The sequence below is a fragment of the Saccoglossus kowalevskii genome, chromosome 11, assembly GCF_978046115.1.
Source record: "Saccoglossus kowalevskii chromosome 11, keSacKowa6.1, whole genome shotgun sequence".
Classification (NCBI taxonomy): Eukaryota; Metazoa; Hemichordata; class Enteropneusta; family Harrimaniidae; genus Saccoglossus; species Saccoglossus kowalevskii.
Genome location: NC_140651.1, coordinates 11,057,778 through 11,346,135, shown reverse-complemented (window position 1 = coordinate 11,346,135; position 288,358 = coordinate 11,057,778). Strand labels below are relative to the sequence as shown.

General features: G+C 34.9%; 12 protein-coding genes and 3 long non-coding RNA genes across 21 annotated transcripts; 10 read left to right on the top strand and 5 right to left on the bottom strand.

Annotated features, from left to right (window-relative positions):
- The first annotated feature begins 12,878 nt into the window (after positions 1–12,878).
- LOC146736188 (carbohydrate sulfotransferase 11-like) lies at positions 12,879–13,670 on the top strand. The gene has a single exon (XM_085505192.1). It carries the CDS (start codon positions 12,879–12,881, stop codon positions 13,668–13,670), a length of 792 nt encoding a protein of 263 aa, XP_085361318.1.
- A 4,829-nt stretch (positions 13,671–18,499) lies between these two features.
- On the bottom strand, positions 18,500–19,863 carry LOC146736187 (uncharacterized). Its single transcript, XM_085505191.1, has 3 exons — positions 19,835–19,863; positions 18,866–19,726; positions 18,500–18,709 (listed from the first exon to the last, which is right to left on the bottom strand). Exons 2-3 carry the CDS (start codon positions 19,697–19,699, stop codon positions 18,500–18,502), a joined length of 1,044 nt encoding a protein of 347 aa, XP_085361317.1. The 5' UTR covers positions 19,700–19,726; positions 19,835–19,863.
- Positions 19,864–33,354: 13,491 nt separating this feature from the next.
- LOC144359564 (androglobin-like) lies at positions 33,355–68,510 on the bottom strand. Its single transcript, XM_085505190.1, has 23 exons — positions 68,487–68,510; positions 68,061–68,111; positions 66,229–66,262; positions 65,623–65,793; positions 62,771–62,921; positions 61,979–62,093; positions 61,478–61,642; positions 60,094–60,241; positions 58,565–58,588; positions 55,521–55,562; positions 54,297–54,326; positions 53,042–53,072; positions 52,177–52,271; positions 51,759–51,852; positions 51,270–51,404; positions 40,169–40,322; positions 39,688–39,875; positions 38,788–38,999; positions 37,910–38,091; positions 35,557–35,874; positions 35,050–35,369; positions 34,748–34,931; positions 33,355–33,596 (listed from the first exon to the last, which is right to left on the bottom strand). Exons 1-23 carry the CDS (start codon positions 68,508–68,510, stop codon positions 33,393–33,395), a joined length of 3,072 nt encoding a protein of 1,023 aa, XP_085361316.1. The 3' UTR covers positions 33,355–33,392.
- LOC146736185 (fibrinogen-like protein 1) lies at positions 40,734–50,201 on the top strand. The gene is made up of 3 exons (XM_085505544.1): positions 40,734–40,830; positions 40,983–41,148; positions 49,733–50,201. The coding sequence occupies exons 1-3, from the start codon at positions 40,734–40,736 to the stop codon at positions 50,199–50,201; spliced, it is 732 nt and encodes a 243-aa protein (XP_085361670.1).
- LOC146736186 (uncharacterized) lies at positions 45,888–46,674 on the bottom strand. Its single transcript, XR_014931014.1, has 2 exons — positions 46,412–46,674; positions 45,888–46,133 (listed from the first exon to the last, which is right to left on the bottom strand). It is a non-coding gene; the product is annotated as an uncharacterized LOC146736186 (long non-coding RNA).
- A 2,993-nt stretch (positions 68,511–71,503) lies between the features above and the next one.
- LOC146736184 (uncharacterized) lies at positions 71,504–72,479 on the top strand. The gene is made up of 2 exons (XR_014930903.1): positions 71,504–71,956; positions 72,235–72,479. It is a non-coding gene; the product is annotated as an uncharacterized LOC146736184 (long non-coding RNA).
- Positions 72,480–73,645: 1,166 nt separating this feature from the next.
- Positions 73,646–90,535, top strand: LOC146736183 (glutamyl-tRNA(Gln) amidotransferase subunit A, mitochondrial-like). Its single transcript, XM_085505189.1, is given in 8 exon segments — positions 73,646–73,650; positions 79,208–79,432; positions 83,328–83,503; positions 85,326–85,438; positions 86,500–86,692; positions 87,422–87,539; positions 88,773–88,978; positions 90,360–90,535. Coding segments are annotated over 8 exon segments (1,212 nt in total).
- Positions 90,536–96,235: 5,700 nt separating this feature from the next.
- LOC144349459 (somatostatin receptor type 5-like) lies at positions 96,236–100,589 on the top strand. Its single transcript, XM_085505188.1, has 2 exons — positions 96,236–96,389; positions 99,526–100,589. The coding sequence occupies exons 1-2, from the start codon at positions 96,236–96,238 to the stop codon at positions 100,587–100,589; spliced, it is 1,218 nt and encodes a 405-aa protein (XP_085361314.1).
- A 23,927-nt stretch (positions 100,590–124,516) lies between these two features.
- LOC146736182 (carbohydrate sulfotransferase 11-like) lies at positions 124,517–125,677 on the top strand. Its single transcript, XM_085505187.1, has one exon. The coding sequence runs from the start codon at positions 124,517–124,519 to the stop codon at positions 125,306–125,308; it is 792 nt and encodes a 263-aa protein (XP_085361313.1). The 3' UTR covers positions 125,309–125,677.
- Positions 125,678–128,705: 3,028 nt separating this feature from the next.
- On the top strand, positions 128,706–129,506 carry LOC102802523 (carbohydrate sulfotransferase 11-like). Its single transcript, XM_006811434.2, has one exon. The coding sequence runs from the start codon at positions 128,706–128,708 to the stop codon at positions 129,504–129,506; it is 801 nt and encodes a 266-aa protein (XP_006811497.2).
- A 2,286-nt stretch (positions 129,507–131,792) lies between these two features.
- Positions 131,793–134,706, top strand: LOC100369748 (fibrinogen-like protein 1). The gene is made up of 3 exons (XM_002730645.2): positions 131,793–131,889; positions 132,158–132,238; positions 134,045–134,706. The coding sequence occupies exons 1-3, from the start codon at positions 131,793–131,795 to the stop codon at positions 134,704–134,706; spliced, it is 840 nt and encodes a 279-aa protein (XP_002730691.2).
- A 6,551-nt stretch (positions 134,707–141,257) lies between these two features.
- On the bottom strand, positions 141,258–256,919 carry LOC100369598 (androglobin-like). 7 transcript variants are annotated; one of them, XM_085505757.1, is made up of 42 exons: positions 256,789–256,919; positions 190,033–190,192; positions 189,221–189,397; positions 188,267–188,479; positions 187,098–187,237; positions 186,770–186,859; positions 181,072–181,268; positions 180,515–180,613; positions 179,401–179,430; positions 177,610–177,719; positions 176,585–176,762; positions 176,024–176,114; positions 175,535–175,712; positions 175,162–175,287; positions 174,088–174,235; positions 173,447–173,627; positions 173,199–173,262; positions 172,157–172,201; positions 171,300–171,425; positions 169,020–169,070; positions 167,091–167,127; positions 166,485–166,655; positions 166,308–166,361; positions 163,613–163,763; positions 162,818–162,932; positions 162,317–162,481; positions 160,953–161,100; positions 159,423–159,446; positions 156,200–156,241; positions 154,979–155,008; positions 153,724–153,754; positions 152,863–152,957; positions 152,445–152,538; positions 151,959–152,093; positions 149,444–149,597; positions 148,963–149,150; positions 148,245–148,456; positions 147,368–147,549; positions 144,274–144,591; positions 143,767–144,086; positions 143,465–143,648; positions 141,258–142,313 (listed from the first exon to the last, which is right to left on the bottom strand). In XM_085505757.1, the coding sequence occupies exons 1-42, from the start codon at positions 256,863–256,865 to the stop codon at positions 142,110–142,112; spliced, it is 5,535 nt and encodes a 1,844-aa protein (XP_085361883.1). In that variant the 5' UTR covers positions 256,866–256,919; the 3' UTR covers positions 141,258–142,109. The 7 variants fall into 7 exon arrangements, with proteins under 7 accessions (XP_085361883.1, XP_085361885.1, XP_085361880.1 ...); XM_085505759.1 differs by lacking the exon at positions 256,789–256,919 and adding an exon at positions 256,383–256,476; XM_085505754.1 differs by lacking the exon at positions 256,789–256,919 and adding an exon at positions 248,423–248,605.
- Positions 150,008–150,891, top strand: LOC146736181 (fibrinogen-like protein 1). Its single transcript, XM_085505543.1, has 2 exons — positions 150,008–150,104; positions 150,257–150,891. Exons 1-2 carry the CDS (start codon positions 150,008–150,010, stop codon positions 150,889–150,891), a joined length of 732 nt encoding a protein of 243 aa, XP_085361669.1.
- On the bottom strand, positions 183,522–184,849 carry LOC146736180 (uncharacterized). The gene is made up of 2 exons (XR_014931013.1): positions 184,554–184,849; positions 183,522–183,682 (listed from the first exon to the last, which is right to left on the bottom strand). It is a non-coding gene; the product is annotated as an uncharacterized LOC146736180 (long non-coding RNA).
- On the top strand, positions 253,716–275,639 carry LOC100369448 (vacuolar protein sorting-associated protein VTA1 homolog). Its single transcript, XM_085505760.1, has 7 exons — positions 253,716–253,862; positions 260,122–260,216; positions 260,542–260,669; positions 261,263–261,338; positions 262,098–262,215; positions 265,061–265,252; positions 274,427–275,639. Exons 1-7 carry the CDS (start codon positions 253,751–253,753, stop codon positions 274,570–274,572), a joined length of 867 nt encoding a protein of 288 aa, XP_085361886.1. The 5' UTR covers positions 253,716–253,750; the 3' UTR covers positions 274,573–275,639.
- Positions 275,640–288,358: the final 12,719 nt, after the last annotated feature.

Here is a 288,358-nt window from a genome sequence, read left to right as displayed (position 1 = left end):
GTACAAACTGTCCTGATATCATGCCATCAAACTTTACAAATGTATTTGTATACCAGCAACCCCTGTAAACCTGTTCTTATGTCACATGCAAATTAGATGCCACACATATGCAGCACACATACCATGCATTGGTTGCACACATGTCATACATATGCCATGAATATGCCACATACACACCCTATCACTTACATGTTGCACATTATTGTAACTAACAATAAATTTGTCAATGGATAATGTATAACATTTACTTGGAATAAAAACTATAGCACGTCTGATTGGTCGATTAGGGTTATCACATACCAACCGCGATATTTTTGCCTCCGCTCAGTAACTGCATACTTGGATTATCAGAAATGGATTGGAATTTCCAAGACACCAGAATACAGACTTGTCAAGGCAGTTCGATCAGAGCATTTGACAAAAGAAAATTGTCACTTTATTTAGATTTGTTTACCAATCACAGTAATATACTTTATTGAAAAGGAATACTTTCTTATTATAATAACCAGTCTTTTCATATTTTGTCTTCTAATATACACAAAAACACCTCTAAAAAGTTCAACTATAAACGAGCATTTACAGATCTAGAACTATAATGTGCACATTTTTCAAAATCATTGTTATGTCACTACTTATTAATTATTCCACATTCTTCTTGTTCTTTGAAAGATGATAATATAAAGGCTGACATTTAATTCAATAATAGTCCAAATTTTTTTAAAAAAATAAAAAATTTAAAAATCACTATGGTCTCAATTCGAAAATATGCCAGTTAACTGTACCTGCATATATTTCGCAATGTAATGGTGTAACTGGTAAAACTGCACACTTTGTTGTAGTTGGTAAAAGCTATGTCGAAACCAACATATGACCAAAGTACGTATTTCAAAATCATGATGCAAAATCATGATGATATATATATATATAATCCTGTAATTAGTGAGTATGTATCCAGCTGAACTTTAGATTAAGGACACTACAGAATCTGAATTTGATTCCAGGGGCGTTCTGCCATACTCTATGACAAAGGAGATGTTTTTAATTTTACTATCATTAATTTTCTACACCTTCACTGCACTCTCACTCCCACCTATGGGGTATATATTTCCCAACTCATTCGCTATGCCCGGTACATATATACATATGCATCTATTTTTTTTAAGAAGACATTTTATTTTTTCATCCAAACTTTTAAACCAAGTTTTTTTTAGTATAGTCTTTATAGGTTGTGGGTAAATACATTTATTAAAATGTTATTAAAATGATATCAGATGGCATCAATCGCAATTGTTAAAAGACCTAAGATTTCATACAGAATGATAAATATGGCGGGTGTCACACGTGGAGAGGGTGTCGACAGAGGGTACGGCCAACATGCCTTCAGGGGGAACATGAAAATCGATGGATTATTTACGTTATTCCATGTAATATTGGGATTTAAGGTAGAGATGCAGGTTTGTGGTCACTTGGGAGTGAATTTTTTTTTTTTTGCTTTTTTTTATCCAAAAAGTCTTGGCTATAGACTGTTGAAATTTTGTAGAATTGTGAATAGTGGAACATACTCAAAAAACGATTTTAAAATATAGATAACAGGTGCAAACATTATCTCATTTGAATGCTTAGCAAGATTTAGCAAGGCTGTACATAAATAATAAAAAAGAAACATGGTGAAAAAAAGAAATGATGGGATCTCTATATTATGCACTGTATTTAACTTTTTACAGAACGATAATACATTTAAATTTGAAACTGTACCAGCCATTTTAATTATGAGCATTAGCAAACTTCTTACTGAGTGAATTGTTATGCAAATTAGCAATTATCTCAGCTTCTTTTTAGTGCACATTCCAGAACTTTAAAAAAAAAAGCTCCTAGACGCTTTGACCTTTTGTTTTGAAATTTTCACAAATGATTGACAATGTGTTTATCTTCAAAACGCCGTCGGGGCATTGTTTTAGTTGAATAGTGTTATAGCAATCGTACAGACAACTAGCCTGGATGTTAATTTATGCATAAACTTGAAATAGTGAAATTTAAGTTGCTGCCCTACAAAATTGACAACTGGTAGACAGTTTTCAAGACGGCACTTTCTTCATAGTAAACAGATGTACTCATAAACCAATTTTGACAGGAAACAGAAGCATGGTTTAGAAGCTAATTTTTTTTAAATCACTTTTGACCAAAAAAGCACATTTTTGTGCATATTTCAAACTACAGTGTCCATAAAAATAAAATACTAACAAAAGTTTAAAATTCATACAATAAGCTTTCCGAAAATATATAGTTTTGTGGACAAGGGAGGTCATCTTGGTTTCCTAATTAACTAATTAAAATACCTGTCAGGTAAACTGCATCTCTACCTTAAGGCCTATTCAAAAATACACTAAATGAACCAAAACACATTGGAGACATACGTGTTGATTTGCCAGTACTTAATCCATTTTAACAGCTTGGCTACTCTGTTGATTTTTACTTTTTGAGCTAACTCATAACAGACGTTCAAATCGAGATTAAAAAAGAGATGTAAGCCGACTTTTTTATATGGTAGATAGACCAAGTGAAATTATTGACCTCAGTTGAAGCACAAAACAGTAACTCAAACAGAGCAGTATGAGATATTTCCAATTTTTTGTCCCCAGATATTTAATTTGCAAAGTCACGGCCACAAAATCAGGTTTTTTGGGCGTTACCATGGCAGTGATAGGATAAAGTTTTTTTTCTTCAAATTTTTCTAAATTTGTGAACAAAATGGGTCTGTCGAAACTTCAACAAAAGTTAAAACGCGTTTCTAACGAAAGGATTAACCCATATCCGGGGTTCAATTTTTTGACAACAAAAAAAGAAGATATAAAAAAATTGAAACAATTGTAATTTTGAGACACACAAAAGTAGAGTAGAAAAAATATATCCAGTATTTTTCTCCAAGATGTGCGGGAGGAGAAACATTTGGCGCTAAAGTAGGGACACATTAGGATTGTGGATGTTGCAATGGTAATTATGGGGCAGGATTTCTGACTTATCGTAGGTATGACCTCAGTGCAGCCCCCAAAAATCACAGAAGAGTTAATGCGTACGTATCGACGGACGCAGACAGACAGACAGACAGACAGACAGACAGACAGACAGACAGACAGACGAACGTAGTGATTATAAGGGCAATTCTAGCTAAGTAAGTGGGTCGCCAATAACAGCAATGACATCTTTGTCATTGTCACACGCAACGTAATATTACCGTAATTGGTATAGTACAGGTGTGATGATTCAAATACCAAAATGGCAACAGTAACATAAAGACTTCCCTGGCGGCGATGATAACATACGAACACGGAGCCAACAGATGAGGTTTCAACTGGTACTGGTATTATTATACTCTGTAAACATCAAGTACAATAACGCGGTAAAACTCCACTACTCCAATAACTAGATACTTAAACTCCAATACAATTCAACGAGATCTCCGATCTGATTTCAGTGCTGAACAACTCCCCTATATATACCCACACTGTCTATAAATAGACCATTACATCAGCATACATAATGAGTCTGGAACTTACTGCAAATTTCTAGAATGTTCCATTACCAGTTTCTAAAAATTCCACCCAGACACAGTACGGTTCTAGAACATTCTCAGTCACACGGAAGTGGTAAACAAGTCGTATGCGACAGTAATATGATGTTATCCGACATTCACGTAACCATATGTGCATTGTTTTCTTACTGATAACCAGTTCTCGTATCTTTCAGATGTGGCGGCTACCTCATTGGTAATAACTACTCCTGCTTCTGGTACAGCTTACATCGTTAACAGAGAGATTCAAATATTTGTAATAATAGAACTACATCAAACAAATGGCGGAGCTGAAGTCACTGGTGTTCAAGGTTATTTTGCAGATATGACTTCTTCAAAACTGTCAACTATGGTAGATGCCACTGGCCCATATCCAGTGGCTGCAGGCGAAACTCAAATCAGTAGTACTAAGTTTACCCTAAGTTTGGATGCAATACAATGTGCAAGTTATTCAAGGGTATGTATTGCACTTCAGATTGATCCAAGCACAGATGATGATACAAGCAACAATGAAGCCTGCACAGATATTACAACAATATGTACAGGTAATATCACTCACTCACTCACTCACTCACTCACTTAGTATCCTGCATGGAACTGTGTATGGGTGTTTCTATCCCCGATTAATGGTTTCAAGCCCCCTGGTCTAATGAACTCCTTCTGGAAAATGTGTATTGCCTTCTGAGAATTATTTCCTCTCATTGTTGCCTGGAGACAATTTTGGTTCCATAGATGAATGTTATTTCACCGTGGCAGTGTTAAACATTAACAACAACGGGCACTGAAAATCGCTAGCTATAATTAAACTCATGTTCCATCTAGTCATAGCAGCCCGTGATAATTCCACCTTTAAGGTAGAACATATACCTGGACCCTCTCTATCATGTTTGCAGGTTTGTCATCTCTGAGAAACAGTCCTTTCGCACAAGAAGAGCCATGCCAAATGCCATGCAGAATAATGTTCAGTTAGTAACAGTATGTCATACAGTCCATTCCTATGCAATGGGATTACGTGCATGGCTTCGCTTTGCCACTTTTTTGAGTTACCTGGTTTTGAGTTACCAGGATATTTTGGAGGAAAACCATAATTTACTGCACAGCGTTTTCATGTCTACCAATTATCATCCCTCCTCGCACATGACTGTCCCGCAGGCCACAAGGCTCACTATCTTCCCTGTGTTGCGCAGTTCATGTCCCCTGCTCCGCGAGATTTCACAGTTTAGTTATCTTATTCTTGAGTAGATGATGAACATCTGTTCCCTCTGCACCACTCCCAATCCGGATTTCATGTCACCCCCTTTCAAGGTCAAGCGGTCTCATACAGGTTTTCCCCTTCATTATGGTGGACCCTGACATCCATTGATCAGATGGGCACCTTCTGTCTTGGGGGAGATCGAGAGATGTAATACCATGCTAGAAGCTTATTTTTTGAATGAGAAATTCTATAATTTCCATGTGTTTTTTTTCTACGAATTATTTTTGTTTAATTTTTTATTATGTCACATTTTTGGAAATCCCATTAACAGAGGGCGCCTTTTAAGTTTGTTCAATAACTTTAGTGACTATATTTTTTCAATGAATTTAATAACAAAATCTACTAGAACTGTTTTACCTTATTAATATGATAGTGCTTGTATTAATTAGGACTAAACCATTCAGCAAATAAAGGGATGAATGTGTAGTCATGATTTATAGCATTTAACAAATCTAATCAGGTTGATTGAGAAATTTTGTTAAAGTTTATGATAAAAGATTTAACAAAAATGTTGACGATTCATGGTTTAGCTGGATATTATCGCCTTCTATTTGTATATGACTATGCAGAATTCCACAACGAGACTACTAATAATCTGCACTACAAAGTGAAACATGGGACAATCGCACTACAAACTGGGAACATTCAATTATGGTCATTATGCAGCAAATCAGTGATCTGCTAATGATTCCAAAACAGCCGATTGAGTCGATTCATACATAAGATTAGACACAATGTTCTTGTTAAAATCAAACCGAAAAAAATGATGGCACATGTTTTCATTTGTTCTTAGATTGTGATGCATTTGGCAGAGAAAGTGGTGTTTATCAAATACAACCTACTGGGGTATCGCAACCATTGGAAGTTTGGTGTGATATTACAGACTCAGATGTATGGACTGTCATACAACATAGGCAAGATGGATCTTTTAACTTTGATGTAGAATGGGAAGAGTATAAACATGGATTTGGAAACATCGACGGTGAATACTGGATAGGTAATGACAACATATATCATTTGACTAACCAGTCGTCATACAAGTTGAGAATAGACTTAGAAAAGTTTGATGGTGAAACTGCATATGCCGAGTATGAAGTATTCTGGATTGACGATGAAAACAATAACTATGCATTACATTGCGAAGGATATGCAGGTACAGCTGGCGATGGAATGATGTATCACAATGGACAACAATTCTCAACCCCTGATATAGACAATGACAATGACGGCAGTCACTGTGCGAGTGAAATGCATGGTGGATGGTGGTTCGATACTTGCGAGGAACTTCATTATCTGAATGGGATATACTATCAACAACAGGAAGCCCATCTTGATGGCATCGTATGGTTTACATGGAATGACATGAAAACCTTAAAATCATCCACAATAAAAATACAGAATATTTCTTAAAGACAACAGCCTAGGCAATATCATTGGCAATAAATATAGTCTAAATTAGTGTTGAACTGTTCATTCAAATGTTATGAAACTTGACTTGTTTCGTCACGTTGAATATAGCGAAAGGGATGAAAAATACACTCGAAAATTTTGTTCAGGAGCACTGATCTCATTAATTCGAAATTTGTCTCTACACTAAACTACATCAGACAGCAGAAAAATTATTCGGACCAGTCACATAATATGGCTGCCATCTTGGAATTTCGTAAAAAATGGTAAACATTTGTTTTTCGTGAGTGCTTTTACCAATCGACTTGTAAGTGTAGTATTTAGTATGGCCATAAAATTAAATTAATTTTTATCAGTCACGTGGTTTTGCATCTATGGCCATAACTAAATACTTTTGATCAGTCACGTGGTTTCGTCACGAAATTCAGCGGCCACGTGGTTTCACCTCTCATATTAGATTTTTAAAATGTGCCCTCTTGAGCTCAAAACTTCCATCTATATTACAAATACCGAGAAATTTTATTTTTCACCTGGGTTTGTATTATATGCTCAAAGGTTTCATTTGGTCAGAAATTTGATAATTTTCATATCATCTTTGTATGCTAACACAGTTGTTTCATACGTACATAAAATTATATTAAATTTTTCAGCAATTGTCGTTTCTCACTTGTCTTACTAGTAAGAAAAGTCCCTGCCTCCATGATACAAATATTTGACAGGAATGGCGTTTCAATGATATTGATGACAGCAAGATTAAAGGTGGACATTATAATATCCGAGAAGTGTTAACAGAACAATTAACAGTCTGTTTTTGACTATTTTCAACATGACGGCCACGACATCAACGTTTTATTTACGATTTACAACCTGGTTAAAGACGATTTTAATAGAACTGTGGGAATTACACTTGACATACACATTTTTTCTTGTCGATATTGAATGAAGTGTAAATCAATCGTGAATAGTGAAGAATTTGAATTCTACTATACCGTGTACATATATACACATACTAATTTGTCTTAGCTAGAATTTGTAACGCATATGATTTTAATTACTAAATAACCGCTATTAATTAAATTTATGCTATAAACAAAACACAGAGAAGAAGCGTTTTGGCCCATGCCGCCATGGCCCATCGCCTACTTCATGCTGTAAGTAATTACGCTATGCTTACGCTCACGACGAACGCAATACAAAACAAATATAGGTATAGTAATCATTTTGTACCAAGGAAAGTATTAACGGAAGGAGCCACGACGCCTTTCATGTGGCCACTTAAGCCTCTTTATTGGCTTATTTCCTTTTGTTTCAACCCAAGTTAATCCTGATAAGGACATTGTCTACCTCATATTTGATGTCGATGATAGTTTGCGATTGTTTACACAAGTAACGAGTTAGCGGAATATGATATAACCTCGCCGATTTTTAACGTGACCATAACATATATGCGTTATATATACGTTTAATTTCCCATGTTTTCATTATTAGCAATTGTATCAAGAACAAGATTTCGAGCGTGTACAACAAAAATTCCTAAGAACTCCTAAAAAAAATATCACAGAGAAAGTGTCTAGGTATGCCCTTCTTTCGATACTATCTTTTCTGGCGGTGTTCGCAGATGCCCGGTGGTCGAAAATTTCATTTTTTTATTAAAATTCGCCAATATCTCCGGAAACAACGACAACATTCCAAGTAGACGTAATTTCCAATCTTGTGCATGCGCAGTTCGTCTATTGCTACCGAACATGCTCCGAATATTACCGAATGCTCGAGATTAGCGTAACCCATTGTAAGAAGGTGCCAAGAGCTAACAAGAACCAATATTTGTGAACAAACATTGACAAGCGATCATAGGATTAGGCTAAAACAATAGCGTTGTGGCTCCTTCCGTTAGTACCTTCCATATTTGTACCAAGTGTCAATACTTACAAATTCCCAATTTCCTATTCAAGTATTACGTCTTGATAAATTATCCTGCAATTATCTAAATCTAAGTTAACATGTGCATCGTGTTCTTGCTTCAAAGTAGTTATCGATTGTTTTCATATATTTACAGGGCCAAATGTGTCAGACTTGTTTTTTGTATAAATGCTATTTTTCTAATAGCGTCCTCTGCGTCAAAAACAAAGTGAAAATAAAGAATCCCAACTATAGAGGGTCTCAATCACAATTTAATTACTGTAATTAAACGATCATTCCAATTTACTTATTTCAATACTTAAACAGTGAAGGTAGCAGTAACCCATGACAACAAAAAATACCAAGAAAGTCAAGCAGTTCCCCCATTTTAAAATTTAAAACTGGGGTGGGGAAAAGGATTTTGTGAAAAAGAAAGTTGAAAATTATTAGTAAAATATTGATTCTTGCATGAAATGACAAGTATAAGAGCAATACACTGTAGTGGCAAGGGAAATAATGTTTGTTTTTTATCCAAGTTACATAAATTCTCTTTCTAATAGTTTTAGGATATTTTTGTGAGTGTACTTGTATGTACCAGTATTATAGTACATCCATCAAAATGTCGTATACAAACATAGTACACATTAACCCGAGTGGTTGTAAATTTGTTAAAAATTGACCTGAATTTATAAATTTTGTGACACTATATCATATTTGTAGTGACATTCGCAAATCCAGTTATAAGCACGTGTAAACAAATATGATATTTTGCTATTATCACTGATCACAAAAGTTGTCCATCACGAACAATCTCGATAACGAAATTAATCGGAAAAACAAAGAGATTTAAGACGATATTTCAATTTAGAAAATCACAGAAATATCTGTTTCAGGCATTTAGACGTTCCAAATATATGCCACGTATGCACACTCTGTGTCAGTCGTCAGTAACTAGATAGATGACGTAATTTTAGGTCAAAATTGAAAGGCAACAGCAAAATTGGTAAAACGTAAATCCAGTACTTCAACATCAGTTCACGGCTTTATTTGTTGATACAAAGAACTATAAGTAAATTCGGTGTAGGAGTTAAAATCCTAATTATGTTGACATGCGTTTTGCGATATCTCGAACTGCTACATTAAATTGATAAAATGACCAGTCATTTTATATATGTTTCACCAATCACCTCATATGCATAGTGAGATATTCATGGATGGACGTTATTCCTGTCATACATTTCTACTTTACGACTGTTTAGGACAATAACAATTATAATGGACAACAAGGACGTGGTACAAACATGAAATAAATAGTGGCCATAGAATTTTGTAATATCTTATTGTTTAGTGTGTATTTTCGTTTTATATGTATTTCATCATAGTGAATGGTTCTAAATTATCTAAATTGACTAGTTAATATACGGGATTTTTAATGCCCAACATTCTGTAATGACTAATGCCTTGTTACAAATACCAATACTTCATTGATTGGCAGTCTACATACTCGATTTAGTTTGAGTTGTGTCATATTGTTATTAACTAAAAACCCACATCGTAATAAAACATCACGACTGAACACGGTGCATTAATGTTGTCATATATCGTGTAATTATAAAGGGATTATTATGTAATTAGTTTACGGAAACATCACCTGATAATAATAGTTTATTTACAGTGTGTATGCTTGTGAAGTGAAACTCATATATTGGAACGAAAACCAACATTGTGTAAGTAGAAACATTATGCAAGTCGTTGAAATATAGGTATTATTATTAGTTTAAATTTAGTTTCTTGGATATATTATAAAGTTATTTTATACTTGAATGGAAATTTGATATATATTAATATATTGTCCATATCATGATATTTCTTGTTGTTGTCATAATCAGTTGTCTACAGCTTCAAGTTTTGAAACAAGATTCATAATCATTGGAACGTAAATTCTCTCACAGTTATCGCCCTTAACGTGTCAAATAAGAGTAAAACGTGTCGAACATATTTTTAGAATAACACTTAAATTATTGAAGAAATATGTAATATCACTGAACACTTAAAACCTAATATCACATCGCGGGCAGAATAAAGTGATTATTATTTAATTAGATTACTGAACCAGCAGCTGATAATAATAATTACAAAGGTTTAGGCGAATGGTGTGTGGTGTTCTGTGATTGTAGAATATTGTAACGAAAATTAACAGTGTTTTAGTAGAGACAATGTTGGAAGTCGGGCTTTTGAATCTGCTCTTATGAATCTCTCACTGCTCTGGCAAATGTTATATAATTGGCAATGTGGCATATTAGTATATTATTGTTTTTGTATCAAAAACATACTGAATCATTCTGGAAATATATAAAAACGAACATCTTGGAGTAAACAAACACACACAATCTCTTCAATATCGTAGTACGGAAAATCCGTCAACATAATAAATATACTTCCAACGTTGAAAGGATATAAGAAATTGACAGTATGTGAATGAATAAATCCAAATACGAACACTGTGTACGTGCTAGTAATCTCCCTTCTTCTATAAGCGAGCTCGTCTGGAGTCGGTGTACACCCAGTTTGTTGTACATCTGCAGACTGTGTTCAAAAGCATTTTGAATTAGCTTTCAAATTGCGATGCAATTCGAAATTATATTGTAATAAATTTAATTTTCGTAACGGTAAATACCACTTAGAGTTGCTAGCATAGAAAGTGAAGAAAGTAAATTACACCAAATCCATGGCAGGATAAATACTATGTTAACTGAAGTAAACATGTACTGCGTGCATGACTCGAACTAGCGATCGCGTACGGTACCTTATCGTCTAGCCACACGTCAATGTAGGTCATACTTCCGCCACCAGTTTGATTTAACATAGTATACATATCGCCGTCTAACCAGAAGTGGACTTTTCCACAATCACTCAAATAATTTTTGTAGCATTGTATTATTGAAAATGTTATTGTTTTGTTTTGTTTTGTTTTGTTTAGGTACCAATGGAATGCGGATATTTTCAACATTGCGTGACTACAACACACGTGAAGTCTGTCTTTGTTGTTGGTACACTGATACTAGTATATCTCAGTGTTGAATTTCTAGGTAACTATATGAATACACGTATCTAAAGAAGTAAAGCGTTGATTCGAAATAATTTAGGATACATTCGATTTGGAAAAAGTTGAAATATTTATTACGAAAATACATGAAACTTAATATTGAAAGGTCATTTAATTTTAATAAGAATTGAGATATATATATAATTGAATACAATGTAATTGAATATGTACTAATTTAAATATATTATTATTATTATGAATGATTTTGGGGAGTGTATCATTAAAATTAAATGAAAGTGTTATGTGTCTTTAAGATATGAATGACTTCCAGAAGATTGGCCGTGTTTCACAAGTACAAACAGTTACTGCGAAAAACAGATCAACAAGCATCAATCCGGGTTTAACGGTGTGTTATTGTTATTTAATTTATTCATTATATTTCAATATATTATATAAATACATTTATTTATATAAATAAATTGTATATGGATAAAATTAGTGCTCTGCCAATGATTCTAATTCTTTTGGAAGATACAATTAAGAGATAGACTTGGTTCACATTTCAGAGTTCAGGCACAAGTGGAAAATACATAAATACTAAAAAAACTAAACTTACCTTGAAAATTGCAAAATTGATTTGTGTGAGCGCTGTATCCGCTTTATTATACGTGTTCGTAGAATGTGCACTGGGTAATGTTGATGCTAATTGGTCATTCCCCAACTTGGTTTTGCCTATTTTCTTTGAAACTGTCACGCTATGTTAGAGTCCTATTCATCCGCAGGTTAACATCCTGGATTGTTGATAGCGTATTCTGTTCACTTGTAATAATGTGCCAAGCAGGGTGTTATTCAGACTACTCAAATAGTTTTGACTTCTGGCATCATTGTTTGAAAACTAAACACGAAGTTTGATAAACATGGACGTCCTTTTTCAGAAGATGCACACCCACACTGTGACCATTTAAAATACAATCAACGCAAATCTCGTGCGCAATTTAAATTTGAAACCCCCTCACTAACTGAATAACCAACACGTGGTATCATGTATATTATGTCATGAACCATCGTCTATACGTTATCCAGAATTCGTATTGATGTGTACAATAATTGGACAATGATCTCTCTAAAACTTTTTTTCTGGATTACCATTTTGAACCCTATTAAATTTGTATGTTCTGCAATGTGTGATAAGAATATCAAACTCACCTGAAACTCTGGCGAAAGACAATTTTTAGAGGTGCTAAAAATGTTTTTAATCCTTGGATAATAACATCACTAATTTAAGTTCCATCCATTCAATATAGCACGGTTATAAGTTTGATTTACGGTTAACAAAAATTCCTACTACTAGAAATGAAAAAATATTTTGAAAAATGAATGCTTTCGGGATTCATGAAGCGCATCCACGGGTGGCTGAGTACTAGTGAGCTTTACCAAAATTTTTACCGGCCAATATATGTTAGTACAAACCACGTACAATCGTGAATAATCACAGTCACTGTGTGTAGTAAGTAAGTTGGTTGAACTGACATAATGATATTGTCGACATCGAACTAGACTTGTGGAAGCCTCGTTGCACTCTTTTATCACAAGGTTATTTGTTTGGACCTATTAAGACAATTACATAGTAGTTCACAAGGTGTTACATCAGTCTACATTATTTACAATACGTCATTATTATCTTAATTACACAGAAGCAGAACATGGGCGAAATACAACGAAATCGCAAAGAGCTCATCCAGCGAGTATGTGCTGACATAAAGCCAGGTGCCACCGATTACCACACGCCACATACAAGTCCTCAATTGGTATACAACGACGAACATCGACTTGCATACTGCCGCATTCCTAAAGCTGGTACTACAAATTGGAGACGAATTTTGCTAGTTTTGAAAGGGGCTGTTGACAAATTTGACATTCACCGCGTCAAATTCGGTCTTAATAAATATCAAACCATTTCGCTAGCAGAAATTCATAAACGACGTTTGGTTTCGTTTTTATTTGTACGTCATCCGTTCCAGAGACTATTATCTGCATACAGGAGTAAATTAGAAAACCCTGATAGACATACAGAGGAGAGGAGCGTGGGGGTAAAGATAATATCCCAGTTTCGTCCAAATGCGTCTATGTATATTAAACATAGTGGGAAAAGTGTCACATTTTACGAATTTATTCAATTTTTGTTGAAAAAAAAGTCGGGTTTCAATGAGCATTGGGACTATCAGCATAAACTGTGTTCAGTATGTGAACATTCTTATGATTTTATTGGCCATGTTGAAAATATTGTCGAAGAATCAAACTATCTACTTCATTCCATTGGTGTTACTAATGTCAATTTCCCGGAATATAGTTATCACGCTACTAATAGTTCTGACGAAAATGTGTATTTTAAGTATTTTTCACAAATCCCAACAGAGGATATAATTAAACTTTATGAATTATATAATATGGACTTTAAACTGTTTGGATATCCTTTCCCTAAGGAACTTATTTGAGAGCTTAGTACATAGATAAGTATATACTGCTTAAACTGTGCTTGAGCTGAAATACATTTCTTAGTTGATGAAACAATTATAGTTTAAGTGTCCTTCAATTTCAACACACACACATAGCACACTTACCTTTATGATTGCTTTATATTGGGTAGTAATTTCCCAATCAATAACACCACACTTTACATATGATTTGATTAATGCTGGTCAATCTCATACACTTTATGGAATACACTAGTTAGCTATGTAAGTATACATTTTCATGCATAGTTATTCTGTAACAATGTGTATAAGACTTAAAAACCACCGTCCATAACTATCTGTACATGTATATATGTATTGCAAACTATATTGCAGATTGTCGTAATGGAAAAGGGGTGCATACCCATATTTCCAAATGGAATATGCTATTAAAGTTAAACATTTGTTACGCAAATCGTGAATTAATATAGATGCGTTAGTGTTGATCTTTTGGGATTTATGTCCTTGTTTTCATACTGAAATTAAGACAAGTTGACTGAGCTGTACGATCTCCATATTGATCAGGTTAAATATGTGATCTAACACAACAACATCATCGAATAAAATAGTCCGAGATCTAGGAAATAGCGTTTCGGAGGGTCTATATTAAAAATATTTTAAGGGGGAGCATGCTTTGGCTTCGGCACGAGATAGGTGAGCAGACGCAATGAAGAATTCTGATTGGTTGAAAAGCACAGCGTGTGTTATAAAGTATCTCTATGTTTCCCAGTGAATTTTTCTTCTATATGTTCTGATCTATCGAATTGACAAATTAATATACGAGATTAGAAACGCCTGAAAAGGTGTACTAATTTATGACGTCTTACACATAATAACGCTTCATTGGTTTGCAGTCTATATCTAGATTACATCTGAGTGCGTAATAATGTGATGAACTAGACAATTATATTTAATCAACTAAACATTCACAGTATAATTAAAAAAGTATTGCCACATATGGTGTAATTAAACATGGATTATTGTTTAATTAGATGATGATTCAGTAGCTGATAATAGTGGTTTAGGTACAGTGTACATGCTTTTCAGTGATACTCGAATATTGGAACAAAAAACAGCATTGCGTAAGTAAAGAGAATATTCAATTCTTCGTAGATATGGGTTTTATATGATTATGGTTTTATTTATTTTAATACAATATAGCTGTCCATGTATTTTATAGAATCATATCGATTTAGTTTTTATAGAGTTCTGTAAAATGATTTTCAGATTGAATTGTAGTTTGTGTATTTATATGTATATATAGTAAATGACATGCAATACTATGCCAGTATATCACATGATCAGTTATACCTAATATTTACTTATAGTGATTTTTATTGAACGTATTAATTCAACCCTGGACGTTTTGTGCATACTGGTAGGATAACACTTGAGTAATTTAGTGTGATATGTAATAACACTTACAACGTAATATTATATCAATATAACGAATAAAATAGGGTGAGACCACGTTGTCAAATATTGTGTCAAAACAAATGGATTATTATGTAATTAGATTACCTAATCAGCAGCTTGTAATAATTGGCAGCAGTTTAGGTAAAGTATATATATTCTGTACAGTGATTTCCGTATATTGAAAGTAGGGACAATGTTGAACGCTTGAGTCAGCTGGATCTGCTTCTAAAAACCTCTCTCTGTTTTGGGAAATATAAAATATTAATGTGGAAGTGTGGAAAATTATACCCAACGTATAGTAGTAGTAACGTATAGTAGTTACGGGATAGTCAATCGAGAACTCAGTTCCAATAATTTAATGATATAAGACATGAATAATAATGTGGATGAAGGAATACGTTTAAATACAAACTTTAAGTATGTAGTATTCTTCTTGTTTTTTATATAAACTAATATATGATTTCATGATATCAAATACCAATAATTTACTATTTTTCAATAAATTGCACTTTCGGGCAATATTCAGATATTGACTTTAAAAAGGCTGAGTTTCACCAGCTTAATTTTTGAGAAAATCATGGTTGTTTAGTGAATAGTTGCCATTCTGGCAGTATTATAGTGCGTTTACCATGGGTACCTATGGCAGAGATATTATGTTATTTCTTGAATTGTAGTCTGGTGACATATAAAAATATGTATTGTGAATGATGTGGTACTTTTTGTTGTTGTCAATTATTTCAAAAATCTGAATTTTTAAAAAGTGTCAAAAATGCAATTTTGTCTTTAACATTGTGCTCTATGGAATTGTTCTAAACATAGCGATTTTTGAAAAAAAAATAGGTGACGTTTTTTTTTAAAAAAAATACGTCACTGTAATACACAATAAAATGCTATTTCATGGTGTCATGAGACATTCAAACCTTAAGATTCAAAGTTTTTTGGCGATACAATGAGCTTGTGTAAAATACAATAACACTGTCACTCAGTTGATATCAGATTGCGTCAATGCTGCTTGTCTTATGTATTCCTCTGGTTTCAAACAGAAATCACTGATTAAGATATATGATAGGTACGGTGCCACATGTTTGTTCACTCTTTTAGAAACACCCGACATTACTTCATGTATATGTGATAGGTATTTTTGATGGTTAAAAACCTTTCACTTAGGTAACCGGGATTCGGTCGTTTCCACGCTAGGCTGACAAAAGACACACACAAGCTTCGTTCATGTTCCCAAAACGATTCTCTGCCAAGTCCCTGGTTTTCACCCGAGACAGCATTAAATCCATCTTTATTTCTTGTCACCCCTTAACCAATTACAATCAGTATAAGAGACTCCAAGGCCTTGCCTTCCAACAAACAACCAATCACATGAAAGTTTTACACATCATAATCAATTAATTACTCGTCAAGCTGTCTAGAGAAAACATTTCTATACATTGTCAACACTAACTAATATTGATGGGGTAATAATCTCGCACTAACATTCCACCAAGGTACTACCTTTTTTAAACTCGCAAACAACATTGGTTTAGAATTACAGCTACTGTCTTGTATCTTAAAAACTGCAGAGTCATAAGATGTTTTTGGTTGATTTCGACCAGCTCGCCATCTGGTCTTGTCATTAACCTTTATCAGTATATGTCATGACAACCACTGTCAAACTGACTGAAATATAAATCATGATACAACCCCCTGTTTTACATTCTGCATGTTCTCCGAACATACCGTTCCAATACCAAGGATGTCATCACCTTTATATTTCACACGTCAAATACATCAACAATTGTTAAGCAAGTAAAATACACTCTAATATAACAAAATACATAGTTTCAAATGAGTAAATACAATGATTACATATGGTAATTATAATTTCAAATAAAAAGCTATAAATTTAAACACTATACTGTTATGATTCTAAAATACAATAGTTATATATATTTAAATAAAAAGATTATGAGGTTAAATACATTGGTTATATTTTCGAATATCCTACTCTATCAAGGAGAGGTGCCAGCACTTCACTTGCTATCCCAATTATTCAGTATTGGGTTCCCTATCTACTGCATACTAGTAATATCCCTGGGAATCTCGGTATATATTTCAGATAGACCTACCAATAATCTATAATGATTCCCTACCCCTTCCACAGCCACACACTTACTATCTTTCCACTTTGGTATCTTAACGGCTTTGGGCAAAGGAATTACACGTTCTAAACCATGAAATTTGTATTTTAAATCACCCCATTCGATATTCAACACGGACGAAATTATACCACGTTCAACTGTTAAATTCTCGATCACGGGTCGCTTTGCAAAGGCCAAATGGCTCGGAGACACGTACAGGGTCATAACATTTACCAAGACATACAGCTTGTCATTGGATATCTCTAAAATTAACTTAGTACGGGGCAATTTAGGTGCACGATACATTATAGAGCGATTACGATAACACTTGCACAGTCGAATAACCGCCAATATTAATAAGAATCCTGAACACATTAAAATCAGAATTAACGTTTCATTTCGAAGTTGGATCATGGAACTCTTCAAATCTCGCAAGGGGTGGTCCGTAATTAACTCGTCTACTGGCAAATATAACGTTTTAGCCCGGGCCCTGGGAAGGGTTGCAATCAATATGCTCAAAGTTCTCACCTTACAAACTGTATATACTGACAAAATCAGTGACCCTGTGCTTATAATAGCCAGAATGGTTTCAATTATAGTAATAGTTTTGACTTCCAAAAACGGTAAGGCAGGGGTTTCATCCGTAATGTCGCTAAATAATTTGTCTACTTTTGAATAATAAATTGGTTTATTTTTCCTTAATAAATCTGCCGTTCTGTTTAAATCTACCACCAAACGTGCATCAGAACGTACAATTTCCTCGAAATTCCCTCTGTTAATGGTGATGTTAGGAAGTTGTACTCGCCACGGGTTTTCATACATCGATTCCCCCGTAATTTCTGTCAAATCATCTGGGTCATAAAAGGGTATTAAGAATGGCAAATTTACCGGATGCAGAAACGTGGGGGCCTCGTCTTCTGTGCAACTGGTTAACAATGGCGATATATAGAGATTGTCGGAATTTATAGCGCATCCACAGGGCAATTTAATTATACACATTGTACAACCTTCAATAGGCTCAGGGCTTTTATTCCCGCATGCTATTAACCATTTAGTATCATTGCTATTTACCAAAATATTCCCCTGTCCGATTTCGAGAATCTTAGGGTCGTATACTGGGTTGAGTATTAAATCTATTTTACATGTGTTATGAATTTCCTCCTTATTATCATAGAACAAGGCCTTCGTACACGACGACTTACGCATATTTATCATGGTAATCACAGAGGGACAATCTTTTACTGTCAGACCAGTACAAGACGAAATTTAGTCTGCACTCATTTCAATGTAGTAAGTTTCATCTTCATTAACCCCAAAATACTCTGCAACTGACGTTACCTTCGTGCGCCCGTTCTTTGCTGTATTATTGTCGAAATGCTGAGGTTTATCACCTAAATCATAAGGGAGGGGCATAGGCATGACTATCACTTTATACACTTCGAATATGTCGTTTTTTATAGTAATGGGGATTCCAACCTTTATGTACACATTATTGTCTGTACGCCGAAATGTCACTCTCGCATTATGGTAATAATAATTCAAATTCGTGTATGCTATATCAAAATTAGGATATTTCTTTCGTAGTTTCTTTTGCACTGCCCTTAAAGCATCCCCTAACACTCTCGGTCTTACCAACTGCAAAGGTAACCTTTCTTGTAATAACACGTCAATCGAACCCACCCTACGTTGTGTCTCCCTTTCAAGTAACTGTAACGCTTGTAGGCGTTGAATAGCATATCGAAACATTAAATGTGTGGATCGCCGTTCATAATTTAATTCTTTTTCTAACGCCTCTTGATTTAGTTCCATTCTGTTCAAGCGCTTTCTCCATTGCGATAAATCAGATACGATCGAATAAATGGCCTCATGATTTTCCTTAATCCCATTCAGAGCATTCCCTATTCTTTTATTCGTTGTGAAAACATATGAGTTTAAATCATCTTCGTACACAACAATTTGATCTGTCATAACCTCGGTGGAACTTTCCAATGCCGCTACATGCCGTCTCAAAATATTTACGTCGTTCGACGTGGCCGTTCCGAATAAAGATTTCGATACCTTCCCTACAAAGTCTAATAATCCCCTTTTCTGCCGTTCATTTCCCAAATTCTTTTTCTCTATCTTTGGAAATAACACACGAATCGCTCGTTCATCTCTCGAAATATGATACATATAGAACTTATTCTGTTGTTCGACTAACTTCAAAGTTTCCCCGTATTCCTCACAAAACTTCGGAATGAGGTGAACTGTTTCGTTCGAACATAATGACTCATTCACACTCATCATAGGAATATCTAAATAAGGTATTGCGAACGTATGATGCCAGTACGTTAGGCTGTTATCGATGTTTGCTACCCGTTCAAACAATACTCCATAATTGGGGCGCAGAACATAATCTCTCATCTGCACAGACGGTTTCCATCGTACGACCAGTAATACACTAATAAATATCAACGCTATTCTCATCTTGACATCAATTTCTCGGGAGACGCACTATAAATTAGTAATGAAATGAAAAGAAAGGGGTATGACACATGATAAATGAAAAATTCGTGGCCAATTCTCAATTTGCGTGGTCGAATGGTAGAATTAAGTACCCACCTAAAGCGTTTCCTATGTTCTCATCAAATTATCCATGGCGTCACCGCCCGGTGTCTTCATGAAAGTGTGACCCCCAACACCAAACCCGTACGTAGCTATAGTGCGGACATAACACCTACATGTAATTTAAACTTAGGCTTTATCATGGATTCTTTCCACGCTCCTTGAGAAATGATCTCGTATAAATGAATTCGTTAAGTATTGTCGTTAGTAATGAATGATGTGCGTCCCAGGGCCTAAATAACACTCGTCTTGTCACACACTAATCTCTTTTTAATATACTTCTAAACCATTAATCAACTTTTCCCGCCTTCTTTTGTTTGCTTTCGTCGATCCCATAAGGGGTATCGGATGGTCTTCTAAAAATAATCTCGCCTGTTCGTTTAAATTCTCATAACATTCCCAAGAATTTTGATCTTTTGGGTACCCCACCCATTTAATAAGATACTCTTTCTACCGTTCCTTAGCCTACCCTTAATAATCTTTTCGATACCAAAATATCCGCTATTCTTACTATTCATCTCTGTGTCTCTGGGCATACATACAATTCAATACCACAAAAAAAACGGTAAAAAAAAGATAGAAAAGTAAGCAATACATTACATTACTGAGCAATAGGGTTAGGGTTCTGGAAAAGAGTTCAACGTCCTTATTGAGTTACACAGTGTCAGTTACAGTGTCCAGCGAGCAGTTCTCTAAGCAATACACAGATAGCTAAAGTTCTAATTCAAAGTCTATATAGCGTCTTCTTCTCTTGTCGTCGCGTTAGTCCGGGTCGTTATTTGTCATCTTCTTGTCTTTAATGTCGCTCAATTCTTAATTATACAGTCCTATCCGGTACTGGTCCTTCCGAAGGGGTTCTGAAATCTTCATCTCTTCAGCGTTGTACATCGGTGCCATACTGGTAACGGTGTTAGTCGTCGAGCGCGGTTTCTGAGTCGTCTCTGCCATGGAGCTGTTAGTTCGGTTCACAAGAAAGACACCTCTTCGTCATTTCACTTTTCTTCACAGGATGATTTTTGTGTTGAACACAATGCCCGGGTTCTCCACCACGTGTGATAGGTATTTTTGATGGTTAAAAACCTTTCACTTAGGTAACCGGGATTCGGTCGTTTCCACGCTAGGCTGACAAAAGACACACACAAGCTTCGTTCATGTTCCCAAAACGATTCTCTGCCAAGTCCCTGGTTTTCACCCGAGACAGCATTAAATCCATCTTTATTTCTTGTCACCCCTTAACCAATTACAATCAGTATAAGAGACTCCAAGGCCTTGCCTTCCAACAAACAACCAATCACATGAAAGTTTTACACATCATAATCAATTAATTACTCGTCAAGCTGTCTAGAGAAAACATTTCTATACATTGTCAACACTAACTAATATTGATGGGGTAATAATCTCGCACTAACATTCCACCAAGGTACTACCTTTTTTAAACTCGCAAACAACATTGGTTTAGAATTACAGCTACTGTCTTGTATCTTAAAAACTGCAGAGTCATAAGATGTTTTTGGTTGATTTCGACCAGCTCGCCATCTGGTCTTGTCATTAACCTTTATCAGTATATGTCATGACAACCACTGTCAAACTGACTGAAATATAAATCATGATATATACCCCAACACGATGCACTGTTGATGCTTAGTTGCCGTGTAACATTTTCTTAATCACCGTGATTTGCTGGACAACAACACTGACCAATGGCTGGAAGATTCGTGGGGCCAAGCTGTACATACTCAATATAAAAGTAATCCACACATCCGAATTAAGAATATTATTTATTTTCTATTGCTTTGTTTAGATACCAATGGAATGGAGTTATTTTCAACATTGTGTGACTGCCACACACGTGAAGTCTGTCTTTGTTGTTGGTACACTTATACTAGTGTATCTCGGTTATGAATTTCTAGGTAACTATATGGATACACGTATCTAGCTCAATAATAAACTAGTATGAAAACGTTCATTTGAATTAATTCGGCATACATTTTTTCGCCTGTAAACAATCCTGAAATATTCATTTCATCACGAAATGAAACTTACTATTGAAATCTTTTCAATGATCATTTCTAACACAAATGAGAAAAAGTTGTGGAAAAAATCACAAATACCAATATAGTAGCATTTGATGTATGGCGTCATTAATATATCAGTATTATGAGACAATGAATTACTTTAACGATTGTATGTTTAACATTAAACGACAGTTCTCGGGGTCTTTCAGCTGTGAGCGACTTCGCGAAGATTGGCCGTGTTCCACAAGTACAAACAGATACTGCGAAAAACAGATCACCAAGCATAAATCTTCGTGTAACGGTGTGTTATTTGTATTCAGTGTACTTATTTTTTTTCGATATATACTATATTTCCAAAAAGATATAGTTAGTGTCTTGCATGTATTTATAATTATTGTTGGAAGATGAAATTAACTGTGTATAATGTGGAAGCTTAATTACTCAGTAATTATGCAAAGTACAAAATTTGTCTGTGGTCAACATGATTAACATTACATCATTATTATCTTAAATACACAGAACCAGAAAATGGACGAAATTCAGCGAAATCGCAAAGAGCTCATCCAGCGAGTATGCGCTGATATAAAGCCAGGTGCCACCGATTACCACATATCACATACAAGTCCTCAATTGGTATACAACGACGAATATCAATTTGCATACTGCCGCATTCCTAAAGCTGGTACTACAAATTGGAGACGAATTTTGCTAGTTTTGAAAGGGGCTGTTGACAATCTTAAAGATGTTCACCACGTCAATGTCGGCCGAAATGCATATCCACGTATTTCGCTAGCGGACATCGATAAAAGACGTTGCATTTCGTTTTTATTTGTACGTCATCCGTTTCAAAGATTGTTATCTGCATACAGGAGTAAATTGGAAAACCCTGACAGGCATGCAATGGAGAAAAGAATAGGAGTAGAAATACTCTCCAAATTTCGTAAAAATGCGTCAACGCCAATCATAAATAGTGGGAAAAGTGTCACATTTTACGAATTTGTTCAATTTGTGTTGAGTTCTAAAAAGACGTCTGGCTTCAATGAGCATTGGGACTATCAGCATAAACTGTGTTCAGTATGTGAACATTCTTATGATTTTATTGGCCATGTTGAAAATATTGTCGAAGAATCAAACTATCTACTTCATTCCATTGGTGTTACTAATGTCAATTTCCCGGAATATAGTTATCACGCTACTAATAGTTCTGACGAAAATGTGTATTTTAAGTATTTTTCACAAATCCCAACAGAGGATATAATTAAACTTTATGAATTATATAAAATGGACTTTAAACTCTTTGGGTATGCCTTTCCTAAAGAACTTATTTGAGAGATTGGTACATATTGAAAGTGTATACAGTTAGTTAAACAGGATTTGATCGTAAACGACATTTTTCAGTTGGTGAAACAATTATAATTGTATGTGAAGTGTACTTTATTTTTAAAACACATAGCAATATTTTGGCTAGTGATTTCACAATCAATGTTTAAAGCTGGTCAATACCTATACTGGGCATTTGTTGCTCCAATCAAGTACACCGACATTTTCTTGATTCTCCAGGTTTCCCTTATTCCTTGCACTTCACACTTTTTAAGTTGTTTTCTTTATTTAATAGTTATATATTCACACTATTGATAATACTTCGGTTTAAATGTTATTAATGTTCCGCAATTTTATTTGATTGCGTTCGTGCTGATGGGGTATTCAAGTTAGTATTGTTATAATTGGAAAGCACAAGTTTGCAATGATGTGGGAGGTTAATTTGGTTTGTATTGTACATTTTTATTTTGAAATTTATCATCCTGTAATCAGTTCAAATAGTAAAATTCGATTAGTAAAATTTGGAATAACAAGAAATAATTTTATTATGAGCCATCTGTCATAGGGTAATCATGTGTTGGTAGTTTCGGTTCCTATTGTAATATGGAATCAATTACTAGTATATTAAATTATTTAAACTATTGTAAATAACAATAATGCTTGTATATGACGTCACATTTGAGTGTTACACACACAACGTGACAGTATTTCAAACTCCACATGGTCAGATATTATAATACGTCTAGAGTTGTTTGAATATAGGAAGTTAACGGTGTCAGCCAAACTATTTGTGCCGTATGTATTATAATAGCTCATTTTTTCTTGTATTTTATTATATTGCATTGCGTGGTTCTGAATTATCGAATTGATAATAGATTAGTTAAACTACAACATGTAATGATTTGTCTAGTTACCCTTATATAAACTAGACGATTTTTATTTATAAAAATGGACTTAGATTAGTCTATATGGTAACATTGAATATTATACATTTTTCATAGCAGTTCAGAATTTACGCTTCATATGAATTTACTCACTTAATTTTCGCATGTAAATGTGCCGATACTGAAACACTGATCATGTTCCATTTACAACGGTAACGAATTTTAGAAATTACTAGTGTCATTTTACTAGATAAAATGATCAGTCACATTAATGTTCCTGTCGAAAGTGACGTCTAATTCTATTCCAAAATCCAAAATGATTATTCATGTGTGAATTCTTGCCTTCTGCTGAATATGATCAAATAATTCATCAAACCACGGTGTGGTCATTGGGGGTTTATAGAAAACAATCGTTCAACAGTTTCAAATAATGAAAAACTCGAAAACGAGTATATTGAAATCAACATGTGTGAAGACATATAATCATAATTGAATACAAAGTCGCATTGTAATTGTTTTTTTTTAGAGATGAAATCGTAAATAACATACAATACCGGATGTACTATCAAATAGTCCAGTGTGCACACAACGATTAGGGACCAGGTTATTCCCAGAAGAATTGGATACGGGCTGTGGATAGTTAATAAATTACTTCAATCAAATTTGGCGTATAGCACTGTCACCTTTGCGTGCTATAATGCACCAATCAAAACAATAAAATAAAATAAAATAAAATAAAATAAAATAAAATAAAATAAAATAAAATAAAATAAAATAAAATAAAATAAAATAAAATAAAATAAAATAAAATAAAATAAAATAAAATAAAATAAAAAATAAAATAAAATACACTGGATACAGATACCTTCTCAACAAATAACAGCTCTCTATTCGGCAAAATAGTTAGTGGCACACCAATGTTGGCACATTTTTATTTGACGTTAAATGCCCGGTTTTGATTGAAATTGTTACATGACTTTTTGCAAACAGTTAATCAGATGAATGCTGAGTATTCTTGCAATACAATCTGATAAATTTGATTCGAGTTAAAGCTTTGGTGAACTTTAATCTGCATGCATATGGTAACCAACGTGATACAAAAGTGCAAACCCACATCTGTTACATTTATATGTTCACATAAGATTTTTATGTGTGACTATAACACTGTTGAATATGAGCTTTTTACACAAGGAGCACGGAGTAAGGATACTGCACACGAGTATCCAATGCAGCATTGGTACTAGTAAATTTCTCTTAACAGCCATATTTTCATTGCGTTCTTAGATTGTGACTCAGTTCAACATTTAGTTGGTGGCAATAGTGGGGTATATCAAATACAACCTATCGGAGTGTTACAGCCCTTTGATATGTACTGTGAAATGACAGAGTCTGGAGCATGGGCCGTCATACAACGTAGACAAAGTGGTTATGCTGGCTTCTACAGAAACTGGGACGAATATAAAGTAGGATTTGGAAACATCGACGGTGAATACTGGATATGTAATGACAACATGTATCATTTGACTAACCAGTCGTCATACAAGTTGAGAATAGACTTAGAAAAGTTTGATGGAGACACTGCTTATGCTGAGTATGATGCGCTCAGTGTGGAAGATGAAAACAGTAACTACATATTGCATTTGGGAAATTGTTCAGGTACGGCTGGTGATGCAATGAGATGGAATGACAATACTGAGGCTGATGGTCAACCATTTACAACTTATGACAGAGACAATGACAATGTCGTTCATCCCATAGCTGGTGCTAGTAGTAATTGTGCTCAAGAATACCATGGTGCGTGGTGGTTCAATTCATGTTCATCGGCCCATTTGAATGGAATCTACTATCCAAATGAGGATTACGAAATCGATTCTATAATGTGGAAAACATGGAATAATTTTGTCGCTTTAAAATCATCTACTATGAAAATACAGGATACTGCTTAGAAAGTCAAGGGTACTCATAATTACTGTCAATAACTTATATTACCCAATATGTACGTCAATGTATATTAGTACATTCGGATATTCCTCACTAGTGAAACACAGTCTGTTCTGTTATAATACTATTTCAAGGCAATCTACCGAACTGTTCGTACAAGTTGATTGTTTGACAGATGCTGAATTGTTCGAGTTACGGACATCGAGTTACAAAAATGACCATGCCCATTTGTCACAAACCACGCACACTTTTGCGAAACCACGAACTCGAACTGTTAATAACAGTTAACCGAACTTTGAGTTACGGGCAACACGTATTTCTATTTTTGTTAAACGTCCATATTTAGTAACCGGAACTGTTAATAACAGTTAACCGAACTTCAAGTTACGGGTAACACATATTTTTTTTTGTTCAATATTCTTTTCTTTTTTTTAAATAAAGAGATAAATCTCGAGAAATACAGAGCAATATTTAAGATTATTCTCTTGAATATTCAGATTTCGTCAATGAATTAAATTATTTGAAAAGATTGTTATTTTTGATTTCTTGAAACCAGATTGCTATTATATTGACAAGGCGCTGGTAACTGGTCGGTTCACTCGGCTTTGTACATTTCACGATAGTATCTCCGTTTGTAGTAAATATTTATACTCATTTCATGTGAACTTTGTAATTCTTACTCACCTGTACATAACCTTTGAAATACATCTTATAGAACATGAAATGGATGCATGTATGTATGCGTGTGTGACATGCAAATGCGTTGTTCCTGTTAAAAGTTTGAATGCAATCGGTAAACACATTAGAGATATTGTTCTGTGACAAAAATATATACAAAAATTTCTATCGGTTGGCCAATAATATCACATCAGTTAAACCAAATGATTTGAATAGATGCCCTACGTATACATTGAGATGGTGGAAGACCCCCCCCCCCAGTTTAGAAAACAAATTCACAATCAATTGTATCGGTGTGTACTTTTCTGTTTTTCAAGATTATGAGATAATGCAAATTTGTCACTTCAACATCAATTTTAAACGGGGTACTGAACATGATATTGCAGTTTCTTGCCACGAATTGTAGGTGGATGTGAACACAAATAAAATCATTCCACAATATTTAGTATAAAAAGTAAACATCGTCAGGAATGAGTAATACTAGACATACCGAGTGTATGCAAATTTAAGTGCATTTTATAATGCTGTTTTTTTTTACATTGGATGAATATATAGTATACCGATTATCAACAAAATGAGTTAAAGGTCATATATGTTCAAAACAGTACCAAAACTTACCATAACGAGCACTTTCATTTTATTACTGTACAAACAGAGAACTCGTACGTTTTAAACGTGTCAAAATACATATGCCGAACATGCATATATTATGTTCTTCAACATAACTATATACAAGAAATTTACATATATTTAACATATCACTATCTTATTTCAATGTGACATACCCTAGCCAATTCTGCAAAAATCCTACCGTTTCCTCACGTACTATATAACAATATAGGTTAAAAACGAAGAAATAGGTAGAAATGCATATTTACATAGTTTAATTTTTATCTGATATTTATTTGACTTATTAAGTGCTAATGTCAATGTGTTCGTATATTAAATCATGCGCTATTAGTGAACTATTTTCATTGTCCTTTCCTGTACGTGTAGTATTATCATATATACCATGGTCACCAGTGCGACTGTGGCTTTCTTCCTCCTCTTCCTCTGTTGTGGATTATTCAAATTAACAGGAAACATAGTGGCAGGGGTACCAATGTCAAAGCTAGTGACAGGCCTGGTGACCGAGGCATTAATGACAAACATGCTAACAAGACATGAATGGTGAGAGTAACTACTAGGTGATTCGATAGTGTGATGGATAGTGACATTGACTTTATCTAAAAAGTGTTTCGCTTTAAGGTAGCGAGACTATTATTTGTGTTGAAAATTACGATTTTCACATTTATTACTAATTGATGAAATGCACTATGAACTTTCATCTGATAAAGTCAACGTAACCTAGAATGTCATGTAAGTTGGTTAAAATGTAGATTTTCTGAAGGGAAGCAAGGCAGCTTCAGTAGTGTTTTACAAAATCAACAACACAGGTTTAATCTGTGTGCCTATAAGTTTCAAAGATTAACTCAAGATAAAGCAATGTTAGGATGTGTCATCAGTAGCTATCTGACACACAATGAGTGTTTCCAAACATTTGAGTGGTTTGTCTCCGCCCCTGTTTATTTCACAGATTAGCATTTGCATATGAATGTGTCAGACACAAGGTCACAAAGCCACTGAAAAAAAATCATTGATTTTGGTGTTTTCATCTGCCGATTTTATCGAATTATAGCTACCCCATTCCTTTATTTTTTGGTTTCCAATAGCCTTATACATTTGAATGCCCCTACAACATGTTAAAACAGACCTTGATGTGAAAACAAATCGCTTGTGCCGATAAACAAGCTTGAAAATCTTTGCTGTGACTTCATCAACGATTTCGTCGGATTAACACCAAATTTTCACAGCTCTAAGGTGACAATGAGAGGAACTTGAATGTGTCTAGACAAACTATTTCATGGATTATTTACCAATGTGTTGTGGTTTGAGTTGGGGGCAATGCGACTAAAACAGAAATTAAAATTCAGGACACTACTTTTCAAAACGCGTTGCTTGAATAAAACTGACCAGACACATTCAATTTACCAGACTATTGAACAACTAGGAAAATTGAAAAAAAAACTTCTTATCACCAGCATAAATGCGTAATTATTTTTTTTACAAAAAAAGTAATTTTTCACTTTTGATTAAGTAACGCAGCATATAATGCAGATACGGGCATGACAAACACGCCTTTGTAAAGCTTGAAGTCTGGCGATTCTAAAAATATATACTTTCCTGGGTCTATTTGTAGTCATTTGGTCACAATTAGAAGATGAAAACAAGCATGCAAATAATAGTCCCGCTACCTTAATTTGTTTCTGAAATTTACGAAATCCTATTTAAATTAACAAAATTATTGCGAATCATTATATTAACTCCCAAAACTACATCATTTTAAATTAATATTAAAGCACATTTCAGTGGTCAAAATGATATGCATTTCATATTGAAATGCTTTTTTAATATAAAATGTAACGCATGTTTTATTATTGACTATTACAATAATCAAAAGTATACGAAGTACAATCTTGACATGTGAAGTTGTTATGCAAAAGTGCATAAATTTACAATTTACATTGATTGTGTTAAAAAGACTAAAACCAAAAGTCTTAAAAACAGTTTATGACGCACATATAGTTTAATAATGTTTACTGTTAATTGTAACCAGTCATAATGTAAAAATGTGTACGACCCTGAGAGTATACCACGTATTGTAAATTGTCATTTGTTTGAATGAAGAAAATAACATTTTTCATATAGTACTAGTTGTATCATTCATACAATAGGTTTCTCAAATAAACATTGTAAATGGTTGTCTATATCTGAACCAGCCAGAATTAATGCATAAATCAATGTTTTTTATTAGTACCTACATACAGGTCTTCACAATTAGCATAATTACACATCACCCGATAACTCAGACCCCTACATTTTATTATGTAGCATCCTCAAGTTGTTCACACACATATACAACTTTGTAACCTACATAATTGCGTCTGCGTACAATTGGAACATGTATAGTGAAGTGCCGCCAGGCTGTAACAAAGGCTGGGGCAAAAACTTCTCTACAACAGGGGGGAAAGAAGAAAAGAAAGGGGGAAGTATTGTGATTGCTGGTGGTGCGGGCAAGGTCTGCTTCTCGGTAGCAATACAGTATAATGCATTAGTTTCGCTTAACAGAGTACACCTTTACCTGAAAAAAAAAACTTGTTTTGTATTCACATTCAAATAAAATGAAATCACAATACATACGAGTTAGAACATGTTGTGTTACCAAGTTACCTTGGACCGCATATTGACTAACAGTAAATATGACTACCAAGTTAAAACTATTCATTATTGGAGTAATTTCTATTGCTGCAGTATGCATTTTTGTAGGTGTTGGTTATATAGTATATCGATTTGGGACAGAAGCAGGTGGGTAACGGGACGAGTATAATTCTTGGTAATACGATTTTATAACGCTAACAAGTAGACGAATTAATATGTGACGTTCTTAAATTGGGATCATAAAGCTACCAGGAAAGGTCTAAGCATGATCGATTATCCTAATTAACGTTCATGTTGGGGATTGCACCAGAAGCCCACTCGATAGCAATGTTTTGGTTGATTTCGCCATATGACATTCATATGAGATAGTATGAAATTGTTGTTATATCGATCGACCTACAGAAAAACAAATGTCAACACGGGAAAATGTTACATCAAGCACAGATGCTGCAATTACAACAGAAACATGGACAGAACCATCGTCAACCCATAACATGCACTTTTCCACAATGAAACCAACATCGGATAACCAAGGTAATTTGTCAATTAAATATTTAGGAATATAGTTTCACTATTATAATAATTATTAATGTTATTATTGATATAATACTCACTATAGTAATCAGTTTACCAACATCTTTTTGTTATCCTCACAAATTGTTAACAATGTCAGGTCGACTTATATAATATGGTGAATAGTAATTCGATTGACCAATTGGAACACTTGTTTTATGGGGTCATGTAATGTGTAGTTTGCTAAAACACAAGTATGTTTCAAACAGTGAGTAGATTTTGACTTTACGTATATCCCATAATATTAGCCACTGTGTCAGTATTCAGCCCAGTTACCTCAAATGAAGCTGATTAATTTGTTCATTCTAAAGATTCAATTCGTTCTATGAGAAAAGAACCACAGTGCTCGCTTTCCTTTATTTTATGGGTCACTTGTCTTTCCATGCCATTGTGAGCTACTAATTTATTGCCTACATATTTGTAATATTACCTCCGCCTAGAAAAGATTATGTTTTTGTCAGCATTGTTTTGTTTGTTATAAAAGTTAAAAAGTTATAAAAGCGTCTTCAAACAAAAACTCTATGAGGTGTTCACCAGAGAAAGACCAATCAATTACAGTTGGATCTGATTGCCATGGAAATAATATATGCGAGAAAGATATATCACTCAAAAAGTGGGTTGCATCTTGACAAAGACCAACCGACCAAGGCTGCCATGGAGACAGTTTTAGGTGTGTTGGCTAATTGTGTTTGCAAGATAACAACGGCAAGTGTTCCAGACTGTTCTTAAAATGAATGTGTTACTGTGATAACCGGAATGCTCTGTTTGGGTGGTACAAAAGGTCAGTGAGATTGTCGAGAACAGTTCATCAATCTGAGGGAAGTATACAAGAAAATCAGCAGTCGGCAGTGCAAGTCTGTTTTGAAATTTCTTTAATGATTGAAAGTTTACACAACATCGCCATTGTGTCTATTAGCAACTTATATTATCTTAGACTTATATTGGCGATGTTAACACCTCCCAAAACACTGTCAGTTTTTTTTACTGGGAATTTTAGCTTCTAAGTGGCTACTGACAGGCAATACGCTGCTGATTAGTGAAATGATTTTCAAATCGATTCCTAGAAGGAATAGTTTTTGAGATGGTATCAGCTTTTTTTGAAAATTTGGACTTTTGAGAACTTGACAGAGTCAGAAGAAATTGCCTGGGCCTGTTGGATTTCCGTTACCGAAATAGGACTAGTTTCATTTGTGTTTGGGACGAGCTGAAACATGCTGGTCACTGTGCCGGGGACATACTCCAGAAACTTTATCAACAAATTCAGACACTTTTCGGGGCATGAATGTAGGTTTAATAATTAACAGTAATGTTTCTCAATATCTTATACAAAATTGGTGGAAAATAATTCATGCCGCAACCCCAGACATCATATTACTGATAATATAGGGTAAAGAATTCATGTTAAGACTAATAAGAACTCAAACTCATCCCCCCCCCTCCTCCTTCGATATCGATCTGCCGGAAAATACTGTGGCCCAAAAATACTTATCTTGCCGGGATTATGACAGCACAATAATATAGCATGGAACTCTTAGATGAAGATAAATAGCCTGGGCATGGAGGTCTTTTTACCTCCATGGCCTGGGCAACTAGTCTATGACACTGAATCCATATAATTAATGACTTAATTACTGCTCTTTTCGAGCAATTCGCACAAGTTAATCACACACTTGAACATTCAAGTGGTAAGCTTCCAATACATGGCCAGCATTCGCAAAAACTACAAAAAAGTCATACAAGGCATGTACAAGGTATCAAAGCAATTGAGCTGGTAGTTTTAAAAAATGTTGGATGACAGACACTTTGCCATAACACTTCATTACGGGAAAGCCAAAAACAAAAATTATGCCTTATCTTTGTACCAAATTTGAACAAAACTGGTCAAGGCACAATGGATGGACATATACACACAAGCATGTATGGACAGATGAAAAGACGGAACCCAAAACATACAAATGTAAGTCCCTGTTTAGGAGCTTGTCAAACAAAGACTAACCAGTAAAAATATGACACTGCCAATAATGTTCTTAAAATCAACACTTTATTCAAATTGTTGAAAATAGAAATATTAAAAAACAATGTTGTAATACATTGCATATAATATTGTTTTTACAAAAACCATGACGAATGTACATATTAATGGAGCAATTTAAAAAAAAGGGCATCAGTTAAAATATCAAATTCACAATCCAACAATAAAACTGTACAATGGACGGCTGACCTGCAACACATTATTAATAAAACATGAAAACATTTCAGTTTTTTATTCATGCGGACATCATCGTGACATTCCACAAATGAAAGGGTGTACAAAACACAAAAGTGCAAAAACCAAAAAGAAAATACCAAGTTTGGAGCAAGAGGAAGAAAGCATGATCAGATATGACCTACATACTCATAGTGACACCATTATGAGCACAACAAGTCATGTATTCTTTACTCGGTTTTCCGTTTTTCTGGACTTGGTAAAGATATTATTGCAACTGAATGGGTTTAATAAGAAACTCATTCGAATACAATCATAGGTGGCCATAAAAAAAAATGTATTAGATGTATATACATTGACTTTTTATATCTAATTAAATTTTATATTTAATTAAATTTATTAACAGAAGTGAACCAATCATTTCAACGCACAAGAGAACATTTTAAGTATATATTATTTACATATTTTGTGACGTGATGTTGATTCCACCAAAACCCATTCAGGGCGAAGAGGTTTTGAATCTGATGATGAAAAAAGAAATCATATACATGTGAGGCAGTATTCTACATTAATCAAAAAATCAGAAAGTATAAGATCATGTTTTAAAGTATATACAAGCTTGGTAATAGACACTGGATGGAAGACCTCATTTCAAATTCATTGATATTCATTTGTATCCTTTATTTCTTCTTCTTTCCAGCACTCTTTTTGCCCTTTGCACTCTTTCGTCCTTTAGGTGACGGTGAACTCTTTTCCTGTTCTGCCTTCAGTGCTGCTTCTTGGGAGGCGATCTCTTCTAGTCGTTTCCGTTCAGCTTCCAGGAATTTCTGTCGGAATTCTTCCCTTGGTGTGTTGATTCCTTTTCTGGCTTTATCAAGTTTCTCCTGCAATCGAATCAAGTGTTAATGTTTAAGAGACTGAAAACCAAAAAGTTGGAGTTGCTTAACGACCCAAGATTGTTCTAAATTTTTAAATCAAATGAGGCATGTTTCACAGATGTACCATACATGTTACAACTAATGATGCAATATTTGTATTTGTTGACATAATCTTGATCATTTAACTAGCATTACATTGGTGTTCAAAACTAAGAACTACATGTACATCAGTACATATGTGGATAGGTAGGTAATTAAACTTGAGGGGAGGGATTGGAATGAGAGGGTGCCACGATCTGGATGGAACATTTTAAAGTCAGTAACGTGCAGGTCATCATTGAGGTAACAATTTTCTGTTTACGAATAGATGAATTATTTCTGTGATTTCTTTACAAAATATTACTAAAATACATTTATATACAGGTACTAAACTCGTGTTTATTGCAAAACAATATAGTTTATTTGCAGGAGAGAGTTCTATTGCATTCAAAATTGTTCCATTTCAAACTGTGCATACACACAAAGGGATTTCTTGAAATGCATACTAAATAGGTAACTTGTCACTGGTAACAGTTATTGAAAACATTATGTGCAATTTTGAGCAATAGTTCTAGCATGAGTGAAATATCTATGGGTCTCTGCAATCTCCATCAATTTTCGTAACTTGCTATCATCACACTAATGAAAAAACCTGAGATGTGTGATACAACTCAAAATGTCCACAACTGAGCATTCACATATGTACAATGCATTGTGAGAAGAATTTTATATTAAATAAGAAAGTATTATCATACTAAAAGCTTGCTAAATCAACAAAAACAGCATCCTGATTACATTTGGAAATACCGTTGGGTTTCTGAAAGTTTTAAATTTCACAACTTTTAATAATAGTAATCCGGACGCTGTTATAACTTTTCCATCCTATGCCAACATCTAAAGATATGAACAAATAATTTCACCATGGAAACAATTTTTGCCATTTTCCAATGATATAAATTTTTCGGACTCTTGTTTCTCGAAAAATTTTCCAATAACTTCAATTTTGTTCCCATTTTTTTTTATTACAATGATCACATGATGTTCAATCACAAGCAAACTGCTTAAACATTACATGACATTTCCGTTTTAAAATTGAAAAAATGATTTGCTATCAATACCTGTAATTCTTCACACTCTTGTATCTGCATCTCCTTTGTTAAATTACGTCTCTTCCTGTCCTCTTCTCTCCAGGTAAGTACTTCTTCTCTGAATGCTTTGTACTGCTGTATGAGTTGTTCTTGTTCAGCGCGCTGTCTGTTCATTTCTTCATCATCAAGCAATCTTGGTTCACTTTCGGTAGATCTGACAATCATAGGGAATGTATTAATGAATAAAAACTAAGTGATATAATGGCAGGTGTTAACATAACCAGTGTTTAACCACCCTTCAACACTAGGACATAAGTTCATGCAACTCTCACCTTATAAATGGTGTTTTGTCAATGACTTGTAAAATTTCTTTAGGTGCAGGAGGCGGAGGCGGTTCATTTAATAGTATCACATCAGCTGGATTTTCGTCAATTTCAGATGCAGGCGTTTTCGGTGGCCCTTCAATTGTTGGCTCAGTTGGCTCCGTTGGTTCGTCATCTTCAGGCTGAGTTTTTATCATACGTTCTGCTAGGAACTTTGCCCTAGATGCCTGTGCCTTCAGGGCTCGGCCAGGTTCAGCTGCTTCCCATGCTTGTTTCATTGCACGGATTTCATCTTGTCTTTCAGTGTCTTTTTTTATTTCAATTTCCTCCTGTAAAATATAATAAAAGTGTTCAGGAAAAAAAAGACAATAATAAACATTTTACCTAGGTAACAAATAATTTCACTTCATATTTTTTTTTATTTTCTGATCAATTAATTACCATATAACAATATAATTACTTCATCAAAAGTATGTTTGACTGTTGAAATGAAAATGATCTCTAGTTAACACTCACTGTAGGTGTCTGGTCTAATACAACCCTCAAAGTCCAGTTAGGTTTTGAGATGTCAAATTGTTGAGAAGGAGGTCTTGATGTTGATAATTTATCCCGTTCCTTTTCTTTACCCTTATCTTTTCCTTTCTTTCCACCGCCGCCACCTTTCGGCACTGTGGTAGCTGCTTTATCACTTTTTGGTGCTGAGGTTGGTCGATCTTTGATGGCTTTGAGCTCGCTCTTTTCAAGATCCTTCAGCACTTGTACAAAGGCCCAGCTACTTTCTGATAGAGGCCAACTCTTCCTCAAGACTTTGGCCTGGATGATGTATTTGTGTGGCTGATCAAAGAAGAACATACATGTTGATGAAAACAAACTAAAACACAAAGAACTAGATCAAATCATTTAACACAAATTAATAGTCCCCACCTCCACCACCACCACAGGGCTCAAAATTAAAACTGGTTGTCCATCTGATAATGAAAATGTCCATACAAAATAAATGCTACATTTTGTTTCACAATATTATTTATTGTTTTATTACTTGTTTTAACAATACCTGTCATAATAATACAACTCAATCTGTGTCAGATAAACATGCAAAACTATTTGGAAATGTTTTTCTTCAGCAAAAATATAGGTAATAATAATGAAACAGGAAAAATGTACTGTAAATTGTCATTGTTGTACCAATGGCCAACTACATGTAGTTTTCACTGATGGCTGTCCCATGCAAAGAGACAATTGTTAATTTCGAGCCCTGCACCACCCCTAAAGGCATAAGGATGACATTTCATTTTGAATACTCAAGTTGCACAATTTAAAACTTCAATGAATGGTTTTGATAAGTGATCATCCATCAATGAAAAGATGTTTCTGAAAGGATGTTCTATAACCATAATTATGAATATCCACACAATAGATTCAAATTTGAAAAATATCGCTTTTATGTATTCACATGATTTATGATCTCAGGAACACTCCCTTGCTTAAAAGTTCAACTTTTAATAAGTATGAGAATGTATGATTGTAAATTCTTAATATTCAATAAAGGGTAACTCTGGCCCTGATATCAACATGCCAAATATAGGTACACCCATGTCACAACAAGCCAAGCATGGCACAATCCCCGTTAGTCATCAAATTTAAGATATATAGTTTTGTTTATAGTAATATAGCTGGAATATAACCATGTCAGGAATATGATTTTTTAACATTAAAATGATTGACATTTGTATCTGATCGTCAAACAAGTACTTGTCCATATTACAGCAGTCAAAATCAGCCATTTTGAATACATGTATGTATATAACATGATGTATAACAAATATATAAAATTTGAATATAATCAGTCAAAACAAGTCAGACATATGGGTCTGGAAACCCATTCATTAAAACAAAATGGCCGCCAGACAGCCATTTTGAATCTGATCTGAAAAATAAAATGATGTGCATCAGGAACCCGCAATGTCTAATGTATGTTATAAGTTTGAACAAAACCCATCCACAAATGCCAGAAATGCTTGATATTTGATGATTTTTTAGCACAAAAATGGCCACCATTTGGCCATTTCGAATAGGATCATCAAACCAATATATCTGACTATCTATGACATGATGTATAATGAATTTTTAAAATTTGAACATAATCAGTGAAAGCAAGTCAGACGTATGGCACAAGAACCACATTCATTAAAACAAAATGGCTGCCAGTCGGCCATTTTGAATATAATCTGAAAAACAAAATTATTTGCATCAAGGTCTCATAATGTCTAATGTATATACCAAGTTTGAACAAAATCCATCTCTAAACAGCCGGCAAATGCTTGATTTTGATGATTTTTTAGCACAAAAATGGCCACCATTCGGCCATTTCTAATAGAATCGTCAAATCAATATATCTGTATATCTATGACATGATCTATAATGAGTATTTAAAATTTTAACATAATCAGTCAAAGCAGGTCAGAGTTATGGCACTAGAACCACATTCATTAAAACAAAATGGCCGCCAGTCGGTCATTTTGAATCTCATCTGAAAAACAAAATGATGTTCATCAAGGTCATATAATGTCTAATGTATATACCAATTTTGAACAAAATCCATCTGCAAACAGCCGAAAAATGCTTGATTTTGATGATTTTTAGCACAAAAATAGCCGCCATTCAGCCATCTTGAATCAGATCGTGAAACAAATTGACGTGCATATGTATAATATCATGTATGATGTATGTGTGAAGTTTGATTGTGATTGATCCAGGCATTTCTAAAATACAGGACGCACGCATGCACACACGGTCGCACAGAGGTCAAAATATAAGTCCCCGTTTTCGGACTGCATTCGAACGGGGACTAATAAATCAAAATATCTACCTTGTATTCTTGTTCTTTATCACTGCCTCCATCTACTTCTTCGTCAAGTCGCTGTAAGTCAGCTGAGCTTCGACGGCTACCTCTAGAGCCTCTGCCACTACCAGCTGATTCCTGCCTCTTTTTACCAGAACTCAAACTTGAACCACTTACAGACGTGTGTAATTTACTACCTCCTCGTTGTGCTGCAAAACAAACAAAAACACCATTCACTGCAAGGTGAAATCTTTAAAAAATATCGCTTTTGTTATCTACATAAACACTAGTATATAAGGAAGACACCGAACAAAAACCTGAACTGCTGACAGTGTTTCACACATGGTTTATAATGGACTTCAAACAATGGAGATCAGTACATATCAACTATTGTGAACATAGAGTTACAGTTAAATCTATTTTTGGTTGCTTTTATTTGTAGAAATTTGATATATGTGACCACGAACAATACAGCAATGATTTAAGCCACTAATAATAATAAATTGTGTTACATGTGAGGAGATTTAGTCCACGAAATGAAAGAAGATACACAAAAGTAGCATTCATAGATGTTGCTTATCTAGAAATAAAAGCCCATGTCATACAATTTAGTATTGGCCAATGGTTATGTCTATGGACTGTGTTATATGTAGAATACTTGTTCAAGATGGTAGTGATCGCAAAAGTTCTGCTGGATTTTTAAAAGATGCCAGCATGCATTTTGAAGATAAAAATTCATATTTAACACCTGAAAAGCATATTATAAAATAATTGCACAAATATGGACATATTCACAAGGAGAGCAAGGAGAACAATTGACCTTTTTGCGTCGGACGAATTGATCTTCTGAGTTCAGCTACAAACGCCCATATTAGGCTGGTAATAAATATGCTACATTTACTTACATGCCCTACTGCTGGACCTTCTAGGTGGTTGATCCTCTCCTGAATCTCTATCGCGTAAGAATGTAAATGATGGAATAACAACGTGACCTTTGCCTGTAGTCTTAGCAACTTCCACTTCGTTATCCAAGACTTGTAATAAGATATAGACATCAGATTTAGATGTAGAGAGTTGAACTGCAGCTATCTGGTCTTCAGTCACCTTCACTGAGTATCTGAAATAATGAGTAAAAGGTGAATGACGATTAAACGACGGCACACGTGATATATTCATTGATGGCGATCACAATTCAAACCGCTCAACTGAAACTATAATTGCATTTTGCTTGTTAGAATTTGAAATTTTAACTTAACATTGTGTTATAAAAAGATTATTCCAAGAATGGCGATCATATCGACCGGCGACATTTTTTCTTTACTGTAGTCATAATTTAGCTTGATATATCAGTGAAAAGCGTTTTTTGGTTTTATTGTTTGTGTTCAGTGATGGGTTTGCGTCCAATGTAAATAAATGAAGGGTTTCAAATGCGATGCAAATAAGATACACATTTTACAAATAAGGAAGATGTACCGAACAAATGCGAAGACACCCATAGCATTTTAGAACACATCTGTACAGGGTTTTTTTTGAGACAGATGTACAGTAGTGTGTATACGGTGCTGAGATCTTAAACTTAATCACTAGCTACTACTGTAAAATCTGTATTAGAAGCTGCGGCTTCTATTAAAATGATAGAATGCAACAGAGGGGATGCGGCTTCTATTAGAGCATCTACACATATGAGAAATGGTGAATTTTTGATTCTCAATTATTCAAAAATAATGGGTGCGACTTCTATTAGGGATGCGGCTTCTAATACAGATTTTACGGTAGAATACACATTGGATGATATTTTGACTTACCGTAGTATGTTATTATTATCATTTGGTAAATAATAATCACGAATTTCTTTGACATTGAACGTGCTGTTAAGATTTTCTCTTGATGGCTGTGGTAAAGGACTTAATGATCCAATTAATCTCATCCTCCATTTGCCAGTTGGTAGAGGAATATCGGTTGTCCTTGCCTCGGCTACAAACGTATAACCTCGCTGTCAAATGAAAACAAATACTAGAATACTCATTATCTGTTTTGAAATGTACATGAATACAACTTCCATGAGAGCTATACCAGCTGGGATTCCACCAAAGCCCACTGCAATGTTTTTCGGGTATCTCACATAAGAGGTATGGGTAGGGTCTGGTAGCCAATCAGGTACAAGTAGCTTCACACTGACTCAATTTTTGCAGAGAAAAAGTACATCTATGTGAATGGATTTTATTAAAATTTTTGATTTTCAAATTACAGTTTTCGTAAAATAGCTGATTAGTTTTTGTAACTCACCTTATTTCTTTTATATTCATAAGGTGCAATTCTTTGAAAGACTCGGGGTATCTCTTCACCACTGTCGTTGTCAACTACTCGTAGCATACATGTAGGGATTGATACATACAACTTAGGAACTAGTAACATTGGTTCTTGTACATAGAATATATCCCTGAATAAAAACAAACAAAAAAAACAGGAAAATTAAAACTTTTATTACACTGACTGACGAACTTTGCTGATGGCTTTGGTTTGTGGTATTCTAGGAAAATAAAAAGTGTGCAGTTATGACTGTATTTTACTTTTAAAGTGCAATTTACAAATTAGTAGTTTGCTGTGAATCTATTCCATTTTATCATTTATATTTATTTTTATTCTTATTAAAAATCACTACTTAAAATTTAAGCCATCCACTTTTCATTTTTTTGTAATTTGTACTTTCTTTTTTTTTTGTAAATGTATTTATTTAAAGTAATAAAAAAAATTAAAAAAAAAAATTTAAGAAAAAATTACTAGTTATATTTAAAGGTTTTTTGTTGAAATGAATTTACTTTTAAATTCAGGTTTACATTACTGTGCCATTATGCAAAGCTATGACGTCATAAAACCTGATTCTGATAGTGATGTTTTATTACCGGTAACGTGTTATAACAGGCCTGAGGCGAGAATGTTAGCAAACAGTGAACATGACTATGTCATTATTATTAAGTGCATTAAGTGCAGAGACCTACATGTATCCTACGTCCTATTATGGGCAATGTGATGGGAAATCTCTTTATTCCCCAAATCAAACAGAACAATATTTAACGCATATTTTTTATTTGGTTTTTAGATTGTGACGCTGTTTTAGATGCAGCTGGTGGGGACAGTGGGGTATATAAGATAAAACCCATTGGAGTATCACGACCCTTTGATGTGTACTGTGAGATGACAGATTCTGGCGCATGGACTGTCATACAACGTAGACAAGACGGTTCTGTCAACTTTGAGAGGAACTGGTCAAACAGTGTCCGGATAACTTTCGGAAATTCCATCGCGTTTCGGAAAGATTTAAATTTCACAACTTTTGAATATTTATTCATACTTTTAGGCTAGTGAGGAGGTTATAATAATTTTTCATTTCACTTTAACTCTGTTTTTTTCACCCCTCAGACCCCTTTGAAAAGTCACTTCTGGCCATTGTAATGGCCACTATCTTTTTAATGGCCAGAATACCAACCAGAAATTTTTTAATGGTCAAAATATTGGCCAGTATTTTCAAACTGGTAGTTATAATGACCACTATTTTTACACTGGTCAGAATAATAGTAATTTTTTATTTAATGATGGAGTGGGTGACAATCTATTTTTTTAATGGGTATTATAATGATCATTTTATTTTTCATTACATGAATAAAATGGTCATTTTTTTTTTCATGTCACAGATATACCCGGTAATGGCACATGGGGATTGACAGCTCTCCTCTTTTTCCTCACTCGCTTCAGTTTTCTTCAATTTTAAGCCAGTACAATTGTAGGTAAACGTAAAATACAAGATTTTGAAAAATTTGAAATATGGAATTATATATCTTGAAAAAATATAACGTTTTGGATTAATTTGTTTTTAAAATCACAACAAATCATGCACTTGATACTGTTGACTTAATAATATATAGTATAATGCAATAGGTTATTGAACATAGAAGATGACCCGTTTTCAAAATTCTGTCTAGACCCTTATCACGGGTGCTAATGAAGTGTGTGCAAACATTGAGCCCAGGCTAATCACCCAAAATACCATTATACTTGATGTCCATTTGAAAATTTAACTATTATATTCATAACTATTCTTATTCATAACGATACTAAACTTGACAATCAATACAAGCACATTCTGTGACATTATTCTTGAGATAAAAATGGACTGACAATGAGACTCTGTACTACATCCTGTTCTTATAAAGGCAATATCCAGCATTTTAATACCTTGAACAAACAAACAAGACATTCACTACTGAACCTTTGAAAAGTGTGCAACCCCAAAAATACTCAGCAACTGACTTTCCACCAAAAAAAGTCACATAAACAGCTGGTTACTCCAAAAAGTCACAGGGAGTTACTCCAAAAAGTCACATAAACAGCGAGTTATTAATCCGAAAAAAAGCCTGTCTTTATGAGTGGGGTTAAGCTCAAACATAAACAAAATTCCCATTTTAATAATGACAAAAAACTAAAGTTTAGTCTTCAAATACACCCAAACTATAACATTTTAAATTGAAATACTTAACCAGTAACTTTTCATAACATGTGTTATAAACTGTAGAAGTTTATGTTGAAGGGTTGATGGAAGGTGATTTTAAAGTGGCTAAGACACAGTCAACTAAAAAATACCCATGATGCTCTGCTTTATTTTTATATTTTGCTATTTTCTCTATTATGAATGGTTTAATGTGATATGAAAATTATCTGTGAAAATATTCCACGACTACTGCATGTGTACAAAACGGTACACAGCAGTGAATGGCATATTTGTTTGTTCACGGTATTATAATGCTGCACAATAATAGTGTTCATGCTACATGAAGTACTAGCTAAGATTTTAGCTGATGTTTGCATTTTGACTAGACCCAATTGCATCCATGCATTGGGAGGGCCAGTCCTTAGCACGGGCTAAGGGGCGCTGTTTACGAACGCAAAATTTCTGCTGGTGACATGCATTCAAACTAAGGAGCGCTTGTTGTTAGTTCCACTACCAATGGTCCCAAACCATCCTCTCTGCCCTGCGGCTGCCATATTATCGGCCTTCCTCATTACCCCTGGCCCCCCTGAGAACCCAGCTTTTTGCTACCCCCCCCACCCCACCCAGTCACTGCCCCACTTTTTACCAAGCGTCTTGTCTCCTTGCTGACACCTTTAGTGTCTGACATCTCGCAATTTTCCACCCACAGCTTTCGGCGGGGAGGGGCCTCATGGGCATTACGGTCTGGTATCCCATCTGAGCTCATAAAATTGTTAGGTGATTGGAAAAGTGATGCTTTCCGTAAATATCTCCACCCCTCTTTTCCACTCCGTCTTGAAACATCACAGCGCTTTGCATCCAACCTCCCTACTCACTAATGGTGTTTGGGTATTTTGGGGAATTTCATTCGTAGTGTTTTCGGTTTGTAGTACATACAACAGTTACCAGTGGTCTCCCCTGGATCAGCCTTACAAGTGATTTATATATCACCTTTGAACTGTCACCTTTGACATTTCCAACGCTAGTTGTTAAAGGGGCAGACCACTGATCTCATCAGTAGTAGTAATGTGAGTTTTTAGATTAGTAATAAATACCCCCTACTGTACCCAAACACCGTCTCTGTGTGTACTATTGTGCTGCCCCCCTCCTTAACAAACCCAGATTTAAATGCTACATGAAGTACTGGCTAAGATTTTAGCTGATGTTTGCATTTTGACTAGACCCAATTGCATCCATGCATTGGGAGGGCCAGTCCTTAGCACGGGCTAAGGGGCGCTGTTTACGAACGCAAAATTTCTGCTGCTGACATGTTTCATTCTAATTTATGAAGCGAAGTGCACTGGAACACGAGCGTAGACAGACAGATTTATTTGGATGCACAGGAACAGTATATAACGGCGTTACAGAATGCAGAGTTTTATTAGTGCATGTCGTAGACAGCGAACCAAATTGGCGTTGTTGTATGCTCTACTACAGCGACCCAATCAGTGTGGAAGCGTGTACGGAGTAATTAATGACTGGTGGGATACTAGTAGAGGACTTCCCCAGAAGTCGAAGATATGGTGTTTCGCATGCGCACACATGCCGTTTTGGAGTGTAACGTAAATTGCACATGTGATATTGCTTTTGAGTGTACCAATCAACATCACAAAAATTCCCTTCTAACAACTATCAGCAAACTAGTATCGGAAGCACCACAATGGTTTAAAAAAAAACAATTGAAAAAACTGGTGATGATATTAATGAAAAAAAATAAGCATTATAAATCAATAAAACATGGAAAAGGAATGAAAAAAAAATATTAAGGGAGAAAAATATATGGTGGTTGTTTCGATAATTTGTGGTTGGTTTATTTCGGTTAACAGTGTAGTTATAGAACTGTACCATTGCTGTTTAATTGTTTGTTCATAATTGCTGCCTCCCTTGGGAAACAAGTTTGGGTGTTCTTAGCCAGTGCACAGACCCTCAACACTGTGGCCTGTGCTATAACTGTTGGGCCCTCCTGTGAGTGAACACAATTGGGTATAGCTGATATGCAAACATTTGGGATTCACTTATATCTTAGCCTGTACTTGGTCAAAGTCCCTCTTATGACTATGACTTGGTGTAGCCTGAAACCAGACTACTGTGGATTAGTGATGTTTTGTAATGGATTACCTCCCTGATGAGTACATTTAAATAACAATGGAAACTAGCATATCACTGGCAACACATACAAGGATTTTGGCAAATTTTCACCATTTTGTATGAAACTATTTTCACAACAACATTAATGTTTTACAATAAATTATATCAAACATATGTATAATTTAGTAGTATTAAAACTTTTTAAGTTTTTTTGAATTAAGAATGCACCAATCTTACTAGGAATCTATTCAAATCTAACCTAATGTGTGCTATTAATAATGGCTCATCAAAGGTATTGAATTACTGAACACACATCTTTGCATAGTTTCCAAAACTAAAATATTATTTCATGCTCTGCCCCCTCTCATGTAACAGTTTGTTAAGAATACGTACATTATTTAAAATCATTTTAAAAATGCGACTGGAATGTCCAGGCCCAAACTTCTGCTGCTGCAACATCCGACCATTCCTGCATGTACATGCAATTGTTTCTCTGAGATTCTGCATGCAACCAGTTTATTTTGTGAACTGAATAACAGATTCCTAGAAGTTTATTTTGACATTTCCAAATAACACTATATATAATTTAACAATTTCAGGAATAGATTAGATTGCTTGCTATTCCATTAGAAACTCTTACTTCCAAGTATGATTTTCAACAAGCATTCATATGTTTAGCTAACCAAAGGGAAACAAAAGCATAGTGACAGGAAGTCAACACAGGAGAAAGTATGACAAAGGTTTACACTTCAAAAATGACTGGAAAGTAAATAATTTATAACCAAAGACCATCTATGCATAAACAACTAAAGATCTGGGAGGTACAGCTTTGCAAAGTAAAAATGTCATATGGGGGGAGGGGGGGTTAAAACATTGCTTCAAACACAGTCCCTCTATCACTGTGCTTCAAAACATCATCTTTATTATTCAGCTCAGTGTACAAACACATAAAGTACAGAAATTGGATAATTAATGAAAACATTAGACAAAACAAGAATATGTAAGCAATATTTTGTTTTGTTTTTGAAAAATCATGATGTAGTGCACAGCCATACAGACTGTTTTAGTGGATAATAATATTTTAGGTTTGCAATGTCATACTCCTCCAGATATTCATCAAGTTTTCTTGAGAGGCGATTAGCTTAAGGAGGGGGCTGTGCAAAATGTTTTTTCTCCTCTTTGTTTTTGTGCTATTCTTTTTCTAGTGTAAAATATTTTTTCTCAAAGATGTAGGCGTGTCAAATTTGTTCATATTTTTGATTTCTACAGGATTTTTTCAATAATATTTTCCTGTTAATTATTATTAAGAAGATGAAAGATTGTGGAGTGAGTGTGGGTGTGTACAAAAGGGTCAGCAAGAAGAACTATATAAGATAGCTGAAAATCATGAAATACCAGATGAAAGATGTCACTTTTATTTGAGGGAAAACATAAAAAAAGGAATGTACAGTAACTCTACACACTTGGAACTTTCAAAATCTGTGTGCAAATGTAAAACTGATAAACATGCAAATGCTAAACCATTGCATCCATCAATACTGGTTAAACTTTTTTTCCCCCTTAACGTCCATAAATTCTGGTTCTTCAACTTCTTACGTTCCATTTATATAGTATTTCCTTTTTTTAAATTGTCATTATCTGCAAAAAATAATTCATATTGCTATTAGCTTACAATGACCAGTTTTTAATTAAGACACTTTGTAATCAATTTTGGAAACAAAAATTGGTGGTGTCTGTGTATTCTGGCATATTTCTGTCCTCACTAATAACAATGTGGATAAAATGACATCTTGTGATATGTCAATTTTTCCCCTATGCAACTCAGATATACTTCCAAAAAGATGATACTCGGTACATTCTGATTGAAAAAATATAAATATCAAATAAAACAGAATAACATCAAATTGTTTCCTAACCGAATATATTAAGGGGTTGTGCCATATATACACACAGTTCATCTCTTGAGAGACTAGAACAGTACACAGTCCCTCTGTGGACAGTACATTGCTGTACTTGGAACCTAATTTCTGAGAACAATAGGGGGATTTAACTTCCTACAAGAGACAAAAGAATGTTATGTAACAATGCAGCTGCATGATTTTGTCTTTCAAAGTAGGAAGTTGTGTACATACAAAATTATAGAGTCCCTCCACAATGGGAATGCCACCATGCATGTACAACTTCATCGATCCCAGGTACTTTCACAAAATAAATAATTGTATTATAATTATGATCCAATACAATACCATATTTGCTCTAAAATTACATTTGTGGATACTAAATCATGAAAATATTACATATTTCGACCATTGAAGATCCCTGTAATTTACCTAAGCGCATGTGCTGCTAATAGAGTAATTATGTTAAGTGTAATATTGTTTCTATATTTTTTTTTTCAAAATCAAAATAATGATATTAAAAATATAAAGACAGTTTAGTTTGAAAAGTGAAATAATGGTATTCAGATGGTTATGATTTAAGCATGACCTTAGAAAACAGGGTCATGCAACTTCTGTCTGAGACAATGTGCAATGTGGGTTATAACCTCCTGTATAATCTCATTAATACATATACATGTACCTAGAAGATTTATACATCTGAAACAGTTTTTACTAGTATTCCTATTAGTCAGTGTATAACAAGTGCACTATGCTATATCTGTTCTAAATATGATGAAAAATCCACTTGTTATAATGACACAAATTTCCACAGGTCATTGTTTACTTTTAGGCAGTTTTGTTTCCTTGCAGAGAAAACTTACCATTTTTGTTTCCCTTTCCTGATTTCATAGTGGAATAAAAATTGTTAATTTTTAGTTTCACTCGCATCAATAGAATGGACTTGGCTATTCAAGTTTTGATCAAATTTAATTTTTCTGATTATATTCCAACCACAAAATTGTCTCATTTTGTGTAGCTACACCCTGGCAGCCATGTTTGGCTTATGAAACAGGAGAAGATGTAACAGTAGTGTTGACATAGATTTATTATCAGTTTCTCTAAGGTGTTAATTTGGGTAGGGGGATTATAACTAAGGTTACATGAAAGGGGTAGCCACAGTAACATGTCCCTGTTCTCTAAGGTCTATGACTAAATATTTTTTTGTCCAAGTTGAGCAAGAGTACCCATGATCAATTTGGCTGACCCAGAAATGCCTAGGACATTTACTGACTGCATATTACACCTTCATTATATTTTGTTTAAGTCTTGCCCATTTGCCCCCTGTATCTTCAATAGTAGTGTTCATGCTACACAAAGTACGGGCTAAGATTTAAGCTAATCTCATATGTTTGAGTTCATGCACAGAAGGAAACGATGGTTAGCACGGGGTAAGGAATGCCCAAACTTATTAAGAATAGGCAAAATCTTCAGAAATTTTAACTATGAGTGCTCAGTATGAGTAAGTAGGAAGGTTAGTTCTACAGTTATAAAACAATACCAAAGCAAATTCAGAAAGTGCAAACTGCAGAATAACAGGAAGTAGCACAGTATCTCATCATCGGTACATTTTTTCTTGAGTCAATCTCTCTATATGTGTTAGCGTTGATTGTCATGCAGGAAATGGCACACCAAAATAAAAAGTTATGAATATAGTAGTAAATCTCATAAATGAACATTAAATACAATGGTTTTTTTAGCCGAGCTAAGCGTTCATGCATGTTTTGTTTTGCCTGTGCTAAGGCTTTGGACTGACCAGATTTACTCTGTACCTAGTATTTCTTAGCCTGTATTCATGCACATTTTTTTAGCACAGGTTAAGGTATTGGATCTCTTAGCCTTTGCTAAAGAGCTCTACGTGAATGCTACAAATAAGTGTCTTCTGTTTATTCCTACCTTAGGCGCATACATTTAGGTTCACTTACCTTTTATATTGATCTCTACAACTCATTCAAATCAAATTGGGCTCAAAGATGAGCAAAGAATATTAGATTTAATGGAAATTTAGTTTAAATCCATGCTAAATTAAAAGTTATTTTGAGTATGAGTTTTACTTTTTTCTTTTGTGCGCAAAGTAAAATGAACTGTTGCACACTGTAGGCATATATCATCTATACTAGTTTACAGGAAAAAGGGATTCTGTATGGTATTTGATGTTATGGGCATAATATATACATGTATAGTTAATACATGATTACTAAATTAGATTTCCCAGTGTACAGTACACTATTGCTGGTATTGTCTGAAGAGAAAAAAAAAAAACAATATACATAGTCTTCAAAAATTTAAAAAAACAAACATTTTGCAGTCAGTTAAATTATTTTATTAAAATAATTTGAAAACATTGCCATGAATGGAAACAAATTTACGTTGATGTTTTTTTGCAGATTTCAGGAGTTGGAAATAACCTTTGTTTATACTTTTCTTGTATTAACAAACATAGGAGCTAATCCTCATTAACACCTACTTGAGCTTGTTGTTTGACAATTATGAATAATAATGAAGCATTACTTACACAGTGTGCCATGACTGAACAAAAACGAAAGCCCCAAAAGACTATCCTGCTACATAAACAACAACAAAAGTATCTAATATTGTATTGAAGTCATTGTAAAATGGTAAAATAATTACAAATTCATACCTTGATGTGCCAGTTGCAGTACTGCAATCGTCCTATGATTCAACACCATCTAAATACTCCGCAGGTTATGCAGTCCACCAGCAGTCACTGGCATCAGCGTTACTATGAAATTTCACTGGGGATCGAGGCAATATTCGCGAAATTTCATTTAAGTGTACTTGGAAGCGCCAGTGAAACTTGGGAAAAATAAATTCCCACACGTATATTGAGGCTGTTTTCTGGGCCATTATATTTAGAGACATGAACAAAAATACTGGTCATTTTATGTATGTAATGAAAAATAAAATGACCATTTTACTGCCCATAAAAAAAAAATGTTCATCAACTCCATCATTCAAAAAGCAATTGTAATTATTCTGACCAGTATAAAAAACATGGGTCATTAAAACCACCATATTAAAAAAACTAGTAAATATTTTGGCCACTTAAAAAATTCTGGTCAATACTCTGGCCATTAAGAAAATAGTGGCCATTATAATGGCCAGAAGTGACTTTTTAAAGGGGTCTGAGGGGTGTAAAAACAGTGTTAAAGTGAAATGAAGAATTATTATAACCTTCTCACTAACCTAAAAGCACAAATAAATATTCAAAAGTTTTGAAAATTAAAACTTTCCGAAACGCGACGGAATTTCCGAAAGTAATCCGGACGCTGTTTCCAGGAATGATTATAAAATCGGGTTTGGAAACATTGACGGTGAATACTGGATAGGCAATGACAACATTTATTGCTTGACTAACCAGTCGTCATACAAGTTGAGAATAGATATGGAAAAGTTTGATGGAGACACTGCATATTCCGAGTATGATTTTGTCTTGGTGGAAGTTGACAGCAATAACTACATATTACATTTCGGACTATATTCAGGCACAGCTGGTGATGCAATAAAAACCAACATTTTAGATGGCCAGCCATTCTCCACTTATGACAGCGACAATGACAATTGGGTTAGTGGTAACTGTGCCAGTCAATACCATAGTGGATGGTGGTTTAAAGACTGCAGTGGTGCACGTCTGAATGGACTATACTATTCACAAGAGGAATACCAAACTGATGGCATAGTATGGTTTACATGGAATAACTTCAACACCTTAAAATCATCCACAATGAAAATACGAAATACTGCTTAAAATTGCATTCCCACTTGGCATGATCTGTGATAACTTCCCACTGATATCTACCCAGTATAAGCATCACTAAGGGCTTTGATTGTTCTAAAGTTCCTGAGAAATCCTATCCAACAGATTCCTGAAATCTAATTTATAAACTTATTCTTCAAAAATACATGCAAATGGCATTGACTGATTACAACAATAAAATTATGTTTGATTTGATACCATGACTTTATTTCTGTAAAGTGCCAAAGTAACTTCAGTGTCCAATATTTGTTGCCAAACCATAAAATTATCCTTTCTCATGGTGATCATAGTAATCAGTGGAAATCAGTGGAAGGTGTTTTACATGCAATAAGTAAAGAGAATGCAACTTTTAAAGACTACTCATATTTCATGATAATGAGTAATTCAAATTAATGTATAGCTTTCCATTGGAATTTTAATCATAAATATTATTCTGTTGCACATTAAAATGTAACAACTGTATTTTTTAAGACATTATCCATGATAAAAAACAATCTTTCATGTTAATCTATTTTCAAAATACAGCACAATATTCTTAAATTGATAAAACAGTCACCAATACAGAATTTATTAATTTTTCTTTCAAAAACATGTGGTAATCTTCGTGGTTATCACATATTGCGTCATCATCATTATATTGGTTCAACATATTCTAGACATTTTCACTATTGAGTCACAATCAAAATGAGATATTGATATATTCTTTCCATGAGAGAAAACAAATTGGTAGTAATTATATAGTATTCATGACATATAATGTATAATCAAGCCGAAAACTGGGAATGTTCTTTCAATATAAGTGAATGAATATTGGTTAGTTTTTCTTGGACATTTTCGAGACATTTCTACATTGCTCAATATTGTTTTTGCTGAAAACAATATGTTAGTGTGTTTCTCGTCATAATTAAATTTTATTTGAGTTAAATAATTACATAAATTTAACAAAATAACATTATAGATTAGTTGTATTGCATTAAGTAATTTTACTGTTATGATGTTGATGACAACAATGACAATAAGAGAAACCAATTTGACAGAATTACTAAAACCTCCTCTCACCTGAAGACAACAAACCAAGTATTAGGTGGTTGATCTGGGTAGTTGCCTTGGTAGTCAGAATATGATATCTTATTCCACTCATCTTGATAAAAAGGAAATTTAGGCATCAATTCTGGATCAATTTTAAATATTGTTCTGAAAACAAATCAAGAAATAAAAAAACATATTATCATCATACAAGAGTATTATCAGATATTATCATTATAATATCATCATACAAGATATTGTGAAAATCTGTTGCTTTTCAACTGAAATACATGTAGATATTTAAAAATGTAAATCAGAATGCTAATCAATAGAAAAGGGAGAAAAATATTTCTCTTGATCAGCTTTTCTGAAATTTCTAAAAAGTTTTAAAGTTGAACTTATAATAAATAATAAATCAAAATGATAAAGATTTGAAAACGTTGACCAAAAAGAATAACGAAAAGATTTAGATGTATGAAAGTTGAATAATATATAATATCTAATTATAATTGCATGACAAACCTGAATAGAGTAAGTGCATGCTGTTCCCATGTGGATTCCATCAATGCCCAAGATTTCAATAAGTGTTCCTTGGCTTGGAGATTCTCCTCGCAACCTGAGGAAGAAAACAAGTGAATCTGTAAAATTATGATTATCAAAACACTATATAGATATGCTGGAACTGTTTATGATAGGCATTTCATCCAATGAGGCTCCTACCTGGGACTGAGTAGAGAAAGAAGACTATAAGATCAGAGTAATGCCAGGTGGAATATAGTTACTGATGTGATGTTGTTGGGACTACCGGTACTTTATTTCATGCATCAGAATACATACATTTGTAATTGTGTTATATGTCACTTGATCACTGGGGTGTATTGATATGCAAAAAGTAATGCAAGTAAAGAAATATCACAGTATAGATGATAACATTTCGTACCCGGTTCTCGTGCTTGTCTGATTTTTCTCACATAAAACCCTCTCCAATGTTTCTGCACTTCTATAGCAGCTGCTATCTCCTCCTCGGTAGGTTCTCTGCAAAAATCACAATTCAAAATGTTCACTTGATTTGCTCAATTAAATTGTCAAAGACATTGTGTTTCTACCTGCACAGTGCAACAACTGTGTCACAGTGAGTCACTGGGTGATGGTGAAACGTTTTTTCAACTGAATTGTTACCACATGGCTTGAGCCAGCTCATCTAAATACCATGCTTGTGCTATTAGTAGAGCATGTGCTTATGTAAATGACAAGGGTGTGTCTATGGTCAAAATAAGACATATAATAATAATTTGAAATGCAATTTTGGTTGTCATGAGTTAAATGTAATGGTGTCGGCCCTTTATACATACGCAAAAAAAATTAATGTAAAGTGTGATAAAAGTCATTTTTTTCATATATATGTAAAATACGTTATTTTCACTTAAAATTCATTTTCGCTATTTTCGCTGGAGGAATTTTTACCTATATTTTACATTCAACTCATCAAAAATTAGTGAAAATAAATTCCAGCTAAAATAAAGTATTTTACAGTAATACCCACTTCTTCAACTCATGTGTAATCAGGGTGAACTGTTTAAATGTATGACTGGTCATAATGTACTGCCTTATCAGTAGAGCTTATGTAAATAAAAAAGGTGTGTCTACTGTCAAAATAAGTCAGTTTTTTGTTATCTGGTACAAAACAGATGTAATTTTCGGTTTACATGAAAATTATTAGATATATGTATCCACTGGAAGGAATACAGGAAATGCATAGAGTGTCTGAGTATGTTCTAGTAAGTCCACTATATATTGATCCGTACCTGTTACCTGCCACAGCTTCTACAGATTCGCCTGTTATAAAAAATGAGATTTCATTAAAGTCACAAGTTCCATAAATAGATGACATTGTCATGAATTCCCATGCATTACCACTCAATTTAGAAAAGCAAACTAAACCAGAGAAAAAAGCAACACAAGCTGCGAGCACACCAAACTTGCAGGACTAATGTACATATATGGTTGTGTTGTAAACATTTCAAACTGTAGAAAACTGGTTCACTAGTCTATTTTATTTTTTTACACTCTCTAATTACGTAAGCCCGAGAACGGTACTAAAAAATACCTTCACTGATCTCATCGCTTATTTCTGAAGGTTCTATGAGCAAAAGAAACATAGCATGCAGAAAAAAAAACGAGTAATGTTGAAAGTTGATATAATTAACATAATATATGCTAATTATATTCATTATGCAAATTATATGTAGATAAAGAATTTAGAGTCAGTGATTGGGTAAAGAAAGAATCCTTGATCTATAAAAAAAATAAAGATCTGGTTAAAAAGAGATAATAGACAAGCCAGCTAGACAAGAAAAAAAGAAAAAAACAGTGACAACACAAATGTACAACATCATGCGTGTACAAGTGTCAAACAACTAAGTGATAGTGAGAAAATTGAGATTATTAAATCTCCTAATTCTGATAAACAGTCAAGTTCTCAATAAAAAATTTGGGTTGTTTGTAACATCATGTAAAATGCCAAGACAAAAATAAATTAATTTTCATGACAGTTAATTGATATAAATGTGTGATAGATATAAGCAGATCTTTATTAACTAAACTCCTTAGGTGAGTCATTAAAAACAAATAATGATCAGTACATTAACTACTAACCAAACAACCTAAATATGTGGTATGATACATGTAAGAATTTATTACGTGAGTTAGGTGGGACTCTTTAATGTACCACTAAACTAACTAAAGATGTACGATGCAACAGACATTTCTATTTGTAGTAGTGTGAGTGTGAGGTAAAACGCAGTATGACTTAAAGGTGCTTTTTAAACAAGAACCCTTAGTATATATATTTTTTTATTTAATTAATAAAATAGTTTTGTGATAAAATCTAATGAATAGAAGAATAATGTGCAGCCTGAGGATACAATTATTTACAGACCCCTCAGGACAGTAACTAAATGATTTACTCGTGATTGTGTGGATTCATGCACAACATAGCGTGCAAAATGCTGTAAAATGGTGGGGTACGTGAAATAGGGAAAAACGGAATGTTGGTAATACCTTGTGAGACGTTATTCAAATAAATACGTGCTACATTGTATACAAACAGACAAACACGTTAATATTGTTATTGCTGCTCATTATAAACAAGGATGTGAATCGTTAAATGTATTTTTTTTTGTTAGAAAAACAAATGTAAAAGTTAGTTGCATCATTAAAAAGTATACATCTGTGATTAATACACATTGCATCCTCACAGGAAAAAATAAACACTTTTGTACTCTTTTATTAAAAAAAAACTGAAGGGTATTGTTAATGCTTTGCTACAGAGTCATGGTTAGAACAGACAGCAAACACTAACTAGCTCTAGATACCCTTTAATACACACTTACATACACATCACAACAAACAATAAAACCCTGAACAAACGACTACAATAATACATCTTGTTGAAATACTGATAACATGAAATGGTGCATTAGGATGAAATGCCGATAAATGAGCAAATAGAAACATGTATAGTATGATGCGAGTTGCACCAAGCTAGAACATTTCCTAGTACCGAAAACAATCAATATACAAGGCGGATCAGAAGTCAATAATTTTCAGCTGTTATTACTATCCATCTTTTAATTATTATGTATATTTTTATAAAGAACAGCACTACATCATATATACCTAATAAAGAACGACATATTTTCAATATGGCACATGCAGTTCCAAACAAAGTGCAGTACTTGCACTTCAACTGCAGTGACATTGTACAGAACATTGCTGTACCCGTGTATCATTTCTTATTGATAGTTAATTTTTGGAAATAGCCCAGATATCAAAACTTTTGGCAGAAAAAAACTGTACACAGCAATTTATCAATTACTATAAGCAAACTAATTTATATGGAAATTTTGTGCATCTGTTATATATTATAAAAATAGCAATTTTCTTGGTAACGATCTGTTACCAAGCAACCGTGACTAAAATAGATAATCATTAACTTTAAATTAATAATTAGCTAGGAACTGAGCAATGTTGAAACATAGTTTAGCGTGAAATGAATGAAGTGTGAAAACACAAAGCAAACAACAGAATGTATATATATGGTTCAAACATAGAAACTCTAGACCACTTATAAATAACATCACGTAAGCACATTGCGGGATGATCATTATGAAATACAATATATGAATATATACATTGTGTAGGTCAGATTGCATATGTAGAGAATTTTTTTTTTTAGTGCTTGGTGCTTGCTAGAAACAACTAGACATATGCAATAAGACTTACGCTTTCGTCCTGCTTTAGCTGATTTCCTTGATGCCCCAGTGGCTAGAAGGTGAAAGATTGTGGAGAGAGAATATCATGTTAGAACAACACAAAAATCATATGATATGTTGACAATCATGATCACTGAACACTAAATATATGAAAGAAGCGATTGGTAAGGTACTGAGACTAGACGTTCTGAGTTATTTTCATCAAGGAGAGGGGCAATTTTTATTTCGTTTCAAAAAATATAAATAGTTTACGATTAGAAAATTTAAATGCTTCGACAACAAACTGATGTAGCTGTTCAGTTGCTATGCATAAGTAGATGCTAGGATATTCACGCATCCAAAATGTCTCGTAACAAATTTTGTAAATTTTCCAATAACAAACATATTTTTGTATCAAACATATAACTTCTTTTAATGGTGTTATTTTTTTTTCAAACCTAAAAACAAGCACAATTATTTACTAAATAGTTAATGAGGAAATACTATCCAGGGTCTATCAAAAGTTAATCACCTTAGTGCACAATACTCAGAATACCTTTTCTAGTACAAGTACCATGATATGTGCTAATCTAAACCTTCAGTGGGTATTGAACTAAAGTCCATAAGAATCCCAGGGTCTGGGATTCTAATTTTTTGTAATGGTTGTCCACGTGGAGATCATAAACACATATTTATGTAGCCAATAAAGAATTACCAGATATGATAGAAATATGAATTGCGATAGCATTTTTGCAGAGCAATATCAATTTGTGTTTAGAAGGTCAAGCAGGATCGAAAATTTATTCTGCAATTTAATTTTCTTGTTGTAAAATGAAAGTCTTCCCAATATTGAGGTTCTGGGAAGCAGAGATTTATAGTGGTTAATCACTCAATACATGTGGTCTCCAGCATGGTATGTTCATGATACCAGCCATGTGGTGCAAAAAGAGAACAAACCATCACACAAAATCTCAAACCCTAAATCGATCTGTATTGTCCCATTAACTGATATGTAATGTACAGACACCATGTCAAATATAGACAATGCATGATTGATATGACACACAATGATGCAATAAAATTATAAATATAACATATACATGTATAAGCAAAGTAAACTACAACTAGTTATTATTATAGGTTTCTACAACCAGCTACTAGACATTGTGAGTTAGGTGTCCAAAACATACTACTGGACACTGAGTTAGAAATGTTAGGTGACCAAAACATACTACTGGACATGTGAGTTAGAAATGTTAGGTGTCCAAAACATACTACTGGACACTGTGAATTAGAAATGTTAGGTGTCCAAAACATACTACTGGACACTGTGAATTAGAAATGTTAGGTGTCCAAAACATACTACTGGACATGTGAGTTAGAAATGTTAGGTGTCCAAAACATACTACTGGACACTGTGAGTTAGAAATGTTAGGTGTCCAAAACATACTACTGGACACTGTGAGTTAGAAATGTTAGGTGTCCAAAACATACTACTGGACACTGTGAGTTAGAAATGTTAGGTGTCCAAAACATACTACTGGACACTGTGAGTTAGAAATGTTAGGTGTCCAAAACATACTACTGGACACTGTAAGTTATAAATGTTAGGTGTCCAAAACATACTACTGGACACTGTGAGTTATAAATGTTATGTGTCCAAAACATACTACTGGACACTGAGTTAGAAATGTTAGGTGTCCAAAACATACTACTGGACACTGTGAGTTAGAAATGTTAGGTGTCCAAAACATACTACTGGACACTGTGAGTTAGAAATGTTCGGTGTCCAAAACACACTACTGGACACTGTAAGTTATAAATGTTAGGTGTCCAAAACATACTACTGGACACTGTGAGTTATAAATGTTAGGTGTCCAAAACATACTACTGGACATGTGAGTTAGAAATGTTAGGTGTCCAAAACATACTACTGGACACTGTGAGTTAGAAATGTTAGGTGTCCAAAACATACTACTGGACACTGTGAGTTAGAAATGTTAGGTGTTCAAAACATACTACTGGACATGTGAGTTAGAAATGTTAGGTGTCCAAAACATACTACTGGACACTGTGAGTTAGAAATGTTTGGTGTCCAAAACATACTACTGGACACTGCGAGTTAGAAATTTTCGGTGTCCAAAACATACTACTGGACACTGTGAGTTAGAAATGTTAGGTGTTCAAAACATACTACTGGACATGTGAGTTAGAAATGTTAGGTGTCCAAAACATACTACTGGACCTTGTCAGTTGCAAATGTTAAGTATCCAAAACATACTACTGGACACTGTGAGTTACAAATGTTAGGTGTCCAAAACACACTATGTACTGGACAGAAAATGTAACATATACAACACAACTCGACATTGTAGCTTAGCATAAAGATACATTGATATAGCTGATGTCAGTAGGTAACTAGGTAACTATGGAAACAGTATGGTGTTGTCATTTTTTCTCAAAAAACATTCCCTTAATTACTGATAATAAAGTACACAGAAGTGACCGTAAGTTTGGATCACCCTCATGTAATCTTACTAAGAATTTGAACTGAGCAAATAAAATGTATATTCCCCACTACATACGTAGTTTAACCTGAATTCACGCAACAGAAGCCTAGATTACCAGCCAAATAGGTTATTTTATGAACCAAAAAACAGAGAACATGTTTCAGTTAGCAGTCTGTGATATGAATTTTGTATAAATTGAGAAAACATAAACAACACTATACTGTATAGGTAACATGGGTTGATAATCAAAGGGGTTTCCAACAAGTCTATGATGCGGCGAATATCTTAAATGCCTTATGACCAAGAAGGACTACATAGAGGAGCTTTCTATATTTACTACCATCTTGCATCATTGTTGCATTACTACCCTATGTTTATCAACACTTACAATATTAAATAATTTACAGTTGACTTGGGAATAAACACAAACATATAAAAATAATCAACACAACATAGACATGATTATGACAGCTTCAATGTGCACTGTTAATTGGATTAAGTGCACATACTGGCATGTTTACAGGGGAGGGGGGATCTAGCGTAAATTTTATACACAGATATATACCTCCAGATTCACTGTGCGTATCCTCTGTGCAATCATATAGTACACAGAATGAAATGATGAGGAAAGAAAACACAACAGGTTAAATGACATCATGAGATAAGTAAACATTGTGGTCAATATGTATGAATGTTAGTTTCACCACCTCTCTTTCTTGGCAATCATTAAAAATAATAAATATTATTTACTTTATTTAGGATCCATAACTTGGCAGATGTTTAACTATATTAAGCCCTCATAACTTGTGGATGAGTTTTAGGCCCTCTAACTTGGTGGAAGTGTTATATATGGCCCTCTAACTTATTAGATAGGCAAATATAGCCCACTTCCCCTGATTTTTGGGGGGAAATGTGATGGATGTGCAAGTAATTAGGCCACCTAACTTGGTGGATAAATATCTTATGACTCTTATGACAGTTTTGTAGACACTGCATAGTAAGGACCACTTGATAGTGACTTTAAATTTAACGATGACAAAAAATGTCAGAAACAGACCAAATAAAAAAATGTTGTAATAGTTTAAACGTTTATAAGATAATGAATATTAGACTCAAGTACAACAAAAGTCAAAGGTTTGAGAGGCAGTAGTATCACAAATACACAGATTACAGTGAAGACTAAGCTACATTAATTATAAGTGCAATTATTGTACAGTTGTATGAAACATGTACAAGATATATCCCAAGACTGTGAAACAATCTAAAGACAATTATATAGTTTGTCACATAATTAGTTAGATTACGGTATCTATAACTACAATCTATCTTTATTCTGCATTCTACAAGTTGATTTCACATTCACGTTGTTCACAACGGATCATTGTTACCTTAACACCGCCAAACTCTAAAATTATATTATGGCATTCCATTAACAAGTACTTTAAATTATTGAAAAAAAAATTTACAGCAAAGAAATCTAATAAAGTTATAAATCTCAGACAAACTATTCAAAGCCCTTTACTGTATAAGCAGATACACAGTAATCAGTAAATAAATGGACATACACCTTTTGAATGCCAACTTTCTGGAAATGAATTTGCATACTATTTTAAAAAATGTTGATGAAGACCAGAAGGCAGTAGAAAATTATGCCCATTTGCTCGGAAATTTCCAATGAATTTATAGTCAAATAAATAGAAATGTGCAACATGTAGCACCAATATTTGGCTTTAATAGAGAAGGATTAGAAAATACAGGTTTCACAAAATTGTAAATTGTATTTTCATCACTAAAATCACCATAAGTCAAGTTTCACATGAGGCTTTGAATAATTTGAATGTGACAATTTCTTTACATACTAGAATATGTTTTAACGGAGTAAAACTCAACTAACAAGCATTTTATAAGTAACTTATTGCCAATAAAGTTTAAATTCAAGAGAGTGAATGATAGAGAAAAGATCCAACACCAACATAGAGACACCAACACATGATACATTAAGAACAGACAGACAGTTATAAATATATTGGTCAATATTATATACAACATTATGTTAAAGGTAGTTATTATCTTGATCAATGTTTACACATATACCTGGACGGCTTCCTGGACTAGAGACTCCACCGAGTACATTTCTGGTGATGACGTCATAGTTAAATGCTTTCCAAGCAAATACCATATCTGCTGTGAAATTCTCTCCTAGCGCGTTTCGTAAAGTGGAATATAAGGCTTCATTAAAAACCTGAAATTAACAATTAAAAGTAATGCATCAACTACTTCAGTCAAGGGAAAAAAATAAATAATGAACATATTTTTTTCACATTTTCTACAATGATTTCAGGCAAATTTAATTTTGTTTAAAATCAGTGTGAAAAATGTGAGAAAAAATGTTCAGTAACATTTTGATTAATCCCACAGATTTATACAATATTCTTTGTTTTTTTTAATATGATTCATAAACTATTGCTATAATGACAATTCTGTTGAAATGAATACAGTATTGCCAGAAATCACTAGAAAAAAAATCTTATATTCATAGAAAAAAAATTTAAATTCACAGAAAAAAGTTAAATTAATAAAGAAAAAGAAAACCTAAGAACTAGGCATACTAGAAATACTTAATTAAAGTATTGTTGAAAAATAACATCATTGATTATTAATCAATAAAAATACAGTCTATCTATTTTGTACCAGAAATAAACATTGACAAAAAAGCTGACATTATAAATAAGTTTGGCCATGTAACCTGAATAAATCAGTCATGGCCAGGTAATCTGATTATAGTGCAAAGAACTAACTATTAAAGGTAGCTTTAAGAACATGTTGACAAGCATAACACTGAGTGTGAGTTATTCATACTGTGCAACTAATTGAATCACCTTCAGTAAATACTGTTTTTCTTGTGCACTGAACAGTTGCTAGGAATTGGAATGAGATCGACACAATGCCTTGTTAATAACAGAACTACTGCCTATACATGGATTAAAATTCCCAGACAAATGCATGATATTAGTTATCGGTACATATAACCATACTTTCTATTCTATTCTATTCTATTCTATTCTATTCTATTCTATTCTATTCTATTCTATTCTATTCTATTCTATTCTATTCTATTCTATTCTATTCTATTCTATTCATGTGACTGCAATTAATTTTGAGAATGCATGTATAAAGAATGTTATTTCATATTCATTATGTGAGCTACATGTGGGATACACAAAAAAAGAAGTTTATTCCTGATGTGAAAGTAACTTCAAACATGTCTCAGTGCATGTTTTCAGTAGATGTCAGTAGGTCCCATAGTAGTCGGTCAGAGAAATTATGATTTTACAGGGAGAAACCCCAAGCAAATTTAGTAGGCTCATAAAATCATCCCCACCAACTTCCATATCACATCCTCACATTGGTGCTTGCTGAGTGCTTTTGCAACTAGAGAATTTGAAATTTGTTGATTCTGCTTGGGCATGCCACTCACCTCAAAGTTGTGCATGGCTGACTTGACACCCTCCTTGACTGGGTAATGTAATATTGCAAGTTTGGACATGGCTTCACTAAAATTGTCTTTGTCATCAAAGTATTGGATGGCATTTTTGATGGACATCATTACTTGATTGGCGTGATCTACAAACCGACAACTCTCCTGTAACAAGATTAACAGATACACATAAATAAGAAGAGTGACAATGAACAAAATATTCACTTGCTTTCAATAGGGAACTTTCACTCGTTTCATTAGAAATGAGGCACTATGACAGAACATGAAAGACTTTTATTGTACAGTACTTTTGTTAGGTTTGTTTGTTTTCAATTTAGCATAATCAGTACAACCTGAGAAATTAAATCATTTTCAATTCCATTTAAAGATGATATTGCCATTATGTAAGTGTGTTCAAGCAATCAGTTAAACTGTTTTGCCACATATCCAATATGTACAATATATACAAAAGGCTTTTGAAAATAATATAAAATTGCTTACTCGTGTTAAATATGCCATCACCGTCTCTTCATCTCCAAATACTAGATTAGTAGATGAGCACAGATGTATATGATATCCCAGTGGTGCATTCATCATGAACCGTAACACATGACGCCTATATCAAATATTAATATCAGTCAGTCAGAACATATGTAGTAAAACTATATCTGTCTATCACTATTGACAGGATATTTTAGCTTGGGACTCACTATTAATCGCCCTAATTTCAAAAACATATATTAAAATATGAATCCATTTCAATTGGGAAATACATGCAGGCTTGGCATGGTTGAAAAAAACAGAAATTCTCAAGTAATTTCAAGCAGTACATTTATGTAAAATGCCGAGAAGTCTGGCAAAATGAATACCGTACTAGATTTGTTGTTGTTGTTTATGATACATAGTTATGCTCAGTTTTGAAAAAAGTCATTAAATTATTATTTACTTGGAAAAATTAGGCGAAGCTGATGTGAAGATGACACGAAGATATCAGGAAGTGTAGGCGATACAACATAGTAGCGAAGCTGCTGTATGTTTTTACGTGAAGCTGAAGTGATGCTTCAGTGAAAGGAAGCCAAAGCTTACGCCACAGCTGTACTGTAATTCACTCAGAATAAATTATACAGTAAGAGATTAAATTTTGCTGATAGAAAGTCAATGATTTAAATGTATTCACAGGGACCAAATTCTTACTAAAGTCACCAGTGTCTCCATTGTCACAAGGAATTATAAATATCCACAGCTACAATATTGTGAGAAGTTTAGAGTATAATACATGTAGTTACTACTGACCCAGGTGGTAAACTGAGGGCAGCAGCTTTAGTTGATGTTGTCCTAACACGTAATATTGGTTGTCCCACTACAAGACTCTTCCAGGAATACGGTTCAGCAACTAATAATCCTGGTGTCACAGGGGAGTTCAATGATTCCTTGTTACTGGAACCTGAAAACAAAACAATAAACCAGTCAGTATATTTTATATACCAATAAGAGGTTTTAGAACTGGAACACAAACTTAAGGGGGAGAGAGGGGGGACTTACTAAAAAGCCAGGTAGAATTCCTAATTTTTGAGTTGTTAGTTTTCTACGGAATTCCGCTAGAGGGCGCATCCAAAATACCCGGATGATGAGCCTGAGTGGGGTTGTTTTTATTGAAGTTCTGTATTCTTACATGCGTAAATCAATAGATTGGAAATTTCTTCAGGATCGTAGTATAACTTGCAGCAATGTTCATAAAGCTAAACTTTTTGAACTTGTTGAGTTAGGAAACGAGTTAAATGTTCGCCAAGAGTCAAACAATCGTCGTACTGTAAAACATGGTGAGTCGACAATAACTCTGGTAAATCTGTGTAACGTAAAATCTTGGCAAAAAAACCTTCATACTTTGCCTTTGTTTGAAATAGCTGATATGTTCGCATATTTGTTGCATCGAAGTGACTGGACAACAGCCAGACTGAAAGAATATCGACTTGATAATGGTTAATTACTTCATCATTTTCGTAAAGCTTCATCATGTGCAGAATACAGAATTTATTTTCATTATGGCAGAGTGTATTCGGCAATGGTCCATGAAGGAAAATCCTTACAAGCCATGGTTTATTATTAAATCAAACTCTAAAATAGTTTCTGGTGCAAATGTGTAGAGTAAAGTTTGATTTAATATTTTATTCACCAGGCGATCAGCAGATGCAGTTATCATAAATGGACACACGTTTTTTCCTTCCGTAGTTATTTTAACTTCAACTTCGCAACAAATGCCATCATAAGGATTCTGAACAAGAAGATCGATGTGGGAATCGGCAACGAGCGAATTTTCCATCAAATCCGGCTCAATGTTTTCGTTTGCGCTCGTCTCGGGAAGCTGACAGAGTCTTCGTTTTTCAATCGATGTTTAACTGGGGGTGAAAGACGGCTGTCTCCAGTTATTGAACTAAAAAATACTGGCGCAGGATGGAAAATGCCGTGAACAAACCCGGGAATATAGCTTGGCGTCATCTCAGGTTCCCGACGACGCATTCAAATTCACTGGCATTGAAGTATTGATTTCTTGGACAAAAGAAATGTATGAAAATTTACGCCTTCATCTCAGGATATTTCGCTGTTTTTTTTTTTTAATTTTGATTTTAATTTTGTTTTTAATCCAACCCCGGGAATGGCCTGGGGCATTACAATACCAGTTAACCATTTTGACCAATTCTTGCAAAAAATAAGACTTCGGCAACAGTAACTACTAGTATATTGCTTACAGCAGACGCCGCTTAAATTTCAACCCCACCACGAACGTTGAATGGACTGTCATCCGGGTACTTTGAGAACGCCCTCTATCGAATTTCGTGCGAAAAATAGTAACTCGGAAATTAGGAATTAATTCAACATATCAAGATATTTTTAGATATTTTTTTTTTCAGATTGGTTGATAACTTATCGCACATGCCTTTGGATTTGAAATTGGGAAATAAATAATTCAAGGTTATGACACAAAACACCAATCTCCCAGGCAGAGTTCTATTCCACGAATATATCTCTGCCACCATGCGATCTTATGCTTGTTGTTGATTGGTCGATGCGTCACAGGGGTACTACTTTCAAAGACGCTCACCAAAACATTGCCATGCAAGTGTTCGATTTTTGAACCCGACGAATGTGTATCGTTGTTTTCAGATTTTGGCTGTTTTCAAAGTTAGAAGCTTCTTTTTTTCTTTCTGTAACACAAACGGTGTGACAGTGGGACGATTTAGTCGTTAATACTATGAAGTGCTTTCGTTTGTTCATATTTCTTCGCATGGCAATCGACAGGACGGTCAGTTTGATTAACCGAGTAACACCTTAGTAACCGTTATTCCGCGATGAAATTATTTTCTTTTGTAAATTATAACTATTTCACCGTTTTCAGTATGTTTACGAAAAAATCATTATCAGCTATCGATAAAAAATTTTAAAACTTGTTTACTAGGAAGAAGAAATCAACACCAGAGCACTCTAATAACCAAAATACGCGAATGATACGTGTAGTAAAAGTCTTGTGGTGTTTTACCACAAAATGGCGGTGTGTGGTGGCAGAGATACTTTCGGTGATCTAACCGCAAGGAACTCTGGGAAGGAGAATGACAAAACACATGTGATATTGAGCACACTGATGAGTGATCCTGATTAATTGAGATAAAAAACTAAGATTACATAAACATCAATGTAGTAACACAGCACAGGATTCCAGTGTACAATGTAGTAACCTCATTATCATATTCAGCGACACTGTGGTGCATCTGTGCCTGCACTGAAAGCATACTACAAACGACACACTAAAACACATGCGCTGTTGGTCAGGAACACTACAATTGATAAGATTTTGAAACAAGGATATCCAACTATTAACTTCTCATTTCATCAGGATTCACACTTCAGACCTTGAATAAAAAGCAAGAACACTATCAAGACATGCAAGTTATAGAGCACCAACGTTTGCTTACGTTTACTATCAACAATGAACTCTGTTGTCAGCTGTGAACCTGAAACTTGGTTTGCTAGAGTTGATAAAAGATGAGATAAATGTCCGAGAATTCAGGGTTATACAGAATTTGATGAACACATGTACAGAATTATATGCTAGATGCAAGTGTTATAAATATTGTATGATTAGCACTAACCTTCTATGAGACTGCCACCACTAGCAGCAACCGAGTCTTTGTCCGATTCCCGATCTTTTCTTTCACGTATCATGCTATGTGCTGTTTTTGGCGGCTCAGGCGGTGGATCAAACCAACGTGACAATGATGAAAAGCTAATAATGATTTCACTTGATTCTAAACTATCAACAACTGGAAGCAGCATTAAGGAAAACAGTTGCAATTATGCACAGATGCCAAAGCAGTAATTTAGAAATCAATAGCTTGGCTTTTCGTCCCTTGAAAATTTAAATATGCACATGAGTGTCAGGGAATCAGCATTTTAAGCAAGGAACAGAAAGAAGGTAAATGAAAAGATGTAGAATCTGAACATGGTACATGTATGTTATGTATGTGCACTGTACAGTTGCATACATGTACCTTTTTTGCTAGGAAACCTTTTTGACAGGTATAAGGTTAAATAGTGGCTTTATCTGCTTCAGTTTATTCTAGTTTCAGTAGTAGAATCTTATTCTTTAAAATGTTTTAACATTTTCAAACAAGAAATTTGAAAAAAAGAAATGAAATAAAATCACTTTTTGCCCACAAGAGGGCACTGTTCATAGCTACACATATATAAAAGGATACACATATACTGTGGCTGTCTATCGTCACCTTGGCCCTGCTAAACAGAATAGAGTACAAGTTAGCGACAAGGGATCTGGATTAATTCTATACACATCAGCAAATTCATGAAACACAAATTGATTTTTTTACTAAGTTGCACAAAAACATTCAGTTTCGGCTACTTGATGTGTTATTGTTAATTTATGAGTAAGTTGGTTAATCATAACATGTTTTCAAGACTTGCAGCCAAAACTGAAGTTATTTTATTCAGAATCAGAAGACAGTTGAAAAAGAATTTTAAACACTCATAATTTCAAAATATTTTTTTGTTTTATTCAACAAGTAAAAAATTTATCAGTTTTTTTAAAAACTATTACTACAGTTATGAACAATTATTTTGTTATAATCTGGTGAGTTATTAAGCGTGTAATTATACAAGAAGTGCAAAGATGCTGCCATCATTTATTGAGGCCAGAGATCTGAGAATTCAATTTTGTAATTTGGATATTGGCATGTTTCTTTCCAGTTGAACAAAATGCATTGATGTGAAATCACAATTGAAATCTTGGAGGGTTCATACCCTTAAGGGAGGACGTCAAAAGATCGATGTCGGATAAAAAACTTATTTTCTTTAGTTTGGGGGTGGGGGGTTTTGAGCTCAAAAAGTTTCCATCCTACAAAAACGATTTTATTTTTTAATGAAGTCAAAAAAATCTTGGAGTATTTGTAGTTCGTTTTTTTTCTATCCAATCATGGACAGAAATAACCGAAAAGGGAAAAAAAAACAGAAAAATGGTTTGGTTTGAGTGTAAATCTGTGCGTCAAATGAGGTGAATTTGTAAAATCTTTTTACACCCACCCACCCGACAACCAACTGCTATGCAATACTACTGTCCGATTATCAATTTGTATTTAATGGGGAATGTAGTCTGACGCCATGACCAATATTTATCAATTAAGTTTCAGTGGGGGGTAAGGGGGTTTGGAAAAAAACTAAAGGAATTAAGTTTTTTATCCGACATCAATCTTTTGATGTCGTCCCTTACTGTTATTATATACCTGCAAAATCTTACTTATTTTTTTAATTCTGTAAACCACCATATTTACGCTGGCAAAAATTTCTAATAATATCAGATCACTCCCAAAATATCACTTATTTCCTGTCTATATATGTATATATATATATACATATATATATATATATATACACAACAGCCTTGGATATATACACAATACTTGCATTTTAGAAACAAAATCTGTATGATTAATTCAAATGATATGTCAATTTAATAACATATGTAAATGTTATCGCTCTCCCTGCCCTCTCTTTAGATGTGCTCACTATATTAAAGGGCACATGCTGAGAGCACTGTATGTCCTAACTGAGCATGAATTTTGATATATGGCGTGTATATGGCATAATAATAGTATTGTAGGAATAAGCGCTTTGAGCTAAATATTAAAACCATCATTTTAAGCTTTGTAAGTTCGAAGGTCCCCAAACTGTGCTGTTTCATAAAAAAACAAAAAAAACACTGACTTTTCAGAAAGCATGATGCAAAATTGTTCATCTGGAAAGAAACTGACAATTCAAAGTTACTTCAAAGCAAATTGATCACAACAAATACATTTATAGAAATTTAGCATAATATTAAATAATCTTTCAAAATTTATGTTATAAATTCTACAGACAATTAGTGTATAGTATACAAGGGGAAGAACAGCTGAGAGCCTGTGATGAAGGAAGCAATCATGTTTTCACTGAACACAGAACCACTGGTTAGTGACAAATAGTGCTGAAGTGCAAAAAATACATCTTATTTTAGTATGGTTAAAGAGAAAACCACACGCACACTGACTAGGGTCTGTCTCGCCACCTTCTCTTTATCTTTCTCCTTCCCTTCCTGGGATGCAAAAGATAAATATGAATAGAGATAGAAAGACAATGGAAAGAAAATCATAAAAAAGGACAGAAGAGGAAGAAATAAAAACACAAAATACATCAATCACATGCATTAACATATGAAAAGAAACAACATGCAGAGCTTATTGCTCCTATTTTGAGTATGTATAAGTCTAGGTCTTTTGCGAATTGGGAATGTCCATTTATAAAGAGGTAAGGCAGGTATTGATGTGCTGAGGTTAATACAAAATGCAATGTTCAACACATATGAATATGCTTTTACATAAATTATGTTTTGAAGACAATATTCCATGTGAAAACATATCACAAAGAACCATGCATTATGCCTGTCAACACTATGAATACACAACATTACCACATGACACCACATAGAAGACATTACAAAATATATTATGGAAGAATACTGAACATAGCTATGTATTAATTGAACATAGTTACGTATTATGTTTAACATTAACATCAAGAACATATAACAGCGTCCGGATTACTTTCGGAAATTCCGTCGCGTTTCGGAAAGTTTTAATTTTCAAAACTTTTGAATATTTATTTGTGCTTTTAGGTTAGTGAGAAGGTTATAATAATTCTTCATTTCACTTTAACACTGTTTTTACACCCCTCAGATCCCTTTAAAAAGTCACTTCTGGCCATTATAATGGCCACTATTTTCTTAATGGCCAGAGTATTGACCAGAATTTTTTAAGTGGCCAAAATATTTACCAGTGTTTTTAAAATGGCGGTTTTAATGACCCATGTTTTTTATACTGGTCAGAATAATTACAATTGCTTTTTAAATGATGGAGTTGATGAACATTTTTTTTTGATGGGCAGTATAATGGTCATTTTATTTTTCATTACATACATAAAATGACCAGTATTTTTGTTCATGTCTCTAAATATAATGGCCCAGAAAACAGCCTGCTACCTCGTGTGAGCTCAATATACGTGTGGGAATTTATTTTTCCCAAGTTTTACTGAAGCTTGCAAGTACACTTAAATGAAATTTCGCGAATATTGCCTCGATCCCCAGTGAAATTTCATAGTAACGCTGATGCCAGTGACTGCTGGTGGACTGCATAACCTGCGGAGTATTTAGATGGTGTTGAATCATAGGACGATTGCAGTACTGCAACTGGCACATCAAGGTATGAATTTGTAATTATTTTACCATTTTACAATGACTTCAATACAATATTAGATACTTTTGTTGTTGTTTATGTAGCAGGATAGTCTTTTGAGGCTTTCGTTTTTGTTCAGTCATGGCACACTGTGTAAGTAATGCTTCATTATTATTCATAATTGTCAAACAACAAGCTCAAGTAGGTGTTAATGAGGATTAGCTCCTATGTTTGTTAATACAAGAAAAGTATAAACAAAGGTTATTTCCAACTCCTGAAATCTGCAAAAAAACATCAACGTAAATTTGTTTCCATTCATGGCAATGTTTTCAAATTATTTTAATAAAATAATTTAACTGACTGCAAAATGTTTGTTTTTTTAAATTTTTGAAGACTATGTATATTGTTTTTTTTTTCTCTTCAGACAATACCAGCAATAGTGTACTGTACACTGGGAAATCTAATTTAGTAATCATGTATTAACTATACATGTATATATTATGCCCATAACATCAAATACCATACAGAATCCCTTTTTTATGTAAACTAGTATAGATGATATATGCCTACAGTGTGCAACAGTTCATTTTTCTTTGCGCACAAAAGAAAAAAGTAAAACTCATACTCAAAATAACTTTTAATTTAGCATGGATTTAAACTAAATTTCCATTAAATCTAATATTCTTTGCTCATCTTTGAGCCCAATTTGATTTGAATGAGTTGTAGAGATCAATATAAAAGGGAAGTGAACCTGAATGTATGCACCTAAAGTAGGAATAAACAGAAGACACTTATTCGTAGCATTCACGTAGAGCTCTTTAGCAAAGGCTAAGAGGTCCAATACGTTACCCTGTGCTAACAAAATGTGCATGAATACAGGCTAAGAAATACTAGGTACAGAGTAAATCTGGTCAGTCCAAAGCCTTAGCACAGGCAAAACAAAACATGCATGAACGCTTAGCTCGGCTAAAAAAACCGTTGTATTTAATGTTCATTTAGGAGATTTACTACTATATTCATAACTTTTTATTTTGGTGTGCCATTTCCTGCATGACAATCAACGCTAACACATATAGAGAGATTGACTCAAGAAAAAATGTACCGATGATGAGACTGTGCTACTTCCTGTTATTCTGCAATTTGCACTTTCTGAATTTGCTTTGGTATTGTTTTATAACTGTAGAACTAACTTTCCTAGTTACTCTTACTGAGCACTCATAGTTAAAATTTCTGAAGATTTTGCCTATTCTTAATAAGTTTGGGCGTTCCTTACCCCGTGCTAACCATTGTTTCCTTCTGTGCATGAACTCAAACATATGAGATTAGCTTAAATTTTAGCCCGTACTTTGTGTAGCATGAACACTACTATTGAAGATACAGGGGGCAAATGGGCGAGACTTAAACAAAATATAATGAAGGTGTAATATGCAGTCAGTAAATGTCCTGGGCGTTTCTGGGTCAGCCAAATTGATCATGGGTACTCTGGCTCAACTGGGACAAAAAAATATTTAGTCTATACATGTATAACATTACTTAAATCATAGACCTTAGAGAACAGGGACATACTACTGTGGCTACCCCTTTCATGTAACCTTAGTTATAATCCTCTACCCAAATTAACACCTTAGAGAAACTGATAATAAAGCTATGTCAACACCACTGTTACATCTTTTTCTATTTCATAAGCCAAACATGGCTGCCAGGGTGTAGCTACACAAAATGAGACAATTTTGTGGTTGGAATATAATCAGAAAAATTAAATTTTATCAAAACTTGAATAGCCAAGTCCATTCTATTGATGCGAGTGAAAGTAAAAATTAACAATTTTTATTCCACTATGAAATCAGGAAAGGGAAACAAAAATGGTAAGTTTTCTCTGCAAGGAAACAAAACTGCCTAAAAGTAAACAATGACCAAGAAAATTTGTGTCATTATAACAAGTGGATTTTTCATCATATTTAGAACAGATATAGCATAGTGCACTTGTTATACACTGACTAATGGGAATACTAGTAAAAACTGTTTCAGATGTATAAATCTTCTAGGTACATGTATATGTATTAATGAGATTATACAGGAGGTTATAACCCACATTGCACATTGTCTCAGACAGAAGTTGCATGACCCTGTTTTCTAAGGTCATGCTTAAATCATAACCATCCGAATACCATTATTTCACTTTTCAAACTAAACTGTTTTTATATTTTTAATAGCATTTTTTTGATTTTGAAAAAAAAATATAGAAACAATATTACACTTAACATAATTACTCTATTAGCAGCACATGCGCTTAGGTAAATTACAGGGATCTTCAACGGTCGAAATATGTAATATTTTCATGATTTAGTATCCACAAATGTAATTTTAGAGCAAATATGGTATTGTATTGGATCATAATTATAATACAATTATTTATTTTGTGAAAGTACCTGGGGATCGATGAAGTTGTACATGCATGGTGGCATTCCCATTGTGGAGGGACTCTATAATTTTGTATGTACACAACTTCCTACTTTGAAAGACAAAATCATGCAGCTGCATTGTTACATAACATTCTTTTGTCTCTTGTAGGAAGTTAAATCCCCCTATTGTTCTCAGAAATTAGGTTCCCAAGTACAGCAATGTACTGTCCACAGAGGGACTGTGTACTGTCCTAGTCTCTCAAGAGATGAACTGTGTGTATATATGGCACAACCCCTTAATATATTCGGTTAGGAAACAATTTGATGTTATTCTGTTTTATTTGATATTTATATTTTTTCAATCAGAATGTACCGGGTATCATCTTTTTGGAAGTATATCTGAGTTGCATAGGGGAAAAATTGACATATCACAAGATGTCATTTTATCCACATTGTTATTTGTGAGGACAGAAATATGCCAGAATACACAGACACCACAAATTTTTGTTTCCAAAATTGATTACAAAGTGTCTTAATTAAAAACTGGTCATTGTAAGCTAATAGCAATCTGAATTATTTTTTGCAGATAATGACAATTTAAAAAAAGGAAATACTATATAAATGGAACGTAAGAAGTTGAAGAACCAGAATTTATGGACGTGACGTTAAGGGGAAAAAAAAGTTTAACCAGTATTGATGGATGCAATGGTTTAGCATTTGCATGTTTATCAGTTTTACATTTGCACACAGATTTTGAAAGTTCCAAGTGTGTAGAGTTACTGTACATTCCTTTTTTTATGTTTTCCCTCAAATAAAAGTGACATCTTTCAACTGGTATTTCATGATTTTCAGCTATCTTATATAGTTCTTCTTGCTGACCCTTTTGTACACACCCACACTCACTCCACAATCTTTCATCTTCTTAATAATAATTAACAGGAAAATATTATTGAAAAAATCCTGTAGAGATCAAAAACATGAACAAATTTGACACGCCTACATCTTTGAGAAAAAATATTTTACACTAGAAAAAGAATAGCACAAAAACAAAGAGGAGAAAAAACATTTTGCACAGCCCCCTCCTTAAGCTAATCGCCTCTCAAGAAAACTTGATGAATATCTGGAGGAGTATGACATTGCAAACCTAAAATATTATTATCCACTAAAACAGTCTGTATGGCTGTGCACTACATCATGATTTTTCAAAAACAAAACAAAACATGGCATACTTTTAATATTGCTTACATACTAGTATTCTTGTTTTGTCTAATGTTTTCATTAATTATCCAATTTCTGTACTTTATGTGTTTGTACACTGAGCTGAATAATTAAGATGATGTTTTGAAGCACAGCGATAGAGGAACTGTGTTTGAAGCAATGTTTTAACCCCCCCTCCCCCCATATGACTTTTTTACTTTGCAAAGCTGTACCTCCCAGATCTTTAGTTGTTTATGCATAGATGGTCTTTGGTTATAAATTATTTACTTTCCAGTCATTTTTGAAGTGTAAACCTTTGTCATACTTTCTGCTGTGTTGACTTCCTGTCACTATGCTTTTGTTTCCCTTTGGTTAGCTAAACATATGGGTAATTTTGGGTAATTTTATTAACACTTACACATTCCCCGGAGGGATTGGCAATGGTTACAAAAGTTTAAAAAGGAATAAAAGGTTACAAAACAGAAAATAGATAAGAAAAAAAAAAAAAAAAAAAAATCTAAGCTAATACATTACAGATAATAGCTAGTATAAAATAATGATACTACGATAGATAGAAAACAAAATGCAAAACTCAAATAGTGAGAGAAGGTTGTCACTGGGGTTGCTGTCTTATTTCAAAACACTTTTTTAGGTACCTTGCTACGGGGAGTGTTAGGCCACTGTTGTTTAGCAAGGCTATGAATTTAGTCTTTAGCGGCAAATTTTTAAAGTTTTGGATTATAGTTTTTGCTATTTCGAATAGGACATTTCTTTCGGGGGTATATCTTTTACATGACATCATGAGGTGATACTCATCTTCTACTTCATTTTTATCACAAAGGTTGCATAATCTATTAGCAAGGGGTATTCCTTTGTGTCTGCCAGTCTCAATTTTCAAGTTATGGTCACTGAGGCGGAATTTAGTTAAATTTTCGCGCATATCAATGTTTTTCAGGGTAACAAGGTATGTTTCGAAAGCAAAATTGTTTTTTAATTCTCTGTATGTTCTTAATTTATTTTTTTCATTTTGTTTTGATCGATTGTCATTATGTAATTCACTTTTCCAAGTTGATATGAATGATGTTTGTATATTTTTGTTGATTTGTCCTAATTCCCTTGCAGTTAGAGTTTCATCGCTGTCGATCAGGTAAGAATGGTTGATGTTATTTAAAAGGGAATCAATATTGGTGTACCATTTACTGTTAATTTCTTTATTTTCTTGGAAAGCTAGTTTTAGTAATGGATTTGACGAGTTCTTTATACGATTAAAATATTTTATCATTTGTTTTTCGATAAAAGTCTCCAATGGGTAACGTCCAAGTTCGCCGTATAAACCCATTGTTGTAGTGTTTTTGGATGTACCCAAAAGAAAACGAAGATAATTTATATGTACATCTTCAATTGGTGATTTTAGTGAAATTTCATCTCCCCATACATCACTACCATATGTGAGAATTGGTCTGATTAGTTTATCAAACAGAGAGAGTGACAGTGGTATACTTAGATTTTTGCCTGTTTTTCCCTTTAAGGAAAATAAGGCCTTTAAAGCTTTTCTTTTTATGCTTTTTAGGCCTTCCTTGAATTTTCCATTAGCGCTTACTATTAATCCTAGGTAATTGGTTGATTTTACAGTAATTAACTCACAACCTTCAAAGAAGAAAATATCATTCTCTAGAAGTCTGTTTGATCTGTTAAAGATCATAGTTTTTGTCTTTTCCGTGTTAACAGTTAGATGCCATTTTTTAGTGTATATCGATAAATTATCAAGGCAAGTTTGTAATCCTGTTTTTGATTCAGAAAGTATTACAAGATCGTCAGCATACATTATACAGTTAATAGGTGTGTTTTGTAGTTTGGGTGGGTCACATCTAGGTTTATTAAGGACATCTGGTAAATCGTTTATGAAAATGTTGAATAGGGTTGGGCTTAAGTTACAGCCCTGTTTTACTCCCACCCTTGAAGTGAAGTGTTCAGTTAATCCTTCTTTGCTCTTAACTTTATATTTTACCTTACTATACATATTTTTTATAATTTTATAGATTTTACCCGATATTCCAAGTTTTAACAATTTAATATACAACCCCTGATGCCAGACACTGTCGAAGGCCTTTTTTAGGTCAACAAAGCACGCATATATTTTATTTGTATTTTTACTATTATTTTTTTGTATTTTAATATTTTCTTTGTTATTGGCAGTGCTGCTATTATAAAGATATTTGTTAATTATTGTCTTAAGAATGAAGATATTGTCTGTTGTGCGTCGATCTTTTCGGAATCCGAATTGCTTGTTTGAAAGTATGTTCTTTTTTTCTAAGAATGTGGTTAGTCTAATGTTTAGAATGCTTGTAAATAATTTGCCAAGGCAACTAGAAATGGCGATGCCTCTATAGTTAGATGGGTTGGATTTGGAGCCGGATTTGTGGATTGGTATCAAAAAACTGAGGTTCCAAGAATCTGGAAAGTGGTTTGAATTAAAAATTATATTAAAAAGCTTATGTATGGCTTTCAGTAAGTTGGCTTGGCTGTGTTTTAGCATTTCATTGCAAATTTTATCTTGACTCGAAGCTTTATTATTTTTCAATAGGTTAATTCCTTTTAAAATTTCATCTTTTAGAATTGGACCGTTCAAGTCAGAATTAAGAGCCATGTGTTCTTCTTTGTTCTTTAATTCAGTAGTTAAATCGTCACTGTGGGATGTGGAATTTGCATTAAATAACTTTTTAAAATATGATAGCCATTCAACTGGTTTTATATTGTTATTACACTCGTTGTGCGATTCTTCATTATTCATTTCACGCAATGTTTTCCAGAATTCAGAAGGGTTGTTGAAAATCACACTTGGAAGTAAGAGTTTCTAATGGAATAGCAAGCAATCTAATCTATTCCTGAAATTGTTAAATTATATATAGTGTTATTTGGAAATGTCAAAATAAACTTCTAGGAATCTGTTATTCAGTTCAAAAAATAAACTGGTTGCATGCAGAATCTCAGAGAAACAATTGCATGTATATGCAAGAATGAACGGATGTTGCAGCAGCAGAAGTTTGGGCCTGGACATTCCAGTCGCATTTTTAAAATGATTTTAAATAATGTACGTATTCTTAAACTGTTACATGAGAGGGGCCAGAGCATGAAATAATATTTTAGTTTTGGAAACTATGCAAAGATGTGTGTTCAGTAATTCAATACCTTTGATGAGCCATTATTAAATTAGCATACTAAGGGTTAGATTTGAATACTGTGGAATACTAGTACTTTATTTTCGCTGGAATTTATTTTCGCTGAAAAGGCTTTTTGGGCATTTTGCTTGGAATTTATTTTCACTGATGTTTGATGAGATTAATGTGAAATATAGGAAAAAAAGTATATTCACCGGATTTTATTTTCACGGAATCATCCCTTCAGCGAAAATAGCGAAAATAAATTCCAAGCGAAAATAAAGTATTCTACAGTAGATTCCTAGTAAGATTGGTGCATTCTTAATTCAAAAAAACTTAAAAAGTTTTAATACTACTAAATTATACATATGTTTGATATAATTTATTGTAAAACATTAATGTTGTTGTGAAAATAGTTTCATACAAAACGGTGAAAATTTGCCAAAATCCTTATATGTGTTGCCAGTGATATGCTAGTTTCCATTGTTATTTAAATGTACTCATCAGGGAGGTAATCCATTACAAAACATCACTAATCCACAGTAGTCTGGTTTCAGGCTACACCAAGTCATAGTCATAAGAGGGACTTTGACCAAGTACAGGCTAAGATATAAGTGAATCCCAAATGTTTGCATATCAGCTATACCCAATTGTGTTCACTCACAGGAGGGCCCAACAGTTATAGCACAGGCCACAGTGTTGAGGGTCTCTGCACTGGCTAAGAACACCCAAACTTGTTTCCCAAGGGAGGCAGCAATTATGAACAAACAATTAAACAGCAATGGTACAGTGCCATAACTACACTGTTAACCGAAATAAACCAACCACAAATTATCGAAACAACCACCATATATTTCTCTCCCTTAATATTTTTTTTTTCATTCCTTTTCCATGTTTTATTGATTTATAATGCTTATTTTTTTTATTAATATCATCACCAGTTTTTTCAATTGTTTTTTTTTAAACCATTGTGGTGCTTCCGATACTAGTTTGCTGATAGTTGTTAGAAGGGAATTTTTGTGATGTTGATTGGTACACTCAAAAGCAATATCACATGTGCAATTTACGTTACACCCCAAAACAGCATGCGTGCGCATGCGAAACACCATATCTTCGACTTCTGGGGAAGTCGTCTACTAGTATCCCACCAGTCATTAATTACTCCGTACACGCTTCCACACTGATTGGGTCGCTGTAGTAGAGCATACAACAACGCCAATTTGGTTCGCTGTCTACGACATGCACTAATAAAACTCTGCATTCTGTAACGCTGTTATATACTGTTCCTGTGCATCCAAATAAGTCGGTCTGTCTACGCTCGTGTTCCAGTGCACTTCGCTTCATAAATTAGAATGAAACATGTCAGCAGCAGAAATTTTGCGTTCGTAAACAGCGCCCCTTAGCCCCCGTGCTAAGGACTGGCCCTCCCAATGCATGGATGCAATTGGGTCTAGTCAAAATGCAAACATCAGCTAAAATCTTAGCCAGTACTTCATGTAGCATGAACACTATTATTGTCCAGCATTATAATACCGTGAACAAAAAAACATGCCATTCACTGCTAAGTCAGCTAGCGCTACACACATGGAGCTCTATGCTAGACCCCCTCCCCCATATAACTTACTGAACCACCCAACCCAGTTTTGTACACATGCAGTAGTCGTGGAATATTTTCACAGATAATTTTCATATCACATTAAACCATTCATAATAGAGAAAATAGCAAAATATAAAAATAAAGCAGAGCATCATGGGTATTTTTTAGTTGACTGTGTCTTAGCCACTTTAAAATCACCTTCCATCAACCCTTCAACATAAACTTCTACAGTTTATAACACATGTTATGAAAAGTTTCAATTTAAAATGTTATAGTTTGGGTGTATTTGAAGACTAAACTTTAGTTTTTTGTCATTATTAAAATGGGAATTTTGTTTATGTTTGAGCTTAACCCCACTCATAAAGACAGGCTCTTTTTTCGGATTAATAACTCGCTGTTTATGTGACTTTTTGGAGTAACCAGCTGTTTATGTGACTTTTATTGGTGGAAAGTCAGTTGCTGAGTATTTTTGGGGTTGCACACTTTTCAAAGGTTCAGTAGTGAATGTCTTGTTTGTTTGTTTGTTCAAGGTATTAAAATGCTGGATATTGCCTTTATAAGAACAGGATGTAGTACAGAGTCTCATTGTCAGTCCATTTTTATCTCAAGAATAATGTCACAGAATGTGCTTGTATTGATTGTCAAGTTTAGTATAGTTATGAATAAGAATAGTTATGAATATAATAGTTAAATTTTCAAATGGACATCAAGTACAATGGTATTTTGGGTGATTAGCCTGGGCTCAATGTTTGCACACACTTCGTTAGCGCCCGTGATAAGGATCTAGGCCGAATTTTGAAAACGGGTCATCTTCTATGTTCAATAATAACCTATTGCATTATACTATATATTATTAAGTCAACAGTATCAAGTGCATGATTTGTTGTGATTTTAAAAACAAATTAACCCAAAACGTCATATTTTTTCAAGATATATAATTCCATATTTCAAATTTTTCAAAATCTTGTATTTTACGTTTACCTACAATTGTACTGGCTTAAAATTGAAGCAAACTGAAGCGAGTGAGGAAAAAGAGGAGAGCTGTCAATCCCCATGTGCCATTACCGGGTATATCTGTGACATGAAAAAAAAAATGACCATTTTATTCATGTAATGAAAAATAAAATGATCATTATAATACCCATTAAAAAAATAGATTGTCACCCACCCCATCATTAAATAAAAAATTACTATTATTCTGACCAGTGTAAAAATAGTGGTCATTATAACTATCAGTTTGAAAATACTGGCCAATATTTTGACCATTAACAAATTTCTGGTTGGTATTCTGGCCATTAAAAAAAAAGTGGCCATTACAATGGCCAGAAGTGACTTTTCAAAGGGGTCTGAGGGGTGAAAAAAACAGAGTTAAAGTGAAATGAAAAATTATTATAACCTCCTCACTAGCCTAAAAGTATGAATAAATATTCAAAAGTTGTGAAAATTAAATCTTTCCGAAACGCGACGGAATTTCCGAAAGTTATCCGGACGCTGTTTGTAATGAATAAATAATTTGGCACCAATCACCATCATTTTTAATACATAAAATTGATGACTTATCTATTATTAATAATAATAAATTATTAATTCCTGTTCCATCTATTTAGATCTGGCAGCATAGAGAGTATACATGGACCAGTTAGGAATCCCTGGAAATACCCATATAAGGAGAAACATGCTTCACAATCACCTTTGACGACAAATGAACCAATCAAAAGAAGAACCAGATCAACACATAGTCATGTGACTGGTACTGATGGGTCTGATTGGTTTGTCAGTGGTGGTAGTTCTGGGGGTAGTGCAGTTGCAGTAGCAACAGGCACAGCCTTTGTGTGAGTATTTCATGTGTATTAATGTGTGATTATGTTTCAAAACTGCATGGAATTATTTTATTTTATATTTTGTAAGTTTATTTGTGTAATATTGATTGTCAAAGTACCGGTATATTTAAAAAAGATTAGGTAGATAAAATTAAGATATTGTGACTGTTGTCTAAAGCAATATCTGCTGATTTTAAAATACCATCTGTATATTGTTGTTCTGATTTCTGATTCTCATTACAATTGAACTCAAATCAATATTTAGTCACTGTTCAAAAATGGATATTTCGAGTTCCTCTTTAGTGTATCCATGTATGGGCTGCTAGCACCTGTATCTCAGACATGGTGGCCTGATCACATTCAAACTATACGCATATGTTATCATTTCACACATATTGACATGCATTCATTTCAGTTTCTGTTTCAAATGTTAAAATTGGGTTTACATTTGCATGAAGAAGAATATGTCATGTCATAACTTGTTATTTTGGGAACAATGAAATTACCTGTAATGTTGTAAGTCTCTGAGACTTTGATTGTGATAATTCAACACAAAAAACTTACTACAGAAGTTTTTTTGACTCCCATGTGCGAAGCACAAAATGGGAGTCTTTGCAGTTAGTGTGTCTGTATGTGTGTGTGTATGTGTGTATGTGTGTATGTGTGTATGTGTGTATGTGTGTATGTGTGTATGTGTGTGTGTGTGTGTATGTGTGTCCGACTGTTCCACTGCTATCTCCAGAACCATACATCGGTTTTTGATGAAACTTGGTGCATAGATGCTCTGGGCCAATGCGCAGATTTGATTAGGTTTTGGTAAAAATCCATGCTCGTTAATTACCTAATTTGCATGATAATTAGCTAATCTTTAGCTGTTCTATGACTTTTCCACTGATATCTAAAGAACCACTCATTGGATTTTGATGAAACTTGGTACATAGATGCTCTGAACATATGCGCAGATTTGATTAATTTTTGGTAAAAATCCGTGCTTATTAATTACCTAATTTGCATGATAATTAGCTATTTTTTAGTGGTTCCATGACTGTTCCACTGATATCTAAACAACCACTCATTGGATTTTGATGAAACTTGGTACATAGATGCTCTGAACTAATGCTAGGTTTTGATTAGTTTTTGGTAATAATCCGTGGATACTAATTACCTAATTTGCATAATGATTAGTCAATTTTCGGTTTTTCCACTGATATCTCAAGTACTAATCATCACATTTCAATGAAACTTGGTACATAGATGTCATACGACACTGCACAGACCTGATAGTTTGTATGGTAATATCAGTACATATTAATTACCTAATTTGCATAATTAATTAATTTTCAGCATTTGATATAAGTAGTTAGCATTACATTTCAATGAAACTTGGTACTTACATACTCAAGGACTATGCAGAGATTGATTGTTTTCGATAAATATTTGTGCATATTAATCACCTAATTTGCATAATTAGTTAATTTTCAGCTTTTCCACGGGTATCTCAAGTACTAATCATCGCATTTCAATGAAACTTGGTACATAGATCCTTTAGGACTATGCAGAGACCTGATTAGTTTTAGGGTAAATAATTGTGCATATTAATTACCTAATTTGCATAATTAATTTTCAGCTTTTCTACTGATATCTAAAGTACTAATCATCACATTTCAATGAATCTAGAATTATGCAGACCCAATTAGTTCCTGGTAAATATTTGTGCATATTAATCACCTAATTTGCATAATTAACCAACTTTCACACTGATATCTCAGGTACCATACATCACATATCAATGAATGTACATGGATGCTGTAGGACAATAGACAGATCTGAATAATTGTGGGTTAAAATCTGTACATATTAATTACCTAATTTGCATAATTAACCAATTTTAAGCTTTCACACTGATATCTAAAGCACCGTAAAAACTCCAAAATTTCAACCGGTTTTAAATAATTGGTGTTAGAAATGTGACGTGTTTTTAGAGTCAAAATTAAGGTGCATTTTCGGACGGTCGAATTTTTCAGAATAGAAATCAGCAAAAAAAATGGGAATGATAGACAGTGTGCTTCATTAGTTTTTAAAAAATGCAATGTCCGTCAATTGACGTAAACTTCCTCATGTTTCACGGTAAAAGCAAAGGTCGTGGCCGAGTTGTAACTCAAAATCTAAACAAAGTCATCAATCAGTGAGTATTATGACAAGCAAAACAAAACATCAAGACGCGGAGAAGAGGTCAGCACAAAACTAATAGGTCAAAAGAGAAAGCTGTCTCGCACTACCTAGGAAAACTTGCGAATGTTCGAAGTACAGGTACCCATTGGACAAAAGATACATGGAAGTTTAGCAAACGATCTCCCCGACCCAGTGCAATGTATCCGGTTAGAATCAAAGCCCACGTGTCCCTTATTTGAGGGACCAAATTATGCCGTAAATTCGCCCTTGGATTAAAAAATAAAATGGGATTTAAGAAAATAAAATGGGACTTTTAAGGTGTATTTTGGCGTCATTTTTCGGACATTTCAATCAATCCTGCCGGCTAAAATAAGAGTCTAAGCTTCCTTTCGAGAATGAGCTGTTATCACTGTGAACAATGTTAAATTATTCTTCAGATGACCAGTTTATTTTTTAAAAACAACTAATTTTTTTTATTTAAAAAAAATCATGCCGTTTTCGCATCAAAATCCAAGCCAAAATATCCTACTACAACATCAATCTCTTCCGCATTGCGTTCAATAACATTAACATATTTAAATAAGCTATGGTAATTTGAACACGTTGGCATCATCCAGCTTTTTGATTGGTTAATTAGCGATTTGACCTATTTGACCTAAGAGAACATGGCGGATATCCTACAGCATCATGCATCAAACGTTTATACGAGACCGGAATCATTCGCTTACGATGAAACTAAGTTGACTTTTATTTGTATTTCATAACCATTCAACAAATTTATTTTGTGTACATTATTATAATCACTACTGAGTACAGTAATAATCAACAATTCAGAAACGCAGCATGCCGAGATTTTTTTGTTCGTTTTTATTTGAAACTTCGTTTATTTAGAATATATTTTCGTTACCAATAAAATAAAAATCTCTCGGTCAATCAGAAACCCGGATTCATGCCTTTGAGGAAGGTCCCGTTTGAACGCTCACATCGGTTTTTTTTCGTTTGGGGGAAAACTAAAACTGGTCGCAATTTTCAAATAAGAATGAGTCGGCAATTTTTAGTGGAGTCGAAAATTTGGAGGTAAATAAAACACCGAAACCCGGCAAATAAATAGGCGTTCGAATTTTTAGAGGGGTCGAAATTTTGGAGTTTTCACGGTACTAATTATTCCATTTCAATGAAACTTAGTACAAAGATGCTCTAGGACAATGTACAAACCTAATTAGTTTGGGGTAAAAATCTGTTCATATTAATTCCCTAATAAGCATAATAATTCATAATTTTTTGGTTCTAATCACATTTCAATTAAACTTGGAGACATAGATTTTCTGTTACATTGCGCAGACCTCGTTAGTTTTACACTCAAATCTGGTCATATTAATTTTCTGATTTGCATAATTAGTTTTCAGCTAAGTAATTTCGAATTATATTTAATGTGTCTCCAATACTCTCAGCACATGGGAGTTCTTTCTAAGCTTTCTTTGATTTATGGTTTGTATAAACAAAAGAAATAAACAAAACAAAAAATTTACAAACAAATATAAACAAGATTAGACTAGAAACTATGTATAAACAAAAATGTATTACTTAAAGAACAAATAAAAGCTACTATAAAGCACTAATACTACTTAGTTTAGTAGTATGTAAGTTCACATCAAATAATTTCACTTGCATGCTTTTCACCATTCATAGATGTATTTGAATATTATATATATATTCTTGCTTAATTGTTCCATAGTGCACTTGGATCAGATACTGGTGGATCTGTTAGGAACCCAGCATCATATTGTGGTGTTGTGGGTCTGAAACCAACATATGGATTATGTTCAAGGCATGGTCTTATACCACTGGTCAATTCATTGGATGTACCTGGTGTATTCGGTAGATATGTAGATGATGTAACAACAGTTTTAGGTAAGATTGAATACCATTGGTCAATTCATTAGATGTACCTGGTGTATTCGGTAGATATGTAAATGATGTAACAACAGTTTTAGATAAGATTGAATACCATTGGTCAATTCATTAGATGTACCTGGTGTATTCGGTAGATATGTAGATGATGTAACAACAGTTTTAGGTAAGATTGAATACCATTGGTCAATTCATTAGATGTACCTGGTGTATTCGGTAGATATGTAGATGATGTAACAACAGTTTTAGGTAAGATTGAATACCATTGGTCAATTCATTAGATGTACCTGGTGTATTCGGTAGATATGTAGATGATGTAACAACAGTTTTAGGTAAGATTGAATACCATTGGTCAATTCATTAGATGTACCTGGTGTATTCGGTAGATATGTAGATAATGTAACAACAGTTTTAGGTAAGATTGAATACCATTGGTCAATTCATTGGATGTACCTGGTGTATTCGGTAGATATGTAGATGATGTAACAACAGTTTTAGATAAGATTGAATACCATTGGTCAATTCATTGGATGTACCTGGTGTATTCGGTAGATATGTAGATGATGTAACAACAGTTTTAGGTAAGATTGAATACCATTGGTCAATTCATTAGATGTACCTGGTGTATTCGGTAGATATGTAGATGATGTAACAACAGTTTTAGGTAAGATTGAATACCATTGGTCAATTCATTGGATGTACCTGGTGTATTCGGTAGATATGTAAATGATGTAACAACAGTTTTAGGTAAGATTGAATACCATTGGTCAATTCATTAGATGTACCTGGTGTATTCGGTAGATATGTAGATGATGTAACAACAGTTTTAGGTAAGATTGAATACCATTGGTCAATTCATTAGATGTACCTGGTGTATTCGGTAGATATGTAGATGATGTAACAACAGTTTTAGGTAAGATTGAATACCATTGGTCAATTCATTGGATGTACCTGGTGTATTCGGTAGATATGTAAATGATGTAACAACAGTTTTAGGTAAGATTGAATACCATTGGTCAATTCATTAGATGTACCTGGTGTATTCGGTAGATATGTAGATGATGTAACAACAGTTTTAGGTAAGATTGAATACCATTGGTCAATTCATTGGATGTACCTGGTGTATTCGGTAGATATGTAGATGATGTAACAACAGTTTTAGGTAAGATTGAATACCATTGGTCAATTCATTAGATGTACCTGGTGTATTCTGTAGATATGTAGATGATGTAACAACAGTTTTAGGTAAGATTGAATACCATTGGTCAATTCATTGGATGTACCTGGTGTATTCGGTAGATATGTAGATGATGTAACAACAGTTTTAGGTAAGATTGAATACCACTGGTCAATTCATTGGATGTACCTGGTGTATTCGGTAGATATGTAAATGTTACAACAGTTTTAGGTAAGATTGAATTGATTGGTCAATTGATAGTATGTTCCAGGTGTATTTTGTAACTTCATTACTAATTTGAACTGTGTGAACATTTGCATTGCACTCAATAGCGTGTCTGTGGCCAATGTAAACATAGGAAAATATTCAAGAATAATATCAATAACCTGGAATGAGTCAATGTTGGTGACATTATGTTCACATTATGGGATCTTGGTATGTGCCCAAATCTTTTATGTTTGCACAAAAATTACAGCAGTTGCGTTCATGTTAGTCGCGACCCTCTAGGCTCATGCCAAAATCATGCCCTTGTTTGTCAATCTGTTATTTGACCCAAACGTGGACAAAATTACGGCACACTGTAACTTATAGCGTTACAGTGATAGATGTATAATAATATATAATATTATAAACTTATATTATCAGGTGCTATTGGTGGTCATGATGTTTTTGACTCTACAACTGTAATGGATTCATTTCATCCTGAAATACTTCCTGATGAAATCACAGTTAAAAATTTACATATAGGTATTCCAAAGGTAAGTTTACACACATCAGTCAAAATGCATTTTTAACTTGAATTTTCATCATTGAATTAATAAGAAAGAAATTCTTATAATAGTACTGTCACTATGTGTATTACACAAATAGTTTGGTTTGTTGACTCTGACTTTGACTTTGTGTATATACTGCATGCCATTCAAGTTTTAATTATTATATTGATGTCAATTTGTCCTTTGAAAAAAAGTCAGACAGAAAATTTCAAAAAATGTTACTTAATTTATTATATAGATTTAATTATATTTCCACCAATAGGAATGTTTCTAAATTATAAATGGTTATTGATCGTGAATTGTTATTGGTTCCCTGTCTAATGTTGCTGGTTGAACTGCTAGACTAAGTATTTTGAAATGCTCTGAGTCAGCAAAAACACTAAATGCAAAACTGCACTGCTGATAAAACAAAACAAAAAAGTTGAACATTGACAATTAGAATACCCATGTCAGATTTTAATGGATTTTGTAGATCAAAGACTTACTGAAATATTTGTACAGTAAGAGACGATGTCAAAAGATCGATGTCGGATAAAAAACTTAATTCCTTTAGTTTTTTTCCAAACCTACCCCCCACTGAAACTTAATTGATAAATATTGGTCATGGCGTCAGACTACATTCACCATTAAATACAAATTGATAATCGGACAGTAGTATTGCATAGCAGTTGGTTGTCGGGTGGGTGTAAAAAGATTTTACAAATGCACCTCATTTGACGCACAAATTTACACTCGAACCAAACCATTTTTTCCCCTTTTCGGTTATTTCTGTCCATGATTGGATAGAAAAAAACGAACTACAAATACTCCAAGATTTTTTTGACTTCATTAACAAATAAAATCGTTTTTGTAGGATGGAAACTTTTTGAGGTCAAACCACCCACCCCCCCTCCACCCCCAAACTAAAGGAAATAAGTTTTTTATCCAACATCGATCTTTTGACGTTGTCCCTAACTTTGGTTACGTTTTTGTGTATACACAAGTTGGCTGTACTTTTTTCAGTGATTTTTTTAAAAATTTTATTTATAAAGTAATTATCTTTCTAGGAGTATTATGCCCCATCTTTATCAGATGATGTTATCGAATCGTGGAAGAGAGCGGCCGATTTGTTTGACAATGCAGGGGCTAAAGTGAGTGAAGTGAGTCTACCAAATACACAATATTCAATTGTATGTTACTCAGTACTATGTGCTACAGAAGTGGCATCCAATATGGCACGCTATGACGGAATTGAATTTGGTAAGTTATTCTTATATCTACTGCAAAATTATCTTCAACTATATTTGACTCACTATGCATAATTGTATTGAGTGACACCTCAACTTTTGAAAATTAGTTCTGATAATTTCCAGAAGGCCACAAATATTTTTTTTAAATCTGTGCTAGATCATATTTTATTTGGTTGTGTTTATTCAAATAAAAATGGTTTGTTGTTGGTGATTTGTTCTGGAAAGAGATCAGTGTGCTGACTTGCTAAAAACCTCATGCAAATTGGGTTGATTTCATGTAGATAACTGAACATCATTTGGCTCAATATATGTTCAAAATTAGTCATATCAGATCAAATGTTGCCTCAATCAATTATACAACATAGTAAAAGTGTTGCAGAGCCTAATCATTCCTAATTAGTATGTAACATAACTGTTGTGTCTAGCCTGATAGGCACATATTGGTAAAATCACATCTAGTTGAGTGTTGTTAACCACAAAGCTGATGTTATACAATCATTCTAATTGAGTAATTCAAAATATCATGTTCACAATTTATTTGTTATATACCTCTATTATCTAACCACAGCTTTTTCTGCATCATGAACCATGTGTCGCCATGGTGATTGTGGAACTTGATTCTTTGAATTAACGGTTCTGCTAATGGGCTTCCAAATCTTTCAATTTGTCCATACTTTCCAGTGTGTATAATGATAAATGAAAAAAGCAATTAAGACACAAATATTTCTTATCTTCACAGGTCATCGTGCTGATGTGAACCGTTCAGTGGAGGAATTGTTTTCTGAGACGAGGCATGAAGGTTTTAATGATGTGGTTAGAGGCAGAATACTGGCTGGCAATTATTTTCTTCTTAAAGGGTATCATCATCTCACTTCAGTTTGACTTTATTCCTCTTTCACATTCCATGCACCATTGTTTTATAACAAAGTACACATGTAGTTCAAATGAGTTTGTTGGTTATCTGTTAATGGATCATGTCATTGCTTGGACATAGTATGACTGGTTTTGTAGGTGGACAAGACTTAATATTGTAACACATTTACTTTGAATTACAAATTACAAGGTAGATATAAAACACAATCTCAAAGAGATTTATTCGCAGCAGTATACTATACTTCGCGATCATGTTTACCTACAATTAATTTATCCCAAAATCAGTCAATTCAGAGGTATTTACAAATTCACAGGTGTTTTTGGAATTTAGTAACATATAGCATTTCAAATACATGTATTGTCTGGCATGCAACTAGTCGTCAAACAAAATAAACTATTACCCATGTTTTAAGTTTTAAGAAAAGTTCAATTAACAGTTGGTCATTTGTATCTGCAATTGTTGTACTCATACATGTATTTTGATCGTGCAAAGTCAAATCGATTCAAATCATTTTGTAATGCATTCAGTTTCATTATAGTCAATTTGTTTTTTTGTTTTGATGAAATTAATGTCAAACAACAATTCCGAGAACTACAATATACAAATTGAGAGACAATAACTTGTTGAATGGAGTGCTTATTCCCTTCTGAAATGTGCATTCATCATTTCAAAAATGTGGTCACCCAATGAAAATGTTGTGTTTCTGTTTTGTTTGTATCATTCTGGAATATATACTTACATGCACTGTGAAATTATTACAGATAGCATCCTTAAAAACTCAAACAAACCAACTTTAATTGTGTGTATTGTGAGCTACATGAAATACCTTTCTTTGTTAATCTCTGTTCTGAAATTCCTGATCAGTGAAACTGATAAAAAATAAAATAAAATAAAATAGGGTTAAGCATCTAAAAGTCAAGGGTATTACTTGCTCTTTGGCCTTGGTCTTGCTGAGAAAAATCAGTCGAGATCCAAACAGAAGCAGAAAAAGAAACAGGGGCCACCTTGGTTGAATTATTATTAGGGATATACCCCCGTAAGTCGATTTTAATGGAGCCTACACTGGACTTGTTTTGATCTAAAAATAATTACAGCTTTTAAAAATGCAAACTTTTTTTTTTTATTAAATAACGAACTTTGTGCTTGTCAATTTGATAAACCTCATACCAATATTAACCTTATGTATAACACTACACTATATGTACATTTTTTGCAGGATGTATGAGAAATATTACTTAAAAGCTCAGAAGATACGTAGATTAATAAGTGACGATTTTATAAATGTTTTTAACAGTGGTGTGGATATTTTATTAACCCCAACAACCATTAGTGATGCACCAACGTATAAAGACTTTACAACCGTTGATCATAGAAAACAGTCTGAACAACAAGATGTACTAACACAACCAATAAATATGGCTGGTAAGTTTAGAATCTTGTAACATTTAACTGTTCTATATAGATATATGTTCACAAAAAAGTTACATTTAAAAACGGGATCCATTTTCACATGAAAATTTTGAAATGACACTGAATGTGATTACTGTAAAACATTTCTTTTTCGCGAGCACGTCTTTTTCGCGAATTTAGCGAGAGAACTGATTCGCTAATTCAAGATGTCGCTAATGACTTTATTATCAATTCAAAATGGTCGCCAAACAAAGAAATCAACAATGACAAAAGAGATTCGCTAAATCAACATTTCACTATTACGTCATTTTACTACAATTCGCTAAAATTGCATGCCGCATTTTCAACATGTTTTACAGTATATAATTTTCCAGCCTTGTATTCTAAGTTTGTCGTTGTCACAGTATTCTACTTCATAGCTACTTTATGGCAATTCTGTGATATCTTCTCCAATTTTGCTAGGATTTATTTTAATTTTAATTTTTTAGAGGGACTGAATAATATATCTAAAAATACTTGAGCTTGCTAAAATCATAGACCTTAGAAAACAGGGACATGCAACTTCTGTCTGAGACAAAGGAAAATCCAGTTTCCTGTATGCAACGTGGGTTATCATCTCCTGTGTAGATAATCCCATTAATATACGTCAGAAACAGTTTTAGTTGTTACCTTTCTATGCTTTTTTATATGTTTGATAAGTTATGCTGTGCCAATATTCACATTTGTCAGTGTATAACGGGTGCACTATGCTATATCTCTTCTAAATATAATGAAAAATCCACTTCTATAATGACACAAATTTTGACAGGTCATTGTTTACGTTTAGGCAGTTTTGTTTTCTTGTAGAGAAAACTGACCATTTTTGTTTTCCTTTCCTGTTTTCATAATGGAATAAAAACTGTTAACTTTGCAATTTTTAGTTTCACTTGGACTTGGCTATTCAGTTTTAATCAAATGTAATTTTTCTGATAATATTCTAACCACAAAGTTGGCTCATTTTGTGTAGCTACTCCCTGGCAGCCATTTGTTTGGCTTATGGAAGAGGAGAGAATGTAACAGTGGTGTTGACATAGATTTATTATCAGAGGATTATAACTAAGGTTACATGAAAGGGATACCCACAGTATTATGGCCCTGTTCTCTAAGGTCTATGCTAAAATGAACCATTTTCACCACAATTTGTATTAACATACCCTATATCAACAATATGTGATGTGAACTTTTTCTTTATCTCATCACACTGTGGAGATGTACATTATGCATGTCATGAATATATTATAAAACTGCAATATTTTTTAAACAATCAATCTTTGCATTGAGATTGCTGATGCAAATCCAAAAATATGAACAATTATCGTGTCCCTGTGCAGTTACTGTCTCTTCTTTTTATCAGGTGTGCCTGCAGTCACTGTTCCTGCATATTTATCATCATCTGGACTTCCCATTGGTTTGCAATTCATAGGTCAATGGTATCAGGATTACAAAATGTTGCAAGTTGCCAAATAGTTTGAACAAGAAGTTAGTTTTCAAAGATTAGATTTATCAACAGTTCTTGAAGAGGATCTCTGACAAATAAACGTGAAAATACGAAGCGGAAGGTAATCTCCTAAAATGAGACGTGATTTGTACCTCAGTATTTATATTTAGCAAAACAAAACAAATCAAAATAAACCTAATAAATTTAAGACTTATAAGGTACTACTAAACTCAAAGATTTCTGTCTCTGATGGCTATATTTCATACTATTTATTTGCCCTTTAACACTGAAACATGTTTTAAAGAGATTCATCTTATAAAATATTTAAACTATAAATATAATCTAATGTACTGATCAACACCATAGTTCTGCTAGAATTTTTTACAATCTGTTGAGATATTGAAATGATCTGTTGATAAGTCGTGTGACATTGTGTGAATCTCTGCTTCTCAAGTGTTGACATGTTTACCTGAAGAGTCTAGATGAGTATTTCGATTTGCCAAATATACCTTTTTTTCATATCTTATAGATGGGTATATAGGTTTGACATTTGTCAGACTTGCTTCTGTTCTCTGTTTTTTGGGAACATTGTTCTTATTTTGACGCCAAAAAGCTTTTTTTTTTTTTATTAAAGGATAACTTTCTCAAAGGCTGAATTGTCACTGTCAGTGTGGGGATATGTGATCTTTTAATCTTTTACCTGAAGGAATTCATTTATTTGTGAATTATTCATGTTTTTATGGGTTTCCCAGCAGATAAGAAATGTTCAAATTATGATAAAAGCATGGAACTTGGTACACATGTAAAGTTTAATGTTCTCCCCAAAATAAGAAAAACACCCACTCTCATCTCATGTGGGTCATTTCGATAAGAGCATTCAAATTTCATGCTTTTATCATGATTTGAACAATGCTCATAACATAGAGGGTGATATCTCATACCAGAGGGCGTTGTTCAAATGACACCACATAAGAAAATTATCACATATCAGACTAATAAAATGGACAATGTTTATGAACTATGATTATTTACTGTTTATATCGTATATATTCACATTTTCACCAACAATGTGTTTTAATATGGTATATGTAATATTTCTTGAATCTATAATTAAAGCACTGTAATGCCAGGTAATGCTCTAGTAAATCATGGGAAATGAAATTTGTATGGCTCGCCTACTTTTACACATATGTTATAATTTCAACCACAGGTATTAATTCCGTGTGCTTACATCTTGCCGAAGACCATTATCTTTGTTGAAAGGACTTATTGACACTCATTTGCCATTTTAGTTGCTTCTTCTGATGCATTTTTTTTTCTAAAAATAATATTCTGCATGTACATATATATCACTGAATTTCGAACATTTAGTTACATTATTGCCGTTTTAAATCCCCGGTTCTAACTTATTACTTGGAATAAAACAAATCAAAATAACACGAGAATTTCGGTCATTTCTTTCGCAAAATGACCGGACACAACGTCTCTTGAAACTGAGCTACGTGTAGATTCAAATCTTATTTTTTATTCTGCCAATTCTGTTTTCAGGCACAGGTGGGTTCACACATGGCTTCGCAACTTCCGCCATTTTAGAATTACGCGATGGTGAGTTAACATAATTACAGATCAATGCTACTCTACCGGGACTGTTCGTTATTGGGTTTGACGTGAATATATCATTCCCTTATGTGCGTTTGCATGATACAATGATCTAAATTTAAAGCGTTGTCAGTACTAGTATATTATTGCTTCGTCAGTTCACATTGCACATTTATTTTTCTTTAATATTTTAGCTAAATTTTTACTCCTTTAACGGGGCCGTGATCGCGAAATAAAAAAGAAGTCCCCTTGCCAGTATAAGAGTTCATCATCACTGCCACAGAGTCAACCAGGCGCGTCGCACCAGCCAATGATTGAATCTAGATCAATGCCGTGGAGTGAACACTTGCTTGGTTCGTCTTTTCCTAGTGACATTGTGGTGAACACAATTTCATGTTCATTTATCGAAACTTCGTTCATGGATTCACTCTTCAGGACGGCGTTCTACTCCGTTCCCGCTGAGAAAAGACGGAGTTTACGAGCCCTGTAACCGCTAGTGTATCTGTGTGTGTTGATACTCCAAGGAAGTATGTGTTGTTGAATTTGTTTTGCATATATATTTTGCATAAGTGGTCGGACAAACATTTCAGAACGTATCACTAACATCATTAGTACCATGTTTACATAAACATACCCATAGAATAAACAAACAGCTCGGGTTTTGCATAAACCTATGAATGGCAGTCATTGAGTGGTTCCAACAACAAGGGAGATACTATTATCCCTGAGTGATCTCAATAACAATGGAGATAATATTTTATTTACTGTTATAACAAAAGAAGCGGCATCCATAACAGCTGAGAAGGCATCAGGTAATGCTGGTGAGTAAAAATAATAATAATCGGTTTCTCGTCCATTTTATAAGTGACACTGTCTAAAAAGATATTTAGACCCGATATTTTTTAAACATTTCCATTTTGGTGTTTGTAGTCATCAGATTTGCATATGCGAACTCAGGGACATGAGGATCCGTATACTATGAAAATGCAAGATCTGAAGGTACTAGACAACTCTATAGTGCTCCGCAATGGATTGACCATGTGTTGGCAGCTGGATTTTGGAAATCATATAATACATTAATATCTTATTAACTTTATAATTTCTTGTAGTTGATATGCATCTCTGTCAATCCATGATAAGAATACAGAACATTATATTCATGGCTATAGAATATACTCAATGTATTTTGTTACAAGGTTCTTGATAAAGCAAAAGGATCTCGGTTAAATCAGGAAAAAATTTGTCCATGTCCATTGTTTGGAGTTGCTGTAACATACATTATTAGCTGGATTTAATTTTCGCTGAAGAAAAAAACATTTTGGCTGTTTTTCACTGTAATTTGATGGGTTAAATGTAAAATATAGGGGGAAAAGTTATATTCACTGGATATTATTTTCACTGAACATATTACAAGTGAAAATAATGTCCTTCCATAGATTTTATAAAAATGTCGCTTTCCCTTCGCCATTAAGGACATTACTTTTTGTATGTCAATTTATAATTCTCAGACTCGGGTTATTTAATAGTTTATCAACCTGGTAATTTCATATAGTTGTTTAAACCATAACTCAATTGTATGACGAAGCGCCTACGAAAAGTGGGGCCCCACAATCGATTATACTAGTAAAATAACATTGATATCCAAATTTATAATTATTACATGGAATTTACAAGTTCAAGAACTCAGTGACATATACATGAACCTCAAGTAATGTATTCTTGTAGTCCAGAAGTTTACGTTAGAAACTCGTTTTCTAATTTAGATAAATGACATTGATGTCATATAAATAAAATATCAGTTTATATCAGAAACATCATTTTAATACAGTGATATTGATTGGAAGCACATAATGATTTAAAAGCTTGCAGCATCAACATGTTTTGATGAATTAAAACGCGACATGCCCTGGAGTGTTCGACGATTGAGGAAGATTAGATATAACGTACATTCATCCCATGTATATCGACTGCAGTAAATAAACTATATGGCTGGGAGGGGAAAATTATTATATTTCGCGTAAAGTATATGCATGCATAATATTCAACACAATCATCTGGAATACCATGCTGGAGATGAAACACGGTGTATTAAAAGTGTGTTAAAAGAATTTAACACAATTTGTGATAGAATTAGAATTTAATTTTTGAAACTGGAAAATATTATAATTCTCTAAGGCACTGTCTGTTCATAGAAAGAAACAGCTATTGCATTTCACTGTTTTCTGAAATGTGATACAGCTTTTAATATCGCAAATAGCTGGGGCAATGCTTTTTAGATTATGTTACCCATTGCGGCTGTTTTCTGCATCATACATCACCAAGTAATATGTGGAAAACTTTTAGTTCCCATGAAAGTGCTCGTTATTCTTGTTGCGTGTCAAGACGTCGTGTGTTCCTAACGATTTGTCAATATTCGTTTGAATTAATTAAGTCTAATAAGAGCACATATATCACATACACTCGTAATGGTTGTGAATATTAATACTGCCAGCAAAGAACGAAACTGAAAAGCATCAATTTGGAAAATTGTATTTTAAATTGATTATGAATTTAATATGTTCTCTATTGTAAGTTGACAGAGTGATTAGATGTGACATGCATTGTGCATTACTACGAGAAAGATACGTTATTAGTACAAAGGAAATCACAACGGGTAATACAATATGGTCGAAAATACTAAAAGCACATCAAAGTTATAATTGTCCTTATACTAGAATACATTTGTCTTATATTGGTTCTTTTGTCATATAACTATAAACTAAGAAACTCGTTGTCAGGCCTGTTTTAAGTGATAACGGTTTTCCATTATCAAATTGACTTATGAAACAAAATTCACTGGTTGTTGAGATATACCGTGTATGTGACCACGCATTGTGATTCGTTCGTGGGTATCTCAAATGTAGGCCACATTTGTTAAAGTTCACTGTAACTATACGCGGGTGCCACTGAAATATTTGTGGCCATGAAGCAGAGTTTACGAAATATTACTACGATCCATATAAACGATCGCGATTTTTTTTAAAGCAGCCTTCAAAAGTTTAAGCATAATTCCACGAATTATGGGGTTTTGTTTCTCATAAACTTAGTTTTGTATTGTATGTGTGAACACAGTGCTAATAATAAAGTTACTAAAACATGAAAATTAATCATTTTAATAACCAGGATAATAAAATTGAACAGAAATGGAATTATACAAAACCACGGCGTCATCTGTGGCCGAGCAATTCACGACAGGTGAAATATTGTATTATAGGTAAAATTTATTGGTAAGGAAATATTAAGCAATCACTACACGTACACATTAATGTTTTCTAATCGCCTGAATGACTGTATGTGAGAACAATAATATAATAATTTGTTATGAATCAATCATTATATTTTCAAAAAACCTTAAAGATGTGACCTACTATTAAATAAATATACCATGATGGTTTAATAAAATCCTATAAATGAATTATTTTCGAGGTTCAGTTTTACCATTAGTACAATGTCACTATTAGTATAAAGATGCATATTAACAATACTCACTTACTCACTCTTCGCACCTTAATATTAAGAACAGTTCTCGAAGAAGTCAAATAGTTAATATAGATAACTCATAGTTTAACGTGAACGTAAGTATGTAAGACGTGCCAAATATTTACATAGCTGAATGGCGTAAGCTAAATCTTATAAATGGCCACAAAAGCAACACAAATAATCAATGAAAAGCAGATTTGTGTGTTGTTGACAATATTTTGTTGGTAATATTTTGATTACACCTTGTTTCTAATCATGTATCTGTTTCGCTAATTGTATTTGAACATAAACATGGTTTCATTTAATAATGCCTATGGTCAATTAAGCCCGCCGACCCAAATACGTAAATCTCAATTTTTTACATTGTATTTGAAGTCCTGGGAAATCTTCCACATGTGATTATGTGCCATAAATAAGCCAGCAAATAGAGACACATTATATTAATATAGTTAAGCATTTTCTGTGTATACCCCCTCAGCTACACAACCGACATGACACCAATAGCTGCAGCACAGTTTAGTATGTAATACGGAGATTTGTACAAAATCAAGAATACAACCTCAAGCTTAATTGTAACAAAAAGAAATACGGCGAGATATACAAAGTGGCCCTGTATGTCTTATCGATGATTGCTGATCAGATGAAGCTAAAAATAAGCTGGCGTGCGTGTGTGAATGGATGTATGGATAGATGTATGGGTGGATGGATTGATATGTGGACGAATGGGTGGTAGTGTTTATGGTTGGATGGATGGAATGAACATGAATGAGTGGGTGGAAGGAAGGAAGGAAGAAAGGGAGGAGAAAGAAAGAATTAAAGAACGAAAGGGTCGATAGATAGAAAGAAAAAAAGGCTAGATAGATAGAAGAATAGATGGTTGGATATTTGATTGATTGATTGACACGGGCGAATCATGCTTGCAGAAGTCATTTGTAATAAACAGATCAACACAACTATCAGTCCGTGTGCATATCTTCAGTGTTGAAATGATATGTGTGCGTTTATAAAAATTATGACATTCATGAAGAAAGCCATTCAGTCTGGCAATGTGATGTGCAATGATGCATGATTAACTGTTGACGATGTACTATCTATAAATAATGTAGATTTTCTTGTCTTCATTGCACGTATACTAGTTGTAAATGACCACGTGATTGAGGGCTTATCACGACATTATCACAATCACGTCATCGTTATTAATAGACATCTATTAAATTAGTACGCATTGTTAGTTTGATAACATCATTGCAATCATCGTGACCATCTCTCATTGTCAGATATTGCAATCTGAATCATGTATCACGTAGCTATGTATGTAATATATATTAGCAACCTGTATCTTTTATTAAGGTTTATTTGTACCTTTCTCTCATCTGCATGAATTATATAGTAGGTATCTTAGTTATTATATGTACTATTATATATGTATTTTATACCACATGACTATGACAGCCAATCAGATTCGCGTATTGTAAGTAGACTTCCTGCTGACATATTCGTATGTCTACTTCCATCCGTGTACCTTCCTCCCGAATTTACTTGTCCAATAACTTATCAATGGACCACATTACGCGGAAATATTCATGAAATAATTGTGGTTGCGCGATTCCTCTCTCTAAAGAATCCGAGAGACGTAGACTTTGTCGCAGTACGGTACCACTGTGTTTGATTTTGTGTGTTTTGACATTATATCCACATATTAACATAGTATGCATAATATATTTTTTGAAAGAGAATGATGTTGACATAAGCCTATACTCAAGCAGTGTGCAGTTCTTTGTGCAGCTGTTTCAGTGTGGCGTATAGCGGCGACCCGGAGATCATAAGGTAGTGCCGGCTAATTCTTCGCCAGGCTGAAGTTGCTGAAATTAGATTTATACAACCATGATTAAACTCAATAAATGCAATCACTGCTCTTGAACTCATTCAACTTGTATATTTGCACTGCGATGATGCCTAGAAAGATTGCAATGTACGATTAAGTGCCACAATTTCTGTTTTAGATTTATACGTTATAATAATACAAATGTTCACGCCAATAGCGGTAGACAAACAGTTTTATTGACCTTCTGAGATCTAAAATTGTATGTCCACCCCCGTTGGGATGAACATTTGTACAGTGTAGTATATGTCTTCATATTCAGTTTCAATCAATTACTTTCTATTTAAAATGTGTGCACCCCCCCCCCTTGTGCTATATATATTAAATACATTATGCTAATTATATACGTGGTTGGACGACTGATTATGTGTACCACCATCGCGGGGTGTGCATTTATCGAACCTTGTCATCACCGTCCTTACACGATATGTCGAATATTCTGCTGTCTTTAAGGTTAGTCATCATATGTTGTGCCATTTAACACAATTGCCATGTATATGTTTGTTTTTACTGAGGATTTGTTCTTGTAATTTGTTTCTTATCGGTACGTTTGAGTAAGTATCCCTCACATAGTGATAACCATTAGCTGTGTATAAATAAATATGTCGTATATGTATGACATTGTCAGTGAAAGAACCAGATATTGCAATACCATGTCTAGGTACTAACTGTAGTCTGGAAAATCGTATGTTCGATAAAACTTGATTTCCGATGTCATCAAGAACTCAAATCCTAAACTGTATCTAGGACTTATGCACGTGCGTAGTTATATCCAACATGTGCATGTTAAGTTTCGGTTTTAAGCAATATTGTGTATATTTACATATAAATTGGGGACAACAATGTGGGACATTTTGCTCAGTATTTAGACAACGAACACACATTGAAACATGCTTAAATTCTTGTTTTACAACGCTTGTATAAGCTTGGTCGTTGTCTAATTGTTATGCAATGAGAATATTGTATCCAGTGACTCGGACTTTTTAAAATCTGTTGCCGCTGTTTCTCACTGAATTTACCACAAATTTGGGAATACATTTTCCTCTAGTGTGTGATCATATCTGGCCACTCGACCATATGCTGCAAGTGAGTGTAGTACTCGTGGCGAACGGTGAATATTTACCCGTTAACTTGTTGTACTCTTAAACATTTCAATCCAAGAGTACTTCCGCTGTCTCATACTCGAAATGGGTTTAAATTCAGTACCTATAGCCAAAGCAATAATTCAACAAGAATTCAACATTTCGACGTGGAAGCCGCTCGTACCATACACGATAAATCATTATGACAAACAAAATATCTAGTCTCTCAAAAAAAAAATTATCGAAAAATTATGTGAATGGAGAGTCTACGTATGTACTTTGTTTCGCAAGAGACGTAGTTTTGAAGGTGATGACAGTATCCTCCTATCATATTAGAGTAGTACATTCATTGTAGGGTGCTGTATTGTACATTCCTTATAATTAGGCCCAGTTCGCGCGTACGAGGTTAATCAGTTACCGGGCGAGATACATCAACATTACCAAAGTCATAGTTACCACGTGCAATCGAATACTTCATATTAGTCCTCACAAAGCCTTACTCAACATTTTTTTTTATTCATTTTGCTTTTCCGATTTTCAACTTTAAACTTACCTTAGAACCAGCGTACCATGTTCACTCACGTTACATATAAATAATTCTCCACATATTTATTTCAACCTTATTTTAAAATGTATCTTATATTTTATATAATTATTTTCGACGTATATCTTTCATCTCCATATTTATATCAAGTTTGACATATATCAATCATACTCAATGTTCTCTAGTGTGCAATAACTACAATCGATGACAAGACGGAGTTATTATCCCGGATGTACAAGTTAATAACCAATCAAAAAGCTTATTCCATACGGAGAATTTAGAAATATTGAAAATTATCAGATTGGAATGATATCACTGCAGCGTCTTTCTTTGATGAAAATAATTCACAGCGATCGTGTATTTCATGTTTTAAAATGATATTCTAGTCCGTGTTTTTAAACACAATTTGTTTCGATTAGTGCATAATATATACATAATTTTGTACTATTTTAATAGGAACAACTAGGCAGTTCGGACCTTTATCATTTTCGCTGAAGACTCAAGAAATTGAAATGGAAATTAACAATTCAGATAACACGACATCACTTATGTCACACAATGTGACGGAAGGTACCCCGATGGTTCGAGAGGTGGATTTTAATTGGGTTGATATCTGTAAATCCGCTATGGGAATCATAGGTGCCATTGGAAACGCAATCGTTATCATCATCGTTTTAAGAACCAAGAAATTACAGAGTATAACAAACACATGTATTGTCAGTCTCGCGGTTGCTGATCTTTTCACGTCCGTTCTTATTATTCCATATCCACTAGTGCACATTCCATCGGGATTTGTTGGGGAACTTGTCTGTCGATTTTATGTTTCGGGATTTCTACTATGGATGAATTTTGACGCCTCTGTATTCAACCTTATGGTCGTCACCGCCGAGAGATATTTTGCAGTCGTCCACCCGATAAAACATAAAATCCATTTCACGAAGAAGATGATGCAAGTACTGATTATTGGTGTATGGGCTTTATCGGTCGTTACGCATAGCTTTTGTCTATATATCTGGCAATATGATCGCGAAGAGGGTGGCTGCAAACTGGATTGGCCGGGATCATTGGCATTTCAAGCATTTGTGGGTATAGGACTGTTCTTTGCAACTTATTTTCTCCCTGTAATTATCATGTTTTCCGCTTATTGGCGCATCATGATAATATTAAAAAAACGTTCTAAAGAACTTGGCAACAATAAACAGAGAAGACCAGCACTTTCACTTCTTCGAGCGCGGGAGAAGATAGTGAAAATGCTCTTCATCGTGGTTTTAACATTCGGCATTTGCTGGGCTCCTAATCAGTTTCTGTTTCTTTGCTATAATTTTGGGATGCATTTAGATTTCAGTAGCGTATATTATCATTTAATTACTTTAACAGGGTTTTGTAATTCGTGCATGAACCCTTTCATATATGGATTCCAAAATAAGCAATTTCGTCAAGGGTTCGTGAATCTCTTAGGTTACCGACGTGCCAATACGGTCGGTGACTCCATGATATCAAACATTACAGGCAATGAATAATGACAGGAGTGATAATAAACTAAAACCGACTATCAGGGTAGATTATTATAAGTCATTTTATATATGTTCGAATTTGTTGGTGTTGTTAAGTTGAAAATATCATTTTCAATTTCTGTTCCTTGATTGTCATGTATAGTATTGTTTAGTATTTTTCAGCACGATATGCCCTTATTTTATCAGTGTCAGCAAAGTTTTTTAAGTGACTTTGAATATAATCATTAAAAAGATTCTTTCTTTAAAACAGTAGTTCGTATTAGTTTTAGATAATATGTCTATGAATGTCAGATTGCTTACTGATGCAATGAATAGTTTACTCATTTGGATATCAAAGCCAAAAGCCCTATGGCTCATAGTTTGTCGGGGCACAGGTCAACATGTGTATGTTAATTAGTTAAATGCATAAGAATATGTATCAATACATTTCTACATTTATTCATCTAGTGTTATCTTTATAAACAGTTTAGATTATTCTAGTTTATTCATATTTCCCTATTAACTGAGGAAATTACCCTATTATTTCACTGTTAAGATCGTTTTCATGTGTTCTTACATTAAGAGTTACCCCCTATGAGCAATGGAATCGACCTCAAACATGCTAATTATTATGCAGTGTTACCCATGATTCCTACTCTCGATGGATATGGCGGTCATCAATGCAGTCCACATTTGAATTTAGTTCATAGTTTTCAAGTTATTCACCTATTTGCCCCTCATCAAGGGCACTCACAGTTTAATACAGAAGTTTGTACTACTGATGTAATTACTGGTTGAAATGTTCAGCGTTCTACCCATGAATAAAGAAGTCATTACGACTTTCTTTTGAACTCGATCATTTGAGTCTGCTGTATGTTCTGTGGAGATTTATTAAACGTGGCGAGTTATTCGAACCGAATTCCCACAGCCACATAGTTCAAATGATCAGTCGGTAGCCATTCATAGCATGATTTAGCGAGATTGTTTTTTTTTATTTATCATGAATTTAGAATGCTCATCAGCCGTTTAATATATGCTGTGTGTGCCCTCTCTAACAGCGGAGTCGCATCGGCCTATAATCTACGTTTAAATTAGTAGCATTTCATTTCACAAGGACACAATACTATAATTCAAAATATTGGATGACCATATTTATGTAAATTGCATCTTTACTTTGCCAAGAATATAAGCTGTATTCATGATAAAATATCGCACGGTGACAAGATATATTTGATTTCCCTGACACATTTCACTTGCTTTAACAGATGTTGTGATAAGATGTATTTTCATTCTATTTAGTCAAAATGATTAGTATTTTTTGGTGTTGTTTCTTTAACCATTCTTGAAGTTATTTGATCCAAATTGTAAAGATGGTTATCCGTGTCAGGAAACTGGTTTACGTAATTTGTGGCTGGAACTTCACATCTATCGGTGACGCTAATGACCACGTACGCATTCCGCAACAATCTTGTATATACATGTTACAGTTCCCCCACTTGCTAATTTAAATATACATGTATGGATGGATGGCTGTATTAAGGCATTGACGTCGGTTTTGACTGCCCGTGTGTACGCGAACGTCGTTTGAACCTGGTATCCCACAAGTAGAAACTTATTAATGAGACACCCAAGGGGCATGTAAATTATGTTTCAGGAATCAAAGCTGTATTGGTACACTACTAGTGCGTGTAATGTATGATATGTGGAAATTATAGTTCCATTTTACCATGATTTCTGCTTCTGCACACAAAAATGTTCAAACCATTTAAGAGGTGGGGTTTCCTTGAAATGTGTTTCAAGGGGTGGGTTTTTATGTAAAATTGTTTTACTGGACGGTGTTTTGTGGAATTTTGCCGTTCGGGCCGTGATCATCACAAAAGTTGGTGCCTCGTATACACGTCCTCGACTTGTGTGATGCGGCTCAAATGACACGAGCGGCGATACGACTCTATTTGCAATTTCACTGGCACTTTTATGAATCCTTTCATCAGGGGACTTTTTCGTATGAGTTTGTAATATTCCGCAATTGCATGTTGTCTGTGTTATGTAACCATTTTTATTTCTTTCGAAGAGTTTTCTTAAAATAAATTGTAAACTGTATACTACCATTCAGTCATGACTCCATGGGGATACTTGGCGTCTCAGTTTGTCAGGCTTAGTGGCAGGATAATCCTCGCTATTTGTAAACAATTTGCTGGAATATTTAACGAATATGGCTGTATTCGGGCCATGGGAGCACAATAAAACTGAACGGACTATATATAGTGAGTTTCGAAGCTGTAATGAACCAATTCATTCATGAATCTTGTTGAACATATACTCGACGAGTGAACCAGACAGTACGGTATGAGAACAACTTTTTAAATGCTACTCGTTTTTTAGTCATGTTAGTGCTTTGTGAAAACTGAATACAACATCAAGATTATTGTAATACAAATTTCAAGTTTACGGAATGTTTTGATGTGTTTTTCTCCCATAATTACTACCCACCTACGTACGATAGTCAGACAACTTGACCGACCCCAACATGTTGAACAACAAATAAACAACGGCTGCCGTTATGTTATGAAATAGATTGACATTGACATTAGTCAATCTATTTCATAACATGACGGCGGAGAAACCTTGAGAGGTGGGGGAAGTATTTATCGGCAATGATTGTGGTATGCATGTATGAATATTTTTGCATGAGTATGGGGAACGCGAAAAATCGTGCACTGAGTTCAGCGTCTGCCAAATTCCCTGATTTGATTGCAAGTCATTATTGAACATAGTTCGGTCGACACGGATTACTGTGATGTTCACCTGGATTACTGTAACAGTATATCCAGCTGAAATTGTCTTCTAGTTGTAATGCGAAATAGTTACACGTTGCCAGGTTATAATTATCTTAGACTGGACATGATGAATGTTTTTCTCTATGTGACATAGAGAATTAGACAAATTGTAGAGATCGCAACGTGAAGACTCATTTGCGTGAATGCTCAACACCGAGCATATACCGGTAGTAATGTGTGTACGGAATATCGCAAATTACCCTTTACGATATTTTGTATTCGGATTTTAGAATTTCAATAAATTTCATTACTTTTAGACAATTTAGATCGCTGGTATATGGTCAGTTATTTTATTTGCAAATTTAATGCAATATAACAGCAAGTCATGCAAAATGTGGTCCCTTATCAGTATATAAAAAACATACAACGAAAAAAAAATACCTAAAAAACTACAATATGTGATTCCACTGTCAATTCACAAATGAAAGCTTTGGATTGTTTCCTGAAGACTTGCTTCTTGTATTATAATTGTTGGAAATGTTATTGTAAGTTCCATGAGTAGTTGCATTCCGTCAACAGAACCTAACATTTAAATCGTTATTTGTGTGAATGAGTCTACGGCTTTTTGCGCGTTCTACGCATTTGCACAAAGTACGCCATTTCATGAATATATTCTGAGGTCAGTTTATCACATGAGATTAAAACATAATTATTTTTTTTATTTACGGTAATGGCGACACATTGGCAACATTTTAACTGCATTTTGAGGTAGTTCTATCAGCGATCTTCACATCTCAGCAGTAAATCGCTTTGGAGTAGTAGGTGTACCTGCGAATGTACGGGGGGGGGAGAACGAGATCTGTGCCATGCTAAGATACATCATAAAACATTTAAAAAAACAACAACAATAAAACACTCCATAGATTAAATAATTATGGTGTATACACTAACATCATCATGCCACCCCCCTGTCCTTTTCTCATTGCTTTATATCTCATCCATTCCCACTCCTTAAAATGCATAATTTACGACACATAATTTTCAAACCAATATCATAAAACGAGTTATAAACTACAGATAAACGCAGAAACCTCATTACGCTTGCCACTCACATATGCCCAATTCTTTGAATAATTAGTTGATTAATGTGTTGTGTCGTCAGTTTTATTATGAACAGTATTGAGTTATGGTTGATCAGTGCAGTATTTATGAAAGAATTTCTGTTTTCTATTTTGTGAATAGAATTCCTATCACCATACAAAATTATATATGGAAACAATAGGGTCAAGGACTCAAATATGTTATTATGTGGATTGCGAGGGTAACATACAGGACTCTATTTGGGAAAATAAAACTTGATCCTTTCAATTGGAAAATTCCCTTGCGAATTTTTAAAACTCGAGATAATAAAACAATTTTAAACAATTAAAAAGACTTATTTACACGGGTGAGAGAGTTTAAGTATATTGCCCTCGCGTCCACTTTGTGAAAGATTATTGTATTACTTTTGAAATAACAGTAATCCGTTTTTAGACTTTGTTACAAACAACAATGTGCGTATTTGTGTTGTGGGGTTGGGTGTTAAGTATTACTGAACTGGAGGTCGCAATGTCCTGTGACTACATTTTATAAATACAAATTCAAGTTATCGAAATGTGTTTAATTAATTAATATCAATAAGTACAATTAGTGTCAACAAGTATTAGTTTCAACAAAAGCTATAACCATAATTTGCGGTCAATACAAGCCTGGCACCGCCATATGATTTACTATTTCAATAATTCGTCAATAAGTTTTGTCTACTATACGGTCACAGTTGAATGAATGTCCCATGTTACGATATGTGGGTCGGCGTGGACGAGGTATACCCTCTCTGTAGGTCATAAACGCGGTTATTGAGCATCCGTTTTGGAGAATTCCAGGGGCGTCGGTTCGAGTTACGCACACATATTCACTTTGATTTGACATATTATTTACTCTGCCGTGTATTCGGTGTTATTTACTTACTTTACTTTTTATGTCAGCAGCTACTATGAATTTACAATCATTTCTTAGTAATTATACTACATGTACTATTAAATACTTTAGATGTATTATTTACAGTACTAGTGTTTGTTTGCAGACGTGCTTTCCGTTATGCTATATCTAGTGTGGAGTAAAATGCGCATAAAGTGTCTCTGACGTCACAAACAATATGCAGAATATATTTCACCGCTAATATATAGCCATTATACAAATAACACTTTGAAAAAGCCCTCCCTGTATTACAGCTTTCGATACAAGCAAATGACGAGTCTTCGCCTGTAACCGAGAGTGATGTTGATATTGCGTAATCACTAAATAGTTGCTGATTATTATTACAACGTATTGTACCGCTCCAAACACTGTGTTATCCTAATAAATGTCATGTCCACTCATTTCAATGTGCAGTACATTGCCACAATAAGACATGATATCTGATTTATATATATATATTATAATGAACTCCTTATATATATATATTGTTTTTCTTGAGTTATCGCTGGAAATGCATGAAGGATTGCACAAAGCAGCTTTAGAGAAAAATTAAGTGTGCAATACCGTTAAATACATTGGAGCCTGAAATGTAGGTCATACTACTGGCTCAACATGTCACACCAGTCACGTACTATGTCATTAGAATAAACATATGATACTGAAGCATATGTCATCAGTCTATTCATGTCATACAAGATACTTAGGTCACCTTTCTAAGTATCTCTCATGTCGTTACATCAAGCATGTCATCCCAGCATCTCATGTCGTCCTACTGCGCCTAGCAACACATTTATATGAGAATGTGTTATGTTGTTGAGCACCAAAGGACCAAAAATAAGTCTTAGAATAGAATGATGTTTTAGAGAAATCAGGAACTAAATCAGCAAGCATTTTTCCCCCAGATAATACATGTATGTAATACAAGTAAAAGCATTATTGTAAACATTATATATGCTACATAAGGAATATCGATTGTATTCAAATGCAAATTTTAACCACCATACATAAATATGACTGAATATTAATTGTAGTTCCAAACCACTTGGATACTCAATCAAACGCCAGACGCAAAGAAATATGCAGACCAAAGTAAAAATCTTTCTCATTGGAGTGGCTTCAATTTCAGTCGTGAGCATTATTACAGGAATGATTTATGGCGCCTATCGATTCGCAACAGGGGCAGGTAGGTTTCAGACGGTAATATAACGTTAATATATTCGTATACTTGCTATATGTACTATGCAGTCAAATTATTCATTTAATCACTGTGATTAGATTGATTTGTTTAATGTGGTGACATTTTCAGTAGAAATTGGGATAAAAAAGGTAATTATATGGCAGAATGCCCTGACCTTGTCCTGACGTTTGTGTGCTATAAAAGTTATTTCCACGAGTGATGCTGAGTATCTTTCGCAAATGGATACACCGCATCAATAGTTAAAATACCTTCTTTGCACTGAAAACATCAGGGCGAGACCATAACGTGCTGTCACTAATACATGTTCCCAGAATCGTTCAAAATGTTGGTATTAGTGTGCGCAAGGGCAGAGACCCGTTTTAATTTTTTTCAATGATTTGTTATTTCAGTCATATGCAAATGTTAGCAGACGCGCTCTCGTAGCTTCGTTAGCGATGGAATCACCGACTGACAAATGCAGCAAACATAGCGATATGTTTATTTTGTTCTCAAACTAAAAGAGATACAAAATAATCCTTGGGGACATTGGGAATTTCATATGTATTACTATGCTTTTTTATCCCACGTGGATTGAATGTGAGGCATTTTTATATTAAGAGCGAAAATGAATGAGAGTGTGTTAATAGGAGAATAGCCATATATGACAGGTTGTACAGATCTCAAACACAATTTTGACTGCGCATCAAACGTTGAACACATTTTATTATATCCGTTTTATAGGATCAACCATTTGTGTTTTTATTTGTGCTTTTACAGTACATTTTGTCTGCAACTCCTAGCTTGCTATTTTTCCTCACTGGGTGTATAGCTTGTGATTATGACTTTAAATGGTTGAGGGCCCAATGCAATTTTATTACTATGTTGTCAATTTGACAGCATTAGAACCAATGCTCCAAAAATGCAGAAATACTTAATTGGACTGGCTGAAAAAAAAGGTTGTTCATTTTATATGTGGGTGGGTATGTCTGGTGACAGCGATAGTGAAAAACGCTTGCTCGTTTTAGTGACACCCAATATTAGGATTTGCTTTGTGCACATGTATGTGAATGTTGAAATGATCGTTATTCATTGAAAACGATAGTGCCGAGAATATCCAATGTAAATCTAACTCCTGAAGCAGCCTTGTACACAGGTTATATTACAGTTATACTGAGACGAACAACATACTCTCGGGCTGATTTCTGTATAACAAGCAGATGCCCCTTGTGCAATCACAGAATACAAACAAAATCTTTACTTCCTATGCTAGTTCGAACTCAGAACAATTCGATACTTATCTGAGAAATGTAATATTAAGTCTCATTTGAAAACACAATTTAAATTGTTATTTAATGAATATTTTATAATAATTATTAAATAATGCATACATACAATCACTGAATTAATACTATCAATTGGCTATGTTTCGGCTAATGAACAATATTTTGGTTGGAAAAGAACACAGCAATTCACAATTAAGATCAGGGAATACAAGTTTATTTTACAGTTGTATTGACTTATTGTTATTGTCGAGCTTTTAACATATAAACTGTGTCTAAAAAAAGAAAGAAATGTAGTGCATTTCTTATTAACCCGAGTTATACCTTATTAATATAGGTAAACCTAGGATGTAGTTTACATGACCCAGAAGTGTAATAATGTGTTTTTGCCCCAATATAATATGCCCCAACTTAACACGAATATTCTGCCATCCATCCTTTGAATTCGGGATTCGGGATTCGTATCATTCCAACCAAAAATTAATTTTGCACATATTTCCGCAGGTGAGAGTTATCCGGGATTGGATAATCTTAATATATAGTGTACAATTGTTCATTTAGTGACAATGATATCACTTTCACGTTGCTTAGATGAGTTTGTCAATTTATGTTAAATAGTCATTTCTTACATAGGTTCGCGTTCTTTCCCTTTTCAGATATACCATCTCGTCTTACAGTTGTATTGATTTTTGTATCATTAGAGGCACAAGTGTAAAGTTTAAATCTACCTAATACCATCAGTGCGTTTGAAGTTTCATAGCATTTCTTAGCTGAATTAAAATCAATTGTGTCACATATCACGTTGTCCATGTAGATAATTCTTGTAATGTAATATATTCGATTTGACAAATTGTTGTTGAATCTTTGAGAGGGGCATCAATGTTTGTAAAATTCCCAAACAACAGAGGAGTTCTGTCACAAATGATATATGTAGCCCATTTAGAGCATGTATGTTATTTTTTGTCATACAACGATTCAAATATTTCTTATTGCAGCAGGCGATCCGCGATTCACATGTGATGGTTCATTCTCATTTTTTACAATAAAGTTGTTGAAAATGTGCTTCATTCTATTGTACTGTATATATAATTTTCAGGAATTAAATGGAACACTTATAATAATTTTATAAATTTGTAATCCTCAAAACGGGAACTTGTAATTGTACGTATGAGCTTCTGTCAACATGTCATGTCCGACATGTTTTTACTGCTCATGTTCAAATTATCACACTCATACTACGTCTTGGGATATATGTACACGACGGGTCGTGTATTTGTTCTGTGATCCAATTCAAGATGATCGAATTGTAGCAGTGTTTGTGCCCAAAACTCATGTGTTTATTTCATTCTTCTCATTTTAAATCATGGACTCTTGATGCAGCAGGTCATGGATCTCAGAATGGCTGAACGAATCCAGTTCATTTGCATTTGTTTCAAGAGCTAATTCAAGGTGGTCAGTCGGTGACCACGTTACTGTCAAATATGCATACAAATCAAGCATTCTTGTCATTTTTTAAATAGGATCTTGGTTATGCACAAATATATTTAAATGTGTTCCGTTGTGTACACACATTGGTCATCCCATACATTGGTGTATGTAACTTTGATTGGAAACAAAATGTCCGACTGATGGTCATTTTCTTTTAACGAACACAGTTACTCGCTATATCTTCGACAATCACAAGTTTTCTAAATACATTCAAACCTATACATGATACATATATGCACATAAGTTATGCACTATCTAATAAATATGGACGAATAAGCAACGATGCTATAATTGTGGAACTGAAATTCAGGCATTTGTGGCAAGATTTTGTTCAGATCTGGCAGATGATTAAAATATTTACCAGTTGTGTTTGTAGTGTAGTTTTCTGTCTGTTATCTCATTTAGAACTACATTAATCAATATTTTCGTACTTTATTTTAACATAATAAATCGCAGTCGAATCCCATGACACAATGAAAAGCATGTCGTTGCCCCTCCTGTATTCTCTTGTACTTTTGAAGAAAAAAAAATATGCTGGAAATTCGTACAATTACTTTTACATAAAATATATATATTTCAGTTTGAATAATCCACTGTCTTGTATAAATACGGTACGTCCATTGTATTAATAAAGGATAATCTTTGGTGCGATAGGTTACTGAATTATCCAAAATATGTACTCCTTTAATCATAATGTTAATATGTTATACTACATAGGGGTAATTAAACTGCCTTGCTGTGATATTAACTAGCAACGAATCACACACAGATGACATCATCATTATTATTATTATTATTATTATTATTATTATTAACAACACCAGAAACGATCACATCCAATGCAGATGTTACTGTAACAGTGGAAGCAGAGGCGGCAACACAACTAACAGTACACATTAAAGGTAATTTGTGATGCCCATAATCATTAAGCCACTTTTGACAACATTAATTACTGCATATTTTGTGTAAAAAATATGACAATAAATATTACTCACAACAACAAGTTCTTATTCCATGTGACATTAATATTGGATCTACAGGAACACAGATAATGTCACAAAAACATTTCACATCTAGTACACGTATTGCAGGTACAGTCGAAGCAAAGGTGACAACACTGCCAACAACACACATCCAAGGTAATCTATCAGAGTGTGAAATCATTTGTAAAGTTCATAGCCATTAAGAAACCTGAAATCAATTACCCTAAAATGTAGCTAGCCCGTCCCGTCAAGTTGTTTCCAATAGGCTCGCACCTTTTGATGTTCATACAAAATTAACAGCAGATTTATACGTAAATACAACCCGATTGCGTAGATGAAGAGCGCATTTTTAAAAAGATTTAACAATGGCGATTCTAACAATATATACTTTGCCAGGTCTTTTGTTGGCCACAGCTAGTCACAATTGATGATGAAAACAAGTTTGCAAATAATAATCTCGCTACCTCAAGAAATACGAAAAAACCCATAGTACTAACGAGTAACAATAGGCAATTCTAATTCAACATGACACAATGAATCAATATTACACTGATATACAGGAACACAAATGTCGACACGAGTAGATATCACATCTTCAGATACTGCGAGTACATTGGAATCACAGGTGACAACAGAAGCAACAACACATATCCAAGGTAATCCGTCAGAGTGTGAAATCATTTGCGAAGTTCATAGTCAATAGAGAATGTTGATAACATAGTTTAGCACATAATTTGTCATTAGTAAATAAGATAAATCCGGTTCTAACAATAGCCAACTCTAATTCAATATGCCAAATTGAATTAATATTGTATTGACTTACAGGAGCACAAATGTCGACACGAGAAGCCATCATATCTACGGATGCAGCAAGCACAGTGAAAGCACAAATAACAACAGAGCAAACAACACACTTTCAAGGTAGTCCGTCATTGTTTGAAATCATATATGATACACATACCAATTTAGAAACTTAATTTATTAATATCAATTAGCACATGATTTATAAAAATTATGATAAAAAATAGTACTGATTAGCAACAATAGCCAATTCTGATTAAATATGATCCATTGATTTAATATTACATTGATTTACAGAAACCCAAGAAACTATTACATCTACAGACGCTGCAAGTACAGTTGATGTACGGGCGACAACAGAACCAACGACAACCATCCAAGGTAACCCATCAAAGTGTGAAACCATTTATGATTTTAGTACCAATTTGGAAACTTGATAACATCAAATAGCGCATAATTTGTCATTAAGAAATTTGAAAAAAGGCTACTATCACGTCAGAAAACAAATAATTGTGTTTCTATTCCCACTACAAAGGGTAATTTATGTTTCGCTTTTCCGCAGCTGTTATTTAGGACAGTCTACCCACGGTTGTAAAAAACTAAGTCAAATTTGACTGCCTTTAATGTCTGTACGTAAAGTATAGATTGCTTAGTGTTTTGTTTATGTTATATAAATATGTATAAATCTTTTGTTTTCATATAGCAGGGCAATTGTGAAAATCAGCTCCACGTGTTTCAAGGCTATCCTGTTTTGATAAATATTTGTTTGCAAACAAAAAAAAGTGAAACATTCAATTGATAGTGCATTGATCTAAAGGGGCACATGTTTATACGAGAAAATGTCGCATCTAGTACAGATGCTGCAAGTCTAGTGGTTGCACATTTGTTAACAGAAACAACAACACATATTCAAGGCAATCCATCCGAGTGAGAAATCATTAATAATAGATCATTAAGAATGTCAAATATTGTTAGCAATATTATAGGTACACATTTCTTATTTTAAAATTGATATGATTTATTTCCCCCTCAATCATATAACACAAAGTTAATCCTTTGTTAAATCATTTTCTATGATTGCGTATACACTCCGTGTTTATGTTTCTTTTTAATACGCCATTAAAAGTCATTAAACTTTGTATGCTTTGTCGTACTATCAACATGTGAAATCTCACTTCCACAACCCCGCGTACACCTTTACTCATTTGTTGGCATACACCGCTGCACAAAAGCAGTACAACTCAAGAGAGACTGTAATTTATATTATCAAGATAATGCTTGGGCGTTTGAAATGACGGCGTATTTAACTTAAACGAATTCTCCTGCAAAATAAAACAAATATCTTCCTTGCCTTCAGTGGGCAGAATGTTTTTTTTTTTATAATTTAGAAAAGATAGAAAAGGTAGAGAGGGACTACTTGGAATGACGTTTTAACATTACCTCGTTATACCTGTTTGTGCATGTTTATCGTGCAACTCAGTAAGCTAAGTTTCTTTTTATATGTACAATACAGCTATTGTTTATTAAACAGGTCGTGTCAAATTGGATTTGGTTGCCTTGTTACAACTAACAGGTGCCCTTGTGATATTGTTATAACATCTGGCATGAACATATTTGTATAAATTGTGTATGCATAGCATATATGTTATAGTGCCTGGGAAAACTAATTATAATCTGTAAAACAAATGTTTGGATTTGTTAACATTTTACAGTGTACTTTCCTTAACTAAATTACCTTCATTTCTTGTCTTGAAAATGGGGATATTCGAGGCCACCTGTTCTTCTAACATCAGCATTCCATAGAGTTTACAACTTCATCCAAGTGGTTATTGCTGCTGTTTACGTCGGCACCAACATGTATCCAAAAGTACAAACAAAATATATGAATTAATGAAACAGACAATAAATAAACGACACAATAACACTGTCATAGATAGCTGTCAACATGGCAATCCCATTAAATTTGGATTTATTTAATGGGTCTATATAACTGCCAATGCCCTCTTATCCATAATAAAATAACTGGTTGACTCGTATATAGTCTCTTCTAATTTCTTTCAGATGTAGCGGCGACGTCATTGACAATAACTACTCCCTCGCCAGGTACAGCCTACATCGTCAACACAGAGACTCAATTAACTGCAATAATAGGACTAAGTTCAACAAATGGCGGGGTTGAAGTCACTAGTGTCAAAGGCTACTTTGCAGATCCGACGTCTTCAACAATATCAAATATAGTCGATGCTACTGGTGCATCTTCAGCAGCTGCAGGTGCTACTGAAATCACTGATACAACGATTTCCCTAACATTGGATGCAGGACACTGTGCGAATTATTCAAGAGTATGTATTGTACTGCAGACTGATCCAAGTCCGGATGGTGATACAAGCAACAACGAAGCCTGCACAGATATTACAATAATATGTACAGGTAAAAATGATATGAGAGTAGGGTGAGTGTGCATTTAGGGTTTGTGAGGGGGTGCACAGTTGCGTTGTTTTGGGTGGGTAAGTGGACGAGTGTTTGGTTATGACTGCCTCATTGTATATACAGGCAAGATACAACACCATCTCTCATTAAAATCCCCCCATCCCATCGATTCTCATACATTATAGTAGTAAGAAATTAAAAATAGAAAATAACATTTTGAAGGGTTTCTATTAAATAGTTAGAGCACATTTTGACATTCATACACGAACAAGCATCCATACAGGATACTTTCAGATTTTCACGATCTACAACCAACTCAATTATTTTAATACTAATGTTTGCTATTCGATAGTTGCTTTTTGAAATCATACACGAAGCCTAATTATAGAAACACATTGTTTCTGTTTATTACTGGGAAGAATGTCAAAAGTTAATTGGAATGTTTCAGTTTGTTCTGTGATTTTTTTTGTTTTCAGTTGTTGGCATCATAAACTCTGTCAGTAATTTCACAAACCTTGTACAAACTGTCCTGATATCATGCCATCAAACTTTACAAATGTATTTGTATACCAGCAACCCCTGTAAACCTGTTCTTATGTCACATGCAAATTAGATGCCACACATATGCAGCACACATACCATGCATTGGTTGCACACATGTCATACATATGCCATGAATATGCCACATACACACCCTATCACTTACATGTTGCACATTATTGTAACTAACAATAAATTTGTCAATGGATAATGTATAACATTTACTTGGAATAAAGACTATAGCACGTCTGATTGGTCGATTAGGGTTATCACATACCAACCGCGATATTTTTGCCTCCGCTCAGTAACTGCGTACTTGGATTATCATAAATGGATTGGAATTTCCAAGACACCAGAATACAGACTTGTCAAGGCAGTTCGATCAGAGCATTTGACAAAAGAAAATCGTCACTTTATTTAGATTTGTTTACCAATCACAGTAATATACTTTATTGAAGAGGAATACCTTCTTATTATAATAACCAGTCTTTTCATATTTTGTCTTCTAATATACACAAAAAACACCTCTAAAAAGTTCAACTATAAACGAGCATTTACAGATCTAGAACTATAATGTGCACATTTTTCAAAATCATCGTTATGTCACTACTTATTAATTATTCCACATTCTTCTTGTTCTTTGAAAGATGATAATATAAAGGCTGACATTTAATTCAATAATAGTCCAATTTTTTTAAAAAAATAAAAAATTTAAAAATCACTATGGTCTCAATTCGAAAATATGCCAGTTAACTGTACCTGCATATATTTCGCAATGCAATGGGTTAACTGGTAAAACTGCACACTTTGTTATAGTTGGTAAAAGCTAAGTCGAAACCAACATATGACAGACAGACAGACAGACAGACGTAGTGATTATAAGGGCAATTCTAGCTAAGTAAGTGGGTCGCCAATAACAGCAATGATATCTTTGTAATATGATGTTATCTGACATTCACGTAACCATATGTGCATTGTTTTCTCACTGATAACCAGTTCTCGTATCTTTCAGATGTGGCGGCTACCTCATTGGTAATAACTACTCCTGCTCCTGGTACAGCTTACATCGTTAACAGAGAGATTCAAATATTTGTAATAATAGAACTACATCAAACAAATGGCGGAGCTGAAGTCACTGGTGTTCAAGGTTATTTTGCAGATATGACTTCTTCAAAAATGTCAACTATGGTAGATGCCACTGGCCCATATCCAGTGGCTTCAGGCGAAACTCAAATCAGTAGTACAAAGTTTACCCTAAGTTTGGATGCAATACAATGTGCAAGTTATTCAAGGGTATGTATTGCACTTCAGATTGATCCAAGCACAGATGATGATACAAGCAACAATGAAGCCTGCACAGATATTACAACAATATGTACAGGTAATATCACTCACTCACTCACTCACTCACTTAGTATTTATTTATTTATTTATTTATTTATTTATTTATTTATTTGTTTGTTTGTTTGTTTGTTTGTTTGTTTGTTTGTTTGTTTGTTTGTTTGTTTGTTTGTTTGTTTATTTATTTATTTATTTATTTATTTATTTATTTATTTAGTGGAATGGTATTTCAAGTTTTGTAGATGTCTCTACACCATCATAATCCTGCATGGAACTGTGTATGGGTGTTTCTATCCCCGATTAATGGTTTCAAGCCCCCTGGTCTAATGAACTCCTTCTGGAAAATGTGTATTGCCTTCTGAGAATTATTTCCTCTCATTGTTGCCTGGAGACAATTTTGGTTCCATAGATGAATGTTATTTCACCGTGGCAGTGTTAAACATTAACAACAACGGGCACTGAAAATCGCTAGCTATAATTAAACTCATGTTCCATCTAGTCATAGCAGCCCGTGATAATTCCACCTTTAAGGTAGAACATATACCTGGACCCTCTCTATCATGTTTGCAGGTTTGTCATCTCTGAGAAACAGTCCTTTCGCACAAGAAGAGCCATGCCAAATACCATGCAGAATAATGTTCAGTTAGTAACAGTATGTCATACAGTCCATTCCTATGCAATGGGATTACGTGCATGGCTTCGCTTTGCCACTTTTTTGAGTTACCTGGTTTTGAGTTACCAGGATATTTTGGAGGAAACCCATAATTTACTGCACAGCGTTTTCATGTCTACCAATTATCATCCCTCCTCGCACATGACTGTCCCGCAGGCCACAAGGCTCACTATCTTCCCTGTGTTGCGCAGTTCATGTCCCCTGCTCCGCGAGATTTCACAGTTTAGTTATCTTATTCTTGAGTAGACATCTGTTTCCTCTGCACCACTCCCAATCCGGATTTCATGTCACCCCCTTTCAAGGTCAAGCGGTCTCATACAGGTTTTCCCCTTCATTATGGTGGACCCTGACATCCATTGATCAGATGGGCACCTTCTGTCTTGGGGGGGGGGGTCGAGAGATGTAATACCATGCTAGAAGCTTATTTTTTAAATGAGAAATTCTATAATTTCCATGTGTTTTTTTTCTACGAATTATTTTTGTTTAATTTTTTATTATGTCACATTTTTGGAAATCCCATTAACAGAGGGCGCCCTTTAAGTTTGTTCAATAACTTTAGTGACTATATTTTTTCAATGAATTTAATAACAAAATCTACTAGAACTGTTTTACCTTATTAATATGATAGTGCTTGTATTAATTAGGACTAAACCATTCAGTAAAAAAAGGGATGAATGTGTAGTCATGATTTATAGCATTTAACAAATCTAATCAGGTTGATTGAGAAATTTTGTTAAAGTTTATGATAAAAGATTTAACAAAAATGTTGACGATTCATGGTTTAGCTGGATATTATCGCCTTCTATTTGTATATGACTATGCAGAATTCCACAACGAGACTACTAATAATCTGCACTACAAAGTGAAACATGGGACAATCGCACTACAAACTGGGAACATTCAATTATGGTCATTATGCAGCAAATCAGTGATCTGCCAATGATTCCAAAACAGCCGATTGAGTCGATTCATACATAAGATTAGACACAATGTTCTTGTTAAAATCAAACCGAAAAAAAATGATGGCACATGTTTTCATTTGTTCTTAGATTGTGATGCATTTGGCAGAGAAAGTGGTGTTTATCAAATACAACCTACTGGGGTATCGCAACCATTGGAAGTTTGGTGTGATATTACAGACTCAGATGTATGGACTGTCATACAACATAGGCAAGATGGATCTTTTAACTTTGATGTAGAATGGGAAGAGTATAAACATGGATTTGGAAACATCGACGGTGAATACTGGATAGGTAATGACAACATATATCATTTGACTAACCAGTCGTCATACAAGTTGAGAATAGACTTAGAAAAGTTTGATGGTGAAACTGCATATGCCGAGTATGAAGTATTCTGGATTGACGATGAAAACAATAACTATGCATTACATTGCGAAGGATATGCAGGTACAGCTGGCGATGGAATGATGTATCACAATGGACAACAATTCTCAACCCCTGATATAGACAATGACAATGACGGCAGTCACTGTGCGAGTGAAATGCATGGCGGATGGTGGTTCGATACTTGCGAGGAACTTCATTATCTGAATGGGATATACTATCAACAACAGGAAGCCCATCTTGATGGCATCGTATGGTTTACATGGAATGACATGAAAACCTTAAAATCATCCACAATGAAAATACAGAATATTTCTTAAAGACAACAGCCTAGGCAATATCATTGGCAATAAATATAGTCTAAATTAATGTTGAACTGATCATTCAAATGTTATGAAACTTGACTTGTTTCGTCACGTTGAATATAGCGAAAGGGATGAAAAATACACTCGAAAATTTTGTTCAGGAGCACATGATCTCATTAATTCGAAATTTGTCTCTACACTAAACTACATCAGACAGCAGAAAAATTATTCGGACCAGTCACATAATATGGCTGCCATCTTGGAATTTCGTAAAAAACGGTAAACATTTGTTTTTCGTGAGTGCTTTTACCAATCGACTTGTAAGTGTAGTATTTAGTATGGCCATAAAATTAAATTAATTTTTATCAGTCACGTGGTTTTACATCTATGGCCATAACTAAATACTTTTGATCAGTCACGTGGTTTCGTCACGTAATTCAGCGGCCACGTGGTTTCACCTCTCATATTAGATTTTTAAAATGTGCCCTCTTGAGCTCAAAACTTCCATCTATATTACAAATACCGAGAAATTTTATTTTTCACTTGGGTTTGTATTATATGCTCAAAGGTTTCATATGGTCAGAAATTTGATAATTTTCATACCATCTTTATATGCTAATACAGTTGTTTCATACGTACATAAAATTATATTAAACTTTTCAGCAATTGTCGTTCCTCACTTATTTTACTAGTAAGAAAAGTCCCTGCCTCCATGATACAAATATTTGACAGAAATGGCGTTTCAATGATATTGATGACAGCAAGATTAAAGGTGGACATTATAATATCCGAGAAGTGTTAACAGAACAATTAACAGTCTGTTTTTGACTATTTTCAACATGACGGCCATGACATCAACGTTTTATTTACGATTTACAACCTCAGTTGGTTAAAGACGATTTTAATAGAACTGTGGGAATTACACTTGACATACACATAGTGAAGAATTTGAATTCTACTATACCGTGTACATATATACACATACTAATTTGTCTTAGCTAGAATTTGTAACGCATATGATTTTAATTACTAAATAACCGCTATTAATTAAATTTATGCTATAAACAAAACACAGAGAAGAAGCGTTTTGTTCCATGCCGCCATGGCCCATCGCCTACTTCATGCTGTAAGTAATTACGCTATGCTTACGCTCATGACGAACGCAATACAAAACAAATATAGGTATAGTAATCATTTTGTACCAAGGAAAGTATTAACTGAAGGAGCCACGACGCCTTTCATGTGGCCACTTAAGCCTCTTTATTGGCTTATTTCCTTTTGTTTCAACCCAAGTTAATCCTGATAAGGACATTGTCTACCTCATATTTGATGTCGATGATAGTTTGCGATTGTTTACACAAGTAACGAGTTAGCGGAATGTGATATAACCTCGCCGATTTTTAACGTGACCATAACATATATGCGTTATATATACGTTTAATTTCCCATGTTTTCATTATTAGCAATTGTATCAAGAACAAGATTTCGAGCGTGTACAACAAAAATTCCTAAGAACTCCTAAAAAAAATATCACAGAGAAAGTGTCTAGGTATGCCCTTCTTTCGATACTATCTTTTCTGGCGGTGTTCGCAGATGCCGGTGGTCGAAAATTTCAAACAAATCCACGCACTGACAACGGTACCGTTGAATAATGCAATCTTTATTGTCACAGGCAATCATGGATTATGTCTCATCACCATTACAAATACAAACAAAATCACGATTGTTCATTAGTTCTTCTTCAATCGATGTTATATCTGCCATTTTTTTATTAAAATTCGCCAATATCTCCGGAAACAACGACAACATTCCAAGTAGACGTAATTTCCAATCTTGTGCATGCGCAAGTTCGTCTATTGCTACCGAACATGCTCCGAATATTACCGAATGCTCGAGATTAGCGTAACCCATTGTAAGAAGGTGCCAAGAGCTAACAAGAACCAATGTTTGTGAACAAACATTGACAAGCGATCATAGGATTAGGCTAAAACAATAGCGTTGTGGCTCCTTACGTTAGTACCTTCCATGTTTGTACCAAGTGTCAATACTTACAAATTCCCAATTACCTATTCAAGTACTACGTCTTGATAAATTATCCTGCAATTATCTGAACAAAACAGTCAAAAATGTGTTTTATCACTATCTAAATCTAAGTTAACATGTGCATCGTGTTCTTGCTTCAAAGTAGTTATCGATTGTTTTCATATATTTACAGGGCCAAATGTGTCAGACTTGTTTTTTGTATAAATGCTATTTTTCTAATAGCGTCCTCTGCGTCAAAAACAAAGTGAAAATAAAGAATCCCAACTATAGAGGGTCTCAATCACAACTTAATTACTGTAATTAAACGATCATTCCAATTTACTTATTTCAATACTTAAACAGTGAAGTTAGCAGTAACCCATGAGAACAAAAAATACCAAGAAAGTCAAGCAGTTCCCCCATTTTAAAATTTAAAACTGGGATGGGGAAAAGGATTTTGTGAAAAAGAAAGTTGAAAATTATTAGTAAAATATTGATTCTTGCATGAAATGACAAGTATAAGAGCAATACACTGTAGTGGCAAGGGAAATAATGTTTGTTTTTTATCCAAGTTACATAAATTCTCTTTCTAATAGTTTTAGGATATTTTTGTGAGTGTACTTGTATGTACCAGTATTATAGTACATCCATCAAAATGTCATATACAAACATAGTACACATTAACCCGAGTGGTTGTAAATTTGTTAAAAATTGACCTGAATTTATAAATTTTGTGACACTATATCATATTCGTAGTGACATTCGCAAATCCAGTTATAAGCACGTGTAAACAAATATGACATTTTGCTATTATCACTGATCACAAAAGTTGTCCATCACGAACAATCTCGATAACGAAATTAATCGGAAAAACAAAGAGATTTAAGGCGATATTTCAATTTAGAAAATCACAGAAATATCTGTTTCAGGCATTTAGACGTTCCAAATATATGCCACGTATGCACACTCTGTGTCAGTCGTCAGTAACCAGATAGATGACGTAATTTTAGGTCAAAATTGAAAGGCAACAGCAATATTGGTAAAACGTAGATCCAGTACTTCAACATCAGTTCACGGCTTTATTTGTTGATACAAAGAACTATAAGTAAATTCGGTGTATGAGTTAAAATCCTAATTATGTTGACATGCGTTTTGCGATATCTCGAACTGCTACATTAAATTGATAAAATGACCAGTCATTTTATATATGTTTCACCAATCACCTCATATGCATAGTGATATATTCATGGATGGACGTTATTCCTGTCATACATTTCTACTTTACGACTGTTTAGGACAATAACAATTATCATGGACAACAAGAACGTGGTACAAACATGAAATAAATAGTGGCCATAGAATTTTGTAATATCTTACTGTTCAGTGTGTATTTTCGTTTCATATGTATTTCATCACAGTGAATGGTTCTAAATTATCTAAATTGACTAGTTAATATACGGGATTTTTAATGCCCAACATTCTGTAATGACTAATGCCTTGTTACAAATACCAATGCTTCATTGATTGGCAGTCTACATACTCGATTTAGTTTGAATTGTGTCATATTTTTATTAACTAAACACCCACATCGTAATAAAACATCACGACTGAACACAGTGCATTAATGTTGTCATATATCGTGTAATTATAAAGGGATTATTATGTAATTAGTTTACGGAAACATCACCTGATAATAATAGTTTATTTACAGTGTGTATGCTTGTGAAGTGAAACTCATATATTGGAACGAAAACCAACATTGTGTAAGTAGAAACATTATGCAAGTCGTTGAAATATAGGTATTATTATTAGTTTAAATTTAGTTTCTTGGATATATTATAAAGTTATTTTATACTTGAATGGAAATTTGATATATATTAATATATTGTCCATATCATGATATATCTTGTTGTTGTCACGTCATAATCAGTTGTCTACAGCTTCAAGTTTTGTAACAAGATTCATAATCATTGGAACGTAAATTCTCTCACAGTAATCGCCCTTAACGTGTCAAATAAGACTAAAACGTGTCGAACATACTGTAGAATAACACTTAAATTATTGAAGAAATATGTAATATCACTGAACACTTAAAACCTAATATCACATCGCGGGCAGAATAAAGTGATTATTATTTAATTAGATTACTGAACCAGCAGCTGATAATAACAATTACAAAGGTTTAGGCGAATGGTGTGTGGTGTTCTGTGATTCTAGAATATTGTAACGAAAATTAACAGTGTTTTAGTAGAGACAATGTTGGAAGTCGGGCTTTTGAACCTGCTCTTATGAATCTCTCACTGCTCTGGCAAATGTTATATAATTGGCAGTGTGGCATATTAGTATAGTATTGTTTTTGTATCAAAAACATACTGAATCATTCTGGAACTATAAAAACGAACATCTTGGAGTAAACAAACACACACAATCTCTTCAATATCGTAGTACGGAAAATCCGTCAACATAATAAATATACTTCCAACGTTGAAAGGATATAAGAAATTGATAGTATGTGAATGAATAAATCCAAATACGAACACTATGTACTTACTAGTAATCTCCCTTCTTCTATAAGCGAGCTCGTCTGGAGTCGGTGTATACCCAGTCTGTTGTACATGTGCAGACTGTGTTCAAAAGCATTATGAATTACCTTTTAAATTGCGATGCAATTCGAAATTATATTGTAATAAATGTAATTTTCGTAAGGGTAAATACCACTTAGTAGTTGCCAGCATAGAAAGTGAAGCAAGTAAATTACACCAAATCCATGGCAAGATAAATACTATATTAACTGAAGTAAACATGTACTGCGTGCAGGACTCGAACTAACGATCGCGTACGGTACCTTATCGTCTAGCCACACGTCAATGTAGGTCATACTTCCGCCACCTAGCAGTCCCACGTAATACTTAATGGCTGATGAGTTTGATTTAACATAGTATACATATCGCCGTCTAACCAGAAGTGGACTTTTTCACGGTCACTCAATTCAATTTTCCAGAACGCACCAATAACCAATACCTGAAATTTGTGTAGCATTGTATTATTGAAAATGTTATTGTCTTATTTTGTTTTGTTTAGGTACCAATGGAATGCGGATATTTTCAACATTGTATGACTACAACACACGTGAAGTCTGTCTTTGTTGTTGGTACACTGATACTAGTATATCTCAGTGTTGAATTTCTAGGTAACTCTATGAATACACGTATCTATGAAAATAATAAATCACTGGGGGAAGTAAAGCGTTAATTCGAAATAATTTGGTATACATTTGATTTGGAAAAAGTTGAAATATTTATTACGAAAATACATGAAACTTAATATTGAAAGGTCATTTAATTTTAATAAAAATTGAGATATATATATAATTGGATACAATGTAATTGAATATGTACTAATTTAAATATATTATTATTATTATGAATGATTGTGGGGAGTGTATCATTAAAATTAAATGAAAGTGTTATGTGTCTTTAAGATATGAATGACTTCCAGAAGATTGGTCGTATTTCACAAGTACGAACAGTTACTGCGAAAAACAGATCAACAAGCATCAATCCGGGTTTAACGGTGTGTTATTTTTATTTAATTTATTCATTATATTTCAATATATTATATAAATACATTTATTTATATAAATAAATTGTATATGGATAAAATTAGTGCTCTGCCAATGATTCTAATTCTTTTGGAAGATACAATTAAGAGATAGACTTGGTTCACATTTCAGAGTTCAGGCACAAGTGGAAAATACATAAATACTAAAAAAAACTAAACTTACCTTGAAAATTGCAAAATTGATTTTTGTGAGCGCTGTATCCGCTTTATTACACGTGTTCGTAGAATGTGCACTGGGGAATGTTGATGCTAATTGGTCATTCCCCAACTTGGTTTTGCCTATTTTCTTTGAAACTGTCACGCTATGTTAGAGTCCTATTCATCCGCAGGTTAACATCCTGGATTGTTGATAGCGTATTCTGTTCACTTGTAATAATGTGCCAAGCAGGGTGTTATTCAGACTACTCAAATAGTTTTGACTTCTGGCATCATTGTTTGAAAAGTAAACACGAAGTTTAATAAACATGGGCGTCCTTTTTCAAAAGATGCACACCCACACTGTGACCATTTAAAATACAATCAACGCAAATCCCGTGCGCAATTTAAATTTGAAACCCCCTCACCAACTGAATAACCAACACGTGGTATCATGTATATTATAATGTCATGAACCATCGTCTATACGTTATCCAGAATTCGTATTGATGTGTACAATGATTGGACAATGATCTCTCTAAAGACAATTTTTAGAGGTGCTAAAAATGTTTTTAATCCTTGGATAATAACATCACTAACTTAAGTTCCATCCATTCAATATAGCACGGTTATAAGTTTGATTTACGGTTAACAAAAAATCCTACTACTAGAAATGAAAAAAATATTTTGAAAAATGAATGCTTTCGGGATTCATGAAGCGCATCCACGGGTGGCTGAGTACTAGTGAGCTTTACCAAAATTTTTACCGGCCAATATATGTTAGTACAAACCACGTACAATCGTGAATAATCACGGTCACTGTGTGTAGTAAGTAAGTTGGTTGAACTGACATAATGATATTGTCGACATCGAACTAGACTTGTGGAAGCCTCGTTGCACTCTTTTATCACAAGGTTATTTGTTTGGACCTATTAAGACAATTACAATAGTAGTTCACAAGGTGTTACATCAGTCTACATTATTTACAATACGTCATTATTATCTTAATTGCACAGGACATGGGCGAAATACAACGAAATCGCAAAGAGCTCATCCAGCGAGTATGCGCTGACATAAAGCCAGGTGCCACCGATTACCACACGCCACATACAAGTCCTCAATTGGTATACAACGACGAACATCGACTTGCATACTGCCGCATTCCTAAAGCTGGTACTACAAATTGGAGACGAATTTTGCTAGTTTTGAAAGGGGCTGTTGACAAATTTGACATGCACCGCGCCAAATTCGGTCTTAATAAATATCAAACCATTTCGCTAGCGGAAATTCATAAACGACGTTTGATTTCGTTTTTATTTGTACGTCATCCGTTTCAGAGACTATTATCTGCATACAGGAGTAAATTAGAAAACCCTGATAGACATACAGAGGAGAGGAGCGTGGGGGTAAAGATAATATCCCAGTTTCGTCCAAATGCGTCTATGTATATTAAACATAGTGGGAAAAGTGTCACATTTTACGAATTTATTCAATTTTTGTTGAAAAAGAAGTCGGATTTTAATGAGCATTGGGACTATCAGCATAAACTGTGCTCAGTATGTGAATATTCTTATGATTTTATTGGCCATGTTGAAAATATTGTCGAAGAATCAAACTACCTACTTCATTCCATTGGTGTTACTAATGTCAACTTCCCGGAATATAGTTATCACGCTACTAATAGTTCTGACGAAAATGTGTATTTCAAGTATTTTTCACAAATCCCAACAGAGGATATAATTAAACTTTATGAATTATATAAAATGGACTTTAAACTGTTTGGATATCCTTTCCCCAAGGAACTTATTTGAGAGCTTAGTACATAGATAAGTATATACTACTTAAACCGTGCTTGATCTGCAAATACATTTCTTAGTTGGTGAAACAATTTCAACACACACACCATGGCACACTTACGTTTACGATTGCTTTATATTGGGTAGTAATTTCCCAATCAATCACACCACACTTTACATATGATTTCATTAATGCTAGTCAATCTCATATACTTTATGGAATATCTGTGTTAGCTTTGTAAGTATACATTCTCATGCATAGTTATTCTGTAACAATGTTTATAAGACTTAAAAACCACCGTCCATAACTATCTGTACATGTATATATGTATTGCAATCTATATTGCAGATTGTCGTAATGGAAAAGGGGTGCATACCCATATTTACAAATGGAATATGCTATTAAAGTTAAACATTTGTTACGCAAATCGTGAATTAATATAGATGCATTAGTGTTGATTTTTTGGGATTTGTGGTCCTTGTTTTCATACTGAAATTAAGACAAGCTGACTGGGCTGTACGATCTCCATATTGATCAGGTTAAATATGTGATCTAACACAACAACATCATCGAATGAAATAGTCCGAGATGATAGGAAATAGTGTTTCGAAGGGTCTATATTAAAAATATTTTAAGGGGGAGCATGCTTCGGCTTCGGCACGAGGTAGGTGAGCAGACCCCCCCCCCATGCACAAATTCGTGCCGCTGCCTCTGATGCAATGAAGCATTCTGATTGGTTAAGATCCACAGCGTGTGTTTTAAAGTATTTCTATGTTTCCCAGTGAATTTTTCTTTTATATGTTCTGATCTATCGAATTGCCAAATTAATATACGAGATTAGAAACGCCTAAAAAAGTGTATTAATTTATGACGTCATACACATAATAACGCTTCATTGGTTTGCAGTCTATGTACTAGATTTCATCTGAATGCGCCATAATGTTATGAACTAGAAAATTTTATTTAATCAACTAAACATTCACAGTATAATTGAAAAAGTGTTGTCACATATGGTGTAATTAAACATGGATTATTGTTTAATTAGATTAATGATCCAGTAGCTGATAATAGTGGTTTAAGTACAGTGTATATGCTTTCCAGTGATACTCGAATATCGGAACAAAAAACAATATTGCGTAAGTAAAGAGAATATTCAATTCTTCGTAGATATGGGTTTTATATAATTATGGTTTAATTTATTTTAATACAATATAGCTATCCATGTATTTTATATATCACATGATCAGTTATAAATAATATTTACTTATAGTGATTATTAATTGAACGTATTAATTCAGCCCTGGACGTTTTGTGCATACTGGTAGGATAAAACTTGAGTAATTTAGTGTGATATGTAATAACACTTACAACGTAATATTATATCAATATAACGAATAAAATAGGGTGAGACCACGTTGTCAAATATTGTGTCAAAACAAATGGATTATTATGTAATTAGATTACCTAATCAGCAGCTTGTAATAATTGGCAGCAGTTTAGGTAAAGTATACATATTCTGTACAGTGATTTCCGTAAATTGGAAGTAGGGACAATGTTGAACGCTTGAGTCAGCTGGATCTGCTTCTAAAAACCTCTCTCTGTTTTGGTAAATATAAAATATCAATGTGGAAGTGTGGAAAATTATACCCAACGTATAGTAGTAGTAACGTATAGTAGTTACGGGGTAGTCAATCGAGAACTCAGTTCCAATAATTTAATGATATAAGACATGAATAATAATGTGGATGAAGGAATACGTTTAAATACAAACTTTAAGTATGTAGTATTCTTCTTGTTTTTTATATAAACTAATATATGATTTCATGATATTAAATACCAATAATTTACTATTTTTCAATAAATTGCACTTTCGGACAATATTCAGATATTGACTCTAAAAAGGTTGAGTTTCACCAGCTTAATTTTTGAGAAAATCATGGTTGTTTAGTGGATAGTTGCCATTCTGGCAGTATTATAGTGCGTTTTTCATGGGTACCTATGGCAGAGATATTATGTTATTTCTTGAATTGTAGTCTGGTGACATATAAAAATATGTATTGTGAATGATGTGGTACTTATTGTTGTTGTCAATTATTTTCAAAAATCTGGATTTTTAAAAAGTGTCAAAAATGCAATTTTGTCTTTAACATTGTGCTGTATGGAATTGTTTTAAACATAGCGACTTTTGAAAAAAAAATAGGTGACGCTTTTTTTTTAAATACGTCACTGTAATACACAATAAAATGCTATTTCATGATGTCATGGGACATTCAAACCTTAGGATTCAAAGTTTTTTGGCGATACAATGAGCTTGTGTAAAATACAATAACACTGTCACTCAATTGATATCAGATTGCGTCAATGCTGCTTGTCTTATGTATTCCTCTGGTTTCAAACAGAAATTATTGATTAAGATGTATGATAGGTACGGTGCCACATGTTTGTTCACTCTTTTAGAAACACCCGACATTACTTCATGTATACCCCAACACGATGCACTGTGGATGTTTAGTTGCCGTGTAACATTTTCTTAATCACCGTGATTTGCTGGACAACAACACTGACCAATGGCTGGAAGATTCGTGGGGCCAAGCTGTACATACTCAATATAAAAGTAATCCACACATCCGAATTAAGAATATTATTTATTTTCTATTGCTTTGTTTAGATACCAATGGAATGTAGTTATTTTCAACATTGTGTGACTGCCACACAAGTGAAGTCTGTCTTTGTTGTTGGTACACTTATACTAGTGTATCTCGGTTATGAATTTCTAGGTAACTATATGGATACACGTATCTAGCTCAATAATAAACTAGTATGGAAACGTTCATTTGAATTAATTCGGCATACATTTTTTCGCCTGTAAACAATCCTGAAATATTCATTTCATCACGAAATGAAACTTACTATTGAAATCTTTTCGATGATCATTTCTAACACAAATGAGAAAAAGTTGTGGAAAAAATCACAAATACCAATATAGTAACATTTGATGTATGGCGTCATTAATATATCAGTATTATGAGACAATGAATTACTTTAACGATTGTATGTTTAACATTAAACGACAGTTCTCGGGGTCTTTCAGCTGTGAGCGACTTCCCGAAGATTGGCCGTGTTCCACAAGTACAAACAGATACTGCGAAAAACAGATCATCAAGCATCAATCTTCGTGTAACGGTGTGTTATTTGTATTCAGTGTACTTATTTTTTTTTCGATATATACTATATTTCCAAAAAGATATAGTTAGTGTCTTGCATGTATTTATAATTATTGTTGGAAGATGAAATTAACTGTGTATAATGTGGAAGCTTAATTACTCAGTAATTATGCAAAGTACAAAATTTGTCTGTGGTCAACATGATTAACATTACATCATTATTATCTTAAATACACAGAACCAGAAAATGGACGAAATTCAGCGAAATCGCAAAGAGCTCATCCAGCGAGTATGCGCTGATTTAAAGCCAAGTGCCACAAATTACCACATATCACATACAAGTCCTCAATTGGTATACAACGACGAATATCAATTTGCATACTGCCGCATTCCTAAAGCTGGTACTACAAATTGGAGACGAATTTTGCTAGTTTTGAAAGGGGCTGTTGACAATCTTAAAGATGTTCACCACGTCAATGTCGGCCGAAATGCATATCCACGTATTTCGCTAGCGGACATCGATAAAAGACGTTGCATTTCGTTTTTATTTGTTCGTCATCCGTTTCAAAGATTGTTATCTGCATACAGGAGTAAATTGGAAAACCCTGACAGGCATGCAATGGAGAAAAGAATAGGAGTAGAAATACTCTCCAAATTTCGTGAAAATGCGTCAACGCCAATCATAAATAGTGGGAAAAGTGTCACATTTTACGAATTTGTTCAATTTGTGTTGAGTTCTAAAAAGACGCCTGGCTTCAATGAGCATTGGGACTTCCAGCATAAACTGTGCTCAGTATGTGAACATTCTTATGATTTTATTGGCCATGTTGAAAATATTGTCGAAGAATCAAACTATCTACTTCATTCCATTGGTGTTACTAATGTCAATTTCCCGGAATATAGTTATCACGCTACTAATAGTTCTGACGAAAATGTGTATTTTAAGTATTTTTCACAAATCCCAACAGAGGATATAATTAAACTTTATGAATTATATAAAATGGACTTTAAACTCTTTGGGTATGCCTTTCCTAAAGAACTTATTTGAGAGATTGGTACATATTGAAAGTGTATACAGTTAGTTAAACAGGATTTGATCGTAAACGACATTTTTCAGTTGGTGAAACAATTATAATTGTATGTGAAGTGTACTTTATTTTTAAAACACATAGCAATATTTTGGCTAGTGATTTCACAATCAATGTTTAAAGCTGGTCAATACCTATACTGGGCATTTGTTGCTCCAATCAAGTACACCGACATTTTCTTGATTCTCCAGGTTTTCCTTATTCCTCGCACTTCACACTTTTTAAGTTGTTTTCTTTATTTAATAGTTATATATTCACACTATTGATAATACTTCGGTTTAAATGTTATTAATGTTCCGCAATTTTATTTGATTGCGTTCGTGCTGATGGGGTATTCAAGTTAGTATTTTTATAATTGGAAAGCACAAGTTTGCAATGATGTGGGAGGTTAATTTGGTTTGTATTGTACATTTTTATTTTGAAATTTATCATCCTGTAATCAGTTCAAATAGTAAAATTCGATTAGTAAAATTTGGAATAACAAGAAATAATTTTATTATGAGCCATCTGTCATAGGGTAATTATGTGTTGATAGTTTCGGTTCCTATTGTAATATGGAATCAATTACTAGTATATTAAATTATTTAAACTATTGTAAATAACAATAATGCTTGTATATGACGTCACATTTGAGTATTACACACACAACGTGACAGTATTTCAAACTCCACATGGTCAGATATTATAATACGTCTAGAGTTGTTTGAATATAGGAACAAGTTAACGGTGTCAGCCAAACTATTTGTGTCGACATTCAATAAGTATAATTAGGTAATAAGTATTACATTCAGTAACGGCTTGTCGCCATATTACTTGTTCAATTCAAGCTTAGCATAAACATACGATCAATCCTATCAATCAATAACTCGTCAAGGTCGAATGACTTCCTTAAGGCCCCCCACTCCTAACCTAAACTCTCACTCTAACTCTCAGGCCCAAATGTAATTGTATGTGTTTTTCTAAATTACTATACGTGTCCAGGGGAAGCGCATATACAATTAAAATGGGGGAAGATAAAGGTTAGGATTAGAGTTAGATGTGAGTAAGTCTTACCATCAATGTGTTACGCTGGCAACTGAAGCCCTTTATGACGAACCATCAAATATCGAATAAAATTACCTTTATATTCATTTTTAATAACAAAATATTGTTAGTATCAGTATCTGTATGATGTCCACTTGATACACATATACAAAAACACATTTTTTTTTGTACTGTAAAACTAAGCATAAAATCAACGCAGTATACATGGCACCAGGTTGTCGAAGGAAAACGATTCATGGTTTATTTTAACGATTATTTAACAATGTTAGTGTCTTCATCTAGTAATTGTGTTTTCGTTATGGGTATGCTGAATATTTCACGAAGGGTGATCAAAGCATGTGATTATGCTGTTATTGTTTACTGAGATCTTACATAAACGGTCATGTTAATTCAAACTGAACATGTCTATACACAATTGGCATCACATTCACCTAGATTAGTATTTTTCATATTGTTACCAGCCATTTACTAGGTAAACACTAAAATTATCACAAACAAAAATGAGAGTAGCATGATGATAATACGACACTGTGAAGCGTATATCGAGCTTAGTAATCGTTATAATTTTCTTGCAAATTTCGTATTAATTTCAATATTTTAAGCAACAACAATGATTAAATTATGTTGTTTGATGTTTGCCCCTGATTTCTTGTGTTATACTCATTTCATCTCACTCGCATGATTAGTCTGACATTGCTCTCACTGTAAATCCTCATTTAGTTAGACATTCAACCTGCAACTTAAGTAATCATCAGACGATTAAGCCTGGTATACTAGAAACATTTCAATCTTGACTATATTCTGTTGTATTTTGGCCGCCATCTTGTTCTTATTTTATATATAACAAAAGGCAATATATTTTATTGGAAAATCAATATTTGCTTATATGCAATATTCTTATTCTGTATTTATATTGAGGCAAAGACAAATTGTAGTTACCACTTTTGAAACAGTAACTGACACGTCACAATTTTCCAGATCAAAGCATTCGCTTTATACAAAAACCCATGTTTAAAAAGCAACCTTAATACGTCATAAAATATGTCTAAAGACGTATTGCAAAAAACAGTGTCGTAACTGAATGACTGTATTCACATGCAAATGATTTTGTTATGATTATAAGTATAAGCCAGTACAAACTGTGCTGCCAGACACATCATTCTTTCTAGAAATAGGTAACTATACACCGGGACATACTAGATATGTTGCTCAAAGTAAAAATCTTCTTTATTGGAGTCGTATTTATTGTAGTTTTTATAGTTGCTGTGGTGGTCGGATATCGCTTAGCAACAGAAGTGGGTAAGTGCCGAAAGACTGAACTGCTTGAGATACGTGTAAATCATTGTATTCAAAGACCTTCTGCTATGTTGAAAATTGAACCGAACAACTAACAGGACAATTAGGATTGCGAAATTAAACCTTACAACTCTTCAAAGATGAAAATTATTTATTTGGCTAATTATTTTCAATAAATTATTTTTAATTATTGTAGCATGTCAGACAATGATAAAAACCGTTAACACTCATCCCATATAATACCCTATTGAATTATTATATTGATACACAGGTAACCAAACGTCAACACAGAGGAATGTCACAACTACAGGAGAAATACAGGCGACTACGGAACCAACATACCATATGCAAGGTAGTCTATCAATAATATGAAATCATTCGACATGCTCATACCCGATAAGAAAGTCAAATGTTGATAACGTTAATTAAAACACACCTTGTAGGTAAGATGTGATTAGGGACAATATTTATTCTGTTGGGGTTCTCGATACTAACGATCAACATGTACATCATTAAAAGTAGTCCCAGTACTTAAGCCCGTGATCAAAACTTCGCCCCTTTTTGATATAAACAGCCAAACGTAATTTCATGGTACTGATAAACAATTCATGTTCACATATAATAGGTTAATATAGGCGTTCTTTCAGGTGAAATACTTAAGTATTGTAATTAGAAAATACAATTATAACTATGAAATATGGTTACACATGTATTTCGAATCTACAGGCATAATGAAATATTTATTGCTAGATGTTATGTCTCATTATATATGCAGAGTAATTCCTCGTGTTATTATATCCATCATTTCCGATAAACTGTTCTTGAAAAGGATTTCTACAATAAAAATGTCCATAATGACACAGTAAGGTAAACATCATGTTGAAGCCGTATGTATTATACTAGCTCATTTTGTCTTGTATTTTATTATATTACATTGCGTGGTTCTGAATTATCAAATTGATAATAGATTAGTTAAACTACAACATGTAATGATTTGTCTATTTACCCTTATATAAACTAAACGATTTTTATTTATAAACTTGGACTTAAATTAGTATATATGGTAACAGTGGATATTATAAATTTTACATAGCAGTTCGGAATTTATACTTCATAAGAATTTACTCACTTAATTTTCGCATGTAAATTTGCCGATACTGAAACACTGATCATGTTTCATTTACAACGGTAACAAATTTTAGAAATTACTAGTGTCATTTTACTAGATAAAATAAACAGTAACATTATGTTCCTGTCGAAAAGTGACGTATAATTTTATTACAAAATCGAAAATGATTATTCATGTGTGAATTCTTGCCTTCTTCTTCAAATAATTCATCAAACTTCGGTGTGGTCATTGGGGGTTTATAGAAAACAATCGTTCAACAGTTTCAAATAATGAAAAACTCGAAAACGAGTATACTGAAATCAACATGTGTGAAGACCTATAATCATAATTGAATACAAAGTCGCATTGTAATTGTTTTTACAGATGAAATCGTAGATAACATACAATACCGGATGTACTAACAAATAGTCCAGTGTGCACACAACGATTAGAGACCAGGTTATTCCCAGAAGAATTGGATAGTTAATAAATTACTTCAATTAAATTTGGCGTATAGCACTGTCACCTTTGCGTACTATAATGCACCAATCAAAACAATAAAATAAAATAAAATAAAATAAAATAAAATAAAATAAAATAAAATACACTGGATACAGATACCTTTACAACAAATAACAGCTCTCTATTCGGCAAAATAGTTAGTGGCACACCAATGTTGGCACATTTTTATTTGACGTTAAATGCCCTGTATTGATTGTTTTGATTGAAATTGTTACATGACTTTTTGCAAACAGTTAATCAGATGAATGCTGAGTATTCTTGCAATACAGTCTGATAAATTTGATTCGAGTTAAAGCTTTGGTGAACTTTAATATGCATGCATATGGTAACCAACGTGATACAAAAATACAAACCCACATCTGTTACATTTATATGTTCACATAAGATTTTCATGTGTGACTACAACACTGTTGAATATTGAGCTTTTTACACAAGGAGCATAGAGTAAGGATACTGCACACGAGTATCCAATGCAGCATTGGTACTAGTGAATTTCTCTTAACAGCCATATTTTCATTGCGTTCTCAGATTGTGACTCAGTTCAACTTTTAGTTGGTGGCAATAGTGGGGTATATCAAATACAACCTATCGGAGTGTTACAGCCCTTTGATGTGTACTGTGAAATGACTGAGTCTGGAGCATGGACCGTCATACAACGTAGACAAAGTGGTTATGTTGGCTTCTACAGAATCTGGGACGAATATAAAGCCGGATTTGGAAACATCGACGGTGAATACTGGATAGGCAATGACATCATATATCGCTTGACTAACCAGTCGTCATACAAGTTGAGAATAGACTTAGAAAAGTTTGATGGAGACACTGCTTATGCTGAGTATGATGCGTTCAGTGTGGAAGATGAAAACAGTAACTACATATTGCATTTGGGAAATTGTTCAGGTACGGCTGGTGATGCAATGAGATGGAATGACAATACTGAGGCTGATGGTCAACCATTTACAACTTATGACAGAGACAATGACAATGCCGTTCATCCCATAGCTGGTGCTAGTAGTAATTGTGCTCAAGAATACCATGGTGCGTGGTGGTTCAATTCATGTTCATCGGCCCATTTGAATGGAATCTACTATCCAAATGAGGATTACGAAATCGATTCTATAATGTGGAAAACATGGAATAATTTTGTCGCTTTAAAATCATCTACTATGAAAATACAGGATACTGCTTAGAAAGTCAAGGGTACTCATAATTACTGTCAATAACTTATATTACCCAATATGTACGTCAATGTATATTAGTACATTCGGATATTCCTCACTAGTGAAACACAGTCTGTTCTGTTATAATACTATATTTCAAGGCAATCTACCGAACTGTTCGTACAAGTTGATTGTTTGACAGATGCTGAATTGTTCGAGTTACGGTCATCGAGTTACAAAAATGACCATGCCCATATGTCACAAACCACGCACACTTTTGCGAGACCACGAACTCGAACTGTTAATAACAGTTAACCGAACTTTGAGTTACGGGCAACACGTATTACTATTTTTGTTAAACGTCCATATTTAGTAACTGGAACTGTTAATAACAGTTAACCGAACTTCAAGTTACGGGTAACACATATTTTTTTTTGTTCAATATTCTTTTCTTTTTTTTAAATAAAGAGATAAATCTCGAGAAATACAGAGCAATATTTAAGATTATTCTCTTGAATATTCGGATTTCGTCAATGAATTAAATTATTTGAAAAGATTGTTATTTTTGATTTCTTGAAACCAGATTGCTATTATATTGACAAGGCGCTGGTAACTGGTCGGTTCACTCGGCTTTGTACATTTCACGATAGTATCTCCGGTTTTCCGTTTGTAGTAAATATTTATACTCATTTCATGTGAACTTTGTAATTCTTACTCACCTGTACATAACCTTTGAAATACATCTCATAGAACATGAAATGGATGCATGTATGTATGCGTGTGTGACATGCAAATGCGTTGTTCCTGTTAAAAGTTTGAATGCAATCGGTAAACACATTAGAGATATTGTTCTGTGACAAAAATATATACAAAAATTTCTATCGGTTGGCCAATAATATCACATCAGTTAAACCAAATGATTTGAATAGATGCCCTACGTATACATTGAGATGGTGGAAGACCCCCTCCCCAGTTTAGAAAACAAATTCACAATGAATTGTATCGGTGTGTACTATTCTGTTTTTCAAGATTATGAGATAATGCAAATTTGTCACTTCAACATCAATTTTAAACTTGGTACTGAACATGATATTGCAGTTTCTTGCCACGAATTGTAGGTGGATGTGAACACAAATAAAATCATTCCACAATATTTAGTATAAAAAGTAAACATCGTCAGGAATGAGTAATACTAGACATACCGAGTGTATGCAAATTTAAGTGCATTTTATAATGCTGTTTTTTTTTTTACATTGGATGGATATATAGTATACCGATTATCATCAAAATGAGTTAAAGGTCATATATGTTCAAAACAGTACCAAAACTTACCATAACGAGCACTTTCATTTTATTACTGTACAAACAGAGAACTCGTACGTTTTAAACGTGTCAAAATACATATGCCGAACGTGCATATATTATGTTCTTCAACATAACTATATACAAGAAATTTACATATATTTAACATATCACTATCCTATTTCAATGTGACATACCCTAGCCAATTCTGCAAAAATCCTACCGTTTCCTCACGTACTATATAACAATATAGGTTAAAAACGAAGAAATAGGTAGAAATGCATACTTACATAGTTTAATTTTTATCTGATATTTATTTGACTTATTAAGTGCTAATGTCAATGTGTTCGTATATTGCATCATGCGCTATTAGTGAACTATTTTCATTGTCCTTTCCTGTACGTGTAGTATTATCATATATACCATGGTCACCAGTGCGACTGTGGCTTTCTTCCTCCTCTTCCTCTGTTGTGGATTATTCAAATTAACAGGAAACATAGTGGCAGGGGTACCAATGTCAAAGCTAGTGACAGGCCTGGTGACCGAGGCATTAATGACAAACATGCTAACAAGACATGAATGATGAGAGTAACTACTAGGTGATTCGATAGTGTGAGGGATAGTGACATTGACTTTATCTAAAAAGTGTTTCGCTTTAAGGTAGCGAGACTATTATTTGTGTTGAAAATTACGATTTTCACATTTATTACTAATTGATGAAATGCACTATGAACTTTCATCTGATAAAGTCAACGTAACCTAGAATGTCATGTAAGTTGGTTAAAATGTAGATTTTCTGAAGGGAAGCAAGGCAGCTTCAGTAGTGTTTTACAAAATCAACAACACAGGTTTAATCTATGTGCCTATAAGTTTCAAAGATTAACTCAAGATAAAGCAATGTTAGGATGTGTCATCAGTAGCTATCTGACACACAATGAGTGTTTCCAAACATTTGAGTGGTTTGTCTCCGCCCCTGTTTATTTCACAGATTAGCATTTGCATATGAATGTGTCAGACACAAGGTCACACAGCCACTGAAAAAAAATCATTGATTTTGGTGTTTTCATCTGCCGATTTTATCGAATTATAGCTACCCCATTCCTTTATTTTTTGGTTTCCAATAGCCTTATACATTTGAATGCCCCTACAACATGTTAAAACAGACCTTGATGTGAAAACAAATCGCTTGTGCCGATAAACAAGCTTGAAAATCTTTGCTGTGACTTCATCAACGATTTCGTCGGATTAACACCAAATTTTCACAGCTCTAAGGTGACAATGAGAGGAACTTGAATGTGTCTAGACAAACTATTTCATGGATTATTTACCAATGTGTTGTGGTTTGAGTTGGGGGCAATGCGACTAAAACAGAAATTAAAATTCAGGACACTACTTTTCAAAACGCGTTGCTTGAATAAAACTGACCAGACACATTCAATTTACCAGACTATTGAACAACTAGGAAAATTGAAAAAAAAAAACTTCTTATCACCAGCATAAATGCGTAATTATTTTTTTTACAAAAAAAGTATTTTTTCACTTTTGATTAAGTAACGCAGCATAGAATGCAGATACGGGCATGTCAAACACGCCTTTGTAAAGCTTGAAGTCTGGCGATTCTAAAAATATGTACTTTCCTGGGTCTATTTGTAGTCATTTGGTCACAATTAGAAGATGAAAACAAGCATGCAAATAATAGTCCCGCTACCTTAATTTGTTTCTGAAATTTACGAAATCCTATTTAAATTAACAAAATTATTGCGAATCATTATATTAACTCCCAAAACTACATCATTTTAAATTAATATTAAAGCACATTTCAGTGGTCAAAATGATATGTATTTCATATTGAAATGCTTTTTTAATATAAAATGTAATGCATGTTTTATTATTGACTATTACAATAATCAAAAGTATACGAAGTACAATCTTGACATGTGAAGTTGTTATGCAAAAGTGCATAAATTTACCAATTTACATTGATTGTGTTAAAAAGACTAAAACCAAAAGTCTTAAAAACAGTTTATGACGCACATATAGTTTAATAATGTTTACTGTTAATTGTAACCAGTCATAATGTAAAAATGTGTACGACCCTGAGAGTATACCACGTATTGTAAATTGTCATTTGTTTGAATGAAGAAAATAACATTTTTCATATAATACTAGTTGTATCATTCATACAATAGGTTTCTCAAATAAACATTGTCAATGGTTGTCTATATCTGAACCAGCCAGAATTAATGCATACATCAATGTTTTTTTATTAGTACCTACATACAGGTCTTCACAATTAGCATAATTACACATCACCCGATAACTCAGACCCCTACATTTTATTATGTAGCCTCCTCAAATTGTTCACACACATATACAACTTTGTAACCTACATAATTGCGTCTGCGTACAATTGGAACATGTATAGTGAAGTACCGCCAGGCTGTAGCACAAAGGCTGGGGCAAAAACTTCTCTACAACAGGGGGGAAAGAAGAAAAGAAAGGGGGAAGTATTGTGATTGCTGGTGGTGCGGGCAAGGTCTGCTTCTCGGTAGTAATACAGTATAATGCATTAGTTTCGCTTAACAGAGTACACCTTTACCTGAAAATAAAAACTTGTTTTGTATTCACATTCAAATAAAATAAAATCACAATACATACGAGTTAGAACATGTTGTGTTACCAAGTTACCTTGGACCGCATATTGACTAACAGTAAATATGACTACCAAGTTAAAAATATTCATTATTGGAGTAATTTCTATTGCTGCAGTATGCCTTTTTGTAGGTGTTGGTTATATAGTATATCGATTTGGGACAGAAGCAGGTGGGTGACGGGACGAGTATAATTCTTGGTAATACGATTTTATAACGCTGACAAGTAGACGAATTAATATGTGACGTTCTTAAATTGGGATCATAAAGCTACCAGGAAAGGTCTAAGCATGATCGACTATCCTAATTAACTTTCATGTTGGGGATTGCACCAGAAGCCCACTCGATAGCAATGTTTTGGTTGATTTCGCCATTAATATGACATTCATATGAAATAGTATGAAATTGTTGTTATATCGATCGACCTACAGAAAAACAAATGTCAACACGGGAAAATGTTACATCAAGCACAGATGCTGCAATTACAACAGAAACATGGACAGAACCATCGTCAACCCATAACATGCACTTTTCCACAATGAAACCAACATCGGATAACCAAGGTAATTTGTCAATTAAATATTTAGGAATATAGTTTCACTATTATAATAATTATTAATGTTATTATTGATATAATACTCACTATGGTAATCAGTTCACTAACATCTTTTTGTTATCCTCACAAATTGTTAACAATGTCAGGTCGACTTGTATAATATGGTGAATAGTAATTCGATTGACCAATTGGAACACTTGTTTTATGGGGCCATGTAATGTGTAGTTTGCTAAAACACAAGTATGTTTCAAACAGTGAGTAGATTTTGACTTTACGTATATCCCATAATATTAGCCACTGTGTCAGTATTCAGCCCAGTTACCTCAAATGAAGCTGATTAATTTGTTCATTCTAAAGATTCAATTCGTTCTATGAAAAAAGAACCACAGTGCTCGCTTTCCTTTATTTTATGGGTCACTTGTCTTTCCATGCCATTGTGAGCTAGTAATTTATTGCCTACATATTTGTAATATTACCTTCACCTAGAAAAGGTTATGTTTTTGTCAGCATTGTTTTGTTTGTTATAAAAGTTAAAAAGTTATAAAAGCGTCTTCAAACAAAAACTCTATGAGGTGTTCACCAAAGAAAGACCAATCAATTACAGTTGGATCTGATTGCCATGGAAATAATATATGCGAGAAAGATATATAACTCAAAGAGTGGGTTGCATCTTGACAAAGACCAACCGACCAAGGCTGCCATGAAGACAGTTTTAGGTGTGTTGGCTAATTATGTTTGCAAGATAACAACGGCAAGTGTTCCAGACTGTTCTTGAAATGAATGTGTTACTGTGATAACCGGAATGCTCTGTTTGGGTGGTACAAAAGGTCAGTGAGATTGTCGAGAACAGTTCATCAATCTGAGGGAAGTATACAAGAAAATCAGCAGTCGGCAGTGCAAGTCTGTTTTGAAATTTCTTTAATGATTGAAAGTTTACACAACATCGCCATTGTGTCTATTAGCAACTTATATTATCTTAGACTTATATTGGCGATGTTAACACCTCCCAAAACACTGTCAGTTTTTTTTACTGGGAATTTTAGCTTCTAAGTGGCTACTGACAGGCAATACGCTGCTGATTAGTGAAATGATTTTCAAATCGATTCCTAGAAGGAATAGTTTTTGAGATGGTATCAGCTTTTTTTGAAAATTTGGACTTTTGAGAACTTGACAGAGTCAGAAGAAATTGCCTGGGCCTGTTGGATTTCCGTTACCGAAATAGGACTAGTTTCATTTGTGTTTGGGACGAGCTGAAACATGCTGGTCACTGTGCCGGGGACATACTCCAGAAACTTTATCAACAAATTCAGACACTTTTCGGGGCATGAATGTAGGTTTAATAATTAACAGTAATGTTTCTCAATATCTTATACAAAATTGGTGGAAAATAATTCATGCCGCAACCCCAGACATCATATTACTGATAATATAGGGTAAAGAATTCATGTTAAGACTAATAAGAACTCAAACTCACCCCCCCCCCCCTCCTCCTTCGATATCGATCTGCCGGAAAATACTGTGGCCCAAAAATACTCATCTTGCCGGGATTATGACAGCACAATAATATAGCATGGAACTCTTAGATGAAGATAAATAGCCTGGGCATGGAGGTCTTTTTACCTCCATGGCCTGGGCAACTAGTCTATGACACTGAATCCATATAATTAATGACTTAATTACTGCTCTTTTCGAGCAATTCGCACAAGTTAATCACACACTTGAACATTCAAGTGGTAAGCTTCCAATACATGGCCAGCATTCGCAAAAACTACAAAAAAGTCATACAAGGCATGTACAAGGTATCAAAGCAATTGAGCTGGTAGTTTTAAAAAATGTTGGATGACAGACACTTTGCCATAACACTTCATTACGGGAAAGCCAAAAACAAAAATTATGCCTTATCTTTGTACCAAATTTGAACAAAACTGGTCAAGGCACAATGGATGGACATATACACACAAGCATGTATGGACAGATGAAAAGACGGAACCCAAAACATACAAATGTAAGTCCCTGTTTAGGAGCTTGTCAAACAAAGACTAACCAGTAAAAATATGACACTGCCAATAATGTTCTTAAAATCAACACTTTATTCAAATTGTTGAAAATAGAAATATTAAAAAACAATGTTGTAATACATTGCATATAATATTGTTTTTACAAAAACCATGACGAATGTACATATTAATGGAGCAATTTAAAAAAAAGGGCATCAGTTAAAATATCAAATTCACATTCCAACAATAAAACTGTACAATGGACGGCTGACCTGCAACACATTATTAATAAAACATGAAAACATTTCAGTTTTTTATTCATGTGGACATCATCGTGACATTCCACAAATGAAAGGGTGTACAAAACACAAAAGTGCAAAAACCAAAAAGAAAATACCAAGTTTGGAGCAAGAGGAAGAAAGCATGATCAGATATGACCTACATACTCATAGTGACACCATTATGAGCACAACAAGTCATGTATTCTTTACTCGGTTTTCAGTTTTCCTGGACTTGGTAAAGATATTATTGCAGCTGAATGGGTTTAATAAGAAACTCATTCGAATACAATCATAGGTGGCCATAAAAAAAATGTATATACATTGACTTTTTATATCTAATTAAATTTTATATTTAATTAAATTTATTAACAGAAGTGAACCAATCATTTCAACGCACAAGAGAACATTTTAAGTATATATTATTTACATATTTTGTGACGTGATGTTGATTCCACCAAAACCCATTCAGGGCGAAGAGGTTTTGAATCTGATGATGAAAAAAGAAATCATATACATGTGAGGCAGTATTCTACATTAATCAAAAAATCAGAAAGTATAAGATCATGTTTTAAAGTATATACAAGCTTGGTAATAGACACTGGATGGAAGACCTCATTTCAAGTTCATTGATATTCATTTGTATCCTTTATTTCTTCTTCTTTCCAGCACTCTTTTTGCCCTTTGCACTCTTTCGTCCTTTAGGTGACGGTGAACTCTTTTCCTGTTCTGCCTTCAGTGCTGCTTCTTGGGAGGCGATCTCTTCTAGTCGTTTCCGTTCAGCTTCCAGGAATTTCTGTCGGAATTCTTCCCTTGGTGTGTTGATTCCTTTTCTGGCTTTATCAAGTTTCTCCTGCAATCGAATCAAGTGTTAATGTTTAAGAGACTGAAAACCAAAAAGTTGGAGTTGCTTAACGACCCAAGATTGTTCTAAATTTTTAAATCAAATGAGGCATGTTTCACAGATGTACCATACATGTTACAACTAATGATGCAATATTTGTATTTGTTGACATAATCTTGATCATTTAACTAGCATTACATTGGTGTTCAAAACTAAGAACTACATGTACATCAGTACATATGTGGATAGGTAGGTAATTAAACTTGAGGGGAGGGATTGGAATGAGAGGGTGCCATGATCTGGATGGAACATTTTAAAGTCAGTAACGTGCAGGTCATCATTGAGGTCACAATTTTCTGTTTACGAATAGATGAATTATTTCTGTGATTTCTTTACAAAATATTACTAAAATACATTTATATACAGGTACTAAACTCGTGTTTATTGCAAAACAATATAGTTTATTTGCAGGAGAGAGTTCTATTGCATTCAAAATTGTTCCATTTCAAACTGTGCATACACACAAAGGGATTTCTTGAAATGCATACTAAATAGGTAACTTGTCACTGGTACCAGTTATTGAAAACATTATGTGCAATTTTGAGCAATAGTTCTAGCATGAGTGAAATATCTATGGGTCTCTGCAATCTCCATCAATTTTCGTAACTTGCTATCATCACACTAATGAAAAAACCTGAGATGTGTGATACAACTCAAAATGTCCACAACTGAGCATTCACATATGTACAATGCATTGTGAGAAGAATTTTATATTAAATAAGAAAGTATTATCACACTAAAAGCTTGCTAAATCAACAAAAACAGCATCCTGATTACATTTGGAAATACCGTTGGGTTTCTGAAAGTTTTAAATTTCACAACTTTTAATAATAGTAATCCGGACGCTGTTATAACTTTTCCATCCTACGCCAACATCTAAAGATATGAACAAATAATTTCACCATGGAAACAATTTTTGCCATTTTCCAATGATATAAATTTTTCGGACTCTTGTTTCTCGAAAAATTTTCCAATAACTTCAATTTTGTTCCCATTTTTTTAGATTACAATGATCACATGATGTTCAATCACAAGCAAACTGCTTAAACATTACATGACATTTCCGTTTTAAAATTGAAAAAATGATTTGCTATCAATACCTGTAATTCTTCACACTCTTGTATCTGCATCTCCTTTGTTAAATTACGTCTCTTCCTGTCCTCTTCTCTCCAGGTAAGTACTTCTTCTCTGAATGCTTTGTACTGCTGTATGAGTTGTTCTTGTTCAGCGCGCTGTCTGTTCATTTCTTCATCATCAAGCAATCTTGGTTCACTTTCGGTAGATCTGACAATCATAGGGAATGTATTAATGAATAAAAACTAAGTGATATAATGGCAGGTGTTAACATAACCAGTGTTTAACCACCCTTCAACACCAGGACATAAGTTCATGCAACTCTCACCTTATAAATGGTGTTTTGTCAATGACTTGTAAAATTTCTTTAGGTGCAGGAGGCGGAGGCGGTTCATTTAATAGTATCACATCAGCTGGATTTTCGTCAATTTCAGATGCAGGCGTTTTTGGTGGCCCTTCAATTGTTGGCTCAGTTGGCTCCGTTGGTTCGTCATCTTCAGGCTGAGTTTTTATCATACGTTCTGCTAAGAACTTTGCCCTAGATGCCTGTGCCTTCAGGGCTCGGCCAGGTTCAGCTGCTTCCCATGCTTGTTTCATTGCACGGATTTCATCTTGTCTTTCAGTGTCTTTTTTTATTTCAATTTCCTCCTGTAAAATATAATAAAAGTGTTCAGGAAAAAAAAGACAATAATAAACATTTTACCTAGGTAACAAATAATTTCACTTCATATTTTTTTTTATTTTCTGATCAATTAATTACCATATAACAATATAATTACTTCATCAAAAGTATGTTTGACTGTTGAAATGAAAATGATCTCTAGTTAACACTCACTGTAGGTGTCTGGTCTAATACAACCCTCAAAGTCCAGTTAGGTTTTGAGATGTCAAATTGTTGAGAAGGAGGTCTTGATGTTGATAATTTATCCCGTTCCTTTTCTTTACCCTTATCTTTTCCTTTCTTTCCACCGCCGCCACCTTTCGGCACTGTGGTAGCTGCTTTATCACTTTTTGGTGCTGAGGTTGGTCGATCTTTGATGGCTTTGAGCTCGCTCTTTTCAAGATCCTTCAGCACTTGTACAAAAGCCCAGCTACTTTCTGATAGAGGCCAACTCTTCCTCAAGACTTTGGCCTGGATGATGTATTTGTGTGGCTGATCAAAGAAGAACATACATGTTGATGAAAACAAACTAAAACACAAAGAACTAGATCAAATCATTTAACACAAATTAATATTCCCCACCTCCACCACCACCACAGGGCTCAAAATTAAAACTGGTTGTCCATCTGATAATGAAAATGTCCATACAAAATAAATGCTACATTTTGTTTCACAATATTATTTATTGTTTTATTACTTGTTTTAACAATACCTGTCATAATAATACAACTCAATCTGTGTCAGATAAACATGCAAAACTATTTGGAAATGTTTTTCTTCAGCAAAAATATAGGTAATAATAATGAAACAGGAAAAATGTACTGTAAATTGTCATTGTTGTACCAATGGCCAACTACATGTAGTTTTCACTTATGGCTGTCCCATGCAAAGAGACAATTGTTAATTTCGAGCCCTGCACCACCCCTAAAGGCATAAGGATGACATTTCATTTTGAATACTCAAGTTGCACAATTTAAAACTTCAATGAATGGTTTTGATAAGTGATCATCCATCAATGAAAAGATGTTTCTGAAAGGATGTTCTATAACCATAATTATGAATATCCACACAATAGATTCAAATTTGAAAAATATCGCTTTTATGTATTCACATGATTTATGATCTCAGGAACACTCCCTTGCTTAAAAGTTCAACTTTTAATAAGTATGAGAATGTATGATTGTAAATTCTTAATATTCAATAAAGGGTAACTCTGGCCCTGATATCAACATGCCAAATATAGGTGCACCCATGTCACAACAAGCCAAGCATGGCACAATCCCCGTTAGTCATCAAATTTAAGATATATAGTTTTGTTTATAGTAATATAGCTGGAATATAACCATGTCAGGAATATGATTTTTTAACATTAAAATGATTGACATTTGTATCTGATCATCAAACAAGTACTTGTCCATATTACAGCAGTCAAAATCAGCCATTTTGAATACATGTATGTATATAACATGATGTATAACAAATATATAAAATTTGAATATAATCAGTCAAAACAAGTCAGACATATGGGTCTGGAAACCCATTCATTAAAACAAAATGGCCGCCAGACAGCCATTTTGAATCTGATCTGAAAAATAAAATGATGTGCATCAGGAACCCGCAATGTCTAATGTATGTTATAAGTTTGAACAAAACCCATCCACAAATGCCAGAAATGCTTGATATTTGATGATTTTTTAGCACAAAAATGGCCACCATTTGGCCATTTCGAATAGGATCGTCAAACCAATATATCTGACTATCTATGACATGATGTATAATGAATTTTTAAAATTTGAACATAATCAGTGAAAGCAAGTCAGACATATGGCACAAGAACCACATTCATTAAAACAAAATGGCCGCCAGTCGGCCATTTTGAATATAATCTGAAAAACAAAATTATTTGCATCAAGGTCTCATAATACCAAGTTTGAACAAAATCCATCTGTAAACAGCCAGGAAATGCTTGATTTTCATGATTTTTTTAGCACAAAAATGGCCACCATTCGTCCATTTTGAATAGGATCGTCAAACCAATATATCTGACTATCTATGACATGATGTATAATGGATTTTTAAAATTTGAACATAATCAGTGAAAGCAAGTCGGACATATGGCACAAGAACCACATTCATTAAAACAAAATGGCCGCCAGTTGGCCATTTTGAATATAATCTGAAAAACACAATTATTTGCATCAAGGTCGCATAATGTCTAATGTATATACCAAGTTTGAACAAAATCCATCTGTAAACAGCCGGCAAATGCTTGATTTTTATGATTTTTTAGCACAAAAATGGCCACCATTCGGCCATTTTGAATAAGATCGTCAAACCAATATATCTGACTATCTATGACATGAAGTATAATGAATTTCTAAAATTTGAACATAATCAGTGAAAGCAAGTCAGACATATGACACAAGAACCACATTCATTAAAACAAAATGGCCGCCAGTTGGCCATTTTGAATATAATCTGAAAAACACAATTATTTGCATCATGGTCTCATAATGTCTAATGTATATACCAAGTTTGAACAAAATCCATCTGGAAACAGCCGAGAAATGCCTTATTTTTATGATTTTTTAGCACAAAAATGGCCACCATTCGGCCAACTTGAATCAAATCATAAAACAAAATGATGTGCATCAGGATCCTATAATGTCTATCGTAATACAAGGTTTGTACAAAATCCATCTCTAAACAGCCGACAAATGCTTGATTTTGATGATTTTTTAGCACAAAATGGCCACCATTTGGCCATTTCTAATAGAATCGTCAAATCAATATATCTGTATATCTATGACATGATCTATAATGAATACTTAAAATTTTAACATAATCAGTCAAAGCAGGTCAGAGTTATGGCACTAGAACCACATTCATTAAAACAAAATGGCCGCCAGTCGGTCATTTTGAATCTCATCTGAAAAACAAAATGATGTTCATCAAGGTCATATAATGTCTAACGTATATACCAATTTTGAACAAAATCCATCTGCAAACAGCCGAAAAATGCTTGATTTTGATGATTTTTAGCACAAAAATGGCCGCCATTCAGCCATCTTGAATCAGATCGTGAAACAAATTGACGTGCATACGTATAATATCATGTATGATGTATGTGTGAAGTTTGATTGTGATTGACCCAGGCATTTCTAAAATACAGGACGCACGCATGCACACACGGTCGCACGGAGGTCAAAATATAAGTCCCCGTTTTCGGACTGCATTCGAACGGGGACTAATAAATCAAAATATCTACCTTGTATTCTTGTTCTTTATCACTACCTCCATCTACTTCTTCGTCAGGTCGCTGTAAGTCAGCTGAGCTTCGACGGCTACCTCTAGAGCCTCTGCCACTACCAGCTGATTCCTGCCTCTTTTTACCAGAACTCAAACTTGAACCACTTACAGACGTGTGTAATTTACTACCTCCTCGTTGTGCTGCAAAACAAACAAAAACACCATTCACTGCAAGGTGAAATCTTTAAAAAATATCGCTTTTGTTATCTACATAAACACTAGTATATAAGGAAGACACCGAACAAAAACCTGAACTGCTGACAGTGTTTCACACATGGTTTATAATGGACTTCAAACAATGGAGATCAGTACATATCAACTATTGTGAATATAGAGTTACAGTTAAATCTATTTTTGGTTGCTTTTATTTGTAGAAATTTGATATATGTGACCACGAACAATACAGCAATGATTTAAGCCACTAATAATAATAAATTGTGTTACATGTGAGGAGATTTAGTCCACGAAATGAAAGAAGATACACAAAAGTAGCATTCATAGATGTTGCTTATCTAGAAATAAAAGCCCATGTCATACAATTTAGTATTGGCCAATGGTTATGTCTATGGACTGTGTTATATGTAGAATACTTGTTCAAGATGGTAGTGATCGCAAAAGTTCTGCTGGATTTTTAAAAGATGCCAGCATGCATTTTGAAGATAAAATTCATATTTAACACCTGAAAAGCATATTATAAAATAATTGCACAAATATGGACATATTCACAAGGAGAACAAGGAGAACAATTGACCTTTTTGCGTCGGACGAATTGATCTTCTGAGTTCAGCTACAAACGCCCATATTAGGCTGGTAATAAATATGCTACATTTACTTACATGCCCTACTGCTGGACCTTCTAGGTGGTTGATCCTCTCCTGAATCTCTATCGCGTAAGAATGTAAATGATGGAATAACAACGTGACCTTTGCCTGTAGTCTTAGCAACTTCCACTTCGTTATCCAAGACTTGTAATAAGATATAGACATCAGATTTAGATGTAGAGAGTTGAACTGCAGCTATCTGGTCTTCAGTCACCTTCACTGAGTATCTGAAATAATGAGTAAAAGGTGAATGACGATTAAACGACGGCACACGTGATATATTCATTGATGGCGATCACAATTCAAACCGCTCAACTGAAACTATAATTGCATTTTGCTTGTTAGAATTTGAAATTTTAACTTAACATTGTGTTATAAAAAGATTATTCCAAGAATGGCGATCATATCGACCGGCGACATTTTTTCTTTACTGTAGTCATAATTTAGCTTGATATATCAGTGGAAAGCGTTTTTTGGTTTTATTGTTTGTGTTCAGTGATGGGTTTGCGTCCAATGTAAATAAATGAAGGGTTTCAAATGCGATGCAAATAAGATACACATTTTACAAATAAGGAAGATGTACCGAACAAATGCGAAGACACCCATAGCATTTTAGAACACATCTGTACAGGGTTTTTTTTGAGACAGATGTACAGTAGTGTGTATTCGGTGCTGAGATCTTAAACTTAATCACTAGCTACTAGAATACACATTGGATGATATTTTGACTTACCGTAGTATGTTATCATTATCATTTGGTAAATAATAATCACGAATTTCTTTGACATTGAACGTGCTGTTAAGATTTTCTCTTGATGGCTGTGGTAAAGGACTTAATGATCCAATTAATCTCATCCTCCATTTGCCAGTTGGTAGAGGAATATCGGTTGTCCTTGCCTCGGCTACAAACGTATAACCTCGCTGTCAAATGAAAACAAATACTAGAATACTCATTATCTGTTTTGAAATGTACATGAATACAACTTCCATAAGAGCTATACCAGCTGGGATTCCACCAAAGCCCACTGCAATGTTTTTCGGGTATCTCACATAAGAGGTATGGGTAGGGTCTGGTAGCCAATCAGGTACAAGTACCTTCACACTGACTCAATTTTTGCAGAGAAAAAGTACATCTATGTGAATGGATTTTATTAAAATTTTTGATTTTCAAATTACAGTTTTCGTAAAATAGCTGATTAGTTTTTGTAACTCACCTTATTTCTTTTATATTCATAAGGTGCAATTCGTTGAAAGACTCGGGGTATCTCTTCACCACTGTCGTTGTCAACTACTCGTAGCATACATGTAGGGATTGATACATACAACTTAGGAACTAGTAACATTGGTTCTTGTACATAGAATATATCCCTGAATAAAAACAAACAAAAAAAACAAGAAAATTAAAACTTTTATTACACTGACTGACGAACTTTGCTGATGGCTTTGGTTTGTGGTATTCTAGGAAAATAAAAAGTGTGCAGTTATGACTGTATTTTACTTTTAAAGTGCAATTTACAAATTAGTAGTTTGCTGTGAATCTATTCCATTTTATCATTTATATTTATTTTTATTCTTATTAAAAATCACTACTTAAAATTTAAGCCATCCACTTTTCATTTTTTTGTAATTTGTACTTTCTTTTTTTTTGTGAATGTATTTATTTAAAGTAATAAAAAAAATTAAAAAAAAAAATTTAAGAAAAAATTACTAGTTATATTTAAAGGTTTTTTGTTGAAATGAATTTACTTTTAAATTCAGGTTTACATTACTGTGCCATTATGCAAAGCTATGACGTCATAAAACCTGATTCTGATAGTGGTGTTTTATTACCGGTAACGTGTTATAACAGGCCTGAGGCGAGAATGTTAGCAAACAGTGAACATGACTATGTCATTATTATTAAGTGCATTAAGTGCAGAGACCTACATGTATCCTACGTCCTATTATGGGCAATGTGATGGGAAATCTCTTTATTCCCCAAATCAAACAGAACAATATTTAAAGCATATTTTTTATTTGGTTTTTAGATTGTGACGCTGTTTTAGATGCAGCTGGTGGGGACAGTGGGGTATATAAGATAAAACCCATTGGAGTATCACGACCCTTTGATGTGTACTGTGAGATGACAGATTCTGGCGCATGGACTGTCATACAACGTAGACAAGACGGTTCTGTCAACTTTGAGAGGAACTGGAATGATTATAAAATCGGGTTTGGAAACATCGACGGTGAATACTGGATAGGCAATGACAACATTTATTGCTTGACTAACCAGTCGTCATACAAGTTGAGAATAGATATGGAAAAGTTTGATGGAGACACTGCATATTCCGAGTATGATTTTGTCTTGGTGGAAGTTGACAGCAATAACTACATATTACATTTCGGACTATATTCAGGCACAGCTGGTGATGCAATGAAAACCAACATTTTAGATGGCCAGCCATTCTCCACTTATGACAGCGACAATGACAATTGGGTTAGTGGTAACTGTGCCAGTCAATACCATAGTGGATGGTGGTTTAAAGACTGCAGTGGTGCACGTCTGAATGGACTATACTATTCACAAGAGGAATACCAAACTGATGGCATAGTATGGTTTACATGGAATAACTTCAACACCTTAAAATCATCCACAATGAAAATACAAAATACTGCTTAAAATTGCATTCCCACTTGGCATGATCTGTGATAACTTCCCACTGATATCTACCCAGTATAAGCATCACTAAGGGCTTTGATTGTTCTAAAGTTCCTGAGAAATCCTATCCAACAGATTCCTGAAATCTAATTTATAAACTTCTTCTTCAAAAATACATGCAAATGGCATGACTGATTACAACAATAAAATTATGTTTGATTTGATACCATGACTTTATTTCTGTAAAGTGCCAAAGTAACTTCAGTGTCCAATATTTGTTGCCAAACCATAAAATTATCCTTTCTCATGGTGATCATAGTAATCAGTGGAAATCAGTGGAAGGTGTTTTACATGCAATAAGTAAAGAGAATGCAACTTTTAAAGACTACTCATATTTCATGATAATGAGTAATTCAAATTAATGTATAGCTTTCCATTGGAATTTTAATCATAAATAATATTCTGTTGCACATTAAAATGTAACAACTGTATTTTTTAAGACATTATCCATGATAAAAAACAATCTTTCATGTTAATCAATTTTCAAAATACAGCACAATATTCTTAAATTGATAAAACAGTCACCAATACAGAATTTATTAATTTTTCTTTCAAAAACATGTGGTAATCTTCATGGTTATCACATATTGCGTTATCATCATTATATTGGTTCAACATATTCTAGACATTTTCACTATTGAGTCACAATCAAAATGAGATATTGATATATTCTTTCCATGAGAGAAAACAAATTGGTAGTAATTATATAGTATTCATGACATATAATGTATAATCAAGCCGAAAACTGGGAATGTTCTTTCAATCCAAGTGAATGAATATTGGTTAGTTTTTCTTGGACATTTTCGAGACATTTCTACATTGCTCAATATTGTTTTTGCTGAAAACAATATGTTAGTGTGTTTCTCGTCATAATTAAATTTTATTTGAGTTAAATAATTACATAAATTTAACAAAATAACATTATAGATTAGTTGTATTGCATTAAGTAATTTTACTGTTATGATGTTGATGACAACAATGACAATAAGAGAAACCAATTTGACAGAATTACTAAAACCTCCTCTCACCTGAAGACAACAAACCAAGTATTAGGTGGTTGATCTGGGTAGTTGCCTTGGTAGTCAGAATATGATATCTTATTCCACTCATCTTGATAAAAAGGAAATTTAGGCATCAATTCTGGATCAATTTTAAATATTGTTCTGAAAACAAATCAAGAAATAAAAAAACATATCATCATACAAGAGTATTATCAGATATTATCATTATAATATCATCATACAAGATATTGTGAAAATCTGTTGCTTTTCAACTGAAATACATGTAGATATTTAAAAATGTAAATCAGAATGCTAATCAATAGTAAAGGGAGAAAAATATTTCTCTTGATCAGCTTTTCTGAAATTTCTAAAAAGTTTTAAAGTTGAACTTATAATAAATAATAAATCAAGATGATAAAGATTTGAAAACGTTGACCAAAAAGAATAACGAAAAGATTTAGATGTATGAAAGTTGAATAATATATAATATCTAATTATAATTGCATGACAAACCTGAATAGAGTAAGTGCATGCTGTTCCCATGTGGATTCCATCAATGCCCAAGATTTCAATAAGTGTTCCTTGGCTTGGAGATTCTCCTCGCAACCTGAGGAAGAAAACAAGTGAATCTGTAAAATTATGATTATCAAAACACTATATAGATATGCTGGAACTGTTTATGATAGGCATTTCATCCAATGAGGCTCCTACCTGGGACTGAGTAGAGAAAGAAGACTATAAGATCAGAGTAATGCCAGGTGGAATATAGTTACTGATGTGATGTTGTTGGGACTACCGGTACTTTATTTCATGCATCAGAATACATACATTTGTAATTGTGTTATATGTCACTTGATCACTGGGGTGTATTGACATGCAAAAAGTAGTGCAAGTAAAGAAATATCACAGTATAGATGATAACATTTCGTACCCGGTTCTCGTGCTTGCCTGATTTTTCTCACATAAAACCCTCTCCAATGTTTCTGCACTTCTATAGCAGCTGCTATCTCCTCCTCGGTAGGTTCTCTGCAAAAATCACAATTCAAAATGTTCACTTGATTTGCTCAATTAAATTGTCAAAGACATTGTGTTTCTACCTGCACAGTGCAACAACTGTGTCACAGTGAGTCACTGGGTGATGGTGAAACGTTTTTTCAACTGAATTGTTACCACATGGCTTGAGCCAGCTCACCTAAATACCATGCTTGTTCTATTAGTAGAGCATGTGCTTATGTAAATGACAAGGGTGTGTCTATGGTCAAAATAAGACATATAATAATAATTTGAAATGCAATTTTGGTTGTCATGAGTTAAATGTAATGGTGTCGGCCCTTTATACATACGCAAAAAAAATTCATGTAAAGTGTGATAAAAGTCATTTTTTTCATATATATGTAAAATACTTTATTTTCACTTAAAATTCATTTTCGCTATTTTCGCTGGAGGAATTTTTACCTATACTTTACATTCAACTCATCAAAAATTAGTGAAAATAAATTCCAGCTAAAATAAAGTATTTTACAGTAATACCCACTTCTTCAACTCATGTGTAATCAGGGTGAACTGTTTAAATGTATGACTGGTCATAATGTACTGCCTTATCAGTAGAGCTTATGTAAATAAAAAAGGTGTGTCTACTGTCAAAATAAGTTTTTTGTTATCTGGTACAAAACAGATGTAATTTTCGGTTTACATGAAAATTATTAGATATATGTATCCACTGGAAGGAATACAGGAAATGCATAGAGTGTCTGAGTATGTTCTAGTAAGTCCACTATATATTGATCCGTACCTGTTACCTGCCACAGCTTCTACAGATTCGCCTGTTATAAAAAATGAGATTTCATTAAAGTCACAAGTTCCATAAATAGATGACATTGTCATGAATTCCCATGCATTACCACTCAATTTAGAAAAGCAAACTAAACCAGAGAAAAAAGCAACACAAGCTGCGAGCACACCAAACTTGCAGGACTAATGTACATATATGGTTGTGTTGTAAACATTTCAAACTGTAGAAAACTGGTTCACTAGTCTATTTTATTTTTTTACACTCTCTAATTACGTAAGCCCGAGAACGGTACTAAAAAATACCTTCACTGATCTCATCGCTTATTTCTGAAGGTTCTATGAGCAAAAGAAACATAGCATGCAGAAAAAAAAACGAGTAATGTTGAAAGTTGATATAATTAACATAATATATGCTAATTATATTCATTATGCAAATTATATTTAGATAAAGAATTTAGAGTCAGTGATTGGGTAAAGAAAGAATCCTTGATCTATAAAAAAAATAAAGATCTGGTTAAAAAGAGATAATAGACAAGCCAGCTAGACAAGAAAAAAAGAAAAAAACAGTGACAACACAAATGTACAACATCATGCGTGTACAAGTGTCAAACAACTAAGTGATAGTGAGAAAATTGAGATTATTAAATCTCCTAATTCTGATAAACAGTCAAGTTCCCAATAAAAAATTTGGGTTGTTTGTAACATCATGTAAAATGCCAAGACAAAAATAAATTAATTTTCATGACAGTTAATTGATATAAATGTGTGATAGATATAAGCAGATCTTTATTAACTAAACTCCTTAGGTGAGTCATTAAAAACAAATAATGATCAGTACATTAACTACTAACCAAACAACCTAAATATGTGGTATGATACATGTAAGAATTTATTACGTGAGTTAGGTGGGACTCTTTAATGTACCACTAAACTAACTAAAGATGTACGATGCAACAGACATTTCTATTTGTAGTAGTGTGAGTGTGAGGTAAAACACAGTATGACTTAAAGGTGCTTTTTAAACAAGAACCCTTAGTATATATATTTTTTTATTTAATTAATAAAATAGTTTTGTGATAAAATCTAATGAATAGAAGAATAATGTGCAGCCTGAGGATACAATTATTTACAGACCCCTCAGGACAGTAACTAAATGATTTACTCGTGATTGTGTGGATTCATGCACAACATAGCGTGCAAAATGCTGTAAAATGGTGGGGTACGTGAAATAGGGAAAAACGGAATGTTGGTAATACCTTGTGAGACGTTATTCAAATAAATACGTGCTACATTGTATACAAACAGACAAACACGTTAATATTGTTATTGCTTCTCATTATAAACAAGGATGTGAATCGTTAAATGTATTTTTTTTTGTTAGAAAAACAAATGTAAAAGTTAGTTGCATCATTAAAAAGTATACATCTGTGATTAATACACATTGCATCCTCACAGGAAAAAATAAACACTTTTGTACTCTTTTATTAAAAAAAAACTGAAGGGTATTGTTAATGCTTTGCTACAGAGTCATGGTTAGAACAGACAGCAAACACTAACTAGCTCTAGATACCCTTTAATACACACTTACATACACATCACAAAAAACAATAAAACACTGAACAAACGACTACAATAATACATCTTGTTGAAATACTGATAACATGAAATGGTGCATTAGGATGAAGTGCCGATAAATGAGCAAATAGAAACATGTATAGTATGATGCGAGTTGCACCAAGCTAGAACATTTCCTAGTACCGAAAACAATCAATATACAAGGCGGATCAGAAGTCAATAATTTTCAGCTGTTATTACTATCCATCTTTTAATTATTATGTATATTTTTATAAAGAACAGCACTACATCATATATACCTAATAAAGAACGACATATTTTCAATATGGCACATGCAGTTCAAAACAAAGTGCAGTACTTGCACTTCAACTGCAGTGACATTGTACAGAACATTGCTGTACCAGTGCATCATTTCTTATTGATAGTTAATTTTTGGAAATAGCCCAGATATCAAAACTTTTGGCAGAAAAAAACTGTACACAGCAATTTATCAATTACTATAAGCAAACTAATTTATATGGAAATTTTGTGCATCTGTTATATATTATAAAAATAGCAATTTTCTTGGTAACGATCTGTTACCAAGCAACCGTGACTAAAGTAGATAATCATTAACTTTAAATTAATAATTAGCTAGGAACTGAGCAATGTTGAAACATAGTTTAGCGTGAAATGAATGAAGTGTGAAAACACAAAGCAAACAACAGAATGTATATATATGGTTCAAACAGAAACTCTAGACCACTTATAAATAACATCACGTAAGCACATTGCGGGATGATCATTATGAAAAACAATATATGAATATATACATTGTGTAGGTCAGATTGCATATGTAGAGAATTTTTTTTTTAGTGCTTGGTGCTTGCTAGAAACAACTAGACATATGCAATAAGACTTACGCTTTCGTCCTGCTTTAGCTGATTTCCTTGATGCCCCAGTGGCTAGAAGATGAAAGATTGTGGAGAGAGAATATCATGTTAGAACAACACAAAAATCATATGATATGTTGACAATCATGATCACTGAACACTAAATATATGAAAGAAGCGATTGGTAAGGTACTGAGACTAGACGTTCTGAGTTATTTTCATCGAGGAGAGGGTCAATTTTTATTTCGTTTCAAAAAATATAAATAGTTTACGATTGGAAAATTAAAATGCTTCGACAACAAACTGATGTAGCTGTTCAGTTGCTATGCATAAGTAGATGCTAGGATATTCACGCATCCAAAATGTCTTGTAACAAATTTTGGAAATTTTCCAATAACAAACATATTTTTGTATCAAACATAAACTTCTTTTAATGGTGTTATTTTTTTTCAAACCTAAAAACAAGCACAATTATTTACTAAATAGTTAATGAGGAAATACTATCCAGGGTCTATCAAAAGTTAATCACCTTAGTGCACAATACTCAGAATACCTTATCTAGTACAAGTACCATGATATGTGCTAATCTAAACCTTCAGTAGGTATTGAACTGAAGTCCATAAGAATCCCAGGGTCTGGGATTCTAATTTTTTGTAATGGTTGTCCACGTGGAGATCATAAACACAAGTTTATGTGGCCAATAAAGAATTACCAGATATGATAGAAATATGAATTGCGATAGCATTTTTGCAGAGCAATATCAATTTGTGTTTAGAAGGTCAAGCAGGATCAAAAATTTATTCTGCAATTTAATTTTCTTGTTGTAAAATGAAAGTCTTCCCAATATTGAGGTTCTGGGAAGCAGAGATTTATAGTGGTTAATCACTCAATACATGTGGTCTCCAGCATGGTATGTTCATGATACCAGCCATGTGGTGCAAAAAGAGAACAAACCATCACACAAAATCTCAAACCCTAAATCGATCTGTATTGTCTCATTAACTGATATGTAATGTACAGACACCATGTCAAATATAGACAATGCATGATTGATATGACACACAATGATGCAATAAAATTATAAATATAACATATACATGTATAAGCAAAGTAAACTACAACTAGTTATTATTATAGGTTTCTACAACCAGCTACTAGACATTGTGAGTTAGGTGTCCAAAACATACTACTGGACACTGAGTTAGAAATGTTAGGTGTCCAAAACATACTACTGGACACTGTGGCATATAGCATCCATTGTTAGGTGTCCAAAACATACTACTGGACACTGTGAGTTAGAAATGTTAGGTGTCCAAAACATACTACTGGACATGTGAGTTAGAAATGTTAGGTGTCCAAAACATACTACTGGACACTGTGAGTTATAAATGTTAGGTGTCCAAAACATACTACTGGACACTGTGAATTAGAAATGTTAGGTGTCCAAAACATACTACTGGACACTGTGAATTAGAAATGTTAGGTGTCCAAAACATACTACTGGACACTGTGAATTAGAAATGTTAGGTGTCCAAAACATACTACTGGACATGTGAGTTAGAAATGTTAGGTGTCCAAAACATACTACTGAACATGCGAGTTAGAAATGTTAGGTGTCCAAAACATACTATTGGACACTGTGAGTTAGAAATGTTAGGTGTCCAAAACATACTACTGGACACTGTGAGTTAGAAATGTTAGGTGTCCAAAACATACTACTGGACACTGTGAGTTAGAAATATTAGGTGTCCAAAACATACTACTGGACACTGTAAGTTATAAATGTTAGGTGTCCAAAACATACTACTGGACACTGTGAGTTATAAATGTTATGTGTCCAAAACATACTACTGGACACTGAGTTAGAAATGTTAGGTGTCCAAAACATACTACTGGACACTGTGAGTTAGAAATGTTAGGTGTCCAAAACATACTACTGGACACTGTGAGTTAGAAATGTTCGGTGTCCAAAACACACTACTGGACACTGTAAGTTATAAATGTTAGGTGTCCAAAACATACTACTGGACACTGTGAGTTATAAATGTTAGGTGTCCAAAACATACTACTGGACATGCGAGTTAGAAATGTTAGATGTCCAAAACATACTACTGGACACTGTGAGTTAGAAATGTTAGGTGTCCAAAACATACTACTGGACACTGTGAGTTAGAAATGTTAGGTGTTCAAAACATACTACTGGACATGTGAGTTAGAAATGTTAGGTGTCCAAAACATACTACTGGACACTGTGAGTTTGAAATGTTTGGTGTCCAAAACATACTAATGGACACTGTGAGTTAGAAATTTTCGGTGTCCAAAACATACTACTGGACACTGTGAGTTAGAAATGTTAGGTGTTCAAAACATACTACTGGACATGTGAGTTAGAAATGTTAGGTGTCCAAAACATACTACTGGACCTTGTCAGTTGCAAATGTTAAGTATCCAAAACATACTACTGGACACTGTGAGTTACAAATGTTAGGTGTCCAAAACACACTATGTACTGGACAGAAAATGTAACATATACAACACAACTCGACATTGTAGCTTAGCATAAAGATACATTGATATAGCTGATGTCAGTAGGTAACTAGGTAACTATGGAAACAGTATGGTGTTGTCATTTTTTCTCAAAAAACATTCCCTTAATTACTGATAATAAAGTACACAAAAGTGACCGTAAGTTTGGATCACCCTCATGTAATCTTACTAAGAATTTGAACTGAGCAAATAAAATGTATATTCCCCACTACATACGTAGTTTAACCTGAATTCACGCAACAAAAGCCTAGATTACCAGCCAAATAGGTTATTTTATGAACCAAAAAACAGAGAACATGTTTCAGTTAGCAGTCTGTGATATGAATTTTGTATAAATTGAGAAAACATAAACAACACTATACTGTATAGGTAACATGGGTTGATAATCAAAAGGGTTTCCAACAAGTCTATGATGCGGCGAATATCTTAAATGCCTTATGACCAAGAAGGACTACATAGAGGAGCTTTCTATATTTACTACCACCTTGCATCATTGTTGCATTACTACCCTATGTTTATCAACACTTACAATATTAAATAAATTACAGTTGACTTGGGAATAAACACAAACATATAAAAATAATCAACACAACATAGACATGATTATGACAGCTTCAATGTGCACTGTTAATTGGATTAAGTGCACATACTGGCATGTTTACAGGGGAGGGGGGATCTAGCGTAAATTTTATACATAGATATATACCTCCAGATTCACTGTGCGTATCCTCTGTGCAATCATATAGTACACAGAATGAAATGATGAGGAAAGAAAACACAACAGGTTAAATGACATCATGAGATAAGTAAACATTGTGGTCAATATGTATGAATGTTAGTTTCACCACCTCTCTTTCTTGGCAATCATTAAAAATAATAAATATTATTTACTTTATTTAGGATCCATAACTTGGCAGATGTTTAACTATATTAAGCCCTCATAACTTGTGGATGAGTTTTAGGCCCTCTAACTTGGTGGAAGTGTTATATATGGCCCTGTAACTTATTAGATAGGCAAATATAGCCCACTTCCCCTGATTTTTGGGGGGAAATGTGATGGATGTGCAAGTAATTAGGCCACCTAACTTGGTGGATAAATATCTTATGACTCTTATGACAGTTTTGTAGACACTGCATAGTAAGGACCACTTGATAGTGACTTTAAATTTAACGATGACAAAAAATGTCAGAAACAGACCAAATAAAAAAATGTTGTAATAGTTTAAACGTTTATAAGATAATGAATATTAGACTCAAGTACAACAAAAGTCAAAGGTTTGAGAGGCAGTAGTATCACAAATACACAGATTACAGTGAAGACTAAGCTACATTAATTATAAGTGCAATTATTGTACAGTTGTATGAAACATGTACAAGATATATCCCAAGACTGTGAAACAATCTAAAGACAATTATATAGTTTGTCACATAATTAGTTAGATTACGGTATCTATAACTACAATCTATCTTTATTCTGCATTCTACAAGTTGATTTCACATTCACGTTGTTCACAACGGATCATTGTTACCTTAATACCGCCAAACTCTAAAATTATATTATGGCATTCCATTAACAAGTACTTTAAATTATTGAAAAAAAAATTTACAGCAAAGAAATCTAATAAAGTTATAAATCTCAGACAAACTATTCAAAGCCCTTTACTGTATAAGCAGATACACAGTAATCAGTAAATAAATGGACATACACCTTTTGAATGCCAACTTTCTGGAAATGAATTTGCATACTATTTTTAAAAATGTTGATGAAGACCAGAAGGCAGTAGAAAATTATGCCCATTTGCTCGGAAATTTCCAATGAATTTATAGTTAAATAAATAGAAATGTGCAACATGTAGCACCAATATTTTGGCTTTAATAGAGAAGGATTAGAAAATAAAGGTTTCACAAAATTGTAAATTGTATTTTCATCACTAAAATCACCATAAGTCAAGTTTCACATGAGGCTTTGAATAATTTGAATGTGACAATTTCTTTACATACTAGAATATGTTTTAACGGAGTAAAACTCAACTAACAAGCATTTTATAAGTAACTTATTGCCAATAAAGTTTAAATTCAAGAGAGTGAATGATAGAGAAAAGATCCAACACCAACATAGAGACACCAACACATGATACATTAAGAACAGACAGACAGTTATAAATATATTGGTCAATATTATATACAACATTATGTTAAAGGTAGTTATTATCTTGATCAATGTTTACACATATACCTGGACGGCTTCCTGGACTAGAGACTCCACCGAGTACATTTCTGGTGATGACGTCATAGTTAAATGCTTTCCAAGCAAATACCATATCTGCTGTGAAATTCTCTCCTAGCGCGTTTCGTAAAGTGGAATATAAGGCTTCATTAAAAACCTGAAATTAACAATTAAAAGTAATGCATCAACTACTTCAGTCAAGGGAAAAAAATAAATAATGAACATATTTTTTTCACATTTTCTACAATGATTTCAGGCAAATTTAATTTTGTTTAAAATCAGTGTGAAAAATGTGAGAAAAAATGTTCAGTAACATTTTGATTAATCCCACAGATTTATACAATATTCTTTGTTTTTTTTAATATGATTCATAAACTATTGCTATAATGACAATTCTGTTGAAATGAATACAGTATTGCCAGAAATCACTAGAAAAAAAATCTTATATTCATAGAAAAAAAATTTAAATTCACAGAAAAAAGTTAAATTAATAAAGAAAAAGAAAACCTAAGAACTAGGCATACTAGAAATACTTAATTAAAGTATTGTTGAAAAATAACATCATTGATTATTAATCAATAAAAATACAGTCTATCTATTTTGTACCAGAAATAAACATTGACAAAAAAGCTGACATTATAAATAAGTTTGGCCATGTAACCTGAATAAATCAGTCATGGCCAGGTAATCTGATTATAGTGCAAAGAACTAACTATTAAAGGTAGCTTTAAGAACATGTTGACAAGCATAACACTGAGTGTGAGTTATTCATACTGTGCAACTAATTGAATCACCTTCAGTAAATACTGTTTTTCTTGTGCACTGAACAGTTGCTAGGAATTGGAATGAGATCGACACAATGCCTTGTTAATAACAGAACTACTGCCTATACATGGATTAAAATTCCCAGACAAATGCATGATATTAGTTATCGGTACATATAACCATACTTTCTATTCTATTCTATTCTATTCTATTCTATTCTATTCTATTCTATTCTATTCTATTCTATTCTATTCTATTCTATTCTATTCATGTGACTGCAATTAATTTTGAGAATGCATGTATAAAGAATGTTATTTCATATTCACTTTGTGAGCTACATGTGGGATACACAAGAAAAGAAGTTTATTCCTGATGTGAAAGTAACTTCAAACATGTCTCAGTGCATGTTTTCAGTAGATGTCAGTAGGTCCCATAGTAGTCGGTCAGAGAAATTATGATTTTACAGGGAGAAACCCCAAGCAAATTTAGTAGGCTCATAAAATCATCCCCACCAACTTCCATATCACATCCTCACATTGGTGCTTGCTGAGTGCTTTTGCAACTAGAGAATTTGAAATTTGTTGATTCTGCTTGGGCATGCCACTCACCTCAAAGTTGTGCATGGCTGACTTGACACCCTCCTTGACTGGGTAATGTAATATTGCAAGTTTGGACATGGCTTCACTAAAATTGTCTTTGTCATCAAAGTATTGGATGGCATTTTTGATGGACATCATTACTTGATTGGCGTGATCTACAAACCGACAACTCTCCTGTAACAAGATTAACAGATACACATAAATAAGAAGAGTGACAATGAACAAAATATTCACTTGCTTTCAATAGGGAACTTTCACCCGTTTCATTCGAAATGAGGCACTATGACAGAACATGAAAGACTTTTATTGTACAGTACTTTTGGTAGGTTTGTTTGTTTTCAATTTAGCATAATCAGTACAACCTGAGAAATTAAATCATTTTCAATTCCATTTATAGATGATATTGCCATTATGTAAGTGTGTTCAAGCAATCAGTTAAACTGTTTTGCCACATATCCAATATGTACAATATATACAAAAGGCTTTTGAAAATAATATAAAATTGCTTACTCGTGTTAAAAATGCCATCACCGTCTCTTCATCTCCAAATACTAGATTAGTAGATGAGCACAGATGTATATGATATCCCAGTGGTGCATTCATCATGAACCGTAACACATGACGCCTATATCAAATATTAATATCAGTCAGTCAGAACATATGTAGTAAAACTATATCTGTCTATCACTATTGACAGGACATTTTAGCTTGGGACTCACTATTAATCGCCCTAATTTCAAAAACATATATTAAAATATAAATCCATTTCAATTGGGAAATACATGCAGGCTTGCATGGTTGAAAAAAAACAGAAATTCTCAAGTAATTTCAAGCAGTACATTTAATATGTAAAATGCCGAGAAGTCTGGCGAAATGAATACCGTACTAGATTTGTTGTTGTTGTTTATGATACATAGTTATGCCCAGTTTTGAAAAAAGTCATTAAATTATTATTTACTTGGAAAAATTAGGCGAAGCTGATGTGAAGATGACACGAAGATATCAGGAAGTGTAGGCGATACAACATAGTAGCGAAGCTGCTGTATGTTTTTATGTGAAGCTGAAGTGATGCTTCAGTGAAAGGAAGCCAAAGCTTACGCCACAGCTGTACTGTAATTCACTCAGAATAAATTATACAGTAAGAGATTAAATTTTGCTGATAGAAAGTCAATGATTTAAATGTATTCACAGGGACCAAATTCTTACTAAAGTCACCAGTGTCTCCATTGTCACAAGGAATTATAAATATCCACAGCTACAATATTGTGAGAAGTTTAGAGTATAATACATGTAGTTACTACTGACCCAGGTGGTAAACTGAGGGCAGCAGCTTTAGTTGATGTTGTCCTAACACGTAATATTGGTTGTCCCACTACAAGACTCTTCCAGGAATACGGTTCAGCAACTAATAATCCTGGTGTCACAGGGGAGTTCAATGATTCCTTGTTACTGGAACCTGAAAACAAAACAATAAACCAGTCAGTATATTTTATATACCAATAAGAGGTTTTATAACTGGAACACAAACTTAAGGGGGAGAGAGAGGGGACTTACTAAAAAGCCAGGTAGAATTCCTAATTTTCGAGTTGTTAGTTTTCTACGGAATTCCGCTAGAGGGCGCATCCAAAATACCCGGATGATGAGCCTGAGTGGGGTTGTTTTTATTGAAGTTCTGTATTCTTACATGCGTAAATCAATAGATTGGATAAGCAAAAAAAATCCAGAACTCCGCAAATTTCTTCAGGATCGTAGTATAACTTGCATTAATGTTCATAAAGCTAAACTTTTTGAACTTGTTGAGTTAGGAAACGAGTTAAATGTTCGCCAAGAGTCAAACAATCGTCGTACTGTAAAACACGGTGAGTCGACGATAACTCTGGTAGATCTGTGTAACGTAAAATCTTGGCAAAAAAACCTTCATACTTTGCCTTTGTTTGAAATAGCTGATATGTTCGCATATTTGTTGCATCGAAGTGACTGGACAACAGCCAGACTGAAAGAATATCGACTTGATAATGGTTAATTACTTCATCATTTTCGTAAAGCTTCATCATGTGCAGAATACAGAATTTATTTTCATTATGAGTGTATTCGGCAATGGTCCATGAAGGAAAATCCTTACAAGCCATGGTTTATTATTAAATCAAACTCTAAAACAGTTTCTGGTGTAATTGTGTAGAGTAAAGTTTGATTTAATATTTTATTCACCAGGCGATCAGCAGATGCAGTTATCATAAATGGACACACAATTTTTCCTTCCGTAGTTATTTTAACTTCAACTTCGCAACAAATGCCATCATAAGGATTCTGAACAAGAAGATCGATGTGGGAATCGGCAACGAGCGAATTTTCCATCAAATCCGGCTCAATGTTTTCGTTTGCGCTCGTCTCGGGAAGCTGACAGAGTCTTCGTTTTTCAATCGATGTATAACTGGGGTTGAAAGACGGCTGTCTCCAGTTATTGAACTAAAAAATACTGGCGCAGGATGGAAAATGCCGTGAACAAACCCGGGAATATAGCTTGGCGTCATCTCAGGTTCCCGACGACGCATTCAAATTCACTGGCATTGAAGTATTGATTTCTTGGACGAAAGAAATGTATGAAAAGTTACGCCTTCATCTCAGGATATTTCGCTGTTTTTTTTTTAATTTTGATTTTAATTTTGTTTTTAATCGAACCCCGGGAATGGCCTGGGGCATTACAATACCAGTTAACCATTTTGACCAATTCTTGCAAAAAATAAGACTTCGGCAACAGTAACTACTAGTATATTGCTTACAGCAGACGCCGCTCAAATTCAACCCCACCACGAACGTTGAACGGACTGTCATCCGGGTACTTTGAGAACGCCCTCTATCGAATTTCGTGCAAAAAATAGTAACTCGGAAATTAGGAATTAATTCAACATATAAAGATATTTTTAGATATTTTTTTTTTCAGATTGGTTGATAACTTATCGCACATGCCTTTGGATTTGAAATTGGGAAATAAATAATTCAAGGTTATGACACAAAACACCAATCTCCCAGGCAGAGTTCTATTCCATGAATATATCTCTGCCACCATGCGATCTTATGCTTGTTGTTGATTGGTCGATGCGTCACAGCGGTACTACTTTCAAAGACGCTCACCAAAACATTGCCATGCAAGTGTTCGATTTTCGAACCCGACGAATGTGTATCGTTGTTTTCAGATTTTGGCTGTTTTCAAAGTTAGAAGCTTCTTTTTTTCTTTCTGTAACACAAACGGTGTGACAGTGGGACGATTTAGTCGTTAATACTATGAAGTGCTTTCGTTTGTTCATATTTCTTCGCATGGCAATTGACAGGACGGTCAGTTTGATTAACCGAGTAACACCTTAGTAACCGTTATTCCGCGATGAAATTATTTTCTTTTGTAAATTATAACTATTTCACCGTTTTCAGTATGTTTACGAAAAAATCATTATCAGCTATCGATAACAAATTTTAAAACTTGTTTACTAGGAAGAAGAAATCAACATCAGAACACTCTAATAACCAAAATACGCGAATGATACACGTAATAAAAGTCTTGTGGTGTTTCACCACAAAATGGCGGTGTGTGGTGGCAGAGATACTTTCGGTGATCTAACCGCAAGGAACTCTGGGAAGGAGAATGACAAAACACATGTGATATTGAGCACACTGATGAGTGATCCTGATTAATTGAGATAAAAAACTAAGATTACATAAACATCAATGTAGTAACACAGCACAGGATTCCAGTGTACAATGTAGTAACCTCATTATCATATTCAGCGACACTGTGGTGCATCTGTGCCTGCACTGAAAGCATACTACAAACGACACACTAAAACACATGCGCTGTTGGTCAGGAACACTACAATTGATAAGATTTTGAAACAAGGATATCCAACTATTAACTTCTCATTTCATCAGGATTCACACTTCAGACCTTGAATAAAAAGCAAGAACACTATCAAGACATGCAAGTTATAGAGCACCAACGTTTGCTTACGTTTACTATCAACAATGAACTCTGTTGTCAGCTGTGAACCTGAAACTTGGTTTGCTAGAGTTGATAAAAGATGAGATAAATGTCCGAGAATTCAGGGTTATACAGAATTTGATGAACACATGTACAGAATTATATGCTAGATGCAAGTGTTATAAATATTGTATGATTAGCACTAACCTTCTATGAGACTGCCACCACTAGCAGCAACCGAGTCTTTGTCCGATTCTCGATCTTTTCTTTCACGTATCATGCTATGTGCTGTTTTTGGCGGCTCAGGCGGTGGATCAAACCAACGTGACAATGATGAAAAGCTAATAATGATTTCACTTGATTCTAAACTATCAACAACTGGAAGCAGCATTAAGGAAAACAGTTGCAATTATGCACAGATGCCAAAGCAGTAATTTAGAAATCAATAGCTTGGCTTTTCGTCCCTTGAAAATTTAAATATGCACATGAGTGTCAGGGAATCAGCATTTTAAGCAAGGAACAGAAAGAAGGTAAATGAAAAGATGTAGAATCTGAACATGGTACATGTATGTTATGTGTGTGCACTGTACAGTTGCATACATGTACCTTTTTTGCTAGGAAACCTTTTTGACAGGTATAAGGTTAAATAGTGGCTTTATCTGCTTCAGTTTATTCTAGTTTCAGTAGTACAATCTTACTCTTTAAAATTTTTTAACATTTTCAAACAAGAAATTTGAAAAAAAGAAATGAAATAAAATCACTTTTTGCCCACAAGAGGGCACTGTTCATAGCTACACATATATAAAAGGATACACATATACTGTGGCTGTCTATCGTCACCTTGGCCCTGCTAAACAGAATAGAGTACAAGTTAGCAACAAGGGATCTGGATTAATTCTATACACATCAGCAAATTCATGAAACACAAATTGATTTTTTTACTAAGTTGCACAAAAACATTCAGTTTCGGCTACTTGATGTGTTATTGTTAATTTATGAGTAAGTTGGTTAATCATAACATGTTTTCAAGACTTGCAGCCAAAACTGAAGTTATTTTATTCAGAATCAGAAGACAGTTGAAAAGTATTTTAAACACTCATAATTTCAAAATATTTTTTTGTTTTATTCAACAAGTAAAAAATTTATCAGTTTTTTTAAAAACTATTACTACAGTTATGAACAATTATTTTGTTATAATCTGGTGAGTTATTAAGCGTGTAATTATACAAGAAGTGCAAAGATGCTGCCATCATTTATTGAGGCCAGAGATCTGAGAATTCAATTTTGTAATTTGGATATTGGCATGTTTCTTTCCAGTTGAACAAAATGCATTGATGTGAAATCACAAGTGAAATCTTGGAGGGTTCATACCCTTAAGGGAGGACGTCAAAAGATCGATGTCGGATAAAAAACTTATTTCCTTTAGTTTGGGGGTGGGGGGTTTTGAGCTCAAAAAGTTTCCATCCTACAAAAACGATTTTATTTTTTAATGAAGTCAAAAAAATCTTGGAGTATTTGTAGTTCGTTTTTTTTCTATCCAATCATGGACAGAAATAACCGAAAAGGGAAAAAAAAAACAGAAAAATGGTTTGGTTTGAGTGTAAATCTGTGCGTCAAATGAGGTGAATTTGTAAAATCTTTTTACACCCACCCACCCACCCGACAACCAACTGCTATGCAATACTACTGTCCGATTATCAATTTGTATTTAATGGGGAATGTAGGCTGACGCTATGACCAATATTTATCAATTAAGTTTCAGTGGGGGGTAAGGGGGTTTGGAAAAAAACTAAAGGAATTAAGTTTTTTATCCGACATCAATCTTTTGATGTCGTCCCTTATTGTTATTATATACCTGCAAAATCTTGCTTATTTTTTTAATTCTGTAAACCACCATATTTACGCTGGCAAAAATTTCTAATAATATCAGATCACTCCCAAAATATCACTTATTTCCTGTCTATATATGTATATATATATATATATATATGTATATATATATATATATATATATATATATATGTATATATATATATATATATGTATATATATATATATATGTATATATATATATATATATGTATATATATATATATATACACACACACAACAGCCTTGGATATATACACAATACTTGCATTTTAGAAACAAAATCTGTATGATTAATTCAAATGATATGTCAATTTAATAACATATGTAAATGTTATCGCTCTCCCTGCCCTCTCTTTAGATGTGCTCACTAAGGGCACATGCTGAGAGCACTGTATGTCCTAACTGAGCAGGAATTTTGATATATGGCGTGTATATGGCATAATAGTAGTATTGTAGGAATAAGCGCTTTGAGCTAAATATTAAAACCATCATTTTAAGCTTTGTAAGTTCGAAGGTCCCCAAACTGTGCTGTTTCATAAAAAAAAAAACACACTGACTTTTCAGAAAGCATGATGCAAAATTGTTCATCTGGAAAGAAACTGACAATTCAAAGTTACTTCAAAGCAAATTGATCACAACAAATACATTTATAGAAATTTAGCATAATATTAAATAATCTTTCAAAATTTATGTTATAAATTCTACAGACAATTAGTGTATAGTATACAAGGGGAAGAACAGCTGAGAGCCTGTGATGAAGGAAGCAATCATGTTTTCACTGAACACAGAACCACTGGTTAGTGACAAATAGTGCTGAAGTGCAAAAAATACATCTTATTTTAGTATGGTTAAAGAGAAAACCACACGCACACTGACTAGGGTCTGTCTCGCCACCTTCTCTTTATCTTTCTCCTTCCCTTCCTGGGATGCAAAAGATAAATATGAATAGAGATAGAAAGACAATGGAAAGAAAATCATAAAAAAGGACAGAAGAGGAAGAAATAAAAACACAAAATACATCAATCACATGCATTAACATATGAAAAGAAACAACATGCAGAGCTTATTGCTCCTATTTTGAGTATGTATAAGTCTAGGTCTTTTGCGAATTGGGAATGTCCATTTATAAAGAGGTAAGGCAGGTATTGATGTGCTGAGGTTAATACAAAATGCAATGTTCAACACATATGAATATGCTTTTACATAAATTATGTTTTGAAGACAATATTCCATGTGAAAACATATCACAAAGAACCATGCATTATGCCTGTCAACACTATGAATACACAACATTACCACATGACACCACATAGAAGACATTACAAAATATATTATGGAAGAATACTGAACATAGCTATGTATTAATTGAACATAGTTACGTATTATGTTTAACATTAACATCAAGAACATATGTAAATTATTGTGAACAACACACAAGTCAGATTTGTTTCACATGATAACACACATAAGACGAGAAGTAGTTATTGAAAACTAATAAATTTGATAAACTTGATAAAGAATACATAAAACTTTATATAAAATGATTTAGAAGAAGTTTTAAATCTGAGCAAGAACTGAAAACAAAATATGACATATGATACAATTACATACATGTATGTATATACAGTAAAATACTTTATTTTCACTTGGAATTAATTTTTGCTATTTTCGCTGAAGGAATGATTCAGTGAAAATAAAATCCAGTGAATACATGTATACCTTTTACCTATGCTAGTATTTTACATTCAACTTGTCAGAAATCAATGAAAACAAGTCATTGAAAATGACACAGTCCTCGTTAAATTAAGTTCTCTTTGTGCTCGTCATATTAAAGCGGAGGGGTTGTCGCGAGCGTGTCCTTGAAACTTGAGTTCCAAGTGACGTATACAACAGATTGTTTATTTACATCAAAACACGTGTTCCGTGTAGTAGTAATATGGCCAAAAATAAAAACAGCCGTTATTCGGCCATCTTTGATCTGATTATGAAATACACTGATATGTATGATGTATTTGCCAAATACGAATGAAAATGGTACATAAATTGTGGAAATATAGTAGTAAGGCAAAAAGTCAGATGGCTGTCAATCGGCCATCCTTGACCAGATTTTGAAACAAATTGTCATGGACATGCATCCTAACATGTATAAAGTACATGTATGTGCCAAATTTGAATGAAAACTGATAGAGCACGTCCAAGATACCGCATAAAAAAAAAAACAAGATGCCTGCCAGTCAACCAATTGCGAAATAAATCGTCATGGACATGTGTAATCTATGTACCAAGTTTGAATGACAACTGACAAAGCATGTCCAAAATACAACATTTTCAAAAAACAAGATGGCTGCCAGTTGGCCATTTTAAATCGAATCGCTAAACCACTGCATGTGCATATGTCCTACATAAGGTACTAGGCACATGCAAAGAATGAACGGAATCGGTCCACAGGATTCTGAAATATGACTCTGGACAGACTGACTCAAGAACTCACGGATGGTCGGGGACATATATTCTAACATGTATGATGTATGTACTAAATTTGAGTAAAAACTGACAAAGCATGTCCAAAATACAACATTTTCAAAAAACAAGATGGCTGCCAGTCGGCCATTTTGAATCGAATCGCTAAACCACTGCATGTGCATATGTCCCACATAAAGTACTAGGCACATGCAAAGAATGAACAGAATCGGTCCAAGGGATTCTGAGATACAACTCCGGACGGATGCATGCATGCACACACGCACTTCATCCGAACGGGGACCAATAAATTCTATACAAAACACCCAATATGTCTTTTCAGTGAAAATTAATTCAAGCTAAAATAAAGTATTTTACAGTAAGTATATATTATCAGACGGACTGGACAGGAGGGGAACGAATAGAAAATAATAATAGAACACACAATAATAGAGACAGTGAAATTAGGGAGAGGGGCTCCAGATAACAATTATAATGAGATTCATTGTGTTCCATTTTTCTTACTCTTCTCATCACATTTCTCAGTAGTTAAAATATGATAAAGTCAAGAAATCACATTTTTCGCTTGGCAGAGTTATTTCTATTATTGAGAACTGTGATTTAAATATTCGTAAGTAAACATCACAAAAGCAAATAACCAATCAGCGCTTGTTTAAAGAATGTGCTTACATGGTGATGATGCTGCGGAGACGGGCTAAACGGTTGTCTGGCAGGCGTTTGGGCAGTCATCGATGATGCAGGTGCAGGTCCTCCTGGTGCTGCCGATTTCTGCTTAACATTCACAGGCTGCACATTCTGAGAGTAGAAAACAAGATTGTTGATAATAATATTTATTTTCAATTAATAGCTCACCAAAAAAAAATAAGGTCCTAGGTCAAAGGTCAAGGTGCAGATTCAAATCAGGTGACTGATCATAACACATCAGAATATTATATTCTTATTTGAATATTTTATTTTGTATAATTTTTTTTAATGATTTATTTCACACCTGTATTGAACTCATTTATCTGGCAAGCACTATGAATATATCGTATACTCAATCACATAAGACCATCAAAAGAAGAAAAAGATGAAGAAGCAAGTGCACATTCATTATAAAGTTTTACAATTTACGACAGCACCTCCCTTTAACGTAGAGAACAAAAGCAACCCATGCCATTTTTCATATTATCCAGAGTGCATTATGTTGTATGTGAAGTGCAGATAGGTTTAAACAAAGAAACCAAAACACAATATACTACAAGGTATAGAAAGACGGCTTGCTCTGTAGCACCATTAAGAAAATTCTATTTTACATATAAAAAAAAAGTGTTTACTTTATTAATGAAAGAAAGAAGTTTTTGGTATGTAATAACCAAAACACATAACAATGACATGATCTATGGAGAACTACTGCAACTGTGCCATACATACATACTATAATCCAGTTAAAAGATATTGTGAAAATATCATAAAATAACACATGATATCTTTGTGAGAATTGGGATGAGTTAAACACAGCAGCACATATAACTAGTTAAAAGTACCTGGGCACCAGCTTGTTGTTTTTGCATTATCATGAGCTCCAGTTTCTGAGCGACAGCATTGTGAAAAAAGCATTTATCATATATAAGTTAATGTGTATTACAGTTTATGAGAATGATGATTCTTAACTTACCACTCACCCCTATTATGGGAATGGTGCAACCCCTTTATTACAGCAATGGGTTGTACTGTTAACATGGTGGGGGATGAGAAGGTTGGTGATTTGGAAGGTGGGAAAATGAAAGAGTGCGGTTGGTGTGCACTTAATATTTATGATATAAAGGTGGTGAAAAAACAGGAGTGAATTCAAAATCAACTTCAAAATCAGAACCAGAGTCTTTGAGTTGCCATCTCTTGACAAAACTGGTGCACTCACAGCGAGGAAAGTGTTAACACCTTTGTCAAGAAATGGAAATTCAAATTAAAAATTAATCAGATTAAACACAAAGACAACAATCTGTAAACACACAAAAAATGTCCAGGAACGTGCTGGTATCAATTTATAAACTGAAAATGAAATGTACATGTAACGGTAGTAGTGAAATTAAAACATACACAGTGGATATTCATTTAACATCAATATGCATTAATTTTACATCTGCACACATTCACACAAGTGCTGATGCCGGTCAACTGTTAATATAGCTAAATACTGTAAACCAATCAATTTTCAGATCGACAATGTAACTGTCTTGATCTGATGATTTAAATTGGTTGTCAAAATACACTCTCATCAATACTTTCTTGCAACATTGGCATATTTCTAGAAACATGGCCAAATAACATTAACTCACTGTCATATGTTTCCTGCTACAATATTTCCAAATTTTAATTGACTTGTGTGGTTCACCAAAATTAATTTCTATCAAAATTACAATGGTATACATGTACAGCTATTGTCGGTGACACAAACTGTATTCATTCACACACACTCATGGAAACACTATGTTTTGACACACATGTCTGGGTCTGCATTTGTTAACAAAAAACACAGTTGGTGTAAATCAAACATATAACATACACAATTCATCTGCGGTATCTTACCTTCAAATCTGACATTTTATGATTAGAGATATATGTGTTTGGTTTATGGAATATATACAGAGTCCTGTAAATAAAGAATAGTTTCATGCATGATAAACATAACAGAATTAGATCACTATTACAAACAGCAGGTGACATATGCAGGACTGAATGCAGGGTCAGCTTGTACACTGCGAGAAATTTGTAATTTTCGGTATTATTCGCTAATGATACATGTCTATGAACTAAATTCTCTACTTTCCACTCACTTGAAGCACTTTGCGAAATCCTCGAAATGCATCCAGATATCTTTCTGAACCGGTGCCACTTTCTCCTTCTCTTTGTCATCTTCTTCCTGCTCTTCATTGGATGAGCCGTCGGCTTTACTAGCAGTTTCTGTCAACAACGACATCGCATCAACATCGCCATCACCAGGTTTCAGTGAACTATCTGAAAATGTTGATGCCCACAAAGATGGAAAATAAGTTTATTGAATACTTACAATAGCTGTCTGTCACATTTCAGTTTATGACAGATATATAGACAGTATGGTATAATATTGAGTGACAAAATATGCTTGATACTGAGATTATTTCCCTTTTGAAGATGTGCTCAGCAGGTTACAGTTCTGTACTTGTATATTGCAGAGAAGACAAGAAAAATTCTTAGTACACAAGAGAATGTTGAATAGGTTAACCAAATAAAAGATATACTTCAGTAAGCCAACAGGCGTTACCAATATTTCAAGGTTGAGAAGTCAAAATTGAGAGCACAATTTTACCATCATGTGCACATGATGTGCTCACATCATTAACTTCATGAACCTCTTAGAAAATCAGACGGACAGACGCATGGAACGGAGAGGGTTATTAAAGTGTATACAAGAAACATAATAAATTTCAACACTAACCTTTTTCTTTCAGGTCTTTTGGATCTTTTCCAATTGGTGTTAACTTTTCTTTGTCTGATTTCTCCATTTTTTCACTTTTAAGCGATGGAGCTTTCTCAGATTCTTTCCTCTTTAGACCTGAGCTCAGTTTCCTCCCCTTTCCTGGTTCCTGTAGATCAACCAGATTAAAATAAACACCTTCTAGTTTAAGGTCAAAAAATCAATTCCATTTGGAAAGTATTAATTTTTTTTAACTGATCTGCGCTACTGCATCATTTTAGTTTTGTCATTTTTGTTTTATTAATGGGATCATTTTCAAAACCAAACATTGGTGAATATTTAGTTATTGGCAAACAAACAAATATTCTGTTAATAGTCGATAAATCAATATTTTGTTATGGGCCATTATACAAACATTGTTATGGGCCAATGTACAAACATTTTGTAATTCGCCAATATACCAATATTTAGTCATTGGCAAATGTACCAACATTTTGTGATTGGATAATACACCAATATTTAGTAATTGATCAATATACCAACATTTTGTAATTGGCCAACGTACCAATATTTAGTCATTGGCCAATATATCAACATTCAGTAATTGGCCAATATATCAACATTCAGTAATTGGCCAATATACCAACATTTTGTAATTGGCCAATATACCAATATTTAGTAATTGGCCAATATACAAATATTTAGTAATTGGCCAATATACCAATATTTAGTAATTGGCCAATATACCAACATTTTGTAATTGGCCAATATACCAATATTTAATAATTGGCCAATAAACCAACATTTTGTAATTGGCCAATATACCAATATTTAGTAATTGGCCAATATACAAATATTTAGTAATTGGCCAATATACCAATATTTAGTAATTGGCCAATATACCAACATTTTGTAATTGGCCAATATACCAACATTTAGTTTATTAATATCATCTTTTGAAAATAAAAGAATTTGAGATGACATAGTGGAGTTGTCGGTTCAAGCAAGATAATAATTTTATTCTACAGCAACAAAAACATTCAATGCGACTAGAATTGAGATTCTACTTTGCTAATGTTATGTAAATGAGTTTACCTCAATTTTTTCCAGTTTTGCTGCACTTTTTTCTCTTTTGTTATCTTTCTTTTCATCTTTAGCTCCTTTCTTGCCATCCTTACCATCTTTAATGGAAGGAGTGTCTGGTTTAGGGAAATCAAGCTTCTGTAGACAAGAAATTATGCAATTCAGATAATATCACACTTTCCCAAAATTTTGCTAAATTCATGATATACCGGTATTTTGATTTCCAAGATTTCAAAACACATTTGTTGACAGGACTACTTTATAGATAAAAGAAGATGAAGGTGATGAAATGATTGCCATTGCCATATATAAGAAGAAACTTTACAGTAACTTCATCTATCAGTCCAATAGTAACCTCACTATATAACAATAACAGTTATTTTACCTGGTTATCAGGAGGAGATTCTTCTTTAGGTTTCTCTTTTTCTTGTTCCTTCAGCTTCTGTAGCAATTCTTCCATTTTTTCAGGGTTATCTTCATCAATTTCTGTCATTATCTCACCCATCAATGCGGTACTTGGACGGGAACCCCCTCCTCTGGAGAGAGAAGACTTGGGCCTCTTACTGGAAAATAAATATTTTCAAATTAATACACGAAGTTTTTATATGCAAACTTTATTACTACAGTGCAATAATTACAGCAAGTCTAGTTTATTTCACATTAGAAGTCAACATTAAACTATTCTACTAAAAGTATGAAAACTCTCATCATTACACAATGATTTGTGACAATTTGAATGTTTTTGAATAAATATGTTTTTGTCCACTCCTACATATTATTAACAAAACATAGTAAGTTGATTTAACTATATGAAAAGCAGTTATAGTAGAAGTGTTTCCCTTGCCAAGCTTGGTATTGAAGTGTTGCTACTTACGTATCAGTCGGTATGGGAATTGGGCTGACTTTGTAATTAACATACGGGGAGGTGACTTCTATCCACTGTTCAGGTCTTTTTATCTCAGGCTCTGCAAAGTCAGAATATATCTTTCATTACTTCAACAGATTGCAAAAAATTGGCAAACACATGGAGGTATCAGTAAAAGAAGATATCAATACAAGGTAATGTAAAACACCTCAATTTTAAGACACCCCTGGTCAAGTTATGTTAAACACACTGCTCATTGATGCCATTTTCTCCATTCATTTTGGGAGGTTTTCAGTAGAAGATGTGTTGAGGCAAATTAAAGGTAAGTAAGCTACCAATCCAATAGTGAAACTTGCTTTAACTGAGTACAAAATAAACTGAGATTGTTCGGTTCATGATTAGTTTATAGAAAATATAGAGAAGGAATTAAAAAAAACATGTAGACAGGTTTTCTACGGGTTTCTGTTTACAGTGTACATCTTAGGTTGTTATCTATATCTGCATAATTCAATATATAAAGCTACAATGTATATAGAAATAATACAATCAGGATATGGAATGTAACATTACCTGGTGCCTGATCATGCGGCGTAGTTTTCTTCTTTTTCTGTCTGATTAATTTCCATGCTGGCACAACTGGAGGTGGTGGGGGAGCAACCAATGGACAGGAACGTGTACGCGTTAAAAGTAATGGATGGGGAAATACATGTGATAGCCCAGACTGACGTAGACGTTCAGACGCATCAGCCTGTAATGCAATATGTAGCGTATGTGTTAATGACATAAACTCAGATTGCAATTACATGGATATGTTCATATGTTCACCTTATTAATACCTATTATGTTACCTATTTTGTAATAGGTAATTTTCCGTTCACGGGATGATTATGCATAATATGTAAAAGGCTGGGACTAAAAGTCAGCCACAAAAATCAAATAATTTGATTTAAATTTTTTTTTTTGTAGTCTCAAAATGTAGATCGTTCAGGTGGGAACATGGTGTTGAGATACTCTTACTTCATCAAAACTGACCATCATCAAATGTGTATAGCGCAATATTAAGTGTGGAAATACACAAAAGTACTTTCGTGTTTGTAGAATCCCACGCTATTTTATGTTAACACAATGATTGTATGACTTTTGTTTGTCCTATTATAACGTTTGATTTGATGCATGACACAGGATCTTGCAGTGAACGAAAAATGATTGATTAGGATTGATTAGGATTGAATTGAAATATACTGTACATGTGAAAAAGTGTACCCTATTATTCTTTACCAGCTACAATGTAATATATACATTTGAACATATAAATTCAGCATTATTAGACTCAAATTAATGCATTTCCATCACTCTGTCAACATTCAGCTCCATTATGGAAAAAGTTGGTTAAGGATTGTTCATAAATTCTGATAATTATGTCTCAGTGCCGTCTCTCAACTCGAGTTACCTATATTCGCCTACAGTGCATATTTTATTCAAATGCAAAGTTCAATACACCCTGCATTATTAGAGCATCCATACCAAATTGGTTACTATATGTATGTGTACATATACAATTATGATGAAACGATTAAAACAAAATGTTTTCTTACCATTTCTCCCAGCAATGATACTCTGGCCGGAACTTTGGGTGGATTTTCATAGCTAATGAAGATAGCCACCTGTGGACCCATAGAAACATCACCTAAAATTGCATCTTTATCTATAGTGGCAAAGAAATATACAGCTCATGATGAGACAATGACACATATGGCAGGCAGCAGAGCTCCAAATATGGTAGTCATGACCTAATAGGGAAGCATGGAGCCAAATATGGAACACAGGTAAAGGATTTTTGTCTGCCAAATATGGAATCATGGTATTGAAAGCCATTCTGCCAAATATGGAAATGTTAAAGCCAAATATGGAATGATTTAGCATAATAGGCATGTAAAACCAAATAAGGAGGTATCATGAATGTTGAAAGCTGAATATAGAACAACCAAACCAATTCCAATAAAATATCTATTGAAAAAAATTAAAATTAACAAGAAATCTACTCTATAAATTTTGAAAATGAACAGTAATAAATAAACTTTGGTGAAAAACCATTATTTGTTTTTTTGCTTTTTGGGTTGTACCTGGTAGTTTAGACATAACACCAATGATATGGTGATGCTCAGACATTATTTCTGTAATCATTACCTCAATTATAGGGAATGTTTGGAAATTATTTGATTACTCCAATGATGTAGGGGTAAGACAAAAATCAATCAACATCAATAAAAGAGTTGGCTATCTAGAAACAGAAGTTTCAAGATTTCAATGTTATAAATTAATCAAAATGTACAATAAAATAAATTTACGGGTGACTGAAGTTAACAAACCATTCTTTGCATTAATAAAGGAGATAAGTACGTAATAATACTAATGGTTAGACGCACAACAAAACATGTATTTCTGGTGTTCACACACTGAAAAATTCATTTGGAAAATATGCAAGAAATGGCAGCAGTGACCACTGATGACCCCCCAGGTCACGATGAAATTTGTAAAATCAGTAAATAAACAAACAATTGAATTTCATGTCCTGCTAAACCGCTTTGAATTTAGCAAAATATTTTCAAGAATTTCACAAAGTCAGTGATTTCACACAATTCTGTTCTCACAAAAAATTGTCAAAAATCTGTAGCAGCAAAATTAAATAGGTTACAGTTTTCATTCTCAGCAAAAAAATAGAAAATATACCAGAAACAATTTTTTTTTTGCTGGGCTTTAATTCTACTACTAGTAGATCTAAAAAACAAAGTTACCAGATCACATCAACTGGGAAATCTACAACACAAGTTTGAGGTGACTTTAGTTCTTAAAAACAGTTACTATTAAAATCAATGATGATAAACCAATCACAACTTTGAATGTAAAAAAAACAACAGATTTTTAAAACAGAATGAATCCTATAATCTGTAAATAGCCATTCCCAAAACAGAATTATTATCATTAATATTGCAATTAGTGCAAAAACGTTACAAATATTAGACACAAACCATTATAATTAACCCAAACATCTTTTTTTAGTTTTAATAATAATAACACACAAGTAAGACAAGCGTTTGTTTGACATTGACAAATTTCCCCAGCACATGTACATTATCATACGCAATATGGTCACATGCATTTAATATTTTACACCTTACACTTGGCAGGGGTGGTGCAATTATCATCCAACCATGCAATTAAGAAAAAAAAAGAAAAAAAAAAGAGAAAAAATCTTGAAAATCGTTCCCAAACTTTGTACATGCATTATACTTCCATTAGAGTGCACTAGATGGATCTGAATATTGAAATGTACATAGTGCATGGGTAAATTTGCATACTGCCAAGCATAGGTCAAAGAGACACACCTATCCCAGGCTCCCCCTGTGTACCCGGTCCTTTATTCGTAGATAGCAGGATGGTAGGTAGGTCAATCAATAATAGCAGTTGGTTGGTCGGTAGTTACCAGTACACAGACGATACGTACCCAGAGTGAACGGAAGCAGTATTTAACAGTTAGTGAGTTGTCGTTGGATAATAAAAAAAAAAAGGAAACATGCAAAGAAATATACAAGAGATAGAAAAAGAGATTCATGCTCTATTGAGAAAAGCACATATCTTTTTAACATCCCACGTGCACACTACAAAAATACCACAGCAAGCTATGCTATCCAACATTTTTATACATTAGTAACATTTCTACAGAAATATTGAAATGGAATTCCTCAATTGTATTGCAAATGCTAAAAAAATTGCAGTGCTGTCTCTAAAAATTGGTAACAGGAGCTAACAGCGCTGCACAAAAAATGTGGTATACATGCACGGAAAGCATCTCCGTCAACGGAGCAGGCTTTATAAAATCCTGATTTCAGTTTCTCATTTCATCGGTACACTTTCAAAACATGAAATATAAATTAAATATATGAAGTTATCAAATTAAGGATATTGGTAAATTATTAATAATGTTATATAATTAAAACTCTTGTTTGTAAATAGAATGATAAAGTTAAGGTTAACATCAATCCAACAGACCAAATTAGCATAAGAAATATTCGGATAATCTCCTTGATCGCAAACTCATAATCCAATTCCTTATGAAATGGGTATTAACGGATTATTTTGGAAGGTTTTTTGCTCTATGTTCTTGTTATTAATGAGTGCAGGGGGATTTGTTAAAGGCAGGAGGTGATAAGCTGGATGGTGATTCTGGAGTTATATATATTAATATCTGACAGCATAATATCACATGCAATCCACAATATACATGGTAAATTTATTATTAACTATGTGGTAATCAAAGCAGTGCATGCATTCATCTACAATAGGATACAACAGATGAGAAAAGAAAGCACCAACACACAAGTTCCCACCCTTCCCATGGTTACGACTGGTTACTATAGCAACACACCACCATAAACTAGTAGTTTTAATGTTATTCTCTAGCAGGCATTGTTAGCACTGTCTTTCATTTTACAGTCTTACTTTTGTCCTTGTCTTTATCTTTGTCCTTGTCTTTTTTATCTTTCTTATCCTCTTTATGGTCTTTTTCTTTTGCTGGTTTCTCGGGTTTGTCAGATTTTTCTGTTGACCAAAAAACACAATATACTCAGTACATGCACTGAGTGCAAAATTAAACAAATTGGACAGACAAAAATGGTTTAGTATAGTGCTACTCAACAAATTACAGTTTGTGTTATTTTTACTCTTCACTTGGTGAGTAACAATGGTGGTAAATTGACTTGCGAAGCCACCAAATATTTTGTGGTAAAAGATGTCTTCCACACATCATTTAAAAAACTACCTTTCTATTGATCATGAGCATATGATGGACATCTCAAAAAAAAAATACCAAAATGTTTTCTTGATGTCTGTAAAGATGAATAATCTGATCAAAATACATTTTTCTATCGCTCTAAAAAGTTGTCATACTCTCCAGATTACTTCATCATCATTTGAACACAAAGATGGTAATACATCTTCAATTTATGACTTCTGAAAATGAGTCCATCATGGATTCAATACGTCTTTTATATTCGTACCTTTTTCCTTATCTTTACCGTCTTTTCCTCCCTTTTCATCTTTTTTACCATCTTTTCCAGCAAGCTCTATTTCTGCTTTGCTACCATCTTTCTTCATGGAATCCAACTCTGGGAGTTTCTGTTCCCCTGGTTCAGGTAGAGTAAACTCAGGCAACAATTTTTTTACCAAGTCCCATACCTGGTGTATATGCCCATACCTGGAATACAGCAAATTATACCAAATTAGTACATAATCCATATTTGGTAATGACTCTGTTGTTGAATATTCATACGGGAGGATGTATAGTTCCATATTTGGTAATGACATTGTTTTTGCAAATTTGAAAGAAAATGCATTGTTGAATATTCATGAGAGAGAAGGTACACGGTACGAGGTTTTACCCAGAATTCAACACGTTCTGTACCAACGCATATTGCTATGCGCAGAACTGAAATTCTGAAAAACCGTTTTTAGCGCTTGAGTTGTTTCCGGGTTAGCCTTCCATGTGCTTATCGTGCGATTTATTGTACCAATATCACATTTTCTGGACGTATTCCTACACAATCATGCTAAGAGTATCCAAAAGAGTCAAGCAGGCAAGTTTAGCCGCAAAATTACATGGGAAATTGGCTTCAACTGCTCACTCGATCGCCGATGTTGTCCGTCGGCACACAAGGTCGTTCGCTTTCTGATCTTTCTTCCGAGACTTTGACTCGAATATTCGGGTTTTGTTGCTTTTTTAATGACAGTGATGACTATATATCACAGTTCGAGAAAGTTAAAACGATGTGCTCACTTCAAATGGTTTGTAGGCGATTTTATGCTATCGCGTCGAATGATTTGTTCGTTATGGGAATGACGGCAAGCTCTATTGCCAGCCGTGCTTTTCACAGATTTAAGCTGATGAAGGCGAGATCGCTCGTTGCTAATGAAATAGGGCAACTTTCCGATTTGATCATTCAAAAAGGGCCATCTCAAGTAAGACAAGTGGTAAGAAATTTGCTGGAAAATTTAAAGGGTCACGAATGGGATGATTCAAAGAAATATTTGGAAGTCTCTCTTGCAGTTCTATTTAGCACGAAAAGATCAGCAATTTCTAAGAAAGCCACTGGGAGTCGAGCCTACATCAGTAAAATCTTAAATCAGCACCAGACAGTAGGTGAAAAGTTGTCTGGATTTGATGAGAGTGCCCTTTGGCAATTACGATTAAATAAAGATAAAACATTTGCCAAATCAGTATTGTCTGTATCATTTTTCAAGGAAGCCATTACATCAGATATTCTGCCTACTTCTGTTAAATTGGCTTTATTAGCAGCACCATCTTCCCAGAAATTAGATCAGACTACAAATGACACTAAATTATGGAATGATTCTGAAGCAGAACACATATTTATCCATCTAGGGGGCGGTCTATCTGAATCTGACAATGATGGTTTAGAGAAATCTCTGAGAACACAAGAAAATGTTTCAAGAATTCTCAAATTAACCACTTTGTGAAATAATTTGAAATGGTGTCAGAAACTGCCTCTCAAAATAAAAAGGGCTGGTTTGTTCATGATATTGAAGGCCTGGTTTGGAGAAGTGTCCTCAACATATTGACTGAAAAGAAATTGGATTATGACCTTGATGATGAAAATGAGAGACAGAAGTTAGAAATAGTTGTAGGTGAGGGTGGCCACACTTTTCAAGATTTCAAGGGAGTGTCCCAAAATTTCAAAGTATTTGCCATCAGTGGTGCTATACGTCTGATAAAATATAATGGTAATGAAGTATGGAGAAATCCAAATCCAGTCTTCTGATGCAAGCCGCATTCCATTTGCCATTATATATGCCCCAGAGAGTGATGCACTGATAGAAGTTGATATTCTTCCTGTTCTGGCATGCATTGAAACATTTGCTCAACATGGTATAAAGGGGATGAAATACTGTAGAAAACTGGAACGAGATGAAAAGTATAAAAGTTTGGTCTTGCAGAGAAAGAATACCATTTTTTTCTGCAATTTATGTTTGGCTACAGTTCATAAATGTCACAATCCAAATCATGAATGGGATATGTCTATCACTATTGCGGATATGAATTCATGGGCAGAAGAAAAAAGTAATGGTCAGAGTAATCATCCTCTTATAAAGTATGACCCCATAAATGAATACACTATGAATGAATACCTTCATGCTAAATTGAGAAACGTGGGTAAACTAATTGACAAGCTCTTCAACGAGGCTCAAAAGATCGACCAACAACTGGAATTTATACAAAAGTTTGCAAAGTTATCTGAAGATCAAAAACATGATGTGAAGCAATATGAAACAAAACTGGTTGACCAATTTGATACCAAGGTTGAAATTAATGAAGCAAATCATTCAGCAAAGTTACTTCAAGTTACTAAAAAGGATGATCTTAACAAACTTGATAAGAAACTTGAAGCAGCTTCACTAGCATTTGAAATTAAATACACTGAACACATTGAAGTGAATTTGTTGGATTCTGCTGAATCACATTTTGAAATTTTATTTGGCACACACAAGGAATACAAAACACTATGTGCATCACATCTCCATGTTGTATATAAAATCAAGCCAGGTATCACTCGTCACATGCAAACTGTCCATGGTAAGTTCAGCACAAAAGATCTGAAACAAAACACAAGATGCATTACTAATCTCAATATTTAATATCAAAAATCTGTCATAATAATAAATTATTATTTACACTTGGTAAAACTATTCCAAAGTCAGCCTAAATTGTCAAATTTGTAATGACACTATTTTCTATGAAGTCTTTGACTGTAAAAAATGGGGCATGTGGAGGGGGCCTGGCACATTTTCTTTGAAAATCATTTGTTATTAAACTAATCTCAATATTTAATATAAAAAATCTGTCATAATAATAAATTATTATTTACACTTGGTAAAACTATTCTAAAGTCAGCCTAAATTGTCAAATTTGTAATGACACTATTTTCTAGGTATTAATTCTTCAACTTCAAACACATCAATGTGTGTCACGTTTACTGGAGAAATGGGGCAAGTGGAGGGGGCGTGGCACATTTTTTTTGAAAATCATTTGTTATTAACTATATTTAGTATATTCTCACTTTAATATTACATAATTTATTATGAATAATATGTCAGAAAATAATATTGAGAGAAACGAATGAAATGCATTGGTATCAAAAACAGATACATGGAAAATGTTCATTTTATCCCTATACCCATAGTATCTCAATAGTGTATATATTATCTCAATAGTGAATATATGGTATGCAAATTAATGACAAAATACATTATGACACTTTATTCACTACTCCTATGAGGGACATAACGTGTATATGGTCGATCTACATATCGTTGTAAAGCTCTCGAAATCCCCAACAAAATTACGTTTTTCATTTTCACGACCAGCATTATTGCAACAAAAAAGTCGCCAACAATTGAAGAAATCGAACGTTATTTTCTAAAAATTGCTTTTTTTGTGTGTAAAACGTAAAAAAAAAGAACTTACCGAACGTAACTTTGTGAGCCGCCATGTTGACAATCCATAGGAGGCACTCTCGCGGTAATTCTAACATAACAGTGAGAGGAGTAGGCCAAAAACCACCAAAAATGCAGTAATTTCGCATAATCAATTATAGTCTATAACTATTTATTGAAATGGTTAAAACGATCCGGGTAAAAAACTTTAAATACATCAAAAAAATGAGAATTCCAGTATCAAGTTGGGAATGAGGCTGGTGGGTCAATTGAGGTCATAGAATGGTAATAGCGTGTATGCTAGTTTTTCTTTCAATTTGAAATTGCGCCCTCGTGCGGAGATAAAGTGTATATTGGATGGTACAAAACGCATTGAACTCTGGGATATCACATTTGCCGTGAGGTACAGTTCCAAATCCATATTTGATAATGGCACTGCTGTTGAATATTCATGAGATAAAATGGATTTTTCTTTGGTAAACATTGTTATGAATATTCACAAGGGTATGTGCAGGTAGAATTCTTTATTTGGTATTGTCATCAAGGGGCAATCATACACCCAGGTGGAACGAAAAACACACCAGGTTACAATATTCACTGCATCTGGGACTTCAGTCAATATGGAGCAATACTACAAAATGACCAAACATGAAAACCATAAAACCAGCTAAAACACAGCCATGCAGCTGAACATAAAACTTCATGCAATGTATATTTTCTCAGGGTTCTCCCTAAATATTCAAAATAAAACAACTTATATTACTGTTGAAGAATAACAGAAATCTCAAATTTAAATATAAACGATGATTTGGTTTATATATATGCACAACGTAGTTATACCACCACTAGCACATGTTTAAATTACACAGTCAACAAACCTGAACAAAAAAATTAACGCAGTCAAACTTGCACACTACCGTAGTTTTCTATCATTTGTTTGAAAATCCTTCATTTTACCCACATGTAGGGAGAACCCTGTCATCTGCCTTAGTCCTATCTAGTCACTAATACTTGCCAAGCCTGACTGTTAATCCCCATTCTATTCTCATCCCTAATACTATCATCCTTGTCTTCTGCTTTCCCAAGACCTACTTTATTCAATAACTTCTTATAAATAGCATTCTCTGCAATGGCTCTGAAAAAATTAGTGATCCTACCTAAATTACTCCATATCGTGCAAGTATGTTTGTGAGATACATGTAATGTTAGTACAATAGACAAGTTTTGACTTCTTTTTTTCCATTAGATTTGTGTGATTCTCAAAGAATTGTAAGTGAGATCATTGATCGGAGAGAAGAAATGAAATAAAATTTTATTCCATGTATAACCTTGTTTCTCATCTGCGCGAGACTTCGGTACTTTGATCATGATACTCCCACGAAAATGCAACTTGAGTTTGTTATACGGCGAGCGAAAAAAAAATGAAGATATAAATATTTTTTTTTTAGCAATTTTTTGCACTTACAAGTCGGCGGCGGGCGCGAGAAATTACGCTGAAATAAAATTTTATTTTTATTTCATTTTTGGCTCCTGTTCATTCGGCGGGTTCACGAAACAAGGGATAATAAAAGACTGGCCTTATGCTGCATGTACAAAGATGATATAAATTTGTTGCTTCATTGTGAGTGTGTGATTGAAAAATATATTTTCTATATATTATCAATATATTGTTAACTTTCAAGGTTAACATGCAAGACTGCAATACAAAATCTTCCTGTAGCTAGTATAGTAAAATATTTGCCCCAAAATGGTATATTCCTACTGACCACAAATATCAATGTGGGTCACCCCCTCCCCACCTTTTGTCCACATTATAGCTAATCAACCAGAGAACTCAAAACTTGTCTACTGTGAATAGCATACAAGTGTTTTACAGAAACCTGAAATTGAATACTATTAAAAAATACAAGAAACAAACAAGATTCCTTCTATATCTGCGTATCACATCAAATACATAACATTTTATTTCATAATAACAGCAACAATGTTGTTTTTGTCCATAAAAAAAAAATTTAAATAATGTTTTCTAAATTAAACCAGGTAAATATGAATTAGACAATATTTCTATTTTACATACTGTAAAATATTTTATTTTACATTCAGCTCATCAAAAAATAGGGAAAATAGATTCCATACAAATCACCCCAAAAGCCTTTCCAGCGAAAATTAATTCCAGCTAAAATAAAATATTTTACAACAATCCTCACATCTCTGAGATAATATAACTTTTTAGTTAATTGGACTTACTGTAATGGTATAGTCTCTGGTAGCCATCCTGTTAGAACGTGTATGATAGTAACGTCACCAAATTCACTATTATTACTGCCACCGTTGTAACTGCAATGTTATAAAGAGAAAGGTGTCCAATAAAATCACTAGTGTCCACTCTAAGCATTATTTTTGCAAAATTTTCCCAGTGGGGTGTCCAAATTACTTCCGATTTAAGGTCAGAGATAAAAATTATAACATTTGCCAGTGCCAAGTTTGCACTGAAACACCGGTCATCAATATTTTGGAAATTAGGGCTTTTCTCTACAAAATATGGAGTTCACATTATAATTAGAATAGTACTTACTCTAGAGAAGCTACTTTGATGATTGCCTTAGTTAGTAACATTGGCCATAACTCATTTTGTACTGTTGTGGATGGTAATAACATGTTTTCATTGTCATCAAATGGAATGGTATCGTCCACTATTATCTTACGCCAACAACCCTATAAGAAACATGCATCACATTAGATGAGATAAATTAACACACATCTATGTCTATGTAATATTCATATGGATATGTTTATTTATGATATTTTTATGAGTGTCAGATTAATATTTAGTAATATTGCATATCATTATACATCTGTCACCGTAACGCCGTAAGTTACAGTGTGTCATAATTTTGAGGTATTTTACAGGGTATTTTCATCCTACCATATAAGGAAATATGAATTCCAAATATGGAATGATTACGCACTTAAGCGTCCTCTGATAATAAAAACAAACATGGCTGCCATCGGGGTTTGACCGGACCCCACACAAACAAGTTTGCTGATTCTTTCCTTAACTTTTTTGATTTCGGCATTCCAATGATGTATCCTTGGAAGGAAAAGATGTATAATAATAAGGTTATTACGAGAATACCTCAAAGTATGCACTCAGACAGTTCGCCGCGCGTCGGTCAATACTCCAGCTGTACTGTCTTCGTGCATACTTTGAGGTATTCTCATAATAACCTCATATTATTATACACTGGAAATAATAAAATTTACCCATCCATAAAATGATGTACGAACGTGATACAGATGTGTTCAAATGACTGTAATTGAACACCACTGTTCACACAGCACAACACAGTATATTTTGTTGCCATTACAGGCTGTTATTTCTCATTAAATTATTTCTACAAGCAGGACAAATAATAATAAGGTTATCATGAGAATACCGCGAAGTTTGCACTGGGGCAGTACTGGAGGAACGCATCAACCTTCACTACATGTCAGCCAATACAACTGCCGTACTGCCTTTGTGAATACTTTGCGGTATTCTCGTAGTATTGTGACCTCATAGTATTGACTGCACTGTTTCAATGAGATATTTGCTCTATTAGAAGTGCTATGATGAGGTAAATTACATGTGTGTTTCTATAGTGAAAATAGGTCATATTGTAATTATTCCATATACAACATATGCAATTTATTAGTTAGTATGCACTCCTAATAGAGCAAATACAGTATTATAAAAAAACTCACCATCCAATACAGCCTGACTACATATTTACCACTAGGGTTGTACGCTGGTATGTGTGGACCTTTACCAACTTTATTCATTGCATAAATATGTTCCCATGGTTTCCACATATGATTCATTGGCGGTGAAACCATAGTACTAGATGGAGCTTCCGGATCCGCTACCATGGTTATCCTCCATAATGTTGTAATTTGACTAATGATCCATCTCATTAACTTATGAAAGAGAAAATAGACAGACATCAGTATACAAATATGCATATCACCACATAAACAATAATGGCACTCTATGTTATCTATAATGAGTAAAAATGGAGTAGCTTCTAATATGTTAATTTTTCAGAGCACTGTGATTATGAATAATCTCTGGTTTGGCTGCCCAGACTTCAAAAACTGCTGAAAAATAATATGTCACTTTCAGCTAAAGATCATGATGCCTTACCAACTGATATTCTAAAAATTATATATGGTATTACGCAACTACTGATTCGTTGTTTTGTTATTTACATTTCAAATTTTTTCATATTTTTTTTAATTCAAATGAGAAATATGGTAATTTATCATGTAACGTATTAATGATAGTACCAGCACTTACACGGCTGGAAGATGAATGTTTGTCTCAACAAAAATTTTCCAGATGTCTAGGTGTTCATAGCACATACATCCTAACACGCTAGTATTCATTCATACCACAATAATTTTTTTAGCTTGATAAAATTTCAGCAATCCCCTGAAACTTTCAGTCAATATATATAATGTATTAGTATGAGTAATTCCATTATGGAGATATTTATATTGAATCGTAATACAGTGGCCCTCGCTAAGTCACAAGTGGTGAGAACCAAACAAAAACCGCATGAAAGGGGGGTTTATAAATTGGAAATGGACAAAAAGCACATGTACACACATGGGCTTATTTATAATATGTTTTCTTTATTGGACAATATGTACACCTACCTCGCAATCATGTATGTGTTCATTGGTACTCATTAAATCAAAATCTGTGGCATTTTCATCAAATACAATCGGTGTCTTATCTAATATGAAGTCCTGTGGCCTTTTCCAATGATCTACTTTCTGTTTTAATGATGGTGGCATGTCAATCCGACCGTCTGCATCTTCAAAGAAATGTTGCTGAGAAAAAATGAAAACTACGTATCAGCATCTGAATGCACACTATAAATATACAAGGCTTGAACTTCACATCAAATTACCTTGATGCTATTCGAGTTTGCCTTAATGCCATTCGATAAGGTAAGGGTAATTTTATCAATTTCCGGTGTTCTCTCAACTCCCAAGTTTGATTCCTTGACATAGCTCTGAAATGGTAATAATTCTACGGAATTTGTTTTTTAAATACTCATTTATCATATGCTTGCTTTGCAAATGTTTTTCTTCTTCCAATCACTATGAGAAACAATTGTATTATATCAAAGATGCAGCAACTAAAAATTATTTGGCTTTATATTATATAAACCATGTGAAAACCATAATTTTTCTTGCACTTGGCCAAATTTTATTTATTGTTAAATTTGGACTTGACAAAAGTGTACTTGAGCATACAAAGGGGTTACAAGTTATGTATCATATCTCATGGTATATTGTATGCATTCAGGTTCATCCAGTTTATACCATAGTTGCACTGAGAATTGTAAAATATTTAGTCGATCACAGAAATTATAAAATTAAATTACAGGCGTGGGTGCAGCATGGAGCGTTTATCTCATAAACATGGGGATACGAACTAACTTGTACAATAATTGACTTACAAGATTGGGACTTTTCCCCTTTTCTTTTTCTTTGGTCTTGTGTGGCACTTCCCACTTTTCTTGATTGATGTCATTGTCACTGAACTCTGGCCATATGACTGCTTTGTGCCTCTTTGACTCACCGGTTGATCCAATTACACTAGCCGCTATTGACGCAGCTCTGAAATACAAACACAAAACATTGGTCATCAAGATGGGTTTCTCGTTTTACAGATTTTTGTGAGACAAACATACAGGACAGACTGACACATGGACAGATGGTGGATACATCATACCATACCAAATTAACCTAAATGTAGAGTCTCTAATCACAGATCAAAGTAAGATGAGAAACTACATTAACTTTTCAATTGAAGTTATGATTAAACTACTGACATGAATTGTTAGACCACACACAAAATTATCTATCAAATATCTATTATTTACTTTACCCATAACTTTGAAGATTAATTATACAGATTTTTTTTTTTACAGAGTGAAAATTAGCTAGAATGATATATGATCTATGATATTATAGGTAAAATGTATGTCAATTGGCCTGGGGTAACTCTGTTTTCTCTGATTAGTGACGAGAATTGAAAAGTGTATAAAATGTATAAAAACATGAAAATTCAGCAGCTGTGGTTGTGCTTATAATTTAAAACTTATCAAATGGTAGAATACTAACATGCATAATGACTACACCACTCCAAATACAATAGTATTCAAATAAATACAGCCACCATTTATAGTATTAGTTACAGTTACAGTATCACTATACAGCAAAAATGTTTTATTTTTCACAACTGTGTATTGTGTAGTGTTTATGCTCTGCTTTTCAGGTTAGGTACTTACAACTTAAAATGTTATAATTGTTATTTAATACCCAACTATTCTTTCACGAGACTTCATTCGTTACACAACTATTGTAAACAGAGTAATGTGTTTATGTGTGTCTCTATATATTCACACGCAGCTTGTAAACAGAAAATGGCTACTCGCACACCCTTCAATCTAGCAAGAAAATGGCTGACAAATAAACAAACACTGATGAAAATTCAAAACAGACAACTGTGACAAAATTACACAGAATGAATGTTTGAATAAGAGGCAGAAGTTTTTAATACCAGTAGCTGAAATAAATGAAAAAAAAAATATTTTAACACTTCTAGCGTACAACCTCGGCCACAAAAGCCCATGAAGATTAGAATCAGATGTTTTAGGCAATAGTTCTACATCAAAGATTGTTACTACTACTTTCTTTACTATATTTATTGGTCTTAGCAGCTTTCCACAATGCCCTGAAGATAGTATTACCTGTGTTTCCTAACCTTAGAAAGTGCATAAGATGTCACATAAGGTATCCCAAACTGAGTTCATATGCACTAAAGCATTACAGATAGCATCGAAAATTTTGCAACTCCGAACATTTTAACATAGACATTAAAAAATGGTAAGAAACGCCATGGCTACTGTAGATCTGTATCACAAGACACTGGTTACTTTGTTCGAGACATGTTATTGCTCAGACAACTATAGAAAGAGAGATTGGTACTAAGCATGATTTTATTACAAAGGTGCTTTTGTTAGATAGATTTGTATTCACACGGAATAGTTGGGAAAATCATCGCCCCGGAAGAAATCAGAGTAAAGTCAACAAATTACACAAAACACCCTTTGAGCACTTGAGCTGTGTCCATGATTTACCTAATTTGACAGCGTTATACATTATATCTGAACATGAAGCTGAAAAATATGTAATATGTATTGCATTATATGAAACATCCGTTTGTTCGTAATTATCCTTAACATTTTTACGGAACTTAGGAAATAGCGATTGCACGGTTACAGTTTTATTGTTATTACCAACATTATGCACACTCTGCGGTTTGATGTTGGGCAATTTGGACGGTATACCTTTTTGTAACTCATGCCTGCCCGAACTCGTCATAATCGCGTTAAAAATACGCCCCGTGAATTCAAAACATAAAGATTACAATGGTAAAGAAGGCGCTATTTACAATGCGCGCAGATTATGACAGCCATTTTGAAATCTGAAGAATAAACAAATTGGAGCAGCACTTACTCTTGTTTGTTAGCCGAGCCCACGCGGTTTGCTGATTCCTTCTTTTTGGCAGCTTTGGTTGCCATTATGGACGTCCAAAAGAGTCCGTTTTGGTATCGGAATTATAGTCTTTTTCTTCGATCGAGCTGAAATTCCCGATTCAACTATCTCTAGGCACGAAAGGTGGTTGCCACGAGCAAAGGTCACGCAACAAACTATATACGCATGCTCAGTGACCGTACGACAATCCACTACATAAATCGGTTTCGTTGTACGTTTTCTACCAAAATTAATCAATTATTTTTCTAAAATAAATTTTACAAGTGATTGAGTTCAAATTTTATCATAATAATTGAATTCTACGCAAAAAGACACAGCATTTACTTTCCTCGCTGTCGCCCTCTATAGTTAGTCCCGCTAAAAGTTTTCGTTTTTACGTCATTCCTCAAACATTATGGTACCATTAGAAACTCTGAGAGACCAATAATTCAACAATTTACATGGAAAACTGACACCGCGGTTTTACGACAACTATCGAACTTCGAGTCACTGCGAAGTTACTTACATGATCGAGCCTACCCAATCCTAAACCAATCAGGTGAATCAGAACACAGCTTGTTTCTTGATACATAAAGGCAAATTGTTACATGTAACTCAATTGCCCACAACTTAAAATAATGAGTAAAAAAGTAAGAAAAAGTGATTTATTTTGTTAGAAAACATTATTATCACTGGTGTTGAACACCCCCCCCCCAAAGGAAGTCGTTTCAACTACACGGTTATAATAAGTTTCGGAATTGTGACCCGGGTGTGTTTTCGTGACCCGTGATTGACAGGTTTATTTATTTATTTTATTTTTTATTTTTTTTGAGAATCGCAATTAGTCTTAATTATATAACGTTATTTGTGGCAATGCACCCCGTTAAACATATACACACAGACTGTCTAATAGTCAATCCCTGACAATCACGAACTGTATTTTCGACATGCGATACAGCTACAAAACGTTAAACACGGTACACTTAAAACGTTAACAGTAGTTAAGTGTTTGTACTTTTAGAATCTGTTATATACAGTTTATATACAGTCTTCTGCGCTACGTGTACAATCATTAGACAAAATTGACCTTAAATTGTTGATTTAAACCAACTCAGTGATAACACTTTTACAAAAGAAATTGTAATGTATTCTATTTTGACCTAATCATTCAAGTGTGGCGTCTTGGTACGGATCTTTTTACAGTTGTACAGTACATTCAGGACGTGTTTACGCACCGGAATAATTGGGCAGTGGAAACTGATTAGGTTTTTCTTTTTTAGAAATAGGAATAAACATGATATAAAGTTGTAACGCCCATATATGTTGGGAAAGAGTTCTTTTTGTACCCCCACCCTTGAAATACTAATCCTACCCCAATCCCTACCCCTACCACCCATCACTCAGTATAATTTTATAAGTCCCATCTACTGACACCTATAGTTATCTCGAGAGGCTTACACAGTGAATAGTGGGGCCTGGGTATGGGTTAGAGTTAGGATTGGAGGTGATGGTACAAAAGAAACATATTTCAAGTTCTGGCACATACGTAGGCACGTGCTGGTATGCCTAATTTGTTACATTATATCAGAACGCGCTGTAAGCACAGTTAATTTGTTGAGTATGTAAGTATGCCGCAACTTAGTAAACCATCAACTTTGTGAGGGTAACGCATTGAAATATACATGGTATATCACTGATCCGGGACCTGACCTAATTCGAATGCCCGGGGTTCACTGGCTCGCTTTATGATTAGATCACGAAACGAGTTCATTTAGTTGTCTGGGATTTAGATAAATTACTGCATTAAACAAGCGGTTGGCAATTAGAAATACCGGACGATAGCAGAAGTGGAAACCAACAAAGTGCACAGGAAAATATGATAGAAAAATATCCTGCAGGGATCAGTAACAGATAAATTCTGCAAGCCTGATCCTTGGGGAAATAATATTCGGGAACAAATACAGGAAATTCATCATTGAAAAAATAGCACAACACTAAGAGAGGGACTGAACACATGTTTTGTACAGTTTTTCTGTCATTGCCTCATCTCCCACCCATCCCGGAGTTTCTAATAGTCCTAATTAAATTATAGTTTCGCCAAAGACCACTCGGGCAGGTGTGATCGCTATCGTCCACTATACATATACTATTAGGTTATAGCAATAACAACGGTCTATTTCTAAATTTTATTTTCTGGCGACATTGCTTTGTTTTCCACAAACGAAGGTGCAATTTTCTGCTAATAGAGTTATTTAAAAAAAATCATCGCAGAGACAATATTAGCACCACTAACTACTGTACTGTAACCAATGGATGGACGGAGAATACAAGTGTATTTGGGTTTTAGTTCATATAATTATACGTGATCGTGTGTGAACGTTGATAATTTGATTCGAGAAAATCAAGGGTCGATAATTTTGGGGGGCATCAGAGCTTTGATTTAGGCGAGTTCGGTGTCTCGTCATGATTTGATTCCACAACTGTGTGATACTACCAGCTTAACAACATAGTTTTCAATTTGGGTACCTTCACAACCTTTTTTTATAAAAAAAAAAAACTTGTATTATAATAATAGTTCTATTCATAATATTGACGCACAACGCAATGATTACAAAACAAAAATTGAATCGACTTCCTCGCTTGGTGAAATAAATACATGTAAATTGGGTTCTAGTTTACGCTGAAATGAAACCGGAAAGCATGCGAGATTATTGCAGAGTTTTGTTTTCTTTCGTTTTCAATTTAATGTGGTTCACCGAACTCGAAGTAGATGTTAATTTGACCGTGACGATTTACATTCACTTTGCCAGACTGTGGACAGTTGCGAACACTTGCCCGTCAATCAACAAAAATCTCAACCTTAATTTTTGTTTCAATATTCATCGATATCATCATTTTTCCGTCGTCGTTTCACGTTTCTCTACACTATTTAACGTAGATAATGATTTATTCCAATTACTCGGCCATTTTACAGACTAAAAATCACGGTCAAGTTAGTTTTAACTTTTTACCAATACACCCAAGGTTGATCGCAAAGGCGAGTGTACGATTCATGTCTTTGAAATGCTGACATACAAGTGCAGTATGTGTATACATGTATATTGCATATAAATATTCAACACAATTTTGCATAAATGTACATGGACCTTCAGTAATGCGTTGCTATCAATCTACATAGTAATGCGAGTTTTGGCGAGTGCATGGTAGCCCCACCGAGGAGACACCGTGGCGGTTGTATCTGACTTTTAAAAAGGAAAATCTAATGTCGGGAGTGATCTACACACGTCTATAGGTACGAACTCGTGCGTGTACTTGTCACTGTCTGATGCAATGGTTGGTCTTTACACGATAACTCAACCACAAAATCACATTATCGTGGACTTCACATTGAGATATAAAGGACACATAATAGAATCTTTTCAGTATCGACCTTGATACGGTAACTATGCGACATATACAATATAACACTATCAACATGCCTGTAACTTAATTTCAAATAACCTGTACCGGGAGGGACGATAGGCACTCGGACAATGTAAACGTTTGTTTGGTGTGTCCATTAGCGTAAATGGCTTTAGATAACGAATGGATTGTTGTTGTATATGCTAAAATATCGCTATATAATTAAATTAGAATTAAAAATTCTTTTACCTTCTAGTGGAAACTTATTTTCAATGTGTTTTTTAAATGATTTACACCACGGTGATCACGAGAATTATTGGTATTTCACGTCATTATTGATTATTTGAAAAACTTCGCAAGCAAATATTTGCAAACGGTATTTTAAGTTTGCTATTAATTTTTGGACACTGTAATAATGGTGTGATAATCATACCGTGACGTCATCGTTCTCACCTGTCTCGCCAGTATTCCGTATCCAAAGCAGACGGGACAGAACTTCGCCGAGGATCATCGACTGACGGAGCGGACATTTTGCGCGAATTTGTATCACGCTGAAACTCCTCAATCCCCGGTAAAGCAGAAATTTTTCCCTCTCCACCTGGCACCGGGAATGCAGACGCCCTTCGACCTCCGGGTTTGGCGAGCTCGGCAATATTTAAATTCACCGACGCTGTCTTTTTCTCGGCATGAAGAGAAGACCCCTTTCTGTCAATTTTACCGCGTGATTTCCTGCCTTGCAGTGGCATGGGAGTTAGTTCCGGAAGAGAATCTTCCTCTTCTTCGTTAACGCAAATATTTTTCGGTAATTTCATTTTTTTGCCCAAAATTTTCGACGCTAGTTCATAGATCTGTTCCAACGGTATGGGCAACACTGGATATATAAATTCGCGATGGTAAGCCGTCATTTTTTCAACTTGTTTGTCTCTCTCTGTGTCGGGAGAGGTCCGATCCCTCTTTAATGCCATGTCGTTCACGGTAGTCAAAACAGTAACCAGATGTATATGAATCTTAATATAACTGAACAGCACACACTGTCGACAACACGGCGTATTTTACAAGGGGGTGCGATATTTAAATAGACCCCTGATTAACTAAATTCTTGCCTATCTCCAGTGGACCACTTGACATTACGAAGTAGCAGAACTAAACGATGAATTACGAGACTGAATTACAACCAGTCAAGAGGTCAGTTTCAACAAGATTCACGCCCAATTGTAACCCAATCCGACACGACCTAGGTTGCGATGTCCGGCGTGTGTTGCCAACCGCGAAATGCCTCGAAGAATTAAAGAGGGAAGGTGGCCGAACTCAAATAACGGTTGACAACTCTGTAACACCTATCCGTGATATGTCTGTGTCAACTGCTTAAAATATATCACGTCCGTCCACCGTTACCATGCAGTCGCACTGGAGCTCATGAGCTATCGACACCCAACAAGGCTGTTCACGCATTGCACATACCAGTACACGTCTAATCAAATGTACACGATGGTAGAGTCAACAATGACGCCAGTTACACACACGCATGTGCTTCACGACCAACGAAGACAAGTATTACACAGTAGATGGGTAGATTGGGTTGGTCACATCAATACAGTCCTAGCTTTTGTCAATGTTTACCTTGCCTAGTTTACTTAGGATCTTTTTTAAAAATAACTTTGCATTGCAATTGGAACAACAACGATGCGATTCAAAAAAGTGTACCTTTTAGAATGGAACTATGCGACTGCACGCACTGTGCACGGCTAAACCACAATTGCAATGATTTTACCTGGCGGGTAATTGGTACACACAGATACGGTCGTACATCTAAATTTGACACACTCGTCACACTGCTACTAGCGTTACGAGAACTGTTTGATTGGTGGGTGGTTTGACGAACAAATCACGAGTTGTCGTGCTAGGGTTGAAGTTCGATGTCTGATATGACCTTGGTTGGGGAACCGACGCGACGACACAGGTTGCAGATATAGGCTCAGGGCTAGTTAGTAGTTGCAAACACAGTGAGAAACGGCGCCAGCATAATGAATATCCGACATTTGGCGGAGCTAGTACAGGTCCATTTAACCATGCGAATCTTCCAAAAACTCGCGGAATCACCGCTACGAGCTACACACACACACACAGCTGGTGGCAATTCCAAATATTGCTATTCATATGCAATACCTGCTTTGATGTTTACAGCCTGCTCGACAAGGCTAAACAGGTAAATCAACATTGCTCCTTCAGTTAAAGTGGTGCGCGATCGACCGCGTAAAATCACATTTTGACCATAAAAATGCCAAAATCCGCAGCTAAGTAATGCAATTTGAAAATAACAACGCATGCTAAACACCGGAACGGGGAAATCTGTATTAATATAGACTGAATGCAAGCTTTCTTACTCAACATACCCCGATTCGACGTGTTCATTATAAGACTGTTATATTGTTTTTTAAATAACTACTTCAATGGACTAATTTTCTTTTGTGGAAATTGATTCATGAATTGTTGAAATATAAAGTAATTGGAGCAATAACACGATGAACATTTATATTGTGTCATTAGCTGTTACTTTAGACCGATAAAACGCCTCGAGAGATACTTTAATAACGAATCCGCCAATAGCATGGGAATCATTTCTTTAGAAAAAAAACAATTTTCTGACCACTTTCCGTTCCATGTGTTCTATCCATTATAATGACGACCAACGGTCATAAACCGTGCACAGTACCGAGTACAGCACCGGTTACTAATATACACATGTAGCCATGGCAACCCTAGATTTGTCACTAGCGCCGTCAGTATAACAACGGCACGCGCAGACGCTACTGCATTGTTGTGAGCGGGAATGCCTTTTATTTCAAGTTCAAGTTTCTGCGAAGCCTGTGTGTGTAAATAACGCTGTTTCCGTGCCCTTTTCGGACGATGCTTGTTGACTAACATATTTAATAACATTTCTACACTACGCCGCTTTCAATAAGAATTCAGTAGCTGTTAGAAAGTCCTTAAAATGGTTAAGTGCCATGTTTTTTTTTTTTTGGAAATTGTTAATTATAACACGGTTCCTAGAATAATTAACCGTGAGTATATGTGGAACGAGGATTAACAATGGCGCAACAAAGAAAAACAACTCAAACTAGGTTCGAGTCATTTTTTGGAAACTATTTCTAAAAATAAATGAAAGAAGATGTATACTTTTCACTAATCTAATGGTTATAAATGTAAATCGAATGACAACGGGCGTTCCACATGCCTGAATACGTCATTGTTACCACGTGACCGTCATTCATATAACCTAAACGAAATAAATGAAGTACACACTGGCGAAATAATGACAAAGAATTATACTACTGGCTGCCTTAGAAACTTACTGAGTGAGCAAATAATGCACTGTGCCAATGTACATGTAAGTTACATGTATTACTAGTTGAGGGAAAAATTACTCAGTCCCTAGTAAATAAGTATCTACTATTTACATAAAATGGCGGACGGATATCGAGCGTAAGTAAAATAAACTGATACGGAACCGCCCAATGGTGGTAGTTTTCAACTTTTGTTACGACTTAGACGTACAAACGGGACCCATGCTATGATCGAACGATAGTTTGCAATTGTTATCTCCTGGGCTAAGTTCAGGCGTTGAACCAATTTAATTCGCTGATTTGTTCTCTCAAGTCCATGTTGATATAGAAAGTCATTTTAAGTTTTATGCTTTATAAATCACCTAAAAAATATCATCATTTGACCAATCATAGCGTTATCGCTCTTGACGTCACTACTATCGCCATCTGTTATCATTGGCGTTGGGTACATGCGTACTTCGCGGATAGTGATACCAATATGCCGCAGCCAAACACAGCTAGTCGTTTTGACTTGAATGAATCGTAAAGCAAGATTTGTTTTAAACAAACATGAGTTTCGTACTCAAGTGACAGGTTCAGGAAAGAATACTGATAAAAACAAAATCGCTCAAACCATTAGACACAGAGGGTGACAGCACGGCCATGATAAACACTGCAGAAGCAAGTAAATACATAGTAAATGTACACACATCACTCCTAAAATTTGTCTTTACTTTTCAAGTTTTCACGTTAAAAACTACCAATATATATTCGTTTCCATATCTAAGGATGAAGTGCCAGGACTGTGGACAAGCAAGAGCTAAGCTGTTCCAAGGTGATTTACATCTGTGTAAAAAATCGTCAGCTTGTTCGCTTTCCACCAGCGCCAAAGTCACCGAAAATGGCCGACCAACGTACAGACAATGGAACTTCAAAAGAAAACAAGTTGGATAAGATTCAAGCTAGCCTAGCTGAACTGACATCAAATGTAGACAAACTAACTGACATGGAAGTTATACTACTGGAATTACAATAATCCGTCACATTCGTGAGTGTTTGCTTTGACAATTTCAAAGAACAGATCGTACAACTCAAAGCTGAAGACAACGATCTCAGAGAAAAGTTGACAGAAACAAGGGATAAAATGAACGACTTGCAACAATATTCAATATGCGCTCCGACGTAAAATGTACGAGAACGCGAATACCCCGAAGGTTGTGACGTTTATTGAAATACAATTTAAATAATTTAATATTATAACTATATATTGTGGCACACACTGTGTATTTGTCTCGCAATATGATTACAGTCTATTAACGTTCAATACAAAGTCTCGAAGGTCGCTTGTCCAATTGAATTGCAATCCATTAGCATGGATGACTGAGCAGTGTTGATTAATAAATTCGATAACGAGACAAATTATTATGGTCACGTGACTATGGTATTACCGATATGCAGAGGTACACTGAATGAAAATATCGCGTTATTCAATAGTGTGGTGCCATGTGAGCATAGGGTAAGTACAGTTAACGCAAACGCCGAGGACCATAAAGCGGTCAGCGTATTATCACTAAGACAGACAGTCATATCCCCAGCTGGTTTGGGGTTCATAATAAGATTTTCAGAAATGTTGTACGAAATAACTCGGATAATGTCATTATGAATGACTTCATTAGCTTATTTAATGCACGTTTAATGTTACTTACTCAGGTGAAAATAATCTAATATATACACACTGTTTCTTCTCAGACTTGTATTACTAGTCTGAAGTTTGTTAAATCATTGTTGCCATGGTGAAGTCGAATCTTTTAGTTTTTTTTACCAAATGTGCCTCTGTAAATAGTTTCTGAAAGCTCGAGTCAAACATTTTGATTTCAATCAACGTCAGTGTTCACGTGACCGCCCACCGTTTGTACAATCAGATTATGAATGAGACGCACAATTCATCTACCCATAATTCTCATTCACGTCTTCAGTTTGTGTAAAATAATGCGTGATAAGGTGTTACAAAGGGTAATTAATACAAACAAAATTGTGTAAAATCTTAATTATACCACACAGACATGTAATCATTGCAGGAGGGGGAGGGGCTTGGTAGACATAGCCTAAGATAACTGAGGTTACAAGGGGGTGGTTAAATACTGGATGCATGTTTTAAAATCAAACGCTAACAGGTACATATATTATGGAAATCAAAGCACAATTGAAAAAGGTCAAGCTGCACGCCTCACCGTGGCTTCACTTGGGCCACCGGGGATTCCACAACAAAAAGGCATATTCTACGCTGCGGTCGTGCAACCGCAGTGGCGGCGGCACATGCAGAATTTTGTGCCGCCGCCTCAGAACCGTTCAAGGCCAGTTTAATACACGCAGTATGCAAGCGGTGAGAACATCGCTTCCCCACCCAGTAGTACAATGAAATATCTATATATGGTATTGATTAATGAGAAAAAGTAACTCATAAATACTGCATGTAGCATTTAACAAGATATTAAATAAATAGCAGAGATGATTGCAACAGGTATCAGGGGGGAATTCTTCTCCTCTAGGGTTCTCCACGCGTGCCAGGGGGGAACCTCGTTTCGTCTTTCTATCGCGTCCCCTTGAGGTACGGGATCGGGTAAAGTCGTTTAAACTTACTTTACAGTCAATTAGGACACACACAACAAAATACGTTTCAACTTTCGTCTTAATCGATCAGTCGAGCACTCTATAAGACACAGCGCCCTGGGGAAAAATCCCCAAGACTCTGTCCAAGACTGTGTCAACACTCGCCCCAAGACTCTCCAGAACTGGACTAGACTGCGTCTATCGTGCTGTACTCGCCAAGACCAGCTAAAACTCTCTTTATTCATTTTCAAAACCTTAACCAATTACAAAGCAGTATAAAGACTCTAGGGCGTAACCTTCAATCATACAGCCAATCACACTAAGTACTGAACACGTCATATCTTTTGATTAATCGTTCACTACATTAATAACTACGAATACTAAACGTCAGAAATAGTAGTCCGAATAGCGACGGTTATCTCGTAATTAGTTCCAAATCACCGAGTCGAGTTCCGTCTAGAACATCAAATGGCCTAAACGATGCCAGACATAACACAGCAATTCGCTAGTAATCAACTAAATAAGTCGGTCAACAGATACGCGTAAACAAATTCATCACACAGGTTTGGGTGCACAAGACGTCACAGATATTGATTTGTATCTCAAGATCATTGTTTCCAGATTGGAATATCGTTTGCATTTGGATTGACATGATAATATTTCAACTAAGGATGAGCTTGAAAATTTTATAATCCGTCCTTAATCCGAAGACATTTATTTTCTGTGTCTGTTCTCACTCGCACACAGGTATATGTTTTCGCGTTTGTTGCTGTCATGGGATAGAAACTGACAGGAAAACTGACATTGTAAGAATTGAACGAATCTGTCTTTTAACTATTTTAAAATCGGGGGAAAATATCATTTATTATTAATTTGTTCTCTTTTCGAGGACCTCAGGAAAAAAAATCAAAGATATTATTTTGCGTAAAGTTGTGGAATTGATGAGGACCATGGAAGCTGACTGTCACGTACTCCAATCTAGGACAGTATCTGTCTCATTCCTTAAAACTAAGATGGAGGAGAATTTTCAAAAACCTTGTGTAATTTTACTGTTGTTTTTTTTTGTCTCCCAAGCCTAAGACTACAGTTAATACCGATATAGCGTTGGCTACAAATTTGGAGCTAATCTGGTAGACGTCAGTTCACATTTAATTTGAAGGTAATATTTTGGATCAAAACTAAAAAAAAAAAAGAGATGTAGAGTAATTTGCATATCAACAGCTGAATATTAAAGTCCCTAAAATCCACTTTATCCACCTACTGATTGACTTTAATGACATGATTAAAACACAGATAATATTTTGCACGTGCTTGGGTAGGTTATTAATTTTGTAAAGCGTATACAAATATGCAAATGAAGACATTCATAATAATTCACAGGATGATGAGAGATGTGATAAATTTTAAGAATATCAAATTAATCATTAGGCTCAAAATATATTTAATAGCAAGCTGTGCGTCAACTGTAAATACAACACTTTGATATTTTTTGTGTACAAAACAGTTTAAAATGGCAGGGTCTATGTTTTTTTCATGGCAATATCACCCATATCGGCGTGAAGTAAAAAAAAAACTATTTCAGAAAAAGTACCGACTGTCATTTTGATCCCGTAATAGAATCACATATATAATGAAGGAATACGTCTTAATTGAGCAAGATATTTATTATTGTAAAAGCGTGTCACAAATTGATAATTATTAAAATACGAAAATAAATATCAATGTAACCAATGGCAACAAGCTTATAACTTTTGTAAATTGTGCTCGCTGATGCTTTTCCTGTCTAGACGCAATGATCCCGGGACCCGCCGATAGCGGCAGTATTTTCATTCGAGGTCAATTTTGGATCACCAGGTCATTCCTAAACGCGTAATTAGGACTGAGTCGAGAATCAATTTTGGGTGCCAGAAATCATCCAAAGACGTTTATTTGGGTATAATTTGCGCTGTCAAGACAAAGTTCAGGCTAATAAAATAAGATTGACGACGTTTTTCCATGAGAAAAAAGTTAATTATTTGTTGAAAAAAGCGGAGAAAAATTGATACGCAGAAATCGTGACGTTGACTCTACGCATGCAATGCAGCGTCATGGAAATTGTCTACAGCACGCATCTTTCGATGACGTGATTATTTTGCCAGCCAGCCCAGGACGCCGTACAGACATTGTACTATTAAAGGTAAGAGCTGTTGCCCTTTTCCACAAATTTTAATACATTCGTAACAATTGCTTTACCTCTAAAACTCTGCACACCATGCTATGATCATTCAGTGTTTTGAACTAAACGACTCATCACTTGGCAAAGCCAATTTTCAGGATTTATTGGCACATGATGTCATGAATCAGAGAAACTAATGACCAAAAATAAATATTGCATCGTATATAAATGATGACAGCGATTTACTAGGCCTATGGCCTGTGAACTCATATGATGTGTGTGCACGGTGCGACTAGTAACAATTACCTAACCTACCGGTCCTTCACGGCCACAGTTGTCGCGATGCATCTCAATAAAATAGCCATGTCTAGGGGCATGGATATGATTTATAGTCTTTGCCCATTAATGTAATGTTATAGTGTATATGAAGTATGTGACCATGATTAATCTTCATGATCATTTGTGACCACACCATTGATTATTCGGCATAGGCTACCACACACTGTATAATATTGAGCAGAAAGTCATGCAAGAAATTGCATTTGATTCACCACATTGGCATGGCTGGCTGTATTCATTCTTACTTTTTGTTAATGTTTGGCTCACTACAAGATTTAGGCTTATTTTTGTCACATGCAAGTAACAGCAAGAGCTGCAATGTGTACATCAGGGGGCTTTTATCATGCTTGTGATGTTGCTATTGTAGGTAAATGGCCACAGCAGGAATGTACATAACTCTCATTTATTAGGCAGAAACTGATAGGGGCTAATTCCTTGTGCTCACTACATACACATGTACATCAGTGAAGGTTTTTCTGTTGCCAGCTGCCATTTTTGAAATGGTGCCACCGATCAACAGTTCATGCCACTCACCTCAACCTTAAACAATGACATGTGTTGTTATTTGTTATTCATTTCATTTTTATGGAAATGAGTTACCTTTTTCTAAAATAAACAAAATTTGATAGTAATATCATCATGTAAAAAAAAATTGTTTAAAATGATTGTATTTGATATAGACTGAACATGTTGGGGAAAAAATAAATCTAAAATAATAAAATCCCTGCCTAACTACCCAATATTTTTTACTTTAATACTAGAAACACCAAATTTGTTTTTCATTGGCCTCATAATGGTTTGAGATCTTTTTAACATGGTCCACATAAATAATGAGGGATGAACTGGGATTCTGTACAAACAGGTCCATGCATTTACATTCTATGTTTCTGGTTTGATGTTGACTCATTTACAGCCCTGTCATTGGTGATACAAGGCTGTCTTATGCAAACCAACAATGCTGTTTTTGCACATGGTCAATTCACTCCGGTTATATGTCAGATGACACATTACCATTGCTATGCGATAAATTCATTACTTTTACCAGTTCTATCAGTTCTATCAGTTTGATGGAATTGATATCATCATTGATAACTCTATGAAGTACAATTACATTCCATATAGTCTCTTTTCACCTACTTTATTTCAATTTCATTCTGAATGGACAGTTGGATGAACATACAATAGCCTAAAAGTAAGGGGGTATATTTGTACAACACCCTGTAACTTTGCATGATATGGGTCTATAATGGGTCTTGTAAACAGTTAACTACTGGTTTTGTACAGTTTATTGTTGCTGCACATATACTTATTGAAAACAACAAGATATAGTATTTTCGGCAATATGACTACTACCAAATTGGTGGGTGGTGATACCTATCATTTGGGTCTTCAGTCAACACTTATCTGCTTTTGCACCATGAGTCGTTCCATGCACATCATACCAGATTTAATCATGACACTCCGTTTACAACACTAATTTACCTCATTATAATATAAATGTGCATAACCTGTGTTTTCATTGAGAGGATGCTTGAATGCACGGTAGTGCTTTCAGCATCCTCTCACTAGTTATTTACAATGCGATTTAATTTATGGAAAGTCCAATCATTTCCAAAGCATTTCAACAATGTTCTTCCTATTGAACATTCCTCTACTCAACACCTTACTCAAATCATTCATTACAATATATAATCCTTACCACTTTTTTTTTTTATTTTCTTCCAGGCGAGATAATTCAACCATCACCTGTATCTCCTATTGGTTCAACTTTTTACTTTATTCTTACTCGAATTTTTTGGTAAACTTTTTGTATATTGATGGTTAAGATAAAAAATAAAAACTTTATTTTTTCCTTGTTCATTACAGACGTTTATTCTATTCACACTATTTTTACATGATTGTCTTCCAACTAGTCATGCTGAGTGATGTATAATAGCAGCTGGTCTAATTACAATCGAGTGGTGGGTGGGTCACAGTCAAGTACAAATAAGCCATTCACTGCCAAAGAACAAATATAATCATTCTTTACGATCAAGTACTTTAACCTCCCCCTCTTGATTCACATGACATAACCAAAAGACTTAAGACATCACCTACTTCCTATAACACACAACACCATATTCACATAATTGTTCATACATGTATACATTGTCACAGAAAAATCAATTACATAAATTTACCAACGGCTCCAGCAAATCATCCGCCCATATTAACTATAGCCTCGTTTGTAATCCCTCTAATACTTATATTTTGTGTTTCAATTACATAATGTTAGTCCAAAAATGTCAGCTTCTATTATTTGAACACAATCCTATTATCAAGGTCACATTTGTATTGCGCTGGTCCCGCTAACTCTGGATCTGTTCAACTAATGAAGACATAGACTGTCATGTATACATAGGGCACTCACATAGTAAAGGTGTACGTAATATGCCATGGGTTACTTTTGCTTGAAAATTTCATAGATATAGTCAAGGTTTTCAGGAGAAAATCCCTGAATATGGGCCAGATTTAAATATTTGGACATTTTCACCCACAAAAATGCCCGAAAATATCGTTTATTTATTTTTAAGACCACAATTTCGTAAAACAGTTTCGACGAGTGTCACCTGACTAATCAGTAACGACTTGCATATCGGTCACTTTTCAACTACCAATGGGTATCGATGTATTGTCATGTATAACGTAATAATGTGACAGCCAACTGAGAATGTATTGTATTTATACCACATTAAGCATTGGCATAATGCTATATTTACGGTTGTACAACGTTCCAAAAAGGTAGACATGGATTGCCATTTATACCACAGCCAACTGAGAATGTACTGTATATATACCACATTCAACTAGGCCGACAAGAATTGTCATTTACACCACAGTCAGCATAGATGTAGTACTAGTACTACATTTGATTTACAACATTATTATTTATACCACAGTCAACATAGATGTAGTACCAGTACATGTACTGCATTCGATTTACAACATTATTATTTACACCACAGTCAACATAGATGTAGTACCAGTTCATGTACTGCATTCTATTTACAACATTATTATTTACACCACAGTCAACATAGATGTAGTACCAGTACATGTACTGCATTCTATTTACAACATTATTATTTACACCACAGTCAACATAGATGTAGTACCAGTACATGTACTGCATTCTATTTACAACATTATTATTTATACCACAGTCAACATAGATGTAGTACCAGTACATGTACTGCATTCGATTTACAACATTATTATTTATACCACAGTCAACATAGATGTAGTACCAGTACATGTACTGCATTCGATTTACAACATTATTATTTATACCATAGTTAACATATATGTAGTACCAGTACATGTACTGCATTCGATTTACAACATTATTATTTATACCACAGTTACCATTACATTAATACCAAAGTAATCGGGCTGTTACAGTACTGAATTTACGAGGCATTCCTAACTAAATATAGATTATGGTTTTCACTCTCCCATGTCGCCTTAACATATATAAATACCTTATATTCAGTTTCGCGACATGGGCGGTGAAACACGAATATTGTGGCACGACGAACTAGTAAACACTGTAAAAAAGTACCTACATTTCAGACGCTGCGATAGATGGTCGACGTTTTCTTTCCGACGAAATTCGCAGTTTATCGAGTATGTCAGACGCTGTGGTTGTGGTAGACCGTCGTCGCACCGAAAAATTCAAACCGAATGGTACTTTCAACGTCACATCGCTACATTGCTGCTCCGCGCTCGGCGTGGCTCGAACCGCCGACACTCTCATCTCGTCGCTCCGATTCATACTAGTCGCTTTACAGGTTGAGCCTAGTCGGTCGCAAATGTCGATGAACGGCGAGAGTCCTTAGCAACCATTTATATCTTATTTGAAGCTAATTTGTCGCTCAATGGAACGTAACGAGTGGATCAATAAAGGCAAGTCAGAACTATCATCAATGCCCTCGAGAATATCACTAAGCACGTGAATCACGTGATATGATGACATTTTATAACGTTTTAACGTTCTAAAGAGTAAATTGAGGCTCTCACTAAATACAGCATGGAATCCATTGTGTGCAAATTGGGATTGAGTCTATCCACCAGCATTAGTGTGTTTCTCTGCATTCATTGTCACCCATTGAATTAGGATATCCACTGTTGTCCTCAATCCTGCTGAAAGCAGATTCAATTTGAACTCGCCATGAACGGGGGACAGCTAAATCCTTTTAGTCACAGTACAGTAGTTCCTTTTAGTTTCACGTCAGTTTATTTGTTAGGAAATGTCAGCAAAATTACTTAATGGTTTCATCAAGAGTGCAAAGATGTTCAGTTCATACAAAAGAAATCTCAAATCCCGTACCCAGCTGTAAATGTATGCTATCCACATATCGATTTCACAATCAACTTATGCCTCTGAACTACAGATGGCGCTATATTGGACTGGCGAACAAAGTGAGGGTTTGGTTGATCGCGAGCTAACCACACAAAGTGGTTGTAGAAAAGCAAAAAAGAACGCGTTTCCTGTATAGTGTATAAAGTACAACTGCCCTCAGCATTCACTCAAAATTGTTTTCCCCAAATATCAAACGTGTCCACAAATATTGTCTCCATCATGTATTATGTCTCCCTCTACGGCAGTAGTTGGGAAATCACTACTCAGCCTGAGGGAGACCTGGGAATCTAAATCAAAAAATCGTCACGAAAAAAAAAAAAGTGACTGATGGAGCTCCAAACATGACGTGCCATTGAAACACTGCACTGGTCCATTCTACAAGGTTGTTTGTTAACACTTTACTTGTGATAAATTTACACCAATTTTAAACTGTGTTACAAAAACATTCATGTCCATTACATAATTATGTAAATCGTCGCATTGCATGATTATGCAAATCATGTGCATCACGTGATTATATAAATCGCTTAGTTACAAGATTATTACTTGATGTCGTTATGATAACAATTACATGGTTATACAAATCGTCTTCATTACTAGTTATGCAGATTATGTTATTTAATAATTAATTATGTGTCATGATTATGAAAATCTCAAATCATTATATGATTTGTGAGAATCACATTCTTTACGCGACTATATAAATAGCGTTCGTTAAATGATTACGCAATGCAGAATACAATGTCACCAGACAATGTCTTTTGAACAATACAAGTGTTCTCGTTCCGTGAAATATAGTCACACGAGAGAAAAAAAAACGTAGGTTATACTATAAACTGTGCAAAATTTTACATTCGAAAAATCACAAGTCGATTATCTAAACCGGAAGATGATCATCATCATGAGGGTCATGTGACTTTGTCAACTGCCTGCCACTGAAAGTATGAATTCCAATGAATGATGTCACGTTGAAATCCGATGAATGATCATAAATTCAGAAATATGTGTTTAACTTAAGCTTTTACATGAAATAATAAAAGTTATAAGTAACTAAGAACAAATTTTGCTCTCAACTGTAGAAAGGTTTACTGACAATGCCGCGTTTTACTGTCACAGAAAAAGTTGTTTTTCAGTGGCTCGTTTTACTGTGCACGACGGAAAAAAATTACTGACAGACACGTTGGCGCGTTCCACTGTGAACGACAAAACAGTTGACTTACAGTCGTGCGTTTTACTGTGAGTCATGGAAAAGCTGACTTACATTGACACTTACGAGTTACCACACGTTGGTCATCTCTGTTGACTCGGAGATGTACTAGTATGTTGGATACACAGTACCGCAGGTTTCAAAATGCCGTATTATATAGGTGTATTGAGTTAATTACATAGGCAGTAAGCTCGAAGGTGCACGGGTGGATGGACGCCGCTACGCGAACCGGTAATGACCCCCGTTTCGGCGCATTTCATACGTCAAATAATCACGTGGGCGGTATGTACAGCAATCGGCCGCGCAATAGATAACCTTTCCACGTAATACCCGGACAATGATCCCTTGTTATGTGAAGGTGGTTTCTAAACTTGCAATCAGTGTTCAGCCATTTTTATCTCCTGAAATTGGTGATATGAACAGGTACAGTTCGAACAACTTGAATGTGTCCGCCACTGTCACGATTCCAAGTACAGGTAGTTTTTCATTTCATTATCGTAGAAGGATTGTTAATTAGCACACAATATTTACATATTTTGACGTAACAGTGGAGCTTCAATTCGAAGATGCGCATAGACTATAATAACATACATTTCAGATTTGTAAATAAATGTTTATTTCATACGGTTACTCGATTTCCCGCTTTAATTACCTTTCTTTCGTCAATGGATTTTACTTCCGGTCAAAAACGTTCCTTTGGAAACCGATAAGCACGTTTTAATTGCCCCGCTACTATGGTAACATGCACATCACATAGTAATAAATGAGTGCTGTTATGTTTAAATTGAAAAAATAAGCACTTCATTGACTGTTGCTAGTTTTCGTGTTGAATGTCATCTGCTACGTATATTTCACGTGCGTCGAATGAGGGCGCTTGACTTGTTGGAATCACAGGAAAACATTAACATTTTTTTATTATATTATATTATTAAGTATTATATTATTATATTAGAACCGGTCAGATAGCGCCTCTTCTTCTACGTAATATGTTTAATTTTTGAGTCGTGTCGAGGAAGTGTATGTTGTCGGGGAATGGGAACAAGAAAATTGCACTCAGAAGTTTTTACTCACCCTCTTGTTCTGATGGGTAGCAACGGATCTCGAATCAACGATGATTGTACTTGAATAGCAGTGGGCGCAGGATGGGATGGTCTCGTCCTCGACGACTGGCTCCTCAACGGCGCGAGTGGTGGCCTTTTTGCGCGTAAGTTCACTGGCGCCCAGTTCACCGTTAGTCTATCGCTGTTTTTCGCTACGGCCACTTGCTCCACCGGCGATGGCGGTGACGGCGAGTTGTTGTTGTTTTCGGGAGACGAGGGTGAATCGATGCAAACTTGAATACGATTCATACTGAATGCCGATAAACTAATATAACCAGGAATAACGAAATATTGGCTTCAAAGCGGTGAAATCAATTCACCATTTCCTATGAGCGTTATCGATTGCTTGACTACAATAACGGTATTAAATTAAGGCGATTTTTTCTCTAAACGAATACGATTGTTATTCTATTCGGTTTTCAGGCTAAACTATGGCCAATTAAGCTACAAATTACCCTGCGGATTTTATTTAAAAAACGATAATCTGAAAATGCTTATGGTATGATGATATTCAATCGTAGAATAGATGACAACAAAGAATTGCTTAAGGTAAAAAACGTCTTGGGACACGAACTCGTATAAAGGTATATTATTGTTGGCAGAACACGTAATTAGATTGCTTGATGGCGCGTGATTCGGTTCCACATACGAGACTCCTTCGTATAGTCGTCTGATTTCTAGAAGCGAGCAATACTCTACTATGGCCACACATAGCACATAGACCATTTGACGAAGAACGTGTTTACCGACGACTTTCACGGCAACGGCTCGTCTGATCAGCGTTTCAGTCGAGGGGTGCGATGGGATTGACGTAACGTCGTACTGCCCCGCTGTATCAATTACGTACAGGACACAAGCATCACAACCAGCCAATACGTCCTTCAATATAAATATGCTTTAAGAAATACATATATTATAAAGCAATGCAGCAAACAAAAATCTAACTATTAAATTACCATTTACGAGTAATTGGGCTCAATATTCATATCATGTGACTACTTTATACCTGGTCTGCACGTCCTTGAATTATAATTGGATCCCGAGTTGTTTTAACGTGGTGTGATCACTTCCAGTACTATCTATTGTTATTCGTAGGTGAAAATCGCAGTTGGGGTCGGCGACGTTTCGGACACCGTACCACGGTTTAAACTGCAAGTCTCAACGATGAGTTGTAATTTCCCGTTCCGTAATACATACACGATACAGTCGATGGTCACCCACCAGTTTCACTACTACATATCCGATTTGTGTAAAATGGCGATTTTCGGCTCAATCCGACAACTGATTTCGTTCCGGTTCGCTCTAATTACCCGAGTTGACTTGATCACGTTCGAGAACGACGCGGAGACTTGATTGCAGCCTTCAATTACAACATATATTGTCCATCTATCAATAAACCTTCATTCATCCAATGGTAAAAAAAATCAAGATGACTGTCCAATACTACAATGTCACCCGCGTCAAGACGGTAGAAACCTGCAATGACCTGTTCTACCAATGCTCGGTGAATTGGACACCAGTGCGTTCAAGCACACCAATATTGTTGCCAAGATGAGAAAAAAGTAATAAACACGGTTGATTTAAATGTGGATTATATACTTGTTTAGTGAAATATACACGAGTTCCAGTCTCCGTGTAAGGAATAGCGCCGTGGAGTCACCGTGGCTGTATATAACTTGGTTGGGTATCTCATCGAGTAGTTTGCGCCGATCGTGTGGCGCAATATGCGTAGCTTGTTCGTACGACTTCAGCGGAGAATCCTGTCTTCAAATATACGAAACGCAGCCTTCAAAATAAGAGTTGAAACCATAGACGGTGGTAAAAACCGGTAATCGATAGAGCAGATGACCTGAAATACTCAGCAGGTGATTGATGCTTGTTATTGTCATGAATTCCAGGTGATCGTGATCAACGACCGCTTCGTACGGTGTCTATATAGATAGATAATAATTGCAGATAGGTACAGAGCAGCGGTGGCTGTCACGTTACAGACAGGATTAGATACTGAAATCGTGTAACAATGTGAGTGACTATTATGCGATTAGGTCACGTGATTATGTCATCATCACATTTCATTTCTCGGTGAAGTCAGGATGTGTTTTCAGACAGGAGTATAGCTTCATTATCAAAACGAGTCTCCTGTTCAAATAGATACATATCTAGAGAGCGACGGATGGAACCGATGCTTTGGCACTCACAATCAAAGTCACTAAGTGATCCGTGCATATACGGTAATTACTGCTACTCGCCGAGTATCCGAAGTAAAACGATATAACAATCTTGTAGGTCGACGACACACGGGTGACGTCAGGAGTGATGCACTTTTCTTCTTTCTGGCATGAGTAGACATCCCTAGGGCGAAGTATTTCCCAGTTCCCTGTCACGTTTCATTCCACGTTTCCACGTTTGCTGATTATTTTCACTTTAAATGGCATAAAATATAGTACTGCGAATTCTTAAAGAACCTCAGGATGGGGAAGATTTAGCTTTGAGAAAGGTTTTTGTTTTCAATATGATGTTGCTGTTTTTTCCATCTATCAAATATGTATTTTTTTATGAATATTATTTTTTTCAGTAATTTTTTATATAGGTTTTCTTTATACGAATGTTCCTCCAGTCTGTGCAGGTGTTTACTATTCCGAGTTTATGATAACCAACCACTTATTTATCGAATTTTTCAATGCGTTTTTCTCTCTCACTCCTTTCTTATTCCCGATTGATCGATCGTCATTCATTATGAATGTCTCGGTATTTAGAGATACGTGGGATATTTCTAGAACTTGTTTAATTCCACACTTTTCGCGAAAAAGAAAACAACGGAGAACGCCCCACCCCCTCGCGTAATTATCCTGGCCTTCGTTCATCAGTAGATTGCAGAAAACACTGAGTGGTTAAAGAAAACCCTTAAACATGTTTTACCGAATACTTACCGCGTGTAGTGTCGATAACATGCCACTACACTGTCACAAGAGGGCATAGTCTATGATTGATGGGGTCAAATGAATTTCCAAACAACCGACGTCGAGAATAACCTCAGGAAAACAAAACGAGACGAGGCAAGGTAATCATGTGTTCTCAGAGAAAATCACGGTCATGGGGCTTGAGCGTACCACCCCTTCAATTACAATTTCCTCGCGGAACAACGATCATTCTCTAATTTAACTTACTGGATCTCGTAAATTATAGTCCATGGGGAGTACCATGTCGGAAAAACTAAAATTTTTCCTTTTTCATCATTCTTCATTGAACTTTGTTTTGTTGCCAACCGTTTTTCATATATCTTTATCAAATGTCACTTATGAATTAATTATAATTATTAATCATTAAAGATTCATGTACGCACTATTTTATATTAATTTTAATGTTCTTCTTTCGATCACATTTTTAAATTTAATTTATCGACGGGTACATGAATCGCTGACATTTTGAAGAAATAATAACGATCACAGTCAGACTGCCGTTGGCTGTCTCGGAGACGCCACAGAACGTTACTTCTAATTCACTACACCGTGTATAGACCGCAGCGCACGGTGAAAGGTGTGATCAAGTTGGCTTCGACTGTTCGCCCGTCGCATAGAAAGTGAAATAAAGAAAAATCGCGTTTTGCAATGTTCTGTGTACAGTTTGCAGTACACTTGAGTAGCAAGTCGAAACATGCACACCACCTTTCTTTTAAATTTTGAAAATCCATTCAAATAGTATAGTATTCACAGATGAGAAATGTGTTAAGATTCAGCAATTCAATTGAGTAGATTACGATTTCAGTACGATTGATCCGTGTCATCGAGCTTAACATGTATCCAGCGGTGTTGCTTATCTTGCATGTTTTCGCATATTCAGCAAACTTACTATCAATCATGACGTCATTTCATGTATGAAACTAATCAAATTAAGTTTTGCTTATTCCCGGTTGGATGTTTATGATATTTGTTCTATTTAAAACTGTTCAGACTGGGGCATAACAATCTAGAGTGTACTGGCTCTAATTTCACCAGTGCCTAACAATCTAGCGTCCCTGGCACCAATGCCAAACTGGATCATGCTGGATATAATCTTACCATTGGTGAAAGCGCCATATTCGTCGCATCGCGTCCTGTTCGATATGGAACCCATGCGACGTATTCGTTTTCTCAAAATTAGAATTGCGCTTTGAATTCCGTGTATCAGTATCAATTACTTGGGAATAAAAAAAATCGTTGTATAGTGGAGATTTAGGGATGCTAAATGCACAGTATGACTGCATATATTAGTACCACTTAAATTTTGTACTCAAAAAACTGCATTGAAAATTTCAAATTACCAGTAATTACCCTAAACGTATTTTTAGTAATCTAACATTATTAGTATGTTAACATATTTTCAGCCATTTTCCTATATAAGCGGTTCAAAGAAAATATCGATGTACTGAAACCCGTGACCATTTTCTTTTCGACTCTGCCGCCAGCGCTCTGAGAGTGGTCATGTATTGACGTAAGAAGCAATACGTCTAGACGCATGCACGATAATTCAAATGAATTGCAGTCCATCCAACCTCTGCAAATAGAGCAGTAGTCTGCAATGAAGTGGCTCGGAGACAACCCCTGACTGCTCTGAGAGTTTTAGAATATCCCTATGAATCACTCGACGCGCATCTGTGTACTGTAATTGCATTTATGTGATGTCATCATATAGTCAAACAATTATTAAAATTAAATCATAATTATTCTTGTGCGCGTCGTTAATCTATAATCTATGTTTTGAAAGATCAGAGGCGATGTCTGGCAACTACAAAATACTACCAAACAGATTATTCGGAGATAAAATACATTTGAAGTTATTCGCAAATTGTGAAACTGTACTCCCATCGCGTGTATATTTGGGTTTGTAAGGTCTCACATATACGTGCTTAATGGAACACGAACTGCCATTTCAGAACGAGGCTGAATTCACAGACAGTATTCCTAGTATACACAGTAAACCAACAATCTATTGACTTGACTTAAAAGCCACATATGTGTCGCAAAATCAAATTAAACAATGGGTCATCCATTGACCCAAATCATTTTATAACATTTATCAAATGTAAATCTGTACTCTTAAAGGTGTCTATTTTCTATGTATGTCAGACATTAGTGAGCCACGTGCTCAAAAGATTGGAACAAGTACGCGTCTTTTTTATAACGCCACTTCGCCTTTGTCGCTTTTCCTATTACAGCGGGAATGCGTATATTAGTTAAATGTATTACCATTACTCGTCGTGCTTTGAAAATTGGAAATTGTCAATCACTATGTTTGCACCAATGCATTGTGGGTTATAACTATGTATGTTTGTGAGATTTCGTTTCAGGGGAAATCGGAATTTATTTATATTTTTTAGTCATGGTTTTTCATGGGCAAACAATTGCCGCGTGACTTGACTATTCTGTCACGCGACACTCTGGATTGTGGGTAAAAAATCTGTCCAGTGTCACTGTTGTCGTTTCAATCTATACGCGTATCCCCCTTGTGCACTAAAAAGGGCAAACTCAGCGTTACCATGGCAATAAATCCGACTAAATGGATAAACGAAACGCGCGATGGCATTTTTCAAAGTCGGGGATCAAATTGCAATCACTGTTTCTATGGTGATCTGAGATTGAAAGTGAATTACTCTCAAATTATGCTAATTACCATCCACCGTATAGAGCCAATTTTTCGGATCATTCGTGGCCCCCGATGTTTCCGGAAAAGTGAACAAGACAATCCCAATCTTAATTGAAGATTTGCACGTTTAAAATGCGTGTAATAATCTTTGAGTACACCAGTAACGCTGCAGATTCGTTCGAAGTTCGTGCACGACGCCCACAATCAACGGCTCATTTTCATCCAAATTTGCACAAAGAGACTGCTCACTTCCAGGAGTTTCTATCTATCTATCCCCAAGATGCCTAGTGGCACATAGGACAGAATAGAGACGTTTAGTGGAGGCCCTATCCTCTGCTGCAATCATCGCTTCAGCCGATGACTTCCATCCAGTCTTGTTTCTTTCCTTCTCAACAATGCGTCGCCAAGTCGTTTTGGGTTTACCCGTTGCATTTTCCTTTCTGGGGCCCCATGTCAATACTGTGTTACATAGAATTGTAGAGTCCTCTCTTAAGGTGTGCCCAATAAATTTCCACCTCCTCTTCATTACTATAGCGCTCAGTTGCTCCATACTAATCCTGGTTGAATTGGTAGTTCTTCATTCCTAACATGGTCTTGCCAGTATACCTTCAATGTCTTTCTTAAACACTTTGTTTGCAAAGTATTGAATTTACTTTCGTCATCATTTGCCATCTTCTAAGTTTCAGACCCATATAACAGAACTGACAACATAAATGATTTGTACAATATGAGTTTAGTTGCTCTCTTGATTTTGTTACTGTACCATATTTTATTGAGCTGCATGAATGCATCACTTCCCTTTGAAATCCTGTTCTCCATGTCTCCCATTCCTTCTCCTGGTGTTGTTAAGGTTGCACCAAGGTATACGAATTTGTTGAGATCCTCAACAACTTCACCATCGATGGAAATTCTTTCAACATTTCTTGCATTATTAATTATTATCTTTCATTATTTTTGTCTTCTGTGAATTCACTTTTAGGCCAACTCGTTTAGCTTCTGTAAATAACTTGTCATTTTTATGGATATGTTGTTTTTTGGGTGCTATCAGAGCCAAATCATCTGCTAAATCATTCAACTTTGATGTAAACTTCCATCTAATTCCTATTCCGCCATTTTGTACAGTCTTTCTCATTATTCAATCGACCACTATGAGAAACTGACATGCTGCATTCCGAAGTTTCCCTTTGGTGTATCACTGCACATTTGAACAATGAAGTCATCATAAAAAAAAACTTTCACAAAACGTGTTATTTTTTCTGGTATACCATTGTACATGATCATTATTCTCCAAGAGCTGAGTCTGTGCACAGTATCGAATGCGTTTTTGAAGTAAGTGAAAACAACGTATATTGTTGCTTGCCATTCGTTTACTTGTTCCGTCAATAATATTACGTAAAATGAGTATTTGTTCTGTTGTGCTTCTTCCTTTCTGAAATCCAGCCTGTTCCTTTCTGAGACTTTTATAAACTCCGTTCTTTATTCCGTACATCATGACTTCGCCCATTGGTAGTAGTGTTATTCCTCTCCAATTCTTACACTTACACTTCTTTGGAGCTTTAGGTTTCCTTTCTTGGATAGTTTTATTATCAAACCATGTTTCCATTTCTCTTTTGTTTCCATGTCTTTTCAATTAGCTGTTGAACTTTGTCTATTGCAAAATCAATATCTGTTTTAAGGAGTTCTGCTGTAATTGATTCAACTCCAGGTGCCTTCCCAACATTTAACTGTTTAATTGCATTCGTTATTTCAACTCTGCTTGGTTCTCAGATATCAATTTCTTCAATTTTTATATGCTCATACTTTGCATCATCATCATTGATAGATTGGTCGGGATTTTTTCCCTGAAGTGGTCATTCGTTTTAGCGTTTCTTCTTTTTCACTTATCTAGTTTCCATTCTGGTCCTCCGCTGCTACACTCTGTTTTGGTAGTTTGTTACTCTTGTAAACCTGTGAAGTGTTTTCATTTGGTGACTATTAGCTGCTGCTTCTGTTTCTGCTTCTGATGCTTTATTGTCAGCCCCAGTTCCTTTGGTCAGTTCTAATTTGTATTTTTACCTCCCTGTTTAAATCTTTGTATTCATCATTCAATCTTCTTTAATCTTTCAAATCTTGTCCCAATGATCCTCTCACGCAAGTTGCTTCTCTGTTCAATTAGTGTCCATGACTGCTCAGAAATCCATGTCTTTTTCTTCCTCCTCTTTTTCCCTTTTTAGCTGCTTCAATGTAGCACTGCTCTATCCTTTGGCATTCTGCTTCTATCTCGTCACCTTCGTCCTCCCTTAAACCAGGCTCGACCCACACTTTAATAGACCCCATAATTTTGTGGAACGCTATGGTGAAACTCAAAACTACAAATCATTTATTAATAAGAAAAATCATAAGGCGCCTCTAATTATACCATAAATCTGGTGTTACAAATGTATTTGTAAAGGTACTTGTAGATTCAATATATGATCACGTGACACTGGTGCGATTGCCAATGAAAGTCGGATAAAGACGTCCGTGTGTCCATAGATGTGACGTACATTATATGTCATATTAGCCGGATGAGTTTGTATTTTTTTTGCATGTAATAATGTTGTTAGATGTCAAACTCGGATACTAATTATTGTAATCTGTATTACATTCTTTTAGTGTTACTAAAAAGATTAATTCGAATTCATCTGTTTTTAAAACTGTCAGTGATGAATTTGTTTCAAAAAAAAAGGTTTCAACAAAAATGAATGAAAAGCGGTATATAAAACCAGTGCATAGATACCGTACATAGAGCATGCGCAAAACAGGTTAGTCGTCTTCGTTATTTACGGGCCAGTAAAAAACAAATGGATCGGAAATCGCGGAGTTTAAATCCGGATTAATACTGAAATCAAGCTAATTTTAACGTGTGTTCACTCGAAGACACACGTCGCTAATATCGTTTGCTTGAGCAGTATTTGCCGCCAAACATAATTTTCTATACTAGTGATGATGTCGCCATGGTAACGGAACCATCGAAAACTATGCTATTGTTTGAAAGCGTATCTGGTAGCGAAATCATCTTTAAAAATCACAAGATTCGTTAAAATGTCAATATTCCCAAGATTCGTTGAATTTTCGTAGCCATAGCAACTCTTTTAATAATAGCTCTCTTGTGAATCTGATGTTTTAGACGATCGTTCGTTATGCGACGTATACTTGTGCGTCACACGTAATCTGATACCAGAGGGAGGGCTAAGTCTATATTGTTTGGCCAGTGATGTAAATCCTAAAAGATGATATCTAATTTGATAGCTTCGTGTTATCGGCCTTGTGATAGTATTTCTACTAATGCGACGCGACTGAAATGTATCAATCAACGCCGTCGGATTACTTCGATAGCTTCACTTCGTAATTACTCGGAAATAGATTGTTTTACAAATATTGTATGGATGTCATTGAACTGGGGCGGTTGGTATCCAGAGTTCAGAAGAGTTATCTAGAAACAAATTTAAAAGAATCGTGCGAGAATTAAAAATGGTAATAATTAATAATTGTGTTCCTTATACATCGTGTCAAGTATGTAAATAAGTAAAACAAGAACCGAGCATTTTTATTGTCTCCATAGTGATAACGCTCGAAAATGTTGTATTTAAGAAATTAAATTACGTTTATGAATTTGTAACTTAAATTAAATGTCAGTGACCCAAATTTCAACATTGCCGTGAAGTCACGGTGTATACATGCCAAAGTTACGTGATGTCACTGTATCATTTTTCCAGCCAAAATTATGATGCAATATTTTGCCCATGAGGGGGGGTCAAATAAAAAAAATCATATAGGTCTTTATCAAAATTATTGAAAAAAAATGTGGCAAAAATCATTTAGTTTAATAAAAAAAATATAAATAACTTGCGAGTATTAGATATTCGGTAATACAATTTGAATTTATGAGCTGCGATCACTCGTAATGATTACATTATTAGACACTAAATATTTAAAGGCGCAGTAATAACAATTGTCCTTCAGTTCATGTATTTAGATAATAACAGTTAGTATCGAACGTAGTATAGAACAACGTACTTAGGCTGTAATGCACGTAAAACGTGTAGTGAATTATAATCGTTCATTCAAAGTCAAGTAATCGGTGTACATGTTTTTTTATCATGATATTAGCGGATAGTGCCATTAAGGGATTCGAACTATGTCTGCAAAGGGGGTAGTACGGTTGCGCAGACGGCGCTCCCCGTTGAGCAATGTTGTGATATATTCTTGTGTATTTAGTACGAGTATACAACATACTTGTGCCCGATTTACAGCCCACCACCGGATCCAAATACACTTCAATATTAAAAATCATCTAGGCGTGGTGCATATGAGACAATTATGAAGTAATAATAGCCGATGACTCATCGTATGACGTATTACGTTATACATTGTCTTATTCTTAATTAATCTGTATTCCCGGGGTGGCAGATATTCTCTCTTAAAAAACTAATATATATTTCATTTTGTTTGGAAAATCAACAGAAGATAGGAGACAGTAAGTCATCAAAGAAACTCTCATTGTAGTTGTTGGCGGGGGAAATGCGTTGGTGACGGAATGGTATTTCAGGTCATTATCGGTGTTCAAATAATGCACGTTTCACGTGGTTCCCTGGGGAGCCTGTCTCTATGGCGACGCTTAACCCTAGAATAACCCGTTAGAAATCCCAATATGACTATGATGACATACTACTAGGTAACGAGATATGCCAAGTAGATACGTTGTGATGGTAATGATGTTAAGACGAATACGTAACACATGTAAAACAATCAACAAACGTCTAAACCAATTAAGTATTGTACATTTCAGGAATACAGGGTTCAGTCGCGTGCATATTGATTTCGTAACAGACATTAGTGAGGTTTTTTTTCTATTTGTGGATAATAGATTTAGAATATAAATATTGGATAAGGGCATGTTATTACGTCCGTAATTATAGTCTCGGGCATATTATCTGATCAAGTTGCATTCTTGCAGTATTTTTTGTCTCTAGCTTTATAATGCATGGTAAAAATTTCAAATGTACCAGAAACGCTGAGATTTAGACGGGCTCACCTTTTCCCTCCAGCCGTCTTTACTCAAACAAATCTACCCGTAATCCAACCCCGGCAATGCAATGGCGGTAACAACGTTATTGTAGCTATTCTGGTTCTAAAGTCGCCGCTGAGGACGCTGTGTTCAAAGCAGAAAATTCCCCGGCAGCTTTTCATACTAGTATATATTAATGAAAACTGATAAGAAATTTACAAAGATATCGCAAACGCAGCAACAATGCGTGTTTACATATTTACAAAACACTATATCTAGAATGACAAAGATGAACAACAACAAACAACAAACCAAAAATCGTGATGTGGGTGTTCAATAATTTGTCATTCAAGTTCAAAGCAGAGTGCGATTGATGCTGACATTCTTGGTATTGAATTACAAAGACTAATTACACTTCCATTATTTACAGCTGCGTACTATACGAAATGAAAGCATATGTATGAATCAAATATTCCATGTAATCCGTGGAAATTTGCGTTGAATCAAAACAAATTCTTCATTGAAAGTTTAGTTTCGTTGTTCTGTGAGGTGGTCATGAGAGTCGGCTGAAAACGAGAGCCATCTGAGAATACCATAACTGCAAATAATATTGGTGAAATTAGGCCCACTTACGATTCTGACAACGATATCTTACTCCGATCGCTTCCCGCTGATCTGTCACGTTCTTTCAGAAGCCGCCTCTTGTCGCTCAAGTTCGACATTCTACTGACGCCCCGTCCCGTTTCCCCGATGGGTTTCAGAGACATTATCTTGTTCTGCTGCGAGGGCTTGCTAGCACTCTCACCTGGAATAATACCCTTATCTGCCATCTTGTCCACACAGTGAAAAATAATACCAGGTGCACGTAACGCATACCGGCGCTGACAACTCAACAAGACTGCGGCGCATTAAATATTCACGAAGTTGGAATGGTTGAAAAAAGTTCCGTTTCCTGAATTTATAATAAAACCGGACAGCACCTGCCTCACTAAACTAGCAGTATACAGATACATATATCGATATCTGAGTATAGAATATATTGTTATAATTAAAAATTGTATTCGATTTTATAATTTCAATTAATTTACTGTATTTAATATATCGAACCTACGGTAAATTTACGAAAGGACAAGCACATTTAGTTAGATTTTTAAACATTCTCTCTGGTTGGCTACTCAACACCAACACTTATCAACTTAACCAATCATACATGTACTTTCGAATTACTGAAAAATATTTTAAATAAATCTGGCTGCAATTCATGACAGAAACGTAATTTTGCGTTCAAATATTATCGCGTGAATAATTCGGTATACGGTGGTAATGTCTTTTAAAATGTGATAAATACCTCAGTAAACGGTACTAATATCTTTTGAAATAGGATAAACACGTCGATCCACTGCAATACTGTTTTAAAAATTATGATTAATTTATTTTAAAATGTGATAAACGAATCGATTGATTGATTTAAACCAAAACAGATGAGCTTTATCAAGTTACAAATAATGATCTGATGGCTACAAATAATGATCTGACGGTTACAAATAATGATCTGACGGTTACAAATAATGATCTGACTCATAACAGTAACCGAGAAAACTGACAACCCTACTCTGTCACAGAAAGAGTAATTCATACGATCGTTGTCATGACAACCTATATACATGTATCTAGTATTAGTCGTTGCTTAAATCGATATATGACAGACGGGCATTCACGAGTGAAGCGAACCGCGACCGACTTGTATCACGCGCATATCGGAGAAACATATATACAAACAACAGGTGGTTGCCCAAATATACCGCCCGGAGAGAGCAAAGGTTGACAACACAGTCGATATTAACACAACACGCATTTAGTGCAACAGAATGTCCCACCCATGGTGGGTGTCGACCAAGTCGTATACATGTACGTTATATGAATGGAGAGGTGTTCTACTGGGTGATGACAGATTTACATACTGACAAAAACTCTTGATGACAGTTGATGCTGGTTTGTCACGCGAACGCTGAGTATATTTATTACTTTCAAATGGGAGAGAGTGTTTTTGTGTGTGTGTGTGTGACGAAGATACTATTTTCACCGAGTATAAAAATGAACAGATTAAACTAAACGTTTACGAAAAGAAACTTTTACTATAGGAACCAAATACAAACTCTGTTCATCCCTAGTAACGGTAGTCTGTTTGAGTTTTTGCTACAGTTATGTTAAAATGTGTACATGTACAACACGCAGAAGATTTTGCCACGGAACATGGGTTTAAGAGAGAATTATCACATTTTAACTAATGCTATGGTCAAGTCCTTTCAAGGGTTGGCCGCCATTATAGATAAGGATCTTTTTTCAAAGTAATTCGTTATAACGTTATTCTCAGCGAGACATAACTTGAATTCACGAGAAAAAATCTACAATGCCCGTAATTCAAAGATTACAATTTAAGTATAAACTGCACCAAAAAGAAGAAAAGAGTTAGATGTTTACCTTTTCGAGGCATTCAGTGCGCTACTTTCAGCTTTATCGCCTTTCCCCTTGTCTCCAGGTTTAGAAGCACTCCGTGGTGCAGTGGGGCTGGGCGGAGGCTCCATGCAACGTCCCCACCAAGTCGAAGAATTTCAAGTTGTCGGTTATTTTGTGTGGCACTAATGACAAGTACTGCAAAGTTTTGTGAACCAACGATTTACAGGTGCCCTTTGCGCCTACTTAGTTATGGGGGGTTGGCCATGGTTGCTATAGCGATATTTTAAGAGGGAATAAGATCCTTTCCTATCAGTTTCCGTGACCATTGTTTAACAGACATCGATAGCTTGAAATGCGAGACCTCCCCACGCCAAAAAGAATATCGGGAGAATACTAACGTGTAAATAATCACTTGATTGGCCACTTTACAAAACGGCGTGATGTCACGAGAAACTATTATGAAGTTGAAGATTAAATTAAAGCACGTGCGCATGCCTAGGATACGACCAGTGATCGTCAAAGTCGAGTATCATGTGTTTGTAGTATTAGTAAGTTTCACAACCAACGTCTATAACACCTCTTTCATAATATTAACACGACCTTACAGGAATTACACAGGAGGATTCTATTCACAATATGTCTTCATCCAATCTTATAGAAATTAAAGCATCTGCTTTATTCAGATATTATATTAAAAGTAAGAGCAGCCTTAATGTAACTTGTTTATTTCCATTATTGTAACATGTAATTATTTACATTGTACATATGTATTGCACATTTACGGCATGGGCCTATGGACAAAACACGAAAAAAATACGTAATACAAAAATAGCAATTAGAAAATAACAAGAGTGAGTTATTTTATTTGAATATTCTGAAAATAAACCGTGACTGAGCCACATGGACAACTAAGAAACAGATTCTCAAATCAAGGGCGGATCTGCCGTAGGCCTAGTTCGCGAGCGCCGATGGCGCGAAGCCCTTGCGGGGGTTAAAAATACGGGGGCGCTCCCCTCGGCCCCCTCTAAATCCGCACCTGCAGATGGGTACATGTTCAGCACAATTCAAAAAAGAAGAAATTATTGTTCACTAATGTGCCATTTTAAAAATGCTTGATTATTATGGTATCATATTGAGTGTAAGTGTTTAAAATACACCCTTTGCAAAATGTTGGTTTGATAATAAAATTAGCAACGCATACGGATATTAGTTCTGATTGTAGCGTGGCACCAGTGAGAGTCCAAGCTCCATAGCACTCACCATGACGACCAGAAAAAAATGTTAGTGTTTATCAAGTTGGAACAAATTAACTATAATTAATGAAATAAAGAAAACAAAATCAGAGAACTGGTGCCTGAATGTCTGACGTGGGTTTATTGTATTGATATGGAGACATGATGCAGCAAAGAAGTTGAAAAACCAACCATGATTGCGATATGGTGACTTCTTGTCGTCTGCTCAATTTTGGCGACTACTTTAGAAAGTTAACTTAATTAAATTTTTGTCCATCCCTAAACAAATCTGTTATCAGTGTGTTTATATGTGAACCGAATTAACCCCATTTCTAGACAGTTCTGAATGACCCCGTACTGTACTTAACTTTTGAAGCTCCTGAGCGTGTTTGTCGGCAGTACGCGATCATGGTGACGTTGGCATTTTGTTGTTTTTAATCTATAGTAAACAACCTCTCCAAACTAGTTTTAGCAGTGGCGGATAGAGGGGGCAAATCAATCTGAAATCCTTTGTGTCAGCAAAATTTGCCCCTCAAATTGCAGGCAATAGCGTTTCAGAGGGTCTAGATTTCAAAACTTTTAAGGGGGAACATGGACCCCCGGACCCCTCTAGTACCACCCCTCTAGACGGATGGTGAGCAGATTTAGACCCTCTATGCAAAATGTCGTGCCGCCTCTGTTTAGTTTATGTGTTGCTACCAAATCACGATTTGATTGTGAAATAACGTAGAGGGCGTCTTTCAAAACGAGAAGTTATTTGTTTCGTTGCGGTAACAATGGCGGTCGTTAGGCACAAGGATATTAACCAGCAACAGAATGATAAATGAGCCCGGTGAGTGAGTACTAGATCTGGGAATTAAACATGAACTCAGAGATGATATATACACAAGCTGATAAGCCGATGTATACACTGACAATACAAGTGTTGTACCAACATATTAACAAAACTCCGGCCTAAAGCATTGTTACATTCCCGCACAGTCACTCTACTAGGACTATGTTTATTTCCCGTTTGAGACTGCTTTTCGGTGAAAGGGTAAAGTGCCATGTATTGCAATGCTTTGTGGGGGGGGGGGGGGGGGGAATGACGCAACTCTCGCACTGTCTCATGATTTATCGCGTGTTTTCCGTCGCTAATGCTATGGTAATGACTTCTTAGCTCGTTACCACCTCTTTTGTTTCAATGTTTATAGAGACAAGGGTAGTTACAATAGAACGACGCGGCGCTTCCTAACCGTCCTAGTAAAGTGACTGTGATTCCCGACTTCACCGCGGAGGCATAGAAGTGAACTGACGCACTCATTGCGACAGAGGGCGTGCGCACTGTCGTCCCAGTTATTCCTCAAAGGTTATTTTTAGCCGCGTGCATCTGTGTATCGTACAAACATGGAGGTACGATAGATTTTTAGCTCCTCAGTACAACTGACAACTAGAAAACGTAATGTTAGTGGCGATGTTCTCACGCAATCACGTTCATCAAATTATAGACAGTTATATTCCAGAACAATATAAACAAATACAGAGCGTAAGGTAACGTAGATTTTCACGTTTCACCCACCGGTTTCGCTGGCTTTCCTTGGCACGTGAAAGCACCGTAGACTCGTGACAAAATTGTATAAAGTTGACGTCAGTCCTCGGACGAGAATGCCACAAATAGAATACCGAACACCGCTGAAAAGGACTTTTGGGTCTGTTGCAATTAGTGCAATTCGTATTATTGAAATAAAATATAATCAGAAAAATGCACGAACAAAGACACAATTACAGGTCTGGTTGGTTCAAGTTCAAGTTCCCTATTACAATCGAAGCACTACCAGTAAAGTCAGATCTCTCGCAAACTTGACAGTGTACATTGTAACGGAGCGCATACACCTGTGACTCGCTTATTCGTGTTCACAACAGGTGAACTGCAATTTGGTGGTTGTGTCACGTAAAAGCAAACGTGCATGTAATTACGTTCAATCAACTTTTTCTCAATAGAACAGCGAAATTAAATGTGATTTGATCATTCGAATTTCGTCTTTCATAACCCCAGGTCTGTCAAGCATTGATGTCATGGCAACGCGAGTGTTTACATGGTGCATGGGCATACCGTTGCCAAGACACTACCATTACGGCGACGGAAAGCAATGCAGATCGAATCAGCGATATGGCTGCGTAAATAAATCACACAATGCAATAAAACAAGCATACCCGGTGGACCGATGAAAGATAAAGAGCGAGGTATGTTTCGTCCGATGAACATTACCGGGCACGTCACTGGCCGACGGTGTCTAGTCTTAAACCAAGTGGGGGAAAGACACGCGTATTTTTAGATTTTTTTTCGACTATGTGTATGATATTTTTTGACTATATAAAATTTAAGCGCCTGCGCATGCGGAAGCGGAAGCGGGAATCACGTGGAGATGTCATAACCGGCAAGTACGTGATTTGATTTGAAATAATTATCGAAGGTTCTTTAGAAAACACGTGCATTTTATGCGATACTGAAACGAGACAAATTTGGTAGTGTTGAAACTCACCGAAAAATAGTCTTTATGCTGTATTTCGTTCTTCTGTGCCGACGACCTGAATATGGTGACGTCGAAGTGGATACTGATGACGTCATACTCTCTCTACGACTGCAGACTCTATTTATCGCTAATTCCACGAAGAATGTCGACAGTAACGGTGATTATCACGTAAATAGTGCTAAATTCAGGTCAAAAATCAATCACAAAATTCAACGTCTTGCCTTGATCGTTGCAATATAAATCTATAATCACAATGACTTGACCGGCGGCGTCTAGAAGTTTACTAAAAGTTTCGTATTGGACTCGCTCATTATCGGTAGGGGTTGCCTGATTATTTTAATATAGTGGATAATCAAGTATATAATTAAACGCGGTCACGTGTGAATATGAACAGATTTTATCATTTTTATAACATTTATGCCAATAGTCTCGCCATGGGAAAATTGACGTAGCGGACGCTGTCTCCATGGTGATTTAAACTATGTCCAAGAATTTAGTGGCTGTAACAACAATATCATGATGGATTCTCGGTGTTTTATAATGATGGTTACTGGGTTAGTATCGGTAATTTAACAAGTCGATGGCACGACCTGCCAAATTTAAATTGATTTTTAAATTGACATTAGATATAGGGTACGTAGTGTGTCCTTGCCGGGTTTCAGCCGTGAACGAAATCAGTCAATTCTCCGCTGAAAAGTGGTGATAAATGCACATAGCAAATTTAGACATCGCTGATTCACCGCGATTCGGTTACGTGCTGAAATATATTTAGGCTTTTTTTAATAAAGTCAATCGTCAATAAAGAGAAGTTTGAGTAAAATAAAGGTTACAAAAAACTATAATGATGCTACTTGGCTATTCATTGTGTATCCCATGGTGACCACTGTCACTGTCTAAGGGATGACTATTCCCCTGTAAGGGTCAATGTTGTCCAATGTGAAAGAAACAAAACGAGAGACAAAACTAGTTAAAACTTAACTACAATTTGAAACTACAAGGCCGGACTAGTAGCAAAAGTAGTATTTTTGTTTTTGCATGTCACACAAATCAGTTTAACATTTTCCGAAACACAAAAGAACAAAAAGAAAATTAAGGATGTAGTAGAGGTTATTGCTATTGCAATTGCATAGCACATTTCTGAAGTAACATATTCTTTGAATCCCATCAAGTTATATATTTTTAGAAAGCTTATTTTTCAAATAATAAGAAATAAATATTCCTACAAAAAAATGGTACCGTGTAATCACGTGATCACTATGCAAATAGAGAGGTTATTTTCGAAGAAACCGAAATAAGGCCACAAAAATGATGTTCGCGGAATTCAGAGATACTATAAAAGGTTTGAATTTAATTTCCCAGTTCGTCTACTGTCGCGTGACCTAGATTTTTACCTCATAACACTTTTTAAAAACATCGTCAATGTTGTTTTGAAATATAGTACCCTGTTTCAGAGTTTACATAGGGGAGAGTTGTGTCATATTTTCTAAAGTCAAAGTGGTAGACAAACTATTTTTGCCAGATTTCATTAGCAGCTATCAGAGAATACCTATGCCAAAAATCACCATCGTGGAGCAGCTGGGAGTCGAGATCAACTCTCTAGACTAACCCCAAATACCGATGTTTACTTAAGCATGAAAAATCACAAAAAATATAAAACACACTGTATCTCAGATTTATTCAAAATGTATTACCCTCCTAAACCATCTCTACAATTGTTTTTTTCTAGTTAAATGCATGCTTCATATATTCGTATAAGAGAATATGGAAAAAAAGTAAATTTGATATTTTCAAAGGAAAAAAACCTCTACTACATCCTTAAGAGTGGAGGAAAGTGTTGGTTAACGTCGATATAATTCAGTGTTCTATTTAGTACGTTGTGGGTGGAACAGTAACTATACAATAATTCATTTATATGCAATACAAAAAAAACTATATATGAAATAATTCGGATCAACGAAACAAAACTGTACTGCATATTTACGTGTTTAACTAACAGTACATGGTGGTCGTTACATTCGTGCTTATTTGTGTGATTAACCCCCAAACATGCATATTTTGATTTGCCGTACGTTCACTTGAATGGTGTGTGTGAGTAAACTATTGTCTGTACACGGACAATGACCGCGATGTCAGACGTTGTACAGCAATTGTCCCAACAATTATAAGTTTAAGCATCGGGCAGATTATTTTAATGGTTGTGTGAAAAAATGTGAAAGTTTTAGTATTCGTGTCCAGGGGGCGCACTTCAAAAAGTACATGTACTACGTTTCGTAGGAAAAGCATGTACAATTCAAACTTTTAATATACACGAGAAACATTCCTAACGAAATTGGTGTAGTTATCGGATTCCTTATTTTCTATTAAAATTATTGTGTATTATAACAATCAATTAAAAACAAAGAAAACTAAGCTCTAAAAACTTTAATTATGGAAACAGTTCTTTGGCTGTTTCAGTAAGAAAAATGTAACGTGTGGAAGGCCGCATGGGCCTAAAGATCTATTCATGTCATGTGGCTGGCTGTGACGTCATTACATGACCATTTATGAGCTAGGCGATACAGGCCTGATCCTAGAAAATATATGGACAACTTTTCGGGTGTTTCGGAGAGAATGACTAAATTTGATAATAATTACGTTTTCAAACTGTTGCAATTTTATAATTTGCCTTATCTTGAGCTAGGTCCATATTCGTCCTGTCCATAGACGTCCATGTGTCGACAACAGTAACCAACTACACGGATAGAATGCCAGTCCTCTGTGTGTCCGACAATGAATGCATTTGACCCTGAACACATGACAAGCTTTGATGGGTACGCATTCGACACACTCGCGTTGAACGCGGTTTATCTGCCATGTTATTCGACGTCCAGGTATATATGGCGACGATATTGTCTCATATTTTATGTCATAATAATATGGCAACGACAGAGATCATAGAGTATTTTTTGTTATGAAAGAAAACACGTTGTCCTAGACGAGAGAATGATGTCCATCATAAACACTACCATAACGACTTTCCGGTTTCGACATTGTGAAATTTTTTCGTTTTTGGAGAGGAAAAAAAAACTCTGAAAAACGGATTTTGACAAAATAATTCCAAAATATATTAAGAATAGTTCATAACGAAATGAATTCCTTATGCACCCATAAATAATTACCGATTGCACAATAATATTACAGCTATATACTCTATATTGCCTTTTATTTGCCTTTTTATTTTTGAATTATGCCTAAAAGAAGCTGAATTCAATTACAAACTATTTAGTGTGTTTTACAACTCGTGTATGAACAATAACTTTAATAAATATGTTTTTAATTCTGTAATGTATTTTCTGTATAAAAACGAAAGAATTTCCCAGTTTAGTTACTTAATTAGTTACTGTCAAATATGCTTATATTCGTGCAAACTAAGAGTATACATTCGCCACAGAAATCATATTCCATGTCTGTGACTACGTGAAAGTGTTATGAGCACATATTCTTATCACAACATAATACGGTTCCAATCAAGTATTAGTTGTCGAACATAGTTCCCCCAACATGAATGTCACATTCGTTAGTGAATGAATCTCCGTCATTAAATTTTGGCTACCGGTTAAATCTATCGTACACTCACCCAGGGTTGGGAATCGACCATTGCTGGCGCTAAACCTTGGGTATTACATCGGTTCTACCAACCATGAGTCCGATGCAACAACCGCACCTCTTCCGGTGAGTGCCTAGCCGATACAACAGCATATGCTCATTAATTTGGGTACGTCTTGATTGATTATTTTTTAGACAATTAGTCATTCAATTAATGTTTAACAATAAGTAATTTATAGTGACGTTTTAATCCCGATTATATATTTTGCGGAGGAATAAAATAGCAGTTGTTCGGGTGATTTGCAGCTGTCTGGGGGAGTGTGTTTTTCTCAGCAGTATTAGCTACGCCAGTAGTGGCCCTTAGCATTAACCGGGTCAGTAGAGCTATTGTTGCAGGGTAGTATCGTCTTAAAAACTGCGGCCAATTGATACACATTGTATTGTACTGTGGGTAGAATTATATGCTTGTTACCAAGCCATTGTGAGCTGCGCTGTTACATTTAGTAGGGTATCGTTACGGAGTTTACGGATTCATGTTGAAGTACCTCAAAACAAACATCAATCGTCGCGTCGCGTTGTGAGTACAGATTTGCCAAAGCCCACGGCTTGGAACCTGCTTGGTTCGTCTTAAGTATTGTTTACTTTTATTTACGATCACAAGAAGTAGTTTACAGTTGCAAAACTCAACAATAGCTATTGTTTATTTAACAAAATCGGTCATTTAATATAATTCTGATATTAACGAGTGTTAACGTATGTGCAAATGACGCGTTTGTTACTAGTGTTATAACGGTTCACCGGTTGACAACCGAATGCATAGTCCCGCCTCCCGCCTCGGGCAATCTAAAATTGGTATCGGTCAATACGTTTACAATTCTATTGTGTTCTAAGTGGTAGTATCATATTCCTTGTATGCAGTATACGGTGATATAAACAGTTTTCCGCGAGAAGTGATTATTTCTAACAATAGTGTTGTTACTAATCTCGCCTCTCGCCCCGGGCATACGAGCACTGGCGATAATATCTTGAAACTATTCATTCCACTGTTTATTGTACTTGAAGTGGTACAATTTCAAGCATTGTGTGATAGAATAAAGCCTGACTCATGCAGAAAGAGTTCAAGATGAACTAGCTATTCAGAGTTGATCATTATGTGAATACAAAAAAGTGGATAGGTCTAAGTACAAGTGTGTTTCAGGTTGGGGTTTCAGGCTGTGTCCACACTTTTAATATGGGTATATAGTAATTTGTTATGTACATTATATATAAAAGATGTTTTTTGAAATGCAGTTCCTCGTCCCCTTGGCTATTATCGCCATTTTTTGTCATCTGAGTGATTTAATGAAATCCCGAATTTTGGTTTCCCCGGCGTCTCAAACGTAACGTGTCTGCACTTGTATCTCTCAATTCCTTTGTGTGAAGTCATATCACATTTGTCGGCGGATAGCTGTAGATAGCTGTAGATAGCTCTCTCGGGCTTTCTATCGATACCAGCAACCAACTTTTGAAAACTGGGGTTACCTGACGATTTTGTAAAAAAAAAATATGGTTGAAGATAAAAAGAAAAATACTGAAAAATTTGCAGAGCAGAATGAAAAATGTAAACACAGAATTAATGCCAGCCAATACAATATCTGCAAAAATACAATGGACAACCCCTAATATTGAAAAATCTTCAGTTGTATTCTCATTTACTAGGATTCCTGAACACAAGTTACAGAGATAGATAAAAAAAAATGCATCGCTTTGCAAGGAAAAATAATGCATTACTTTGTCAAGGTTATATTATAAATTTTCATATCTGATGGGTTTTGTGAGAGTACATGTATGTATTAAAATTATAGTACATCCATTAAAATTATCAAATTTCAAATTGTTTTATTAAAAATGTGTTAAATGCTGTATCCATTGGCAGTGGGAATCGCAAAGCCAGGTATAAAGATCTAAAAAATTGTAAACAAATAATTTCGCGAGTATCACTGATCTTGTATATTAGTCATAAATGAGAAAATAGAGCCTACAAGGTCGTGTTGAGGCACGGTGACTAGAATTACAGTTGGACTTACGTCAGAACGGTTGCGCCTCGTGTCTAGGCTATGATGTCATAGTTCACGTCCATTACAATTATACATTAATTTGTTGTCATATTATACCAGTTAAAACAATGACAAATACCCTGGGTAGAAAGTGTGATTAAACTTAAACATCACTCCTATATCGAGTGGGCTTTTTCATTCTGACAGGTGGAGTTGGAACTTGTTTGTACCATTTTTCGTTTGACCCACTCAAATTCGGGGCTAATCTGCACTGGCTCGGAAGGTTGTAAATGATTAGCTAGTTTGAATTTCTAATTTGCATAACATTACTGAGAATGAACGTGCATTCAACGCCACAAGTTTTTTGTTTTTTTAGCCAATCAGAATTCATCTTCCGAGCCAGTGCAGATCAGCAGCAAATTCGGCGGGATGCTCAATAATTTGAAAGTGTGAAATGCAGATTAAGGGTTTCAGTGTCACGATTTTTTTTATATGAGTACGTTATCAAATCCGCCATTTTACTTAGCCTTGTTCGCAGCAACTAATGTAATAATCATAACGTAATAATGTAATAGTTTATTTGTTTGAACATGTTTGCGCATTGTAAACAAATGATCTTTGGACGAGCCTCAATAATATGCTGACGTAATCAGACAGCATGTCACGTAAGACTAGTAACCCCCGAAGGGTTTATTGAGCCGAGCTTTACAATTTGTTTAATTGGCATGCCCTTTTTTTTATTTGACGGGAAATCAAGAGACGATATATTCGATTTTCAACGGTGGTAATTACAACCGAATATACAGCCAGCTTCAAGTTTGTTGGCACGCAGTAAAACCATTAATATCATAAGACGATGAGTTTATGCTATAGTGTCGCATTTTATTGAAAAATAGCGTTCGTTTCCCGACAACAACGGATTCGACAAGTCATAAAATTCATGACAGGTAAAAACCGTGAATATGGACTATGTACATTTCTCAACTACCGTACAGAATAAACAAAACGGCAGTATACACGTGTTTTAATGAAATAAGTACTCCCTAACTCAAACTCATGGCAATATGACTGTGGATTAGATGACAAGTTGTTTGAATATAAGGGAATAGTCAATTTAACTTAATTTAATTTAAATAAAATATAATAATTATTTACAGACTGGACAATCTTTTCCCTGTGCTGGCCTTCCGACGAGTGTCGAAAATACGCGGATTGCTAAGAGATATGATGTTCCACATAGTTTATTTCCACTCGAGGGTGGTTACCGTGGAAATGTGACCCACTAGCTTGGCGATTTCACTTAAATAGCTAGCACTGGTGTATGGTTAGATTCCATCCACTTGTTTGTCCGCATGACTTGGTAAGCGACCCAGATATTTACAAAACCTATAGTCTGCCTCAATTAGTTTGATTTCTCACACAAATTCCGACCACCGTGTTGTTAATGATACACTTTCAATGCCCCGTGCTAAGAATCAATGAAAGAGAGGTCAATTGACAACGTACTCGACAGGGGAGGGAGCAACCTTGAAGTGAATACTGTTTTTATTTGAGGTGTGTTGCATTATGTATTTGATCACGGTTCAAAAAATAAGTCTATGTAATTTAAGGACTAAAACCTTGCTACAATAAAGCCCAATATTCCGTACCTTGTACTGTTTTTGTTCCACCCTGACGACACGATCGATCAAGACTAATTGCACAGGTTGTTAAAATACGAGAAAGCATAAATCTTTGAAGCCGAACTTACTATATCACATGAGTTCACGTAAAGAATTATGGGTAGCATATGCAGATAACGCTCTGTCTACCGTTGATTCAGTGCATTAAAGTTAATTTGGCATTGCGACACAAATGGTCGGAAACCTGTTAGGCCAATTTAATGATGTCGTAAAGTATAAAATAAATACCGTTACACCATGTTAGAACGTGTAAACTAGTTTGTGTTTCTCGTATCACTCACATGAGCGTACCTTATAGTGAATTTGGAGGAATTAGTTTGTGGTACACGTCAGACCTCCCACTCCCTGGTCGGCGCTCCCTAATTCCATAGCCGAGCTAGTTACGGTAACGTAGATATAGCTTGCAACCGAAGGCGAGAATAACAAATATTAATCTAACAAATACCGTGAACAGTACTTGAAAAAATATTACCGCGAGAAAGATTAATAACTCAGAGATAAAGATTACTAAGTTGACGCCTCCACATACTAGAAGTGCAATCCGATACTTGTTTGTATTTATTCCCAATAGAAAGTATACGTTACCCTTCATACATCATTGTCTACGTATGGGTTGTAACAGTTTTATTTTTAGACCGACTTTGGCGGCCGTTGTTCGGGGGAACGTTTAGTTTTACTGCCCCTATGGATTAAAGACTATGAACCTTGAAGGCGGAGCATAGCAGCAGATCATCTTCGCATTCTCGTAAAATAACATAAAAGCCGCGACCTTAAAATTGTAGCGGTTAGGACTAGCTAATAAAATACCTGTAACTGTAGTTGTGGCATCCACGAAGGCTGTAGGACGATCGAATTAACAGCGGGGAATATAGTTGTGAGTGTACGCAACAAACGGCCATTGTTTTATGGTTTTTACCTGTGATGCATCGCATTACAGCAAAAGTAACAACCACATATCGCGATACAATTGTCATTCATTTAAAGAGTGTTGTGATATCTCTACTTACTTCCACATTTGACTGGCTGCTTTCATCCTCGATCCAGGCCTTGGTTCATCCTTAGAATGATCTTTGGCAGCGTGTGCCTGCGCCTGTTTCACTAATTTTAGAAACATCTTCTATGATCATAAAGGTGTCGGTGTGTGTTCGCTCTAGCACGCATTCATGGTGTTACAAGCAATGCCACCCTTCAATGGAGTCTTTTACGCCGAGCAACCGTTTATCGTGTGCTGATTGTACTTAAATGACCCGTAACTTTTAGAATATGTCATTTTGTTGTAGGGGTGGCAGCATGTGATAATCGCGTTGAATTTCTGGGAATTGCAACTTTAACACAGAACGGGCAAAACCTGCGCGAGGGTAACCCGGAATAAAACTGGACGCACATTTGCACTATTAAAAAAATGGACAACTAACAGATTTTTGCAAGTACTTTTTTTACTTCTCATTTTAAGTCATTATACGCGTTAATGGATGATTCCATGAACACGTGGCGCATGCCCATTTATTTTGTTTCAGTTTAGACTGCAATAACAAAAATAATGACATGGCACTAAATTTTGTGGTATAAAAGTTGTTGAAATATTGGTTCGCCGGTGCACTGGTTTGAATATGTTTTCCCATAACTTGCCATCATTAGATCAGTTTTTATTGATACATCGTCGGTATTATTTATAGTGGATGTAATGATGGACATGGAAAGAACTACGATTAGTCTCTTTAATAAAGTTGTCAGAAATGAAATAATGTAGTGTATATTACATACAATGTATATGTAATGTGACGTGGGCTTTTGTTATCATGCCACAATACTGTTTGTTCAAATACCACAGTCGCCACGCAGCGAGCGTATCATGAACTTGAATTTCGTGTATAAGCACACAACGAATTTACACGCATTCTACTATATGTCACCGTCGCATGGGACTCATACCGCACACGGCGCGGTGAGGCGACAGTGGGGTTTTAGCGGCGGTTGACTCGGATCAGTCACAGTCACAGGACACCGTGACGGCCACGTTTGAATTCGCGGTTTTATTCGAGCTTGGAAAGTATCACAGCAAGATGTCGACGTTTTGGGGGTTAACAGCCATTAGAAGACACTGTGTTGCATTGTATTGTATTGTATTGTATTGTATATACAATTATCAAAACTAACTAACTAACAAAATGAATTAAAACTATTATTAATAATTCAGGTCCGAGAACAAAGCCCGGCAATGATGCATGTCCTGGACAAATTAAAAGGCAAGATGATGAATTATTCATCTTTTTAATAACTCAAGACACGCATGACTGGGCGGTACTTTGTTAAATTAATGGGGATAGTTAATTTGAAATTTCACATTTACGTGATACCCTTGCAATGTTAGACGTGTAATAGTGGAAGACTCGATACTCGACCAGACTTTATCCTGCCCCGTGTCGTATTGTAGTGCTGAGCACAAATACACACACTTAGGATGATCAAAGAACACATGCACTTAAGGGCTGGATGATCTTCTTTCTTGCAAATATTGTATTCACATATGCCTGAAGATAATATTTGTATTCATGTTCTTACCAAATTCTTTACATCGTGTTTTTGCTGTCCTTTCACCCACTACAAATTTTGTTCACGAATTCTCCGGTTTACCCCACCCCTGTTTTCAAATGAAGAACCCTTGAATTGAATCTTTCTTACGTTTGAATAGTCAAGAAAGGTTAAATTGGCGCCCTTGTACGAGTGTGTGTACGAGTAATTTGAGGTCATTCACAAAACATTTGTCACAATGTTTGTTTCAAAAATGGTACACCATAATTATTAATTTGCAACTGGACACAAGTCATCAACTTTAACTAATTTTTACAAAGTGCAAAATATTTGTTTCTAAAAAATGCAAAAAAATTAGCATTTTTAGGACTCCATGAATTCATATACAAGCATTATTTCATAAAAAAATATTTGCCATCACTATCAGAACTACCTAGTACATAATAATTCAGTCAAGAATAACGATTTGTTAATTACATACGTCTTGAATTATGACGATACCTTAGCTTTGTATCATAGGACCCAACTGGTAATGGCTGAACATTTTCATGAATGTTTGGCCCATTTTTGTTAAGAAACTAATTGGGTGTCAATTTTTTTTTATCTGACTATTGTGATAAACAAAATATAATCAAACCACTTTGTAAACGTCATGAAAGTATGATGCAGACTACTTTATATGTCACGATTATCTGAAAAGACATGCACACTAACTTATATTGGCAGACGACGCCGTCCATTTTCAGCAGACGACAACCTGTTGATTCACTTCACGCCCCTCCTTTTAAATGGACAAGCCCGTTACTATGCAACGAATAGCATCTAAACAAATAAAAGAGGCGCTTCACGGCCGAACAATACGATTACAGGAGTAAAAGCTATAACCCCCGGTCTAAACAGGGAACGATGTGTATACTGTGACTAAGTATTACAACACTGAGCCAATTATTCCAGTTTTCAAATGGTAACAATGTATGTCACAAAGGAAATGAAACTATACAACAGCGATAATATCCAAGTTCATTGAAGGTAGTACTTGTACTGGTGTTATTATTATTGTAAGCAACATGGGAATTGAACAGCCGAGTTGTTTATACAAGCACGTTAAGTAGTCCTCATATCACGCCCGATTAGAAGATAGGATCCCGATCGATCTGGAGGCTAAATGACAACCCGTCGTTTATTGGCCAAAGCGGTTAAAGCGGGAGGTCGTCACCGGCATCACGCGGGAGTTGAGTCCCAAGCGACGATAACAACACACGCTAAAAATACAAAGAATCATGGATGGACGCTTGTTTGTAAACAATGACGCGCTATGACCATCTAACCCATGCGTAGGTGACGACTCCCCCGCTTTAAGTAAATGATGTCAATGTGGAACTGTACTGTATATCGTATATTCACGCGATCTGTTTCACATGCACAAATCATCATGTACAGGTTAACGTTGTCTAATTGCGATTTACGATAGTCATGCCATTTCAGACGCCTAATTTCCTGATTTTAACCGCGTTGTATACGAAGCTTGTAAGCCATTTAAAACGCGACGACTGAAGCGCTTTGACTCAATGCTGATATGAAAAACTCTACCATACGATGCTGTATCGGGTTGATTTCTTTGGTATTAGTCTGGACGATGAATTTGAAAGGTTTGAATATCATATGAAGACTCAAAAATGTATATAATGCGCCACCAACGTTAAGTTTTAAAATGACGCAGCAGTTTCGATTTGAAATCTCGACTCATGGATGGTTAGAGAATACCTGAGTGATAAAAACGAAAGCCACACCTAACTAGATGGCGCTGTACTCAAAGTCAACTAATGTATTTGCGACTGTGACAACATCACAAACTGTGTTTAATTAGGTATTTTGTAATAAAATGTTTACTTTATATTAATAATGCTGTTGGTCCGAACAATGTCTCTGGCAAATACGTCAATGAACTCCACTGTCTCTGGCGTTTACCTCTTAGTTTTCAAAAACGCCAACTTGGTAATTCTCCAAGTTTCTGAGACTTATATTATTAATTACATGACAATTTCTCTGTTAGTTTGTATTAGGATTCGCAGACAAATGAGGCATTTGGCGTTTTTTTATTTATTTATTTATTTATTTATTTATTTATTTATTTATTTATTTATTTATTTATTTATTTATTTATTTATTTATTTATTTATTTATTTATTTATTTATTTATTTATTTATTTATTTATTTATTTATTTGTTTGTTTGTTTGTTTGTTTGTTTGTTTGTTTGTTTGTTTGTTTGTTTATTTATTTATTTATTTATTTATTTATTTATTCATTCATTTATTTTATTTATTCTGGCAAAAATGTTTGACGGTTTAAAATTGTGCAGGTTTTATCATGCAGAAATTAATTTCTTCTTATCTGAGAGCCTGAGTCTTACAAACAAAGTACTGTAACAGATATATATGTTGTTTATATTATCGCCCATGAGCTGTTGAATTGGTTTGAGAACTATGTCCTTCACAGACAACATCGCGTTAAGCTCTCGCACAACAATTCAACTCTCCATAGACGAAAATGTAACAACTTGAAAAGAATTTATTTTACATATAAACCAATGAGTCTAGTAGTACCCGACATTTTCAAATTAAAAAAAAATGATTAGTCTATTTTTTTTATTAAATATTAAACATCACAGACGTTTAAGTCGAAATAAATGAACTTGAAGTCGATTCAAAAACACTGGTATTAGAAGCTGACCCGGCTGACTATTCACTCTGAATCATGATGTATTAGTCAACCATTTCAAAACCTGGTTTTCGCTAAAATTACACTTACAAACCTCAGGTTTGCTTCCCCTGGTATCATAATAAATAACTTGAAAAAATAAACTGAAAACGATCACATACACTCCTTGATACAAATTCTAAAAATTCACACTGTTCATTGATGCAGGCCGATGGTACATTTTTTTGCACGGTGTCCCAGTCGTCAGTCGACAGTGTTTTGTCGCAGAAAGATAATTGATCGCCTTTGGAAGTCTGATGTAAAAAATGTAACTGCGTTTTGAACGTCATTAAATGCCCAGTAATTAACAAATAGAATCGCATTGCGCCCCAGTGTAATATTAATGATGACGCTACTAGATCTTGGCATTTAGTCTAAATCAAATCTCAGTAAATTTCACTAGATTGTAAATATAGGTTTACGTGTGTTTTAAGTGTTCTATGAAGCACAGCAGCTTAAGATTCAAGAATTAGTATATATAACTTTAATAGCTTGAATGAGTCCAGACACAAGTTTTTACGCTCCTCGTTTATTTAGGCATGTTGTTTTGTATAAATATGATATACCGGTAAATGTGCAAGATTGTTCTAAACTTGAATAAAAAAAAAATTCAACTTGAATGCGCCACGAAAAATAATTTTTCGCGAGTTCTTTATTTAGTCAAATCAAAGCCATCTTTGATTAATTGCTGTGTATGTTTATATATAATACTCATTCGTATCTGTCGATTTTCCGCAGTAATACGAGATAAGCCACGGTATTTATGGTCGTAATCCCCCACTGCAAAGTTTAATGCAGCTGACCAGAGCAGTGCGCCCTCTAAGCTGATATGGCGCGCAACTGACGTGATGTCACGCAACTAGTTGTGCGAATTCGCAGAAAATAATACATTGATATAGTTATCTAAAAAAACATCCAATTACATTTCATAGCGAAATATAATACAAATGGACACCAATAATAAATTTCATAATTACCGATTATACGTGAATATTAGTGGCAAAACAGAATTATATTCTCGATATTTTTGCATTTTATTTGTCTTGAATTATAACTGAAAGCAGCTGAATAAAATTACAAAATATGTAGAGTGTTTAACAACTCATGTATGAAAAATAACTTTGATAAATATACTAATAAATAATCTAGTAATTATATGAATATTTTACTTGGTAAAAAGACCGTATTTGTCTCCATAAAAACGAAAGAATTTCACAATGTCGAAAACGAAAAAGTTATATTGTAATGTTAGCCGATACAGTCATATACCGACCGACCTGCCCCTCCCCTCCCCAGCTGTCAACAAGCTGGCTCAACTCGATTTCAGGGGACCCCTTTTTACTCGTGATTTATACAAAATCAGGTCTGTTAGAGGGCAAACTACACAAGAGGCAGATAATATGGGCAGTCGCAGTCACAAAACGCACGATTATGACATTTTTATTTTTGACTTAGTGGAAACAAGGTAAAACACTATTGTGCCAGATATGGTAAAATAATAAAATAGAAAGGCACTAATAATATAAATATAAGTTTATAGCCAAAATAATACTACATCAGGTTTTAATCAGATTGTGCTGACACACACTAAAAGCATGAAAGCGAAACTACAGTGCGCAATATAGTTAAATTTGAGCATGGCGATTGTGAAATATCGATTGTAATTCATAATACTGATATTTTAAAAAAATCAATTAAAATAATAATGTAATGATTGAAAATCGATTATATTATTTTTCTGTCTTCAATTTCGGTTAAAGTATCAAACAGACACAAAGGAGTCAAACAATAGTAGTCCCGAGGAGAATTGAGGCAACATTGTTAACTCACAGAAACCTCATTGTTGCCGATTTCTGATCATTGTTTGTTTGGAAAAATATTCATTCATGTCACAATCAACTGAAATTTTGATTGTAAATATGGCTTCTCCATTAAATATGCAAATATGGCTTCTCCATTAAATATGCAAATATGGCTTCCCATTAAATATGCAAATATGGCTCCTCGGTCCCATGTCAAATGGAACCGTAATACTCACATGAGATATCAACTTGTACCAGAATTATTCAATATAAATATCATCAACGTTCATATCAACCGCCGGGGCACTCGACCTTAATCATTCATTTCATGTTATTCATATAGCGTTAGCTTATTTTTCCCTTGGAGTATTGTTGTATTGTTTGAAGGCATTAGCTAATTTTCTCTTGGAGTTCCAATGTGAACATACATAAACATATACCTTGCCTATTGACCTTTTTTCAGACTTCTCTCAACTCATTTTATATGCAGTCGACGTGTAATTTTATTTTGTTTTACCCGCGACAATTTTGTTCACTAAACTTCAGCCAGTCTATTTCTAGCAGTTTTCAAATTGGAAACTCTTAATATTTACAGAAGTAGCGTAAAACATAATATAATGTCACAGAGTGAAACTGTCTACATCAAATTATGAGAACTATAATAAATTGAAACGATCATATTGACTAGATATCATGTTGCGTCAATGAAAAAAAAAATTAAATTTAATAAAATTGCTAAATAATGAATGAATGCATGAATAAATAAATAAATAAATAAATAAATAAATAAATAAATAAATAAATAAATAAATAAATAAATAAATAAATAAATAAATAAATAAATAAATAAATAAATAAATAAATAAATGTGTTTTAAAACATGTACGTCTGAATAACTGCGGAAACACCCAGTTAATGAGTCTCTTGTCCATTAGTTTGGCAAAGCAGTATTAAGTGAGTTCAGCATTGGCACACCTCAGTAGCTTTACACAGTCGTACAACTGAGTTGAAGCCCAAGGCCTTTCAGTGGCATTGTTTGCAGTCAAGACTGTACAAATACGACATTGTCAAACGCTATTTAATCGTATACGTGGTACAATAAACGCCCTACGTTTTGTCCTATGGCAAAGTGGGTTTATGTAGCACCGTTATAGACGTTATAGCCATAGACGCCTAGAAAAGAAGCCTTATTAGTTTCCCGTTACATCGGCATTTCAATATTCGAAGGCGAAATGACGCTCCACTGTGATAGTCGTCTGTCTCCGTGTGTTGGGCAGAGTCATTTGGTACTCTTCAAACTACGTATGGAAGGGCACTCTACGGGCAATATTCGCGCAATGGACAATTTCTAGTTAAAAATAAAAAAGGACAGATGTTCCTACACCATAACGACCCCGAGAAATGAAAAAAATAGCTTGTTTTTTCATCATCAACTTTGCTGAAGTTAATCTACCTACTACAGTAGGGTGGTCGTTTTTGTTATTAGAAATAAACAATGAATACTAGTATTAGATTATTCCGTCACGGTGAGAATTGACTTAATTGGATTAATTTCTATAATCCGATTGTCTGTTATAAGAAACACTGGGCAGTTAAATAGGTCGGAAAGAAAACGCATTCTCAGACTTCAAGTCTCGCCAGTTAGATTTTAAAACCCTTTACTAATCGGATCACGACGACTATCGCAATAATCATCCCCTCGATACCACGTGACCAAGGTAATAAAACATGTCTGGTTTACGTCAGATTTTTTTTCAATCTTAATTAAATATTACGCAAATTTTGAAATACTTTCATTGTGGTTCCTATTTAAACTACTTATTTTCTGTGCATTATGATAATCTGCAATTCTGGATCCGATGAAATAGATATATCGTAGAATGAAGTCGTTAAAACCATTCCATGCTCCGGTAATGAACAAACGCTCTGTGAGGAACTGATCAATTAAGTTATGATTGGGGCCATGATTCGAGTTATCTATTAACGAAAGATCTATTCTATCATGTCACCAGCCTACACAATTTTCGCCATAGGTACCTGTGGTAAAAACGTTTCAATACTGCCAAAACTGAAACTGTTCACTAGAATACAACTATCATTTTCTCGAAAATTAAAGGGCGGTGGTCGTCGCTCCGCGTCGTGTTCGATATGCGACCTACACAACGCGTGTATAATACATTGTTTGTTTACGTGAAATTCGAGCACGCGCTGCGCGACGACCACCGCCCTTTAAGCCGATGACCCCAAGGTTTTTACGTCAGTATCCTTATATTACCAAAGTGTACAATTTATTGGAAAATGAATAAATTCCGGGTATTTTTATTTATGATATAGATATATCCACTAAGTTAGGAGGCTGTGTTTGTTCTTAAAGGTAACTTACATTGTAGATATGTTTGTCTAAGGGATCCAGTACTCTCAAAATGAAATGAATGGGAAAGCAAGGCAAGAGTATATTCATTTAATATGCCACGCATTTCAGCTAACCAGTATTTTTTTAGTGAGTAATGTTACACAAGTGGGTATATAGTTTCAAACTTAAATATCATCACATATTTGTTTTTTTTCTATTAATATTAGCATATTTAGGCATCTTCCCACAAACGGCCCGGGTGCACTTTGATAAAACAATTATTTAAAATTATCATTCCATTGCACAATCAAATAAATGGCAATACGTCTACATGGCAAAATTTCAACCATGGATACGCCTGGTAGCTTGAACACATTAAACGATCAAATTTGCTCCTGTTCTTCGATGCACACTCGTCGCAGTTTTGATTAATATTCAACCAATTCTATTATTTCGATTCATCAAGTTCTGCCTTGGTTATTCGTTTCCTCTCATCATTAGAGTAATGAAAGCTGAGAGTCAACGGATCATGTAAAACCGACAATGCTCGCAGACTGGATGCAATTAATGATAAAAGCACTCTTATAAAGCAATGAGCGTATTGATACACAAATGAACAATGTGGTGTTAACGAACCCATCACTCACGCCGTGCCACCGTTTCAATAATGCACAATGAAACAGAGTAACGGCGTTGAAGCGTAGAAATACAATTTAAACATTTCTGATAATTTTTTATTCTCACAAAATAGACTTCATTTTTCTTTTAGCTCTATGCTAAAAGCAATTTATGTCAAAATTAAAACACGCAATTCGAACTAATCCTCCCTTCCTTTTATCAAGACGAGTCTGAATAATTATTTGCTCCCGAGTGAACGAAGCACAAGCAAGAAGTATCGATGTCGTACCGATGTCTGTACGTCCGTCCGTAGGTCCGCATGTGTATTCTGTGTGAACTCTCGTTCCAAGAACCACTAGCTGAATTGGGATACTTCTCGTGAACACAAGATCGGATTAGATGTTAGTTAGCCATGGTAGTACAAATCGGTGTATGTTAATTAGGTAATTTGCATAATAGTTATAAATCTTAGCATGTTCACTGTGTGTCTTTGCATAAATGCATTGAAACTTGATTCGTGAATGCTGTTTCTGTAAATCAATATCTAATATCAGTCAATAATTAATATATGAATATTAATTAGCTAATTACCCTAATTATTATTTGTTTTTCAGCTTGTTTGATCTGTATCATAACAGCGTTTTGTTTTTTTTGCAACTGGTTGAAATTTGGTATATGCACAAAACCTGTACAGTTTATTGCCTGATAATACTTTCTAATTAATCTGTTCAGTTTATTTAGCAAATTTACGTTCTAATTAACTGTTAGATACTGTTTGTGTAGATAAATCAATGAATGATAATAGATTATAATAGCAAATTTGCATACTAGTTATATAACTGTTATCAGCTTTTTTATGTACCTTACCAATACAAGAAGAAAAAAATAATAATATTAAGAAACATCAATGGAGCAAACAAAAAATATTAAGAGTATCCTAATATTTGTTTTGAAATAGTTAGCAATTAATTAAAATACATCATTAATTTTATGTCTAACTATAAAAATGTAAATGATATTAATCGTGATATTGGAAATCCAATTTTACAGTGGCGTATACTACAGAGGAACCGCAACTCAAATTACTCAAACCCCATGTACCTCATATAACACCGATGTAATGACGTCACCGTAACTGTGTGTCTCGCTAACCAGGAATTCTATATCCTTTCCTATTATGATTCAACCTATGTAGATATTTTGAAACAAATAAACAGTCAACGCATGCGCAGTATTCGACTTTATTAAACGACGCAAGCAGGGTTATCTGGATTACTGTAAAATGAATAATTTTCACTGGCTTTAAATTTCACTGATTTAGCACTTCAGGCATATTCAGTGGGTTTTAAATGAGCACATTTTCCAGTCAGTTAAATAAGCAAAATTATAACCCAGTGAATAATTAACCTTTTCACAGTATCTCAAGCGTGGCTCAAGCTGAAAAGTAGGTAGGTTATCACGTTGAAAGAGCAGAACAAATGAAATAAAAAAATTACATTGTGATTGAAAGCATGAGGTTAATTTATGTCCGCGAATAATTTCACTTAATTTCATATAACAATCAAGAACATCAGTTCTAATATAGACACATTACAGGAAACGCAAAAAGCGATTATACCCCTACAACCGACAGTCATTTCACTGTAACTACGCCCTCACTCATTATATTTGTACATGTAGTGCTATGTGCTGATGTGACCCAATTGGCGTTGTTTTGTTTTTATCTTGTATTATTAATTTTGAGATTATACAACATAAGCGTATGGCTGTTAGAAAAAGGCGCTGGCTTGGACCAATGACTATCTCATTGTCATATAACGGTACATTCAAGAGCGTGCCTAGCCGATTCGTATATTATGGCGGTTTTGCTTATTGGTTGAATGATTTTTGTTATGGTCAAGAAACGTCAATACAGACACTATTTGTGTTACGGTAGGTCTGTGTGTAATAGCCTTGACACAGGGGACATGGGTCGCCGAGCCTGCTGAGTTGGAATGAAGTCTTGTTTTTTCGACGTACTACTTATCCAATTGTGTGTTATTGATACCACGTTCCGTTATAAGTAATCGATTAATGTATATATATTTAAAAGACCCCAAAAAAATCTACCAAATCACCGTATATTGTTTGAGGGGAAAGAGAAGGGGACGGAAAAAACTGATTTTATTAAGAAATGAATTGTACTGTAAGGAAGCTAGAAGGGGAAGATATCGACTCATTAAAAAGATATGGCAAACGTCTATGAACGCGATGACTTGTGCGCAGACTCCGTGATACAATCAAGAGATATAACATAGTCGACTGACTAACAACCACTTGTGGATTCCTGAATAGGAAATTGGATATCACATCTTTACAGCGGCCTAACATGAAATTGCTGGAAATTATTGAAATGGTTTGTTGTTTTAGAGCTAATTGGTGACATCTGGGCGTACAGTTGACGGACGGTCGTGGATATCCATGAAGTGTACACATAATCTTTGCAGCGAATAGCTACGAAACCATGTTCGGATCATTCGACAAAATGTATTGTTTTCCGTTTGTATTATTAATCCTTATTAATGACACATGTAAAGAAATAAGGAATTATAAATCGTGTCGCAAATTTAACCCCAAAAACAGGAATACCGTTGTTGCCAAGCGTGTAAATAGTTTCGGGAAGACGCAGTTGTACCGTGTAACTGCCATTACCTGGTCTTATTTACAATCGTATATACTAGTATTCAACTGCTCAGTTTACTTCGTGTGATATAACGTAATTGTTTATTGTAAGACTCCATGGGACAGTCACGTGTAAGGCAGTCTCCTTTCATTCAGGTTTACATTATTACATATAACCAGTGAATTACGCCGTGCAAACAGACTAACCGACGCCAAACAGGCGTGTTTTTCTTCTTTTAGTACAGTTTTAATAAAATACCACTATAGGGTTTATTTCTCTAAAGAGCTGGCATTAAGTTTGGAATCCAAACTTCCACCAGTTGCAATTTTATAGACACGGAATATATAATGATCTATGCCAACAAAATTAACACGTTCAACATGTATGGTTACGATTGGTATAGGAAATAAAGCAGTTGTTAACAAATTATAAGCAAAACATCTGAAATTCAGAAATTATTGTATTTTACAATCATGTCGACACCCCCCCCCCCCACCCCACCCCCTGTTACTTCCATTCGTAGCAACATACGTGTTATTAAGTATGCCACTATATGAGGTCGCCGCGGCCGGTGGTTAGGTAGACGCTGAAACTAATATAACAAATTACAATACAAGGAATATTGGCTTATTTCGTCACGAATTGAGATCACGTATGATGGGCATAAACGTATGTGAAGACAACTGGCATACAGGTTGTCGTCACGGTAGTTATCCAAGATCCGATATGTAGTTGAGAACCGTCGTCTCTGACAACTGTTTACATAGCGGTCTGCCGTACGGCCAACATGCCCGCGGCATCAGACTTGCCTTTAGTGCCAAGTCGATCAACTGAAAATGAATCGGGTTAATGTGATGTTAGTAAGTAATCGTAGTAATAATACTCACGCTTGACGCAGCGACACTCTACGGCTGAACGACGACAACCGCGACTGGCTACGGGAGGACGAGGCCGTGGTCATGTTGCTGGGTATACGAAGTAGTGACTGCGGACTGTCCTGATGCATTGTTGCGAACGCCGGTAGGGGGTGACACTTTGTTGTATAGAGGTCGATCAACACTGTCTACATGCGCAATACATAGCTTTACATTCCAAAATTAGGAATGTCATGAGTAATGAAAGAGATCATTGCGTCCAATATACCCTAGCAGGGTCTGTAATTCATTCCAAGACTCCCTAAGCTGTCTGTCAACGATATTTTACCTTTGCGTTAAATTAAACTTCAATCAATTCTTGGTTTGCCGTATTTTCATGCCGTCTGTCACGGTTGTATGTGCTTTTTTTTTTTGTAAAGCTGAAATCAGAAAGAACTGCCCTCGCTGGAATCTGGTAACTACGATATCGTGTGTGTAATGTAAGCAGTGCCTATTATATCAGCTATGAATGTTCCACTATAAAATAAACCGTACAATCGAAAGAAGAAAGCTTTGTTTAAAGCTGAGTGCGTTCTATGATATACGTTTTATCTTGTCCCGCAAAAGGTCAAATATTTTGTGCCCATGGACAAAGATGTTTTCTCGGCCAAAAAGCTCATTTAACATTGATTAACGTTGAAGCGTGAATAATGCACTATTGGTTGCTAAGATACACAATAAACACCAATACTTAAACGGATTAGTTTATTTCATTCGATTGTGAGACAAACATTCGAGTGGCATGTAGTTCAGGTTCATATGTGACCGTGAGCATAGATTGTTTAGATGCCGTAAAGCAGCTCGGAGAACGATTCCACGTACCATAGCGTGGTCATGTACATTGCGAAGAAGCCGGAACCGAGTCTGTCTCCGCGTTGCACATAATATTATATTTGTATAAACTAGTAGATATCAAGAATCTTCACTGTGGACATATTACAATGTCGAAATATTATCATTTGAGTAACGGTAGAATAATGCTGAAACAGTTTAGCTGATATTTTGTTTTACTATTTCCGGCGAACGTTATTTATTGAATGTTTGCCACGATATTATACCACGAGTTTAACCTCTACAGATAGTATTAAAATTTGGTCTAATGACGTCAGGATGTCAACTGTAAAAACGTGACGAGTTGCGTTTTACACCTTCTAAAAATCAAATCAAATCCTAAATATATCGGTAACGAATTGTATGAATATTTGTTCGATATTTACTTTTTCCATTTCGTGTTGTTTAAATATAGATACAAGTACGCATGTTGACGCTCGGTTATCGAAACTTGATGTTCATTTTCAAGTTCAACTCGGATGTACACATTTCTAAATGAGCAAGCTAGCGAGATCAGTAGTACTCGCTCACGGTTCGAGTTTCCTACCAGATGGAAATAATATCAACGCCCGGTGATTTTGTATTGATTACTTAATTAGTTCAAGCCTAAGTCCGCTATGTTTTATTGACATTTTATTTAGTTTTATTATAGAGCGACACAGACAGTACACGTATAATATGATTATACTAGTGCCGACGGCGTTAAGTATAAGGTCAGTTACAATACGATGTCAAAGAGCCCATACCGATGTATTTGTGACCCACGTCTTCAGGTCTCGGCATAATGACCACCTACATTATGCAAATATCTGTGCTATGCTAATGTCTTCATAACTACCCATCAATTTCTGTAGTTGCTCTTAAGTTTGAACTTTCGAATTGCGAAGACTTTGAAGGAGCTAAATATAATTGTCATCGATTGGTCGTCCTCTTCCTTTTTAATATGCTTGTTGTATTTTTTTATTTTTCTGCAAATTGCAGGTATTTTTTTAAATTTATTTTAGTAATTTTCATGGTGTTATTGACTCGGCTTCAAATTCTAGTGACGCGTACAACGTACGCGTTGTATGCGTCAGAATGTCGAACACGGCGCACCACGACGACTATGCATGACGTTATTTTATCCATATGAAGTTGACACAGTGATTAACAAAATGTTATTTGTGGTTGACTGTACTGTGTGAAATTAATAAAAGTAGTAATGACAATATATTTAATGACTCGACATCTTACCGAATTATCAGCATCTCAATTTAGCAATTTAGTGAAATCTCCGAGGCACTACAAATATGTGCTGGGCTGTGTCACTGACGCGGTTACCTTTTCCCTGACAAATTTCTTACACTTGTGCCATTTCAAAATTCCCCAACATGGGTTTAGTTTTCCTGAAAACTTTAAAGTTTTTTTTTTTTTCTTATTTTTCTCTTGCATCTCCCACAAAGAGTATAAAGATTAATACACAAGTAATGGAAATAAAAAAAAATAATTATAAAATATGTTGAACTTGCCCAATAATATCCATTTTTGTAGTAGTATAATTCAATAAGTTACAATCTAATTGATCAATTGCAAATTTCAGTGCCTGTATTGTTACACTTGAAAATTATTCCATTTCTTCCAAAAAATTCTTGTTGTGCCCTTTCTGATTGAAAGTAGTAATTCATACTTTTTATTGTATCTCACCTCTGCTATAGCTATGTTAAAATTTGGTATAACTTTTTTTTAGCTTTCTGTTGTAAATGCATGTTTTTATGATAAGTATAATGTGGTTGAGTAGAATGGACAATTTTAAAGTTGCAATTCCACCTTGTGATCTGTAGAAAATCTGTCACTACCCCCATGTAAGCAATGAATTCCCGAATCGAATTTAAAAATACCCTCTAATAAAATTAAAATTGTGCATATGACCTTGGGTTGTTATCACAATGAAAATTATGTTTGTTTTTTACTTTCAGTGCAGGCGAGCAATGGGGCTCAATATTCCAGTATTTATCGCCAAATCAACTGATTGTATTCCTTGTACCCTTGTGATCACAATGATAAGTTTGGCATATATGTGGGAATGCAACTTTAAATATTATTTTTTTTAGTTAAACTTGATTCGTCGAGGACAACACAATTAACAAAATGCTATTCTTTTCTTGGACACTCGACGTAAAACTAATACATTATAAAAACAAAGGGCGGAAAAAACGTCAAATAGTATACAACTAACTCGAATAAAATATAGCAATAAATCAAAAATATTTTGTCATTTAAAATAAAGAAATATTGGATTCCTCTTTTATTAAACAAATACGACAGTCATGTTATATCTTTTCCGTCACGCGAGGGCGCTGTGTAATACGAACATTCAAGTTGTCGCCGCATGTAGTTCTGTTCACCGACCCTCAACAAAGAGGACGGTGTTTTGTCGCATGTTTTCTCAAAACATATATTTTTTTATTTTGTCGGTTTATAATTCTTTACCCGTTTTGTTTGTATTGTTATTTTATTATATTAATAATAATGAAAAAAATTCTCAATAATGAGAACATGATTTAGGGATTGGTCAGTTACTTCGGCCTAGGGGGGTCGGCAGATTCCATTTTGCCCGCTGTAAATCCCAGTTGACCCACCCTCTATCAAATAAAAAAAAGTGGGTGACCCACCCTAACATTATATTTTAAAACATGCTGACCTCCTCTGAAAAACACAGAAACATAAACAGTTTTGGCTCTGATATGATTACAAAATGTATTATATGTGCATTGAAAATATCATGGTTTGCCATATTTTTGCATTTAATAGACCTTAGGAGGGTAGGGGAAGCTTAAAGCCAAAAACGACTACAGAAAAGGCTGCAGGAAGGAGGAACATCTATGCTGCTAAAGATAGTAAATAAAAGCAAGGCTGTGGAGTACTCATTTGTTAAACACCCGTCAATAAGATAGGAAAAGAGGATTTGAATCTAGGCGGTTTGAACTCTTTGAAAACTAATTTGGATTTAAAATATCTTCCATATCTTATAGACCAGGAATGCTTTACACCCGAAGCATAGTCTTTGCTTATGGAAACAAAGGAAACTTTGATTTTTGCTTAAATTTGTGTTGGATTTTGGTATTTTACAGAGCAAAATATGCATATTTAAAAGTTAAAAAAACAAAAACAAAACTATTTATTTATTCTTTCATCATTTATTTTAATTTATGTATCAGCATTATCGCAAATTTAACTTGCTGAACAAAAACTGTCACTGCTCTTTATACTAATTGTTGTGTTGTCTTTCCGTCTCCTGTTATAATTGGATAAATCGAGTAAATATCTTATACAATGGTGACTTCAGACTTTAAATAAAATAATCTGATATTAGCAGCACATGGACTGTGTTTAAAACTTAACTGTATAATTGGGGTTCAAGCCGCATTTATAGACAATATAGGTAATAGTTATTATTAAGAACACATTTATACGATTAAATTTTTTTATCTTTTGTTCTGAAATAAAATTTTGAAAAATATATGCATGAGCGCGTGTGTGAATTCTGGAAAACATGGTGACTCCCTATTCATGATATCAATAACAGGGTAACCCTGATCCACCGACCCCCATAGGCCGAAGTAACTGACGAATCCCTTAGTAAAACATGTCACCAGAAATGCAAAGGATATACTGACGTATTGTCACATGACTTACCGGGTAGAAATAATACACCAATGAAGAAACACAGACCTGTTCAACGTAAAAAGCTAAATATAAATCCTACAAAAACATGACATTCTCAAGAAAACATTTGAATTGTCATGGCCTGCTCTTGTCTTCAACTTTTTTTTATCATCATTAGTCATACTGTTTTGGCCATGTTTTGTACTAGTAATTTTTTTCTTAATCGATTTGGCGGATTTGTTTTGACAAAAGTATCCACACAGACATTCTCTCTGTAACTTCTCAACAAAGTCCACCTACAAACAGCGAGACGTCTGTTTTCTCATTGCGCGTTCGAATTCCGTGTTATTAAACAAATATCACGTGACTTTACACGCGTTGTGATATCACATGGGTCCCACATCCATCGAACGCCGAAACGATGCGGTGCGACAATCTAATTATGGCGCGTTACTTTTTTCTTCATTGCGATTATTTTTCTTATCACCGTAAAATAAAACGCCACTGAACATTTTTCGCTCTGTTCTTTGCCATTTGACTTGTTTAACGATCTGCACAATTACTTGTACTTCCTGTACTATTTTTATTTATTTAATTTATTTATTTATTTATTTATTTGTTTGTTTGTTTGTTTGTTTGTTTGTTTGTTTATTTATTTATTTATTTATTTATTTATTTATTTATTTATTTATTTATTTATTTATTTAATTATTTATTTATAGGGCCAAGGGTATACGGAACCAACATTCGCAATGATGATTCGTGTAAAGTGTACCTGAACAGATAGTGACGTCACTACATAGTAATGCGCATGTGCACTTCAAAATGGCGTCCGCAAAGCAACTTCCACCGTTGCCAAATTCTTTGAAAGCACTTAGACACTACGTAGACATAGGCAAAGAACATGAAGCCCGGGACCCCGTCGTCGCATATTACTGTGAGTACCAATCTTAAAAGTATTCCAGAATATTACTCCCATGATGTGATCATTCGGGTGAAACAGTTGCTGACGGAAACCTCTGCAAGTGACAGTGTGTTGATCGGTGACCAACTGAAGAATGTTTTGATCCGATCAGCAGTGGGCAACATATTTGCGTGTTTATATTGTAAACACATACATATTACGACCTCACTGTACCTCATAACTCAAATCTTTCACAAATATGCTGCACATGTTCACAGGAAGACAGGTTGACTGTCGTGAATGGTACTTGCGTGGACTTGTGTAACACCGACACACTTTATCTCTAACCCGGGATCTCTAACCATGGTCTAACTCACTTGATCATCTAATTAGACTGTGAGATACCCTGTCATTCATAATCTGTAGTTGTATTATATAGCGGATATAATGGTATTATAACATAGCTAAAAACTGTGTGAAACCAGCTCCGACAATACTTCGACCGTACGTACATGAGTAAGACGGGGGTGTGGTCATTTCAGTACGAAATAATATCATGAGTCCGGTGGTTAACCCGTGATACACAGACGTTGTATTAATATGTATTTTTATCTAGCATGTTATTTTAGCCGTCTTGTAGGCAAGAGTTCCTTATGGCCCCCTCACTCATAACTCTTATCCTAACCATGACCCTCCAGTGCTTCTCCCCCATTTCAATTGTATATACCCTTTTTCAGGTCACTTATACATGTGTAGTTATTTGGAGGGGCATATTGAATTGTCAGGCTTAAGGTGAGGGTTAGCGGTGAGAGGGCCTTAAGGTACTCTTTCTGTCCTGTATTCTTGTATTAAAATTGTTAGCAAATTGTCCTATTAATTAATTTATTGAGCTGAATTAGCCATCGATGGCATGTAGCTATTTCAAAGCTTACAGTGCCGTGCACCATGAAGGAACATTACCGCTGTGTTTACACTCAGGATTGTCAGCAATATTACTTGTAGTTTACAGTACAGCTACACACATAAAAAAGTGAATAATTAGTCCTAGTTGCCATGGGAGCATGTCACATGGAAGTCAGATGTATAAGCATTACATTGATGAGTCAGACACACATGTTTATAGGGTTGGGGAAAAGATAAAAACTTCTAGAAATGATCATTAAAGAATCATATTGTGTGGATGAGAGTAATGTCAAGGTTGAACAGTTTGACCATTAAACTATTATTAATATTTGAAATTAGAATGTGATTCCTAGAATATATACTGACGCACACTACCTATAATTTATATGTAAAATAATAAAATTAATTTATTCTGAAATACTACTTAGGTACAGTAGAAGATGTGTAAGAATTGTTTGTATTACAAATTTTAAAAGTCAGTCTTTTGTGTTTATTTCAATTAATATTTCAAGTTCCATTTGCTAAATATCAAAACATGTCAAATGTTAAAATCTAATCTCTTCATTTTCATATACTTTGTTAGTCAGTTTTGAAAATTGACATAATTCATACGATTATTTGTTCAAATATGGTTGTAATATCATGAAATTTGTCTAATCCAGAAACCCAAGGGTCTAAAAACTGATTCAGTTTACAGAGGTGTCTATACATGTATTTTGATGTTACTGTAAATTGTTTGATTTGCATTGCAAGAAATTTTCACAATTTCAAGAATGAATTGTTTTTGTGAAAACAATATTTCACAAAAGTCACTGACATTCCATATCAAAGAAGCCCAGATGAATTTTTACTGCTATAAAATTTGGCAATTTTTAATGACTCTCAAAATTTACAAAAGTTTGTCTTGTTTTACATTATTATGAAAATACTACAGGGTATGAATGAAGACAAGTTCAGTGATTGAATCGGCTGATGCATTGCAGAGGTTGACTAAATTCTGTACTGGCCTGAGTATTCTTGTGATAGCCTAATTATTATATACATTTTTCTCAGTTTGTAGGCATAATATAGTGAATTATAGCAATCAAAATGCCAGCCATAATTATTTGCTAGATTAACATAGATTTTGATTGGAAATGGCTGACTAATCTAGAAGAAGGGAACCAAGAATTTTTTCTTTTTTTTTTGGCATTTACGGGCAATCTCTCATTAAGTTACTGCTATAAGTAGGGAAGTGATTCACAAAAAAAACCTTGAAGTTAACACATAGGAAGTACATGATTGTATCTGGTGATGTGATTAGCCAATTTAAATAATGTCATCATTAATGAATAATTAATGACCTGGTTGTAAGTGTAAATCTCCAATCAACTAACAAAATCTGCAAAAAGTTTCTTTTTATTGGGATCCACGAGAAGTAACCGTGTAACTAGTTTGCATATTTGAACTGTAAGAATGTCAACTAACAACTGCATATATAGTCTTCCAAGGCTTTAGAGAGCACCCAGTTTCAATTTATAATATTATCTTAGTGTGTGGGGAATAATATATAAAATAAGAGCACCACAACTTTGAGCAAGTTCCCTTTGATGTCTGTGTGATGTTCTATCACTACACCAGACTGGAATAATGTAATAAATGTTTACTCACTGGAAAAAAGTTAAACTTTGACGTCTCATCTCATCTCGGCCAGTTCTCACATTAGGCAGTGTAAGCCTTAGCTCAACAGTGTGTAACTAAGCATTAGGTATCGCTGTTCACAGTGTTACATCTATGCAGTGAGCCTGAGGCTACTGCAGACCATTATGTACACTCTTTCTCTCAAACTGTGCTTGATTATTGATTTAAGCAACTCACTGCTGGTGTGTGTTTAATTGAAAATATTTGGTTACACAGGAGTACATAATATAACAGTTGGTCGCTTTTCACAAAATGTGTTTGTTTTCTCTTGAATTGTCTCCATGGAGAATTCTTCCAAACCTAAAAAAATTAGCATTATTTTTGTTGGGATAATTATAGTTTTTGCTCAGTGTTGTAAATATCAAAAGCGACCTACCTGACTACTTGGATCGCCTTTTTAAACTTTGACAGCGCACTCATTTTCAACTCGCTTCCAGCCATGCCTAGTTCCATGCCAGTTCATCCAAGTTTATCCGCACTACTGCTTATTTCACAGTTGATGGCATTTTCGGACCTTGTTTACTCAATATCAGTTTCCACCAGTATCCTTATTTCCACAGTTCTGACAAGTTTATGATGCAATTCTCTAAGTTGCCAGAGTAACCAGTTATTTTCATAACCTCGGACAATGAGAATTTTCGTCTGGGTCAACAGCTAGATGAAACCTATAAGTTCTTGTGAACTCGTACCTTGTTATGGTGTGACGGCTTTCTCTTTGTTACCTGATTGATGTTAGTGTTGTTTTACAGTAACTCGTGAAGCTAATTAGTATCATGTTGACTGGATTGAATACGCATCATTTATTGCCCGCTATAGGTAGACGACCTCCTATAGAATTCCCATAGACGATATATTTGACCTCATGCCTGTACTATTAATTGAAACAAATTAGGTGATGAAGTTACATTTTATGTCAGCAATGAAATCAAACTACTTTCTCATGGGTGAACTGTATTTTGTTTTGTGAATGTACAGTACTTAATGACCACAATATTCTAATCCAAATATTAATTAACAGACACTACCTAAATTCCTTGATAATCCACCGGGTCAGATCAGATTATACATCCTCCTGTTAAAATATTTTTATGATTTTATTAATAATTATTAAATATAAAACCTGTGCACACTAAGGTGTGAATCAATAAGAATGATTGTTTTCCCGGAAAGGTTTTTATTACACTTACAAAACGTTCGTAAACTTTCTAAAGTCAAAATCATAATAAATACCGGGATATAACTTTGCTTTAGTTATTCATGCACACCAAGTATAAGCATTCTTAGCAATATGACTCACCCAAATTTGCATCCTTGTATCAATGTCTCGAAATTTAATTTCTGTAAGTCTTTGGCTAATCTTCAAATAATAAATTGTATAAAACCTCTGAAAAACCACTTAACACCTTAAATAAACAATAGATATTGCTTTAATTTGCTGAGATTTATGCTTCTTACGTGTTTAAATTTTGATGTGTTTTACTAGAAAGATGTTAACTGGTACTGGTTCTGCTTGAATCTAAGCGGTCGATTAATCCCAGTTAAATAGATTCATATAGCAAAATGAGAGCTATGGTTATTACTCAAAATTTTACATTTTTTTTCAATTTCTAGATCCTTCTGATAGACCGCTGGACAATCTCCAGTAATCAAACATAGCACAATTCAGTTACAATAAATGCAACACAGTACAGTTCACAATCATGTTTCAGATTAAACCCAACAAGTTTTTGACTTTTCCTACAACTTAAACCAAATTTACCCAACCAAATTAAACTTTTCTACAAAATTATATTTGGAAGTGGTTGTTTGTTCAAACTTCAATTTTTGTTGATATTATTTGTTTATTTTTATTTTTATTTAATTAAGCGTTTTGAAAGTGACTTTTATGTTGTGTGCTGATTCTGCCGGTGGTCGTTGTGGGCAACAACAGACCGTGCAACTTCATAAGAAGTGGGTCAGGTCAGTCTCACGTAACAAGGATATTTATTTTCTATGTGAAGCACGCTATCCCATATTGTACATATACTGCATTCTCCCCAAGGATTTTCATCATAGGGGTATAGAAAAAATAATAAAAGTGAGATCTGGTCGAAAAGCTGCTGGTCCCACGATAATGTTGGTCCTTCAAGTTTTGCTGGTCGTGGCTATAAAGTTTCAACACAAATGAATGAAATTTGTGTAGAACACCCATATATATTTTCAGACAAATTGCCCTTCATTTTCAAACATATTACTGTAAAATTCTTTATTTTGACTGAAATTTATTTTCACTGAAAAATCATTTGTTTTGTATTTTTATTTTCACTGATTAATTTATTCCTTCAGGGGAAAAATAGCAAAAATGAATTCCAAGTAAAAGTAAAGTAATTAACAGTAATTTTTTTTAAATATTCAGTCGTTTGTAATTAATATCGGGAAATGGTATCCAAATGACTTAATATGGTATTCATATGCTGTTTATGTTGAGCCCTGAACCATGTGTAATGTATGTGGAGGCGTTTGTCAACTATTTTTGGTAAATTTAGTATTTGTCTTTCTGGCACAGGAGGGCGCTCTCAAATCCCTAGAGGGCGATGCACCCTGTTACTCTAATCAGAACACTTGACACATATGGTCTTAGACAACTGAAGGGAGGGACATTTTATCCCAGTGATTCGCAGCCTTGAAACACACATGTTGCAAATCACAGTATATGCACTTCACTTGGCTCACTTTATATTACTTCTGTGGACGCATGTTGGATTTCAAACTGCTTTGTCATATAAAATAGAAGATCATCGGGACCAAATTTGTCCATGCATTGACTGATAGATTAATCATGGTGTAGTAATTAAATTGAACTTTGTGTCTTCTCAGCGTGACCAGTGACTTTAGTTTGTGTCTTTCTCGGGGGACATTCAGTAAAGTACACGATCCCTATTGGGAATACAGTGACCTTGTGTTTTCATAGACTATCCACTGTTAAGCCTTATTTTACAGTACTTCAATTTTTAATCTTTAAGCCGTGTTTAATTTAATTCTCCTTGCTTACTGTCTTCAATCCACGCTATTATCCCAGCACAATTGCATTATTGTAGTGGATATAGTTTGAGACTTAATTTGGTGATTTGTGGAAAGCAAGTAAATTAGGAACCGTACACACGCACACATGTTGTGAAGTACAAGTTATAACTCAGTTTTTGAAAGGGATTTCAAGTGCCAGGCTGTTGCACGCTTGTGTATCTGGGCATCCATGCTGCTGTTTCTAGCTCTACCATGAAATGCAATATCACCTTGTTGAAAGGACTCGGAAATTCAGCTTTGCCATTCAGTATGTGCAATTTAACCAATTTAACTGGTAATTCTAATTAATTGATGCTATATTGTTTGAAATACTAAAACCATTATTAATTTTCGGTACTATGTATTTTGAGATTTCATGACATTAGGTTTTGAGTTAAATCTATGCATATTAATTTAGCTGTTTCACGACTGATCCACTGATATCTAAAGAACTACTCATTGGATTTTGATAAAACTTGGTACTTAGATGTACTGAGACAATGCACAGGTGTGGGTAAAAGTCCATGCACATCAATTACCTAATTTGCATAATGATTAGTCAAATTTTGGCTTTTCCACTGATATCTCAAGTACTAATCATATTTCAATGAAACATGGTATCTCAAAAAGTTAATGACCTTTTCTATGATGTATTGTTGACATACAGGTCGTCGTTATGCAATGGATGAAGGCATGAAGATAGACAGTAAATCACCAGACGCCAGGCAATATCTAATGGCACTAATGGGTTGTTTGGAGGCGGTATGTACACATGGCCAAATTGAAACTTCATTCTTCACTCACAGTCAAATTGTTTTCCTCTCATTGTAATGTATATTGAAACCAGGTGACCAAATAAATTGTAGTAAATACATTGCTAAGTACATTTTATAACATGGATCATTTTTCATGGTTATTATTGCGCTGGGACAATCCAAAGATCTCCAGTATCAGTAAAAGTAACCAGTAAAAGAGTTCAACAGTCTTTTTTTTCAAATTGTTATGTTGTACATTGACCGAAGGCTTCATCTATTTGTTAGAGATGACAAAAGTAGAATTCAGATTTTTTTTTTTTTTTTTTTTGCAGTCTAAAAAAGAATTGAAAGATAATGAATCGATTCACAGTGAAGTGGTAGGGCAGGCACATGTAGAAAACTATGCACTTAGGTTATTTCTGTTTGCTGATAATGAAGACAGATCGGGAAGATTTAATAAGTAAGTATTACGGTGTGTGGTATTGAATTCCAATGTGTTGGTTGGAAGCGGAATTCAGCTCCATGTGTCACTCAGCAACTCTAGATTTGCAATTTGGATTTTATTTTATTTTATTTATTTTAATGCTTAGAACAGTAGATATATTTGAAAGCAAGTTGAGGTAGTTTTAGACCACCTAGCTACATGTTAAGTTATTCATGATCTGTATTATAAACACCTGTATGTAAGTTCATACCTTACTAATAGAACAAATATGGTATGCATTTCCCATTCAACATTCTATGTAATGTATGCATATGCATGGAACATTCTAGCATTATTTTTTCCCCAAGTATGTTCATCTGTCATCACAAATGTCATGTTGGCTCAGTTTTACATGGATAACAAAAAATAAAGTTGATAAATAATGCAGATTATGTCTTTAAGTGACTGTTGTCAACCACTTTTTGAAATATTTGCCTAATTTAGATACATTGTATGTGCCTATATAGCGGCGACAATACTTTGTTCAAGGATAGTGTATCCATTTTACATATAAAAATCTTTGATATCAAATCATACGTTATATCATGCTTTTCTTATCCTTTTGGCAGAAATGTTGTTAAAACTTATTATAAAGCTAGTTTGTTATTTGATGTTCTACAAACATTTGGGGAACTCAGTGAAGATGTAAGTATTGTGGAATTTGTGCATGCATCATTAGTTTATGTGTACTTGTCTGTAGATTGTGTGATCCTGTCATCAGTATTTGTGTTTGCATCACTTTATTATGTGTACGCATCATTTTTAGCTCTGCTGTCGACAAAGTCGTCACAGCGGAGCTGTTCTTATTACTGATTGGCCGTCGTCGTTGATTTTACATATATAGGTACTACATGTGGACCTCTCTCAGATTTGTTCATTTTGTGATGATATCTTTAATTCTCTTATTTTGATGAATATTTTTGTAGTTTTTGGTAAAAAGTGATATTTTCGACTTCTTGTTGAAAACTGCAAGTCTGATTGCTTTGCCATTATATATGTAGGTACTACATGTGGACCTCTCTCAGATTTGTTCATTTGATGATGATATCTTCAATTCTCTAATTTTAATGATTATTTTTTTGGTAAAAAGTGATATTTTTGACTTCTTGTTAAAAACCGCAAGTCTGATTGCTTTGATACCGGTACTATACATATAGGTACCTCAGGTAAACCTCTCTCAGATTTAATCTAATTTTAATGATTATTTTTTTGGTAAAAAGTGATATTTTTGAATTCTTGTTGAAAACAGCAAGTCTGATTGCTATACATACTATACATATTGTTCATTTTCTAATGATATCTTCAGTTCTTTAATTGAAATGTGCCTTGCTAACAGCGGAGATATTTCTGTGCAACACCTTCAGTTGGTATTTTTGTATTTATTTATTTATTAATTATTTGTAGATTATGAAACAAAGAAAATATGGAAGATGGAAAGCTGCTTATATTCACGAATGTTTAAAAAAAGGGGAAACTCCCCATGCAGGTCCATTAGATGATGATGAATATTCAGAAATGGGAGGTATGTACTTACTCGCCCAACTTAATGTTAAGTAGTCAGCTTACAAAATGGTGTCTTTTAGGTTGGTGGGTACTTAGTCAAGCAATCCACTCGAAAAATTGACCAAAAGACCACCACCATGTGTCAGATTTGGTGAAATTCAAATTGTGAATTTTAATTTTCATTTCAATTGTGATTTCCACAACCCATTTACAATGACGAAATAAATGCGCACATTTTATTACAATATTAGTTACCGGTTACATACCGTCAGAATTTACGGTGAAAAATTATTAAGGTCTGTGATAAAATGATGATTCATTGAATATTTTTGATTGTAAGCAAAATCTCGATGCAAAGTAATTTCTGCCATGATGTTTTCTCGCACGATTTGACCTGCAACAACGTCCTTTGACCTAATGGTCATGTCTGTTGTTAACCAATTAGAATGCAGTGTTGTACCAACGCAATTCTCCGGAAATTCCTGAAGGCATTCTGGCAACACAATGCGGAAGTAAAATATTGATGGCAAAATACTATTTGTTGGAATTGATTATTAGCAATTTTTGTGAGGTGAACTGAAAATGGAATGAAGTATTTACCGTCATTCAGGACTTAACTATCACCGTCAATACGTACCGTTAAAATTCTAATATAAACCGCGGTTTATATTACAATGTATCAAATAAAAAATTTTGATCAACAGCTCAAGTTCGGGGTGCGGTTTCTATTACATACATATTGCAATCACTAAATGGGTGTCACACGCAGCGTAATATTACCGTAATTGGTATAGTACAGGTGTGATGGTTCAAATACCAAAATGGCAACAGTAACTTAAAGACTTCCCTGGCGGCGATGATAACATACGAACACGGAGTCAACAGATGAGGTTTCAACTGGTACTGGTATTATTATACTCTGCAAACATCAAGTACAATAACTCGGTAAAACTCCAAACCTCCAATAACTAGATACTTAAACTCCAACACAATTCAACGAGATCTCCGATCTGATCTCAGTGCTGAACAACTCCCCTATATATACCCACACTGTCTATAAATAGACCATTACATCAGCATACATAATGAGTCTAGAACTTACTACAAATTTCTAGAATGTTCCATTACCTATTCAACCAGTTTAAAAATTCCACCCAGACACAGTACGGTTCTAGAACATTCTCAGTCACACGGAAGTGGTAAACAAGTCGTATGCGACAATGGGCGTGGTCATTTTTTCCCCACATCACTTGCACAAAACAAACAATACACCGTACAATCTTTTGAATATAAGCGTAACTCCAATTTAGATGTCAGAGAAGAGCGATAAGCGTCACGTTACACAACAACTGTTCACGTGAAAAAAAAATACTCAGTATATTTAATGTAATATGCATTTATTTTTTTAATTTTCTTCGTCACGGAAAGTATACTCTGACAGGAGTTTCAAATAAAAACAAGCATTAATGCATGCATTGCTTAGTAGAAAATGATCATGGTACGGCACTAAAAAGGTATGGTACCGTGGGTACGGTAACGCAATCCGGCCATGCTTCGGCTCACAAGTAAATAACTTACTTGTTTTCGAAGTGTTGAAATTGTTGATTATTACTCAGTAGTGATTATAATAACGCACGAAAAATAAATTCGTTGAATTGTTATCAAATGCAAGTAAAATTCAACCTAGTTTCATCGTAAGCAAATTATTTCGGACACATGTAAACGATCGATGTGCTACGACATCCGCCATGTAGTTTGAATGCACACGAGACGTTACTTGACCGGATAGGTCAGGTCGCTAATTAACCAATCAAAATGTTGGATGGTGCCCACGTGTTCAAATTACCTTAGTCATTTAAATATGTTAATGACAGGTCACCGACTTCATGGTGAACGAAACACGGAAGTGATTTATCGATAATGTAGTGCGATCTTTTGGCTTTGATTTCCATGGGAAAACAATATGAATTTTTTTTAAATCAAGAAATTAGTTGTTTTCGAAAGATAAACTGAGCATTGAAAATGAATTTAACAGTTTTTCGGTGATAACAGCTCATTGTCGAAAACTTGCGACACACGAACGTATTCATTAGGAAAAGTTGTCGCAAAACAAAAGCAGTTTCACTGCGTGTTTGACATCCTAACACTACTGAACAATAAAGAGGTGTGAATATTTTTAGGCACGTTGTCGAAACAAATGAATAGTATTAGGAACAATGTACTAGCTGGTTGAAACAAAGTCAGTCACGGTCTTGTTGAATTGGGGGTGTGGTTAGTAATAGGTACTTTTCATGTTTTCAATTTTTGTTGAGAACTCTTTAACACTGAAGCCGAAATCAGGGGTGCGGTTACTATTAGGTATGCGGTTTATAATAGGATTTTAACGGTAGTTTACGACAATTGCTGTGCATTCGCACGATATTCATGGCGGTCAATATCCATTCTCTGTTATATAAATTTGATTGCCATTAATTCCGAAAAAGTCATACAATGCTCAAAGACCAGGTTTTATGACTAGACCTTCAAATTTGGAGCATTTTGGAAGGGATGGGCACCGAACATGAACTCAACATCAGAAAAGTTGGGGGTGGGCGCTTAGTTAACAAAGCCTCAACATCAAAGCCTCTTAACTCAGGGAGTGTCTGTTGTTTTCAAAATTAGAAGGGCAGTGTTGAATACATATTCTGCAGCTAATTTTTCTATTACTCATCCATAATCTTAACATTTGATGGTGTATATATTGGTCAGGGGTTGGTATCTCACAGATTTTCAAATTGCAAATGCAATGTTCAACACTTGAAAAATGAACAACCGGTTTTGAGTTTAGACTCATCTTTATCTTATCATGATCATTTTTATTTCAGCTGCTGGGGGGCTCCCTGTCCCACCAAGTAATTTACCTACACAGCCACCTTCCAATCAAATTATACCTCCTGGATCACATGCACCTCCAACAACCCCTCAAGATCCTGGTATTTCTCATGGTGTAATGCCAGGCCCAGCACCACAGAAGGTACCTCCACCAGTACAACCAACAGTACCTACCACTGTCCAAGGTAAGCAAGAATGAATGAATGTGAGAATAAATTTGCAATTCTTATAGATCAATAAATCAGCTGACAACAATTTAAGTTATGATTGTTTATTAATTTCCATATTTTCTCTATTAAAAGTGCATATTCAATAAGGAGCACATAAACCTATAGAACCCATCAACCCAAACAATACCAAATCCTTCAGACCATGCAACCAACCTATCCAATTAACCAAATAGCCAATCCTTCAGACCACACAACCAACCTGTCCCATTAACCCAAACAATACTCAATCTTTCAGACCACACAACCAACCTGTCCCATTAACCCAAACAATACCTGATCCTTCAGACCAGACAACCAACTTATCCCTTTAACCCAAACAATACTAAATCCTTCAGACCACACAACCAACCTGTCCCATTAACCCAAACAATACCTGGTCCTTCAGACTATGCAACCAACTTGTCCCATTAACCCAAACAATACCCAATCCTTCAGATCACACAACCAATCTGCCCCATTAACCAAATACCCAATCCTTCAGACCACACAACCAACCTGTACCATTAACCAAATACCCAATCCTTCAGACCACACAACCAACCTGTCCCATCAACCAAATACCCAATCCTTCAGACCACACAACCAACCTGTCCCATTAACCCAAACAATACCTGGTCCTTCAGACCACACAACCAACCTGTCTAATTAACCAAATACCCAATCCTTCAGACAATGCAACCAACTTGTCCCATTAACCCAAACAATCGCCCATCTTCCAGACCACACAACCAACCTGTCCCATTAACCCAAACAATACCCAATCCTTCAGACCATACATTCAACCTGTTCCATTACCAAAACAATACTCGATCCTCAAGACCAAAAAAACAATCTGTCCCATTATCAAAACAATACTCGATCCTCAAGACCAAAAAACCAATCTGTCCCATTATCAAAACAATACCCGATCCTTCAGACCATACATTCAACCTGTCCCATTACCAAAACAATACCCAATCCTTCAGACCATACATTCAACCTGTCCCATTACCAAAACAATACTCGATCCTCAAAACCAAAAAAAACAATCTGTCCCATTAACCAAATACCCAATCCTTCAGACCATGCAACCAACCTGTCCAATTAACCCAAACAATACCCAATCCTTCAGACCAGACAACCAACTTATCCCATTAACCCAAACAATACCCAATCCTTCAGATCACACAACCAACATGTCCCATTAACACAAACAATACCCGATCCTTCAGACCAGACAACCAACCTGTCCCATTAACCCAAACAATACCCAATCCTTCAGATCACACAACCAAACTGCTCCATTAACCCAAACAATACCCAATCCTTCAGACCACACAACCAACCTGTCCCATTAACCCAAACTATACCCGATCCTTCAGACCACACAACCAACCTGTCAAATTAACCAAATATCCAATCCTTCAGACCATACATTCAACCTGTCCAATTATCCCAAACAATACCCAATCCTTCACACCACACAACCAACCTGTCCCATTAACCCAAACATTACCCAATCCTTCAGACCATACAATCAACCTGTTCCATTACCAAAACAATACTTGATCCTCAAGACCATAAAACCAATCTGTCCCATTATCAAAACAATACCTGATCCTTCAGACCATACATTCAACCTGTCCCATTAATCCAAACAATACCCAATCCTTCAGACCATACATTCAACCTGTTCCATTACCAAAAAAACAATACTCGATCCTCAAGACCAAAAAACCAATCTGTCCCATTATCAAAACAATACCAGATCCTTCAGACCATACATTCAACCTGTCCCATTAACCCAAACAATACTCAATCCTTCAGACCACACAACCAACCTGTCCCATTAACCCAAACAATACCCAATCCTTCAGACCATACATTCAACCTGTTCCATTACCAAAACAATACTCGATCCTCAAGACCAAAAAAACAATCTGTCCCATTATCAAAACAATACTCGATCCTCAAGACCAAAAAAACAATCTGTCCCATTATCAAAACAATACCCGATCCTTCAGACCATACATTCAACCTGTCCCATTACCAAAACAATACCCAATCCTTCAGACCATACATTCAACCTGTCCCATTACCAAAACAATACTCGATCCTCAAAACCAAAAAAAACAATCTGTCCCATTAACCAAATACCCAATCCTTCAGACCATGCAACCAACCTGTCCAATTAACCCAAACAATACCCAATCCTTCAGATCACACAACCAACATGTCCCATTAACACAAACAATACCCGATCCTTCAGACCAGACAACCAACTTATCCCTTTAACTCAAACAATACTAAATCCTTCAGACCACACAACCAACCTGTCCCATTAACCCAAACAATACCCAATCCTTCAGATCACACAACCAAACTACTCCATTAACCCAAACAATACCCAATCCTTCAGACCACACAACCAACCTGTCCCATTAACCCAAACTATACCCGATCCTTCAGACCACACAACCAACCTGTCAAATTAACCAAATATCCAATCCTTCAGACCATACATTCAACCTGTCCAATTAACCCAAACAATCGCCCATCTTCCAGACCACACAACCAACCTGTCCCATTAACCCAAACATTACCCAATCCTTCAGACCATACATTCAACCTGTTCCATTACCAAAACAATACTCGATCCTCAAGACCATAAAACCAATCTGTCCCATTATCAAAACAATACCTGATCCTTCAGACCATACATTCAACCTGTCCCATTAATCCAAACAATACCCAATCCTTCAGACCATACATTCAACCTGTTCCATTACCAAAACAATTCTCGATCCTCAAGACCAAAAAACCAATCTGTCCCATGATCAAAACAATACCCGATCCTTCAGACCATATATTCAACCTGTCCCATTAACCCAAACAATACCCAATCCTTCAGACCATACATTCAACCTGTCCCATTACCAAAACAATACTTGATCCTCAAGACCAAAAAAACAATTTGTCCCATTATCAAAACAATACCAGATCCTTCAGACCATACATTCAACCTGTCCCATTACCAAAACAATACTCAAAACCAAAAAAAAACAATCTGTCCCATTAACCAAATACCCAATTCTTCAGACCATGCAACCAACCTGTCCAATTAACCCAAACAATACCCGATCCTTCAGATCACACAACCAACTTATCCCTTTAACTCAAACAATACTAAATCCTTCAGACCACACAACCAACCTGTCCCATTAACCCAAACAATACCCGATCCTTCAGACCACACAACTAACCTGTCCAATTAACCAAATACCCAATTCGTCAGACCACACAACCAACCTGTTCCATTAACCCAAACAATACCCAATCCTTCAGACCACACAACCAACGTCTCCCATTAACCCAAACAATACCCAATGCTTCAGACCACACAACCAACCTGTCCCATTCACCCAAACAATACCTGATCATTCAGACCACACAACCACCCTGTCCAATTAACCAGATACCCAATCTGTCAGGCCATGCAACCAACCTGTCCAATTAACCCAAATAACATGTATGTAAATGTGTCGAAATGGGCGTAGTGCGAGTGGTTAGTGCTACTAGCACTAATCCGAAAAAGTACTAGATCTAGTGCTAAAATGGCACTAGATCTAGTGCTAAAATGCCACTAGATCTAGCGCTAAAATGTGCACAGTGCGAGTGGCATTGTTATCGCATTGTCAACGACGCTGAATAATAGGAGGGCATCCACTTTCATATGCAAACTACAAACAGTATAAAACATCGGCAATATAGGCCAGATGTCCATAATAATACTTTCTTTATATTCTGCCGTAAATTCGCCATCCGAAAAATCGCCCTGGGGATTTCACGGCTGGTGGGCACTTATTTTGGGCTCAAAATTTCAAAAAATAATCATCAAATATTTTGTTGGGACTTCCATTTTCATCGTTGAAGTATCTAACTATGCAGACTTTCAACACCGTCAGTTGGGCCACCCAAGACGAAAGAAACTATTGCAGAATTAACAATAATTAATAATTCTTGCTGAATTAAAAAGTAGACTGCCTGAAATTTCATTACAATGTCGCCCAGTGTCATTTTTCAAATACATTTGTTTTTATTTTATTGATAACGAAAGTATATTCTCAACGAAGTTTCAAAGAAAAACGAACACAACTGGCTAGTAGCCCCAAATGATCATGGTTGCGCAATCCGGTCATGCTGCGTTTCACAATTGTTGAATATTAGTCAGTAGTGATTATAATAACGCACAAAAAATAAATTCGTTGAATTGTTATGAAATTCAAATAAAATTCAACTTAGTTTCATCGTAAGCAAATGATTCCGATCGCATAAAACGCTCGATGCTGTAGGGTATCCGCCATGTTTCTCTTGCATGAGTTCAGCTAAAAGGTCAAATCGCTAATTAACCAATCAAAATGCTGGAGGATGCCAACGTGTTCAAATCACCATAGCTCATTTAAATATGTTGAACACAAAGCGGAAGAGATTTGCCGATGTTGTAGTACAATCTTTTGGCTTGGATTTTGATGGGAAAATGGCATGATTTTTTTTTTCAAATCAAAAAATAGTTGTTTTCAAAAGATGAACTGAGCATTAGAAGAATAATTTAATATTGTTTACAGTGATAACAGCTCTTTGTCCAAACAAAGCTTACCCATTCACGCTAGTAACAATAAACACGCTCTTGAATAAAAACTTAAATAGACTATTTTAGGCGTCAGGAAAGATTGGAATGTCTGAAAATTACGCCAAAATATTGAAAAAAAAAAAAAACTTTAAAAACTCGCCGAAAAATCGACGCATTATGAACTACAGTCATCACATATGCGCACTGGGTTTGTTTAGCTGTGAAGGGTTAAAATACGCATTTCACAACTGGAAATTCAACAGATTTCACATGTTTTAATTATTAGCAACTGTAACAAGAACAAAATTTCGAGAGTCTAGAACAAACAATCCTAAGGACTCCTAAAAGATATTATTGCAGAGAAAGTGTCTAGACATATTATATGGTCATGTTAAAAAATCAGCCAGGTTATATCATATTCCACTAACTGGTTATTTGTGTAAGCAATCGCAAACTATCATTGACATCAAAGATGAACTAGACAGTGTCCTTATCAGGATTAACTTGGGTTAAAACAAAAGGAAATAAGCCAGTTAAGAGGCTTAAATGGTCACTTGAGAGGCGTTGTGGCTCCTTCCGTTCGTACCTCCATGGTACAATGTAACAACAGGATTGCGTGAATCCACTTTTATCAATGGTTGATTATGTCCGCAAAGGTCAATGACAACCAGACAACGGTTCATTTTCTGTCTGGTTCCCAGCGGTACTGAGCAACATGCCCATTCACAGGGTGCCGTACACAAAAAACCCACCGAGCTTTACAGGGACCCGGGACTTAGACTAGGAGTATACAATTTTTTTATTTAGTTCAAATATGGCATCATAATTTCATTGAAGATCTATTTTCATTAAGTGTGGCGCCGACTAGAAATAAAACGGCACGTCAGCGTCAACGCTGAATTCCACCATTTACATACAAGTTACAAGTTTATATACACCACAGCTGAAAACACAAACTTCCACACAATACCATTTCATACAGTGTATCTATTCACAATTTGTAAAAATTGCGAAGTTTGACCTGCAGTTTCACTGTCCGTGAAGCTAGTTTCCCGGCCAATCGCGTTGTTTCAAAGGTCTATTACGACAAACGTGGACAATGACATTCATGTACATTCTCAATTTTCCCACTGCAGCACATTTCCAATGAATGAAAGATACAACAATTTACGTAAATATTAATTCATTTTCGGACAATTACGGGATGTCTCGACGTCGTTGACAACGCGATATCAATGCCACTCGCACTAGGTACATTTTAGCACTAGATCTAGTGCCATTTTAGCGCTAGATCTAGTGCCATTTTAGCGCTAGATCTAGTGCCATTTTAGCACTAGATCTAGTACTTTTTCGGATTAGTGCTACTAGCACTAACCACTCGCACTACGCTCATTTCGACACATTTACATACCTCCAAATAATACCCAATCCTTCAGATCACACAACCAACCTGCCCCATTAACCCAAACAATACCCAATCCTTCAGACCACACAACCAACCTGTCCCATTCACCCAAACAATACCCGATCCTTCAGACCACACAACCAATCTGTCCAATTAACCTAATACCCAATCCGTCAGACCATGCAACCAACCTGTCCAATTAACCCAAACAATACTAAATCCTTCAGACCACACAACCAACCTGTCCCATTCACCCAAACAATACCCGATCCTTCAGACCACACAACCAATCTGTCCAATTAACCTAATACCCAATCCGTCAGACCATGCAACCAACCTGTCCCATTAACCCAAACAATACTAAATCCTTCAGACCACACAACCAACCTGTCCCATTCACCCAAACAATACCCGATCCTTCAGACCACACAACCAATCTGTCCAATTAACCTAATACCCAATCCGTCAGACCATGCAACCAACCTGTCCAATTAACCCAAACAATACCCAATCCTTCAGATCACACAACCAACCTGTCCAATTAACCCAAACAATACCCAATCCTTCAGACCACACAACCAACCTGTTCCATTAACCCAAACAATACCCTATCCTTCAGACCATGCAACCATCCTGTCCCATTAACCCAAACAATACCCAATCCTCCAGACCACACAACCAACCTGTCCCATTAACCCAAACAATACCCAATCCCTCAGATCACACAACCAACCTGCCCCATTAACCCAAACAATACCCAATACTTCAGACCCCACAACCAACCTGTTCCATTAACCCAAAACAATACCCAATCTTTCAGACCACACAACCATTTTGTCCCATTAACCCAAACAATACCCAATCCTTCAGACCACACAACTAACCTGTCCCATTACCCCAAACAATAATTGATCCTTCAGACAACACAACCAACCTGTCCCATTAACCCAAACAATACCCAATCCTTCAGACCACACAACCAACCTGTCCTATTAACCCAAACAATACCTGATCCTTCAGACCACACAACCAATCTGTCCAATTAACCTAATACCCAATCTGTCAGACCATGCAACCAACCTGTCCCATTAACCCAAACAATACTAAATCCTTCAGACCACACAACCAACCTGTCCCATTAACCCAAACAATACCAAATCCTTCAGACCACACAACCAATCTGTCCAATTAACCTAATACCCAATCCGTCAGACCATGCAACCAACCTGTCCAATTAACCCAAACAATACTAAATCCTTCAGACCACACAACCAACCTGTCCCATTCACCCAAACAATACCCAATCCTTCAGACCACACAACCAACCTGTCCTATTAACCCAAACAATACCTGATCCTTCAGACCACACAACCAATCTGTCCAATTAACCTAATACCCAATCCGTCAGACCATGCAACCAACCTGTCCCATTAACCCAAACAATACTAAATCCTTCAGACCACACAACCAACCTGTCCCATTAACCCAAACAATACCAAATCCTTCAGACCACACAACCAATCTGTCCAATTAACCTAATACCCAATCCGTCAGACCATGCAACCAACCTGTCCAATTAACCCAAACAATACTAAATCCTTCAGACCACACAACCAACCTGTCCCATTCACCCAAACAATACCCAATCCTTCAGACCACACAACCAACCTGTCGCATTAACTCAAACAATACCAAATCCTTCAGACCACACAACCAACCTGTCCCATTAACCCAAACAATACCCAATCCTTCAGATCAAACAACCATCCTGCCCCATTAACCCAAACAATACCCAATCCTTCAGACCACACAACCAACCTGTCCCATTAACCCAAACAATACCAAATCCTTCAGACCACACAACCAATCTGTCCAATTAACCTAATACCCAATCCGTCAGACCATGCAACCAACCTGTCCAATTAACCCAAACAATACTAAATCCTTCAGACCACACAACCAACCTGTCCCATTCACCCAAACAATACCCAATCCTTCAGACCACACAACCAACCTGTCGCATTAACTCAAACAATACCAAATCCTTCAGACCACACAACCAACCTGTCCCATTAACCCAAACAATACCCAATCCTTCAGATCAAACAACCATCCTGCCCCATTAACCCAAACAATACCCAATCCTTCAGACCACACAACCAACCTGTCCCATTAACCCAAACAATACCCAATCCTTCAGACAACACAACCAACCTGTCCCATTACCCCAAACAATAATCGATCCTTCAGACAACACAACCAACCTGTCCCATTAACCCAAACAATACCCAATCCTTCAGACCACACAACCAACCTGTCCTATTAACCCAAACAATACCTGATCCTTCAGACCAGACAACCAACTTATCCCTTTAACCCAAACAATACTAAATCCTTCAGACCACACAACCAACCTGTCCCATTAACCCAAACAATACCTGGTCCTTCAGACCACACAACCAACCTGTCCCATTAACCCAAACAATACACAATCCTTCAGACCACACAACCAACCTGTCTCATTAGCCCAAACAATACCCAATCCTTCAGATCACACAACCAACCTGCCCCATTAACCCAAACAATACCCTATCATTCAGACCATGCAACCATCCTGTCCCATTAACCCAAACAATACCCAATCATCCAGACCACACAACCAACCTGTCCCATTAGCCCAAACAATACCCAATCCTTCAGATCACACAACCAACCTGCCCCATTAACCCAAACAATACCCAATCCTTCAGACCACACAACCAACCTGTCCCATTAACCCAAACAATACCCGATCCTTCAGACCACACAACCAACCTGTCCCATTAACCCAAACAATACCCGATCCTTCAGACCACAAAACCAACCTGTCGCATTAACTCAAACAATACCAAATCCTTCAGACCACACAAGCAACCTGTCCCATTACCCCAAACAATAATCGATCCTTCAGACAACACAACCAACCTGTCCCATTAACCCAAACATTACCCAATCCTTCAGACCACACAACCAACCTGTCCTATTGTCCCAAACAATACCCAATCCTTCAGACCACACAACCAACCAAGTGCAGCCAAGACAATCAAGAATTGAATTGATTTATATTTAATTTCAGGTGCTGTAAATTTGGGACCAGAAGACTTCACCAAAGCTCAGAAATATTGTCGTTATGCGGGTAGCGCATTGCAGTATGAAGACGTACCTACAGCCATAGACAATCTTCAGAAGGCACTTCGGTTACTGTCAACGGGAAAAGAGTAACCGTGTCATCTTCTTTTTATTTCCACATTCTATGGGTCCAGAGGTTTAACACTTCATACTGCTCAATATTAAGTAACCATTGGTAGCTGAGATCCTGTGTCTTGGACTGTGGTTCTCTCATATGAAATACATCCTTGTTGTAAATTGTGCGACTGCTTAGAAACTGAATTTGGTGTATTGTGTCTCAAGACTACATGAAATATGTATGACACTATAAAGCATTATCTTATTCATCATATAAGAAGGTCTTAACTTAGGATATGTTTAGATTTTAATGTTAGCTCAGCTGTAGTGGTTGTCATGATTACATGATCTTTCTAAAAATAGAACCGATGTACAAAGACCAAACGAGGACAACGTGTGCAAATGATACCGCCATTTTTAACTGCGACTGTTACTTTGGTGTCACTGTTTTTCAGTGATTTGTTGTGAATCTCAAGAAGATTATTTCCTGAGAGATGTTTTCAATGCTACATAATTATAATTGTTAGTTTGTCTGAGTCATTATGATTTATTAATAACATGATGCTTTCTAATTTCATTTAAAACAAACACTGTTAGTTGTACAGCAATTTATATCATCAAGATATATATAGAAACTGAATTAATCATTTAACCCTTTTGAATGCAATTATTTTTTTTTGACAAAATCTTGGTGCAACATTTTCTCTGTTTTTGTGTATTTTTCTAAAAATGTTTTGATAATTTTGGTTCAAATTGACATAATTTCTTATTGGCTCCAATTCTTGATTTTTGGAAAAATTCTGAGAAAATTATGTGTTTAAAAGTTGTAAATGCTGACAAGAGTTGAATTTGACACTCAAAGGGTAAATACTGTGGATTTGCAGCTTATCCGGCAAAAGAACCAGTCCAAGACACAATGTAGTGTGTACTATGTTTGGTGTCACTGGCATTCGGTGTAATATAACTAAGAATTCAATGATATTCTGGTTCACTACTCAAGACTCATTCTGTGGATTCTGCTCAGCTGCTTGCTTCAATTTTTAAATTCTGTTTTTGATCACACATTCGAATTGAGTGTAAATAAACCGTGTACTTTACTCTCATATACCTATGTCACATGGGACCCATAGTGACCTTAAATGATGTGAAGTTATTCAAACGTTTAATGCCATTATGAACTTTTGGCTACATGAGTGAAATATTTGGCAAGGTGAAACAAGATATTTAGTGGATCAAAACTATTTTCTGCAAATAATTTATGATTAATTATTTTGGTTTGGATTATTTATGAAGTTTTTATAAAAAATATAAATGAAAATCACACCTGTTTGTTATATTTCTAAGCACTACATGTTTTAGATTACATTTTCCAAAGCTTCATTCTCTGCAAACATTTGTATTTGAAAAAGAAGGTTGTGTTCACCCGAACAGACACAGAGCTCTGGTACTAAAGAAAACATTTTTAGTAGCTGTATAAAGAATTGCCCGAACATTATAAATATTGTTTTCTGGAATGTAGTGCTACTGAACCTAAGTGTGAAAATCCATGAGGCTAACTTCAACATATTGACATCTCCATAAAATAATTTTTCAACAATATTTCTCCAATTTTTTATAAGACGGGTAGCCAGTGAAAAATTAGGTCCAAATTAACATAAATTACGGAAAAATGGATTAATAGACAGTTCAAATTATTAAAAGATTGTACCACACTCTTTAGCACATGTATACCTGTACCTCATTTCTATATTTAGTGTATATTAATACCTCATTTCCATATTTAATATATATTAACACCTCATTTGCATATTTAGTACTGGTATATATTAACACCTCATTTGCATATTTAGTATGTATTTACACCTCATTACCATACTTGGCATATGGGTATTCCATATAGTTGGCATACGTGTATTCCAATATTTAGGTCCATGTGCACCTTAGTAAGATATTTAGCATAATCCATTTGCATATCCTGCACTCATGTACACCTTATTAGCATATTTAATAGTTGTATTCAGAAAGTGATAGCTCGTCCAAATAATTCTGAGATTCCCTGATTGGCTATCCAATGATGGGTTTGATCGATGTGTTTACTCTAGAACAAGTAGGAGTGTACATGACAAGACTTGTTGCGATAGGAGGAACTGATTGCATTTAAAAAACACAGAAAAAAGTCAAGGCCTCAAGGAAGATTTTTTTTTTTTGCAAGTGGAGAAAATTATCAGTGCGATCTGGTGTTGAACCAAATGAGTAGACATTTGTACAGTATTTATCTTCTTACAATATCTGTACAAATTACATTTATTCTTGATTTCAATTAATTTACTGTGCTGCTTTTTTTTGCAGTATATACAAACAATTCACATGGCTAATGTGTATATTAATTATATACAATATGTAATAATTAAAATTGTATTATTGAACAATGTGGCAATTGATATTTGATTTTTTTAGCTTTAAATGAAATTAATTTATCACAGTTCGTTAGTGCAGTTATTTGAAGGTCATCCATTATTGTGTTCTTGTATGACCTGTTGTATACAGAGACCCACATCTATGATGTCATCCATTGCAAAGTACATTGTTGTTTTCTTGTATGACCTGTTGTATGCAGAGACCCAAATCTATGATGTCATCCATTGCAAAGTACATTGTTGTGTTCTTGTATGACCTGCTGTATGCAGAGACCCAAATCTATGATGTCATCCATTGCAAAGTACATTGTTGTGTTCTTGTATGACCTGTTGTATGCAGAGACCCAAATCTATGATGTCATCCATTGCAAAGTGCGTTGTTGTGTCCTTGTATGACCTGTTGTATGCAGAGACCCACATCTATGATGTCATCCATTGCAAAGTGCATTGTTGTGTTCTTGTATGACCTATTGTATACAGAGACCCACGTCTATGATGTCACCTATTGCAAAGTACATTGTTGTTTTCTTGTATGACCTGTTGTATGCAGAGACCCAAATCTATGATGTCATCCATTGCAAAGTACATTGTTGTGTTCTTGTATGACCTGCTGTATGCAGAGACCCACATCTATGATGTCATTCATTGCAAAGTACATTGTTGTGTTCTTGTATGACCTGTTGCATGCAGAGACCTACGTCTATATCATCCATTGCAAAGTACATTGTTGTGTTCTTGTATGACCTGTTGTATGCGGAGACCCACATCTATGATGTCATCCATTGCAAAGTGCATTGTTGTGTTCTTGTATGACTTGTTGTATGCAGAGACCCAAATTTATGATGTCATTCATTGCAAAGTACATTGTTGTGTTCTTCTATGACCTGCTGTATGCAGAGACCCAACCAAATCTATGTCATCCATTGCAAAGTACATTGTTGTGTTCTTGTATGCCCTGTTGTATGCAGAGACCCAAATCTATGATGTCATCCATTGCAAAGTGTGTTGTTGTGTCCTTGTATGACCTGTTGTATGCAGAGACCCACATCTATGATGTCATCCATTGCAAAGTGCATTGTTGTGTTCTTGTATGACCTATTGTATACAGAGACCCACGTCTATGATGTCACCTATTGCAAAGTAGATTGTTGTGTTCTTGTATGACCTGTTGTATACAGAGACCCACATATATGATGTCATCCATTGCAAAGTGCATTGTTGTGTTCTTGTATGACCTGTTGTATGCGGAGACCCACATCTCTGAGGTCATCCATTGCAAAGTACTTTGTTGTGTTCTTGTATGACCTGTTGTATGCAGAGACCCACATCTATGCTGTCATTCATTGCAAAGTACATTGTTGTGTTCTTGTATGACCTGTTCTATGCAGAGACCCACATCTATGATGTCATTCATTGCAAAGTACTTTGTTGTGTTCTTGCATGACCTGTTGTATACGGAGACCCACATCTATGATGTCATCCATTGCAAAGTACTTTGTTGTGTTCTTGTATGACCTGTTCTATGCAGAGACCCACATCTATGATGTCATTCATTGCAAAGTACATTGTTGTGTTCTTGTATGACCTGTTGTATGCAGAGACCCACATCTATGATGTCATTCATTGCAAAGTACATTGTTGTGTTCTTGTATGACCTGTTGTATACGGAGACCCACATCTATGATGTCATCCATTGCAAAGTACTTTGTTGTGTTCTTGTATGACCTGTTCTATGCAGAGACCCACATCTATGATGTCATTCATTGCAAAGTACATTGTTGTGTTCTTGTATGACCTGTTGTATGCAGAGATCCACATCTATGATGTCATCCATTGCAAAGTGCATTGTTGTGTTCTTGTATGACCTGTTGTATGCAAAGACCCACATGTATAATGTCATCCATTGCAAAGTACATTGTTGTGTTCTTGTATGACCTGTTGTATGCAGAGACCCACATTTCTGAGGTCATCCATTGCAAAGTACTTTGTTGTGTTCTTGTATGACCTGTTCTATGCAGAGACCCACATCTATGATGTCCTCTATGACAAAGCACATTGTTGTGTTCTTGTATGACCTGTTGTATACAGAGACCCACATCTCTGAGGTCATTCATTGCAAAGTACTTTGTTGTGTTCTTGTATGACCTGTTGTATGCAGAGACCCACATCTCTGAGGTCATCCATTGCAAAGTATTTTGTTGTGTTCTTGTATGACCTGTTCTATGCAGAGACCCGCATCTATGATGTCCTCTATGACAAAGCACATTGTTGTGTTCTTGTATGACCTGTTGTATGCAGAGACCCAAATCTATGATGTCATCCATTGCAAAGTACATTGTTGTGTTCTTGTATGACCTGTTGTATGCGGAGACCCACATCTATGATGTCATCCATTGCAAAGTACATTGTTGTGTTCTTGTATAACCTGTTGTATGCAGAGACCCACATCTATGATGTCATTCATTGCAAAGTACATTGTTGTGTTCTTGTATGACCTGTTGTATGCGGAGACCCACATCTATGATGTCATCCATTGCAAAGTACATTGTTGTGTTCTTGTATGACCTGTTGTATGCAGAGACCCACATCTATGATGTCATTCATTGCAAAGTACATTGTTGTGTTCTTGTATGACCTGTTGTATGCGGAGACCCACATCTATGATGTCATCCATTGCAAAGTACATTGTTGTGTTCTTGTATGACCTGTTGTATGCAGAGACCCACATCTATGATGTCATTCATTGCAAAGTACATTGTTGTGTTCTTGTATGACCTGTTGTATGCAAAGACCCACATGTATGATGTCATTCATTGCAAAGTACATTGTTGTGTTCTTGTATGACCTGTTGTATGCGGAGACCCACATCTATGATGTCATTCATTGCAAAGTACATTGTTGTGTTCTTGTATGACCTGTTGCATGCAGAGACCTACGTCTATATCATCCATTGCAAAGTACATTGTTGTGTTCTTGTATGACCTGTTGTATGCGGAGACCCACATCTATGATGTCATCCATTGCAAAGTGCATTGTTGTGTTCTTGTATGACTTGTTGTATGCAGAGACCCAAATTTATGATGTCATTCATTGCAAAGTACATTGTTGTGTTCTTCTATGACCTGCTGTATGCAGAGACCCAACCAAATCTATGTCATCCATTGCAAAGTACATTGTTGTGTTCTTGTATGCCCTGTTGTATGCAGAGACCCAAATCTATGATGTCATTCATTGCAAAGTACATTGTTGTGTTCTTGTATGACCTGTTGTATGCAGAGACCCACATCTATGATGTCATCCATTGCAAAGTACGTTGTTGTGTTCTTGTATGACCTGTTGTATACAGAGACCCACATCTATGAACGCGTCTCTCAAAGACTGAATCTCTAAACAGTTCAAAATCGCAATGGACACCAAGTTCAACATGCAAAAGTTTAATAATCGTTCTGAATCAACAATCAACCATAATTGCAACATTTGTATGTAAACAGCTGCGTACCTGAAGCAACACTGTGAAACTGACCATATACTTGTTTGCACTTTAACAGACTGTGTACACAAATAGCCTACCAACCTACTGGAAAGCTCTGACAATGAAAAAAAGAAACATGTTCACGATGTTGCAAAAAAAATTTAAAAAGTTAAACAACAAACCACGGAGTGCCGTTGATCCCACATTCAGGTTTACCAGTGTATCAAATTCCCTGGTTTTAACAGGACTACAGTGATTTGTGTTTTAAACAGACACATTCCATCTGAAGTTGCCCTGTTTCATACAACCAAAGAAAGTACTACGTATATTTTTTTCGGAAATCTCGGAAGGACAGAACCCTGAATGCCAAAGCCCGGCAAAGCCATTTGTAGCACACACTCAAAATGATTAGGCTGCGGTCTACCGTTGTGTGTACTTTACATTGAGCAATATGTTGAAGATTTTCTGTTTAATATTTTCCTTTCATCTACAATAACTGACTGTGTAAGTTGTTTATAGTTATAAAGCTGTTAAACTTCATTTTAAATCGGGAAATATTTATTACATTACTCGTTTTTCTGTCAGTAATATGTTTTGATTACGGTACACTGTAAACTCATAACTTGTAGATATATATATATCTACATATATTTTGTATTGAGCACTTTTGTTTTTGGAATAATCGACTTTCGTATCTACACTATATATATATATATATATATATATATATATATATATATATATATATATATATATATATATATGCAGGAAATGCATTCAGAGGGTCTAGTAGATTTCAGATCTCGCCCCAAATGCAAAATTACGTGTTGCCGCTTCTGATATACATGTAGTAAAATAGTATATATAGTAACAATAGTTATTATAAGGAGAGTGGGTGCGGGTGGAGGGATCAGGTTTACAATTATTTTCTAAACGTATCCGAGGACCGGGCAGGACACCTACACACTTTGTATTTGGCTGTTCATTCCTCTTCCTGTTCTGCCACTAGATGGCGCACTACGTCAGCCACATAAGTGAACTCTGACCGGAATAACGCAGCATTCTTCCGTACAAGATGACGAAAACAGTGCCCTCATCGACAGAAAAGTTCTTAGCATTCCCCCCAACTTTTGTTGTCCTGAAAACAAAAAAGCTAGTTTTGTGAATGGAGTAGTCCCATGAGTAAACGTTCAAGGGAAAGCATATGGCTGAGTCTTTGTCGAGATTATCGCCGACGCGTGTTGCAACAGCCGGGGCAACGGTAAATAACGTACTTAATGATTAATTATATGGATTATTTTCAATCTGTCTCAGTGATGTAGCTGCTCTCAGAAATTCAGTGGCGGTGATCCCCAGAGAAGTCACGTGAAGTCCTCGTCGGCAGCTGACGACTTTAGGTCAAGTTCCGGGGCTGGATGGTATTCGTCTCAGCAGTTTAAAATATCCAAATTATAATATTATATTTGAATTGTCACTAGTGCAATAATTTGAATTAAAGGTAGTAGTATTACTGAAGAATTACGCTTGTATGTCATTGTACAAAAAAGAATGATACAAATAATAGGTTCTCGTTTTAAAAGCTGGGAATAGGCTGAATGATTTACGAAATATAAAAAAACCGACAAAGGTGGAGAGAAATAAAATATATAAATGATGACGACGATGACGATGACGACTGCATAATAGTGATGGATAAAACAATTGTCGGTAGGAATAATGTTAATTAAACATTTGCAGAAATTGAAACAAATTCTTTACGCCTATCCGCTCCTAGACTGGGCAACCTTGAATACACTCGGCTTTCGGTTCTGTAGAAGCGCTTTCAAGTGCATTACCGGTGTACACGAACCATAAAGTTCAGGTCTATTACGTAATTAAAATATGATGTAAGGTGTATAATTGACCCCCAACTATGGAGCTCAATTCTCGCGGCTGTAAAACAGTTTCACCAAGTTCAGGTCAAAATGACCGGCGTCGGTTTATAAGTCACTGCTTATACTAGTGATACAATAGTATATATAGAAAGTTTAACTAAAGAAGCAGTAGATGCACCACACATAAACAATGAATAACTTGCGACCAGGTCACCTGTTATGAATTTTTAGACTTTAGTAAGAGTTGTTTTGACAAAATAGTGAATCGTTCTTGACCACTGATACATGTGTATATTTGTTGTGACGTCATTTATAACGCCACGGTTGTCTCGCGTCGTGTTCATTTTCGTGTAAACCAACAATATATTTTACACGCGGTGTACCCGTCGCATGAGACCCATATATAACACGACGCGGCGTGGCCACTAGGAAACCTTGTTTCCATTCGTAATGGATAAACCAGCATTATGAATCGAGATAAAAGACTATATAAATGATACAATGGTAGATGAAAAATATAATGTCCGGTGAACGTAAACATATCAGTAATTACTAACTCCGAATCAACATTGGAACTATAGGATTGAAACAATTTCATAGAAACCACAGATTCACACTACATCAACATTCGTCGTGATTTCTACATATATTATGCATCAAATATAGGCAACGTACATCTGTGAAATATTTAAAAAAAAAAAAAAAATACAGTATCACCAAACACGGGATGTAACAATTGTATATCTCTGGGGGCGTTGTAAAATACATGTTATCTTTAACTGTTTTCCCATTCATCAGCTTGACCAAGGTCGCAGGATTATAACCAAGTTCTTGTTCATGATGACAAATGACCCATATTAAGGACGCCATAAACAAACGCCTTTTACATGTTTATTTGCGTGACAGGTTGACTAGCATCATCAACGTTTTCTTACCAAGCACGTATATAGCAGATCGGATCGTCAGTATCATAATATCACGCCAATCTCGCAGTTAAAACAAAGAAAACAAGAAAAGCTATAACATTTGAAGATGGTTGGATGCCCATTATCCAGTAAATGGGTAATGTTTTCGAGAAAAAAAATCGAAATTTCCGAAAACAATAATTGTAACTTCATTTCGACGAGTTCGTACGACGTGGCTTTTTACCTAAATCCGGATAAAAAACAATTTTGACGAAAAAATACGACTTAATAACATTTTCAAAAAATATCTTGTGTGGCATAACCAGTATTCGTAAAAGCTAATGTTTGTCAACGCAATCCTGTATAATAACATGACCATAGTTTTCGATTTAATCTATTCGTGCCGAAGTACATTTTAATTGCGATTGTGGTCCGTGTAGAAAACCAGTTCGGACAAAGAATATTGCTTATATAGTTGCTGCATTTGTTCGTAAACTTTTGGGCATGTCCAGGTTTTAGATGTACTCTTTTATAATAGATTTCCGATTTGTATATTTTCAAAATAATACGTAAAACGCTTTGACAATAGATACATGGATAAGCAATCTGTTTGAGAGCCGCATCTCGAAATTATGATGTACGTATTTGTCTTGGAAATGTTTGAATAAATATGTATATATATTTGTATAAATCCATCCTCACAACCGTGCTCATCCGAAAATAGTCTCATCTGCCAACAGGCCCTTGCCAATATGTGATAAATAACGAGAACTTGAGAGAGATATACCTATTCTGCCGCTGTTGTTGATAAGAATGGAGTACACGTCGTAGTACGCTCATTGCACGCTTACAGAGAATGGCGATATTATGATACTTATTTGCCATGTGTTGCAATGACAATGTTATCCCCAGATTGTTCATGTAATTCTGAGGTCCACTTTGTTGCAATATGTTTTTATTACAAATGACGCATTGACCTAATCAACAAAATCATCTCCTTATTTAGTTGTTCTAAATAATAATATTTCAGTTTGTTTTTTTAGAAAACAAGTTGTATTATCTTTCAACTCTTTCTTTTTTCGAAGATAAATTGCGTATCTTTATAAATCAGTTTTCTGCGGGAAAGGGACTAAAGACGCAATCAAGAAACTCTTACAATACCCATCATTTACTGCACGTTCTTAATTCGCGCGTTCCGTAGTTACAATTCGATGCGATATGGACAGGCAGTAATTCTAGAGCCGCGCCATCTTTTGAAATAGTGAAAAAAAAAATCAGTGAACGCAAACATTGGGATTAAACCCAAATATATAATTATATTGTCTATGCGATCAGTTCTTTATTGGTCCCATCCCCGGGGAAGCACCTGTGACCAAATTCATATGTCACAAATATATCAATACAGTCACATTTGTCATTATTGTTTTGGTGGGACCAAGAATCTGGCAGCATCTGCCGGTAAGTTCATACGTGTAGTGTGTTACATCGTGCCGGCTAATCCAGGATCCTCTCGCTATTGAACCCGATAGCTTTAAGCCGGGATTATCTTTCTACTTTACTCATCATCACGTTCACACCAGTTGCACAACAGTGGTTTTATTATTATTAATCGTGTTTTGTTGGAGGGTTAACTACTATTGGGTTGCTCTATTGAGAAGAGTCTGCCGGTGTTTCCCGACACCGATGCGACATTCAAACCCATTGTGAACAAGCCAAGCCTTACTTCCCGATCGACATTTGAATACTAAACTTTAAAAAAAATAGTCACGGCTTTCGGCCTTGGAATTTCCTGAACTATTTCATATGACTAGCTATTTAACAGTCTGAAAAAAATGTGAACGTCCGAATTACGAACTGAATTATGATTATGATCATGCTTGAATAGAATTTCAATTCTATTCTATCCACAATTCAGACTGAATTTTAAATATTTTGAATAAATTTCTATATTTTTACTAGTGTAAAGCGCGGCGTCGGCCTGAGACCAATGGCAGAAGCCAGATATGATTTAATGTATATCTAACCCTGAAATTGATATTGAATGTTTAGAGATTTTTGTGTATGTTATTTGTTAATTTATGGACTAAATACAAATTAAAAGATTGTACTAACTTGTCATTCGGTTACTACAATGTACTTTTTAGGGTGTTACATTTGTTGTGGGGTTACAGAAAATCAAATTTGTTTCTATTAAACAAATTCTATTTGATTATATTTTACACCAATTTAAATAAGTTTCTCTTCCAAATAGCATATTTAAAAAAAGACTACATTGTTTACATTGTGGTAAAGCTTATAACACAATGCTAACTGGGGAACCTCGCTCGAAAGTGTGAGTCTGCATACCGTACTTTAGCCGAGTATTGGTTAGTGTCATGGAAATCAACTTGTTTAATATAAAATGACAATAGTACAATTACATACATGACAATGTTTGAAGAAAATAAATACGCACAGTTTGTTCAAAATTAAAAAGTCAATATTATTTCAAAATTAAAAACAGTCATGCGCACCGGGATATAAACCCTCTTTAAACCCATAATCATGAATAACGCCAAATGTTGCAACATGTTGCACGTTTTTTTTTTTTTTTTTTTTGGTATTTATTTTATCCCTTTGTTATTTTTTCGACCAAATGGACATATTTTTTCTATATGTTGTATGTCTCTAGAACATTTTTTGGCGAGAGATACGAATCAAAATTTCCAGTTTACTTTGTGGAAGATGGCAAAAGTTAACATTGGTGTTCAAAGGTGTTACTACTACGTATTATGTTCTAAAAATCTATTACAAAAAAAGTATTAGAAAAAAATCATGAAAAAAACGATGTTTGATATTTTGTTAGAGGTGACAAAAGAATTAAAATTACACGCGAAGAACATGTAATCACTACAGCATGGGGTGTGAATGTATGCATGAATGACCTCAAATAATTGTCGTAAAATCACAAATGTAAATCCTAATTAACACCAGATTGTTGACATTACGTAACCACTCACTTCAAGACAATAGCTACAGGTGGTACTGAAACAATCTTTTTGTCAGGGGATTATTTAAAAAAAATACCGCGTGATATATGTTTCTTTCAAAATATGTGCGTCCTTTTAGGAGTTTCAGTAGTAATCCGTTTCAACTAATTCAAAATAAATCCTGAATATGAAAGACCATCATCAGGAATTCGTGGGTTTTTGCGCACGTGGTACGCTGTTCGATTATGTTAGCATGTTATAGCGTCGTTTGTCTAAATTTGTCGAAATCGCGCATATTTATCGTCACATCCATGCAACTGAAAATGCAACTGCGGTATATATTCAGAATATTACGTTCGATCAGCCGGTCACCAGACAATCTGATTTGAGCAAAAAAAATAATTTAGCAGACGAATTTCCTAAGCGTTTTATTGAATAAAAGAAGAGCCGCCCTTTAACCACTTTAAATTTATGTGTCTTTACATGGGTATATATGTTGTGTCTGCTTTATTGTTTTCATTACCATAATTATTATAATTTTACAAAGTCAATATATGTGTACAGTGCGAAATGATTATTATTATTACATATGCAAAGAATGAATGAATCAACGAATGACCGATTCTTCTTTTAAAATAAGGTTTCAAAATGAACATCAATATGTTCTTATGTTGTAACGAGGTTGTTTAAATGAACATTAATGTATTCTACAATGGTTCATCTGTTCAATCAAGGATGCCAAATAGATATCAGTACTGATACGGAAATGATTCTCCGTTACTAGGAAATGAACATCACTATATCAAATACCTGCTCCCTTAGCCAAACAAAGATAAGTTGTGTGGCACTACGTGATAAAAGTCAGAGTATTGTTTCCATGTTTGTTCTGTTAGCGAAACATGTGTTATGTTACTTACTGATGATTCCCTCCACAGTGTAATGTGTTATTTTATCATTGTGTCGAGAAATCGACCGGTAACGACTTCTTTTACACTCTCAAAATCGTATCGATTGAAAATGTTGCATGGTCTGTGTGCGAGAATCAAAAGCAAAATCAACAAAAACGTTGAGGAGAACAGTGGAGATATGGATAGGAAAAGAAACGACCTGAATAAACGAAGTGGTTGAAAATACAAGAAAACATTGTCGTTTACACTATTCTGGCCTTTCTTGTACGGTGACCGAATTTAAGAACATAAAATAAGATGAATCAAGTAATTTCGATAAATCGTTCAATTACCATTGTGTTCCCTTTTATATCTCCTGCGAGACTATATGCGTGTATGAACGGCAGCATCAACAATATCACGTGACACCCTCCTTAGTCGCGTATCATTATATTTTGCGTCCCATATAATTAACACTGAGCATGCTTTGTCACGGAAAAACGTTGGAAAAATCCATATGGGCTGGAAGACGAGCTCCTCTATCGGCTCCGCTATATCCAGAGAAAACAAATGAACGAAACGGTAGAGTCGACAATAGGAGTTGGAAATTGAGTTATAAGTCGGTGTCCCTAAGGTTCGTGATGATTGACAGCCCATATTTGGGAACAATAGATCGCTGACTTTTCTCTTATGTTTGCTCATCAGCTTGTTGCTAGGTTTGTACACCCCTTGGGAAGGTGTCGCTCTTACAACGTGTCCGCATACTCGCTTAGTAGTCACCGATAGAAGACAAACAATGAAGCCTTCCATGTTTGCCTCGTGTCGATCTGGATCACTGATTAAAAAGCATAGTCCGTTTTAACTCGACCGTTATTAACTTTCTAAGCTACGATGTTGTCTCAGCAACAATAGTGAGAATTTTGAACGTGTAAACAAATTAGACGCGCTGGTTCATATATGTGGTGTCCGAAACTATAAGACCATTTTAGGACGTGGTACGACGCTGAGGAAATCACAGAAAACAAGTTTTGGCCGATTTTCAACCGAATTGACTTTGGTTCATAAGTTGTGGGCGTCCCTTTTGTGAGTTTTCAATCCGATTAACGGCTTAGGCAGTCTGACTTCATCTCCCTTGTGGACAACTACCCATGAAAGTATCGGGACCAAGCCGTAGCAGTATTATTGCTTCGGTGTCGTAGCCGCGGAATGGAAGACCACAGGGTGACCCTATATACAAATGTAGTTGAACTGGTACCCTATCTTGATGGTGAAAAAAACAAACAATGTTATTCCTTAAT

Coding starts and splice junctions, on each gene's coding strand:
- LOC146736181 (XM_085505543.1), top strand. CDS start 150,008: ATGCAAAGCTATGACGTCATAAAACCTGATTCTGATAGTGGTGTTTTA. Junction 150,105..150,256: donor GGCGAGAATGTTAGCAAACA/GTGAACATGACT, acceptor TTTGGTTTTTAG/ATTGTGACGCTGTTTTAGAT.
- LOC144359564 (XM_085505190.1), bottom strand. CDS start 68,510: ATGTCTTCTATGTGGTGTCATGTG. Junction 34,932..35,049: donor GACAAAACACCATTTATAAG/GTGAGAGTTGCA, acceptor TATGATTGTCAG/ATCTACCGAAAGTGAACCAA. Junction 33,597..34,747: donor AAGAGTGTGAAGAATTACAG/GTATTGATAGCA, acceptor ATTCGATTGCAG/GAGAAACTTGATAAAGCCAG.
- LOC144349459 (XM_085505188.1), top strand. CDS start 96,236: ATGGATGTATGGATAGATGTATGGGTGGATGGATTGATATGTGGACGA. Junction 96,390..99,525: donor AAGAATTAAAGAACGAAAGG/GTCGATAGATAG, acceptor CTATTTTAATAG/GAACAACTAGGCAGTTCGGA.
- LOC146736188 (XM_085505192.1), top strand. CDS start 12,879: ATGGGCGAAATACAACGAAATCGCAAAGAGCTCATCCAGCGAGTATGT.
- LOC100369748 (XM_002730645.2), top strand. CDS start 131,793: ATGTTGCTCAAAGTAAAAATCTTCTTTATTGGAGTCGTATTTATTGTA. Junction 131,890..132,157: donor TCGCTTAGCAACAGAAGTGG/GTAAGTGCCGAA, acceptor ATTGATACACAG/GTAACCAAACGTCAACACAG. Junction 132,239..134,044: donor ACCAACATACCATATGCAAG/GTAGTCTATCAA, acceptor TTGCGTTCTCAG/ATTGTGACTCAGTTCAACTT.
- LOC102802523 (XM_006811434.2), top strand. CDS start 128,706: ATGGACGAAATTCAGCGAAATCGCAAAGAGCTCATCCAGCGAGTATGC.
- LOC100369448 (XM_085505760.1), top strand. CDS start 253,751: ATGGCGTCCGCAAAGCAACTTCCACCGTTGCCAAATTCTTTGAAAGCA. Junction 253,863..260,121: donor CCCCGTCGTCGCATATTACT/GTGAGTACCAAT, acceptor GTTGACATACAG/GTCGTCGTTATGCAATGGAT. Junction 265,253..274,426: donor AGTACCTACCACTGTCCAAG/GTAAGCAAGAAT, acceptor ATTTAATTTCAG/GTGCTGTAAATTTGGGACCA.
- LOC146736185 (XM_085505544.1), top strand. CDS start 40,734: ATGCAAAGCTATGACGTCATAAAACCTGATTCTGATAGTGATGTTTTA. Junction 40,831..40,982: donor GGCGAGAATGTTAGCAAACA/GTGAACATGACT, acceptor TTTGGTTTTTAG/ATTGTGACGCTGTTTTAGAT. Junction 41,149..49,732: donor GTCAACTTTGAGAGGAACTG/GTCAAACAGTGT, acceptor CGCTGTTTCCAG/GAATGATTATAAAATCGGGT.
- LOC146736182 (XM_085505187.1), top strand. CDS start 124,517: ATGGGCGAAATACAACGAAATCGCAAAGAGCTCATCCAGCGAGTATGC.
- LOC100369598 (XM_085505753.1), bottom strand. CDS start 196,482: ATGGCATTAAAGAGGGATCGGACCTCTCCCGACACAGAGAGAGACAAA. Junction 175,713..176,023: donor ATTCCCATACCGACTGATAC/GTAAGTAGCAAC, acceptor TTTATTTTCCAG/TAAGAGGCCCAAGTCTTCTC. Junction 169,071..171,299: donor CTCCGCAGCATCATCACCAT/GTAAGCACATTC, acceptor TTTGCATCCCAG/GAAGGGAAGGAGAAAGATAA.
- LOC146736187 (XM_085505191.1), bottom strand. CDS start 19,699: ATGAGAATAGCGTTGATATTTATTAGTGTATTACTGGTCGTACGATGG. Junction 18,710..18,865: donor AAAGGTTACCTTTGCAGTTG/GTAAGACCGAGA, acceptor GTGTACATAAAG/GTTGGAATCCCCATTACTAT.